Source organism: Mobula hypostoma, chromosome 28, assembly GCF_963921235.1.
Source record: "Mobula hypostoma chromosome 28, sMobHyp1.1, whole genome shotgun sequence".
In the NCBI taxonomy this organism is placed as follows: Eukaryota; Metazoa; Chordata; class Chondrichthyes; order Myliobatiformes; family Myliobatidae; genus Mobula; species Mobula hypostoma.
Genome location: NC_086124.1, coordinates 10834284 through 11122641, shown reverse-complemented (window position 1 = coordinate 11122641; position 288358 = coordinate 10834284). Strand labels below are relative to the sequence as shown.

At 43.9% G+C, this 288358-nt stretch overlaps 3 protein-coding genes across 4 annotated transcripts; 2 read left to right on the top strand and 1 right to left on the bottom strand.

Annotated features, from left to right (window-relative positions):
- Positions 1-78820: 78820 nt before the first annotated feature.
- On the top strand, positions 78821-117611 carry zmpste24 (zinc metallopeptidase, STE24 homolog). Its single transcript, XM_063035043.1, has 10 exons — positions 78821-79157; positions 86951-87097; positions 89523-89609; positions 94178-94294; positions 99616-99768; positions 100901-101042; positions 107464-107657; positions 108262-108366; positions 109882-110025; positions 114142-117611. Exons 1-10 carry the CDS (start codon positions 79050-79052, stop codon positions 114361-114363), a joined length of 1419 nt encoding a protein of 472 aa, XP_062891113.1. The 5' UTR covers positions 78821-79049; the 3' UTR covers positions 114364-117611.
- A 23029-nt stretch (positions 117612-140640) lies between these two features.
- tmem30b (transmembrane protein 30B) lies at positions 140641-185985 on the bottom strand. Its single transcript, XM_063035247.1, has 7 exons — positions 185586-185985; positions 176574-176681; positions 161190-161297; positions 155999-156089; positions 152593-152742; positions 147216-147404; positions 140641-144567 (listed from the first exon to the last, which is right to left on the bottom strand). The coding sequence occupies exons 1-7, from the start codon at positions 185793-185795 to the stop codon at positions 144380-144382; spliced, it is 1044 nt and encodes a 347-aa protein (XP_062891317.1). The 5' UTR covers positions 185796-185985; the 3' UTR covers positions 140641-144379.
- A 4658-nt stretch (positions 185986-190643) lies between these two features.
- Positions 190644-280820, top strand: kdm1a (lysine (K)-specific demethylase 1a). 2 transcript variants are annotated; one of them, XM_063035245.1, is made up of 21 exons: positions 190644-191041; positions 202400-202565; positions 208070-208108; positions 208506-208639; positions 229012-229090; positions 229386-229478; positions 231249-231355; positions 232822-232903; positions 235901-235995; positions 239129-239146; positions 244382-244524; positions 246820-246910; positions 255079-255213; positions 264349-264422; positions 266037-266148; positions 266558-266690; positions 269984-270171; positions 271330-271444; positions 272577-272704; positions 275881-276027; positions 279786-280820. In XM_063035245.1, the coding sequence occupies exons 1-21, from the start codon at positions 190802-190804 to the stop codon at positions 279960-279962; spliced, it is 2496 nt and encodes an 831-aa protein (XP_062891315.1). In that variant the 5' UTR covers positions 190644-190801; the 3' UTR covers positions 279963-280820. The 2 variants fall into 2 exon arrangements, with proteins under 2 accessions (XP_062891315.1, XP_062891316.1); XM_063035246.1 differs by lacking the exon at positions 208070-208108.
- Positions 280821-288358: the final 7538 nt, after the last annotated feature.

Below are 288358 nucleotides of genomic sequence, written 5' to 3'. Positions count from 1 at the left end.
CAGTGTCAGTCTCCTGAGCCCTCATAAGCCTGGGATGGCCTCAGTGCAATGTACTATTGAAACATCAAACAGTGCAGCTCATACAGGCCCTCTGGCACACGATTTTGTGCCGACCTTTTAACCTACTCCAGTTTCAATCCAACCCTGGCCTCCTACACAGCCCTTCATTTTTCTTTCATCTATGTGCCTATCTAAGGGGCTTTCAAATCTCCCGAATGTATCTGTCTCTACCATCACTCCTGACAGCACATTCCGCACCCACCACTCTCTTTGTAAAACGAACTACCTCTGACATCCTTCCCCCCCCATACTTTCTTCCAATCACCTTAAAAGTTTCAAACATGAGAAAGCCTGCAGGTGCTGGAAATCCAAAGCAACACACACAAAATGCTGGAGGAACTCAGGAGGTCAGGCAGCGTCTATGGAAAAGAGCATAGTCGATGTTTTGGGCCGAGACCCTTCTTCAGGACTGGGAAGGAAGGGGAAAGAAGCCAGAAGCTGGCATCTCCCACCTTCCTCCTCAGTTCTGAAGAAAGAGTCTCAGCTCGAAAATTCTGGTATCTTCCCCCTTCCTTCTCAGTCCCGAAGAAGGGTCTTTGCCAACTGTTTTTGTCTTTGTCAACTGTTTACTCTTTTCTGTAGATGCTGCCCGACCTGCTGAGTTACTCCAGCATTCTGTGTGTGTTACCTTAAATATTTGCCTCTTGTATTAGCTGTTTCTGGCCTGGGGAAAAGAGTCTCTGGCTGTCCTGTCTATCTATGCCTCATGCCTCTTATCATCTTCTACACCTCTATCAAGTCACCTCTCACCCTCCTTCACTCCAAACAGAAATGCCCTAGCTCACTTAAGCTGTCCTCATAAGATGTGCTCTCTAGTCCAGGCAGCATCCTGGTAAACCTCCCCCGCACTCTCTCTAAAGCTGCCACAATCTTCCTATAATGAGGCAACCAGGACTGAGCACAACACTCCAAGAATGGTCTAGCCAGAGTCTTATAGAGCTGCAACATTACCTCTCGGCTCCTGATCTCATTCCCCCGACTAAGAGCAAACGCAACAGATGCCTTCTTAACAACCTTATCAACTTGTGCGGCAACTTTCAGGGATCTAAAGTTCAAAGTAAATGTTAATATCAAAGTACCTATATATCGCCCTAGATTGTTTTTTTCCTGTGGGCATTCTCATCAAAGCTATAGGACAGTAGTTGTAACAGGATCAATGAAAGAGCATGGCCTGGGTGGTGGGGATCTCTGACGATGGATGCAGCTCTCCTTCAACAGTGTTTCATGTGGATGTGCTGAGTGGCTGGGAGGGCCTTACCAGTGACATACAGTGCCTATAAAAAGTATTCACTTTTTATAGAGATCTGTTTTCACTTTGACACGAAAGAGTTTTTTTCTATCAATCAGTATCAAAAAAAGTCAAATTAAATCCACTATGTTTCAGTGTTGTAAAGCAATAAAACATGAAAACTTCGGGGGGGGGTGAATACTTTTTATAGGCACTGTACTGGGCCGAATCCACTAAGATTTTCCATTCAAAGGTGTTGGTGTTTCCATACCGGGCTGTGATACAGCAGTCAGTATACCCCCCACTACACATCTATAGGGGCTTGTCAAAGTTTTTGATGTCTTGCTGAATCTCCACAGACTCCTGAGGAAACAGAGGTGTTGCCGTGCTTTCTTCGCAATTGCTCTCACGTGCTGGGTCTGGGACAGTTCCTGTGAAATAGTAACACCCAGCAATTTAAGGTTGCTGACCCTCTCCAACTCTGATAATTGATATAGAAATGAAACATAAACACACCATACAGTTAAATAAAAGACGTGTGAGTCCTTAGTGCAAAACAAGGCACAAAGGCAAGTCCATGGGATTGCAATCAAGTCAAGTCAAGTCACTTTTTATTGTCATTTCAAACATAACTGTTGGTACAGAACATAGTAAAAATGAGACAACGTTTTCCAGGACCATGGTGCTACATGAAACAATACAAAAACTACGCTGAACTACGTAAGAAAAAACACAAAAACTACACTAGACTACAGTCCTATCCAGGACTGCTTAAAGTGCACAAATCATTTCTTTAAGCACCTTTCTATTGGAATTCATTGAGGAAATAACAGGCATGATAGACAAAGGAGAGTCAGTGGATGTTGTTCATTTGCAGGCCAAGTGATTGGGTATACTTAAGGCAGGGGTTGATAGGTTCCTGTTTAATATTAAAGGCATCCGTTAGTCTTGCGAGACCATGGGTATGCGCCTGGAAAGTCTTCACTCTCCAGGGCGCAGGCTTGGGCAAGGTTGTATGGAAGACCAGCAGTTGCCCATGCTGCAAGTCTCCCCTCTCCACGACACCAATGTTGTTCAAGGGAAGGGCATTAGGACCCATACAGCTTGGCACCAGCAATGTGTGATTAAGTGCCCTGCTCAAGGACACATGTTGCCTTGGCTGGGGCTCAAACTCACAACCTTCAGATCGCTAGTCCAATGCTTTAACCACTTGGCCACGTGCGCACACCTGATTAATCGAGGCATCAAAGATTATGGGAAAAAAACAGGAGATTAGGGTTGAGAGGGATAATAAATCAGCCACAGTGGAATGGAAGAGCAGACTCGATGGGATTGAATGGTCTAATTCTGCTCCTATGTCTTATGGTCTTTTCAATGACAATCGTTTAATGATGGTTGGTAGTAGAAGAGGGCTCCAAGGTAGGGTAGCGGTTAGCACGACGCTCTTACAGCTGGGGCATCGAGTTCAGAGTTCAATTCTGGCGCCATCTGTAAGGAGTTTGTACGTTCTCCCCGTGACCGCGTGGATTTCCTCCGGGTGCTCCGGTTTCCTCCCAGAGTCCAAAGACGTACCGGTAAGTATGTCAACTGGTCATCGTAAATTGTCCTGTGGTTAGGTTAGGGTTAAATGGCTAGGTTGCTAGGCAACGCAGTGCGTTTGGGTCGGAAGGTTCTGTTCCACACTGTATCTCTAAATAATTTTTTTTAAAAAAAGAGTTAGATCTTTTGATAGATCACTGATACCTTCAGAATCTATAAACCTCTTAAGTCGATAGCAGCTTAGATGGAAAAAAAATCTTTTAAACGAGGATTTGAATGTGACGTTAAATAGAAGTAGTTGGAGGTGTCCTTTATGAGCTGGTCGGGTTTAGTACACCTGTGAGTCTCTGGTCATAAAGGCTCCTTGCCTTCGGAGGCGAACTGGGGGCGGGTGAGTGAGGGGGGAGGGGGGGAGAGCGCTGGAACGAAAACAAAGGGCTTCATACAGGTCTGGCGCAACTGGAATTTTTGCGAACTGATAAAGCCGCGCTGATTGGGGAGGTTGTCAGAAACCGCTGAAGGGAAAAGGACGAGGAAAGTCACCGCAAGAGCACAGGCAGCAGGGAGCCCGTCTCAGCCCAGTGCACGGGCTGCGATGCCGTCGGCTCGGTTGCTAATGGGGCTGTGAGAATCGTAAAGCTGATGCCGGGGCCTCAGTCGGGAACTGGGACCCAGTGGTGGGGCTTTGCTGCGGGAGCAATTCCTAGTTTATACAGTTGGACTGGTATTAGTCCTCGCTCTACACCTCCTCCTCCGCTGTCAGAGACATGTCGTTTCCGATTAGTGCAACGTTTTCAAATGTATGCGTGTGCTCATGTGGTTATCATGGGTCTCACTCATTACAGCTGCTCACACAATCTGCCCGGTAACACCTCAGTGGAGCCGCACTGTCCGGGACAAAGAAACCCACCAGACCGCCATCCCCTCCTGCATCTCAAACACGGAATGTCTCTGCAGGAATAGAGATGGAATTTATTGCCACAGACAGCTGTGGATTTAAAGCAGAATTTTATAGCTTCAAAGGTTTGGGGGTCCTTGTGCAGGATTCCCTAAAGCTTAATTTGCAGGTTAAATCGGTGAGGAGGAAAGCAAATGCGACGTTAGGACTAGAATATAAAAGCACGAGTGTAATGTGGAGGCTTTATAAAGCACTGGTGAGGCCTCACTCCAAGTACTGTGAGCAGTTTTGGGCCTCTTATCTAAGAAAGGATGTGCAGGCACTGGAGAGGGTTCAAAGGACCTTCATGAAAATGATTCTGGGACTGAAAGGCTTTTCATCTGAAGAGCTTTTTTGATGGCTCTGGGCCTGTATTCACCAGAATTCAGAAGAATGAGAGGTGACCTCATTGAAGCCTATTGAATGATAGAGTGGATGTGGAAGGAATGTTTCCTATGGTGGGGGAGTCTAAGACCAGCGAGCACAGCCTCTGAATAGAGGGGCATCCTTTTAGAATGGAGATGAGGAGGAATTTCTTCAGCCAGCGAGTGGTGAATCTGTGGAATTCTTTGCCATAGGTGGAGGCCAAGTCATTGGGTATATTTAAGGCAGAGGTTGATAGATTCTTGATTAGTCAGGGCATGAAGGGATACGGGGAAAAGGCAGGAGATTGGGGCTGAGAGGGACAATGGATGAGCCATGGTGAAATGGGGGAGCAGACTTGAGGGGCCAAATGGCCTTATTCTGCTCCTATATCTTATGGTCTTATGGTGAGAGGAAGAAGGCAGGAGAATGGGGTTGAGAGGGAAAATAAATCAGCCATGATGGAACAGCGCAGAAGACTTGATGGGCTGAATGGCCTAATTCTCCTCCTATGTCTTATGATCTTATGGGACCACTCCTACCCCTGGCATAACCTTTGCATAGACATGCTCCCCACATTGAAGGGAGAGGTGGAAACTGCAGCCAGGGCTTGTGGGTGGATTGGATGGCCATAGGGAATACTGAAACTGAAAATTCCTGTCCGATATTTGGGTCAGTGAAAAAATGGGAAACTTTTTTAGAGTATAATGTGTCACATGAAATAACATAAGGGAGATAAAGGTTGTCTCTTCCACATCAGTAATGAAGTGTCTACATTGAGTTGTATAATTATGAAGGAGGGATTTATGTGTTTCAATACTCTACAGATGTTCAATATGAAGTTTACTGATCTTCTATAAGAAGTTTACAGATTTCAGGGCAGCACGAGCTGTGTCAGCGAGGGGGAAGTTCACCGTCTGCGCAGAGTAATGGTGGCACAGGACAGGCTGGCAAGGAGGCTGCAGCTGACAGAATCCAAAATCTTGGCAGTGGAAGATGTGGCTGTTGGTGTTTACAGTCTGCTGAAGCTGCAGAGAAATCTCCAGGCTGCGACCGTAACTCTCTCCACCATACTCCAGCTGCTGTCAGGGACCCTTTCGATGAAGGGCAAAGTCCAGCACGAAGACGGGATTACGATCAGGGAGAATAAAGTGGGAAGAAAGATTAGCCTCGTTCTGGTGGCATATCTTTTCCTCTCTGATGAAAACTGTTCTAGGTCTTAGCGACACACACAAAATGCTGGAGGAACTCAGCAGGTCAGGCAGCATCTATGGAACCGAATAAACAGTTGGCATTTCAGGCAGAGACCCTTCTCCAGCATCTGCAGACTTTTTTGTTCAAAAGTTCAAAGTAAATTTACATACATGTCACCATATACAACCCTGAGATTCATCTTCTCGTGGGCATACTCAGCAAATCTATAGAATATTAAATATAACACAGTGATTCCCAACCTAGCGTCCAGTGGTAGGTTTCCTCGTGTTTGCGTCCAATGGACCCCTTGTTTAATATTATTGGTCCACAGTATAGAAAAGATTGGGAACCCCTGCTAGAACAGGATCAATGAAAGATCAACCAGAGTGCAGAAGACAACAAACTGTGCAAATGCAAATATAAATAAATAGCAATAAATAACGAGAACATAAGATAATGAGATAGAGTCCTTAAAGTGAGATCACTGGTTGTGGGAACACCTCAATGATGGGGGAAGTGAAGTTGAGTACAGTCATTCCCTTTTATTGAAGAGCCTGATTGTGGAGGAGTAGTTTATGTCGTAAATCACAAACATGAAAAATTCTGCGGATGCTGGAAATCCAAAGCAATGCGCACAAAATGCTGGAGGAATTCGGCAGGTCAGGCAGCACCCATGGAAATAAATAAAAAGCTGTGACGATTCAGGCCAAACCCCTTCTTCAGGACTGAGAAGGAATGGGGAGGATGCCAGAATAAAAAGGTGGTGGGGGGTAGGAGAAAAAGGCGAGCTGGTAGGTGATAGGAGGGAGAGGGAGAGATGGAGGGGGAATAAACAGTTGACGTTTCAGGCCGGGACCCTTCAAGACTGAATTGAAGGGTATCGGCCCCAAATGTCATCAGGACTGAATGAAGGACCTCGGTCCGAAACTTCGACTGTTTATTCCCCTCCAGGGATGCTGCCTGACCGGCTGAGTTCCTCCAGCATTTTGTGCGTCTCTCCTGATCTCCAGCATCTGCAGAATCTCGTGTTGCCTCATCTCCATCCGTGACTCCGCCAACCACAGCGGTGTGACCGGAGATGGCGAGGAGTGGCCGGTAAATTTCAAGGACCGGGATTACCTCGCCCCGAGAGGTCACTACTGGTGTTGATGTGGCTTCGACCTGTCACGTCCCTCAGAACCCAATCTCGGCAAAAAGCACCACAGCTGTACCAGGGACCAGGTCAGAAAGCTTAGCTTGGCTAACAAACCCGAGGGACCGAGCTAGTCAAACACACGGGGCTGTGTATATTTATCAGCCCCGATGAAGGGTCTCGGCCCGGAAAATGTCGACTGTTCACTCCCTTCCACAGATGCTGCCTGGGCCTGCTGAGTTGTGTGTGTGTGTGTCGCTCCGGATTCCGCCGACTCTCTGGTGTCTGTGGATTGAAACTGCCCGCCGTTAAGGGGCCTGCGGCCGAGGTGGGACTTGTACCCCGAGTATCGGGTTGTGGATTTAACCTAATCGGATCGGCAGCAGGCGAGCGCCTTGCACCCGTGAAGAGCACGTTTTGCCTCCGATGGACGTTCGAAGGTGTTCAGCATTTCCTTCCCGGCGGTTCGGGATGTGAAACGCTCTGAAGGGGGAGCCGGGGGAGAGAGTGAGACCAGCTGGGGTGGGGGTGGCGGTCAGAGCGCCGCCGTTTTGACCGCTCCCAGGCGCCCGGGGCCTTTTATTTCACCACCCCGGGGTTGCCTTGACAACGCGCTGTAGTGATGGAATTGCAGTGAAATTCAAATCATGCGGGCAAGACTGAAAGAGGAGGCTGTGGGGTGGGGGTGGGGGATGAGGGCAAGGGTGGGGTGGGGTGGGGGGAGTCTGCATTGCAGCCCAGCGAGAGATAGAGAGAGCCTTTGATCGGCCGGTGCAGAAGCGCCCCTCCCATTGCACTCCTCGTCTCCCCTGATAGTTATCTGTGCAGCAACTTCAAAGAGAGAGATCGAGTGTGTGCGAGCGGTTCGCTTCTCTCTCTCTCCCCCAACCTCCCTCTCTCCCCCTCCCCTCCCCCTCCCCCTCCCTCTCCCTCTCCCTCTCCCCCTCCCTCTCCCTCCCTCTCCCTCCCTCTCCCCCTACCCCTCCCCCTCCCCCTCCCCCTCCCTCTCCCCCTCCCTCTCCCTCTCCCTCTCCCTCCCTCTCCCTCCCTCTCCCCTCTCTCTTCCTCTCCCCCTCTCCCTCTCCCTCTCCCTCTCCCTCTCCCTCTCCCTCTCCCCCTCTCCCTCTCCCTCTCCCTCTCCCTCTCCCTCTCCCTCTCCCTCTCCCTCTCCCTCTCCCTCTCCCCCTCTCCCCCTCTCCCCCTCTCCCTCTCCCTCTCCCTCTCCCTCTCCCTCTCCCTCTCCCTCTCCCCCTCTCCCCCTCTCCCCCTCCCCCTCTCCCCCTCTCTCCCTCTCTCCCCCCTCCCTCCCCCTGTCTCTCCCTCTCCCTCTCTCTCTCCCTGGGGTCTCTGCAAATCACAGCTGTACACTAAGAGCAACCGAGGGAAGATCTGCAGATGCTGGAAATGCAACCAACACACACACACAAAATGCTGGGGGAACTCTGCAGGCCAGGCAGCATCCGTGGAAAAGAGTGAACAGTCGACGTTTCTGGCGGAGATCATTCATCAGGACTGATTAGTTGCACAAAGAGCTCCAAGCTAAACGCTGCAGCGACAGAAAGCCCACAAATTCAGCGGAGAAGATACGCGGAATTACCCAAAATGGGAGGGGAGGTTAAGAATTGCCACAGGGGAGGGGTGGTGACCTGACCTCTGTCCAATATTCCATGGGGCAAAGGGCGGCTCACCGCACCGCCCCAAACCATCAGATCCTGTGTGCTGTGTGCACCTCAGCTGCATCCACCTGCCTCTTCTTCCTACTTAATCCCAGCCTCAGGAGGGGCGTTTGATGGCTCTGGGCCTGTACTTTGAAGTTTAGAAGAATGAGTGACCTATGAATGAACCTATTGAAAACGGTGCAACCTATCTGACATTACATGTTCCATTTCAAACAGGAGAGATTCTGCAGATGCTGGAAATCCGAGCAACACACAACACAATGCTGGAGGAACTCAGCAGGTCAGGCAGCAACTATGGGAAAAAAAAACACAACCAACGTTTTGGGCTGTTTCAAAGGGTCTCGGCCAGAAACGTCGACTGTGCTTTTTTTCCGTAGTTGCTGCCTTGGCCTGCTGAGTTCCTTCAGCATGTTGTGTGTGTTGCCTACATGTTGCATTTCAAAGTTGTGATTTCTTTTGGTTTAAAGCAGATTTGAACTGTAGAGGAAAATAGAAATATAATTTCCAAATAAGATCAGTTTTGGTACCCAAACAAGAGAAAATCTGCAGATGCTGGAAATCCAAGCAACATACACAAAATGCTAGAGGAACTCAGCAGGCCAGGCAGCATCTATGGAACAAAGTATAGTCGACGCTTCGGGCCGAGACCCTTCTGCAGGACCATACTTTTTTTCCATAGACACTGCCTGGCCTGCTGAGTTCCTCCAGCATTTTGTGTGTCAGTTTTGGTACCCATGTGTGCAGATGAGAATGCGGGTGGCTGGTTGGAGATATTTTCTCTACCAAAGGAGGTGTAAGGTGCTCCTTCCCTCCACCAGCCTGCAGGTCGCCCTTGGGCAAGGTGTGGCACCTGCTTAGCCCCCGATCAGGGTCACGTGAAGCCATGGGAGCAGGTGGTGGATGGTCGTATGAGCAGCTGGTGCATATCACGAGTCCTGGTTATGCGTGCGCTGACACCAAGCAGACAATCTCTGAAGGGTATTGATAATGACTGGGGCGGGGGTACCCATCTTGTAAAGACACTGTCCAGAAGAAGACAATGGCAAACCGCTTCCATAGAAGAAATTGCCAAAATTTGTCATGGAAAGACCATGATTGCCCGCATCATATGACACGGCACATAATGAATAAACTTACTGTATTTACGTATATTTAATGTGCTTTTTATTATTGTGTTTTTTACCTTTTTTTTATGCTGCCTCAGATAAGGAGTAATAATTATTTTGTTCTGCTTTACCCTTGTGTACTGGAAATGACATTAAACAATCTTGAATCTTCTTTTGAATCATCTGGAGAGCAAAGATGCTTACATCAGGATGCTCCTTATTGACTACAGCTGGGCATTCAATACAGTACCATCATCCTCTCAAAACTAATCGATAAGCCCCAAGACCTCGGCCTCAGTACTTCCTTGTGCAATTGGATCCTCGATTTCCTCACTTGCTGAGCCCAGTCAGTTCAGATTGGCACCAACGTGACCTCCACAATCTCCATCAGCACGGGTGCACCACAAGGCTGTGTGCTTAGCCCCCTGCTCTGCTCGCCTTATACGGCAAGACTGCTCCAATGCCAGATTTTAAGTTTGCCGATGACACCACTGCCATGGGCTGAATCAGAGGTGGTGATGAATCAGCACGTAGCAGGGAGATTGAAAACCTAGCTGAGTGGTGCCATAACAACAACCTCTCACTCAGTGTCAGCAAGACCAAGGAGCTGATTATTGACTTCAAGAGGAGAAAACCAGAGGTCTATGATCCAGTCCTCATCAAAGGCGGAGAGGATCAGCATCATTAAATTCCCTGATGTTATTATTTTGGAGGACCTGCTGATCATTGAAATGTTCCCACAACCGATGGACTCATTTTCAAAGACACTTCATCTGATGTTCCCGATATTTATTGCTTATTAATTTGTTATTTTTCTTCTGTATGTATTGCACGGTTTGTTGTCTTTTGCATGCTAGTTGAACGCCCAAGATGGAGTGATCTTTCATTGATTCTATTATGGTTATTATTCCATAATGGATTTATTGAGTATGCCTGCAAGAAAATGAATCTCAGGGTAGTATACGGTGACATATGTGTACTCTGATAATAAATTTACTTTGAACTTTATATACTTATACTGCTACTTATTTAATTTTAAATATATTTCTTATGATAATTTATAGCATATTTTATGTATTGCTCTGTACTGCTGTCACAAAACAACAAATTTCATGACATGTCTGTGGTAATAAAGTTGATTCTGATGTTAAACTGGGAGCCAGTAAGATGCATTATAACACCTGAATCATGACTCACTGCAGGCTCCTCCCTGCAGATGCTGAATTATAATCATTCTACTCTTTTAAATCTAAATTCCAAGACTCTAAGAATTACTTAATGTTCTTTCACCTTTTCTTACCTTTCTGCGGACTGAAATCAGGGCGAGAGGTTGTTCGTTGGTGATGCAGTGCACAGTTTGGAAAGCTTTCTTTCAGTGGGCGAGACCAATAAAAAGAAAGGAGGTGTAAGTGGAGTGGCCATTTTCAGAGTGGGCCTGTGTTAGAGTGGTCCAGCTATGGCTCAACAGGCTTAGGCAAGAATGGGCTTGGGGAAGCACAGGCAGAGGTTCAAACTGAGTTTCTAGTAAGTTTTTTTTCCTCTGGTAGTACATTGCTAGTGCGCTGAGAATAGATCTAGAGGTAGTGGTATGTTCTTTGTCTGGGATGTGGGATCCCTTGGCGACCTCCTGCCTCCCTGATAACTACATCTGCACGAAGAGCATAGAGCTACAGCTCTCTATAGACCACTTAAGGAACTGGAGTTGTAGCTGGATGACCTTTGGCTCACACAGGAGAATGAAGAGGTGATAGATAAAAGCTATGGGGAGGTAGTCACCCCTAAGTTGCAGGAGGCGGATATCTGGGTGACTGTCAGGAGAGGGAAGGTGAATAGGCAGCCAGTGAAGAGTACTCCCATGGACATTCCCCTCAATAATAAGTATACCGCTTTGCATTTTTTTCCCAGGGGAAGTTGCAGCAATCGGGTCGGGTACAGAATCTGGATCTGTGGCTCAGAAGGGAAGGAAGGAAAGAGGAGCGCAGTGATGATAGGGGATTTGTAATTGGAGGAGCAGAAAGCAGATTCTGTGGGTGTGAAAGAGGCAACAGGATGGTATTTTGCCTCGCAGGTGCCAGGGTCAGGGATACCTTGGATAGACTCCACAGCATTCTAAAGGGTGAACAGCAGGAAGTCGTCGTACGTATAGGTATCAAAGACAAAGGTAGGAAACGGGAGGAGGTCCTGAAGAGAGAATATAGGGTTAGGCAGAAGGCTGAAAAGCAGGACCTCCAGAGTAGTAATCTCTGGATTGCTGCCTCTGCCACGTGCCAGTGAGGGTAAGAACAGGATGATTTGGCAGATGAATGCGTGGGAGGAACTGGTGCAGGGGGTAGGGTCTCAGGTTTCTGGTTTATTGGGATCTCTACTAGGAAAGGTATGGATGGGTTACACCTGAACCCAAGGTGGACCAATATCCTCGCAGGAAGGTTTGCTTAAGCTGTTGGGGAGTGCATAAACTAATTTGGCAGTGGGGTGGGAATCAGAGTGCTTGGGCTGAGGATGGGGCTGTTGGTGTACAACTAAATGCAGTGTGTAGTGAGACTGTCAGGAAGGACAGGCAGATGATAGGGCAAAATTGCAATCGGTGCAATGAATTAAAGTGTAACGGGGGGCCAAAATCAAAAAGCGTGATGAATAGAGGACCGAAAGTGTTATATTTGAATGCACTCGATATACAGAATAAGGTAGATGATCTTGTAGTGCAGTTAGGGATCGGTAGGTCTGATATTGTAGGCACCTCTGAGTCGCAACTGAAAGAAGATCATAGTAGGGAGATTTAAATCCAAGGATAGATACACACTGTATCAAAAGGACAGGCAGCCAGGCAGAGGTAGGGTGGCTCTGTTAGTAAAAAATGAAACCAAATCCTTGGAAAGAGGTGACATAGGATCAGAAGGTGTAGGATCCTTGTGGGTAGATTTAAGAAAGCACAAGGGTAAAAAGACCCCTATGAGAGTTATGTACAGACCCCTGAATCGAAGCCATGATGTGGACTACAAATTACAACAAGAGATAGAAAAGCCTTGTCAAAAAGGGCAATGTTGTGATAATCATGGGGCATTTCAATATGCAAGTAGATCGGGAAAATCAGGTTGATGCTGGATCCCAAGAGAGGGAATTTGTAGTAGGTCTACGAGATTGCCTTTTAGTGCAGATTGTGGTTGAGTCCACTAGGTGAATGGCAGTTCTGGATTGGGTGTTTTCTAATGACCCAGCTATGATTTGGAACCCTTCGGAAGCAGTGATCATATTGTGATAGGATTCATCCTGCAGTTTGAGAAGAAGATAAAATAGAATACATTTGTCTTACAATGGAGTAAAGGGAATTTCAGAGGCATGAGAGAGGAGTCGGCCAAAATAGATTGGAAGGGAACATTAGCAGGGATGAAGGCAGATCAGCAATGATTGGTGTTTATGGGGGAAATTCGGAAGACACAGGGAAGATACATCCCAAAGATGAATAAGTATTCTGAAGGGAGGTTGAGGCAACCGTGGCTGACAAGGGAAGTCAAAGACAGCAAAAAGCAAAAGAGCGGGCATATAATACAACAAAAATTGGTAGAAAAGTAGAGGATTGGGAAGCTTTTAAAAACCAACTGAAGGCAAGTCAAAAGCCATAGGGAGAGAAGGGATGGAATGCAAACATAAGCTAACCAATAATATGAAAGAGGAAACAAAATGTTTTTTTCAGATATATAAAGTGTAAAAGAGGGGCAAGAATTGGTCCACTGGAAAAAGACACTGGAGAGAGAGTAATGGGGGACAAAGAAATGGGGGAGGAACTTATTAACTATTTTGCATCAGTCTTCACTGTGGAAGACTGCCACAGAATGCCAGAAATGTGAGAGTGTTGGTGGGAGAGGTGGGTGTCATTGCTATTACTAAGGAGAAGGTGCTTGGGAAGCTGAAAGGTCTGAAGGTATATAGGTCACCTGGACTAGATGGGCTACACCCCAGGGTTCTGAAAGGGATAGCTGAAGAGATTCTGGTGGCATTAGTAATTATCCTTACAGAATCACTAGATTCTAGAATGGTCTCTGAGGACTGGAAAATTGCAAATGTCACTCCACCCTTTAAGAAGGGAGGGAGGCAGAAGAGCGGAAATTATATGCCTGTTAGCCTGACTTCTGTGGTTGGCAAGATGTTGGAGTCTATTATTAAGGATGAGGTTTCAGATTATAAGGATGAGGTTTCAGATTACTTGGAGGCACATGATAAAATAGGCAAAAGTCAGCTTGAAAGGGGATATCTTGCCTGACAAGCCTGCTGGAATTCTTTGAGGAAATAACGGGCAGAATAGACAAAGGAGAGTCAGTAGATGTTGTTTATTTGAATTTTCAGAAGGCCTTTGACAAGATGCTGCACCTGAGGTTGCTTAACAAGCTAAGAGCCAGTGGTATTACAGGAAAACTTCGAGCATCGAAAGTATATTGGCTGACTGGCAGGAGGCAAAGAGTGTGAACAAAGGGAGCCTTTTCTGGTTGGCTGCCGGTGTCTAGTGATGTGCCGCAGGGGTCGGTGATGGGATCACTTCTTTTCACGTTGTATGTCAATGATTTGGATGAAGTTTGAAGATGCACGTCAGCTGTGGCAGGGTTTGCAGGCCATTACTTCCTACAAGGCAAATCCTAGCATCATGAATAGCCGTGATGTTTCACTCCCAGGTGAGGTCAACACCTTTTATGCACGAGTTGAAAGGGAGAATAAAACTACACCTGTGTGGAGCACCTGGTGACCCTGTGATCTCCGTCTTGGCGGCCGATGTCAGACCATCTTTCAAGAGGGTGAAACCTCGCAATGCACCAGGCCCTGATGCTGACAGGGATGTGCGGTGATGACACTGAAGCGGATGAACAGTGCACTGATTTTTAATAAGAACTGAATCAGAATCAGGTTTATTATCACTGGCATGTGACGTGAAATTTGTTAACTTAGCAGCAGCAGTTCAATGCAATACATAATCCAGCAGAAAAAAAATATATAATAAATAAAATAAAACATAATAATAATAATAAATAAACAAGTAAATCAATTATGTATATTGAATAGATTCTTTAAAAGTGCAAAAACAGAAATACTGTATATTTTTTAAAAAGTGTGGTATTGTCCAAAGCTTCAATGTCCATTTAGGAATCGGATGGCAGGGGGGAAGAGGCTGTTCCTGAATCACTGAGTGTGTGCCTTCAGGCTTCTGTATCTCCTACCTGATGGTAACAGTGAGAAAAGGGCATGCCCTGGGTGCTGGAGGTCCTTAATAACTGTGCAGAGTTAAAGGGAAAAGGACAGAGCCATTAACTAAAGCTCTCAAACTGAAAGCTGATGCCAGCGCTGCAGCTTAGAAGCAGAAACTCAACACTAAATAAATAACGCTCCTTCACAGCATCAATCTGAACCGTATTCTTCTTTCCCAGAACAAGGACAAAAGTAAGCGGGGGGCATTGAACGCTGCTATGCTTATGGTCAAGGCCTAACAAGACTGAAACGAGAGGAAGGGAGTTAAATGGGGCTACAATGAAACGCGAGTTAGCTGGGATGTGCATTCTCGAGAGCATGATCGCCAATTCCGATCCGCAGTCTAGCTGCGAGGGTGCCCAGACCCCGTGGCAGAGTCCGGGGTTGTGACATATTGTGTACCTGGTAGGGCACTGAAAACCTGTGCCAAGCAACTGGCGGGAGTGTTCAAGGACCATAGAATCAGAGAGTCATAGAAAACGACAGCACTGGAGATCCTTTGGCCCATCTAGTCCATGCCGAGCCTAGTCCCACCGATCAGCACCCGGACCTCCATACACCTCCCATCCATGTGCCTATCCAAACTTCTCCTAAATGTTGAAATCGAAACCACATCCGCTGCTTGCGCTGGCTGCTCATTCCACACTCTCGCCAACCCCTGCGTGAAGAAGTTTCCCCTCAAGTTCCCCTTAAATATTTCACCTTCCACCCTTAACCCATGACCTCTAGTTGCCGAGCACCTACGCTCCGTCCGCCAGAAAAAGCAGTATCTCCTAGTGGCCACCTGTTCTAATTCCACTTCCCATTCCGACATGTCCATCCATGGCCTCCTCTGCTGTCGTGATGAGGCCACACTTAGGTTGGAAGAACAACACCCTATATTCCGTTTGGGTAGCCTTAACCAATTTCTCGGACTTCCGGTAATGTCCCCACCCCCCCTTCACCATTTCCCATCCCCTTTTCCTCTCCCACCTTATCTCCTTGCCAATGATATTAAAACTGATTTTGATTCTCATTCTCATCAGGGGAGAAAATCCAAAATTCGGAGATGCAAAGGGACTTGGGAGTCCTTGTACAGAACAAACTAAAGGTTAACTTGCAGGCTGAGCTGGTGGTGAGGAAGACAAATGCAATGTTAGCATTCATTTCAAGAGGTCTAGAATACAAGAGCAGGGATGTGATGCTGAGGCTTTATAAGGCATTAGAGAGGCCTCACCTTGCATATTGTGAACAGCTTTGGGTCCCGCATCTTAGAAAAGATGTGCTGGCGTTGGAGAGGGTACAGAGGAGATTCACAAAGATGATTCGAGGAATGAAAAGGTTATCATACGAGGAACGTTCGATGGCTCTGGGTCTGTACTCGCTGGAATTCAGAAGGATGAGGGGGGATCTCATTGAAACTTTTCGAATGTTGAAACGTCTAGACAGAGTAGATGTGGAAAGGTTGTTTCTCATGGTGGAAGAGTCTAGGACAAGAGGGCACAGCCTCAGGATAGAGGGGCGCCCTTTCAAAACAGAGATGCAGAGAAATTTCTTTAGCCAAAGGGTGGTGTATTTGTGGGATTTGTTGCCACATGCAGCTGTGGAGGCCAGGTCGTTGGGTGTATTTAAGGCAGAGATTGATAGGTTCTTGATTAGACATGGCATCAAAGGTTATGGGGAGAAGGCCGGGAACTGGGGTTGAGGAGGAGAAAAAAGAAAGAGGATTAGCCATGATCGAATGTCGGAGCAGGCCCAATGGGCCAAATGGCCTAATTCTGCTCCTATGTCTTATGGTCTTATGGCCACCTGTCAATCACCTCCATCTGGTGCCCCTCCTCTTCCTCCACTTTCTCCCATGGTCCTCTCTGCTCCTATCAGATTCCTTCTTGTTCAGCCCTTTACCTTTTCCACCTATCCCCTCCCAGCTTCTCACTTTATCCACCCCTCCCCATCCACCTTCCTCTCCCCCATCCTCACCTGGTCCCACCGGCCAGTTTGTACTCCTTCCCCACTTCCCACCTTCTTATTCTAGATTCTTCCCCCTTTATTTCCAGTCTCAGCCTGAAATGTTGACTGTATATTCCCCTCTATATATGCTTGCTGACCTGCTGAGTTCCTCCAGCGTTTTGTGTGTTGGTCTGGGAGAAGTTACTGCCTTCCCCTGAAGGTAGGTGATTGTATATAATTCCATTTCTGATCGTGGTGCTTTCCCTTGTTAAAGTTCAAAAATTAAAAGTAAAATTTATTATCAGAGTACATACATGTCACTACGTACAACCCTGAGATTCTTTTTCTGCAGACATACTTAGCAAATCTATAGAACAGTAACTGTAAACAGGATCTGTAAACATCAGGAACTGTAAACTGTAAACAAACTGCAAATGCAGATAATAAATTATTATTATATATAGGCATCCTTTAGTCTCATGAGACCATGGATTTGCGCCTTGGAAGGTTTCCAGGGCGCAGCCCTGGGCAAGGTTATATGGAAGACCGGCAGTTGCCCATGCTGCAAGTCTCTCCTCTCCACGACACCGATGCTGTCCAAGGGAAGGACACTAGGGCCAATACAGCTTGGCACCGGTGTCGTCGCAGAGCAGTGTGTGGTTAAGTGCCTTGTTCAAGGACACACATGCTGCCTCAGCCAAGGCTCGAACTAGCAACCTTCAAATCACTAGACGAATGCCTTAACCACTTGGCCAAAGCCAACAGAGATAATAAATAAATAGCAATAAATAACGAACATTAAATAACAAGATAAACAAGTCCTTTACTGAGTGTAGCTATCCCCTTTTGTTCAAGAGCCTGATGGTTGAGGGGTAGTGACTGTTCTTGAACCTGGTGGTGTGAGTCCTGAGGCTCTTGTACCTTCTACCTGACGGCAGCGGCGAAGAAAGAGCATGGCCTGGGTGGTGGGGTCTCTGATGATGCATAATGCTTTTCTACGACAGTGTTTCATGTAGATGTGCTCAATGGTTGGGAGGGTTTTGCCTATGACATACAGGGCCGAATGCAGCCAGTCAGCACACTTCCCTCCACACATCTCTAGAAGTTTGGCAAGTTTTTCAGTTACGTGCCAAATGTCCGCAGTCTCCTGAGGAAGTGGAGGTGCTGTCGTGCTTTCTTCACAATTATATTTATATGACGGGTCCAGGACAGGTCCTCTGAGACAGTGACACCCAGGAATTTGAAGTTACTGACCCTCTCCACCTCCGATCCTCCGATGATTACTGGCTCATGGACCGCTGGTTTCCCTCTCCTGAAGTCTACAATTAGTTCCTTGGTCTTATTGACATTGAGTGAGAGGTTGTTGTTATTACAGCACTTAGCCAAGTTTTCAATCTCCCTCCTGTTTGCTGATTCATCACCACCTTTGATACAGCCCACAACAGTGGTGTTGTCAGCAAACTTGTATATGGTGTTGGAGCTGTGCTTAGTCACACAGTCATAGGTGTAAAGCGAGTAGAGCAGGGGCCAAGTACACATCCCTGATGGAGATTATGGAGATGTTTCTGCCATTCTGAACTGACAGGGGTCTACAAGTGAGGAAATCCGGGATCCAATTGAACAAGGGAGTATTGAGGCTCAGGTCGTGGAGTTAACTGATTAGTTTTGAGGGGATGATGGTGTTAAAAGCAGAGATTAAAGATCGGTTTTATTTTCCATACACACCACAAACACACAGACAGACAGACACACACACGCACGCACACACACGCACGCACGCACACACACACACACAAAAAAACACACACACATACAGGGTGATTGATAAGTTCATGGCCTAAGGTGGAAGGAGTCAATTTTTGAAAACCTAGCACATTTATTTTTCTTCCATTTCCACACTTAGTCCAGCGATCGTGGAGCATACGGATCCCTTCTTTGTAGAAGTCGGTGCTTTGGACCTCCAGAAAGTGGTCCACAGCAGGGAGAAACTTCAAACTTTCTGCATTTTCACTCAAAGAGTTGAAGTGCACGTGCATGTAACGAGAGCTGTAGAACTTATCTCCTTCTACCTTAGGCCACAAACTTATCAATCGCCTCTGCTGTGGACCACCTGGAGGTCCAAGACGCTCTTGTTACATACACATGCAGTTCAACTCTTTGAGTGATAATGCAGAAAGTTTGAAGTTAATAACTCATCTCTTTCTATGTCAGGCCACAAACTTATCAATCACCCCTGCAGTGGACTACTTCTACAAAGAAGGGATCCGTATGCTCCACGACCGCTGGACTAAGTGTGTACATGTAGGAGGGGACTATGCTGAAAAATAAATGTGCTGGGTTTTCTAAAATTGACTCCTTCTACCTTAGGCCGCGAACTTTATCGGTCACCCCTCGTGTGTGTGTGTGTGTGTGTGTGTGTGTGTGTGTATATATGTGCATATATATAGACATACACATACACATTCATACACAAAAACGCACACACAATAACACATACACACATTCACACACACACACACACACACACACACCCCTAACACAAACGTACAGCTGCACACACTGACACACACAAACACACACACGTGAACACAAGCAAACACACACACTCATGCACACGTTCTGTACAGACACAAACCCCACCCACATGCCTCGATACGCCCTACGCACAGCTGCATAAATATACACAAACAGTTGCAGACACAATCTGCCAGCAGGAGTCACGAGTTAACAAAGCGAAGTGAGGTCTGTGGCTAATTCCCCACCCCCCCCCACCACCTCTCGCCCAGCTGACTCCTCCCTACCTCGACAACCTCCAGCTAATTCATAAACGATGCTCCAGCCGCGCCGACGGTCGGCACAATGAAAATACATTTGCAGCCACTTCAGGGAGTGATCTTGCATCGAGGTACAGAAGGCAGTGTTTCAGGAATAATGGTCTCTTTTACTTGCGACAGGCCAGAGGCCTACGTCGCCCTTGAGTGACTCTGTCCATTCTGTATCTGTTCATATTGTCGTCTCAGCGAGAACTGTTCACACACACACACACACACACACACACACACACACACACAGCCATCCATTATGTGAGAGCTCTTTCTTCAGAATGACACATAGGGGGCATGGAATCTATCCAAACCTGTCAGTTTGAGGGATAAGGTGCCTTTTTCCCAGCTGTCACACCCCTGCCTAATGTCGCCGGGGTCAGCCCTGGGGCAAGGCTCTTTCGTCCTCTGCTCTTGGATTTTAAATACGCTCAAGAAGGTGAAAAAGGCAAACGGGAGCTCGGCGGCGGTGGTCCGCAGTTTCATTTCGTGTTTTCATTGCGAACTAGATTTGCAGTTACAAAATATTTACCTTTTACGAGATAATGCTATGCACATAATTGCTGGTGTGGAACAAAGGCGCACAGCTTGTTTAAGCCCCAGGGCTGTTATGTTGCTGTGTCTGACTGAACACATCATTCATTGTAGCCGGGGTGAAAATAAGGCACAAACGTGCTCCTTGCCATTTTGGTGGAGCTGTTGTCATATCTCTTCACTCTTCCCTTGTTGAAATGCCTGGATTAAAATAGAACATAGAACAAGCACAGCAGGGGCCCGTCAGCCCTGGATGTTCCCTGTGGCATCTGCTTTCACCACGCAATTTCATACATCTTCCAGCGAAGATTCCTCCTCTCCCTTGGATGAGGACTTTGGATCTTCGCAGCGATGAGGAGTTTGGAGCTTCTGTTGGAATTTCTGTAGCTCGGGGTTTTTACAGGACGTCCTGCTATCCCCATACCCAACGCTCCTCATTTCACAGCCGGGCTTGCGACCGTGCATGGCGGAGTTCCAACCTTTTAACCCACTCTAGGACCGACCTAGTGATTCCCTCCCACACGGTCCTCCTGTTTTATTTCACCTGTGTGCCTCATCGAGGAGCAATGGGCCGACCATCATTAAGGACCCCCATCACCCAGGACATGTCCTCTTCTCATTGCTACCATCAGGAAGGAGGTACAGGAGCCTCAGTGATTCACGAGAGCTTCTTTCTCTCTGCCATCCGATTTCTGATTGGACATTGAACCCATGAACACTACCTCAATACTTAAAAAAAATTTTTGCACGACTTATTTAATTTAATTATTTAATTATATAAATATAAATAGCCTCACTGCCTTGTGGGCAGCCTCAGGAGAGACGAAGGCTACAGGAGTAAACCCAGACAGCAAATCCAGAGTGGAGCCCCTAAGGCGGCCAGAAGTCATTGAACATCCTCCCAGCAGCTCCTGCAGCCAAGCTGGTGCCAAACGTATTGCTTCATAAGCTTTCCTTTGGACTACACTGGTGAGGCTGAGAGGGGGACCTTGACAACTGGGCATCTCAGGATCTCCATACCTTCCGCCCAGGCTTGTGATGATGATCAACATCACCCATTGTCCTTCGAGACAGACGGATGCCAAACAGCGCCACATATACTTAGATTAGATTAGATTATGAGGACACGCAGTCCTCTTTTATTGTCATTTAGTAATGCATGCATTAAGAAATGATACAATTTGTTCCTCCAGAATGATATCACAGAAGCACAAGAGAAACCAAGACTAAAAAAAACTGACAAAAACCACATAATTATAACATATAGTTACAACAATGCAAGCAATACCATAATTTGATGAAGAACAGGCCATGGGCACGGTACAAAAAAAGTCTCGAAGTCTCTCGAAAGTCCCATCATCTCACACAGACGGTAGAAGGGAGAAACACTCCCTGCCATGAGCTTCCAGCGCCGCAAACTTGCCGATGCAGCACCTGGAAGCACCCGACCACAGCCGACTCTTGAGTCCGTCCGAAAACATCGAGCCTCCGACCAGCCCTCCGACACCGAGCACCATCTCTGCTAAGCGCTTCGACCCCGGCCCCAGCAACAGGCAATAGGCAAAGCCGAGGATTTGGGGCCTTCCCCTCCGGAGATTCTCGATCGCACAGTAACAGCGGCAGCGAAGCGGGCATTTCAGAGGTTTCTCCAGATGTTCCTCCGTGCTTCTCATGTCTGTCTCCATCAAATCAGGATTGTGCGCGGCATCCTAGTTCACAAATACAATATCAATCCGGAGCGGCCGCGCGCTGCGTTGCGCCGCCATCTTCTCTAATTGCTTACTCTAATTCCTATTTTTTTCCTATCATTATATATTGCATTGTACAACTTTCACGGCATATGCCAGTGAAATTAAACCTGAATCTGATCCTGAGCTCTTAAATGTCTTTATTGTATCAGCATCAACCACCACCAACCTAACAGTAAGTTCAAGACGCCGACCACTCTGTCTGAAAAACCTACCTCCAACATCTCCCCTAAGCTTCCCCGACTCACTTTAAAATTATTCCCTCTCGGATTAGCCATTTCCACTCTGAGAAAAAGGGTCCACTCTATCAATCCTTTGATCATCTTGTACACCTCCATGAAGTCGCCTCTTACCCTCCTTCACTCCAAAGAGAAAAGCCCTAGCTCGCTCAACCTATCCCCCTAAGACATGCTCTCTAATCCAGGCAGTGTCCTGTAAATCCTTCTGCACCCTCTCTAAAGCTTCCACATCCTTCCTATAATGAGGCAACCTGAGCTGAACGCACACACACCAGCACATGCAAGAGAAAACTCAGTGCCTGTGTACCACTGGTGGTCAGGTTGGACTCAGAGCCAGTCAGAGAAAGACTGAGACCGTGACCCTCACCATAGAGCCTCCTCCTCCCGTCAAGGTGTGTGGCACCAACTTACCCAGCACTGGCAGATTCACCCACCTGGGCGGCATCTTTCAGCCGGATGGTGGGACCAAGGACGACATTCAGTGCAGACTCAACGAGGCTAGAAATATTTTCAGGTTAATGGGCAACATTGGGGATCAACCAAGTACAGCGTACCAGAGCTGTGTTCTGTCCGCACTCTTGTATGGGTCAGTAATCTGGCGCGTGACAGAGAACGACCTTGCCAAGCTGTCGTCATTCCACACCATGAGCCTTTCGGAAGATCCTCCGTGTTTTCTGGCCAAGAACGATCTCCGACCATGCCCTACTCCTTCAGTGTCACCATGGTTACAATGATCATAAGGAAACGTTGGAGATGGATTGGGCACGTGATGAGAAGTGAGGCCTCTTCATTTGACCCCTGAAGGAGAGAGGAACTGCAGCAGACGAAGACAACTCGACACGGTACTACAGAGGCAGAAATGAGGACCCTGAACCACTCCTGGGGCACAATAGAGAAGATGGCCAAGGACAGACAGAGATGGTAGACTCCCACTGTCCTAAATGCCAGTGGCGTAACAGGCAGTAAATATGTAAGAACCAAACCCAATAATAAATGATTCGTGATTCTAGATTAATGCAATTATTATTATGATTATGATTATGAGGACACCCAGTCCTCTTTTATTGTCATTTAGTAATGCATGCATTAAGAAATGATACAATGTTTTTCCAGAATGATATCACGGAAACACATGACAAACCGGCTTAAAAACTAACAAAAACCACATAATTATAACATATAGTTACAACAGCGCAAAGCAATACCGTAATTTGATAAGAGCAGACCATGGCACGGTAAAAGTCTCAAAGTCTCTCGAAAGTCCCATCATCTCACGCAGACGGTAGACTTCCAGCACTGCCAACTTGCCGATGCCTCCCGGAAGCATCTGACCACAGTCGGACTCCGAGTCCGTCCGAAAATTCCGAGCCTCCGACCGGCTCTCCGACACCGAGCACCGAGCACCATCTCTGCCGAGCGTTTCGACCCTGGCCCCCGGCAACAGGCAATAGGCAAAGCCGAGGATTTGGGGCCTTCGTCTCCGGAGATTCTCGATCGCACAGTAGCAACGGCAGTGAAGCAGGCATTTCAGAAGTTACTCTGGTATATGTTACATCCAGTTATTGAGCAGAATGGAGATCATGGAAGGCTTTGAAAGCGATATACAATAATAAAGCTGGACCGATAATATTCTGGGCAAAGAAAGCCGATATTTATTTTGAGGTAAAGCACAGAATAACGTGGCTATAAGCAGCACTGGGGCCCCACAGGGGACTGTTTCGGCTCCCTTCCTGTTTACCCTGAACACTTTGGACCTTAGATACAACACTGAGTCATGTCATCTGCAGAAGTTCTCTGATGACTCAGCAGTTGCTGGGTGTATCAAGAGGGGTCGGGAGGATGAATACAGGACCCTGGTGGGGGACTTTGTCAAATGGTGCAAGCTGAATCGTCTGCAGCTCAACATCAGTAAGGACAAAGGAGATGGTGATGGACCTTTAGGAAGACTAAGCCAGCATTGCTCTCTGTTGCTATTGACGGTGAGGACGCGGATATGATCCCCAGGGCCTGATGGGATTTGCCGCAGGTTATTGAAGGAGGCAAGAAATGAGATTGCTGAGCCCTTGAGCAGTACCTAGTCATAGTCATACTTTATTGATCCCGGGGGAAATTGTTTTTTGTTACAGTTGCACCATAAATAATAAATAGTAATAGAACCATAAATAGTTAAATAGTAATATGTAAGTTATGCCAGTAAATTATGAAATAAGTCCAGGACCAGCCTATTGGCTCAGGGTGTCTGACCCTCCAAAGGAGGAGTTGTAAAGTTTGATGGCCACAGGCAGGAATGACTTCCTACGACGCTCTGTGTTGCATCTCGGTGGAATGAGTCTCTGGCTGAATGTACTCCTGTGCCCAACCAGTCCATTATGTAGTGGATGGGAGACATTGTCCAAGATGACATGCAACTTAGACAGCATCCTCTTTTCAGACACCACCGTCAGAGAGTCCAGTTCCGTCCCCACAACATCACTGGCCTTACGAATGAGTTTGTTGATTCTGTTGGTGTCTGCTACCCTCAGCCTGCTGCCCCAGCACACAACAGCAAACATGATAGCACTGGCCATCACAGACTTGTAGAACATCCTCAGCATCCTTACCTGTGTCCTCTCTGGCCACAGGCAAGGTCCTGGAGGACTGGTGAGTGAGTGAATATTGTACCTCTATTTAAGAAGGAAACAAGGGACAATCCTGAGAACTATAGACCATTGAGTCTCACATCTGTGCAGGGAAATTGCTGACATAGATAGAGTGGACAGAGCATATCTGCTTCCCAGGGTTGAAGTGTAGAATACCAGAGGGTATTACAAGCCAGCTGTATGTATCAAAACAGACTGCCTTGACTCTGGCACACTGGCTAGACTTCACCGAGAAGGGTGTTGCTCAGGCGGGTTACCTCTGGATGCGCCTGTTCAGGTTGCTAGTCTCACCTCCCCTAATTCTAAGAGAGAAAGAGAAGTATTGCAAAGGGACAAGTATATAGCATGAATCTGGATATCAAACACCTGCAGAAGCCAGTAAGAATAGAAGTATGCTGTAAACAGTCAGCGGGCGAGGTAGCACACGCGGGGAAAGACCCAGGGTTCTGCTTGTTTACAAATCAGCAAGTTTCGGCCATAAACCCGATCTTTCCCCGTCTGACAATCACGCACACATTTAGCATAGGAGAGAGGCATGGACAAGACCATAAGACATAGGAGCAGAATTAGGCCATTCAGCCATCAGGTTTGCTCCACCATTCCATCATGGCTGATCCCGGATTCCACTCAACCCCATTGCAGACATCCCACCCTGCAAAAACTCATTTCAGGGAGGTAGCACCATCAATTTGCGGGAGACTCCCGGAACTTCCGGGAGAGGTGGGATGTCTGCAATAGAGTAGCTTCTTAGCAGCTAGCCTGCTAGTTTAACTAACGTTAGCTATGCTAATGAGCGAATGACACATGTCGCGCTTTCACGCTCTCTCGCTCTCTCTCTCTCTCACGCTCTCTCTCACTTGCTCTCACTCTCTCTCGCACTCTCGCTCTCTCTCTCTTGCTCTCTCATTCGCTCTCAAAAAATTGATTTCCGGGATATTGTATATAATTTGCGGGCATCAGGGAGCCACTATTAATATGTGGGAGACTCCCAGAACTTCCAGGAGAGGTGGGATGTCTGTCATACACCTGCCTTCTCGCCAAATCCTTTGGTGCCCTGACCGATCAGGAAATGATCAACTTCCGCTTTAAGTATACCAATGGACTTGGCCTCCACCGCAGTCTGTGGCAGAGCATTCCACAGATTCACTACTCTCTTGCTAAAATAATTCCTCCTTACCTCTGTTCTAAAAGGTCTCCCCTCAACGTTGAGGCTGCGCCCTCTAGTTCTGAATACCCCCTCCATAGGAAACATCCTCGTCCACTTCCACTTCATCTAGTCCTTTCAGCATTCGGTAGGTTTCAATCAGATCTCCCCGAAGTCTTCTAAATTCCAGTGAGTACAGGCCCAAAGCTGCCAAATGCTCCTCATACGTTAATCTCTTCATTCCCAGAAGCATCCTCGTGAACCTCCTCTGGTCTCTCTCCAATGATAACACATCCTTTCTGAGATATGGGGCCCAAAACTGTTGACAATACTCCAAACACGGCCTGACCAGTGTCTTACAGCACCTCAACACGATCTCCTTGCTTTGATATTCTATTCCCCTGAACTAAATGCCAAAGTTGCATTTGCCTTCTTTACCAGAGATTTAACTTGTAAATTAACGGTCTGGAAGTCTTGCATGAGAACTCCTAAGTCCCTTTGCTCCTCCGATGGCTTTCTCTGGAAAACACACGGATGCAGGGAGCAGTTTGGGAGGTGTTTATGTTGGGTTCTGCTGCAGGGAAGAGAGAGTGTTAGAGGCAGGGTGGGGGTAGTTGCTCTAACTGTACAGAATTGGTGAGATCATGCCCGGAGGAATCATTTGGCCTCCATGCTCAAGGAGGTAATTACTCATCCTAAGAGCAGGCCACCGAGAATTTGCTTGACTGATTCCTTGAATGAGAGCATTACCTGATGAGGTGAGGCTGAGTAAAATGGGTCTGACTATCGTCATTCCATGATATAAAATTTGGAAAGCGTTTAAGAAGCTGCAGCCATTAGTCAGAGAGTGGAGAAGCATTGCTTCACAATGGTGTAGGCAGTTGCCCACTTACAGCAGAGATGATGAGGATCATTAAACCTCGGAATATTCCACCCAGTTATACTGATCACCTTCCTACCAACTATGTGTTCTGAAGTAAAAAGGGTGGGACATATTAGCAAGGTGGTTAGCGAAATTGCAGCTGTAAAATCGGGGTTTGATTCCAGCCTCTGTCTGTATCAAGCCCAGGAACGGTCGGGATGGGAAACAGAAAGAAGAGAAAATCTGCAGATGCTGGAACTCCGAGTCATACACACAGAAAGCTGGGGGATCTCAGCAGGCCAGGCAGACATCTACGGGAAAAAGTACAGTCGACGTTTTGGGCCGAAACCCTTCGGCAGGAAACAGCTTCTTCCCCCAGGCCATCAGGCTTCTGAACTAACACCAGACATCCCACCCTGCAAAAACTCATTTCAGGGAGGTAGCACCACCATTTCAGGGAGGTAGCACCCCTGCCCCCGCCGTAACCCCATATCCCCTCCCACCCCCTGTCGACCTCCAAGGGTGTATGTAATACTTTGTTTAGTGATTTTTGTCTAATCCGTAAACCAAGTTGGGTATATGCAGAAAATGTGACATTAAAATATGTACTTATATTCTATTACCATGTTTATTCTATTACAACTTTAAGCAAGTCCACAGGAGTTTGGTGTCATCACATAGGACATCAATAGAGCAGCTAACCAGCTAGTTTAAATAACATTAGCTACGCTAATGAACGAATGACACCTGTTAAACTCACCTCAACATGTCGTTTACATTTTAACCCTCCATGGGCAATAGAAAAGTCACTGTTGCAAACAGTGCAGTGAGCAACACTGTCATTATTTTTGAGGTCGACTGTAAAGCCCGCCCACAGAGAAAACTGATAGGTCTACTTAGCACGAAGAGAGACCAATCAGGATGCTCGCTCTCCCTCTTCCTCTCAAAAAAATCGATTTGCGGGATATTGTATATAACTTCCGGGCATCAGGGAGCCGCTATCAATATGCGGGAGATTCCGGGAACTTCCGCGAGAGGTGGGATGTCTGTAACACTCACAGAACGCTGGAGGAACTCAGCAGGCCAGGCAGCACCGATGGAAAAGAGGAAGGGTCCTGACGAAGGGACTCGGCCCGAAACGTCGACTGTTTACTCCTTTCCATAGAAGCTGCCTGGCCTGCTGAGATCCCCCAGCATCCTGTGTGCGTGTTGCTTTGGATTTCCGGCCCCTGCAGATTTGCTTGTGTTTGTTGGGCTTCTGAACTCCCTGCTGCATGGCATTTGAAGTGACCCCAGATAATCTGTTCTGGACCTTACAATATTTAATTTGCGCACTTTACTTTGTTATCTATGCATAATTCATCTGTAGATTTTATCCTTAATTTCCTACGCTATTGTATGTTATCCGTGTGTTTTCTGTACTACTGTGCTTTACATCCTGGTCAGGAGAAACATGGTCTTGTTTGACGGTATACATGTATATAGTTAAATGACAATAAACGATATTAGTTTGTGCATTCTCCCCGTGACCATGTGGGTGTCCTCTGGGTGTTGCAGTACTCCCTCACATTCTAATGATGTATAGTATTGTGCAAGGGTCTTAGCCACTTTTGTAGAGCGAGGGTGCCTGAGAGTTTAGCACAGTACTCTAGTAATTTTATGTATTGAATCAGAATCAGGTTTAATATCACTGACATCTGTCGTGAAAGTTGTTAACTTAGCAGCAGCAGTACAGTGCAATACTTGGTAAATATAGAAAAAAAATTAAGGGCCGGCTGGTGGTGCAATGACTTCAGTGCCAGACCCGGGAGCGGTGGTTCACGGGTTTGAAACCAGTCGGGTCCGCTCCCGAGCACGCTTTCCATCCGTACCGGGTTGAGTGTCAAGATCGCAACTCGTAAAATAAAAGGAAAAATACTGCGAAACTGTCTGTGTGAGGAGTGGCGTGTCACACAGTCTCTCTCTCTCTCGCTCCGCGCCTTGTAAAAGCCATGAAAAATCCATCATCGTGGACGCACACGCAGACACACACACACAGACTCGCACGCACGCAGGCATACGCCAAAAAAAAAGAAAAAAAATTAATGCATAAAGTACAGTAAGTATATGGTGGTGGTGGTGGTATCCGAGACCATGGATCTGCGCCAGGAAAGTCTTCACTCTCCAGGGCGCGGGCCTGGGCAAGGTTGTATGGAAGACCGGCAGTTGCCCATGCTGCAAGTCTCCCCTCTCCACGACACCGATGTTGTCCAAGGGAAGGGCATTAGGACCCATACAGCTTGGCACCAGTGTCGTCGCAGGAGTTGCCAGAACGAGGTTGAAGCCAACGTCTGACTGCCTTAGGGACTCCAGCTCTGGATTTGTCCTCAGGGTTTACTCCCGAAGCCTTTCCCATCAGTGGGTATGGCCGTAAGGCAGCCGAGGTTTGAAATCAGAGTTTTCCCTCTCTTAGATGGACTGCCTTCCCAGGCTGACGAGCTCCATCTACCCGAAGCACTGGTTTTGAGGCCCCAGGACCCACCTTCGCCCCTTCTCCTGTCAGTAGAAATAGTTCCGCCGGGCCTTGAGGCTAAGCCACACGAGAAGGCCTGGAGTTGGGCTCGGTTGTCAGAGGCTATTTGAGGCGCATGCCGTGAGGAGCACTTTTATGTAGTGGGAGCTTGTCCCCACTACCACTCCTCAGCTTGACAACCTTGGAACCACGGTGAGTATATATATGTGTGTATTAAATTAAAAATAGTGCAAATACTGAAAAAAAAGGTGAGGTAGTGTTCATGGGTTCAATGTCCATACAGAAATCAGATGACAGAGGGGAAGAAGCTGTTTCCGAATCATTGAGTGCGTGCCTTCAGGCTCCTATACCTCCTCCCTGATGGTAGCAATGAGAACAAGGCATGACCTGGGTGGTGGGGGTCCTTAATGATGGATGCCCCCTTTTTGAGACACCGCTCCTTGAAGACGTCCTGGATACTATGGAGGCTAGTGGCCATGATGGAGCTGACTAATTTTACAACTTTCTGTAGCTTCTTTTGATCCTGTGCAGTAGACCCCCCCCCTACGCCCCCACCGTACCAGACAGTGATGCAAGTGATGCAGCCAGGCAGAATGTTCTCCATGGAACTTCTCTGTTAGAAGCTTCTGAGTGTTTTAGGTGACATAGCAAATCTCCTCGAACTCCTAATGAAATATAGCCGCCGTCATGCCTCCTTTGTAGCTGTGTCGTACTGCATTGAAATGCTGCCACTAAAATAAAACAAATTTCATGACACGTGTGAGTGATGATAAACCTGATTCTGATATGGGTCTCTATTGTGGACTGAGAGTGGGAAGGGAGCAGGGAGAGGGGAATCATGGTTGGGGTAAGGGGAAGGGAGAGGGAAGCACCAGAGGGACATTCTGTAATGGTCAATACACCAATTGTTTGGAATCAAACGACCTTGCCTGGTGTCTCAGGGCTGGGTATGTCTACACCCATGCCAACCCCCACCCCGACACTCCTTCTCTGCCACCTGTCCATACATGGCCTCTTCTACTGCCATGATGAGGCTAAACTCAGGTTGGAGGAGCAACACCTCATATACCGTCTAGGTAGTCTCCAGCCCCTTGGTGTGAACATAGAATTCTCCACCTTCGGGTAATTCCGTCCCCCTCCCTTCGTCTATCCCTATTTCACTTTGCCCCTTCCCCCAGCTGCCTATCACCTCCCTCATGGTTCTGCCTCCTTCTACTACCCATTGTGTTTTCCCCTATTCCTTCTTCACCTTTCCTGCCTATCCTCTCCCTGCCTCCCCTCCCCCACCCCTTTATCTTTCCCCTTACTGGCTTTTCACCTGGAACCTACCAGCCTTCTCCTTCCCACCCTCCCCCCACCTTCTGTATAGGGCCTCTGCCCCTTCCCTCTTCAGTCCTGACGAAGGGTTCCGGCCCGAAACGTTGACTCATCGTTTCCATGGATGCTGCCTGACCTGCTGAGTTCCTCCAGCGTGTTGTGAGCGTTGATTTGACCCCAGCATCTGCAGAGTATTTTGTACCCCACACCCCTCCCGCGGCGCTCCACCCTCGCCATTCCCAACATCCTTCGCTCCCGCCTGATATACAAACTCGCTCTCCGCCCCACGTTGACAAATAAAGTCCTGTGCAAAAGTCTTAGGCACCCTCGCTATACATATGTGCGTAAGACTTTTACCCAGTACTGGATGGTTAGGGCTAATAGGTTGTGGGCAGGTTATGTTGGCACCGGAAGTGTGGTGATACTTGCAGGCTGCCCCCAGCACATACATAGACTGCGTTGGGCATTGGTGCCAAGGACACATTTCACTGCGTATTTCGATGTTCCGATATACGTCTGACAAATAAAAATTCATCTTTATATCTTCCTCTTTACCAGATTGAGATACATTTCCTCTCAGGCATTTACAGAAAATAAATAAAGAAATACAATCGACTTTATGAAAACCTATACATGAGCAAAGTCTATCGGTTAATGTGTGAAAGAGGACAATCTGTGCAAATAAGATTGAGAGTGGGGGAGATTCAAACAAGAGGACATGAGTTGAGAGTTAGGGGCCAAAAGTTTAGGGGTAACATGAGGGGGAACTTCTTTACTCAGAGTGGTGGCTGTGTGGAACGAGCTTCCAGCAGAAGTGGTTGAGTCAGGTTCGATGTTGTCATTTAAAGTCAAATTGGATAGATATATGGACAGGAAAGGAATGGAGGGTTATGGGCTGAGCGCAGGTCGGTGGGACTAGGCGAGAATAAGAGTTTGGCACGGACTAGAAGGGCCGAGATGGCCTGTTTCCGTGCTGTAATTGTTATATGGTTAAGAAAAATAATGTCACAAAGGCCCAGTGTAGGTGGGGGCAGGGTCGAGAGGGGTCCAATCAGACTTATGGATGAAAGCTGGGAGCTCACAGGGCATCACAAAGCTGCATGTTACCTCATAATGGACCCCCACATGCACCGTGATCGCCCAGTCTCCTTGGCCAGCGAGATCACGTGATCGGTCTCCCGCAGCAGCCCGTTGCCCCCCTCGAGGAGTTCATGGCTGCGCTGTTGGCTGAGTTCCTCTCCTCCAGGCGGGCCCCTCACCCCGACCACTGCGAGTCGACGGGCTGCAGAGCCTGGCACCGGGTCCGGACGGAACTCGTCCCGAATGATTTACCCAGCAAGCTTCAGTCGGCACAGGGAAACAACCTAATCCATTTCTTCGATTATTTCTTAGCCCGGGCCTTCTTCGTGGCCTGTTTCATCATCCTGATATGCTTCTGCTTTAACTTCGTAAAGAAACGCAAGATTCAGCATATGTTTTTGGTTAGTAATAAGGTTAAGGGTAGGTGCAGGATCTGAATTAGTTTCATTAACTTTATGAAACTCCGGTTAGGCCACATCTGGAGTATCGCATACAGTTTTGGTCACCCCGCTATGGGAAGGATGTTAAGGCTTTGGAGAGGGTGCAAAAGAGGTTTACCAGGATGCTGCCTGGTTTAGTCAGCATGTGATATCACAGGAGGCTGGATAAACTTGGGTTGTTTGCTCTGGAGCAGCGGAGGCTGAGGGGAGATCTGATAGAGGTTTATAAGGTTATGAGAGGCCTAGACAGAGTAGACAGGGAGTACATTTTCCCAAGGGTAGAAAGTATACAAAATTATGAGGGGTATAGATTTGCAAGCAGGCCTTTTCCATTGAGGTTGGGTAGGACTACAACTAGAGGTCATGGGTTAAGGGTGAAAGGTGAGAAGTTTAAGAGGAAAACGAGGGGAAACTTCTTCACTCAGAGGGTGGTGAGAGGCGTGGAGCGAGCTGCCAGCACAAGTGGTTCTCGCAAGCTTGATTTCAACGTTTCAGTGGAGTTTGGATAGGTACATGGATGGTGGAGGTATGGCGGGGGGAGTTATGGTCCTGGTGCAGGTGGATGGGAGTAGGTGGTTCACCCCTTACGTTCCCTTTGAACTGACCCCCTCTGGCCTTCAATGCAATCCGGGTTAAATTCCCACCACTGTTTGTAAAGAAGTTTGTAGGTTCTCCCTACGACCGGCTGGGATCCCTCCGGGTGCTCCGGGTTCATCCCACATTCCAAACTGTACAAGTTAGGGTTGGGGGTTGTGGGCATGCGACACTTGTGAACTGCCCCCAGCACATTCTTGGTCTGCGTTAGCCATTGACGCAAATGATTCATTTTAGTGCACGCTTCAATGTTGTGATGAACGTCTGGCAAATAGAACTAATCTTTAGCTCGTGCCCCCTAATCCAGGCAGTGTCCTGGTAAAACTCTTTTGCACCCTTTCCAAAGGTTCCACATCCCCTCCTGCGATGAGCTGGAACAAAGTGCACAAAGCACACCGCACAAGAGTATCGTCTAACCAGAGTTCTCCCCACTCTCTCCTTGAAGGTATTGAATGTTGCTGGGGGTTTCCCATTGACGTGTTGGGCGCGTGGCCAAGTGGTTAAGGCGTTCGTCTAGTGATCTCAAGGTCGCTAGTTCGAGCCTCAGCTGTGGCAGCGTGTTTGTGCCCTTGAGCAAGGCACTTAACCACACATTGCTCTGGTGTCTGTGCGAGGAGTGGCGCCCCACACAGACTTCCAATCTGCGTCTTGTAAGGCATGAAAATGCCCGACGCAGGCCTCTCATGGTCTGAGTCAACGTTCCCTCCCCTCCCTCCCTCCCATTGATATGTCAGCCAGGGCAGTACTTCAGTTCAGCCTGTGAGTGTATCGCATCTCAGAAATCAGAATCAGAATCAGGTTTAATATCACCGGCGTATGTTGTGAAATTTGTTAACTTTGTAGCAGCAGTACAATGCAATACATAATATTAAAAATATGAATTACAGTAAGTATATATGTATATTAAATAGCTTAAATAAGTGGTGCAAAAACAGAAATAAAGTAGTGAGGTAGTGTTCATGGGTTCAATGTCCATTCAGAAATCGGATGGCAGAGGGGAAGAAGCTGTTCCTGAATCACTGAGTGTGTGCCTTCAGGCTCCTGTACCTCCTCTCTGATGGTAGAAATGAGAAGAGGGCATGGCCTGGGTGATGGGGGTCCTTAATAATGGATGCCACCTTTTAGAGGCATCGCTCCTTGAAGATGTCCTGGGTACTATGGAGGCTAGTGCCCGTGATGGAGCTGACTGAGTTTACAACTCTCTGCAGCTTGTTTCAATCCTGTGCAGTGGACCTCTCCCGCTCCCCCCATACCAGACAGTGATGCAGCTAGTTAGAATGCTCGCCACGGTACATCTGTAGAAATTTGCGAGGGTCTTTGGTGACATACCAAATCTCCTCAAGCTGCTAATGAAATATAGCCGCTGTCGTGCCTTCTCTGTAGCTGCATCGATATGTTGGGACCAGGTTAGATCCTCAGAGATATTGACACCCAGAAACTTGAAATTGCACACTCTCTCCTCAGATTTTAATTTCTCTGGGTACCGATACATCCGTTTTCAGGGGGGGATCACTGGGTAAGGATCAGGGATAGTGGTTCAGCATAGCTGGTAAAACTACCTCATTGTTGCGGTGACCCCTATTCCAATCCAGGTCTCTGGTGCTGTCTATGTGGTTCGTCTGTCTTCACTGCAGCTATCTGGGCTTTCCCGATTGCTTCAGCTTCCTCCCGCGTCCCAAAGACACGTGGATTGGTGGTAGACTTGAGGAGAGCTAAGGTACCGGCGACCCCTGTTTCCATCCAGGAGGTCAGTGTGGACATGGTGGAGGATTACAAATACCTGGGGATACGAATTGACAATAAACTAGACTGGTCAAAGAACACTGAGGCTGCCTACAAGAAGGGTCAGAGCCGTCTCTATTTCCTGAGGAGACTGAGGTCCTTTAACATCTGCCGGACGATGCTGAGGATGTTCTACGAGTCTGTGGTGGCCAGTGCTATCATGTTTGCTGTTGTGTGCTGGGGCAGCAGGCTGAGGGAGACACCAACAGAATCAACAGTCATTCGTAAGGCCAGTGATGTTGCGGGGATGGTACTGGAATCTCTGACGGTGGTGTCTTAAAAGAGGATGCTGTCCAAGTTGCATGCCATCTTGGACAATGTCTCCCATCCACTACATAATGCACTGGTTGGGCACAGGAGTACATTCAGCCAGAGACTCATTCCACCGAGATGCAACACAGAGCGTCATAGGAAGTCATTCCTGCCTGTGGCCATCAAACTTTACAACTCCTCCCCTGGAGGATCAGACACCCTGAGCCAATAGGCTGGTCCTGGACTTATTTCCTGGTATAATTTACATATTACTATTTAATTATTTATGGTTTTATTACTATTTAATTATTTATAGTGCAACTGTAACAAAAACCAGTTTCCCCCGGGATCAATAAAGTATGACTATGACTATGACTATGACTATGACTATGACTATGACTATTGGTAGGCCATAAACATGAAAGATTCTGCAGATGCTGAAAATCTAGAGCCGAAACACTGGAGGAGCTCGGCAGGCCTAAGGAGGGGAATGAGCAGTTGACATTTTAGGCTGAGGCCTACATCAGGACCCAGGTCTGCAATATCCTCAGTACAGTTACCTCATGACAAACATAAATTTGAATTTTTTCCACACTTGTTTGCTATTGACATTTAGTCCAGAGGATTTGGTGTAAGTTCTGTTAAAGGAGCAAGTCGTTTAACCAGCAATGTGTTTGTTGCAGAAAATGTGGGAGAGATACGCCTGCGTTCTGAAAATGGGATCCGCCTATGACAAGAAATATTTGAAGAATGAGAGGAAGAGGAAAGAGATCAAGCGTTTCCGCCGAGGGCTCGCCATCCAGGAGAAGATCATGCGCAAGCTCCAACAGATGGAGATGCAGATCCGCGACACGGAAGACATGATCATGAAATTCGCGAAGAAGATAACTCGGCGGGTGGCCGTCTCGGAGTGTACCAGCCGCTCCTCCAGCTGCGGCTGTTCGCGCTGTCACAGCCCGAGCCCCTACAGCACAGAGCCAGACAATCACCGTACAGCCTGAAGCAGGCTCCAGTGCACAGGGAAGCTATCAAGAGTAAAATTTCCATTCTGATAATGTCTGCATGATGCAGCCAATCACTAAGTAATCTACGGTTCGTTAAATTATCACAGTAAAGGCCTTCTTTTTTTAAAAAAAAATGTGCCAAATGTTATATTTTGTTCACTATCTTTGATTTTTAACACTTTGGCTCAATACTAGATAGGAATTTTGTGGTCACTAATTTCACTGGGCACCTCTACATCCCAGGACCTTACACAGGCCGCGCCTCAATGATTTTTCCAAGAGATTTTCATCCTTATCCGTAGAGTCATAGAGTCATAGAGAAGTACCGCACAGAAACAGGCCCTTTGGCCCATCTAGTCAGCACCAAACTATTTAAACTGCCCATTCCCATCGACCCGCACCAGGTCCAGAGCCCTCCATACCCCTACCATCCATGTACCTATCCAAACTTCGCTTAAGCATTGAAATCCAGCTTGCATGGACCATTTGTGCTGGCAGCTCACTCCACACTCTCATGACCCTCCGAGTGAAGAAGTTTCCCCTCATGTTCCCCTGAAATTCCTCAACTTTCACCCTTAACCCATGGCCTCTGATGTGGTCCCACCCAACTTCAGTGGAGAAAGCCTGCTTGCATTTATCCTATCCATACCTCTCAAAATTTTGTGTACCTCAATCAAATCTCCTCTCAATCTTCTACGTTCTAAAAGTACAATCCTAACTTTTCAATCTTACTTTATAACTCAGTCCCGGCAACATTTTCTCTGTACTCTTTCAACTTTGTTTACATCTTTCCTGTAGGTAGGTGACCAAAACTGCACACAATACTCCAAGTTAGGCCTCACCCACGTCTTAAGCAACTTCAACATAACAACACACACAAAATGCTGGAGGAACTCCACAGGTCATGCAGCATCTATGGAAAAGAGTGTCGTCAACGTTTCAGTCCGAGACCCTTCGGCAGGACTGGGAAAAAAGGGCTGAGGAGTAGATTTAAAAGGTGGGGGAAGGGGAGAGAGAAACAGCAGGTGATAGGTGAAACTGGGAGGGGGGGAGGTGAAGTAAAGAGCTGGAAAGTTGATAGGTGAAAGAGAAACGGGGTTGGAGAAGGGGACAGAAGGCCATGGAAGAAAGAAAAGGGGGGAGCACCAGAGAGAGGTGATGGGCAGATGAAGAGGTAAAGTGAGAGAGGGAAAAGGGGATGGGGAATGGTAAAGGACGGGGTGGAGTCATTACCAGAAGTTTGAGGAATCGATGATCATGCCATCAAGTTGGAGGCTACCTAGACGGGATATAAGGTGTTGTTCCTCCAACCTGAGTGTGGCCTCATCACGACAGTAGAGGAGGCCATGGATAGACATATCGGAATGGAAATGGGACGTGGAATTAAAGTGGGTGGCCACTGGGAGACCCTGCTTTAAGATAGCAACCCAGCTTTTGTACTCAATACTTTGAATTATAAAAGGCTTTGCATTTGAATGTCACAGGTGTACAAGTGATGCAAGAATCTACTGCACTGTAGAAAAGCCACTTGCCGGCCTCTGAAGGCCCTGCTTTCTCTGCCTGTTTCCTTCCCAGTCTCCTGCCAACATGATTTGGAAACATACCAGCGTTCCTTCCAAATCCTGGAACTCCTGACCCAGCAGTCACTTAGTCAGAGAGCACTTCGGCACAGAACCAGACAGTTTGGCTCACAAACAAGAGAAAATCTGCAGACGCTGGAAATCCGAGCAACACACACAAAATGCTGAAGGTACTCAGCAGGGGCAGGCAGCATCTACGGGAAAGAGCACAGTCGACGTTTCGGGCTGAGACCCTTCGTCAAGGACTGGAGAAAAAAGATGAGAAGTCAGATGAAGAAGGTTGTGGGGGGGAGGGAGGAGAGGAAACAGCACAAAGCGGTAGGTGACGGGTGAAACCAGAAGAGGGGAGGGGTGGAAAAAAGCCAGGAAGTCGACTTGTGAAAGCAATAAAGGGCTGGAGAAGGGGGAACCTTTCGGCTCAAAATTGTTATTCTGACCAGACTCACTGACCCACACCTGGACCATATATCTCCGTACACCTTCCACCCTTGTATCTATCCAAAGCTCTTACGTGTTGCTATCAAGCCGGCATCCACCACTTCAACTGGTAGCTCATTCCCACTCTCACCATCCATTGAGTGGTGAAGCTCCCCCTCAGGTTCCCCTTAAATATTTCACCTTTCACCCTTAACCTATGATTTCCAGTTCTCGAAGTCAAGAATGGAAAAAGCCTGCTTGCATTTACCCTACCTGTACCTCTCATAATTTTGTATAGCTCTATCAAATCTTCCTTCATTCTCCTACGCTCCAGGGAATGAAGACCTAACCTGTTCAACCTCTCTCTATAATTCAGGCCCTCGTGTCCCATCAGCATCCCTGTAAATTTTCTCTGCACCCTTTCAAACGTATTGATAACTTTCCTGTAGGTAAATATCCAGAACTGCATGCAATACTCCAAATTAGGCCTCGCCGATGTCCTATACAACTTCAGCATAACATCCTATCTCCTTACTCAGTGCTTTGATCTATGAGGGCCAATGTGCCAAAAGCTCTCTTTATGACCCTATCTACCTGTGACACCATTTTCAAGGAATTAAGGATCCTTATTTCCAGATCCCTCTGTTCTACCACACTCCTCAGTGCTCTACCTTTCAACATATCTGTAAATCCTACCCTGGTTTGTCCTCCCAAAGTGCATCACTTTACACTTGTCTGCATTAAATTCCATCTGCCATTTTTCAGCCCATTTTCCTAGCTGGTCCCAACCCCGTCGCAAGCTTTGTTAGCCTTCCTCACTGTCTAATCTTGATGCCATCTGCTAATTTTCAGATCCAGTTTATCCCACTGTCTTCCAGATCGTTGATATAGATGACAAACAACAATGGACTCAGCGCTGATCCCTGCGGCACTCCACTAGTCACAGGCCTCCAGTCAGAGAGGTAACCATCTCCTACCCCTCTCTGGCTTCTCCCACAAAGTCAATGTCTCGTCCAATTTACTACTTCATCCTGAATGCCGAGCGCCTGAACCTTCTTCACCAGCCTCCCATGCAGGACCTGTCAACTACCTTGCCGAGGTCCATGTAGACAACATCCACTGTCTTTCCTTCATCAACTTTCCTGGTAACTTTCTCGAAAAACTCTATAAGAACCAGAGAGAATTTGATTAAGGTGGGAGGGGAGAGGTTTCAAAGGGTCCTGAGGGACATCTTCCTGCATAGAGTGGTGGTTCTTCTATGGACTGAGCTGGGACAGGCACTGAATGAGTGTTTCCTGCACTGTTATTCAGCAAACCTTTTGGGATACCTGTGCTGCAGAAATTATTATTGTCGGCCCTGATATGCCTCCTCAGTCGTGGTAAATATTACACCCTTGGTGCAGAGAATGGGTTACACACGGGAGTATGGTACTGCTTTACAATGCCCATGATCTACAGTCTCTCTCTACTGCCTGTAACACTGTTGGCATTTAGGGCTGCAATGAAGCTCCATTGTTGTTTCCATAAGAGTTTTGTTTGACCAGTCAGGGTCGTTAGCCCTGAGCTGAACCCCCGAACCTGGAGGACTGGTGGACCATTCTTAGTCTGGCCTCTACCCTTTGACCTTTTTGGCATGGGTGACCCTACCAAGAGCCAAAGCATAAAGCCCTGACTCCAGCCAGCATAACTCTCCAGGTCACTGAGGCACACAAGCCTCCAAACCCTACAACAAGATCGTGGTCCTCTTGGAGGAGTGACCTACAATTCTGAGTACAATCTGCTCACCTCATTGGAGGAGGGACGTGGAGGCTTTGGAAAGGGAATAAAAAAGACCTAGTAAGACATTACTTGGATGAGATGATATGAGCTAAAATTAGCTTTACATCAAAATTCGTCATTTGCTTCGAGACCAACACAGTCTGTTGGGGCAGCCCACAAGTGTTGCCGTGCTTCTAGCGCCATAAATCACTAACCCTTATTAACCGGTACGTCTTTGGACTGTGGGAGGAAACCAGAGCACCCGGAGGAAATGCATGCGGTCACGAGGGGAACGTACAAACTCCTTACAGGCAGCGGCGGGAATTGAACCCTGATCACTAACCTCTTACTTACTGCCCGTTACGCTGCAGTAATGAAGAACCTCCATCTCTGGCAGTGTCCTGGGCTTCCAACATTGTGTCAGTAGCTTTCCCTCGGTTTTCACCACTGTCAGTCATGCAAGTCCCGGGTGGAGACTCAGGAATACCGTCACACTCAGATGTAGAAGGATTCCTCATTACTGTTTCCGTAACAGCTTTGTTTTTCCAGTCAGGGTTGTTAGCCCTGAGGTGAACCCCCAAACCTGGAGGACCGGTGGACCACTCTTAGTCTGACCTCTACCCTTTGACCTGTTTGGCATGGGTGACCCTACCAAGAGTCAAAGTCAAACTCCAGCCAACATAGCTCTCCAGGTCACTGAGGCACACAGGCCTCTAAACCCTACGACAGTCTGTGGCCTTCTTGGAGGGAACCTCGACTGCTGGCACGGTAAAGCATTACACTAGTCTCTATACTATCATGCCAGCCAGTGTGAAGACATATTTCCATTTCTTTGTCTATCCTGGGGATGATGGTATTGTGTGGGCACGTTCTCCAGAAAGACTACAGTGGCAGACTATGGAAAGACTGCCGGTTTAAAATGGCGCTACTGAAGGCATGCAACAGTTTGCTGGTAATTCAAAAGCATAGAAATTCAATTAAAAACATTACTCATAACACTTTAAGTAAATTGTGGTAAACTATCATCGCAAACCATGAAGAGGCGAGCCAAGGTGAAGGGAGTTCGAGAGAGGCGCCATGCTGGTGCGCGGCAAACATCAACGCACTTGGAGTTGGAGCTGATCTGTCTGGAGTGAACGAGTCGGAGAAGAGAAGCTGAGGCAGAAGGGTTTCAGTGCCTGTCCAAAGAACCTGGGTGCGAGGTTGGATCACTCGAAGCGCTGAGCCGATTTGGAAAAGTCGAGAATGGCTTCTTCAGCAGCAAAATCTAGGCCTGAAGTGAATCGCCGGGCGGCGCATTCCAGGCCCGGAGCGATTCGCCGCGGCAAAGCCCAGGTCCTGATGCAAGGCAAGATCTGCTGTTTGGACAATTTAAACACAGGCCCAGATAGACTAGAAATACAGAGTGTCGAAAGTCGGGTGAAGTTAGATCACTGTAAGCATTAATCCAATTTAGAGAGGCTTCTTCGGCAGTGAAATCTAGGCCCGAAGTGAATTGCTGGGCAGTGAGTTCTAGGCCCGGAGCTATTTGGCATGGCAGAGCCCAGATATGATCCGCTGTTCGGACAACTTAAACACTGGCACAGATAGACTGGGGTATCCACTGTCTGCGACACTAAGTCTGTGTGACTATCCCTAGCTGCTGTGCTTCGTGTCTGCAAACTTTGTGGTGATTTGACCTGCTAATATAATGGACTGACACCGAGGCTTTGGGCCTACTCTGGGCTGCTCCAGGGATTTGGATCAAAGGATTCAATTTGGTTTGGAATGCTGTTCTTGTTGTTTGCGTGATTTGTTTTTTTCTCTTTTTCTGTACGCATTGGGGGTTGGGGATTGGTCTTGATTTTCTTGAATTGGACTCTTTCGGTTTTCTTGCTTTGTGGCTGCCTGTAAGCAGACAAATCTCAAGGCAGACATCCCACCCTGCAAAAACTCATTTCAGGGAGGTTACACCTCAATTTGCGGGAGACTCCCGGAACTTCCAGGAGAGGTGGGATGTCTGCAATAGAGTAGCTCCTTAGCAGCTAGCCAGCTAGTTTAAATAACATTAGCTATGTTAATGAACGAATGACACCTGTTAAACTCAGCTCAAAATGTCTTTTACAGTCTTAACCCACCACGGGCAATAGAAAAGTCACTGTTGCAAACAGTGCAGCGAGCAACACTGTCATTATTTTTGACCCCTATTAGGCAGGGGTACACTTTAGGGTAGTCTGGGGTGACGTACGTTTTATATTTTCTTTTTTTGGAACACTCTCCTATGGTACGCACTCTCTCTCTCTCTCTCTCTCTCTTTCTCTCTATCTCTCTCTCTCTCTCTCTCATGGTCGCTCTCGCATGCTCTCTCGCTCGCTCGCTTTAAAAAAAAATTGATTTCTGTGATATTGTAGATAATTTGCGGGCGTCAGGGAGCCACTATTAACTTACGGGAGACTCCTGGAACTTCCGGGAGAGGTGGGATGTCTGTCAAGATTGTGTAATTTATACATTCTTTGATAGTAAATGCACTTTGAATCTTTGGTTTAAGAGGAGGACTCACCATTTTCTCAGGGGAATTAGAGATGAGCAACAAAATCTGGCTGTGCCAGAGAAGTCCGGATTAGAATGAAGTTTAAAGACAGGCCACCCGCAGCGAGTCCGGTCTTGAGCATGGACAAGCGCTGGGATTGCACAGGGCTTGAATCCATTGCCCGACAAGAGAAGAGAGTGAAGTTTAGCTGAATCGACACCCGATCATCCAACTGAGACAGACCGTGTGCAGCCCGTGCCAGTGAAGGAAACTGCCGATCTCATTACACATATTGTTGGCACCATTCCACCTCCTGCAAGAACCTTGGGGAGTAATTAGTTAGCAGTATGCAATCACTTCTCAGGTCTCTGTGGAATTACTGGGGAGAATTTATCTTTCTAACAACCTTGCAACAGCTGGAGAAGATTCTCAGATGCTGCTGAATCAATTCATCTCTAATTCATTTCATTATATTCTCCGACGTATGCATTTCTGGGGAAGGCTTGCATTTTAGCTTTACCCTGGTGCTTTCTTTGTGCAAATTGTATGTAAAATCGAGTGAGTAACGTTGGAGGATCAGGCTAGTTCTTCCTGCAGCCACGGCTGATTGATATCATGCTGGATTCCTAACCAGGACTGGAGTACTGTATTCTCACTAGTAGGAAGGATGTGGATACTATTGAAAGAGTGCAGAGGAGATTTACAAGGATGTTGCCTGGATTGGGGAGCATGCCTTATGAGAATAGGTTGGAGTGAATGTGCCCTTTCCTCCTTGGAGCAGCGGAGGATGAGAGGTGACCTGATAAGATGATGAGAGGCATTGATCGTGTGAATAGCCAGAGGCTTTTTTCTCCGGGCTGAAATGGCTAACACAAGGGGGCATAGTTTTAAGGTGCTTGGAAGTAGGTACAGAGGGGATGTCAGGAGAAAGTTTTTCACACAGAGAGTGGTGGGTGCGTGGAATGCACTGCCAGTGATGGTGGTGGAGGCGGATACAATAGGGTCTTTAAGGAGACTTTTAGATAAGTACATAGGTCTTAGAAAAATAGAGGGCTATGCAGTAGGCAGTTTCTAGAGTAGGTTACATGGTTGGCATGACATTGTGAGCCAAAGAGCCTGTAATAGTCATAGTCATAGTCATACTTTATTGATCCCGAGGGAAATTGGTTTTCGTTACAGTTGCATCATAAATAATTAAATAGTAATAAAACCATAAATAGTTAAATAGTAATATGTAAATTATGCCAGGAAATAAGTCCAGGACCAGCCTACTGGCTCAGAGTGTCTGATCCTCCAAGGGAGGAGTTGTAAAGTTTGATGGCCACAGGCAGGAATGACTTTCTATGACGCTCTGTGTTGCATCTCGGTGGAATGAGTCTCTGGCTGAATGTACTCCTGTGCCCAACCAGTACATTATGTAGTGGATGGGAGACATTGTCCAAGATGGCATGCAACTTGGACAGCATCCTCTTTCCAGACACCACCGTGAGAGAGTCCAGTTCCATCCCCACAACATCACTGGCCTTACGAATGACTGTTGATTCTGTTGGTGTCTCCCTCAGCCTGCTGCCCCAGCACACAACAGCAAACATGATTGCACTGGCCACCACAGACTCGTAGAACGTCCTCAGCATCGTCCGGCAGATGTTAAAGGACCTCAGTCTCCTCAGGAAATAGAGACGGCTCTGACCCTTCTTGTAGACAGCCTCAGTGTTCTTTGACCAGTCCAGTTCATTGTGCTGTAGATTCCTATGTACCATCTTCTATGTTCTAGGACTGGGAGGCTTGGGGAAAAAAAATCAGAGCTTGAAGAAAAACACTTTAAGAAAAGCTTCTTCTGCTCTTCCATTCGATCTCTGAACTCATGAATACGGGCTTGTCATTCCTCTTTTGCATGATTTACTTACTGTCTGTCTATCCATCTACAGCACTGTGCTAAAGCCTGAAGCGAGGGTGCCCAAGACTTTTGCTCAGTACTGTAGTAAGTTTACGTACTGCACTGTACTGCTGCCGCAAAAGAAATCCCGATTTCATGACATGTGTGAGTGATGATAAACCTATGGGTCTCTATTGTGGACTGGGAGTGGGAAGGGGGCAGGGAGAGGGGAATTATGGTTGGGAAAAGGGGAAGGGAGAGGGGAAGGAGTGGGAAGCACCAGAGAGATATTCGGTAATGATCAATAAACCAATTGTTTGGAATCAATTGACCTTGCCTGGTGTCTCTGGGTTGGCGGTATCTGCACCTTCGCCACCCCCCTGCCATTGGCACTGCTTCTCTGCCACCTGTCCCACCACCTACTGCAGCCTCCACCCTTGCCATTTCCAGCATCCTTTGCTCCCGCCAGATTTACAAACTCGCTCTCCGTTCCACATTGACAAATACAGTCTTGTGTAAAAGTTTTAGACACCCCAGCTATATATATATATATATATATATATATATATATATACACTCCTGAGGCCTTTGACCAGGACAGTAGACAGTAAAATGAAGAAAGTCATTGACAGGATAAATAGTCAGAATCTTGTCACAAAATAACAAATTTCATGACATATGGTCTGCCGGTGCCAATAAAGCTGATTCTGATTCAGACAGACTGCCCTCAAAGCCTCTGCTTGGTGCTTTCGTGAGTTAATTCCATGGAACGTGAAATGAGCACAGTGTAATCAAAGTGGACCCACATTTGTTTTCGCTGAAACCCTATTATGATAGTTCGGTCATGAAATATTAATTAAGAATCTGAAAGCCATATTTTTGATACATAGACTTAGAAAAGTACAGTACAGCATAACACAGGCCCCTCAGCACATGATTTTGTGCTAATCTTTTAACCTCCTTAGGGTGCCACAGTGGCGTAGCGGTTAGTGCGATGTTATTCCAGCTCGGGGCAGCAGAGCTCGGAGTTCTATGCTGGGCCCATCTGTAAGGAGTTTGTACGTTCTCACCGTGACCGCGTGGGTTTCCTCCGGGTGCTCCGGTTTCCTCCCACAGTCCAACGACGTACCAGTTGGCAGGTTCGTTGGACATTGTAAAGTGTCCCGCGATTAGGCTAATGTTAAATCGGTGGGTTACAGGTGGCATGGCTCATTGGGGCCGGAAAGGGCCTGTTCTGCTCTGTATCTCTAATTAATACGGTTAATAAATAAAACTACTGCAAGGTCAATCTAATACTACTTCCCTCCCGCATAACCTTCCATTTTGCTTGTGTCTATGTGCCTATTTCACGGGGAGGGAACGTCGATTCAGACCATGAGAGGCCTGCGTCGGGCATTTTCATGCCTTACAAGGCGCAGATTGGAAGTCTGTGTGGGGCGCCACTCCTCGCACAGACACTAGAGCAATGTGTGCTTAAGTGCCTTGCTCAAGGACACAAACACGCTGCCACAGATGAGGCTCGAACTAGTGACCTTCAGATCATTAGACTTAACCACTTGGCCACGTGCCCAACACAAAGTCTTGCTTATCTCAGAGTCTCTGAAATGTCCCTAATGTACTAGCCTCTGCCACCTCCCCTGGTGGCATGTTCCATACACGCACTACTCCCTGTGTATCCCCCTGATATCCCCCCCTCCATGCTTTCTTCCTGTTGCCTCATCCCCTCATAGTATTGGCCATTTTCAGCCTGGGATAAAGGCGCTGGCTGTCCACTCAGTCTAGGCCTCGTATCATCCCTGCATGCTGATTCCATAGAGCTGAACTGATGAAACACACACAAAATGCCGGAGGAGCTCGGCAGGCCAGGCAGCATCTATGGAAAAGAGTAAACCGTCGACGTTTCGGGCTGAGACCCCTCGGCAGGACTGAAAAGGAAGGGGGAAGTCGCCAGAATAAAAAGTTGGGGTAAGGGGAAGGTGACAGGTGGCTGGGAAGGGTAAAGGGCTGGAGAGGAAGGAATCTGATAGGAGAGGAGAGTGGACCACAGGAGAAAGGGAAAGAGGAGGCGACCCGGGGGAGGTGATAGGGTACGAGGGCAGAGTGGGGAATAGAAGATTGGAGAGGGAGGGAATTTTTTTTTACCAGAAGGAGAAATGGATATTCATTCCATCAGATTGGTACAAGACAAGGCCATGAACTGACATGTCAAAATGGGATGAATTTACAATACACAATATTACTCAAATATTGCTGAGCGCTCAAATACACAACAGTTATATGAAATATAATCAGGCAATTAACTGCGCAGAATGTAACAATTATATGGTTTGATACACAAAATGCTGGAGGAACTCAGCAGGCCAGGCAGCATCTATGGAAAAAAGTACAGTCGACATTTCGGGCCGAGACATCGACTGTACTTTTTTCCGTAGATGCTGCCTGGCCTGCTGAACGCGTCCAGCATTTTGTGTTTTGCTCAGATTTCCAGCATCTGCAGATCTTCTCTTGTTTGTGATTTGAATTATACGGTTTAATCCAACAATACCAAGGTACAGTTAAAGAAAAGCTTTGTTTGACCTGCTATCTATGCAGATCATTAGCGGTACTGTAGTAGAAAGAGAGAAAAGCAATAACAGAACGCAGAATGTAAACACGAGGAATTCTGCAGATGCTGGAAATTCAGGCAACACACATCAAAGTTGCTGGTGAACGCAGCAGGCCAGGCAGCATCTCTAGGAAGAGGTACAGTCGACGTCTCGGCCCGGAAACGTCGACTGTACCTCTTCCTAGAGATGCTGCCCGGCCCACAGAATAGAGAATAGAGAGTTGGAGTCGCAGAGAAATTGGAGTGCAAGGGCCATAATGAGATAGAATGTAAGTACAAGAGTTCACCTTAATTGTACAAGAGGTCCATTGGAGAATCATATCCTGGTGGGATAGAAGCTGTCCCTGAGCCTGGTGGTACGTGCTTTCAGGCTTTTGTATCTTCTGCCCGATGGGAGAGGGGAGGAGAGGTGAAAATGAGGAGTGAGGAGTCTTTCATTATATTGACTGATTATGTTGATAGTATGATTATGTTTATACTCCTGTGATGGGATATCATAGATCTGCAGAATGTGAATCAGGTTTAATATCGCAGACGCGAGGAAATCTGTAGATGCTGGAAATTCAAGCAACACACACACAAAATGCTGGTGAACACAGCAGGCCAGGCAGCATCTATAGGAAGAGGTACAGTCGATGTTTCGGGCTGGGACCCTTCGTCGGGACTAACTGAAAGAAGAGCTAGTAAGAGATTTGAAAGTGGGAAGGGGAGGGGGAGATCCGAAATGATAGGAGAAGACAGGAGGGGGAGGAATGGAGCCAAGAGCTGGAGAAGGGAGAGGATCATGGGATGGGAGAAAGAGAAGGGGGGATGGGAGCCTGGAGGGTGGAGAGCAGGCAAGGAGTTATAGTGTGAGGGAAAAAAAAGAGAGAGAAAAAAAGGGGAAAAAATTACAAAAATATATTAAATATATATTAAATAAATAAATAAGGGATGGGGTGTGAAGGGGAGGAGGGGCACTAATGGAAGTTAGAGAAGTCGATGTTAATGCCATCAGGTTGGAGGCTACCCAGACGGAATATAAGGTGTTGTTCCTCCAACCTGAGTGTGGCTTCACCTTTACAGTAGGGGAGGCCGTGGATAGACATGTCAGACTGGGAATGGGATGTGGAATTAAAATGTGTGGCCACTGGGAGATCCTGCTTTCTCTGGTGGACAGAGCGTAGGTGTTCAGCAAAACGGTCTCCCAGCCTGCGTCGGGTCTCGCCAATATATAAAAGGCCACATCGGGAGGACCGGACGCAGTATATCACCCCAGCCAACTCACAGGTGAAGTGTCACCTCACATGGAAGGACTGTTTGGGGCCCTGAATGGTGGTAAGGGAGGAAGTGTAAGGGCACGTGTAGCACTTGCTCCGCTTACAAGGATAAGTGCCGGGAGGAAGATCGGTGGGAAGGGATGGGGGGGACGAATGGACAAGGGAGTCGCGTAGGAAGCGATCCCTGCGAAAAGCAGAGGGGGAGGGAGGGAAAGATGTGCTCAGTGGTGAGATCTCGTTGGAGGTGGCGGAAGTTACGGAGAATTATATGTTTAATATCATCAGCATATGTCATAAAATTTGTTGTTATGTAATATAGATATACTGTAAATAGAAATTAGATTAAATAAGTTGTGTAAAAAGAGTACTGAGGTAGTGTCCATGGGCTTAACGTCCAGTCAGAAATCAGATGGCACAGAGAAAGGTTGAACAAGTTGGGTCTTTATTCTTTGGAGCGTACAAGGTTGAGAGGGGACTTGATAGAGGTGTTTAAAATTATGAGGGGGATAGATAGAGTTGACGTGGATAGGCTTTTTCCATTGAGAGTGGGGGAGATTCAAACAAGAGGACATGAGTTGGGAGTTAAAGGACAAAAGTTTAGGGGTAACATGAGGGGGAACTTCTTTACTCAGAGAGTGGTAGCTGTGTGGAACGATCTTCCAGCAGAAGTGGTTGAGGCAGGTTCGATGTTGTCGTTTAAAGTAAAATTGGATAGATATATGGACAGGAAAGGAATGGAGGGTTATGGGCTGAGTGCAGGTTGGTGGGACTAGGTGAGAGTAGGTGTTCGGCACGGACTAGAAGGGCCGAGATGCCTGTTCTGTGCTGTAATTGTTATATGGTTATAGGGGGAGAAGCTGTTCCTGAACCATTGAGTGTGTGTCTTCAGGTTTTTGTACCTCCTCTCTGAATGAGAAGAGGGCATGTCCTTAATGATGGATGCTGCCTTTTTGAAGCATCGCTCCTTGAAAATGTCTTGGATGCTGGGGAGGGTGGTGCCCATGATGGAGCCGATTAAGTTTACATATTTCTGCAGCTGATTTTGATCCTGTGCAGTAGCCTCATCCCTCCATACCAGACGGTGATGCAGCCAGTCAGAATGCTCTCCACGGTACATCTGGAGAAATTTGTGTGTGTCTTTGGCGACAGACCAAATCTCCCCAAACTCCTAATGAAATATAGCTGCTGTTGTGTCTTCTTTGTAGCTGCATCGATATGTTGGGCCCAGGATTGATCGTCAGAGGTCTTGACACCCAGGAACTTGAAATTGCCCACTCTCTCCAATTCTGATCCCTCGATGAGGACTGGTGTGTGTTGTCTGAATGCAAAAGTTATTGTTAAATCCAAACACAAGGCTAGGACAGTGGAAGTGATGGGCGAAGGCTTGATGGCAACATTTAAGAGAAGTTTGGATAAGTACATGGATGGGAAGGGTATTGATGGCTGGTTGATAGGACTAGGCAGAAAGTTCACCACAGACCAGAAGGGCTGAAGGGCCTGTTTCTATACTGTAGTGCTCTATGACTCTTTATGATAATATTAAGAAAACACATGAATTACTGTGGCTGGTCAATTAATGGGTGAGGATGAGGTTACAGTAATTCAGTTGGCATCGCATGGCATTGACCCATATGGGTGGAGAGATGAGCAACACGCCCCTGGCTGATGGGATAAGGAGAGGATGGCAATCCCCATGGATCAGTTATCCAGCAAATCTCGTTCTTCAGGCTCGTGCACAATTAACAGAGATTTGGGTGTGTTGGCGGAGAAGAGGAAGAAAGAGGATTGGCAACAAAAATATCCAGATGTTCAACCAGATGTACTTTTCTTTCTTTTTAAATCTTTTTATTAATTTTCCAAAATTATAAACAGAATAACAATATTGATACAGAGAGATTGGAATAATCTTATTGTTGATAAACATGTACAAAAAAGACTTCAAATAATACAGGTATAATAGACTTCCAAACTCTTAGTATAGTTAATCACAGAGAAAAAAGAAATAAAGAGAAAAAAAGAAATGCAAAGCAAATCCCCAATAAAACCAAAAAAAAAACTAAATACTAAACCCGAAAAGAAAGAAAATGGAACAAAACAAGGCTTGAAGCAGTTATTAGTCCCTTCTGTCAATGTTTAGTTTAGCCAGAATTTGAAACGATTTTTCATGTGCACTTTGTCGAATGCTTTAGTGAGATCAATAAAACATAAAAATACATAATTTTGATATTCAATTGCCCTTTCTGAAAGCATGAAAATTGCGTTCCTAGTTCCTCAATCCTCAATAAACATCAAATATCAGAGCATTGAGTATAGGAGTTGGGATGTAATGTTGAAGTTGTACAATGCATTGGTAAGGCCAAATTTGGAGTATTATGTACAGTTCTGGTCACCGAATTATAGGAAAGATGCCAATAAAATTGAGAGAGTACAGAGGAGATTTACTAAAACGTTGCCTGGGTTTCATCTCCTAAGTTACAGAGAAAGGTTGAACAAGTTAGGTCTTTATTCTTTGGAGCGTAGAAGGTTGAGGGGGGACTTGATAGAGGTGTTTAAAATTATGAGCGGGATTGATAGAGTTGACGTGGATAGGCTTTTTCCATTGAGAGTGGGGAAGATTCAAACAAGAGGTCATGAGTTGAGAGTTAAAGGACAAAAGTTTAGGGGTAACATGAGGGGAAACTTCTTTACTCAGAGAGTGGTAGCTGTGTGGAACGAGTTTCCAGCAGAAGTGGTTGAGGCAGGTTCGATGTTGTCGTTTAAAGTTAAATTGGATAGATATATGGACAGGAAAGGAATGGAGGATTATGGGCTGAGTGCAGGCCGGTGGGACTAGGTGAGAGTAAGAGTTTGGCACAGACTAGAAGGGCCGAGATGGCCGTTTCCGTGCTGTAATTGTTATATGGTTAAGGCTAGACCAATATCTTAAATCAAATACATTCAATAATGTCGTCAACTCCACTCCTCTTTCATATATTTGAAGTTAATAAGAAGGACTCAGCAGAGCTCAAATTACATCATATGAAAATATTGCAACCAGATGTACTGATCATGATGCTTTTTAAAAATTGCATGGAACAGTACAGGCCCTTCAGCCCACAGTGTTGTGCCAGCTTTTTAACCTACTCTAAAATCAATCTAACATTCCTCCCACGTGGCCCTAAATTAAAAAATATATCTATTTACTAATATTCAGTGTGGAGTAAGCCCTTCTGGCCCTTTGAGCTACACCGCCCAGAAATCCCCCAATTTAATTCTTGACTAATCACGGGGCAATTTACAATGATCAACTAACCTACCAACCAGTACGCCTTTGGACTGTGGGAGGAAACCAGAGCACCCGGAGGAAACCCACGTGGTCATGGGGAGAACGTACAAACTCCTTACAGGCACCGGCGGGAATTGAACCCGGGTCGCCCGTACTGTAAAGCGTTGTGCCGACCACTACGGGACTGTGCCACTACCGCTACCATTTTTGAAGTTCTTAAATGTCACTCGTGCATTTGCCTCTATTACCTCCTCTGGCAGGGCATCCACACACCCAACCACTCTGTGTATAAAAAAAGTTACCGCTGACACCCCCTGCCCTTTTGTGTTGGACACGTGGCCAAGTGGTTAAGGCATTCGTCTAGTGATTTGAAGGTCTCTAGTTCGAGCCTCAGCTGTGGCAGCGTGTTTGTGTCCTTGAGCAAGGCACTTAACCACGCATTGCTCTAGTGTTTGTGCGAGGAGGGGCGCCCCACACAGACTTCCAATCTGCGCCTTGTAAGGCATGAAAATGCCCGATGCAGGCCTCTCATGGTCTGGGTCGACGTTCCCCTCCCCACTATCTGAGGCCTTCCCCGTTGGTCAGGGTCGACCATGAATGCCCAAGCCTGGGCAGTACGATACGGAGAGCAAGCTGTTGCCCATGTAGCAAGCTCTCCCGCTCCATGCATCTGATGGACCCAAAGGAACAGCAGAGAGCAATACAATTTGGCACCAGCAGTGTCGTAGAAGTTGCCGGTCAGCGTCGAACTCAACGTAGGACCACCTTGGAGACTTCAGCTCCGCATTTTTCCCTCTGGGTTTACTCCGGAAGCCCTCCCCGTGAGTGGGTATCGCCGCAAGGCAGCAGGTGTCTGAGATCAGTTTTCCTTCTCCCTGATGAGGCTGACGAGCCCCATCTGCCCGAAGCGACTGGTTTTAAGGCGCTAGTAACCTGCCTTTGCCCCTTCTCCTGTCAGTAGAAACAGTACTGCCAGGCGCATGAAGGCCAGGAGCTGGACTTGGTTGTCAAAGGCTATTCGAGTCGCACGCCATTGGGAGCATTTAACAGCTAGAGGGAGCTTATCCCCACTAACTTCCCCCAGCTATTATAACCTTAAGGAATTATCCCCCCTATATTTTCTTCCAGTCACCTTAAAATTATGCCCCTTTGTATTAGCCTTTTCTGCCCTGGGAAACAGTTTCTAGCTTCTAACTGATATGTGTCTCTTATCTGCCACACATCTCTATAAAGTCACTCCTCATCTTCCTCTGCTCCAACGAGAAAAGCCCTAGCTCGCTCATGCTATCCTCGTAAGATTTGGTCTGTAATCCAGGCGGCATCCTGGTGCATCTCCTCTGCACCCTCTCTATAACTTCTATATTCTTCCTATAATGATGTGACTATATTCTTTCATCCCAGTCTGTGTCTTGTTCTGACACGATCAGCATACGTCAAAGATGGTTCACCTCACGGTTATATACAGAGCTCGATTTTCTTAGATTTTGTTTCTACATGCCTTACAATGAGCAAAAATCTGATACTTTCAATTATTAAGAAAACTTCAGTCAAAAAGTTTTATTGCTGACTACTAGTTGGGAATATGGGCAGAAAAGTTGCAGATGCAGTTTCATCCAAGCAAGTGTGGGGTGTTGCACTTTGGGAGGTCAAATGTAAGAGTTCAAAGTACATTTGTTGCCAAAGTAGGCGTAAAATTTACAACCTTGAGATTTGTCTCCTCATGAAAAGTTGAAAAGAGGCCGACAACACCCAATGTGCAGAGAGAGAAAGAACACATTGTGCAAACAATAAAAGTGAGCAAATAGCATTTAGAACCAAAGTGAGTCCTCAGACACGAAGCCCACAGCCTCAGTTCAGCTGATAGAGGAGTAAGCGTCATGGAGCCCGCAGACACGGAGTCTGGAGCAATTGGAGCTGGAGGAAAGAGTACAGTAAATGGCAGGATCCCGGGGGGTGGGGCACTGGTGTACAGGGGGATCTTGGGGTGCAAGCCCATAAACTCCCCGAAAGTGGCAGCACAAGCGGATTGGGTGACAAGGAAGGTCTGTAGCTTGTTTACCTTCATCAGTTGGGCCACTGAGTACAAGTGTCATATTGCAGCTGTTTTAAACTTTGGTTAGATCACATTTGGTGTACTGTGGGCAGTTCTGGTTGAGAAGGTTTTGGAGAAGGCTCACCACAACATTGCCTAGATTGGAGTGTATTAGCTAAGTTGGACAAACTTGGATTATTTCCCCCAGAGCACCGGAGGCTGAGTGGTGAACTTGATAGAAGTTTATAAAACGGTGAGAGCTATAGATAGAGTAGTTGGGTGTCGGGGTGGAGATACGTCTCTGCCAAGGTGCTCCCTGCCTCCGCTAGCCTGCAGGTCATCCTTGGGCAAAGTGTAGCACCCCTGGAGCAGGTGGTGGATGGTCGTACGAGCAGCCGGTGCATATCACAAGTCCTGGTCGTGCAACGACTGACGCCAGGCAGGCAGCCTCCAAAGAGCATTGATAATGGCAGGGGTCACGACCTTCGTAAAGATGCTGCCCAGAAGAAGGCAGTGGCAAACCACTACTGTAGAAAACCTTGCCAAGAACAATCATGGTCATGGAAAGATTGTGATCACCCTCGTCACACTTAACAAACAAAAGATAGAGTAGACAAAGTCTTTTTCTGCTTGGGTGGGAAACGAGAGAGCACAAGTTTATGGCGAGAGGGGGAAAGCATAAAGAAGACATAGAAGTGTAAACAGGGGTCTGGAAAATGCTACCCGGAGAGAAGGTGGAAACAGTTATAATAATGATGTATAAAGCAAGCGAGTAGAGCAATACTGACCATGTACAGGTAGACAGGGTTAGCTCAAAATGGTGCTGTGATCAGCATGGACACTGCAGGTCAAAAGACCCGTTACTGCGGTGAACTGCTCCATGTCTCTGTTATGTGTTCTAAGATCGTAACCCAAGTGCGGAGGAAAGACTGACTCTGATGTAGAGACGGCGACCAGAGTTTATTAATAATAATTCCAAAAGAACACCAAGGTCTCGGCTGAGCGACACCGCGAGAGGCGACATTCTCCAAACTAAGACCCCACTATTAGTGCTAATCAGGCGCCCACTTAAGTAATACAGGTAACATGGAATCCCTGAATATTGAAGTAAACGCAACCAGCTTAAACAGAAAGCACTAGGAGACCACATTACAGAGAGCAAGTCACTCGAGATGAAAAGACAAGGAACTCTAAATGAGTAACGACTCTCGTTAAACACCAATTAACCAGTTCAGATGTTCTAAAAACCTTGGAGCCCAACACTCTCCAGCGCCCCACACAGGCCAGAAGAGCTCATTACAACGCATCTATTTTCAGTTTTGCATTAAAGTCGGTAATGAAATGAAGTCTTGAACATTCAATACTCACTGTCTGCTGGATCACCACCACCAGAAGAAATGCTCTTGTTTCTGTTCGTTAACGTATTCAGGGATTCACGTCCTGATTAGGGTGGAACAGTAGCATAGTGGTTAGCACAATTGTGACCTGGTTTCAGTTCCCGCCAGAGCCTGTAAGGAGTTTGTGCGGTCTCTCCATGACCATGTGGGTTTCCTCCGGGTGCTCTGGTTTCCTCCCACAGTCCAAAGCATACCGGTTGGTAGGTTAATTGGTCATTGCAAATTGTCCCGTGCTTAGGCTAGGATTAAATCAGGAGATTACAGGCCAGCGTGGCTCGAAGGGTTGGAAGGACCTATTTTGCGCTGTATCTCGGAAAATAAATAAATGGACGGATGAACAAATAAATAAATAAATACATAATGCCCTGAACATTTCAATAATGTTTAATGGTGAGCTGATCGCCTACCTTTCACATCCTTAGCCTAGGGATCTTGTTCAGGCTAAATTTAATGGGTTATAGAGTCAGACAATACAGAAACTAGCCTTTCTGCCCATCAAGTCCATGCTGACCACTTTTATACTTGCCCATGCATTACCACCAGACTCTACCACTCATCTGGGGACAGTTTACAGCGGCGAATGAATCTACTGAACTGCCTAACTTTTGGGGTGTGGGATGAAACCAGGGCACCCAGAGGAAGCCCATGCGGTCACAGGGAGAACTTGCAGACTCCACGCAGGCAGCATTGGAAGTCAGGATTCAACTCCCTTTCAGAGCTGGGCTCTCGAACCACCTGTGCGACTTGGCATTTTTTTTCTGCTGTGCGAACTGAAGTCTTAAGGCGCAGGACGGTCGTGGCATGATGCGTACGAGTCGAGTCGAGGTGGCGGGGCCCAAGCCCGAGAGCGTACCGGAGCGGCAGGGCCCAGGTCTGAGAGTAAGGAATGACCCGAGGTTTGGCCGATTTAAGCGCTGGGCCGGGTTAAAAAGGTCAGGGTGTTGGGGCTGGCGCTGAGGGACGGCCCAGTTCAGCTCGCTGCTCCATGAAGTTTACTCGTCCCTGCGCTGATCTGAGGCCGTGGCCTGCAACTGACAGGCTCCTGAATCAGCAGGAGTGATGACCGGCTTCGTGTCTGTGGACTCACTTTCATGAACTTCAGTTCGGAATGCTATTTACTTACTTTAACTGTTCACACAATTTGTTTTTTTTTTGTCCCTGCAGATTGGGTGTTTCAGGGTCTTTTTAAATGGGTTCTATTGGGTTTCTTTGTTTTGTGACTGCCTGTAAGAAGACAAATCGCAAGGTCGTATATAGTATAACCAACAGGAGAAAATCTGCAGATGCTGGAAATCCAAAGCTGAAGAAGAGTCTGGTCCGAAACATTGACTGTTTGAGCAACACACATCAAAGTTGCTGGTGAACGCAGCAGGCCAGGCAGCATCTCTAGGAAGAGGTACAGTCGACGTTTCGGGTCTAGACGCTTCGTCAGGACTAACTGAGAGAAGAGTTAGGAAGAGATTTGAAAGTGGGAGGGGGAGGGGGAGATCCGAAATGATAGGAGAAGACAGGAGGGGGAGGGATGGAGCCAAGAGCTGGACAGGTGATTGGCAAAAAGGATATGAGAGGATCATGGGACAGGAGGCCCAGGGAGAAGGCGGGGGGGGGGAACCCCAGAGGATGGGCAAGGGGTATAGTGAGAGGGACAGAGGGAGAAAAAGGAGAGAGAGAAAGAGAATGTGTGTATATAAATAAATAACAGATGGGGTACGAGGGGGAGGTGGGGCATTAGCGGAAATTAGAGAAATCACTGTTCATGCCATCAGGTTGGAGGCTACCCAGACGGAATATGAGGTGTTGTTCCTCCAACCTGAGTGTGGCTTCATCTTGACAGTAGAGGAGGCCGTGGATAGACATATCAGAATGGGAATGGGATGTGGAATTAAAATGTGTGGCCACTGGGAGATCCTGCTTTCTCTGGAGGACGCCTGACCTGCTGAGCTCTTCCAGCATTTTGAGTCTTTGCTTTGTATATAGTATACACACTTTGATAACAAGTGTCCTTTAAATTTTTTGAACTCTGGGCTCGGATCACTGGAGCTTGTGAGGCAGCAGCTCGACAGACTGCACCGCTGAAGATGTCTACACCGATTGCACAAAGAGTGCAGAAAGGAGCTGTGAGGGATCGCTGGTATGTTCGGGTGCAATTTAAATTTAATTTAATTTAATTCATTCAGTCTTTAGATGTGGGCTTCGCCGACAGGATCAGTATTCATCCTAGGCCCCTCAGGAAGGCCTCTGAGAAGCCGCCGCCGACCCTGCTCCCACAGTATCGAAGCAAAACAATTTCACATGCGTCAGGTATGGAATAGAGCCAAACTTTGAAGAGAGGGAGGATCAGTCTGGAAATACTCCGGACTAACCGGTGGATGACGATCAGATCCCAACTGTTTAGAAATGCAAAGGAATAACTGTTATGATACAGTGCTCAAAACAGAATTTCTCATTTTAGCGTGACAAGCCGGGGAATAAGAGTGTACACAATTTTGCCGATGACTCATAAGATACTTAAGGATAATGATAAAAAGATATGTTTAACTTGCCATCTACTCAAAAGAAACTGTGAAAGTATTAAGCTCAAGATATATGAGCGAGGGGAGCTGCAAGCAATTACAACTGCTCCCTGCATTCCAGGCTGAGCGAGGCCTTGGACTGAAAGAAGAGCTACTGAGGCGTGCTCTTTCCCAAGGACAGCCTTTGGGAACATCTGGGCTCTGATCGGCGAGCCACATCAGGGAGGCTGTGCTTTCCTGACTAGTCTCCTGTTTGGATTCCGCCCACCACCCACTGTTTCGGCTTGTTATTTGGGAATCTGGATTCAGATTTATTCATCGCGCGTACGGGGAAACATACCATCTGCGTTCACAGCCAGCACGTGGAAGGACGCGCGGGGAAACAGCCCGCAGGCGCCGCCACGCATTCCAGCGCCAACGTAGCAAGCCCGCCAAGCTCGGCAGGACAACGCAGGACATAAGAAGGAAAAGCAAGCCCCCGTTCCTCTCTCGCAGCCACGTAGTCCTCCAGGACGTGCTGCCTTCTGCCTCCAGTGGACTCAGACTCAAAGACCTACCCAACAGAGTCAGAGATTCTCAGACTCCGGGCTTCAGCCACTGGGCCTCAACCTCTGCTTGACCTTTGCTCTTTGATCTTCGACACTCATGTTGAGAACCTAAAGTGACAGAGCACTGCGGCACAGAAGCAGGCCTTTTGGCCCATCTAGTCCATGCCAGACTATTCTGCCTGGACCCATTGACCTGTACACATGCACTCAAAGTTCAGGCATGTTTACTATCAAAGTATATATACTTTATATAACTTTGAGATTCATCTCCTTACAGGCAGCCACAAAACAAGGAAATCCAGTAGATCCCATTGAGAAGAAAGACTATCAAACACCCAACGTGCAGAGAGAGAGAAAAAAAAACAAATCATGCAAACTATAAAAGTAAGCAAACAGCATTCAGAACTGAAGTTTATAAAAGTGAGTCCATATTACCACAGCCAATTCAGGAGCAGGGCATAGCTTCATTTCAGCGCAGAGCCCAGTAAATATCGCAGAGTAACGAGCAGAACAGGTCCATCCCTCACCTCGTCCCCAGCACCCTGGCCATTTCAATCTGGCCCAGCACTTAAGTCATCCAAACCTTGGGTCGTCCCTCGGTCTCCGATCCGGGCCCTGCTGTTCAATACATTCTCAGGCCTGGGCCCTGCTGTCTCAATTTAGCCCGTACCTGACCTTTCCAATTTGGCCCGGTGTTTAAGCTGATCAAACCTCCGGTCTTTCCTCACCCTCGGGCCTGGGCCGGGGCTCCGCCTCACCTTGTGCATATGACAATAAGCCAGACATTTCTACATTGGGCCTTTGACTTTAAAACATAACGTGAAGCAGATTTTGGAGAAAATTCTTCGGCAATGACTTTTTCCTGAGCACATAGTGTTAATATTGTGTGGTTCATTTTAGGTATCATTAACGGGTAACAGTAAAGATGTATCTTGTCAGAAGCATGAGAAGGGCATTCGGCCCATCAAGCCTCTCCTACCACACATCACATACACATCTAGTACAATAGGTTGGCCCCTTGCCTTCACAATCTATCTCATTATGATCTTGCACCAATGTCTGCAAGTCCGAGTCCGAATCTGAGGCTTAAGGTGGAAGGAGATGGCCTGTCTTGGGCTGAGAGGACTGTTTATGTGTGTGGGTGGGAGGAAGGATACAGAGCTTGCTTTGCTGTTGCTGTTTTGTTGCTTGTTGTGCTCTGTGTTGTTCTGCCGAGCATTGTGGGAATGCTAAGTTGGCGCCCAAGTGTGTGGGGACTCTTGTAGGCTCTCCCCACTGCACCCTCAGGTCTGTTGGTTGTACGCAAATGATGCATTTCACTGTATCGGTACAAACGTATATATTGTATACATGTTACCATATACTACCTTGAGATTCATTTTCTTGTTGGCATTCACATGGAAAAAAGAAGTACAAAGGAAACTGTGCATAAACCGACAAAGATTGGCAATCAATGTGCAAAAGAATTCAAACTGTAAAATCTGAAACTGGCACTGAGAACATGAATTGTAAAGAGTCCTTGAAAGCGAGCCTGTCGATTGTCAAATCAGTTCAGAGTAGTGGTGATTGAAGTTACCCACGCTGGTTCAGGAGTCTAATGATTGTAGGGTAATAACTGTTCCTGAACCTGGTGGTGTGGGACCTAAGGATTTTGTCCCTCCTGTCCAATGGTGGTAGTGAGAAGAGGAGTTGGCCTGGAGAGTGGGTGTCGCTGGTATTGGATGCTGCTTTCTTGTAACTTGAAAACATTAAACTAATTGAAGGTAAAAATGCAGAGATGGGAATAACATACCTTAGTTTCATTTTTTTTACTTTAAGCAAGGTATATGATGTGGTGGCGTCATGCCACATGTAATTTATGCACTTTTACGTATAACCTGCAATGCATTATGGAAACAACAAAGAATGCTTAATCAGACAATATATTTACAATTTGCTGATATATTAAATACACAACACTTCTCCCTCCTTAGCTAGAAACTCCAACTCAGTATCGAATGCATTTCAGCTATATACCCATTATACTATATAGTACTATTATTGTATAGACAAGTTAAAATTGCCCCATTTAGGCCGAGATTTAATCGCTGTGGAGGATTTCTTACTCTTGTGGGATAATGTCTTTCCTGACAGGGGTGGAAGGGTGGTCACTCTGCTTGGCAGGTGAGACTTGTGGCTGTGAAACATTGTCAGGTTGTGTGACCTCCTCTGTGATGGTTGTAGGAGTTGACTCTGGGACTGTAGAAAGTGTTTCTGGAAGCTCTGGACACCTCTCTTCTGGACATGTTGGCATTGCATGGCAAGCTTCACTGGACAATGTGGATCATAATGTGTGAGTACAGTGTCTGATATCACCACTTCCTTTGCCTTTTGTAAAGCCACCTCACACTGCTTTGTCCATTGCCATTTCTTCCTCATCTGTAGAAATGAGTTCAAGTGGTGGAGTACAATAGCCTGATTTGGCAGAAACCTGCTATAATAATTGACAAATCCTAAAAAGGACTGCAACTGTAACACATCCTTTGGCCTTGATGCATCCACCACTGCTTGAATTTTCTCAGCACACTTGTGCAATTCTTGTACATCAATGGTGTGACCACAGTAAGTAATGATTGGTTTTAAATTTTTTTTTCCTCAGCATAACAAAACTTTTAATTTACAGATACATTTACATTTACATTTCTTCCCCTCACAGATATCAGCTATCAGAACACTGCCATCAAAATACAGACATCACCCCAACATCCTATACAAAAACCCTTATTTGTATTGCAGGCAGGTTTACATCTACATACTGCAGAAAAGGTTGCCATGTTTTATGAAAACTATTTGTTTTTGAGTGTACCATACATGTCAAAAAGTCCAAAGGAATATATTCCATGATTAATTTACGCCAACCAAAAAGTCCAGGGTCCTTATCGGATATCCAACAAAGTAAAATATTCTTCCTTGCACAAAAAGTCAGGATGTTAAAAAGTTTTTTCTGATGTACATTAATAATATGACTGCTGGGCGATGCCTAAGAGAAAAGACGTTGGGTCCAGTTCAAGCTCCATCTTCAGTATCTTTTCCATTTCACCCAAAATATCACTCCTGTATGCCTAAAACTTGGGACAAGTCCAAAAACAGTGGGTGAAAGTTCCAGTATTTACTTTACATTTAGAACACGTTGGAGAAACCCCCATCTTAAATTTCAAGAGACGATCTGGAGTCAGATGGGCTCTACGCAGAATTTTGAGTTCCAGTGCTTTAGTTCTATTACAAACTGAAATTTTCTTTTCTTTATCACAGATGTCTTCCCATGTTTCAGCTGTAATTTCTACTCCCAGCTCTTCCTCCCAGACCTTTCCCAACTGCTCAGCCTCTCCACAAGAACATTCCCTCAGGATGCTGCAAAAAGTACTAATGGAGACTTCACCCTTAGAACAAAACACCCTCTTTTCTATGTCGGAACTATAGAAATCAGTTAACAATGATGTTTTTTTCTGTATATAATCTCTTATCTGAAAGAAACGAAAAAGATCCTTGTGGATATGTTAAATTTCTGTACTATTTGACTAAAAGACATCATCGTTCCTTCATTAAACAAATCTCTTAGATGGAAAATACCCTTAGAAATCCAAGGTTTAAATCCAGAATCCATTATGCCAGGCTGAAAATCTGGACTGCCGGTTGTTGGAGTGAAGGGTGATATTTTCACTGCGTTGCCCTCAATTTGTCGCACCGCCCTCCAAGCCCTGACTGTATTAATTGTTATTGGATTGCGACAATATTCCTTAACTAGTTTCATCTCATTGAGGAAAAGCAAATTAATAAGAGGGCAATATACATCAAAGTTGCTGGTGAACGCAGCAGGCCAAGCAGCATCTGTAGGAAGAGGTGCAGTCGACGTTTCGGGCCGAGACCCTTCGTCAGGACTAACTGAAGGAAGAGTGAGTAAGGGATTTGAAAGTTGGAGGGGAGGGGGAGATCCAAAATGATAGGAGAAGACAGGAGGGGAAGGGATAGAGCCAAGAGCTGGACAGGTGATAGGCAAAAGGGGATACGAGAGGATCATGGGACAGGAGGTCCGGGAAGAAAGACAAGGGGGGGGTGACCCAGAGGATGGGCAAGGGGTATATTCAGAGGGACAAAGGGAGAAAAAGGAGAGTGAGAGAAAGAATGTGTGCATAAAAATGAGTAACAGATGGGGTACGAGGGGGAAGTGGGGCCTTAGCGGAAGCTAGAGAAGTCGATGTTCATGCCATCAGGTTGGAGGCTACCCAGACGGAATATAAGGTGTTGTTCCTCCAATCTGAGTGTGGCTTCATCTTGACAGTAGAGGATGCCGTGGATAGACATGTCAGAATGGGAATGGGACGTGGAATTAAAATGTGTGGCCACTGGGAGATCCTGCTTTCTCTGGTGGACAGAGCGTAGATGTTCAGCAAAGCGGTCTCCCAGTCTGCGTCGGGTCTCGCCAATATATAAAAGGCCACATCGGGAGCACCGGACGCAGTATATCACCCCAGTCGACTCACAGGTGAAGTGATGCCTCACCTGGAAGGACTGTTTGGGGTCCTGAATGGTGGTAAGGGAGGAAGTGTAAGGGCATGTGTAGCACTTGTTCCGCTTACACGGATAAGTGACAGGAGGGAGATCAGTGGGGAGGGATGGGGGGGACGAATGGACAAGGGAGTTGTGTAGGGAGCGATCCCTGCGGAATGCAGAGAGAGGGGACAAGGGAGTTACTCATTTTTATGCACACGTTCTTTCTCTCACTCTCCTTTTTCTCCCTCTGTCCCTCTGAATATACCTCTTGCCCTTCCTCTGGGTCACCCCCCCCCCGCCTGTCTTTCTTCCTGGACTTCCTTTCCCATGATCCTCTCGTATCCCTTTTGCCTATCACCTGTCCAGCTCTCGGCTCTATTCCTCCCCCTCCTGTCTTCTCCTATCATTTTGGATCTCCCCCTCCCCCTCCCACTTTCAAATCCCTTACTCACTCTTCCTTCAGTTAGTCCTGACGAAGGGTCTCGGCCTGAAACGTCGACTGCACCTCTTCCTACAGATGCTGCTTGGCCTGCTGCGTTCACCAGCAACTTTGATGTATGTTGCTTGAATTTCCAGCATCTACAGAATTCCTGTTGTTTGCGTTAATAAGAGGGCACTTTGTTGTGAAGCTTCAATGTCTAGCCAAATTGAGGAGGGGTCCCTGCAAACCCAGTCAACCACATAAGATAAAAAGGAACTTAAATGATATTTTTTGATGTCTGGAAAATCCTGACCCCCCTAGACTACTGAGAAGCTGTAACTTAGACATTTTAATACAGGGTCTTTTTTTGTTCCAGATAAAAGAAACAAACCAGCAATTTATTTTTTAAAGTATTTGTTGGGGAAAAATGACTGGAATCATTCACATTGGGTAGAGCAGATGAGGAAGAATGTTCATTTTGAGCAAGAATATTTGGCCAAGCCAAGAAATGGGAAGAGTGCTCCATCGCTCAAGACCCTGCTCGATTTTGTCAAATAACTGTGTGAAGTTAGCTTTGAGCAACTGATCAAACGTAGGTGTGATAAATATGCCTAAGTAAACAAAACCTGTCTGCGACCATTTAAAGGGGAAAACACCCTGAGTGTCAGGTACCTGCTACAGATTCCCCAGAGGCATAGCCTCTGATTTAGTAAAGTTTATTTTATAACCTGAAAAGGCGCTAAATGAATTGATGCATTGTATAAGGTGGTGCACTGATATAGCAGGATTTCATAAGAAAATTAGAACATCATCGGCATACAATGTAATTTTATGTGACTTTAGTCTTATGTCTGGAGCAGATATTTTGGGGTCTCGCCGAATAGTCTCAGTCAATGGCTCAATCACTAGTGTGAAACATAGTGGTGATAAAGGGCAGCCCTGCCGGCTGCCCCTCAGAATACTAAAATTATCCGACCTAATTCCATTAGTGAGAATCGTAGCCAAAGGGTCATTATAAAGAACCTTCGCTCACTTAATAAAATTATTGCCCAAACCAAATAGTTCTAAAGTGAAAAAAAGATATGGCCATTCGACACAATCAAAGGCCTTTTCTGCATCTGTCTCACAGCTTCCTGTATCTCATGTATAGATAACGGAGCATTGAGGAGGGATTCTTGTTCAGAAGAAATGCCTAGGAGATCTAAATTCCTGAAAAAGGACTCCATTCTAGATTGTCCATCATTACATTGCTCAGATTGATACAATTTAGAATAAAAATTTTTAAACACAACATTAATCATTTTAGAATTACTAGTGAGGGCTCCTGTCCCATCCCTAATTGAAGCAATAGTCTGAGAGGCATTTTTCTTTCTAACTAAATAAGCCAAATACCTACCTGGTTTTTCACCATGTTCAAACAATCGTTGTTTAGCAAATGTCAATTTTTTTTTGGCTGCTTGTGTAAGTAAAGAGTTTAGTGTACAGTGTAGGACTGTGATATTCTGTAACTTGGCTGCAGAAGGCTTATTAATATAATCCTTTTCAGCTGCCGCAAGCCTTGCTTCCACTGGGCGAAGCTGTTCCGCAGCTTGTCGCTTCTTACTAGCAGAGTAGGAGATAATTAATCCCCTTGCATAGGTCTTAGCAGTTTCCCAGAGCATCGATGGACTACTAGCTGATTTGGAATTAATAGATAGGAAGGTTTTAAATTCAGAAGTAAAGTAGTCTATAAATTTATTATCTTTTAGAATAAAAGCCTCCAATGTCTAGATCATGCTGAATTATCTTTGGGCTTAATATTTAAATATACTGCTGCATGGTCAGAAATAGCGATATTTCCAATTGTCCAGGATACAACTAAATCTAGGAGCGTTTTGGAGGTTAGTAACAAGTCTATTCCGCTATAACACTTGTGTGGATTAGAAAAAAATGTGAAGTCTTTGTCTGAGGGATGTAACAACCTCCAGACATCCACAAGTCCTAGTTCTCCACATAAGCCCATGATTTGTTTGGACTGTGAGGAGAGCAATGGGGGACCATTAGGCACTCTGTCCATCAATGGGCCCATGAGACAATTAAAATCCCCACCTACAATAATGTTTTGTATTGAAAAGCTTGTAAGTTTGGAAAAAGCATCTATTAGGGATTTGAGAGGATGAGCTGGAGAAGTGATGATTGGTTTAAAGAATTCACACTTGTCACATCATACTCTGAGCCCATAATCTTCTAATCTCTTTAACAGTGGTTTAAGATTTTGGAGAGGTTCCTTGTCATCCTCACTGGGAACAATGATGTCATCTTGAAAACGCTGATGGCCTGAGAAACTTCACAGAACCTGGCCCACAGTTTTCTGGCAATGAGCAGGTACAGATGTTACTCCAAAAATAAGCCTATTATGGTAATAAAATCCTTTGTGGCTGTTGATGCCCGATAGGATGGGAGCTCCCCTGGCCCTCTTTCGTAAGATGTCCAAGTGCTGCCCTACTTTGGCTGAGCTGATGGGTAACAGCCTCAGGCATTGCTGTTGGGCTGTTCCTTTTGGGTCACTGACTTTATTCTGCCGGTTAGTCCGCGTCCCTGCAGTTCTCATGGTGCTCCAATCACAGCGATGATCTCCCAATGAAGATGGGTGGAGTAACTTATCGGGACAGAAGTGTTCCCTCTAATTTTTTTAAACAGCTGCGTGGACCAACCATTGCTCTGAGCAGGAAATTTTTACACGGTCTGAAAACTGCCTGGCATTTTAAATTTTCTTTTATAATATGCATACTATGAATATTTTTAATAGAAATTGAAAAATCACATACTTTCGATTTTACTTGTTAATTGAAGGTTATAACCTTTAGGTTGTTATAGCTGGGGGTGGTAATGGGGATAAGCTCTCATGACCTATTAAGTGCTCCCAGTGGTGTGCATCTCAAATAGCCTCTGACAACCAAGACCAGCTCCTGGTCTTCAGGTGTGGCTTAGCTGCTAAACTCGGTAGAAATGTTTCTATTAACAGAAAAAGGGGTAAAAGGTGGGTTACCGATGCCTTAAAACTAGTTGCTTCGGGCAGATGGGGCTTGTCAGCAATGGTTGGTAGGAGTGTATGGGGTGTCAGGGAGGGGTAGCACCTCTGGTGGGGGAACATGTCGTGTCCTTTTCAGGCGGTTAGTCCACCTTTGGTCCCCACCTGGCACTCAACTCTCACCTGTGGCTCCCCGTAGCTGTTTGCATGCGACAGCGGCCACACCCCGGGCAATGGCTTCGACAAGCCGGCTAAACCAGGTGAGGGTAGCCGACGAGTCTCAAACCCTCAGTGAGGTAGGGAGTTGTCTATCCCAGCATGTGAAGACAGACTCCGGCGGACTGAGCGGACGAGACCAATGGAAGGTCCAACGGTCAAGAAGGCGGTCTCTGCAAGTGTTGTGGAACGTGTCGAGCAGGACAAGACACAGAAGACGTCCTGGTCATCCACTGCGCCTAGTCCCATCTCCAGCCATCTCGACTCTTGTCTTGTCACTGGATCCAGATGGGAATTGGGAAGAGAGAGTGAGGCTGACGCTGCGCAACTCTCCCTCACTTAAATCCAAATCAAGGGCTAGTCTCGGCACCAAAAGCCGGCTGGTGGCGCGGTGACATCAGCGCCGGACTCCAGGAGCGAAGGTTCCCAAGTTCCAATCCAGTCGAGCCGCTACCGGGCATGCTTTCCATCTGTGCCAGGTTGAGTGTCGAGCTAGCAACTCGACCTCGTAAAAAAGTACTAATGGTGTCGAGGTCTTCATCGATGACGAAGGACAAACCTTATCTGGTAGCTCATCTCGGAGAAGGAAAACTCTGATCTCAAACCCTCGGGGCCTTGCGGCTGTACCCACTCATGGGAAAGACTTTGGGAGTAAATGCAAAGGAACAATCTGGAGATGGAGACACTCCTACATTGAGTCCAACGCTGACTGGCAACTCTTGCGACACTGCTGGTGCCAAACTCTGTCAGTCTCTGCCGTTCCTTTGGGTTGATCAAGTGCATCGAGAGGGGGAGCTTGCTACTTGGACAACAGCTTGCTCTCCAGATTGTACTGTCCTGGCTTGCATATCAAGAGAGCTAGGATATAACATCCATGGTCGACTCTAACCAATGGAAGCCTCATTGGAATACAGTACAACATTGAAAACCTTTCTCATTTTGGAAACTTTTTCTCATCTGTCTTTATTACAAGTCTATTGTCAATAAACCCCATTCGGATTAATTTCACATCCAGATGAGAGATACATCTTAATCCTCTTAGTTCATTCAAATGTTCCATTTCTAGTCTGTTTCTGGATTTACACTTGATTACATTCATGAGACTGAATCCATGTTCACAGTCAGCACTAGAAGCTTGAACTGCTCCAACAATGTCAGCAGGAATTGACAAATCTTCAAAATCTTTGCTTCTAGGCAGCATACCAGTGAGCATCTTAACTGAACCAGTCTTAACTTTCTCAGAAACAACAAATATGAAATCACAGTATTGCAGCAATATTTTTGAGGCAACATTTCTTTTTGTAGCTTGTAATAGCTGAGTATTTTTGTCAGTTGTACATTCTCTTTTCCAAATATAAAATTTGTTTGCGTTTGCTATAGCAACAGGGTCAAGGGCTTGCCATTCTTTTAATTCATCTTCAAGAAGTCTATTATCCACATGATTACACACATGTTGAATGAATTGAATAATAGAAAAATGAATTGAATGATATCACAGTGGAGGAATATTGTAATTTCTTAATGCATGCATTACTAAATGACAATAAAAGAGGACCGTGCATCCTCATAATCTAAAAAAAATTATATAAATGAAAATTCCAACTATGTGGTAACGAAGGCTATGTGCGTGGGAGCATTTCAGTTACTACGTGGCTGTGTACCCGTGCATTTTAGAAGGAACAGTACTGGACAACATCTCCTTAGGAAGAAAATTTTAGCCCCTTCCTCACAAAGTGACTTCAGTTGTTGAGGAGCCCATAGCAACAACATTAATCTTCATTTATACAGCTTCTTAAAGGTAGCAAAAAGTCACCAGAATATTAGCAAATTAAACTGAGCCACTAAGGAGCTATCAAGGCATTGGTCAGAACTGGATTTGTATAAGTGAATTAAATGAGGAAGGAGCGGAACGTTGAAGATGTCTTTTTTTTTTCTTTTCTTTCTTTCTTTTTAAATCTTTTTATTGAGTAAGTATACAAAAAAGGTAAGCCATATAAACATTAATACAATGTTAAAGTATAATAAAATTCCAAAAGGTATCAATACCAAAAAAAATACTACAAACAATGTAATTTAAACATAAGAAACCAAGATAACATAATAGTATACTAAATTTTATATATATCAATGGAAAAAAAAGAAAAAAAAACCCCCCAAAAAAAAACCCACCGTGCAACTAACTAAAAGCAAAGCAAAGCAATGGGCTAACTTGAAACCAAACAGAGTTAAACTTAAAATCACGTCCTCAATCCCGACCTCCATTAAAAACGGTGAAAAAAAAACAAGAAGGGTAAATATTACATTAAATGAAAATATCGAATAAAAGGTCCCCAAATCTGTTCAAATTTAAATGAAGAATCATAAAGGTTACTTCTAATTTTCTCCAAATTCAAACATAAAATCGTCTGAGAAAACCAAAAAAAGGTAGTTGGAGCATTAAGCTCTTTCCAATGTTGTAAAATACATCTTTTCGCCATTAAAGTAAGAAATGCAATCATTCTACGGGCTGAAGGGGAAAGATTACTAGAAATTGTAGGTAGTCCAAAGATAGCAGTAATAGGGTGAGGAGAGATATCTATATTTAATACCTTAGAAATAATATTGAAAATATCTCTCCAAAAAGTTTCCAAAGTAGGGCAAGACCAAAACATATGAGTTAAAGAGGCTATCTGCCCCGAACATCTATCACAGAAAGGATTAATATGCGAGTAAAAACGCGCTAACTTATCTTTGGACATATGTGCTCTATGAACCACTTTAAATTGAATTAGGGAATGTTTAGCACAAATAGAGGAAGTATTAACTAATTGTAAAATCTGCCCCCAATCATCCACAGAAATGGTAAGCCCCAATTCCTGTTCCCAATCTACCCTAATCTTATCAAATGGAGCTTTCCTAAGTTTCATAATAATATTATAAATCATAGCCGATGCACCTTTCTGACATGGATTAAGGTTAATTATCGAATCTAAAATATATGTAGGAGGAAGCATTGGAAAGGAAGAAAGTATAGTACTTAGGAAATTTCTAACTTGTAAATATCTAAAAAAATGTATTCTTGATAAGTTATATTTATTAGATAATTGTTCAAAAGACATAAGGGAACCATCTAAAAATAAATCCAAAAACCGTAAAATACCCTTAGTCTTCCAAGTTTGAAAAGCGCGATCCATAAAAGAGGGAGGAAAAAATATGTTACCTAAAATAGGAATCGCTAACCCGAATTGATTAAGATCAAAAAATTTTCTGAATTGAAACCAAATGCGCAAAGCATATTTAACTATCGGGTTAGAGACCTGCTTAAGGCATTTCGAATCAAAAGGGAGAGAGGAACCTAAAATAGAGCCAAGTGTATAACCCTGAACAGATTGTAATTCCAATGCTACCCATTTAGGAATAGATAGTATATCCTGGTCAAGTAACCAAAATTTCATATGTCGAATATTAATAGCCCAATAATAGAATCTAAAGTTAGGTAATGCTAAACCTCCATCTCTCTTAGCTTTCTGTAAATGTATTTTACCCAGTCTCGGATTCTTATTCTGCCAAATAAATGAAGAAATTTTAGAGTCAACTTTATCAAAGAAAGATTTTGGAACGAAAATTGGTAATGCCTGAAACACATATAAAAATTTTGGCAAAAAAAAACATCTTAACTGCATTAATACGACCAATCAAAGTCAAATATAAGGGAAACCATTTAGATGAAAGTTGAGTAATATGGTCTATTAATGGTAAGAAGTTAGTCTTAAATAAATCTTTGTATTTACAAGTAATTTTAATCCCAAGATATGAAAGAAGATGTCTTATGTAGATGCATCATGGTTTGATATGCTCTGCTTCTGACCACAAGAAACCGCAGAGACCTGTGGACACAGCTCAGTACGTAACCAAAACTATCCATGGACTCTGTCTATACTTCTCATTGTCTCAGTGGAGAAGCCAGCATAATCAAAGGTCTCACCCACCCCAGACGTTCTCTCTTCACCCCCTTCCATCGTGCCGAACATACAAAACCCTGTAAACGTGTACCAGCAACCTGAAAGGCTGGCCTGTGGTGTAATGGCAGCCGCAGCAGACTCTGAGGTGAGTGGTCCCTGGTTCGAATCTGGTCGGCTCCTTGCATGCTTTCCATCCGTGCTGGGTTGGGTGGCCTCGTAAGAAACAGGTAAATGCTCAGGAAATGGCAAAGATTTTTCCCCAATGCTCTACAAGGTGTGGAGAGGAACAACAAACCAGACTGAAGGACAATTTTTGTCCTGCTGTTGTAAGACTATTGAATGGTCCCCGTTATGGTAAAGATAGGCTCTTGATCACAATCTACCTCTTTGTGATCTAGCACTTTACTGTCTACTGGCACTGCACTTTCTCTGAAACTGCAGCACTTTATTCTACACTTGCACTACCTTCAAGGGTATCGGGGTGGAGATTCGTCTCTACCAAAGGAGGTGTAAGGTGCTCCTTCCCCCTGCTAGCCTGTAGGTCACCCTTGGGAAAGGTGTGCCACCTACTTAGCCCCCGATCAGGGTCACGTGAAGTCATGGGAGCAGGTGGTGGATGGTCGTATGAGCAGTTGGTTCATATCACAAGTCCTGGTTATGCGACCACTGATGCCAGGCAGACAAACTCTGAAGAGTATTGATAATGGCTGGGAGTCACTCATCTTGTAAAGACACTGCCCAGAAGAAAACAATGGCAAAGCACTTCCGTGAAAAAATTTGTAGAAAAATGTAAAAACACACACTCAGATACCAGGATATATACACAAGGATACAAATACACACACACATTCAGACACCAGCAAATACATACAAGCACACGAACACACACACATGCACATACACAGACACACACACACACGCACACACATACACACATATGTACACACGCTGCACAAACACACACACACAGACACACATACAAACACGCACATACACACGCACACACACAAAAACACACAAACACACACAGACGTACACACATGCACACATGGTCATACACACACGCACACAGACATACACACTTACACATACAACATACACACATACTCACACATACACACACACACACATAGACACACATACAAACACATATACACATGCACGCACACACACATACACACACGCACACACACAAAAACACACAAACACACACACACACACTCCCACATACACAAACATACACACATACACATATGCACACACACACACACACACACACACACACTCCCACATACACAAACATACACACATACACATATGCACACACACACACACACACACATACACACATATGTACACACACTGCACAAACACACACATACACACATGTGCACAAACACACACACACAGACACACATACAAACACGCACATACACACGCACACACACAAAAACACACAAACACACACACACACACATCACATGCTTTGCACACACAAGCACACAAGCATACTGCACAAGTACATAATCTGAAATCTCAGGACCGTGCTGAGGGAGAGTGAAGAGAATGCTAACCTTCAGCAAGCTGTGAAACTTCGGCCTGCGCTGAACAGAAAGCTTCCTTTGGGCCGCTTGAACAGAATCCGTATGCTCCAGTCAACATTTTTTCCTTCAGCGCACCATTAGGACAATAAATCACATGATCATTCTGCTATTAGTGCCGGGGGAAGTTTGCTCTGTGTGAATTAGCCAGCAGACTCTGAAAGTAACTGCACCAGCCTGGGAATTAGTCGGCTATAAAAAGAACTCAGACGTTCCTTCCCACAGTCCTGTATTCAGTGAACCAAAGAGATTAGAACGGGCCCAGCATCAGTCCTTGGGATCTGCTGATTACATTGATGTGGGAAGCAGGGTGGGGTTGTAAATTACTTTGAAGCTCACAGGCTGGAGAATCAGTAGATGATCTTGAAGATAACCGTGCGGTGGAGATGATGGTATATATATATGACAACGGGCTGGGGATACATCTCTACCAAAGGAGGTGTAAGGCGCTCCTTCCCTCCGCTAGCCTGCAGGTCACCCTTGGGCAAAGTGTAGCACCTGCTTAGCCCCAAGATCAGGGTCACTTGACCATGGGAGCAGTTGGTGCACATCACAAGTCCTGGTTATGTGACCACTGACGCCAGGCAGACAATCTCTGAAAAGAATTGATAATGGCTGGAGTCACCCGTCTTGTGAAGGCACTGCCCAGAAGAAGGCAATGGCAAACCACTTCTGTAGAAAAATTTGCCCAGAACAATCACAGGCACTGAAAGACCATGATCGCCCATGCACATACTGATGATGTCATACGACACGGCGCGTAATGATGATGATGATGATGACATATCATGGAATGTTCGGGTGACCATGAGGGGTATAGCTAGGGTGAATGCAATCAGTATTTTTTCCAGGATTAAGGAATCAAGAATTAGAGGTTTTAGGTTTTAGGTTACAACACAGCACATAATGAATTAATTAATTAATATGTAGAGTAGAGTAGGCAACCGTCGATCGCAGGGGATCATGGGACTGTGTCCTCTCCAGGGCACAAGCCTGGGCGGGAGGATTTGAAGAACCGGCTGTTGCCCATTTAGTGGGTTCCCCCTCTCCATGTCACTGATGTGGTCCAAGGGAAGGGCAAGGGCTGATACAGCCTGGAACCAGTGTCATCGCAGAGGTTGCCAGAGTGAAGTTGTAAGCAACATCAAACTGCCTTAGGGACCCCGGCTCCAGGTTTCTTCCTCGGGGTTTACTCCCGAAGCGTCTCCCATGGGTGGGCAAGGCCGCAAGGCAGCGGAGGTTTAAAATCAGAGTGTCCCTTTTCCTAGGCGGGCTGCCGTCCAAGGCTGACGAGCCCCACCTGCCCGAAGCAACTGGTTTTGAGGCTCCAGTGACCCACCTTTGCCCCTTCTCTTGTCAGTAGAAACAGTTCCACCGGGCCTAGTAGCTAAGCCCCACGTGAAGGCCAAGAGTTGGACTTGGTTGTCAGAGGCTGTTAGAGTCACACGCCATTTGGATCACTTTATAGGTAGTGGGAGCTTATTCAACCTTAAGAACTACTAATATATACATAGTTTATATAACCTTGTGTATTTCAGTATTTATTGCATAATTTGTCTTCTTTTTTTGTGTTCACAATTATTTTTTGTCTTAATTGTGTTCTTTCTTGAAAACATTTATTTATGCTTTGTTTACATTCCAACCGATATGACGCTAAGTATCTGTGATGTTGCTGTAAGATTTTCATTGCATGAACACAAGAGACTCTGCAGGTGCTGGAACTCTGGAACAACGCACACGCACACGGAATGCTGGAGAATTTCAGCAAAGCCGGACAGCATCTATGAGAGGAATGAACAGTTGTCATCACGGGTTGAGGGAAGGGGGAAGAAGCCAGAATCAGTTTTTCATCACTGCCATGAATAGGGCAATAAACTCAAGTGCAAGTTCAAGGCTACTGTCGTTCAGCTGTACATGTGTACACCACCAGACAAAGCAAAATGCCTCTGGACGAAGGTGCATAACACACACACACACACACACACACACACACACACACACACACACAAACACACAAACACACACACACATACACAACACACACACACATACACAACACACACACATACACAACACACACACACACACAAACACACACACACATACACAACACACACACACACATACACACACACATACACAACACACACACATACACAAACACACACACATACACAAACACACACACACAACACACACACACATACACACACAAACACACACACACATACACACACAAACACACACACACATACACAAACACACACACACAACACACACACACATACACACACAAACACACACACATACACACACACATACACAACACACATACACAAACACACACACATACACAACACATACACAACACACATACACAAACACACACACACAACACACACACACATACAAAACACACACACACATACACAAACACACACATACAACACACACATACACAACACACACACATACACAAACACACATACATACACAAACACACACATACACAACACATACACACACAAACACACACATACGCAACACACACACACACATATGCAACACACATACACACACACACACACACATACACAACACACATACACAACACACACACACACATACGCAACACACAAAGTAACATCACCACAAATAAATTAACATAAAATAAAAGATACTCCAGAAGATTGGCATTCAGCATGAGGTGCATTTGGACACATTTGCGTCAAAAAGTAAACAGTGTAACAGTACTGGCGCTTCATACGTGATGAGATGTGGGTGGTGGCTGGAGTTCAGTAGTCTCACGGCCTGGGGGAAGAAGTTGTGTCCCATCCCAATGGTCCTTGCCCTACTGTTATGGTACCTCCTGCCTGATGGTAGGGGGTCAAAAAGATTGTGGGATGGACGGGTGGGTTCCTTGACAATGCTAAGGGCCCTGCGTACACAGCGCTCCTGATAAATACCTCTGATGGGTGGAAGAGAGGCCCCAGTGATCCTCTCTACAGTCCTCACAACCCTTTGCAGGGACTTGTGGCCGGATGCCTTGCAATTCCTTTAGCAGACGGTGATGCAGTTGGTCAGGACACACTCGATGGTGCTCCTGTGAAAATTGGTTACAAAGGGGAGGGAGCCTTGCTCTCTTCAATCTCTTCAGGAAGTGGAGACGCTGCTGTACTTTCCTGACCTAAGAGATGGTGTTGAGGGACCAGGTGAGATTGTCCATTATGTGCACTCCAAGAAACTTGATGCTCCTAACTCTCTCCACGGAGGAGCCGTTCATGCGCAGTGAGGAGTGGTCAGCCTGCACCTTCCTGAAGTCCACAATCATCTCTTCAGTCTTGTCCACGTTCAGACTCAACCTTGGACTTTTCATGTGGTGCACAGATCTTAAAGCTACGTGGATTTCACACCTGCCTCTACATTTATGATAATATCTGCCTCTGAAACTCTGTCACTGCGATTACCCCCTCTCAGTGGTCAAGAAGCCATGAAACTTCAGTTTTAAATTTCCCACAACCTTCACCAAACTGCTCCAGCCAATCCTGTGCAGCTTCCCAAACGATGATCCTGACCAAAGTAAAGACAGGGAATGCTGGAAACACCCAGCAGGTCAGGAAACATCTATGGAAAGAATTAGAATCAGGAACAGGTTTGTTGGTCACTGACGTATGACGTGCAACTTGCTATTTTGCAGCAGCGGTACAGTGCAAGATATAAAAGTTACTTAGTTAATAAATAAATAGTGCAAAAAAGGGGAAAAGGCAGAGCAACACACACAAATGCTGGAGGAGGAACTCGGCAGGTCAGGCAGCATCTGTGGAAATGAATAAGCAGTCGACGTTTCGGGCCGAGACCCTTCCTCAGGACTGAGGGGGAAGGGGGGAAGATGCCTGAAGAGGCAGAGGGCAAGCTGGAAGGTGAAAGGTGAAGCCAGGTGGGTGGGAAAGGTCAAGGGCTGGAGAGGAAGGAATCTGATAGGAGAGGAGAGTGGACCACAGGAGAAAGGGAAGGAGGAGGGGAAGTGATAGGCCGGTGAGAAGTGAAAGGTCAGAGTGGGAAATAGGGGAATGGGGGGAGAATTTTGGTCCATAAGTGTTCGGAGATTCACGGACCACTAGGTGACAAGTCTGACAGTGGAGCGGAAGAAGCTGCTCCTAAATTATTCAGTGTGTGCCTTCAGGTTCTTCTTCCCCGGTGGTGGAAATGAGAAGAGGGCATCTCCCAGATGGTGAGGGTCCTCAGAGATGGATGCCAGCTTGGCCTGCTGCGTTCACCAGCAACTTTGATGTATGTTGCTTGAATTTCCAGCATCTGCAGAATTCCTGTTGTACCCGTTGGTAGGTTAGCTTGTCATTGTAAACTGTCCCGTGGTTAGGCCAGGGTTAAATCGGGGGAATGCTGGATGATGCAACTTGAAGAGCCTATTCCGTGTAAATAAATAAATAAAACCAAACTGAGTGCCTCCCTGATACGAGTGTAAAGGATCCCACGGCAATTTTTATTTTGATGAGCTTGTGTCTTGGCCAATATTTATTTCTCAAGCAATGTAATTTAAAAGAAAAAAAACTGGTATATTTAGTCAACACACATCAAAATTGCTAGTTTAGCAACTTTGATGTGTGTTGCTTGAAATTCCAGCATCTGCAGAATCCCTCGTGTTTGGTATATTTGGTCATTATGTTGCTGCCCTTTTCGGGATCTTGCTGTACGCAAACTAGCTTTTATTTTGGGTTCTTGCCGTACGCAGTCTGGCTTGTTTGTTTTTCTACGTTTTGGCAAGAAGGCTTCACTTCTTGTCCGCTCAGATGGTTTTTCACTTGAGCGAGTGTGACTGAGCCAAGCTGGAACCTTAGAGCAAACCAGAAACCTTGGCCATGCGAACACTTAGGGGGAAAAAAAGAGGTGGAGGGTGTTATGTAAATAATGTCATTCTTGTCCCCCTTATGTTTTTACTATTATGGCTCAAATAAGACATCAGGAGATGAGCTGGCAACCAACACGTTTTACAGAAAGAGATCCAAGAGCCTGCAGGTCCTGGGAATCTGGCGCGATGCAGAGAGAGCTGCACAATCCCCGACACGTCGTCTGTCCCTCTCCCTCTCTGCTGCGCCGAGTCCCTCCAGCATTTTGTGTGTGTGATACTTGACACAGGATGGCCCCTGCTGCAAACTTTGTCTTGCCAGAGCTGAATGAGATGTGACACGTGAAGAAAGTCACCGGAGAGAGGGAGACTGAAGCTTGTGGATGCAGGAGCATCCATTCAACAAAAACAAGCAACAGACATCGTACTTGAGACACCCTTGGAAGAAGAGGTCTCCTTGACCCAATGTTACATGACAGCTTTATATGCTCAAGATCAAAGTTAACAGCAGGACAATTCCACAGTTACAATGTACCTACAATTCCTTTGAATTACATATAGTTTTCACACATCATCTTTTTCACAACCACACTCCAGACACCCAAAATGAATGTTAATCACAACTGACTCTGAGCTGCATTCATGCATATACAGGAACCTGAGATGTTTGCAATTCTCCCCAATTTGCAGCTCCAGGAAGCCCACCGTCCCGGTCTGCATTCTATATTTAATCTACCATCCACGTTCAAATCCGAGGAATGGCTGCTGTTGAAATTAGTATTTGCTAAATTCCCGAACTCCAGAATGCACCCTCTCTCCTTTCACTCCCTCTGTCCCTCTCACTATACCCCTTGCCCATCCTCTGGGTTTTTCCCCCCTCCCCCGTTTCTTTCTCCCTGGGCCTCCTGTCCCATGATCCTCTCATATCCCTTTTGCCAATCACCTGTCCAGCTCTTGGCTCCATCCCTCCCCCTCTTGTCTTCTCCTATCATTTTGGATCTCCCCCTCCCCTCCCACTTTCAAATCTCTTACTAGCTCTTCTTTCAGTTAGTCCTGATGAAGGGTCTCAGCCCGAAACGTCGACTGTACCTCTTCCTAGAGATGCTGCCTGGTCTGCTGTGTTCACCAGCATTTTGTGTGTGTTGCTAAAAGCAGGCAGTTGTTTCTTCACGTCCTCCCTTACAAATTCCTAGCTGGTACTTGGGCACTATTGGACTTGGGTCTGAATGTTTTTTTAAAAGTGATTTGATGTCAGTAAAAATGGTAGCACATTTGTCACCTCTTGTTCATCATTATCACTATGTGCCGTGTTGTATGACGTGGGCGATCATGGTCTTCCTTTCCATGACTATGATTGTTCTTGGCATTTTTTTTTCTACAGAAGTGGTTTGCCTTTGCCTTCTTCTGGGCAGTGCCTTTACGGCTTGGTTCAGAAATTGCACCATCTCGGATCGCAAGACCCTGCAGCGGGTAGTGAGGTCAGCTGAGAAGATCATCGGGGTCTCTCTTCCTGCCATTACAGACATTTACACCACACGCTGCATCCATAAAGCAAACAGCATTATGAAGGACTCCACGCACCCCTCATATAAACTCTTCTCCCTCCTGCCATCTGGAAAAAGGCACCGAAGCATTCGGGCTGTCACGACCAGACTATGTAACAGTTTCTTCCCCCAAGCCATCAGACTCCTCAATACCCAGAGCCTGGCTTGACACCAACCTACTGCCCTCTACTTTGCCTACTGTCTTGTTTATTATTTATTGTAGTGCCTGCCCTGTTTTTGTGCAATTTATGCAGTCCTGGATAGGTCTGTAGTCTAGTGCAGTTTTTGTGTTTTTTCTTACGTAGTTCAGTGTAGTTTTTGTATTGTTTCATGTAGCACCATGGTCCTGGAAAACATTGTCTCATTTTTACTATGTTCCGTACCAGCAGTTATGGTTGAAATGACAATAAAAAGTGACTTGACTTGATCAATACTCTTCAGGGATTGTTTGCCTTCTGTCAGAGGTCACATAACCAGGACTTGTGATATAGTCATAGTCATACTTTATTGATCCTGGGAGAAATTGGTTTTCATTACAGTTGCACCATAAATAATTAAATAGCAATAAAACCATAAATAATTAAATAGTAATATGTAAAAGACATGGACAGAGTGGATGTGGCAAAGTTGTTTCCCATGATGAGGGAGTCTAGTACAAGAGGGCATGACTTAAGGATTGAAGGGCGCCCATTCAGAACAGAAATGTAAAGAAATTTTTTTAGTCAGAGGGTGGTGAATCTATGGAATTTGTTGCCACGGGCAGCAGTGGAGGCCAAGTCATTGGGTGTATTTAAGGCAGAGATTGATAGGTATCTGAGTAGCCAGGGCACCAAAGGTTATGGTGAGAAGGCAGGGGAGTGGGACTAAATGGGAGAATGGATCAGCTCATGATAAAATGGTGGAGCAGGCTCGATGGGCTGAATGGCCGACTTCTGCTCCTTTGTCTTATGGTCTTATGGTCTAAATTGTGCCAAGAAATAAGTCCAGGACCAGCCTATTGGCTCAGGGTGTCTGACCCTCCAAGGGAGGAGTTGTAAAGTTTGATGGCCACGGGCAGGAATGACGCTCAGTGTTGCATCTCGGTGGAATGAGTCTCTGGCTGAATGTACTCCTGTGCCCAACCAGTACATTATGTAGTGGATGGGAGACATTGTCCAAGATGGCATGCAACAATATGCACCAGCTGCTCATATACGCCCATTCACCTGCAGCTCCCATGGCTTCATGTGGCCCTGATCCGGGGGGCTAAGCAGGTGCCACACCTTGCCCAAGGGTGACCTGCAGGTTTGCGGAGGGAAGGAACGCCTTACACCTCCTTTGGCGGAGACATATCTCCACACCTCTGCCCACACTTTATTACTTTGATTTAATGACACCATAGAATCGCCTTAATTCGTGTACTAAGTTATCACTATACAACGAGGAGTGTTTTTTTAAAAAAAAATCTCAGTATTTTGCATTTGTTAAGAACATTTCCTCTTGTCTGCAGGGAGACTGGGGGAACTCTGCCTCCATGCTGGAACGAAGCTTCCTGGCACTCCAACTTCCTGTCCGCCCGGACTGATTTAAGGGTGGCGCAGCCGGCACCAAGCGCCAGATCAGTGTTTGAGGGGCTTAAGAAAAGGGAGGGACAGATCAATAAAATTAAGAGTTAAAGCGAGAAAGGGGGAAAAGCCGGTTCAGAAACCAGGGGTATCTAGGGCCGTCCACGTAGAAGCCGGCCCCTTGATTTTCAGGAGCCGTGTGCGGAGTAATTCATTCAGAAGAGAAGTAGTGGACGAGATTGCCCGGGACAATGTTCGAGGCCGTGTCAGAATTAAACACCGAGAGCCGAATCTTTTACTCGGTGTTGCTCTTCTCCTGGGCCGTGTACCTCTGGGAGGCCTACCTGGCCCAGCGGCAGGTGAGTGAGGGCCAGGCCTGGGCCCCCAGTGAGGACGGAGAGGGGTTTGGGCTGGGAACTTCCCTCCGGGCTGTGGCCGCGCCTTTTTATTTAGAACATAGAACGGTACAGCACATGAGCGAGCCATTCGGTCCACAATGTTGTACCAAGCCAGCTAAAAAGTAAATCAAAAAACCCAAATACTAATCCCTCCTACCTACACCATGTCTATATTCTTCTATCTTCCTTGCATCTATGCGCCTATCCAACCGTCTCTTAAAAGTCTCTATTTGCCTCTACCACCATAACACGCAGTGCATTCCAGGCATCCACCACTCTGAGTTTAAAAAAAACCCTACCCCTCACCTTCAACACATGCCCTCTGGTATTTAAGGAAGCCCCCATCATTGCAACAGTCTATCAGGCATTTGGAGATAAAGCAGCAGTGTTTGAACTATAAATTTAAATTAACAATTCCACCCACTATCACAAGCACCCTGCAGATTTTGGATGAGTGAAAGGGACCTTTGCAATCTCTATCCATTAGAGCTAAAGGTAGACATTGAATTTAATTGAAGCATATGTTGGTTATTTTGTATTTTAAAGTTAGGATAAAGGGATGAATTCTGTAGTCTAGGGCCACTTGTGAGTTTTGAAGTCTCTTTAAGAATATGGTTCATTTTAATGTGCAATGTTCAAAGTAAAATTTAAAGAAAATTTATTATCAAAGTATGTATATGTCACCGTATAGTAGCCCGAGATTCATTTTCTTGCCGACATTCACAGTGGGTACAACGAAAAACAATAGAATCAGCGAGAAACTACACAAAGATGGACAAACAACCAATGTGCAAAAGACAAACTGTGCAAATACAAAAAAAATTGGGAACATGAGTTGTAGAGTCAGTCCATAGGTTGTGGAATCAGTTCAGATTTGAGGTGAATGAAGTTATCCATGCTGGTTCAGGAGCCTGATGGTTATAGGGGAATAACTGTTCCTGAACCTGGTGGTGTGGGACCTATGGCTCCTTTTATCTGCTTCTCGATGGCAGCAGAGAGCATGGCCTGGACGGTGGGCATCTGATGATGGATGCTGCTTTCCTGTGTTTGCTTATGATGCAATTATATTGATTCCTTTTAACATTTTTTGTAAATTAGAGCAGTTATATTAGGTATTAAATTTAAATGTTAGACTGATAATGTAACATCTGGAACAGATCCTCTGGAGGAATAAACAGAATCTGTGGAAAAGTGAAGGTGAAAAGTGGGATTTGGAATGATGGGAGATTTCTTTGACTAACTGGGATGATGTGCAACCTGACATGGGATACTAACTGCGGTTGAGGTAGAAATCACTTGGGTCGTTTCATAACTGTCATAACTGTGTTGGGCAGCTATGTCTTGTCACAGATCCAGTAGAGAAAACCATCTATATTTTGGACCATTTCCTCCATTCCAGTTTTCTCAGTTTCCGAAGACTTTTTCTCTGGGATGATGACTTGTGAAGATCATAATACATAGAGCAGAATTGGGCCACTTGCCCATCAAGTCTGATCTGCTACTCCAACATGGCTGATTTATTAACTCTCTCAACCCCATTCTCCAACCTTCTCCCCGTAATCTTTGATGCCCTAACTAATCAAGAACCTATCAACCTCCGCTTTAAATATATTCAATAACAAGACCTCCACAGCCATCTGTAGCAATAAATTCCATGGATTCACTACTCTCTGGCTAAAGAAGGTCCTCTTCATCTCTGTTCTAAATGGATGACCCTCTATTCTGAAGCTAAACTGCCCCACCATAGGAAATGTCCTTTCCACATTCACTCTATCTAGACCATTTCAATATTTGATGGGTTTCAGTGAGATTTCCTTGTATTCTCCTAAACTCCAGCAAGTACAGGCCCACAGCAATCAAGCATTCCTCGTACGTTAACATTTCCTTCCCAGAATCATTCTCACAAACCTCCCCTGGACCCTCACCAATGCCAGCACATCTTTTCTTAGATAAATTGCCCACCATATCCTGAGTGCAGTTTGACCAATGCTTTGTAGAGACTCAGCATTACATTCTTGTTCTTGTATTCTAGTCCTCTCGAAATGAATGTTAACATTGCATTTGCTTTCCTTACCACCGACTCGACCTGCAAGTTAACCTTTATGGAATCCTGCACAAGGACTTGCAAGTTCATTTGCACCTCAGATTTCTGAATTTTCTCCCTGTTTAGAAAATGGTTGCCTTCCTTCTTCCAAAGGGTATGACCACGCCACTTTCATCTGCCACTTCTTTGCCCATTCTTCCGATCTGTCTGTCCTTCTGCAGACTCCCGGATTCCTTAATGCTACCTGCCCCTCCGCTCCTTTGTATAGGACATAAAGCCATCAATTCCATCATCGAAATCGTTGACATATAGCATGAAAAGAAGCAGTCCTAATACTGAATACTGTGGAGCACCACTTGTTACCGGCAGCCAACCAGAATAAGACCCTGTATTCCTACTCTTTGCCTCCTGCCAGTCAGCCAATCTTCTGTCCATGCTAGTACCTTTCCTGTAATACCATGGGCTGTTATCATGTTAAGCAGCCTTATGTGTAGCACCTTGTCAAAGGCCTTCTGATAATCCAAGTAAACAACTTCTACTGACTCTCCTTTGTCTATCCTGCCTGTTATTTCCTCAAAGAATTCCAGCACATTTGTCAGGCAAGATTTCCCCTTGAGGAAAGAGTGCTGACTATGGCTTATTTTATCATGAAAACTCATATTTAATAATAGACTCCAACATCTTCTCAATCACTGAAGTCAGTCTAACCAGGCTGTAATTTCCTTTCTTTTGCTTCCCTCCCTCCTTAAAGATTGGAGTGACATTTGCAATTTTCCAGTACTCTGGAACCATTCCAGAATCTAGTGATTCTTGAAAGATGAATACCAATGCCTCCATAATTTCTTTGGCCACCTCTTTCAGAGCACTGGGGTGTAGTCCATCTAGTCAAGATGATGTCTACCTTCAGACCTTCCAGTTTCTCAAACAACCACCTGCTTAATAACAGAACTAAACTCACTTTTGCCCCCTGACATTTGAATTTCTGGCATACTACTAGTGTCTTCCACTGTGAAGGAAAAGGAAAGCTATGTTGAATCCGGAATTAGTTCCTGTTAGTAGACGATTTCCTTCCACGCCGCGCTAACGTATTGGGAAATCGTGTACAAGGCAAGTTACAGCAGTGGTTTGCCATTGCCTTCTGCCGGGTGAGTTTTTTTTTTAAGAGATCACCAGCTCTCTGATGCAAAATACTCCACCTTTTCTTTGTCCCCCATTATTACCTCTTCAGCGTAATTTTCCAGTGGTCCAATATTTACTCTCACCTCTTACTCTTTATGTACCTTTAAAAAAATCGGTATCCTCTTGTATATTATTGGTTAGCTTAGCTTCCAATTTCATTTTTTCTCTCCTTGTGCCTTTTTTTTAGTTGCCCTCTGTTGGTTTTTAAAATCTTCTAACTTCCCACTAATTTCTGGGATGCTATATGCCCTGTCTTCCTTTTGTGCTGTATTTGACTTCCCTTGTTAGCTATGGTTGCCTCTTGTCTTTAGAATACTACTACTTTGAGAGGTGTCTATCCTGCCCCTTCTGAATTGTTTCAAACTCCACCCATCGCTGGTTTGCCGTCATCCCTGCCTGGCCAGCTCCTCTCCCATGCCTCTGTAATTCTATTTTCTCTACTGATACATCTGATTTATCTTCTCCCCCTCAAATTGCACGGTGAATTCTATCAAATTCCTCCTAAGAGTTCCTTTATCTTAAGTTCACTAATCAAGTCTGGTTCATTACACAACATCCAGCCCAGAATAGCTGATCCCTTAGTAAACTCAAGCACAAGCTGCTCTAAAAAGTTATCTTGTAGTGACGGTCTACCAATTCTCTCTCTCAGGATCCAGCACCAGTCTAATTTTTTCCAGTCTACCTGCATATTGAAATATCCTCAGTGTCCTTTTTACATGCCTTTTCCATCTCTAGCTATAATATATATCCTGCACCCTGCCTACTGTTCAGAGGCTTCTATATAACAGGGTTTATTTACCTTGCAGTTTCTTAACTCTACCCACAAGGATTCCACATCTTCCAACCCTATGTCAACTCTCTAAGGATTTAATTTTGTTTTATTTTTACCAACAGAGCTACCTCACCCTGCCTGCCTACCTGCCTGGCCTTTTGATTGCAGTATGTATCCTTGGATGCTAAGCTCCCAACTATGATCTTCTTTCAGCCACTACTCAGAGTTGCCCACAACGTCATACCTGTCAATCTCTAACTGCATTACATGACCGTTTACCTTATTCCGTTTGCTGCATGCATTCAAATATAACACCATCAGTGGTGTATTCATCACCCTTTTTGATTTTTTTTTAACCCCCATCTTGCACTTAAACTCATCCCACAGGCTGCAATTTTGCCCCATCATCTGTCTGTCCTTCCTCGCCGTCTCACTGCACACCGCATCTAGTTGTATATCAATTGCCCATCCGTGGCCCTATTACCCTGGTTCCCATCCCCCTGCCAAATTAGTTTAAACCCTCCCCAACAGCTCTAGCAAACCTGCTGGCAAGGATATTGGTCTCCTTCAGGTTCAGGTGTAACCCGACCTTTTTGTACAGGACACACCTTTCCCAGAAGAGATCCCAATGATCCAGAAATCTGAAATCCTGCTTCCTGCGCCAGTTCCTCAGTCACTCATTCATCTGTACTATCATCCTGTTCCTGCCCTGACTAGCGTGTGGTACTAGGAGTAATCTTACCTTGCAGATCCTGCTCTTTACTAACTCCCTATACTCTCTGCGTAGGACCTCATCCCCTTTTTATCTAATGTGCCAATGTACACCACGATCTCTGGCTGCTCACCCTCCCGTTTGAGAATATTCTGCAGCCGCTCTGAAACGTTCGTGACCCTAAGATCACAAGTAATTGCACAATTGAAAGTTTTTGGAAATTGAGAAAGCTGGGGTGGAGGGAAATCGGCTAGAAATGTCGGTGACTTTGTAGAGGCTACAAGCTACCCAAAGCACAATTTAAACCCTGAAATATCAGCAGGTCAGTGGTCTATGGAGAGGGATAAGGGAGTCGTCATGTCTGGTATGGGTTGAATTGGCAGGTCTCAGTTGACATGCAGTGTTACAGGAACAATAATGACATGTGAGGGGAAAGCTATCTCCTGAAAATCCAGCCTATTTCAGCTGCTAAGGAACTTGCTGTAACATAATTTCTCCTTGGTCCGTTCTGTATCCGACTTTCCCTAAGACAGCAGAATTGGGCCATTCAGCCCATTCAGTTATGGCTGATTTATTTTCCCCTCAACCCCATTCTCCTGCCTTCGCCACATAACCTTTGCCGTGAATCTTACCAACCTCAGCTTTAACTTGGCTACCATAGCTTCCTGTGGCAATAAATTCCTCAGATTCACCACAAAATTCCTCCTCATCTGTTCTAGAGCAGCAATTCCCAGCCTTTTTATGCAGTGGACCAATACCATAAGCAAGGAGTCCACGGGAACCCCTGTTCGAATATCCTTCGGCTGTGCCCTTTGGTGCAAGGCTTTCCCGCTATTGGAAGCAACTCCACATCCACTCTATCCAGGCCTTTCAATATTTGGTAGGTTTCAATGAGATCCCCCTTCATTCTTCTAAACTCCAGTGTGTATAGGCTTAGAGAGCCAACAAACACTCCTCATGCATTAACCCATTCATCCCTGGGATCACTTTCAAAAACCACCTCTAGTCTCTCTCAATGAGATCCCTTTCATCCTTCTGAACTCCATGACTGCAGGCTCAGATCCAGTACCCACTCCACCTACATTAAAGCCGTTCATTCCCAGGGAATGTTTCACCTTCACTGCTTTGGCATTTTACTGAAGTTGCATGCATTAATTACTTCAACAACCTCATCCAAATGATTATCTCACATTATTGTTTATGGCGCCATGTTAATATAGTGGTTTACACAATGCTTTTGCAGCTTGGGGCATTCAGTTTCAATGCCATTTGTATGGGAACCGTGTGGGTGCTCCAATTTCCTCCCACAGTTGAAAGCCAGATCGGTCAGTAGGTTAATTGTTCATTGCAAGTTGTTCTGGGATTAGGCTAGGATTAAGTAGGTGAGTTCATTGGTGATGTGGCCAAAAGGGTCTTTCCACACTATCTCTAAGTAAAAAATGAAATGGGGGGGGGTGGGGGAGAGAGTCGGCAACAAGTCAATGAGCATTGCAAACTCCTTACAGAGAGTGGTGGAGGTGAACCTGGTGCTGTCAAGCGTTGCGCTATGCTTCTGTGCCATGCTAATGGAAGTATTTCTGTAGTTTTACACCAGCTGGAGTATTGTGTACACTTTTGTTCTCTGTACCTGAGTAACATGGACTTGGACTTGGCATGCAGTGAGTGCATGGTGATGGTAGGAGACTAAGTCCATCTCCTCTAGAATTTATGTAAATGGAAGAAGAGCTAATTAAAACTTCCAAAATGTTTTTAAGGCTCAACAGGCTGGTTACAAAGAGGATGCAGAGGAGACCAGAACCTGGGTGGGGTTCCAGTCTCAGAAAAAAAAGATTTGAAGGAACGGAGAACTGCCTTTCTGCTGAGCGTGATAGTTATTCATTTCTACCATCCTTCTGTTTTATTTCTATTTCTTCTCGTCGCTGCCATCAGGAAAGGGGTACAGGAGCTTGAAGGCACACACTCAACTATTCAGGAACAGCTTCTTCCCCTCTGCTATCTGAGTTCTGAATGGACATTCAATCCATGACACTACCTCACTTTTTTTTCCCTTTCTGCATTAGCTTAAGTTAACCGTTTTATAAAATATATACACACTTCAGTTTTAATTATTATGTATTGCAATGTACTGCTGTCTCATAACAACAAATTTCACGACATGTGCCGGTGATATTAAACCTGATTCTGATTTGGAATTCTTCATCTCAACAAGATATAGATTTGTGGAGTTCATTGCCACAGACGACTGTGGAGACCAAGTCATAAGCAGAGGTTGATTGGTTAGGGCGTCAAAGGTTACGGGAAAAAGGCAGGAGAATGGGGTTGAGAGGGAGAATAAATCAGCCATGATCAAATGGCGGTGAAGAATCGATGGGCCAAATGGCATAATTCTGCTCTCATGTCTACCTTCGAATTCATCGCAGACTGATAGATTTCTGAATATTTGAAGGTCCAAGGGGAACAGTGCAGGAAAGTAAGATTGAGACAGAAAATCTTGAATAGTGAAGCAGGCTTTGAGTGCTTGCTGGCCTCCTTCTCTCTTTCCTTATGTTTTTAATCTACGTAGTACCAATCAACATCATGGCATATCCTGGGTCTCGTCTTCACAACCATGTTCATTTTCTTCTCGTACGCATGCCCCCCTCCACCTCGTCGTGCCTGACTCTATTGAGAGAGATATTTATTTCACAGTTTGCCAGCACTGAGTGAGTGGATGTATTACCAGATGTGGTCTTGAGGGCAAGATTCCAGATTCATGAGTCTGCTGAATCAGTTGATGTGACTGAGGCACTGCAGTTGAATAGTGAGAGGCCTGCAGAGGGGGTGGTGCAGTCAGTTAGGTTTTTCCGTTGAGCTATTGACAGGTAATGTTTTAAAAATCTGGATTAGGTCATTTTGTTCTGGCTGTATCAGAGAATCCGTTCTCTGAACATAAAGTTGCTCCATCTAATGACAGTTCTACTGTGGAACATTACATAAGCATAAGTGGCCAGGGAGGGGATTAGGGCTGGCGGACTTTCCCTGTGCTAATATACTTTCCCAATGTTTAGCGCAAGACGTATAGACACACCACGCTGGTCCCCGAGGAACTGGGGATGATCATGGACTCCGAAACATTTGAGAAATCTCGCCTCTACCAGCTGGATAAAAGTAACTTTGGATTCTGGTCTGGGCTGTACTCCGAAATCGAGGGAACGGTGAGTAGTGCGTAAAACCATTTCAGCTGACTGTATGTAGAATTACACTGATTGACCAATAAGATTCTTCCCTCCCCCACCCACCTGCCCTCTCACCTGGCTTCAGCTATCACCTGCCAGCTTATACTCCTCCCCTCTTCCCACACTTTATTCTGGCACCTTCTGCCTTCCATTCCAATCCTAATAAAGGGTCCCCTGCCAAGATATTGACTGTTTATTCCCCTCCAAAGATGGTGCCTGACCTGCCGAGTTCCTCCAACACTTCGTGTTGTTCTGGATCTCCAGCATCTGCAGAGTTTCTGTGTGTTGGAAGTTGTTTTTCAAAGCCCAGTTACTACTTTCATTCACTGTGTCCCCACTCTGTAAATAGCCATTAAGATCTTGTTGCCACCGCTCTCTTCGATGATGATGGAGGATTTTTTCAAAATTCCGAGATTTCTGTGATTATTGGTGTGGACTGTAGTTTTTATTGGTCTCCTTTAGTTTTCTGTGTTTTCTCTAGTTGCCATTTTCTAGGTGAGTGATATGTTAGTTTTTGTGTGAGGGAGGGGTAAGGGATTTGGGGTTTGATGTTTTTGATGTTTTCTGTGTGGGCAATTTGTTAGTTTTTTGTGTGAGGGGGAGAGGTTGGGGGATTTGATGCTATGCTGCTGTTTGCTTTTTTTTGTGTGGGATAGGCTTTGGGGTTGGGGGTTTGATGTTCTAGCAGTTGTTTTCCAGGTGGGTGATCTCTTAGTTTTTGTGCAAGAGAGGGGCTGGTGGAGTTTGGAGTTTGCAAGTTTTGTTTTTTTTTGTGGGGGGGGGTGTTGATGTCTTTTGACAATTTTCTGTATTTCATGGCTATCTGGAGAAGACAAATCTCAGAGTTGTATTCTGTGTACTTCCTTTGATAATAAAATGAACCTTTTATCCTTTACATTTTCCTGGATTAGCTAAGTTTTATTTCACATATAGCAGGTCATAAGTGAGAGCTGAAGGTCAAACAAGAACTGCTGTTGCTAGAAATACTTTTTTAAAAATAGAAGTATTTAGCAGTTAAGCAGCATTTGTGGCAAGAGAAATGGAGTTAGTGTTGACTTCTCTTTTAAATAGAAATCTTCTGGTGTGTTCATGAAACTGGATATATTGTGTTGTAAAATTAGATGTATTTGGCTTTAAAACTACTTTGGACTTCACCAACTGGGTATGTAATTCTTGTAATAAAGTAGAGAGAAATTGGACTTAAGTGACAGTTGATCGGTAAATCTGGATTTGGGTTACTTTATAGTTTTACTTGTTTGTGTTGGATTGGTGATAACCATCAAAAACGAGGTTTAAGTTCCACATATTCCGTATTGTGTTCAGTTCTGGTTGCTGCATCATAGAAAAGACATGGAGGGTGCAGAGGAGATTAACAAGATACTGTGTGGGTTAGAGAGCATGTTTTACAAAGAAAAGTTGAGTGAGCTAGAGCTTTTTGGAGCAAAGGAGGATGAGAGATGGCTTGAAGAGATGTATAAGCTGAGGGGCATTGATAGCGTGCACAGCCAACACCATTTTTTCAGGGTGGAAATGGCTAACAGAAGAGGGTATAATTTTAAGGTGATTGGAGGAATATATGGGGACAGGGGGGGATATCACAGGTTTTTTTTAAGAGAGGTGAGTGCATGGAATGAGCTACTGGGGCGCTGGTAGAGGCAGAAACATTAGGGATATTTAATAGACTCTTAGATGGGCATATGGATGGCTACACAGGAAGGAAATGTGAAATTGACTTTGGAGTAGGTTAAATGTAGGCACAACATTGTGGGCCAAAGGCCCTGTATTGTGCTGTACTATTTTGTGTTCCACAACATATGAAAGATCTTTGTGCTTGTAACCATTGTCTATGTGCCTTAAGTCTGGGTTGAGTACTTGGAGTAAAATTACGATCATGAGATAATAGGAGCAGAATTAGGCTATTTGGCCCATTGTCTACTCTGCCATTTCATCATGGCTGACCCATTCCCCCCTCCCCCCTCCAGCCTCAATCTCCTGTATACCTTCGTACCCTGACCAATCAAAAATCTATCAATCTCTGTCTTAAATATATGTAAAGACTTGGCCTCCACAGCTGCCAGTAGCAACAATTTCCACAGATTTACCGCTCTCTGGCTAAAGTAATTCCTCTTCATCTCTGTTCTAAGAGGATGCCTCTCTATTCTGAGGCTGTGTCCTCTGTTCCTGGACTCTCCCACCACAGGAAATAACCTCTCCACATCCACCCTATGAAGGCCTTTCAACATTCAATAGGTTTCAATGAGGTTACCCCTCATTCTTCTAAATTCCAGTGAGTAGAGCCCCAGAGCCATTGAACACTCTTCATATAATAAGCCACTCAATCTTGGAATCATTTTTGTGAATATATTTATAGGTTCTGGTTTTAAATCTGCTGCTCTCTTTACAGCTTATCCTGTTGTTGGGAGGAATTCCCTTTCTCTGGAAAGTGTCGGGAAATATCATGGGGCGTTTTGGGCTGGGACCCGAGTATGAGGTAAGTGCCATTTGACAGAACAACAGTTTGCAACGCTGAATGACAAATCAAGCTGCAGACATGAATTAAATTGAATATGTTTTGTGGTTGGTTTGTCACAAGTTGAATACTGATTTCAATTTCTTGCTGCTGATAAACTGAACGTTGTTATTTGCAATAATATTTTTGTGATATTTATTTTGTTTTGAGGGTGTATACTCAGTAGCCACTTTATTAGGTATGAGAGTGGACCCCAGTTTGCTCTGCCGCTGCTACTGTAGCCCACTCACTTCGAGGTTAGATGTGTTGTGCATTCAGAGATGCTGTTCTGCAACACCACTGTTGTAACGTGAGGTTATTTGAGTTACTGTCTCCTTTCCGTCAACTTGAACTAGTCTGGCCATTTTTCGCCCACAGAACTGCTGCTCACTGGTTTTTTTGCGCCATTCCCTGTAAACTCAAGAGATTGTTCTGTGTGAAAATCCCAGGAGACCAGCAGTTTCTAAGATACTCAAACCACTCCTTCTGGCACCAACAATCCTTCCACAGTCAAAGTCACTTAGAAACAGAAAACCTACAGCGCAATACAGGCCCTTCGGCCCACAAAGCTTTGCCGAACATGTCCTTACCTTAGAAATTACCTCGGGTTACCCATAGCGCGCTCTTTTTCTGAGCTTCATCTACCTGTCCAGGAGTCTCTTTAAGAGACCCTTTCGTATCCGCCTCCACCACCATTGCCGGCAGCCCATTCCACGCACATTTAGATCACATTTTTTTGCCCCTTTCTGATGTTTGGTCTGAACCTCTTGACCATGTCTGCATGCTTTTATGCCTTGAGTTGCTGCCACATGATTGGCTGATCAGATATTTGCATTTTTGAGCAGGTGTACTTAATAAAGTGGCCACTGAGTGTAACATCAAGATTCCTGACTGATTAAGCAGGCTTTTTTAAAACATTTTGTGTGTCTCTGTCTCAAATGGATAGTTTAAGAGTGGAAGATGGTTGCAACAATGCTTTAGTCTATGGCTTTTGAGTTAGAGCCATCAACAGGTGTGGAGCAGATCTAGTTAGCCTTAGTGCTGGGCTTTATTCAAAATAAACCCTTTGTGCTGTTGCCATACAGGTGTTCTCTCTCTAAGACCTTCATGTGTCCTGCTTTCTGGCAACTGTTTACTTGAGCAGCTGCTGTACATCATATTATTGGGCTGGAGCTTACAGAAAAGTGAAGGCATTAACAATACGTGCACTCAAATCAAATTCAGTGCAGTGTGAATCTACAGAACCTAATGACGGACCTACGCCTAGCTACTGTTTGCTTTGTACAAGTTGCAGCTTGGTTTTCATCTCTTTTCCTTTTGGTCTCCTCTTTTCAGTCCCTTATTTTTAAGAACCTGCTGGATTTTAATCTAGTTGCAGAAAGTTAAGGATCTGGTTGTGTTATTTATAAAAGGTGCTTATGCTTTAAGGTAAATCTTTTAACATCTGAGTTAGAAAATGAGACATTTATCGCATTCCCACTTTAATAAATTGTTAGACATCTTGGGCAATGATCATTTTTACTATTCATTTGTTCTCGGTCTCCTTTACCTCCAATCTGTTCAATCTTTCCTTTCTTTACCTCCAATCTTTCCTTTCTTTAAAGGAGTTGACTGTCTTTCTGGTGCGTCAAAGTTCGAAGTGAATTATCAAAGTGCGTATATGTCACCATGTACAACTGAGATTTGTTTTCTTGTGGGCATACTCAGTAAATCCAAGAGCCATAATAGAATCAATGAAAGACAGCACCCAACAGAGTGGACAAACAACCAATGTGCAAAAGACGACAAACTTTGCAAGTACAAAAGAAAAATAATATTAATAGTAAACAGGCAATAAATATCGAGAACATGAGATGAAGAGTCCTGAAAAGTGAGTCCATTAGGTTGTGGGAACAATTCAATGATGGGCAAGTGAAGTTATCCCCAGTGGTTCAAGAGCCTGATGGTTAAGGGGTAATAACTTTTCCTGAACCTGCTGGTGGGAGTCCTGGGGCTCCTGTACCACCTTCCTCATGGCACCAGTGAGAAGAGAGCATGTCCTGGCTAGGTTCCTGATGGATGCCGCTTTACTGCGACAGCACTCCATGTTGAGGCAGGGTTTTACTGTGATGGACTCGGCCATATCTACTACATTTTGTAGGATTTTCTGTTCAAGGGCATTGGTGTTTCCATACCAGGCTGTGATGCAGCCAGTCAATATGCTCTCCACCACACTGCTATAGAATTTTGTCAAATCATTAGATATCATGCCGAATCTTTGCAAACTTTTAAGGAAATAAAGGTCCTGCCGTGCTTTCTTTGTAATTGCACTTGCGTGCTGAGCCAGGATAGGTCCTCCGAAATAGTAACACTGAGGCATTTAAAGTTGCTGACCCTCTCTACCCCTGGTCTCCCAGTGAGGATCGGCTCAAGGACTTTGGTTCTTCAAGGAATCTGCTGCTTAGTCTTGCTGAGTGAGAGGTTGTTGTGATACCATTCAGTCAGATTTTCAATCTCCCTCCTATATGGTAGCAGGGTGGAGATGCATCTCTACCAAAGGAGGTGTAAGGTGCTCCTTCCCTCCGCTAGCCTGCAGGTCACTCTTGGGCAATGTGCAGCAATTGCTTAACCCCTCCCCGATCAGGGTCACGTGAAGCCGTAGCAGCAGGTGGTGGATGATCGTACGAGCAGCTGGTGCGTATCACAACTCCTGGTTATGTGACTGCTGACAATAGGCAGACAATCTTTGAAGAGCAAATTCAAAAATCTGGGGTGCAAAAGGACTTGGGAGTCCTCGTGCAGGATTCCCTAAAGGTTGACTTGCAAGGTGAGTCGGTGGTGAGTGAGGCAAGTGCAATGGTAGCGTTCATTTTGAGACGACTAGAATATGAGAGCAAGGATGTAATGTTGAGGCTTTATATAAACTCTGACTCGGAGTACTGTGAGCAGTTTTGGGCCCCATATCTAAGAAGGGATATGCAGACATTGAAGAGAGTCCAAACGAGGTTCATAAGAATGATTCTGGGATTGAAAGGCTTATTATGAGGAGCATTTGATGCTTTGGGCCTCTACTTCCTGAACTTTAGAAGAATGAGTGGGAATCCTACCAGATCTTGAAAGGCCTTGATGGAGTGGATGTGGAGAGGTTGTTTCCTGTGATGGGGGAGTTGAGCACCAGAGGACACAGCCTCAGAATAGAAGAAACGTCCATTTAAAACGGAGAGAAGGAAATTTCTTTAGTGAGAGTGGTGATTCTGTGGACAGGCGACTGTGGAGGCCAAGTCATTAGCTCTACTTAAGGCAGAGGTTGATAGATTTTTTATTAGAGCATGAAGGGTTAAGGGGAGAAGGCAGAAGATTGGGGCTGAGAGGGAAATGGACCAGCTGCGATGGAATGGTGACGCAGACTTGATGGGTCAAATTCTGCTCCTTCAACTATGACTCTAAATGTGAGGGGGGGGAAAAATTAAAAAGGACCTTGGGAGCAAGCTTTTCCAAACGGAGGGTGGTGGGTATATGGAATGAGCTGCCAGTGGAAGTAGTAGAGGCAGATACAGTTAGGACACAACACATTGGGACAGGAGAGATTTAGGGGATATGGGCCAAGTGCTGTCAAATTAATTTAACTCAATATGGCAAATTGAGATGGGCCAAAGAGGTTGTCTTCTGCGCTATGTCAATATACTGTATAGAAAGTCACTTTTACCACTTTTATCACTTGGACCATTTCTTTCTCCTTACTCGACCATTGCATTTACTTTTGAAATAAGCTTCAACAAGTATTTCAATTGATTTGTACTTGCAGCGTTCAGTGGCTAGTTTTTTTTTCTCCAAAGTTATGCGTAGATGATTAAGGCCTCACTTAAAATTGGGATTTTTTTTTTAAAGTAACCAAGCTCTGAAGAGTGTTGGCAAAACTGGGAAAAGTAATATTGAATTTTATTAATTGTGGTTATTTGCAAAAGTTAATCGGCATATTCAGTTTGTGGGTGCAGCAAGCAGGAATGTTAGAAAGCTGGCTGAGTTGCTTGACATACACTTTGATAATAGAATTTACTTTAAACTTTGTTTTTTTGAAAAATAAAGTTGGAATCATTCCATTAAATAATGCCTGTGGTGTTTTACCTCAGTAACTTTTATTTTTTCTACCCAGTGCACAATTCTTGATGTGCTTGGTTTGGTATGTGGGGTATTGCTGCAGAGACAAGTAAGTTTAAGGTCTGGGGTTGTGGGAGCAAGCAGCCTTGATCTGGTCCAGAGAGAGAGGTTAGAAATCCCAAGAGTAAAAAGGGTAAAGGGCAGAAGCTGTAGATATAGCTGGAGCAGCACTGGAACTTGTGGGCAGTTTCCATATCACATTTATAGAATCATAGAGCACTATAGCACAGAAACAGGCCCTTTGGCCCATCTAGTCCATGCTAAACTGTTCTGCCTAGTTTTTATTTTCTGCGCCTTGTAGATCGTAGAATGTTTCTTACCTGAAGTGCTTCCATCTCTTGCGGATCATTGCAATAGCAACTTGTTTGTTGTGTGCAACAAAAAAAACCTGTTTCATTTCTTGCCGTTAACAGATAAGCCAATCTTTGACATTCTTATTTCTGGCGACCTTGTTCAGTGCAACCACAGGACTCCCCTGGAGCATCTACAACACCTTCGTCATCGAGGAAAAACATGGTTTCAATCAACAGGTCTGTCCTGAATATGTTTGGATTGTAGTGCCATTATCATCTATGAAGTATTTAATATGAGCTATTATTATGGAGTGGACAAACTTTCTAACCTTTTCTATGGGGTCTAAATAATTACCTTAAAATATTTAATAATAAATTAGGTTGTATTTTTTTGTTTATTGTCATTTTCTTGGGATGTGATGTTGTTGATCACCTGCAAGAATTCTCTACAAAGAATTCTTCAAGTTCATAGCTCCTTGAAAGTGGGTACACAGGTCGATAGGTTGGCTAGGAAAGCTTATGGAATACTTGCCTTTGTTAGTTGAAGCATTGAGTTCAAAAGTCAAGAGTTTATGTTGCAACTTTATAAAACTCTGGTTAGGCCACATCTGGAGTATCGCGTACAGTTCTGGTCACCCCACTATAGGCAGGACGTTGAGGCTTTGGAGAGGGTGCTGAAAGGGTGTACCAGGATGCTGCCTGGTTTAGAGGGCATGAGAGGCTGGATAAACTTAGTTTGTTTTCTCTGGAGTGGGGGAGGCTGAGGGGAGATCTGATAGAGGTTTATAAGATTGAGAGACATAGGTAGAATAGGGTGTACCTTTTCCCCAGGGTAGAAATGTCTAATACCAGAGGGTGTGCAATGAAGGAGAGAGGGGATAGGTTCAAAGAGGATGTGAGGGGTAAGTTTTTTTACTTGGAGTGGTGGATGCCTGGAATGTGCTGCCTGGTATTGTGGTAGAAGCAAATGCATCAGAGGCTCTTAAAAGATGTTTAGCTAGGCACATGGATATGAGGAAGACGGAGGGATATGGATGTTTTAGGGAGGAGGGATTAGTTTTTGGGTTTAATTTACATTTTAGCTGGTTCAGCACAACTTTGTGGGTTGAAGGGCCTATTCCTGTGCTGTACTGTTCTATGTCCTAAACCAGTGTGATCATTTGGTGGTAGGGTACATGTTGCAATTCCCATGGTTTAAACCAACAAACCTTGGCACAGTGTAACACTTATTTCACACATTCCCTCATTAACTGCCTCACTTTCAGTAAGTGAAAGAACATACTCTCAGACCACAGCTTAGGCTGTAACCTACAGGAAAATCAATTGAAGAGCAAACCAGTTAATGAGTCGTTATTAATATGTATTATACACTTATTCCAAACTTTAGCTGTGTCAGTGCCACTAGCTACAACAGACGCTTCCATAGACCAAACTTTGGACATTACTTACCTGGGATGTAGCAATCATTTGTTCTGGAGCTTATCATTACATTTGTGTATTCTGATTACAAATGTGGTTTTGGTAGTTCCACACTACTCCAGTTCCTGTATCGTTATCCCCTGGAACTTAACGCCCAGTCCTGAAGAAGGGTCTCCTCTTGAAACGTTGACTGACTATTCATTTCCGTAGATGCTGCCAGACCTGCTGAGTTCCTCCAGCATTTTGTGTGTGTGTGTGTGTTGCTTTGGATTTCCAGCATCTACCAATTTTCTTATGTCTATTAGTTCCGAATAATTTTGAAGATTTCCTTGAAGGTCGAATATCAATGCTGTTTTAGGTAGTTAGGTGATCAGATTCAGCACATCTTTTATTCAAGTCAGCTGCCAAAGAAATGAATAGCCCCAGAGAAAGCTTGTAATTGAATAGGATGGCTTCACTTCTCCCTGGAAGACTGATTTCTTTAAAAGACCTGAGTTAGAGAAGCAATTGGATATTGATTAATCCTTGTTGTCAAGGTGATAGTTGCATATCAGTGCATTTGCCATGTTTGGCTGTAATTGGAGAAGCAGCAACTTTAACCCTGGCTTTGTTGTGGGGAGTAACAAATCTAATAACACACAAGTAACAAATATGCCTGGTTTATTGTGGAATATCCCCAATAATTCACAAGTGGATTGTCAAGCAAATTTGACTGTAAAGCTATCCAAGCAGTTTCGTAGAACTGACAGGCGTGTCATGGCAAAGAAGTATTTCCAAGGCATTTCTTAAAGAACACAAGAAACTGTGTCTGGGTGTACAGATGTAGAGCAGGATTCCCAATCTGGGGTCCACGGACCCCTTGGTTAATAGTAGGGGTCCATGGCTTAAAAAAAAGTTTGGAACCCCGATGTAGAGGGAGGGATTTATAGTACTGGAATGCAGGGTTTATTGCACCGCAGGATGCATTGTCATTAATGTAAGAACTGTAATGCACACCAAATGCTGGAGGAACTCGGCAGGTCAGGCAGCGTATATGGAAATGAATAAACAGTTGACGTTTCAGGCTCAGATCAAGGGTCCGCAATGAGGACTCTTTATTCCTTAACATAGAAAAGCATTTTGTGTCTGTTAATTCTGCTGCTGCTTAGCATGAAATGTAGCAGGTAATAGATTTTAATGTTGTACTTAAATAATTTAATTTATTTTTAATTTTTATTGAGATACAGCACGGAATAGGCCCTTTGAGCCACACCGCTCAGCAATCCCCCGATTTAATCCTAGCCTAAACAGGGAACAATTCACAACGACCAATTAACCTACTAACCGGTATGTCTGTGGATTGTGGGAGGAAACTCGTGTCACGGGGAGAATGTGCTAACTCCTAACGGGCAGTGGCAGGAAATAAACCCGCATCGCTGGTACCATAAATTGTTGTGCTGTCTTTTATGAAAGATATGTGAAAGGTATTTATTCCCATCCTTGATTGCCTTTGAGGAAGTAGAGGACCAAGCTGCTGCCCTGCAGTATTATTGGCTAGGGCAGGGGTAGGCAACCTTAAGCACAAATGATTTTCTAGCATGTGTTATTCATTAATTTGAGGCAAAACATAACTAGATGTATTTAAATGGATAATTCCCATATTTCAAAGTTTTTTAATGGCATTTATCTGGCCCACCGTCGGCTCATTAATACGCGATCCGGCCCACAGAGGCAAAAAGGTTGCCGACCCCTGGGCTAGGGCATTTCAGGATTTGGACCCTGGTGCAAAGAAGGAATAATACATTTCCAGGTTGGGATGACTGGGGGCTTGAGAGGAATCCACAGGTCCTGGTTGGTTTGAATGATTTTTGTGAGTTTATTGAGGTCTAGGTTCACTGTTTCACAGACAGACTGGGACTGGTCAATTGGCAAAAATCAGGGCTGTTTAGGGCCTTTCAGATACCACGTCTACTACTTGAAGGCACTTTGTGCAAATTACTATTGTTCTGTATAATGGAGAAATGGACCAACCTGTCCGGCATTTTGACAGCTCCTAACTATAATGATAGAAAGCATCTCTCAATTCATGTACTGTAACTTATGACTAAACAATTAACTTTAAGCTTTGTTCCAGCTGCAGTGATTTTTCTCCCCCAGGATGTCTTTTTTTTAAATGCTTGGCCTGATTACCATTATTCAAAAGATGAGTTGAACTATCTGTACCCCTAAATGCTGGAATGAATGGCAGGTGACCCTATTATAACTGTGAACAAAGTCACCAGAGAGATGCAGCTGGTAGGTATAAAAGTCGTGTGTCTTTATTTGGGGCACCCACAAGCTGGCAGCCTTTGGAGTCAAGAAAGAGAGAAAAACAGACTTCACTGACCCAACATTGCAGCACATTTTTATGTTAAAGAAGAAATATAACAGGCCAATTTCTGAAGTCACAATGCCCTCATAACGCTTTTTAAAAATACTGTGGTCTTTGCACCCAAAGTAAGCGTTAATTACTGTGGTCTCTGAGTTGTGGTCATGCTTTGGGGTGTTGATTGCATTCATGCATATGCAGACATCGCAAGTCAATTGGATATCTTCTGTTCCAAGCTGCATTTTCAATGTAACTTAAACAATCCATATTCAGATGTGAAGGTTGGTTGAATTGCTGTTGAGATTAATATTTGCTATATACCCTAACTTCAGAATACACCCCAACAACCCTAGCCATGATGTTCACGAAAGTGATTTTGGGATTGAAAGACTTGTCATATGAGGAATGTTTAATGGCTCTGGGCCTCTACTCACTGGAATTCAGCGACCTCATTGAAGCCTATCGAATGTTGAAAGCCCTCAATAGAGTGGATGTGGAGAGGATGTTTCCCGTGGTGGGGGAATCTAAGACCACAGGACACAGCCTCAGAATAGCGAGGCATCTATTGAGAATGGAGATGAGGAGGAATTCCTTTAGCCAGAGAGTGGTGAATCCAAGGATACTTGGATAGGGTGTTGCAAGACTTTGACGCAGTGATAGTGAAGGTCTGGTGATATATCTGCATGTCAGGATTGTAGCATTGGAACAAGTGGGTGTTTATCTTGGACGCAGCCCAAGTGTTCTTTCTTTGTCACTGTGTGCTGTTAATTATGTCAGAGTGAAATTTCAGTCCTTACTTTCAAAAATAGAACCCCACAGGTTTTAAGGAAGTGAATTTTTACTCTTGTATTTTAAACAGCACAGATTTTTGGACAAAATCTGCAGCAGAGAAGTAGGACCTTCGCCCCATCCGGTCCTTGCCAGACCATTTAAACTGCCTAGTCTCATCGACCTGCACCCAGGCCATAGCCCTCCATGCCCCACCCATCCATATACCTATCCAAACTTCCCTTAAATGTTGAAATCGAAATCGCATCGACCACTTGCACTGGCAGGTCCACACTCGCCACCCTCTGAGTGATGAGGTTTCCCCTCGAGTCCCCCTTAAACATTTCACCTTTCACCCTTAACCCATGACCTCTGGTTGTAGCCCCACCCAACCTCAGTGGAAAAGGTCCGCTTGCATTTATCCTATCCGTACTCTGGTAATTTTGTATACCTCTTTCAAAACTCTCCTCAATCTTCTACGTTCTAGAGAATAAAGTTGTAACCTACTCCATCTTTCCTTGTAGCTCATCTCCTCAAATTCTGGTAACGTTCTTGTAAATTTTCTCTGTACTCTTTCAACTTTATTTACCTCTTTCCTGTAGGCAGGTGACCAAAACTGCACAGAATACTCCAAATTAGGCCTCACCAACATTTTGTACAACTTCAACATAACATCCCAACTTCTGTGCTCAATACTTTGATCTATGACGGCCAATGTGCCAAAAACTTTCTTTATGATCCTATCTACATGTGACGCCACTTTCACTGTTGCTGCAGAGATCTTAAACATGCAGGTAATGCCCATCTGAAATCATGGTGTTAATTTGCTCGGCTCTCAAAATGCTGAAGAAACTCACTGGGCCAGGTAGCATCTGTGAAGGGAAATGGACAGTTGATATTTGAGGTTGAGACCCTTCAGGATTCAGTATGTTCAGATCTGCTGGAACAAAGGTTTGTTTTTATGGCTGTTCAGTGTTCTGGATGCCTGGGCTGGGTTGTAACCTATTGTCTTTAATTTCTGCAGACTTTGGGGTTCTTTTTTAAAGACGCCTTGAAGAAATTTGCAGTAACTCAATGCATTTTGCTGCCTGTGACCTCGCTGTTGTTGTATATTATTAAAATTGGTGGAGATTATTTTTTCATCTATGCCTGGCTCTTCACTTTAATTGTTTCTCTGGTGAGTACCTAATAATGCTTATTCTTACTTCTGCTTGGAAACATCCAGTTTCCTTTCTAAACCTTCCGGAGGATTTAATTGATAGAATATAATTCAATGGGGAAAAGGAAAATCTTATCTTTATTCAAGTGGCAGCTTGTGAAAATCTGTACAATATTTACCCAGCTGCTGGACATAAATCTGGCTCAGTCTTAAACTGGTTTACATCTCCAGCTGCATCTACTAAAGTACAATTGGTGGGATGCCTTTTCTCCCTTCTTGTATTCATGTTAAATCTGATCGTGACCTGGTGACAAGTTTCAAGTGCTCATGTCCAATAAATTTCAAAATGCTTTTGTCCAGGACACCTTCAAGGATTGATGCCTGAAAAAGGTGGCATCACTGAGGACATGCCCTCTTCTCATTGCTACCATCCTGAAGGCACGCATTCAGCGATTCAGCAAAAGCTTCTTCCCCTCTGCCATCTGATTTCTGAATGGACGTTGAACCCATGAACACTAGCTCACCACTTTCTTTATTTTTACACTACTATTTAAACATGCCAATGATATTAATACTGATTCTGATTATAATGTAGACAAATGCAGCACATTAGCAATACATGGCATGGTTTAAGAAACTAAGGTTAATTTTGTTAATTTTAAAAGGAGAATTGGTTGATTTAGTGTATGGATAAATGGAAAATGCTGCTGCTAGTTTGTGCTTCAAACCCTAAAGTCCCCAGAGGTAGTTTGTTCATCTACTCTGAATTTTTCCCCTCTATCACCTAGTTGAATTTCATTTTCGTTTGGCCAAATATCCAAGAAACAGCTGCATTTCAAGTTCTAATATTAATTCCTTTGCGGTTTTCCTGAAGATTTGAATAAACTTTTTAAGATCAAATGCTGTAGCCATGTTGGTTTGTGGTGTGAACTTTTGTTATTGAGATTGAAATTAAAATGTTATTCCATTGAGACTGCCAATATTCTGGGGAATGGGTCGTTGATAAGCCAATCTGCAGAAGCTGTATTAAAGAATATAAATGCTTGTAAATGCTTTCGGTTAGACAAATGTAATAATTAAAACTAATTGTGAAGCATTTGCCATAATTCTTTGTTTTTTTTTCTTCCCCCCTCCCCCCCCCTTTTTTCAGGTGTTGGTAACTATCTATGCTGATTATATTGCACCACTGTTTGATAAATTTACTCCGCTACCCGAGGGAGAATTGAAGTTGAACATTGAAGAGATGGCCAGGGGTATCAGTTTTCCTCTAACTAAAGTTTATGTTGTCGAGGGTAAGCACATCAGGGTACCTCTTCGATTTATTTTTTAATATCCAGCTGCCTTTTTAAGTGCTTTGTGTTGCTTCTGAAAGTAGTTCCTTGGTTAAAGAAAATTTACTTTCCATTGTGTGCAGAAAAGTGTGACTGTTTTTACAGGTCTATGAATCATTACAGAAATAAAATATTGAAGGTTTTTAATACAGATTGCTTCAGCTACACCCGTTGGCCACGTTATTAGGTGCACTCCATTAATGCAAATATCTAATGAGCCAATCATGTTGCAGCAACCCAATGCATACATTTCCAAGAGGTTCAGTTGTTTAGAGCAACATCAGAATGGGGAACAAACGTGATCTAAGTGACTTTGACCACGGAATGATTGTTGGTCTCGTACGTTTGTTTGAGTATCTCAGACACTGCTGATCTCCTGGGATTTTCATGCACAGCAATCTCCAGAGTTTACAGAGAATGGAGCAAAAAAACAAAACAAAAACTGAGTGGCAGTTCTATGGATGAAAATGCCTTGTTAATGAGAGAGGTCAGAAGAATGGCCTGACTGGTTCAAGCTGACGGGAAGGCGACAGTAACTCAAATAACCACACATTACAACAGTGGTGTGCAGAAAAGCATCTCTGAACACAAATACATCGAACCTAGAAGTGGATGGGCTACAGCCATGGACATGACTTGGTGACCGCTTTATTAGTTACAGCAGGTACCTTATTATGTGGCCACTGAATGTATATAAGAATTTGGTTAGGTTGCACTTAGAGTATCATGTGCTATTCTGGTACTTCATTACAGAAGGGATGTGGGAGCTTTGGAAAGGATGCAGAGAGATTTACCAGGATTCCACCTGGATTAGAATAAGAAGGATTGGACTGATTATTTTCTCTGGAGATGAAAGGAAATACGATTGAACAGCACGCACAAAATGCTAGAGGGACTCAGCAGGTCAGGCAGCGTTAATGGAAATTAATAAACAGTCGATGTTTTGGGCTGATGCACTTCATCTGGACTGGAAAGGAAGGGGGGAAACACCAGAATAAGTAGGTGGGGGAGGGGAAGGAGGCTAGCTAAAGATAGGTGAAGAAAAGGTCAGGGGTTGGAGAAGGAAGAATCTGATGAGAGAGGAGAGTGGACCGTAGGAGAAAGGGGAGGAGGAGGGGCTCTAGGGGGAGGCGAGAGAGGCAAGAGGACAGGATGGGAAATTGAAGAAGAGTAGAGGGGAGGAGATTTTTTTTATCTCGAGGCAGAAATCAATACTCATGCTATCGGGTGACAAAAGTTTGTTTTTATATAACACACACACACACACACACACACACACACACACACACACACACACACAGATATAGATATAAATATACATACACATACATATATATACACACGTTAAAGGAGATGCGCAGGGTAAGTTTTTTTAAAAGGTACCGATGAGGTGCCTGGAATGTGCAGCCGGGGTGTTGTTGGAAGCTGATGGGGGCAACTTGGTGGCGTAGCACTTATCATAACATTATTACAGCGCCAGCAACATGGGTTCAAGTCCGCCCACTGTCTGTAAGGAGTTAGCGAGTACTTCCCGTGACCTCTGGGTGCACCCGTTTCCTCCCACTGTCCAAAGATATGTTACTGGGTTAATCGGTCACTTGGGCACTGGCTCGTTGGAACCAAAGGGCCCGTTACTGTACCGTTTCTCTAATTAACTAACCTAAGGGTTCCCAACCTGTGAACAATGGACACCTTCGTTAATGGTATTGGTCTATGGCGTAAAAAAGGCTGGAACCCCCTGAACTGAACTAAGATATGCAATGGTGGTTCAGAGGCTCTTAGATACATGAATATGCAGGGAATGGAGGAATATATTTCCCGTAGTATGCAGGATGTTTTCAAGGAGTGGTGCCTCAGAAAGGCAGCGTCCATCATTAAGGAGCCTCATCAGTCCTCGGTGATGCCCTGTTCTCATTGCTACCATCAGAGAAGAGGTGCAGGAGCCTGAAGGCTCACATTGACCAATTCAGGAACAGCTTCTTCCTTTCCGCCATCTGATTTCTGAATGGACATTGAACCCATGAACACTACCTCACTACTTTTTTATTTTTTTTGCACTACTTAATTTGACTGATATATACTGTATATCCTATTACACATGCTGTAATTCAGTGTATCTTCCATACTGTCATGTATGGCATTGTACTGCTGCCACTAAGTTAACAACATGCCGGTGATAGTAAACCTGATTCTGAATTTGCATCAGGTGCGGGCAGAGAAGATTTAGTTTAAATCGACATTGTGTTTGGTGCAGCCGTTGCGGGTGGAAGGGTTGTACTTTTCTATTGGAAATGCTTATCGGACAAGGCAGCATATCCTGTATGTGGAGTGAGAAGTGGAATTAAAAGTTATGCTGGAGGCTTTGAATGAACATTTTAAATGGAGCATCCAAAGGTGGCAAAACATAGTTCAGGACATTTCTCTGCAGGTACAAATGACTGACAGTTTCTGCTTATCCTAGACCCTTGAATGAGTGAAATTCTGTAACCTGGTTTAATCTGTTTCTTGATGGCAAAGAAAATGCTGATGAGACAGCAGTGACCGCAAATGACACCACTTGTGTAGAGATTACCTTGTGCCTGTGGGAGTTTACATTGTCTTACCTGGGAGCTGCTGTTCCAATAAGATTTTTAAAATGAATTCACCACGATCCAAAACGTGTGCTTAAAAAATTATAATAAAAATAGTTCCCCATCTATTTTTATCTAAAAGTAATTTCCCACATGAGCTATGCATTTTACAATCAGTCGGCTTACTTTACCTATAAAGGAAAATCAGATGATGAAAATGTGAAATCAGAGCAAAAATTAAAAATTCGGCAGGTTCTGTGAGCCAGAATCCTTCATCGGGAATGTGTTCATACTGAAGTATCGGCAGACTCTATACAAGCCTGGTTTTGCAGTTTGGGGAATGTGATGTAACCAAGGACTTCAGGTTTGTTCATTAAAGTGAAAGAGGAAGCCTTTCCCAAACTTCCCTTAAATTCTACCACGTTTCAGTGAGTTAATACTTTGACAAAAAAAAATCAGTAATATCCATGGTAAATCACATATAGCTGTACTTGTAAGTCGAAAATCAGATTCAGTGAAAGTAACAATAACTTCACTGAATTTAGCCTTAATCATTCCATGCCTTAATTAAATGCGTTTGGTGTCAGTGGTTACTCTCTGCTTGAACAAGTAATGCTAACCCATCTGTTTTCGGTGACATCGTGCCTTTCATTCCAGATCTTAATGTTGGGTGTTAAACCCCACGAGGTTGTACTCTGGAGTTCATCGTGTTTCAGGTGACTGCCTGTAAGGAGATGAACCTCGAGGTTGTATAAAGGACACGTACTTTGACAATGTCCTTTGCACTTGGAACAGAGTTTTAAAGTTTCTGTGGTATACACTCAGTGACCATTTTATTAGGTGCATCTGTTGGGCACACCAGTATCTGTTGTTGCAATCTGTCCACTTCAAGGTTTTACATGTTGAGGAGGAACCTCTTTAACCAGAGAGTGGTGAATCTGTGGAATTTGTTGCCGCAGGCAGCTGTGGAGGCTAAATCCTTGTGTATGTTTAAGGCAGAGGTTGATAGATTCTTGATTGGTCAGGGAATGAAGGGATATGGACAGATGTCAGGAGATTGGGGGCTGTGGGGTGGGGGGGAAATAAAAGGATCAGCCATGATGAAATGGTGGAGCAGACTCAATGAGCCAAATAGCCTAATTCTGCTCCTATGTCATATGGTCTTATGTTGTGTGTTCAGAGATGCTCTTCTGCACACCACGGTTGTAAGGTGTAGTTATTTGAGTTACTGTTGCCGTCCTGTCAGTACTAACCAGTCTGGCTATTCTTCACTGACCAAGGTTCACTTAGCAAGGTTTTCGCTCACAGAACTGTGTTTGCTGGATGTTTTTTTTTGCACCATTCTCTGTAAACTCTAGAGACTGTTGTGCTTGAAAATCTCAGGAGATCAGCAGTTTTGAGATATATAAATCACCTTGTCTGACACCAACAATCATTCCGTGGTCAAAGTAACAAATCATATTTGTTCCCCATTCTGATGTTGGTCTAAACAACTGAACCTCTTGACCATGTCTACATGCTTTTATGCCTTGAGTTGCTGTGACACGATTGGCTGTTTAGATATTTACTTTAATGACCAGGTATACCCAATAAAATGCCCACTGAGTGTATAATTTCATCTCTAATTCTAGCTCGCAATTTAAGCTTCAACTCCAGCAAAAATACCTGAAATTGCTGACATTTTGTGGTATTGCATTCAATAATTATGATTATAAAGCATTATTCATCCTGTTGTAATATGAACAAAGTCAATGGCAAGACAATGAAGATTGTGGATGTGGAAGTGTTTATTCAACAAAAAGGAGCAGCAGGCATCACTCTTGGAAGAAGAGGTCTCCTTGACCCAATATTACATGACATTTTTATATGCTAAAGATCAAAGGTAACACCAGGACAATTCTATAGTTACAATGCTTCCTTTGATTTGCATATAGTTTTTGCATACCATTTCTTGGTGCACCCTCACTCCAGATAGTCCGTGAGCCAGGACTCCAAATTTGGGCCACCGGTACCATCTGGGGGGAATAGTTCTTATAGTGATCTTTGGCGAGGTATACACCCCTAGTGTTAGAAAATATGTGATTCCATTGCAGTGGTGGTAGCTGTGACATGTGGTCAACACAAACCACCAAAGCACCTTTTACTTCCTTATGCAGTATGAGAACGACACTGCTCTGTGTCTCCAAAAGCTGGCAACAGCCTCTAGGCTGGTATATGGGAAGATGTTTGGAGAAGAACCCACGAGTGCCAAGCCCTGTTGGCAGAGGATGGAAGATGGAGAGAGAAGAGGAAGCTGAACAGTTGGATCAGTTGGGTGCTGGATGGAAGGCCAGCCAGCACCCGATGTCATCCTGGATCTACTGGCCTGTAACTGTTCAAAAAAAATGTTCACTCCCAAGATGTATGTATGTTGCAAATGGCCTCAGGTGTACTGACGTGTGTAGACTGGCAGACTGTGAGAACCAGGCATCCACCTCAGAGTGTGGAAAGTTCAGATGAAGACGTGGAAGACTTGGAAAATTATTATGATTATTAATAGGTTATGAAAGTATGGAAAGCAGTCTTTGATTACATATATTCATTTTACAACCAAATGGGGCCTAGGTTATGGCCGTGTGGAACCCCACATTTGACTTATTGTTCTGTAATTCTATGTGCTATGACAAAAGCTTAAGATTGTTTTGATTTGATACAACAATAATGGAAAATATCATGACATTGATAAAGCTCCAGAAATCTCTCCAAATGTGGTTTTTAACCTTTCAGGGGGTGGGGTAACATTTTCTGCTGTACTGATGTTAATATGGAATATATATAAAAAATGATTACTTATTTGAATTCCTGAATAAATTCTCCGCAAATCCATGTAATTATATGTGTCCTAGGGTTTTTAATTGACTTTTTCAAAATAAACAACAGACAAATATTTTTTCTAAAAATGAAATGATTCGCTCTACTGAAATTGGGCACTGTACTGCGAATGCCACCAATGACATAGTTTTCAATGTAGAATTTTATAACAATATTTGATGAAAAGTGCTTGAACTCAGCTATCATTGTGACAAATTTCAATGTTGAGGGATCACTGATGACAAAATTGAATATATATGTTTTACTTTATATTGGCCACTTTTCAGAAATGCTTATTTTAGGGTAGTGTTATAAAATGCATGATAGCACACATAAAGCTACCACTGGTGCAATGCTATCACATATTTTCTAACTCTAGAGATGTTTTGTCAAAAATCGCTATGAGCACTATTCCCCTCAGATGGTACCGACCAACCCTACTCGCTCATGGACTAAGACACATAAAATGAATGTTAATCTGCATTCATGCATTTGCAGGCGTCTGAGGTCTAATTGTTCTGAGCTGTGTTTTAAATCCAATCTGTAATCCACATTCAAATCTGATAATTGGTTGCTGTTGAAATTTAATATTTGCTATATGCCCTAACTCCAGAATATCCCCTAACAATCCTAATAAGGTTAAGTTAATCTGAAAATTGCTGTGATTGTGTGAAGGAAATATGGAGGTACAAAAGTTTCTTGTTACAAACTGAGCCCATGTTAAATTCTACCCCTTAAAAGCTTATGTATTTTTTCCAGTGTGCGGTGTGACCCAGATCTCTTGATAATCTTTGTTTTAAGTTTGAGCAGTACAGGCTGGCCGTTAGTGATCAGTGCTTTAAAAATACTGATCTAATTTTTGATGAGGTTGGTGAAACTTGACCACAACATTGGCCAAAAAATTTAAAGTCGAAAACAAATGCTTTGGTAGTAACAGTGTTGATGTTCACTGTTTTGAATAGGATCAAAGAGATCATCACACAGCAATGCGTATTTCTATGGGTTTTTTAAGAACAAGCGTATTGTTCTGTTTGATACGCTACTCGAAGATCATTCCCCGTTAAATAAAGTGGCTGCCAACGACAACATTGATACGCAGACGGCTGCTGGAGACAGCAATGAAAACGAAACTGCTGAGTCCAAGCCCAGACCAAAAGTAAGTATACTGACTTCATTCCTCATAATGCCTGTTAAACCTATACCTTGTTGCTTATTCTTCGGATGAGAGCACTACTGATGAGAGTTATTGATCATTGTGTTTGTTTTAGAATGGTTGAGAACCAGTGCAGTCCTTGTGATAGTGCACATGTGCTGGTATGAGCTGGTAAATTATAGGGTGTGGAGTCTGTGTCAGGAAAAGGTATATAGTACGAGGGGGATATTGAACATAGAACAGCCCATAATGCATTACCGACCCTGTAGGATCAATCTAACCCTTCCCTCCCATATAGCCTTCCATTTTTCTATTACCCACCTGCCTATCTAAGTCTCTCAATTGTCCGGAATATATCTGCTACAACCATCACTCCAGCAGTGCGTTCCATGCACCCACCACTCTGTTATTTTAAAATGACAAGCGACCTCTGACATTCCCCCTGTACATTCTCCCTGTGAAAGCATGAGCAGGCCTCAGTACATCCATGGTCTGTGTTGGTCATTGATGCTCTTGCCCAACTAAATTGTGGGACTCACTTTGACCAATGCTCAGCTTGGTATGGCGATATTACTTTTTAAATCATTTGCGTTCTTTCTCCCCACAGAATAAGAGACAAGGCTGCAGTAACCAAGAAGTTCTGGCTGTGCTCGGTCACGAGCTCGGACACTGGAAGCTTGGCCATACAGTGAAGAACATTGTCATTAGTCAGGTGATGCACACCGCTTGATATCTAGAATGAAAGTGTGTGTTGTTCAATGATCGATGGGCTGTCAGCCAAGTAGAAACTCAGAAGGAAATGATTTCCCAGTGTTTGGTTGCCAGCTGTGGTTCAGTGGATCTTGCCCTCACCTCTGAGGCAGGAAGTTGCAGATTCGTCCCACTCTGACACAGCTCTGGGCAGATGCTCCAGTGTAGAGAGTACATATTGTACGACTGAAAGAGAAAATACTTGGAAGGATGTTGCTGAGACTTGACCTGAGTTATGGGGAAAGGTTGAATAGGTTAGGACTTTATTCTCTGGAGCGTAGGAGAATGAGAGGCGTACACAATTCAGGGGTATAGATAGTGGAAAAAGCCTGCTTTCATTTACCCTAAGGTTGGGTGAGAATAGAACTAGAGGTCATAGGTTAAGAATGAAAAGTGAAATATTTATGGGGAACATGAGGGAGAACTTTACACGGGGTGGTGCAAGTGTGGAACGAGTTCTCAGGAAGTCGATGCTGGTTTGATTAGTTTGGATAAATACATGGATGGGAGGGGAATGGAGGGCTATTGTTCAGGTGCAGGTTGTTGGGATCAGGCAGAATAAAAGTTTAATACTGGATAGGTCTAAGGGTCTGTTTCTGTGCTGTCGTCCGGCCTTTCAGATGAGAGACCAAGCTGGGGTTTAATCTGCTCTGCAAGTTGGGTGGTGGGCGGGGGCGAGCAGAATTAGAATCAGGTTTCATCTCACTGGCATATGTTGTGGAATTTAAATTTGGGGCAGCAGTACAATGCAATACATGATACTAGAGAGAAAAGAAAACTGAATTGTAAGTGTATATCTGTATGTCTATGTATATACAAGTTAAACTAAACAAGTTGTGCAGAAAGAAGGAAATAACTTTTTTAAAAGTAATGATGCAGTGTTCACGGGTTCAATGTCCATTTTGGAAATCCGATGGCAGAGGGGAAGCAGCTACTCCTGAATCGTTGAGTGTGTGCCTTCAGGCTTCTGTACCTCCTACCTGATAGTAGCAATGAGAACAAGGCATGACCTGGGTGATGGGGGTCCTTAATGATGCCACCTTTTTGAGGCATCACTCCTTGAAGATGTCCTGGATACTACAGAGGCTGGTGCCCATGATAGAGATGACTTAAGTTTCCAGGTTTCTGCAACTTATTTTGATCCTGTGCTGTAGCCACCCCCCTCCCTACCAGACGGTGATGCAGCCAGTTAGAATGCTCTCCATGGTATATCTGCAGAAGTTTTCGAAATCCCAGTGTTATCGTTGACGTCCTGGGCTATATTCCAGTAATATCAATTATATAACCATTTGTAGGAACATCTGTCCCATGAATTAACTAAAACAAAATGTAGTTTTCCCATACATCCGTGCAGATTAAAATGGTGTTTGCTTTACTCCTGATACCACTGTTGAGGTTGCAGTTAGCTGTTTGGAAGTGCCTTCTGCCCATTAGTTTCCAAGTTATTATTAAGTAACGCTGATGTTTTTTATTGTAGGTGAACTCTTTCTTCTGTTTTTTCCTGTTTGCTGTTCTCATGCACAAAAAGGAGCTTTTCTCCGCCTTTGGATTCTATGACACTCAGCCAACTCTCATTGGGTTGATGATCATATTCCAGTTCATTTTCTCCCCCTACAATGAGGTAAGAACCAATATAATGCCTTGTGGTCTTATGGATTGTAATAATTTTCATTGTTACCTGTACTACCCTCACTGAGGTGTTGTAACATCGACTAGACAGTCAGCCAAACAAGCATCTCCTTGGGTTTATTGCAGACTCAATAGCATGACATAGTGAATAAAGGAGTGAAAAAGCAATACGACAGGATGGCTTTAGATAGAAACTTTTGCTCCTAGCATAAACCTCTGGCCTTCTTTCAGCCAATGTGCTTTTATAATTACTACTTCCTGGCTATACAGGATATGACCCAATACAGATCTGAAACTGCTCATTAAAATAAAATTATGCTTCAATTGCCTGAAAGGCAGAACACTACCTTTTCACTTATTCAAACAAGGAGCAGGAGTACAGGGGGAAGCGGGGTGTTACGCAAGCTCTCCCATACATTTTTCAAGTTCAAGTTTAATTGTCTTTCAACCACACACATGTACACAGCTAAACAATGCAGGGTTGCTCCAAACACAGTACAAATATTCACACACAGCACATGTAGAGAGGATAGCACATACAGTCACAAAATATTAGCCCATGTTCCTGAGTAGCATAGCCTTAAGATTTATGGTGCATGGGATGTTGTCCCTGAGCCACATTTCTGCAAGAACAAGCACGCAGCAGTTCCTCCTCCTCGCTCTGGGTCAGCCACCGATGAGGCAATCCAGCTCGTCTTCCAAGAAGCACCGACGGGAGAGCCGGCCAACAACGTAGCACAGATTTCAGAATACCCACCATTCTTCTGTTCTCTCCCATGCGATCTGTGGCATCTTCTGCCCTAGGTGGCTGTAACAGGCGAGGTTGCAGTATGAGGGTCTAATCCGTGCAACAACCAAGTCCATGCAGCATCTCCACAGTCGGTCTGTCTTATAAATCAACTTGCAGTATTTTGTATTATCAATGTCCAAAAAGGGTCTTGCGATCACAAAAAAAAAAGTTTAAGATAAATATTTGCATCATTTGAACCTGGAGAGGCCTCTGAGACTAAGCGTGCTACTATCTTTCCAGAAGTTAAGCTGAAGGCGGTAATAAAATGTGTCATGGTGTTCATCAATGACTGGATGCAGTCCATTTGGTTAATTGTGGGTAGTGAAAGGGTTATTTATGTATTATTATAGTGGATTCCAGTTAGCTGGGACACTTTAGGACCAGTACATTTTGGCCCATTTTTAAGTGGCTGCTCCAATTAGTGGAAATAGTTAAAAAGGTAGATGTGTGTGTGTGTCTATGTATATGTCTATCTGTATGTGTATATAATATAATCTTTATATACTTAAACTTAACTGGGTAACAAATTGTGCATTTAAATGAAATACAGAACAAATTGGAACACTGTCAATACAATAGTTGTCCGTTGTATCTGACATTGACAGGAAATGTGTGTGGGACAGTTATTAAAGTGGAAGTGTTCCACTGGGGCAGTTTCAGTCTCTTGACCTAGGAGGTCCATATTGAGTGGTATGAGTAGACGTCACAGCTGGTGTCTTCCCTGGTTGTAGTGGATGACCATGACGACATCTGTGCCTCCTGCCCTGTGCTGTCCGTACTGCCTTCCTGGCTGTTGGATCTCACTGTAGATCACATCTGCCCAGTCCACCGGAGCTGACTTCACATGCTAGGGCAGGCATGTCCCTATCCCACTGGGGTCTGAGACCCGCCAGTTACCTTCGCCTTGTTTAGTTGCCCTGTTGAAGCAGTGTACCGGGGTGCAGTTGCTTTCACGTGCAAACAGTGTCTTGGAGCCACAGAAGAGAGCGTTGGTCCACTGGGGACCAAAAGCAACATGAAGACAATTGTCGACACCTTCGAATTCTTCATGGTTCCTAACTTGTTGGAAGTAGTGAGATCATTTTGTTTCTCTGCCGGCCGTTTCTGGCATTTCCAAGCCTGAATGCTTGAAACTGCAGTGAGCAAAATGGTTCTGAATTGTCTTACTGCTTATTTCTCATTAGCTACCAGTGACCAAAATCACTGCTTTTTTGAACACAATCACACGCAAGCGACACTGTATAAAATCTGTTCACTCTGAGCACAGTGTAGTGTCTGCTTGGAAACTGTTCAGCAACAGTCTCCTGCCCCAATTAAGCGGCATGTGTGCCAAGCAGAAGGAATCCCGGCTTTTTTAAACATTAGTTTTTGCTCTTTAAGAGTTGTCCCAAATAAGTGGCTGGTCAGTTTAACCAATGGCCCAATTAACCAGAATCCACTGATTATATATTATTGTATTTGCACAGACTGTCTCCTTTTGCACATTGGTTCTTTGTCAGTCTTTTTTTTGCAGCTTTTCATTGATTCTATTGTATTTCCATCGTGAATGCCTGCAAGAAAACTAATATCAGGGTAGTATATAATGAAATATACAGTACTCTGATAATTTACTTTTTTAACTTTGTGGCAAATATATGCAGTGTTATACAAAAGTAGTAGCTATAGAAAACGGGGGGTGACAGGGTGGAGATGCATCTCTACCAAAAGAGATGTAAGACACCCCTTCCTTCTGCTCACCTGCAGGTCACCTTGCGCAAGGTGTAGCATCTGCTTAGTGCCACCCCTCTTCTTCCCCCCTCCCCCCCCCAAACCGATCAGGGTCAGGTGAAGCCATGGGAGCAGGTGGTGGATGGTCGTATGAGCAGCTGGTTCATATCACAAGTCCCGGTTATGCGACCACCGACGCCAGGCAGACAATCTCTGAAGAGTGTTGAATATGGCTGGGGTCACCCCTGTTGTATAGACACTGCCCAGAAGAAGGCAATGGCAAACCTCTTCTGTAGGGAAAAATTTGCCAAAAACAATCATGGTCATGGAAAGACTGTGATCGCTACATCTTAAGACACGGCAGGTAATGAATGATGAATGAATAGAAAACATACACTTCTGACTTTCTCAGGAATTGGCTTATGGACAGTTCTCCAGACTGGAACCCACAACCAATGGTCTACCTGTAAATCTGGATTTTGAAACAAACCGGATAAAGGCAAAGATGTAGTCTCTGTCCGCTTAGTGGGGCACGGAGGTTAGAATTGTGTCTTACTCAAGTCAGTGATTTCTACTTAAGAGGACTTAGGGAGCAGGGAGAATACATTTTGTGTGGTACATTTTATCTAACCTGGAGAAAAAAATTGTATTCACTTCAATAATGTAACATTTTTGAGGTTGCTTCAGAGGAGCATTCATGGGATTTAGCAGAATTTAACATCCAGTTCAACTAGGACACGTGCAAAGCATGGAAGTTAAAATTGTTTTTAAGGTGTCTCTGCGGAGGAGAAGGCTATTGTGATGGAAACCAGAGTTTGGGCTGAAAATGGTGAATGTGCGAGATGATTTGTCTTGTAGTAGCACAAATCTGTGAGGGTTGGGATGGATCATCATGGACATGTAGTCAAAATAGAGTTCCTAGTCATGTGCACAGGAACAATGGAACACTTGCAGCATCACAGGCACATAGCATCAGATAAATAGTGTTCACAGGAAAAACAAACATAAATTGCACAAAGCAACAGACACAAAATGCTGCAGCAACTCAGCAGGTCAGGCAACATCTATGGAAAAGGGTCTCGGCCCAAAACACCGCCTGTTCATTCATTTCCATAGATGTTGCTTGACCTGCTGAGTTCCTGCAGCATTTTTGTGTGCGCGCTCTGGATTTCCAGCATCTGCAGCCTTTCTTGTGTTTATAAATTGTACTCTTTTTACCAAAAAGAACACAATTAGAACAAAAAAAAGAGAAATCTTGAGCAATAGATACCAAGTGCTGAAGAAACTCAGCAAGTGAGGCAACGTCTTTGGAGGGGAATAAATTGAAGGGTCTCGACTTGACACATTGACTGTTAATTCCCCGCCTGACTCTGATTTCCTCCACGCTTAATGTCTCTGTAGTACAAAAAAAGAATTAACTTTAGTGCAAAGTGGTCACAGTGTTGCTAAACTGTAGTGATTCAGGGTTTTGCTGGTCACTTTAAGATGGGTGGGTGATGTCCATGAAGGCAAGGACAGACTGGCCATGTTATTCAAGCCAGTCATTCCCAAGAAATATTCTTGCTGATTAAGATTATGCACTGACGTATGGGTAAATTTGTGTTTTTATAGGTCCTCTCCTTCAGCCTGACTGTACTGAGCAGAAGATTTGAATTCCAGGCGGATGCATTTGCGAAAGAACTGGGAAAAGCCACCGACCTATACTCGGCTCTAATAAAACTGAACAAGGATAATCTGGGTTTCCCGGTGGCGGACTGGCTGTACTCCATGTGGCATTATTCCCACCCTCCTCTCCTCGAGAGACTACGAGCCTTAAAGGACAAAAGGGACTGATGGTAGACGTGAGAAAGAAGTAGAACTTTCTGAAGAAAAAAGTTTTTTATTTTAAATTGTTCATTCCATGGACAGTGCAGCTTTGCACTGGTTGCTTGTACGTTGAGAACTGGCTCACGGTCTGAGTGCATTTAGATTGTGTATTGGTTCACATGCTAGGGGTGTAAAAACAATCTGACATAGTTAAGTTGTTTAAAATACATTGGGACTTGATTTTATTTTTAATTTGAAGCAATTCAGTGTCTAATGGTACAAGCAAGATGATACAAACCATGCTAGCACAAGTATCCAGTAATGTATGTTACGATTAACGGTGCATCATATCAGAACTCTTATCCAAAGTGCTCTTGGAAATTGCTTTGTCTATTGAACCTTTAAAGTTTCATTTCCATAATTTTGTGTTTTCTCTGCTCATTTTCCGGCAAGTCTCTTTTAGACCAGCAAATTATGAATTATTTATATCGTTTTAACAATAAATGTTTTAAGAGACATCGCTGCATTCAGATTGATCCCACTGGACACTATTGTCCGAAATGCAGTTTCGAGAGGTAGAGTCTTGAAGCTGTAAATGTGTCTAGTCACTATAAGCAGGACAGTTCAACTCCAAAGAAGAACTATATTTAGGTTTAGCCTTGGGGACATTTGTCAACCTTTAACAGTTATGCCTAGAAACTGCAGGAAGGAGAGAAGGGTCGAGTTCAGGTTTAATGGGTTGACTGTCTTTTCGCAGGATCTGTTGGTAATTCTGTCTTAACTTTGGACAAGGGTGGTTGTCAGTTGGTTAGCATTACTCTATTTGGCCTTGCTTCCAAAGAAATCAACAATCTGTCCACATGTGGCCGATAAATTGAGGACAGGCAAATGATCTGCTGCTCTGTTAGAGTTAGCAATAGAAGTGCAGTGGATCTTTCCCATGCTCAACATTCAAGTCAATACATTGAGGGAAATGGATCTACTCGCTGAGAAAATGAGCTTATTAACCACATTGGTGTGAATCGGATTTACACAGGTTGGCTTCTGTTCAACGTTAGTTTACAGGTCTAAGGTCAAACGTGGAGGATGTGATTTTCAGTTATGCGGCTTCTTGTTAGCACACACAGCGTTCCAGTGTTACTACTCTGCAATATCATATCTAGGTAACAGTGAATCTTCTGCTTGAATTTTCTGATAAGGTTGAGATTAGCTCAACCTGTGATTTTAACACTTTTCCCACAGTTAGTAAGCATCCTTAAACACCCCTCATTTTCTGTTGCTTTAACATGTGACTTCACTTTTGGTTTCTTGACTGAGGTTGAAATTTTGTTTGGTTGTTAATGGAGTAAGTTGAATTCTAAGAAGAACATGTCTCTTAATTGGTATGTGGAAATGTTTTTTTTTGTACCTGTCAGATTCTTTTAATCTTGTGCATTGCTGAGATTATTTCAGTTCATTATGGTTGTGTTGATATGCAGATGTTTTAAAGTGAAGATGCCGCTAATTGCATTCTGTTACTGAATGAGCAGTTCAATGTATTGAAAATGTTCACGACACAACTATACGCTGTAGGAGGGAAGAGGTTTGTGCACTCTCACCATGGGAGTGAGACATTGCTGCTGGTTTGTGTGGGCGTCGTGTTGAATTGTGAAGTTTCATGGTTTGCCGTCACAGCTTTGGAAAGTGACGTAGATGCGATTGAAATTGCCTACTGCCCTTCCAACCATTTGAATCTGTTACCAGTTAAAGGGAGTAAGCTTGTGGGTTTTCCTGCATTCTCTTCCTCTCAGCTACTCCAAGTTGTCTTTCCCAAGTCCTGGCTGACTGCTACCATTTGATGTTCCATGTTGACTGTGTGCTGGAAGTTGTACCTGTTTTCTTCTGGAGGCTCACTGGGTGCTGCTGCCTATCCCATTTCAGTGCTTTTGCTTTCAAAGTTTCCCCTGACGACGTGAGGTGCAGTGGCCAGTTTTAGCGCATCCAGCATCTGCGAACTGTGGGCAGACAATTGACCTTTGGTGTCAAGAAAACACACTAGGTGGTGGTTATCCACGCTAGAGGGAGATGCGAGGGCATCTTTTTCACTCCCTGGTTCGAGGTCTCAGTGTGATGTGAAAGGGAGCTAGGCTTTCTTTATCAACATGAGATTTAGATGTGAAGTTTAAACTCTAGAAATCTTAAGCAGCATACAGACAAAATGCCGGAGGAACTCAGCAAGTCAGGCATCATCTATGGAGGGGAATAAATAGTCGACATTTTGGGCTATGATCCTTCATCAGGACTTCCGTAGATGCTGTCTGCCTTATTGAATTCCCCAGCTCTGTGTGTGTGTGTGTGTGTCCATCCGTCCTTTGACAGGTAATGTTCAAATTAAACGTCCAATGTTTATTCCCCTCCATAGATGCTGCCTGGCTTGCTGAGTTTCTCCAACATTTTGTGCGTGTTGCTCAAGATTTCCAGCATCTGTAGAGTCTCTCGTGTCTAGGTTTATTCAAAGAGCTGGATTAGCTTGCCAACTATGCAAAGTAAGTTTGATTTGTCAGTCAGAACCAGACAGTGATGCATAATTAATGGCAGCAAGTGTACTGAAAATCTGTCAATTGTGCACGTGGAGTTAGCATTGTCCTTTTTAATGTTGATGAGTCATCCTATTTAAAATGTTACACCACTCCCCTTCCAGTTACTGATTGGGTGGGCCTATTTCTGCTGTCTTCTTCAAATTGTGCTATGTGATTAAACAGATGTTGGAGTTGGAAAATTGAAATGGAATTAACAGTAAAAATCTGGAATTTAAAAAAAATAGCACGTCAGGAGGCGTCTGTGGAAGGCAAAACAGTAAAGCTTCAGTTCATTAAATCTCATCTGTTCACTCTTAGTTAACCTGCCAAGTCCTGGCAGAATCTCCACTTTCAGATTCCCAGGACCCGCGGAAGGTGGCTTTTCATTAACATGAGGAAGGTGAGCACCAAGGGAGAAGAAAGTGCTGTTTCTTTCTCTACAAGAGAAAACCGGAAGGATTAAGGAGCGATTTCATAAATCAGGGATTTGTGCAGGAAGCTGGTGGTAGTATCTCACAATCTGTTCAGTTGATTGAAATGTTGTAATTTTGCCTCTTGGGGGATGAAGGGAGGGAGTCCTTAATTGTGTTGTGATCTAAATTCAAGGAAGATTAAATCATTAAATAATTAGCATGTATGGGAATTGTGAAACAACCTGATTCTATGAAGATGTGAAATTGCATTTCTTTGTGACAGTAATTTTCAATAAATGGAAGAAACATGAGTCTGTGGTCAGAGTGACTTTGTGACTTGTTCATTCCTTTTCTATAAAAATGTATCAATTGATTTATTGTTCCTTTCCATGTCCTGCGGCACATTGGGAGGTATCTTTGCTGTTTCTTCAGCATTTGTCCGTGTTTTACGAGGCCGCGTTGCTAGCTTGACGCTCAACCCAGAACAGGTGGGAAGCGTGCAAGGAGCTGGCTGGATTCGAACCTGAGGCCACTCTCCTCAAAGTCCGATGTGGCTGCCACTACCTCACTGGCTGGCTGTCAACTGATCCACCTCCTCAAAATTTTGAAATTTGTTTATGGTTGAAGCGTAGGTACCCAGATCACATCTCAAGAAGATGCGGCTTTGTGTTTTTACAATGTCAGCTTAAATGGTAGTATTTCCCTGTGGAATGTTTTAAAATTATTTTTATTGTATTCTGCCCAGTTACACCCATGTGACCAATTAGCCTACTAACCCATGCATCTTTTGGAGCACCCAGAGGAAACCTACGTCGTCGCAAGGAGAAAGAATTCTGTTTTAAAGTTCAAAGTAAATTTTATTATCAGAGTACATGTGTCACCACGTCCAACCCTGAGATTCTTTTTCCTGCAGGTATACTTAGTAAATCTATAGAACAGTAACTGTAAACAGGATCAATGAACCAATGTAAATATAAATAAATAGCGATAAATAATGAGAGCATGAAATAATAAGTCCTTAAAGTAAGATCATTGGTTATGGGAACATCTAAAATAGATGAGTGTAGTTATCCTCTTTTGTTTAAGAGCCTGATGGTTGAGGGGTAATAACTGTTCCTGAACCTGGTGGTGTGAGTCCTGAGACTCTTGTACCTTCTACCTGATGGCAGCAGTGAGAAGAGAGCATGACCTAAGTGGGGGGGGGGGGGGAGATCTTTGGATGTTGCTTTCCTACAACAGCATTTCATGTAGATGTGCAAAATAGTTGGGAAGGCTTTACCTGTTACGTACTGTGCCGAATCGACCTGCTTTTGTAGGATTTTCCTTTCAAAGGGCACTGGTGTTACCATACTAGGTTGTGATGCAGCCAGTCAATACACTCTCCACTACACATCTATAGAAGTCTGTCAAAGTTTTTGATGTCCTCCTGAACCTCCGCAGACCCCCAAGGAAGTAGACGCACTGTCGTGCTTTTCTTGCAATCGCATTTATACCTTTTTAAACCTCTCACTTAAATTTGACAATGTTACCGATAATCCTCCATTGAGAATGGGGAAGAGAATCCTAAAGCTGTTTGAACGTGTTCATTATTGATAGGGCAAACAACAGGAATTCTGCAGATGCTGGAAATTCAAGCAACACACATCAAAGTTGCTGGTGAACGCAGCAGGCCAGGCAGCATCTCTAGGTAGAGGTGCAGTCGACGTTTCGGGCCGAGACCCTTCGTCAGGACTAACTGAAGGAAGAGCTAGTAAGAGATTTGAAAGTTGGAGGGGGAGGGGGTGATCCAAAATGATAGGAGAAGACAGGAGGGGGAGGGATGGAGCCAAGAGCTGGACAGGTGATAGGCAAAAGGGATATGAGAGGATCATGGGACAGGAGGTCCGGGAAGAAAGATGGCGGGGGGGGGAACCCAGAGGATGGGCAAGGGGTATATTCAGAGGGAGAAAAAGAGTGAGAGAAAGAATGTGTGTATATAAATAACAGATGGGGTACGAGGGGGGAGGTGGGGCGTTAGCGGAAGTTAGAGAAGTCGATGTTGATGCCATCAGGTTGGAGGCTACCCAGACGGAATATAAGGTGTTGTTCCTCCAACCTGAGTGTGGCTTCATCTCCACAGTAGAGGAGGCCGTGGACAGACATGTCAGAATGGGATGTGGAATTAAAATGTGTGGCCACTGGGAGATCCTGCTTTCTCTGGCGGACAGAGCGTAGGTGTTCAGCAAAGCAGTCTCCCAGTCTGTGTCGGGTCTCGCCAATATATAAAAGGCCACATCGGGAGCACCGGACACAGTATATCACCCCAGCCGACTCACAGGTGAAGTGTCGCCTCACCTGGAAGGACTGTCTGGGGCTCTGAGTGGTGGTAAGGGAGGAAGTGTAAGGGCATGTGTAGCAACTTGTTCCGCTTACACGGATAAGTGCCAGGAGGGAGATCAGTGGGGAGGGATGGGGGGGATGAATGGACAAAGGAGTCACGTAGGGAGCGATCCCTGCGGAAAGCAGAGAGAGGGGGGAAGGGAAAGATGTGCATAGTGGTGGGATCCCGTTGGAGGTGGCGGAAGTTACGGAGAATAATATGTTGGACCCAGAGGCTGGTGGGGTGGTAGGTGAGGACCAGGGGAACCCTATTCCTAGTGGGGTGGAGGAAGAAGAAATGAGAGCAAATGTACGTGAAATGAGGGAGATGATTATTGATAGGGGTGGCTTTAGAGACTTGACTTCTCTACTCCTAAACTCTTCATGTTAGATTGTCTTACTGTTATCCCACCATGTAATGATACAACTAAGAAAAGGCCCGTTATGTCTTAGTATTCAAACTCAAATTCTTTATTCCAGGTGGCGTGTAATGTACATGTGTAAATGTGGCAGCACAGTGGCGTAACAATTAGCGTAACGTTATTACAACGCCAGTGAGCTAGGGTTCATTTCCTGCCACTGTCTGTAAGGATTTTGTATCTTCTCCCTGTGACCCCGTGGGTTTCCTGAGTGCTCAGTTTTTCTCCCACATTCTAAAAACTCCCTGGGTTAGTAGGTTAATTGGTCACAAGGGTGTAATTGGGCAGCAGAGGCTTTTTGGGCCGGAAGAGCCTGTTGCCAAATTGTATCTCTAAATTTATATATTTTTAAAAAAGTATCTTCCCGATTTCTCCATTCTGTCAGGTTAATATCCATTAACTTTCTCTACAGTTTCTTTATCTGTTCCAGCTGAAGACTAGAAATGGATGCCAGAACTTTGAGAATTTCTCTAAACGCAGTATTAAAATTTTTTTTCCAGTTTTTTTATTTATTCAGAACAGTACTTATCCAGAATATGAAAGGGTGAGCACTCCTGCAGTACATCACACGCTGCATCCGCAAAGCTAACAGTATTGTGAAGGACCCCACGTACCCCTCACACAAACTCTTCTCCCTCCTGCCACCTGGCAAAAGGCACCAAAGCATTTGGGCTCTCACGACCAGACTGTGTATGCACACCCACCTCCACTCCCTTTGCAAATTTTGCTCATTTCTTTCTCAATTCCTGCTAAAACATTGTTTACATTTGCATCATTTATTATATTGTAATTTGTCCTTTACTGTGCCTATTGACTTGTTTATTAATTAATGTACTGTCTTGCACTGTTTTGTGCACTCTATGTAGTACTGTGTAGGCCTGAAGTCTAAAGTAGTTTTGTGTTTCAGGTAGTGGAGTGTAGTTTTGTGTTGTTTCATGTAAAACCATAGTCCTGGAGGATCGTTGTTTCATTTTTACTGTGTACTGTACCAGCAGTTATGGTAGAAATGACAATAAAAGCGACTTGACTTGCAGTATAATCCCAGGAAATAGTCATAGTCATACTTTATTGATCCTGGGGGAAACTGGTTTTCGTTACAGTTGCACCATAAATAATAAATAGCAATAAACCCATAAATAGTTAAATAGTAATGTGTAAATTATGCCAGGAAATAAGTCCAGGACCAGCCTATTGGCTCAGGGTGTCTGACCCTCCAAGGGAGGAGTTGTAAAGTTTGATGGCCACAGGCAGGAATGACTTCCTATGACGCTCTGTGTTGCATCTCAGTGGAATGAGTCGCGGTGAAATGTAAGAGGTCTTGGGTTTATGATATTCAGGGATGTAGAATTTGTCTATTTAATGAGATACAGTGCAGAATAGGCCCTTCCAGCCCTTAGCAGCACTGTCCAGCAACACCCCCCCCCCCCAATTTAACCTGAACCTAATCACAGAACAATTCACAATGACCAATTGACCTACTAACCAGTACGTGGGTGCAAGCCCATGTGGTCACAGGGAGAAACGTATAAGCTCTTTATAGACAGCGGCAGGAGTTGAACACCGTGCTGCCCCACTGGGAATTTTCTAATGGTCAGCCTGCACTGTCAAGCAATCTAATGTCTGCAGATTCCCCCTTCAAGTTGATAATTCTAAAAATCAATACAAATTCAAATTTCTCATTGAAGCTCATTAGATCTCTCACTCGCTTACTCTCTCTCCACATACTATCTGGTGTACTTCCAACATGTTCTTGTTTACTAAACACTTTGTTTATCATGCTGATTTTTTTTTTTTGGTCCCACCCTTTCCTGAATTCTTATGACTACTTACAGGGACATGGTTCCTTGCTCTGATCTGAAGCCTCTTCGTTTTTAGTCTGTGGCTTTTGACTCCGATTTGTAATTGACAAACCGGCTGAAACATTTCACAATATAATTGTGTAACTGAACAACCCTCCTACCATCCCAAGAGAACAAGAGCACGGAAGCTTTTGCTTGGTAGGGTTCCAGTCAATATGGAGCAAGCGACGTTTGGGATGGATCCAAACTCATCATAGAACCATAGAAACTACAGCACAGAAACAGGCCCTTTGGCCCTTCTTGGCTGTGCCGAACCATTTTCTGCCTATTTTCATCCTGACCACTGTACTTGGATGAAGTTGAGCCTATTATTCCAAATGATTCTGGGAATGAAAGGCTTATTGTATGAGGAGCAAATGATGGCTCCGGGCCTGTGTTTGTTGGAATTTAGAAGAATGGGGGTGGGGGGGATCTCATTGAAACCTATCGAATGTTGAAATGCTTAAATGGAGAGGATGTTTCCTATGGTGGGGGAGTCTAGGACAAGAGGGCACAACCGCAGAATACAAGACATCCATTTAGAATGGAGATGAAGAACTACTTCAGGTAGGGGGTGGTGAATCTATGGAATTCATTCTCAGGTGGCTGTGGAGGCCAGGTCATTGGGTGCATATAAGGTGGCTGTAGACAGATTCTTGATAAGTGAGGGTGTGAAAAGTTACAGGGGGAGAAGGCAGGAGATCGGGGTTGTGAGGTAAAAGGGATCAGCCATGGTCAAATGGCGGAGCAGACTCAATGGACCAAATAGCCTAATTCTGCTCCCATGTCTTGCGGTCTTATTATTCGTAATATTTGTGAAGAACGGGACGGTAATGTAGTGGTTAGCGTTACACTATCACAGCATTAGCGACCCGGGTTCAATCCCCGCTGCTGCGTGTAAGAAGTTTGTACATTCTCTTCGTGACCATTTGGGTTTCCTCCAGGTGCTCTGGTTTCCTCCCACAGTCCAAAGATGAGGAATTATGTTGCCTGGGCTTGCTGGGCCGGGACGGCCTGTTACTGTGGTGTATGTTTAAGTAATAGACTGATATCAATAAGAAATTCAAAAGTTAAGAAACTGGAATACTTTTCACTCCCACCACCCCCCACCCCAAGAGTATATATGCTGGGCAGGTGGGCTCAATTGAAAACCTCTTTATTCTTTGGAGTGTAGAAGGTTGAGGGGGGACTTGATAGAGGTATTTAAAATTATGAGGGGGATAGATAGAGTTGACGTGGATAGGCTTTTTCCATTGAGAGTAGGGGAGATTCAAACAAGAGGACATGAGTTGAGAATTAGGGGGCAAAAGTTTAGGGGTAACATGAGGGGCAACTTCTTTACTCAGAGAGTGGTAGCTGTGTGGAACGAGCTTCCAGCGGAAGTGGTAGAGGCAGGTTCGATATTGTCGTTTAAAGTTAAATTGGACAGCTATATGGACAGGAAAGGAATGGAGGGTTATGGGCTGAGTGCAGGTCGGTGGGACTAGGTGAGAGTAAGCGTTCGGCATGGACTAGAAGGGCGGAGATGGTCTGTTTCCGTGCTGTAATTGTTATATGGTTATATGGTATTAAGTGAAACATGCATCAGTAGATAGAGATGGGATACTGATAGGTCATCTTAATGTAAAGTCTGAAGAGCTGAGAAACCTTTACCACAATACTGTATATGATAAGGAAACAACCCAATGATTTTTGTAAACAGGACAAAGACTGCAGATGCTGGAAATCTAAAGCAACGTGCACAAAATGCTGGAGGAACTCTGCAGGGCAGGGGGCATCTAAGGAAATGAAACAGTTGCCGTTTCAGGCCGAGACTCTTCATCAGAACCAGAGAGGAAGGGGGGAGGTGCCAGAATAAAAAAGTGGGAGGGGAAGGAGGATAGCTAGAAGTTGAACTGCGTCCTGATGAAGGGTTCCGGCCCGAAACGTTGACTGATCGTTTCCACGGATGCTGCCCGACCTGCTGAGTTCCTCCAGCGGGTTGTGAGTGTTGCTTTGACCCCAGCATCTGCAGAGTATTTTGTGTTTAGCTAGAAGTTGAAGCCAGGTGGGAAGGAAAAGGTAAGGGGCTGGAGAGAGAGGAATCTGATATGAGAGGAGAGTGGACCACAGGAGAAAGGGGAGGAAGAGGGGGACCCAGGGGAGGTGATAGGCAGGTGAGAAGAGGTAAGATACCAGAGTGGGGAATAGAATAAGAGGGGGAGGGATTTTTTTTAACTGGAAAGAGAGATCCATATCCACTGGGGACTACCCAGGCAGAATATAAAGTGTTGCTCCTCCTGAGGGTGGCCTGCTCTTGGCACAATAGGAGGCCATGTGCCGATATGTCAGAATGGGAATCAGAATTAAAACGTTTGGCCACCGGGAAGTTCCGCTTTGGGCGGGTGGAGCAGAGGTGCTCGACAAGACGAGCTCTTAGTTTACCTTGGGTCTCACCAATGTGGAGGAGGCCGCGTCGGGAGCGCCGGACACGATAGACAACCCCAGCAGATTCGCAGGTGAAGTGTTGCCTCACCTGGAAGGACTATTTTGGGCCTGGAATGGGGGTGAGGAAGGAGGCAAATGGGCCAGTGTAGCAGTTTGGCTGCTTGCAGGGATAAGTGCTGGGAGGGAAATCTGTGGGGAGGAATAAATGAACAAGGGAATGATAGTGAGCGATCCCTGTGGAAAGTGGGGGTGGGGAGGTGGGTGAGGATATTTTTGGTGGTAACACATATCGAAGTTGCTGGTGAACGCAGCAGGCCAGGCAGCATCTCTAGGAAGAGGTACAGTCGACGTTTTGGGCCGAGACCCTTCGTCAGGACTAACTGAAAGAAGAAAACTCTTACTAGCTCTTCTTTCAGTTAGTCTTGACGAAGGGTCTCGGCCCGAAACGTCGACTGTACCTCTTCCTAGAGATGCTGCCTGGCCTGCTGCGTTCACCAGCAACTTTGATGTATGTTGCTTAAAATTCCAGCATCTGCAGAATTCCTCGTGTTTGTATTTTTGGTGGAAGGAGCTTTAACCCTCTTCTATGCAAGAATGTATCAGTAAACAGCGTGGATAAACAAGAATCAGAAGATTATTTTAATGATTATTAGATATTTGTAATTAATTACTTAACAGCATTTATCTGTCTGATCCAATCACACTAACATCAGTGTCACCGCTGCCAGAACTTGGATTGTTACAGTGGGCACAGCAGCAAGCGATGATCTTGTGGTGGCAATAGTTAACTTTCCTCCTCTTCTTCAGGGAACCCAGGATCGCTCGGAGCAGGCCGATCTTCAGCTCGACCAGCTGCATCTTTTTCAGAATGACCTTCTGAATGGTGACCCCATAGTACAACCTCCTTATCTCATCTGGTGTCAGAGGATTAAGTTTATAGCACTTTCCCTGAATCAAAGAGAGCACAGTGGTCAACAGAACTGGTTTGCCAAGAAAAACTTGTAAGAGGGGAGTGTTGGATTGCTCTTTGAGCAGGTTAAAAGGCTGGCACAACGTCCCTGGCCGAAGGGTCTGGTTTGTGCTGTACTGTTCTATGTTAACTTGTGGTAGGAAATTATAAACCCCCCCCACCCCCCGCACAGTTGTGGCCTTGTGCTAATTTTGGGTCGTAGTGTGTAGGGGCTGCGTGTGACTCTGGGTTGTGGCGTATAGGAGCTGTCTGTGTGACCCTGGGTCGTGGCGTATAGGGGCTGTGCGTGTGACCCTGGGTTGTGGCGTATGGGGCTGTCTGTGTGACCCTGGGTCGTGGCGTATAGGGGCTGTGCGTGTGACCCTGGGTTGTGGCGTATGGGGCTGTCTGTGTGACCCTGGGTCATGGCGTATAGGGGCTGTGCGTGTGACCCTGGGTCATGGCTTATAGGAGCTGTCTGTGTGACCCTGGGTTGTGGCGTATAGGGGCTGTGCGTGTGACCCTGGGTCATGGCGTATAGGAGCTGTCTGTGTGACCCTGGGTTGTGGCGTGTAGGGGCTGTGCGTGTGACCCTGGGTCATGGCTCATAGGAACTGTCTGTGTGACCCTGGGTTGTGGCGTATAGGGGCTGTGCGTGTGACCTTGGGTCATGGCGTATAGGAGCTGTCTGTGTGACCCTGGGTTGTGGCGTATAGGGGCTGTGCGTGTGACCCTGGGTCATGGCTCATAGGAGCTGTCTGTGTGACCCTGGGTCGTGGCGTATAGGGGCTGTGTGTGTGACCCTGGGTCATGGCTTATAGGAGCTGTCTGTGTGACCCTGGGTCGTGGCGTATAGGGGCTGTGTGTGTGATCCTGGGTCGTGGCATATAGGAGCTGTCTGTGTGACCCTGGGTTGTGGCGTATAGGGGCTGTGTGTGTGACCCTGGGTCGTGGCTTATAGGAGCTATCTGTGTGACCATGGGTCGTGGCGTATAGGGGTTGTGCATGTGACCCTGGGTCGTGGCTTATAGGAGCTGTGTGTGTGACCCTGGGTTGTGGTGTATAGGAGCTGTGTGTGTGACCCTGGGTCGTGACGTATAGGAGCTGTGTGTGTGACCCTGGGTCGTAGCATACAGGGGCTGTGCCATGTGAAAATCCCCCTCATCTCCATTCTAAAAAGACTCCCCTCCTCCCCTCCTCCCCTCTATTCAGAGGCTGTGTCCTCTGGTCTTAGACTCCCCCACCATAGGGAACATCCTCTCCACATTCACTCTACCAAGGCCTTTCAACATTCGATAGGTTTCAGTGAAGTCACCCCTCGTTCTTCTGAACTCCAGTGAGTAGAGGCCCAGAGCCATCAAACGTTCCTCATATAACAAGCCTTTCAATCCCGGAATCATTGCCGTGAAGTTCCTTTGAACCCTCTCCAGTGTAATCCTGGTATGTTATCAAAGCAGCTAGGGACTGGAGCAGTGTGTCTAGAAGCCCCTGTTGAGTGTCAGTAATAACAGGTCAACCTCTCTTGACTGCCTGTATTTTCTATTTACCTTTATCGATTTTATTTAGAACTACAACTTGGCCCTTCCAGCCCAAAGAGTCATGTTGCCCAACAACCTGTCTAGTTTAACACTAGCCTAAATCACAGAACATCTCAGAGCAGCTAACCTACTACTGAATGGTATGCCTTTGAATCTTCGGAATGTGTGAGGAAACCCACATGGTCATGGGGAGAACGTACGAACTCCTCACAGCTGGCACTGGAATTGAACTCTTCACGCCCTGAGCTGTCCGAGAGAACCACAGCCTGTTCGTGGTTCGAAGGCTCGCGTGCCCCCGTGACCCGGAGAGCTTTGCTGGCTAGAGTTGGCAGGGCTTTACGCTTTGGCGCTCCGTAGGGTCACCCATGCCAACACAGGTCAAAGGGGAGAGGCCAGACAAAGAGCGGTCCACCGGCCCTCCAGGTTCGGCGGCTCAGCTCATGGCTGACAACCCTGACTGGTAAAAACAAAACTCTTACGGAAGCAGCAATGGAGAATCCTTCTACATCTGTGTGCGGCCAAGAACAGACAGATGGGGGACCTTCGCCGGTGGCAAAACAGGCAGTAAGTAAGCAAGGCCCGAGCTGTAATAGCAGTGCACTAAGCACTGTTACCATAGCAACCTATATCCTAACCTCCGCCAAGTAGGGCAAGTGCGTCAAACCTACTCCCAGCAGTGTGGTACGGTAACATAGTGGTTAGCGTGAGGCTTCACGGTGCCAGCGATCAGAAAATCAATTCCTGCCGCTGTCTGTAAGGAGTTTGTATGTTCTCCCCTTAACTGCGTGTTTCCTACGGGTGCTCTGGTTTCCTCCCATATTCCAGATGAGCTGCAGGTTAGGGTTAGTAAGTTGTGAGCCTGCTGTGTTTCTCTTTACGTACAGATAGAGCACAGGATAGGTCCTTCAAGCAACCCCCAACAACCGCTGATTAACCCTAACCTGATTTATGGCCCATGAACCTCGGACCGCGAGTAAACTAGAGTGCCCGGAGAAAACCCACACCTCCCAAAGGGAGGACGTGCAGACTCCTTACAGAGGATGCCAGGACTGAGCTCTGAGATTCCAAACACTAATAGCGCCACCCTAAACGCTATACTGCCATGGTTGCTATTTTTGGGCCATTTTAGAATCAGGATGGCCTGCAGGTAAAGAACACTGAGCTGAACTGAAACTATTTTCTATGTTTCTATGTTTCTATCCCTTTTTGACTTAGTGTCTTAGCTCCTTTTTTTGGTTGCCATTCGCGCAATTTGATTTTTTTTTTGTTTTGCGCGTGAGGGAGTTTTTTTTTTCTTCGAACAGGTTTCATAGTTCTTTATTTCATGGCTGTCTGTGGGGACGACAAATCTCAGGGTTGTGTACTGCAGACATACTTTGATAATAAATGTACTTCGAAACTTTTGAGTATAGAAGTCTGGAAACCATCTTGTGGTTATAAAAGACACTGAGGAGGCCTCACTTGGACTATTGTGTAGAGTTAGAAACATAGAAAAACATAGATCACAATACTGGCCCTTCAGCCCACAAAGCTGTGCCGAACATGTCCCTACCTTAGAACTACCTAGGCTTACTCATAGCCCTCTATTTTTTTAAGCTCCATGTAGCCATCCAGGAGTCTCTTAAAAGACCCTATCATATCCACCTCCACCACCGCCGCCGGCAGCCCATTCCACGCACTCACCACTCTCTGCATTTAAAAAAAACTTACCCCGGACATCTCCTCTGTACCTACTTCCAAGCACCTTAAAACTATGCCCTCTCGTGCTAGCCATTTCAGCCCTGGGGAAAAGCCTCTGACTATCCACACGATCAATGCCTCTCATTATCTTGTACACCTCTATCAGGTCACCTCTCATCCGCCGTCGCTCCGAGGAGAAAAGGTCAAGTTCACTCAACCTAGGTTGTGCTCACCCTGAAGATGTTATTAGACTATAGAGAGAAATTATTTACCAGGATGTTGCCTGACTGGACTTGAGGTTGGGGGGCTGAGTTATAAGGAGAGGTTGTGTATATTTGATATTTATTCCCAGGGAGCACATGTATTCTTTTTCCCAGGGAGGAAAGAGGGCAAAGGTTTAAGATTAGAGGAAAGAGATTTGAAAAGGCCATTGAGGGCAATTTCCTCAATACAAAGGGTGGTGCATATTTGGAACCAGCTGCTAGAAATAATGGCTATTTCTTTCTTTCTTGAGATCTTTGAGATGCAGTGCAGAAAGGGCCTTCTGGCCCTTTGAGACATGCTGTCCAGCAATCCCCTGACTTAACTCTAGCCTATTTACAGGACAATTTACAATGACCAGTTAACCTACTAACCAGAACGTCTTTGGACTGTGGGAGGATGTGCAAACTCCTTACGGGGGCAGCGGCAGGAATTGAACCCGGGTCGCCTGTACTGTAAAGCGTTGTGCTAACCACTACGCTACCGTGCCGCCATGAGGCAGGCACGTTTAATGGCGACATTTAAAAGGCTTCTAGATAAGCACATGGATAGGCTGGGCTTAGGGGGCCACGGGTCACTTGCAGGTAGACAGGTCTCGTTCGTGTTGGCACGGACTAGTTGGGCCGAAGGGCCTGTTTCTATGACGATCTCTGACAATCAAGCCACTCACCTTTCTGGAATGAGGTGACAAGTACTTAATTAAAAAGTCGACGACGTGAACGACGAAGACGGCGAAGCAGAGGAACAGGACGGCGTCCACCACAACCTGGCCAAGGTGCAAGTTTTCTCTCGATGGGTTTTCTGTCGTCACCCACAGGTTGAAGTCCTCTGGGGTCATCTCTGAACTAATTCCTGCTGCTCTGAGAGATGGAAGTCCTCTGGAAGATGGAAGCAAAACAACATTGAGATTCGGGTGAGTGCAACGGAACAGCATTGTGGTCTGAAAAATCCCGGTGGAGCACCCACCCCTTGATTTGCGGAATTGGTCCATGGCATGGCCCCTGTCTGGAGGAAATTCTGGCTAACATTTAATTTAACCCTGATGCAAGTGGGAAGGGCAGAAATATTATTGGTTGTGTAATTTACAGTATTTTATTATTTATTGCAACGTACTGCTGCCACAAAGACAAATTCCATGATATATGCCAGTGATATCAAACCTAATTCTGAATCTAGGAGAACGAATGAGGGATGACCTCACAGAATTATGCGAGGCGCAGGGAAGGTGGATGGGATGGTGAGGGCCGAGAGAAAATCTGCAGATGCTGGAAGTCCAAGCAAGACACACACAAAATGCTGGAGAAACTCAGCAGGTCAGGCAGCATCTATGGAAGTGAACAAACAGTCAACGTTTTGGGCCGAGACCCTCCAGCAGGACCTTTGGCCCGAGATGTTAACTGTACTTTTTTTCCATAGGTGCCGCCTGGCCTGCTGAGTTCCTCCAGCCTCTCTTGTGAGGTAGCAACAGTCTTTTCTCCAGGTAGGTCAGTCCAAAAGTAGGGAGCATTGATTTAGGGAAGGGGAAAAGATTTAAAAGGGACCTGAGGGGCAACGTTTTCACGCGGTAGGTGGTGAGAATCTAGAACGAGCTGCCAGAGGAAGTGGTTGAGGCAGTTACAATCATTTAAGAAGCAGTTGGATAAGTACGTGAAGAGCCAGGGCTTAGACCAGGGGTTCCCAACCTTCTTTATGCCATGGAGCGATACCATCAAGCAAGGGGTCCATAGACCCCAGGTCGGGAACCCCTGCGTGGAGCAAATTCTGGCCAATGTTTAGTTTAGCCCAGATACCAGCGGGCAAGTGTGACGTGCAGAAATATTGTTGGTGAATTAAACTCGTCTACGTCATCCTCGTTGAGTCCAATGTGCTTCCGTGGCCTGTGTAGATGTGAGCACTTTGCCTGCAAGGATTATCCGAAGTCAGGGGTCAAAGTCCTGGGGCTCACCTGTCGGGCTCAGCTCACGGCTCGCTTGTGATCAGAGTTCTGAAGTACCGCAGCCAACGGATATCCCTAAAGCTCCATCCCGTTATAAGACTGGCAGGTGGAAGGGGTTGATTTGGGTGACCCAGTAGTCAATTCTTGGCTCTGTTGGCAAAACACCCCTAACTGCAGAGATATTTTGAGTTAGTTCTTCTGGGAATTAATATCAATAACCTTCTCTAACTGGAATCAGGTTTAAATTCACTGGCATATAGAACATAGAATAGTACAGCACAATACAGGCCCTTCGGCCCACAATGTTGTGCCGACCCTCAAACCCTGCCTCCCATATAACACCCCCCCACCTTAAATTCCTCCATATACCTGTCTAGCAGTTTCTTAAACTTCACTAATGAAGTAGTCTCTTAAACCTTCTCCGGGAGAAGGTTCAGGAGCTTGAAGACTTGTACGGCCAGATTTGGGAACAGCTTCTTTCCAGCTGTGATAAGACTGCTGAACGGATCCTGACCCGGATCTGGGCCATACCCTCCAAATATCCGGACGTGCCTCTTGGTTATTTTGCACGACCTTACTTTCCATTTTTCTATTTTCTATTTATGATTTATAATTTAAATGTTTAATATTTACTATCGATTTCTAATCCGGGGAGCGGGAAGCTCAGAATCAAATATCGCTGTGATGATTGTATGTTCTAGTATCAATTGTTTGGCGACAATAAAGCATAAAGATGGAGAGCCAAGGCTTCCCAACTTTTTTGATGCCATGGACTGATGCCATTAAGCAAGGGGTCCACAGACCCCAGGTTGGGAAGCCAAGACCCCTGGCTTGGGCATATAGGAACACTTAGTACTGAGAGTGTACTGTGGTCAGCAGAGTTTTGTCGGGCTGAAGAGTTTGTATGTATGACTACAGAACATAAAACCATACAGCATAGTACAGGCCCTTTGGCCCATAATGTTGTGCTGACATTTCAATCTAAATTTTCCCACGTAGCCTTCCAGTTTTCTTTCATCCATCTGCCTGTCTAAGAGTCTCTGAAATGTCCCTAATGTGTCCGCCCGTCGTACTAACCTTGTTATCACATAATATGCACTTAGCACTATGTTGTGAGAGAAAGAAACTACCTCTGACATCTTCTATACTTTTCTCCAATCACCTTAAAATTATGCCCTCTCATATTAGCCATTTCGGACCTGGGGAAAAATGCTGCTGACTGTTGCAGGGGTCGGTGCTGGGCCCACAATTGTTCACGATGTACATTAACGATCTGGAAGGGGGGGGGGGGCCAAGTGTACTGTATCTAACTTTGCTGATGACACTAAATTGAGTGGAAAAGCAAATTGTGCAGAGGACACGGAGAGTCTGCAGAGAGAAATAGATAAGTTAAGTGGGGGGGGGTCTGGCAGATGGAGTACAATGTTGGTAAATGTGAGGTCATCCACTTTGGAAGGAAAAGTGGAAGATCAGATTATTATTTAAATCGTAAAAGATTGCAGCATGCTACTGTGCAGAATGATTTGGGAGTGCTTGTGCATGAATCGCAAAAGGTTGGTTTGCAGGTGCAGCAGGCTATCAAGAAGGCAAATGGATTGTTGGCCTTCATTGCTAGAGGGATTGAATTTAAGAGCAGGGAGGTTATACTGCAACTATACAGGGTACTGGTGAGGCCGCACCTGGAGTACTGCGTGCAGTTCTGGTCTCCTTACTTGAGGAAGGATATATTGGCTTTGGAGGTGCTGCAGAGGAGGTTCACCAGATTGATTCCAGAGATGAGGGGGTTAGACTATGAGGAGAGATTGAGTCGCCTGGGACTGTACTAGCTGAAACTCAGAAGGATGTGAGGAGATCTTAGAGAAACATGTAACATTATGAAAGGGATAGATAAGATAGAGGCAGAAAAGTTGTTTCCACTGGTAGGTAAGACTAGAACTAGAGGACATAGCCTCAAGATTCGGGGGAGAAGATTTAGGACGGAGATGAGGAGGAACTGCTTTCCCCAGAGTGGTGACTCTGTGGAATTCTCTGCCCAATGAAGCAGTGGAGGCTGCCTCAGTAATTATATTTGAGGCAAGGTTGGATAGATTTTTGCATAGTAGGGGAATTAAGGGTTATGGGGAAAAGGTAGGTTGGTGGAGGTGAGTCCATGGTCAGATCAGCTATGATCTTATTGAATGGTGGAGCAGGCTTGATGGGCCAGATGGCCGACTCCTGCTCCTATTTCTTATGTTCTTGTCCATTCTATGTCTCTGGCCGTCTTTCAAGTCACCTAACTTCCTTTACTCCAAAGTTTGCTCAAACTTCTCCTGTAAGACATGCTCACTAATTCAGGCAGCCTCCTGGTAAACCACCTCTGCACCCTTTCTGATGGTCCCATACCCACTCGGTGACCACTTTAGTAGGTACTCCACTCAATAATACAAATATTGAATCAGCCAATCACGTGGCAGCAACTCAATGCATGAGAGCATGCAGACGTACACAAGGTCAAGGAGGTTCAGTTGCTGTTCAGACTAAACACCAGAATGGGGAAGAAATTTGATCTAAGTGACTTTGACTGTGGATTGATTGTTGGTGCCAGATGGGGTGGTTTGAGTATCTCAGAAACTGCTGATCTTCTGGGATTCTCATTCACATCAGTCTGTAGATCTGGGGTTCCCAGCCTGGGGTCCAGAGACCTCTTGTATAATTGTATTGGTCCATGGTGCAAAAATGGTTGGGAACCCCTGCTCTAAAATAAAAATGAGAAGGAATTTTGTAGTGAATTATTGTGGTCAATTATGTTTTAATTTTAGAATTATTGTCATGACCTTGAACTTCTTAAACAGGGAGGGGAGAGGAGAAACAAATTATTCTTGGACACTTAAGACCTTGGACAGGGATGGGGCTGCTTGCATTCTGATCTTTGTCCTCTTAAATGCAGTAGTGTGTAGAATGGGATGGCTCAAACATTAAGTAGGTAGCCGGTGGTGTACTGGCATCCACACCAGATTTCTGGGGAAGTGGTCCCGGGTCCTGGGTTTTAATCCAGCTGTCTCCTTGCATGCTTTCCGTCTATGCAGGGTTGAACTTGGCCTCATTTTTTTTTAAAAAGACAGAAATGCTAAAGAAATGGCAAATTTGCCACCTGATTAGATTAGATTTTTAGTTTAGATTAGATTCAACTTTATTGTCATTGTGCCGAGTACAGATACAAAGCCAATGAAATGCAGTTAGCATCTGACCAGAAATGCAAAGAATAGTGTTATTTACAAAATAACTGCGAATAAAAAGTAAGTGCTACAGCACACAAATATAAAAGTACTGAGACAGTACAATATGGGTGCAATACTGCTTGGCGCTGTGACGTGAGGTTCAGCAGGGTCACAGCCTCAGGGAAGAAGCTTTTCCTGTGCCTGCTGGTGCGGGAGCGGAGGCTCCTGTAGTGCCTACCGGATGGGAGGAGAGTAAAAAGTCCATGGTTAGGGTGAGATGCATCCCTGATAATGCCTTTCGCCCTGCCCAGGCAGTGTTTATGGTAGATGTTCTCAATGGTGGGCAATTGGGTGCCGATAATCCGCTGGGCAGTTTTCACCACTCGCTGGAGTGCTTTGTGGTCCGATACGGGACAGTTGCCATACCACACTGAGATGCAGTTGGTGAGTATGCTCTCAATGGTACAGCGGTAAAAGTCCGTCAGTATCCTGGGACAGAGGTGAGCTTTCCTGATGCTCCGCAGGAAATAAAGGCACTGTTGTGCCTTTTTGACCAGGATGGAGGAGTTCAGGGACCACAAGGCGCAGAAAGGAACAATAACCAACACTAGTTGGGCCATTATTTCATCAGGCTCTCATTGCACATCCCAACAGAGCTAGGTATGATTCCACCCTTCACTCTGGTCCATAGGACCACTCCATCCAAGGTTAAGGAACTGATTCAGTGGAAAAATCTGGGAATTCTGTGTGGTTTTGTTTGTTGATGTGCAATCCAATATGTGCACCGTATCCTGGATTCTGAAAATTATTTAAGAAAAAAATGTGAGAAAATTCTTACAACCAACAGGAATTCTGCAGATGCTTCTTACCAGTTTGCCCGAACAAGTGAACAGTGAAGGGCTCTCCTTGCTAGACTTTGTACTCCAAGTGAAACGGCGTGAGAGAGATTGCCACCTTAATTGCGTCACAATCGGCCTCTGATGTCACAAATCATTCCCTCTGCCAGCTCAACTGTTGAATTTAGAGACACAGTGGAGACATTGAACCCTTTCGGATGTCAACTGAGCTGCTTCACAGGAAACCCCTGGGTCCCCTCCTCCCCTTTCTCCTATGTCGACTGTACTCTCTTCCATAGAGTTCCTCCAGCATTTTGTGTGTGTGTGTGTGTGTGTTGATTTGGATTTCCAGCATCTGCAGACTTTCTTGTGTTTTGTTCCCCTCTCTAGCCTCTTGCCTCTTCTCACCTGCCCATTACTCTCTTCTCCCAACCCCCCACCCCAGGTTCCCTCCTCCCTCCCTTTCTCCTATGGTCTACTCTCCTCTCCCATCAGGTTCCTTCCTCTCCAGCCCTCTACCTTTCCCACCCACCTGGCTTCACCTATCACCTTCCAGTTAGCCTCCTTCCCCTACCCCACCGCCCGCCACCTTTTTAATCTGGAGTTTTCTCCCTTCCTTTCCAGTCCTGAGGAAGGATGTCAGCCCGAAACGTCAACTGTTTATTCCTCTCCATAGATGCTGCCTGACCTGAGTTCCCCCGGCATTTTGTGTGCGGAGCTTCACGAAACGTTTGATGTACTAAATGATGTATTAGCCCCAGGAACTGTTTGGGCTACTGGGTTTGAACCACTTGCATATCCCAATAGGGCCTTAAATGAATGGTCAGGGACACCTGTAAAAGATATCTGTCCCAAGGTCTCAGTAATTATGTACAACACAACAGGATTTTAAAAAGGTGCAAGAGATGGGATAGCGGTGCACTTGACTGTCAGCAGAAAGAGGAAACATTTCCCTATCCTCCTAGAATATCAGCAAGATTTGTGTCCTTGAGCAAGGCACTTAATCACACAGTGTTCTGCGACGACACCGGTGCCAAGCTGTATCGCCCCTAGTGCCCTTCCCTTGGACAACAGCGGTGGCGTGGAGAGGGGAGACTTGCAGCATGGGCAACTGCCGGTCTTCCATACAACCTTGCCCAGGCCTGTGGCCTGGAAACCTTCCAAGGCGCAAAACCATGGTCTCACGAAACTAACGGATGCCCATTTTTGACCTTGAGTGGGACTTGACCCCTCGACCTTCTAAACTGAAGGTTAAACATTTCAGGCCAAGACTCTTCTTCAGCACTGGGAAGGAAGGGGGACGATGGCTGAATAAGGTGGGGAGAGGGGAAGGGAAATGACTAAAAGGTGACGGGTGAAGCCAGGTGGTTGGGAAAGGAAAAGAGCTGGAGAGGAAGGAATCAGATAGGAGAGGAGCATGGACAGTGGGAGAAAGGGAAGGAAGAGGGGCATCAGGGGGAGGTGATAGGCAGGTGGGGAGAGGAGGTAAGAGGCCAGAGTGGGGAATAGAAGAGGGAAGGGGAGAGAACAAAATTACTGGAAGATAAACTGATGTTTTTACCATCAGGTTGGAGGCTACCCAGCTGGAATAAAAGGTGTGGCTCCTCCACCCTGAGGGTTGCCTTATCTTGGAAAAGGAGAAGGCCGTGGGCTGATATATCAGAACAGGATATGGGGATAGGAATGAAAATGGTCGACCACTGGGAAATTGAGCAGAGGTCCTCAACAAAGTGGTCCCCCAATCCAGGTCTCATCAATGTTGAGCAGGCCACATCGGGAGCACTGGATACATTAGACAGCCCCAAGAGATTCGCAGGTGAAGTGTTGTGGAAGGTCTGTTTGAGGCCCTATTCTATTCAGGGCCTCAAACAGGGAGAAGGTGAATGGGCAGGTGTGGGATTTCTGTCACTGGCAGGGGTAGGTGCCGGGAGGGAGATTAGTGGGGAGGGGGCGAATGGACAAGGGAATCGTGGACAGAGCGATCCATGCAGAAAGCGGAGAGTGGGGGTGGAGGTGAAGATGTGTTTGGTGCTGGGAATCCTGTTGAAGATGACGGAGGTTATGGAGAATGATGTGTTGCATGATGCAGAGCCTCATGGGGTGGTAGGTGAGGGCAATGAGAGCTGTATCCCTGATAAGGCATCAGGAAAATGGGGTGTGTATGGATATCTCTCAAATGGAGGAGATGCGGGTGAGAGCAGCCTCAATGGTGGAGGAAAGGAAACCCTGTTCCTTGAAGGAGGACATCTTTGATGCTTTGGAAAGACTCATCCTGGGAACAGATGTAGAGTTGAAGGAACTGGGAAAAGGAAATAGCATGTTATAGGAGATGGGGTGGGAGAAGGTGCAGTCAAAATAGCCATGAGATTCCGTAGGTTTATAGAAGATGCTGGTAGACAGTTCGTCTCCAGAGGTGGAGACAAATTGAGATAGGGGAGAGAGGTGTCAGAAATTTTTGGGTCAAGGTTTAATAAGCAGTGCTTTGCGGCAGTTTTCTCTGAGTTGGACAATCGACATCGGGGAGTGCGTAGAAAGAGCTCGTTTTCAATCAGGATGGCGACTGAGGTTTTAACGGCAGAGCCTTGCGGCAGCTCTCTCTAAATTGAGCAACCAATCAGCAAGAGGGATTCATTCGAAAGGGCCAATACTGGTAACTCGGGTCCAAACAGAGGGGCCGTTCTATGAGCGGCTAGTGTGGTGAGCGTGCCAGTGTTTAGAGTGGCTTCGGCCCATCGGGCTTGGGCGAGATCAATCTTGGGCGGGGTAAAGTATCTTGTCAGTTACTCTCATTCTATTCTTATTTGTTCATCCCTCATCTGTTAGGGTATAGTAGTTTAGTGAGAAAGGCTCCAGGGCAGTGTTTTGTACTGTGTGTGGGATATGGGGAAGTCTGGGAGATCTCCAGTCTCCCAGATGAACACATCTGCACCAGGGGCACTGTTCCAGCTCCTGAGAGAGTGGGTTAAGGAACTGGAGCTGCAGCTCAGTGACCACCTGCTCGTACGGGAGAATGATGAGGTGATAGCCAGGAACTGCAGGGAGGTAGTCACCCAGAGACTGCAGGAGATGGGTGACTGTCAGGAGGAGAAGGGCAGTGGCCATTCCCCCTCAATAATAAGGATAAGGCATCCGTTAATCTTGCAAGACCATGGATCTGCGCCTGGAAAGTCTTCACTCTCCAGGGCGCAGGCCTGGGAAAGGTTGTATGGAAGACCAGCAGTTGCCCATGCTGCAAGTCTCCCCTCCCCACGCCACCGATGTTGTCCAAGGGAAGGGCACTAGGACCCATACAGCTTGGCACCAGTGTCGTCGCAGAGCAATGTGTGATTAAGTGCCTTACTCAAGGACACAACACATTCCCTCGGCTGGGGCTCGAACTCACGACCTTCAGGTAGCTAGTCCAATGCCTTAACCACTTGGCCACGTGCCCACACATAATAAGGCTATAACTTTAGATACTATTTAGGGGGATGACCTAACGGGGGAGCCACAGTGACTGGGTTTCTGGCATCGGGTCTGGTGCTGTGGCACAGAAGAGCAGAGAGGTGAAGGGGGATGTAGTGTTGATAAGGGATTCCATAATCAGAGGAACAGAGAAGAGATTCTGTGGGTGTGATAGAGGCACCCAGATGGTATGTTACCTCCTGGGTGCCAGGATCAGGGATGGCTTGGATCGATCAATCTCAAGGTAATATATGGTAATATATGCACTTTCATGGTTCCTTAAGGTGGTTATAGCCGTGGGTAGTAATGGGGACAAGCTCCCATGATCTATTAAATGCTCCCGATTGTGTGCGCCTCAAATGGCCTCCGACAACCAAGCCCAACTTCTGGCCTTCACGTGTAGTTCAGCCACTACGTCTGGTGGAACAGCCTCTACTGACAAGAGAAGGGGCAAAGGCAAGTTACTGGCGCCTTAAAACCTTCGGGCAGATGGGGCTCGTCCGTCGTGGTTGGCAGCTCAACTAGGAGAAGGAAAACTCTGATCTCGGACCTCCGCTGCCTTGCCGCTAAACTCAATCATAGGGAAGGCTTCGGGAATAAATTCCCCCCAGAGCTGGTGTCCCTGAGGCAGACTTGCGTTGAGTTCAACGCTGACTGGCAGCTCCTGCGATGCCACTGGATCCAAACTGTATCGGGTCTCTGTCGTTCCTTTGGATTTATCAGCTGTGTGGAGAGGGGGAGTCTGCTACACGGGCAACAGCCTGCCCTCCATATCGTACTGCCCAGGCTGGCGTGTCATGCAGACAGTTATCCATGGTCAACCCTGACCATCTGAGGGCCTCATTCACGTACTTTCATAATAAATTTACTTTGAATTGTAGATGAGGTTTATTTAGTTCATCGCTTGATACCTTTCAGTTTCCACTGCCATAGTTGAGCTTGCGAGTGTATACACACACACACACACACACACACACACACACACAAAACAGTAAGGAAACAAAGTTAAAGCGTATAACTTTAGGCTATCCAAAAATAAGAACAGTGAAGGTATACTTCTGTCATTGTGCAAGAAACCCGGCAGCCTATTGGAGTATAGCAAGCTATCAAAAAATTCAGAGGGGTAATGGCCTCAAACTGCTTTTAGCATTGTTTGTTGGGCAATAAATATTATGTTAGATCGATAAATTTGCTGATGCTACAACCATTGTTGGCAGAATTACAAATGGTAATAGGAGGGCATACAGTAGCAAGCTGTATCAGCTAGTTGAGTGGTGTGGCAGCAACAACCTTGCACTCAACATCACTTAGAACAAAAAGCTGACTGTGGACTTCAGAAAGGATAAGACGAGGGAACACACACCAGTTCTCTTAGAGGGTTCAGAAGTGGAGAGAGTGAGCAATTTCAAGTTCCTGGGTATCAATATCTCTGAGGATCTAACCTGGACCCAGCATATCGATGCAGCTACAAAGAAGGCACGACAGCAACTATACTTCATTTGGAGTTTGAGAAGATTTGCTATGCCACCAAAAACACTTGCAAATTTCTACATATGTAGCATGGAAAGCATTCTAACTGGCTGCATCACCCTACAGTATGGGGGCCGGGGGGGGGGGCGGGGGTTCATAACTGCACAGGATCGAAAGAAGCTGCAGAGAGTTGTAAACTTAGTCAGTTCCATAATGGGCACCAATCTCCCCAGCATCCAGGGCATGTTCAAGGAGCGATGCCTCAAAAAGGTGGCATCCATCATTAAGGACCCCCATCACCCAGGTCACGCCCTCTTCTCATTGCTACCATCAGGAAAGAGGTGAAGGAGATACTCAATGTTTCAGTAATAGCTTCTTCCCCTCTGCCATCACATACATATTTACTGTAATTTAGTTTTTTTTTCTTGTTATGTATTGCATGGTACTGCTACTGCAAATACAACAAATTTCATGACATATGCCAGTGACATTAAACCCAAACAACAGGAATTCTGCAGATGCTGGAAATTCAAGCAACACACATCAAAGTTGCTGGTGAACGCAGCAGGCCAAGCAGCATCTATAGGAAGAGGCGCAGTCGACGTTTCAGGCCAAGACCCTTCGTCAGGACTAACTGAAGGAAGAGTGAGTAAGGGATTTGAAAGCTGGAGCTTTCTTTACATCACTCCAAGAGAGCAGAGTCTCCATTTTACCTACTGACGATGTAGGACCCTGAGACTCTGGATCGAAGCGCTGTGGTGGAACTGGAACCCAAAGCCTTCCACTTGGACGTGAGGGGCCCAGCAATCAGATGAATGTAGATCATAATACTGTAGTGTGAAAACTGGGATTAGCACAAACAGTTGCACTTTTTGAAATCAAAATACAGCAGATCCAAAATTTGGTTTTGCAGGAGCAGAATTTGGCCATTCAGCCTGTTGCAATATGAACACAGCCAGCGGAGAGACACTGAAGCTAATGAACGGAGATGTGTTTTATTCCACAAAATGAGGTACTCTCAGAGAAAGAGGCCTGTTCAACCCAATTTTACATGACTTTTTACATGCTAAAGATCAAAGGTAACAAGACAATACCAGAGTTACAATGTATCTACAATGCTTCCTTTGAGTTACATACAGTTTTCACACACCTCCTTCTTTGCACCCACACTCCAGCCACCCAGAATGAATGTCAATCGGCATTGGTCCAGTTTGCAATCAGCTCCAGAAAAACTATTGTTCAGAGCTTTGTTTTAAATTCAATCTACAATCCACATTTATGGCTGCAGATTGGTTGCTGGTGAAGAAAATATTTGCCATATGCCCTAACACTGCCCATCAGGTTTCAATCACTGCTGAGTTTACTTCAACCCCTTTCTTACACCTGCACCTCCTTAAATATACCCAATGACTTGGCCTCCACTACCCTCTGTGGTAACAAATACCACAGATTCACCATCGTTCAGCTGAAGCAATTCCTTGTTTATTCCTTGTTTGTTCCTTGTCTGAGGCTGTGCCCTCTGGTCCTAGACTCTTCTAAAGTTGAAAACACTAACATATCCAGGAAACCACAATTGTAAACTGATGGTAATAAAAGATAATTCAAAGAGTTTCCAAATTTTCTGACTAGCACAACTTGTCAGAATACCTATGTTTTCATTCAAATTAAATGGCTCTTTCAGGACTACAAAAAAAGTTCTGTACAGCTCCCAGGGACGAAGCACATAGATTTCTTAACACTTTAGCTCAATCATTGATTTAATTATAATAATTTATTCTACCAATTGCTCTGGTGTTATAACTTGGCTTGTGTGTGCCTAAACACTGCACTTTTAACTTGATGTTAGTTCCTAATAAGTTTTCAATTCTTCTCTAGAATTTATCACAGGTCACTAAAAGCCTTACAAGGTCTCTTCGAAAGGTCTTCCATGGGAAGGATAGGTTACACTTGGAGGAACTGCGATGGAGATTTACCTGAATGCCACCCATCTCAAAGTTCAAAGTACATTTATTAACAAAGTGCCCATACATTATACAGCCTTGAGACTTGTCTCCTTCCAGGCAGCCACAAAACAAGAAACCCAGAAGAACCAATTTTTTAAAAAGACCAATAAACTCCCAATGTGGAAGGTGAGGGAAAAAAAAACAAATTGTGCAAACGATAAAAGTAAGCAAATAGCATCTAGAACAAAGTCCACCAGAGCAGGCCACAGCCTCAGCCTCAGTTCAGCACGTAGCGGAGTTAACGTCACAGAGCCTGCAGGCACGAAGCCCGCAGTAGCCGGAGCAGGCTACAGCCCCAATGTGGCGAAGAAACATCGCAGAGCGGCGAGCAGAACTGGCCCCACCCTGGCCTCCAAGGGTTGCTTTACACAAACTAGGGTTCGCTGGAATGAGGGGCGGATGATAATTTGCTTCTGTATTCATAGGCTGGCACGTTCAGGCCAACACAGCAGCGTAGTGCTTAGTGCAATACTATACCGCTCCGGCTGTAAGAATGGGATTTGAGCCCAGCCACTGTCTGCAAGGAGTTTGTACGTTCTACCGGTGACCATGTGGAGTTCCTCCAAGTGCTCCAGTTTCCTCCCATATTCCAAAGACAGAGTTAAGTGTTAGTGAGTTGTGGGCGTGCTATGTTGACACCAAAAGTGTGGAAATCTTCACGGATTTGATTTGATGCAAAATTACGATCTCACTATATTTTGATGTACATTCCGGTATAAGATCGTCCCGGTGAAACCTAGTGACTACTTACTGGCAGCAAACAAAACAATGAATACAACTAAATACTTTATTAATAATACTTGTAAAATTCATGGCAAATGATCACCGCAAACAATGGAGAAGCGAGCAAAGGTGAGACTGAGTCAAGGGCTGAAGCGTGTGACTGCCAGGTGAAGTCAAGGTGAGGTTAAAGCGGGTTTGAGGCGAAGTTGGGGCAAGGTCCAAGGCATATTCAAGTCAAAGTCGGGGTGAGCGGAACAGAGCAGAGGCAGATTCGAGGCCCATCCGCCTAAACCAAGAGCGAGGTTTGTTTGATCCAAGCGCCAGGCCGATTTGGAAAGGTCAGGTACAAGCCAAAACACGGCAGTACAGTCCAGGCCCATGTTGATGTTTGGACAATTTAAACGCTGGGCCAGATAGATTGAAAAGGCAGGGCGTCGAGCCAAGGGGCGAGTGTTGGGCTGGTTCTGCTCGCTGCTCCATGGCACTTACTCAGCTCTGCGTAAAACTGAGGCTGTGGTCTGCTCCGAGCTTCACTTCTGTCCTGAGCGCTATTTGTTTACTTTTACTGTTTGCACGATTTGCTTTTTTTTCTTCCTGCAAACATTGGATGCTTGATTGTCTTTTTTTTTTAAATGGGTTCTTCTGGGTTTCTCTGTTTTGTGGCTGCCTGTAAGAAGATGAATCTCAAGCTTGTAATATAGTATAGATACTTTGATAGTAAATGTACTTTGTACTTTGAACATGTGACAAATAAAGCTACAATTTCTAAAGCTTTAAAAATCAATTTACAACCTAATAAATTGACAGTTTTATTTGGTATAATTCCCCAATATATTCATGGTATTTCTATATCAGACCAACACGTAATTGCATTTGTCACATTATTGGCTAGAAGGATTATTTTATTAAAATGGAAAGATGCCTCTGCTCCCACTTTGATACAATGGTTCTCTCAGGTGATGTTATGTCTTAGTTTGGAAAAAATTAGAAGTCGAACTTTTGATCCTAGATTTGACTTTGAGAAAAGGTGGGGGCCTTTTGCCCGTTATTATCACTTGATTTGAGTTAATTAAGATGGTCCTTTTCTGATGCTTGGGTATACGGATTTGGTTGGTGGAATGATGTCTCTTTTTATGGAAGCTTGTATGGCTTATAACTCCGGGTTTGTGCTCCAAATGGGTTTCTTTTTCCCGTTTTTTTTTGTTATTGGTTTTTTTTGTTTTAGTTAGTAGGGGTTCTTTTTTCTTTCTTTTTTCCAAAAAATAGCTTTAACATTTTGTTTTTTTATCATTATTGATATATTGTTCAGTTTGGTTGATAGTTTAACTCTTATTCTACATATGGATATGTTGTCTTATCTTGATGTATTTTTTTTGTTGTTGATTTTCAATAATAATTAATAAAAAAGATTTAAAAATGAAAATGACAAATAAAGCTAATCTCCCAAGACTGATTTTTAGTTTAAAAGAAATTGTCCTTTCAGGAATTAAATTGCAAAATGCTTCAACAAAATTTAGAACTCTCTGCTGAAAATACCAACTGATGTCAATTAATTTTTGATTCCATAACCTACAAGGTTTTGATTATTGGGGACACAGGATACTGCAGATGCTAGAAATAAGTGCAATTGGTACTTAAGAAATCGTCACGGAAACCCTGATGAATGTATTGAGAATAAAGACTGGGGGGGGGGAAATATCAATATGAATTTACTTCAACAGCTAATCAAATAGCTGCAAGAACTGAAGAAAGTGGAATAATTCTTTACAATAGACTTTTACTGCCAAATCATCTAATATCTCAAAAAGAAAACAGATCTGAAATGAATGTATAAATTATATGATCTGTGTTTAAACGTAATTACTTACTTTAAACTGTATTAAATATATCACAGAATGAAAGAATCTGCTCCCCCATCAACCTAAGAGTTAAATTATAGCGAGCACCCTCCGAAACACATCACCCTGCGACAACAGAACGATATGTCGTATCACTAATCCTCTATGAACTCACGCTGTCCCTGATACTTGATGTAGACTATCAGCATGACCACAGAGGCAACAATGCACGCGCTACCACAGACAAGATAAGCAATCCCCAGGAATGGGTTCCTTCCACCCATCCACGATATGGTGCTGAACGTTATGCGTTTCTGTCCATTGAAGCTGATCACCGGATAATCTGGGGAAACGAGGAGTTAAGGAGAGGGCACCTCAGATTCTTGCGTTGCACTGTTTTAAAAAACACGAGTCAAGGTCTGATCATCACAGAGCACGTTGGTGCTCTCATTCCTCATTGAGAAGGTGGAGAGTCACCTGTAGCAGTCCGAACTGTTACGCTGATTCTTTCTTAAGTACTGAGTCATATAGTGGGCACGTGGCTAAGTGGGTTAAGGCATTGGACTAGCAACCTGAAGGTTATGAGTTCGAGCCCCAGCCGAGGTAATGTGTTATATCCTTGAGCGAGGCACTTAATTACACATTGCTCTGCGACGACACTGGTGCCAAGCTGTATGGGTCCTAATGCCCTTCCCTTGGACAACATCGGTGTCGTGGAGAGGGGAGACTTGCAGCATGGGCAACTGCTGGTCTTCCATACAACCTTGCCCAGGCCTGCGCCCTGGAGAGTGAAGACTTTCCAGGTGCAGATCCATGGTCTCGCAAGACTGAGTCATAGGACGTGGATGTCGGCGGTAATGGCAACATTTGTTTCTCACCTACCGTCATCGCTCTGCGACATCCTTTTTGGACTTGGAGGCAATTCAATGTGGCAGAAGAGAGGTGAGGCAGCAAGGGCCCATTGCTGAGAGGGAGGAAGACCCAAGGTTCTATCGATTTAAGCGGCGGGCCAAATTGAAAGGACAGGTACAGGTTGAATCGAAGCGACAGGGTCCAAGCCCCAGAGCGCATCGGAGCAACTGAACCCGATGTTTGGATAACATACCCTTCGATGATAAATCCATAGTATATCCGGCCCCACCACCTATCTTTGTATCGCCTGCAGACTTCTCACAAAGCCATCAATTCTATTATCTAAATCATTGACATATAACATGAAAAGAAGCATATTCAATATCATTCCTTGCAGAACAACACTTGCCACCGGTATCCAACTAGAATAAACCCCCTCTATTCCAATTCTTTGCCCCCTACCATTCAGGCAATCTTCTATTTATACTAGTACCTTTTCTGTAATACCATGGGCTCTTATCTTGTTAAGCAGCCTCATTCCGGCCTTATGAAAACCAAAGTAAGCAACATCCACCAACTCTTCTTTGTCCATCCTCCCTGCTATTTCCTCAAGGAATTCCAACAGATTTGTCAGGCAAGATTTCCCCTTAAGGAAGCCATGCTGACTTTGGCCTAGTTTACCATGCGCCTCCACGTAGCCCGAAATCGCAACCTTCATAATGGACTCCAACATCTTTCCAACCACCGAAGTGGCCTATAAATTTCCTTTCTTCTGCCTCCCTTGCTTCTTAAAAAGTGGAGTGACATTTGCAATTTTCCAGTCCTCTGGAACCATTCCAGGTTCTATTGATTCTGGAAATATTATTACTAATGCCTTCACAATTTCTTCAGCTACCTCTTTCAGAACTCTGCAGTTTAACGCCACTTATCTACCTTCAGAACTTTCAGCTTCCCAAGCACCTTCTCCTTAGTACTAGCAATGACACTCACTCCTGCCCCGACACTCTCGCATTTCTAGCCTAATGTTAGTATCTTCCACAGTGAAGACAGGTGTAAAATAATTATTATGTTTGTCCGCTATTTCCTTGCTCCCTATTACCAGCTCTCCAGCATCATTTACCATTGGTCCAATATCTAGTCTCACCAATCTTTTACTCTTTATACAGCATATCCAAAAAAAAACCTTTGGTATCCACTATCATATTATTGGCTGGCTTACTATTCTATTTCATCTTTTCTGTCCTTATGGATTTTTAGTTGCCTTCTACTGGTTTTTAAAAACTTCCCAATTCTCTACCTTTCCACCAATTTTTGCTATAATGCCCTCTCTTTTGCTTTTGTGCTCTCTTTGACTTGTCTTGTCAGCCATGGTTGCCTCATCCTGCCTTTAGAATACTTCTTCATCCTTGGGATGTATCTATCAGGCACCTTCCAAATTGCCCCCAGAAACCCCACCCATTACTGTTCTACTCTCATCCCTGCTAGTGTCCCCTTCCAATCAACTTTGGCCAACTCCTCTCTAATGCCTCTGTAACTCCCTTTACTTCACGGTAATACTGATCCATCTGACTTTAGCTTCTCCCTCTCCAACTGCAGGGTGAATTCTGTCATGTTATGCTCACTACCATCCAAGTGTTCCTTTACCTTAAAACAAATCTGGTTCATTACACAACACCCAACCTAGAACTGCCTTTCCCCTAGTGGGCTCAACAGCAAGTGGCTCTAAAAAGCAACCTTGTAGGCAATCTACAAATTCCCTCTCGAGGGACACAGCACCAACCTGATTTTCCCCAATCTACCTGCATATTGAAAATCCCCAATCACTGTCAAAACATCGCTCTTATTACATGCCTTTTCTATTTCCAACTCCGCGATCTCCCGCTCTGCAGACCCTTGACCTCTATCTACATTGTAATGATCTTCAACATTATTGTTTGCCTGTAGTTGAGTTTCTCTGTGGCATTTAAACTCTACTTTGTTCTAACTCAATGCACTGTGTAATGATTTGGTCTGTATGAACAGTAGGCAAGATGAGCTTTTCACTGTATCTGGGTACATGTGAAAGTCGTATACCAATTCTGGGGAGGGTGAGGGAAACAGAAGATCTCCCCAGGTTCCCTATTCACAGGGCAAGGATACTGTAGCTTATCTCCACAGAATAGTTTCCTGGCTCCAGTCCTCCGTCGATGCGGCGATAGAGCTTGCGGAATGTCGGCAAGGCTGCCGTCCTCATCCAGACGAGGAAGTCTTCGTTGATGAAGCCGTTGTTTTCCGGGTTAGTGTCCAACTCGTAGGCGGGTCGGGGCCAGTTGATAGGCTTTCCAGTTCCTGTGATTAAGCAAATTAATTTTGGTAAGTAAAATTAAATGACTCGTTAGCCAAAACTACATGCTATTAACACCGGATATATATATATTTTATTTTGCATGGTTGTATTTCACTGATATCTGGTATGTGCTGACTATGTTCTATGTGCAAGGACTAGGCCTCAAGCTGCAGTGCCATTAGGATCAGAGCCAGTGCATTCCACTAGGGACACTGTGGAATGGTGTCCAGAACGGAGATGGTGCTGCCCCCCTCCCCCGTTCGCTCGGCAGAAGACAAGTGGTCGACTGCCGATTTCTGTGGCATTCATGACTCGGGCCTGGACTTTAATACATGGCTGTATCTTACTGATAACTTTATGTGCTTGCTATCTTGTCATGTGTGTGCTTTGTGCTGTGTGTGACTGTTGGTACTGTGTTTTGCACCTCGGCCCTGGAGTAACGCTGTCCCGTTTGGCTGTATTCATGGGTATTCATGTATGGTTGAATGACAATTAAACTTGAATTGAATTGAATTGGAGAGGCTACACTGGATCAGTGCAGGACAGCATGTTTTCATAGGCGGGAACATTGAGGACCACAGGGCAACACTGTATCATTGAAGAAGATGTTTCCAAAAATGGGGATGTGAGGACCAGAGAGCATTGCCACTGAGTAGACCCAGCCTGGGGTCCCCTCAGCTAACGGCAAGGCTCCATGGCATACGAAAGGTTGGGAACTCCTGGAACAGAAGGACATCCCTTTAGAACAGAGATAAGGAGGAACCTCTTTAGCCAGAGGGTGGCAAATCTGTGGAATTCATTGCCGCAGTCGGCTGTGGAGGCCAAGTCATTGGATATATTTAAAACAGAAGTTGATAGGTTCTTGATTAGTAAGGGTGTCAAAGGTTACAGGGAGAAGGCAGGAGAATGGGGTTTTGCACGATAATAAATTGGCCATGATTGAATGGTGGAACAGACTCGATGGGCTGAATGGCCTAATTGTGCTCCTATGTCTTATGGAAGTGACTGGTGTCTGTCCTGATCTGGATACAAGAATCATTGCTAAATGGTGGGGGCCGGGGGGGGGGGGCGGTATCGATAGAAGCTGCAGAAAGTGGAGAACTCAGTCAGCTCCATCACGGGCACTAGCATCCAGGCCGTCTTCAAGGAGCAATGCCTCAAAAGAGTGGCGTCCATCATTAAGGACCCCCACCAGCCAGGCCATGCCTTGTTCTCATCGCTACCATCAGGGAGGAGGTACAGGAGCCTGAAGGCACACACTCAATGATTCAGGAACAGCTTCTTCACCTCTGCCATCAGATTTTTGAATGGACATTAAACACTATCTCACTACTTCCAAGCACAACTTATTTAACTTTTATATACGGTTGCAAGAAAAAGTTTGTGAACCCTTTGCAATTATCTGGTTTTCTGCATTAATTACTCATAAAATGTCATCCAATCTTCATCTAAGAGTGTGAGTGTGTGTGTGTGTGTATATACATATATCCACACACACACACACAGCCTATAAAAAATATTAACACCACCCCCCCGGAAGTTTTTGAGTTTTATTATTTTATAACATTGAATCACAGTGGATAAGATTGGTAAGGTGAGTGTGAGAGAGAGTGTGTGTGTGTGGATATATGTACATACACACACACACACACACACACACACACACACACACAGCCTATAAAAAATATTAACGCCACCCCCCCCGGAAGTTTTTGTGTTTTATTATTTTACAACATTGAATCACAGTAGATAAGATTGGTAAGGTGAGTGAGAGTGAGAGTGAGAGTGAGAGTGAGAGTGAGAGAGAGAGAGAGAGAGAGAGAGAGAGAGAGAGAATATGTGTATGTATGTATATATATATACACACACATAAAATTCAGTGTATATACAGTATACAAACACATACTATATATATTTATTTATTTATACACACACACCTGTAATTGATGATTTTTATTATTATATAGTGCATTGTACTGCTACAAAAACAAATTTCACAATATATGTGGATAACATTAAACCCGATTCCCATTCTGATCACTGGCAGAGCAATCGGGGTCTTATATTAGGGTAAAACCTATCCTAACAGGTATGTCCTGCATACCTTTAATTATTCTTACTCAGTTTATTAGACTTCCTAAACTGTTTCCAAGCCGATAAGGTATGTAAGTTGGCGAGGAGCTTGCAAATGGTGGCATGCCCCATGCACCTGCTGCCCTCATCTCCTGGGGGAGAAAACACAAATGGCCTTCCTTGTTGCAACAACTAACTAACTAGATAGGGTCTTTGTTTCTTCTCACTCTTAGCCTTTGTGGAAGAAAAATAAATGTTGAATTAAATGCTGTTGTCAAGGTTGACTAGCTAAGTATTGCTCAAGACTTCGGTCATAAGGGTGACTGGATAAGACGCAGACGCTGCCTTGCTTGTGCGAGCGAACAATAGCTGAACATAGATCATGCCAGTGATGAGGCATTGTTAGCCTTTGTCCAAGACTGTCTAGCTAATAGAGGAAGTGACTGTAGACGTGCAGTTCCAGTTTTGTGTACCCTGTGGTGCATTTGTAGACTGGATGACACCTAACAATTGCTTCTTGAAATCACTGACCAAGTATGTTTAGCTGTTGGCTATTGCCCAAAATTAAGTGTCATTGGAGCAGTGATGAGGTAATGGCTTCCTGTGGTCACGTATTAAAAGGTTAATCTTATACCAAGGTCTGTCTTTACTTCTGTTTGACAATGGGGTAAATTCTCTTACAGCAAATTGGCACCAAAATTCTTTTACAGTAAAATATGGTAAAACAGGGCAAATTCTTTGACTGTCAGATGATTGCTGGTGACCAAAGGTCACCATGGGGTAAGCATTGCGTCCATTACTTTTCAGGTTGCATGTTTTTCATGTTTCATGATTCGGATGACAGAATTGGCGGCTTTACAAGTTTGCGGATGATAGAAAGACAGGTGGAGGGGCAGGTAGCGTTGAGAAAGATGGGGGAAGGGGCAAAGAAATGGCAGATGAAATACAGCGTAGGGAAGTGTGGTCATGCACTTTGGCAGAAGGAATAAAAGCATAAACTATTTTCTAAACGGGGCTCAAATTCAGAAATCAAGGGTGCAGAGGAACTTGGGAGTCCTTGCACAGGATCCCCTAAAGGTTAATTTGCAGGTTGAGTTGGTGTTAAAGAAAGCAAGTGCGATGCTAGCACTTATTTCAAGAGGACTAGAATATTAAAGCAAGGATGTAATGCTGAGGATTTACAAGGCATTGGAAAGACCACATTTGGAGTATTGTGAGTATTTTCAGAACAGTACAGCCCAGGAAAAGGCCATTCAGCCCACAATGTGGTGCTGATCCAGCTAAAAAGCAAATCAAAAACACCCAAACACTAATCCCTCCTGCCTCCACACTGTCACCTATGGGCCCCATATCTAAGAGAGGATTTGCTGGCGTTGAAGAGCATCCAGAGGAGGATTATAAGAGTGATCCTGCAAATGAAAGGGTTAAAGCATGATGGGCTTTTGATGGCTCTGGCCCTCCACGCACTGGAGCTTAGACGATTGTGGGGGATAATCACATATAAATCCATCAAACACTGGAAGGACTCCATAGAGCTGACGTAGTGAAGGAGTTTCCAATAGTGGCACAGTCTCGGACCACAGAGCACAGCCTCAGGATAGAAGGACATCCCTTCAGAAAACAGATAGGCAGCCATTTCTTTACTCAGAGGGTGGAGAACCTGTGGAATTCATTACCACATATGGAGGCCAGGTTATCAGACATGCTGAAAACAGAGGTTACACTAGGTTCTTAAGAAGTAAGGGTGTTAAAGGTTATGCGGAGAAGGCAGGAGAATGGGGTTGAGATGGGGGAAAAAATCAACCATGATCTAACGGTGTGCAGACCCGATGGGCCAAATGGCTGAATTCCTCACATTGTCTTCTACGGGGGAGGGGGAGAGGGAGGGAGAGGGGGGGGAGGGAGGGGGAGGGGGGAGGGGGGGAGGGAGAAGGGGGGGAGGAGGGGGGAGGGAGAGAGATGAATCACTGTTAGAATGATTTTTGGGGTTAGGATATGTAGCGAGTAACTTTAACTGACTTCAAATTTAAATATGAATTGTGGATTAAATTTAAAATGGGTTCCTAAGAACTGTGAACCAAGTTAATTGGAAGAACAGACATGCTGATTTAAATTTGTTACGTGTGTGTATTTCGGTGTCCATAATATAGGTGCTACCAAAGGAGGCGTGGTGGTAGGAAGATCCGGGCTTTGAAACTGTTACATGTAGTTCAAAGGAAGCATTGTAAATATGGAATTGTCCTTTGACCTTTAGCATAGAGACATAACATAAAGATTTTTACTCCTCATGTACGTGGAGGATGTAAGAATTCAGTTCATGTTAAATATCATGTAGTGTTGGCCCATGCAGACTCCCTGCTCTGAAAGGGTCTCTCTTTTTCTCTCTCTCTTGACTCTGAACGCTGTCAGCTTCCAATATTTTGTAGAATAAACAGACTAGTACTTCTCTCCGGTGACTCCATTCATGCAACAACAGATCTACTGAGCAATCAAAGGTATTGAACCAGATCTGTACATCAAGTTTACAGATTAACAAATCATTTGGAAAGCCAGAAACATAAGATGCTGGAAACCTTGAGAAACACACTCAAGATGCTGGAGGAACTTGGCAGGACAGGCAGCATCATAGGAGGGGAGTAAAAAGTTGACAGTTCGGGCTGAGACCTGTCATTTGGAAAGCCACAGGCGTTTCGAGTTGTAGAACACGGCTGCAGCCCTATTTAAACTGGGCGTCAGAGCTTGGACACATACTGAGGAAAGAGAAACTCGAACATCTTTCAGTGACGGGAAAAAATGATGGAAGAAAAAGTCGCAGTCAACAGCGCACGAGTTACATCAAAGGATGGACAGTTAAACGTTTTGAAGAGATTATTCGAACTTCTCAGATCAAAGATGATGGAAGACCATGATTACCCACGTCATACGACACGGCACATAATGATGATGAAGATGATGATCACAGCATTCAACTGCATCTTCAGCAACTATGCTAGTCTTAATTTAGGAGGAAAAACGTCCCAAAAAGAAAAAAAACATTCTAGCTACAAGCAATCAACCCAAGGAAAGGTTATCAATCCCACTGATTCAGTGGCATGTTCATCGCAAACACATCATTACCTTCAAATGCCTTCTTTAGATCAGACCCATTGTCCACCTTGGGGTTATTAAACTTGACATTGTAGTCCGTCCACCAAGAAATTCCTTTGGCATTTAAAGGGATCTTGGTGTGAGACCCAGTGTTATTCAGCTTATATACAATAAAGGAATCTGAAAGAAAAGAACAATACTGATTTATTTTCCCAACTTAAAGTGGAGCTTTGACCTGTCGCTGTGAAACGTGGTTAATGAGTGGGGCAATGCATTCAAAAAGTTCAAAGTAAATTTATTGTCAAAGTGCATATATGTCACCATATACAACCCTGAGATTCATTTTCTTGCGGGCATACTCAATAAATCCATAATAAAATAATAACCATGACAGAATCAATGCAAGACCACGCCAACTTGAGTGTTCCATCAGCGTGCAAAAGACAACAAACTGTGCAAATACTAAAAAGAAAGAAATAATAATAATCAATAAATATCAAGAACATGAGATGAAAAGTCTTTGGAAGTGAGTCCATAGGTTGGGGGAACATTTCAGTGATGGGGCAAGTGTAGTTATCCCCTTTGGTTCAACAGCCTGATGTCTGAGAGGGTAATAACTGTTCCTGAGCCTGGTGGTGAGAGTCCTGAGGCTTTTTCCTGACGGCAGCAGTGAGAAGAGAGCATCTCCTGGGTGGTGGGGGTCCCTGATGATGGATGCTGCTTTCCTGTAACAACACAGCATGTAGACCAGCTCAAAAATGGGGAGGACGTTCACTACCGGTGATGGAAGACGCATTGAATTGAACAACTGAAACGGATCATTAGGTTCAGCGAGAGTACGATCATGATCAATGAACACACAAGTCCCTTTCCCTCTGATTATTTCTCTGTCGCTCACTTTCCTTCCCGTGTGCAACAGCTGCATGACTCTACTGTCAGCCAGCTGTGCGAGGGGGTGAGTTCTCTCTTCTCCCTCTCCTCTCCCATTAGGCAGAAGGTGCAAAACGTCCTCAGGAAGGACATCACCTGTCTCCTTTCACCCGCGCCTCGGTGAGCTTGGCGCCCGCCACAACGTTGAGCTCTCCTTCCGTCATCTCCACCTCTGAGCCCACTTCTTTGACAAGGATTCCACACCCCACGCTGATGACCCCCTTCTCCTGTCTTCAGTCCTCCTCCTCTTTCCGCTCTGGTCCTCAGCCCGCTCTGGATCTTTTCATCTCGAATTGCCGACGAGACATCAACCGCCTCGACTTCCTCCCCTCTCCTCCTCAAACCATACCCCCTCCGAATGCACTGTCCTCCACTCTCTCCGCACCAATCCTAACCTCACCGTCAAACCCGCAGGCAGAGGGGGTGCTGTTGTGGTGTGGCGCACTACTCTCTACCTTGTTGAGGCCAGGCAGCAAACTCTCAGACACCTCCTCCTCCTCCAGGACGACGCCACTGCACACCATCAGAAAACTGTCTCTGACACAATCACTGACATCATCCACTCTAGGGACACAGAGAGAGACCTATCACCACTGCACAGTCACGTTCTCATCATTTAGATACCATCTCTCCCACCCAAATTCCAACGCTCTCTGAGAACTGACCCCTACATCCTCACACCCCAAAAACCCACCCTGAAGTCTACTGCTGAACTGAACTAAACCAAATACTACTGGACTGCCTATGGGAGGACGAATCTCAGAATTGTATTCTTTATACATATAATAATTCCTCGCAGCGCTTTGTGGTGCAGCAGGCAGAAATCTTGCCATTTCTTTAGCATTTGCCTGTTTTTTTTTTTATGAACCAGGGTTCCTCGCTGGACGCTTAGCACAGCCTGGATGAGATGCATGCAAGGAGCCGGCTGGATTCAAACCCAGAAACACTCGCCTTGAAGCCCAGTGCTGATGCCACTACACCACCAGATGACTTCATTCTGTATACTGTACATCCGCGGTCCCCAACTACCGGGCCGCAAAGCATGTGCTACCGGGTCGCGAGGAAACGATATGAGTCAGCTGCACCTTTCCTCGTTCCCTGTCACGCATTGTTGAACTGGAACGTAGGGTTGCCAACTGTCCCATACTTGCCGGGACATCCCGTATATTGGGCTAAATTGGCTTGTCCCATACGGGACCGCCCTTGTCCCGTATCTCCCCCGCTAAGGTAGAGCGTTCCTATGAAACCTTTCGTGCTGAAATGGCGTGAAGCGAAGAAGCAATTACCATTCATTTATACGGGAAAATTTTTTGAGCGTTCCCAGACCCAAAAAATAACCTAACAACTCATACCAAATAACACATAAAACCAAAAATAAATAACACTAACATATAGTAAAAGCAGGAATGATATGATAAATACACAGCCTACATAAAGTAGAAATCAAGCATGTACAGTGTAGTCGGGAAGATGAAGGCAAAACCGATTTGTGGGGGGAAAATCGGCAGGTACACGCATGTGCACGTCACGCACGCGCACACGGGTGCCTGCGCAAGACTTCATGGTCATGGTAGTCTTTTCCCGGGGTAAAGTGTCCCGGGATTTGAGTGCTACTTTTGTCCCTTATTTGGGAGTGAGAAAGTTGGCAACACTAACTGTAAAAGACATGTTGAGGTGAGTTTAACCCGACTTGAACAACCTCCCCCCCACCAGTCGGCCGGTCCGCAAGAATATTGTCAATATTAAACCAGTCCGCGGTGCAGAAAAGGTTGGGGACCCCTGCTGTACATCCTTTGATAATAAATACACTTTTAATCTCTAAATTAGAATTTTTTTTGTAGTGGAATGCTCAAAGATTCAATTTAATATCAGAGAATGTATACAGTATACAACCTGAAATTCTTGCTCTTCACAGATATCCATGGAACAAGAAACCCCATAGAATGAATGATAGAAACATCGGAGCCCCAAACCAACCACCCCCCCAACCCTACCCTTCGCACAAGCAGCAGCAAAAGTAACAACCTCCCCCACCACACTTGCACCAGTAGAAGCCCCAACCATGCAAGCAACAGCAAAAAGCCCCCCCTCCCCCAAAGAGATCTTGATCCTGAGTCCATCAAACCTACAGTCCATAACCCATCGATTAATGCCAGGCTTAAACGGGATATGTGAATAAAGATGAGGAGGGAAAGCAAATGGTCTGGTTCTTCTGGAGAGCTGGCATGACTACAATGGGTGCAATGGCCTCTTCCTTCGCTGCAAAATTCTTACTCCTATCTCTGTTGCTCTGCTAAAGGCAGGCAATGCTACCAAGCAGGCTGATGACATACAACAGGGAGCACGGACCCCTCGGTCAATGGTCGAGGTCCCACAGCATATTAAAAAGGTTGGGGACCCCCTGATTTGGAGCACACATTGCAAAGCCACCAATCACCTTGCGTACAGAAGGGACAGCCTATTGTCGGCCTGGCTGCGCACCGGACTGCGGAAGAGAGGAACTCACCATTAAACATGCTGTTTGCGATCGCGCCACAGGGAGCAATGGGCCGGCCTTCACCATCCCGGCGGAATGGTTTGCAGTACTCTGAGGGATTCTGCAAACGGATTAAAGTTGGAAGTGAAGGGGGTGTCAGAAGAGTGCAGAAGCAACCCCCTCGGCCCGACTGGTTCATGCTGACCAAGGGACCCATGCGATCTCATCCCATTTACCTGCATTCAGCCGGTGTCCCTCTAGATTAGGGGTTCCCGACTTGGGTCTACCAACAACCCGCTTAATGGTATTGGTCCATGGAGTAAAAAAAACTCTGGGAACCCCTGCTCTAAACTCTTCCTGTGTTTACCCTGTCCGGGTGTCTTTTAAATGTTCTCAATACACCTGCATCAACCATTTTGTCTCATTTCATGAACCGTTCTCTGGGTGAAGAGGTTGGTCCTCAGGTTCATATTAAACCTCTCCCGTCTCACCATAAACCTATGCCTTCCACCTCTTTATTTTCTGACCCCAGGAGAAAGACTGTGTATATCCCCCTGCTGATGTTTGCCTCGAGCATTTTCTCTGGCAGCTCACCCCACTCTCTGAGCAAAGAGTGAAGAGGCTGCCCCCTCAGGCCCCTTTTAATTTTTTCACCCCTCATCTAAAATCTTTGCCCTCTGGTTTTTAGTTTGCCTTCCCTGAGAAAAATGACTAGGTATGTTCACCCACTCTGTACCCCTCATGACTTTATACTTCCAGCCAAACTTCGAAGCTTCGTTCCCAACAGAAGACCCTACGAACCAGCATATTATGCGGCCACTCCGGTGAATGATATCCGTAATCTGTCAAGTAGGGTGCCGTGCACAATCCTGATTTGATGGAGACAGATGTGAGAGAACGGAGAAACATCTGGAGAAACTTCTGAAATGCCTTTTCTCGCTGACGCTGTTACTGTGTGATCCGGAATCTCCGGAGGGGAAGGCCCCGAGTCCTCGGCTTTGCTTGTTGCTCAGCGGCCGGGACGGGGTCGAGGCGCTCGGTGGAGATGGTGTTCGGTGCTGAAGGGCTGGTCAGAGGCTCGAAGTTTTCGGATGGACTCAGAGTCGGCCGTGGTCGGGTGCTTCCAATGCATCGACAGTTGTCGGTGCCTGGAGGTTTATGGCAGAGAGAGTTTCTCCCTTCTGCCGCCTGCTAGCGGGAACTATCGGGAGTCGATTGGAACTCTGAGTCTTTTTTTTTTACTGTTCCCATGGTCTGCTCTTTATCAAGTTGTGGTATTGCTTTGCACTGTTGTAACTACATGTTATAATTATGTGGTCTTGTCAATGTTAGTCTTTGGTTTGTCCTTTTTTTGTGATATCACTCTGGGGGAACATTGTATCATTTCTTAATGCATGCATGCATTTCTAAATGACAATAAATGAAGACTGAGTGTCCTCATAATCTAATCTAATATTGAATTGGACACAATTTGCATCCGTGGGATCAGGGCCAAGGGGAGAACCGTGGACACGCAAGGAACCAACGCTCACAATGACCGCTAACTAGGGATACAGGCCAGAGCAGATCACTCAGCTATCCAGTTGGCTGGGACCCAGCAGAGAGCAGCGACCAGCGCAACTGCCGATCAATAAGAAGAATGAGTCAGACTGATATAAACGCGAGCACTCGGCAGAAACAACGCTCAATTGCGCACCGATGATGTCACCTCAACTGGTGACAAAACGTTTGCAACCTAACCTCCAAGCTCGGCGAACAACCCGACAATCAATCAGCCCACCCGAGCTACCAACGTCCTCTTATTTCAAGCCTTTGTGGCTTTTATTTCTAGCTCAGCTCGCATCTGTCTCTTAGTACATTGTCACATCTGGAAACATCTCCGTCATAACCTTCTCACAGCAGCCATGACAATTCCCCAAGTGGAAGAAATTCTGACAGGTCTGTGCCATTTCCACAGCAGAAACAACCCTCTCTCCTTTCCTACAATAATAAAATTCCATCATTACTGCTAAATCTAAAGCCTGCGACTCCCTAGTGTCCACTTTAAACTCTTCCTTCCACTTTCCAAAAAGCCACAACTGGAATAATTTGGTCTGCCGTGTAAAAGAATCCTCTATTTTTTTTACGGCTCAAATCTCAGACAGCAAGAGGGATTGCGGCTGTCCCAATTCGCCAAAGTTTCAACAAAATAGTTTTAAAAGGTATATAAAAAAAAGACAAACTACCATTTAACTGAGTAACATTACATACTTACAGTAAATACAAAACACTACCGGAGCTATAACAGTACTATAAAACTGAGTATTAGTTCCTCAGGAATTCATCCAGTGTACACTGCTGTGCTCTTTTGATCGATTGTAAATGAACCATATCCGTGCAGACACCTAGTGCAGGTAATGGACTGTCTTCACTGCAGTCCTGATGAAGGTTCTCGCCTGAAATGTCTACTGTTTACCCTTTCCCATAGCTGCTGCCTGACCTGCTGAGTTCCTCCAGCGTTTTGCGTGGGTTGGTTTAGAGTTCCAACATCAGCAGATTTTCTTGCGTCTGCCTTCGTTGCCTTTTCTGTATGAAGTAGTGTCATAATCCAACAATAAATTTCCTGGTACCCTGGTGTAGTCACTAGCACAAGTTCAGGTAGGTCATCTTCATCACACCTATTGCCTTCATATTCCCCACCTTTGTGTTTTAATGCCATGCTATTGATAAGTATAATACAGCTTGGCTTGATTAATACCAAGCCTAGCTGTATGGGTCCTAATGCCCTTCCCTTGGACAACATTGGTGTTGTGGAGAGGGGAGACTTGCAGCATGAGCAACTGCCGGTCTTCCATACAACCTTGCCCAGGCCTACGCCCTGGAGAGTGAAGACTTTCCCGGCGCAGATCCATGGTCTTGCAAGACTAACGGATGCCTTTACTTTATTGATAAGTGCATCCTCCAAGCCTTCATTTTCATTGTAACATTCAAGATGATTATTGATACCTTCAAATTCTTCATAGTTCCCAACTTGTTGAAGTACTGAAGTTGTTTTATTTTCAGTCCTAGCCGTACCTGGCATCTTCAAGTCTGAATGCTTGAAACTACACTGGACAAAACAGTTCGGCGTTGTCTTACTGCTCATTTCTCACCAGCTATCAGTTAAAATTGCACTGCCTGTAAAAGTTTGACCCTTGCACTCACTTCCTGGGCTATGTAGTGCTGCTTTTTAAAATCGGCATCTGTCGGCCCAAATGGATAACAAAACACACGCAACTGACACTATTTAAAATCCGTTCGCTCCAGGCATGGTGTAGCGTCTAATGGCCACACAAGTACACATGACTGATGCTAGTTAGGAACCGTTTGGCAGCAGACTCCTGTCCCAATTAAGTGGCAAATAGTCCCAAATAAAAGACGGGAATTCCGGCTATTTTCTCAATTAGTTTTTGTTCTGCAAGAGTTGTCCCAATTAACCAATGGCCCAATGGACCAGAATCCACTGTATTCAGAATTTACTGTGGTGTGTTGGTGTGACATACTGGTGAAAAAACAACATCCAACATGTAGAACATCAATCATTACACACAGTGCAGGCCCTTCAGCTTAGGATGTTGTGCCAACCTTTTAACCCACTCTAAGATCAATCTAACCCAGGGGTTCCCAGCCTTTTTTATGCCATGGACCCCTACCATTAACTGAGGGGTCTGTGGACTACAGGTTCAGAACTTGTAATCTCACCTTTCCTTCCTACATAATCCTCCATTCTTTGTCTCTATCATCCATGTTCTAAGAGTTTCTTAAACAGCCCCAACATATACCTGCCTCTCCCACCACGCCTGACAGTGAATTCCACGTATGCACCACTTTCAGTGTATAAGGAATAACAGCATATAATAAATTATATAAAAATAAAGTTAGAAATACAGATATGGAATAAAATGTGCCTAAATACCAGCAAGCATTTTATAATGATGTTTTTATTGTAAATGTGGATATAGCCGGAGGTGATAATAGGGACAAGCTCCCAATACCCATTAAATGCTCCCAATGGCATGTGCCTCAAATAGCCTCTGACAACCAAGTCCAGCTCCTGGCCTTCACATCTGGCTTAGCTACCAAGTCTAGCAGAACTGTCTCTACTAACAGAAGGGGCAAAGGAGGGTTACTGGCACCTTAAAACCAGTCACTTCGGGCAGATAGGGCTCGTCAGCCGTGGTTGAAAGCTCATCTAGAAGGAAAACTCTGATCTCAAACCTCCGCTGCCTTGCGGCTATACACATTCATGAGGAAGGCTTCAGGAGTGAACTCCAAGGGAAAAATCTGGAGCTGGAGTCCCTAAGGCAGTCCTACACTGAGTTAACACTGACTGTGTGACACTGCTGGTACCAAACGGTGTCGGTCTCTGGCGTTCCTTTGGGTTCATCAGTTGCATGGAGAGGGGGAGCTTGCTACACGGGCAACAGCTTGCTCTCCGTATCGTACCACCCAGGCTTACACATCTAGTCATCTAGGACACAATATCCACGGTCGACCCTGACCAACGAAAGTCTCACTCAGAAGTGGTAACAATCAAAAGCATTAAACAATGGCCAAAACTTACACTCTCCAACAAGAGATGCTGGGCACAATGAATTACCCTAAACTAGATTCCAACTAACAAATATTCTCACTGAGACTTTCTGAATTACCCTTTACAACTATCTCCCCCGCCCCCCAACATTAACGTTGGCTGATTTCCAAAATGCCTCTCAAAGACCAACTCTACAACCCTGTCATGAGAGGTGGAAACAGGTAAGGCAGGACATCAGGGCTCTGGTGAAGCTGTACAGGCCAATCTCCTTTCTAGTGGATTGCAGAAGCAGTGATGAACTTCAACCATACCATCGACTTTGGACAATGGAGCCAGGAGGTTATCAATGGCCTCTACCCTTTGATCTGTTTGGCCTGGGTGACCCTACCAAGAGCCAAAGCATAAAGCCCTGACTCCAGCCAGCATAGCTCTCCAAACCCAACAGAAGGCTGTGGACCTCTTGGAGGAAGGGCACAAGTAAGTAAGTAGAGATTTCCAAATGCACTTCGAATTTCCAGCACTTGCCATTTTTTATTTGCAGACCTGAATTACATTCAGCAGAGTTAAATTAACGTTTGACCTGCATTTGGTTGGTGAGCAAAACGCAGGACAAGTTTATGAAAGAACTGAAAATATTTACAAATCAAGGCTACATTACGCTCCATTTACCTTTAAATACTTCAAGTCCCCGTTCAGCTGATCGTCATCTCGGGAGACTCCGTATTTCCGCTGATTTTGATAGAAGTTCGATAGTTCATAGTACATGTAAACAGGGCCCTGTAAGGGGGGAGTGAGGGTGGGGGAGGGTGAAGTGACCGGGAGGGGGTGTGAGAAAGAAGACTTCCTTTGTTATAATGTCACAGCTTATGGACGACACAGTAGCATAATGGTTAGCACAATGTTTTAAGGCACCAGCGACCCGAGTTTAATTCCTGCCACTGCCTGTAAGGAGTTTGTACGTTCACTCCGTGACCGCTTGGATTTCCTCCGGGTGCTCCGGTTTCCTTCCGCGTTCCACAAATGTACGGGTTAGTTGGTTACATGGGTGCAATCGGGCAGCACGGAGCTCATCAAGCTGAAAGGACCTATTACCGCGCAGTCTCTCCAAATCAGGGCTTCCCAATCTAGGGTACCTTGGTTAATGGCAAGGGTCCAATACACAAAAAAAGGTTGGGAACTCCTGCTCCAAGTAAAAAACTTTTGTACAAGTCTTCAGTGATTACACTGAAAATCCCTAGCATTGCGTATTTTGGGACAATTCAACCTTCTCCGTTAAACACAATTTGAATCAATCTGATGTCACATTAATTAGCATCAATCTTAGTTGTATCTGAACGTTTGGATATACGAAACAGATTTATAAAGCAGTTCATTTCTTAAAAAAACCACATTCATGAGAACTGTTGGGTTTTTAATGTTTCCATGATATTTGAGTAATCTTGGACAGAGCTAGTCGGTGGTGCAGCGGCATCTGCACTGGACTTCGAGGCGAGCGGTTGCGAGTTTGAATCCAGCAGGCTCCTTGCATGCTTTCCATCCGTGCTGTGTTGAGCGTCCAGCTAGAAGATGGCCTTGTTTAAAAAAAACTGAAAATGCCAAAGAAATGGCAAGGTGGGCCACCCAATGCTCCACCAGGCACGGAGAGGAATAGCAATCTTGAATATATATATCGTTGGATTAAGTATTCTTGTTTGTTTAAATAATTATGGGTTACATGTATAAATATGTGAATTGCATACATCATCACATGATACGTGCATGCCTCGCTTAAAGTAAATTCGAAGTTAGACCCATATTCCTGGACTCTCATGTCTTCCTTTGAATTAGCTTAATATTTTGAAGCTAAAAGACATAACAAAAATGATCGTAAATATGGTGGCAAACTCTCCAAAATGAGAAAGACATTATGAATGTACACAGATGGTGGAACTTGAAGGGTTAAGACCTTACTGTATGAACAAGCAGCCCAGTAATGGCAAGGCTAGGTCAGATTCCATAGTTTCTGGGAACCCAGAGTAATACTGAGCCTTCATTACATTCCTTGTTGCCACACTTGGAACTCGATCAGGACCCTAACTGCCTGCTCACATGGATATTAATAACTCACCTCCGTTTCCAGGGGAGTGGGAATTTCTGCTACAGACTTGGGACAATATTCCTCATGCAAACGCCAAAAGTAACAGATGCTCAGGGCTCATTGGGACTTGATGCAAAATCCCTCATGCAAATTATCACTCAGCGTGGCTAATTTAAAGGCAGCTAAAGCACTTTGGAGCATCCCGAGCAACAGTGGACTATAATGGAGGTTTGTTCATCTGTTATCTGCCGTGTGGTAGGACGTGGCCAATCATGGTCTTTGACCGCGATTGCTCTTGGCAAAGTTTCCTACGGAAGTGGCTTGCCACTGCCTTCTGGGCAGAGTCTTTACAAGATGGGTGATCTCCCCCCCGCCCCGCCCTCCCCAGCCATGATCAATACTCTTCAAAGATTATCTGCCTGTCGCATAACCAGGACTTGTGATATGGACCAGCTGCTCATCCGACCATCCACCACCTGCTCCAACGCCTTCATGTGACCCTGATCGGGGGGCTAAGCAGGCGCTACAGCTTGCCCAAGGGTGACCTGCAGGCCAGCAGAGGGAAGGAGCACCCTTTTGGCAGAGACGCATCTCCACCCCGCCACTGGAAAGTGCAGAAATTAAAAACAGGCCAGAAACGGGTCTCTGAAGCTATCGCTTGGGTTCAATAATGCGGGCCGTTCCCATAAAAGGGAGAAGCACCTCAGCCTGCGGAGGAAATCCACATTGCAAGCTAACAATTCAGTGTATGCACATTATTGTGACTGCAACCGGACATCTTTCATACAGATCTCTCTGCTCTAAGCAGACTAGTATTGGTAAACGAAATGACACGGCTTTGTTTTACGTTCTGCAAGTCAACACACTGGAGAAGCATAGGAGGAAATCAAGGAAGGCGTCTGATCGTGTTCAGCTTCAGCAGGGATTTAGTCAGAGAAACCGATGCCAAAGTCTGAAGCTCAAAGTATTTATTATCAAAGTACATATGCAGTATACAAGCCTGAGATTCGGTTTATGATGTTCTAGTTCCGATTGCTCCTTCTGTTTTGCTATCTTTGGGCGATGTTTAAATCAGGGTGCCCTGCAGATAATGAACACTCAGCTGCACTGAACACGCCTTTTGATTTTGCGTTTTATGTCCTGTGATTTGCCTCTTCTTTTTGCTGCAGTTTGCGCAATTTTTTTTTTGCACGTGGAAGTGGGAGGAGGGTTGATGTTTTTACTCTGTACAGGTTCTATGGTTTTTCTTTTGTTTTGTGGCTGTCTGTGTGAAGGTGAATCTCAGCTGATAATTAGATTATGAGGACACGCAGTCCTCTTTTATTGTCATTTAGTAATGCATGCATTAAGAAATGATACAATATTCCTCCGGTGCGAAATCACCGAAACACAGGACAGACCAAGACTGAAAAACTGACAAAAACCACATAATTATAACATATAGTTACAACAGTGCAAGCAATACCGTAACTTGATGGAGAACAGGCCACGGGCACGGTAAAAAAGTTCAAAGTCTCTCGAAAGTCCCATCATCTCACGCAGACGGGAAAAGGAAGAAAACTCTGAGTCATCTGAAAACTTTGAGCCTCCGACACCGAGCACCGAGCACCATCTCTGCCGAGCACTTCGACTCCAACCCCGGCCACCAGCAGCAGGCAAAGCCGGGGATTTTGGGGCCTTCCCTCCGGAGATTCTCGATCGCACAGTAGCAGCGGCAGTGAACCGGGCATTTCAGAAGTTTCTCCAGATGTTCCTCCGTGCTTCTCACGGCTGTCTCCATCAAATCAGAATTGTGCACGGCCCCTATTTAACAAATACGATATCATTTCCCCAGAGAGGCTACGTGCACTGCCATCTTCTCCTCCCGCAATAAATGTACTTTCAATTTTAAACTTTGAAGGAAGGCATTAAGAAGCCATCCCCTGTATTAATACAAGGTATATCCCTGCCAGTTAATACACAGTTCAGGACAGGCTACTTTTGTCATGGAGTATTCTGGCTATTTGCACATACAAGTAGCCTTTCCTCAACACAGTAACGAAACGGTAGTATGTGTAGTTGGCAGTGCTAAGGGTGCTCTCAGTTCCTCATGGACCATCCACTGCTATCAGCTCTTAGAGACAGATCCTGCAGATGCTGGAAATCTTGAACAACACACACAAAACACTGGAGGAACTGAGCAAGTCAGGCAGCATCCATGGAGGGGAATAAATAGTTAAAAATTTTGTGCCGAGACCTTCATCGGTATGGGTCCCGACAAGCTGTCTCAGCCTGAAACCTCCTTTGTTTATTCCCCTTCGTAGATGCTGCTTGACCCGCTGAGTTCCTCCAGTACTTTGTGCTGTCTGGTTTTGCTTTCATCTGCACTCAAGTCATAAACTCAAGTCTTATTTCTATGCTTCTTGGACAGTCTCTCAGGATTAAGGGTAATCTGTTTCCAGTAAGGATTCAGAGTTGTCCTGTCCAAGACCAGAAGAAGCTGCAGAAGATCGCGAACACAGCCCAGCACATCACACAAACCAATCTTCCGTCCTTGGATTCACTTTACACCGCATGCTGTCGGAGCACTGCTGCCGGGATAATCAAGGACACGACCCACCCAGCCAACACACTTTTTGTCCCCCTTCCCTCCGGGAGAAGGCTCAGGAGCTTGAAGACTTGTACGGCCAGATTTGGGAACAGCTTCTTTCCAATTGTGATAAGACTGCTGAACGGATCCTGACCCGGATCTGGGCTGTACCCACCAAATATCCGGTCCTGCCTCTCGGTTTTTTTGTGCACTACCTTACTTTCCCTTTTCTATTTTCTATTTATGATTTATAATTTAAATTTTTAATACTTACCATCGATTTGTAATCCAGGGAGCGCAAAGCGCAGAATCAAATATCGCTGTGATGATTGTACACTCTAGTATCAATTGTTTGGCGACAATAAAGTAAAAAGGCAGCTAATGAGGCCAACGTGGGAACTGTAGACTATTCCACACACTGGGGAGGTTGTTAGGTGGCCTGAGATGCTGTGGACTCCTTCAGCTTCCTACTCAGGACCATGTGCGCTCCTGGACGGAAGGCTCACAAAACCTGAATGCTCCTTCTCCACTTTGGACAACCTTAAGCCTGAGAATTCCAGGAGTCAGTCGCACCTCTTCAATGAACATATCAGTAGATCTTTGTATCCTTCCTCTGACCACCTGGCAATCTCCAAAGACATATCAATTATTAGGGTGAGATAGAGACTTACTGATCCTGAAGGAAATTACAGTGTCACCGTAGCATTACAAGTGCACAGATACACAGATATTAGAAGTAGAATGAATAAACAATAAGCTACCACAAACAATCTAACCAGAGGTCATCACTTCCCCGGTTACAGGTTGACTCATTGTAGAGCCTAATGGCCGAGGTTAAGAATTACCTTGTATAGTGTTCATTTGGAGCTGCGCAGTGGTCTTAGACTATCTCCAAAAGTGCTTCTCTGTTCAGCCAAGTGGCATGCAGAAGGTGAGAAACATTGACTGGAAATGCCAGGATTTTTCAGAGGGTCCATTGTTCTACCACAGACTCCAGTGTGTCCAGTTTGACTCCTATAAACAGAGCCAGCCTTTCTAGCCAGTTTATTGAGCCTGTTGGCATCACCCGTGTTGTTGCCATTGTCCCAGCACACCACCACGTAGAAGATTGTACTGGCGACAACAGACTGGTGGAATATGTGAAGGACAGGCGTGCATACTCCAAGGGACCTCAGTCTCCTCAGGAAGTAGAGGTGACTCTGGCCCTTCTTGTACACAGCCTCTGTGTTGGTGCTCCACTCAAGTCTGTCATCCAGGTGCACCCCCCAGGTACAGGTTAATTGGTGATTGTAAATTGTCCCCTGAAAGTACCTGGAGATAGAGGCGGAGTTAAGATGGCATTAAACAGCAACTCCTTTGCTTGCATCTTCAGAAACAACAGGAATTCTGCAGATGCTGGAAATTCAAGCAACATACATCAAAGTTGCTGGTGAACGCAGCAGGCCAGGCAGCATCTATAGGAAGAGGCGCAGTCGACGTTTCAGGCCGGGACCCTTCGTCAGGACTAACTGAAGGAAGAGTGAGTAAGGGATTTGAAAGCTGGAGGGGGAGGGGGAGATGCAAAATGATAGGAGAAGACAGGAGGGGGAGGGATGGAGCCGAGAGCTGGACAGGTGATAGGCAGAAGGGGATACGAGAGGATCATGGGACAGGAGGTCCGGGAAGAAAGACGGGGGGGGGGGTGACCCAGAGGATGGGCAAGAGGTATATTCAGAGGGACAGAGGGAGAAAAAGGAGAGTGAGAGAAAGAATGTGTGCATTAAAAAGAGTAACAGATGGGGTACGAGGGGGAGGTGGGGCCTAGCGGAAGTTAGAGAAGTCAATGTTCATGCCATCAGGTTGGAGGCTACCCAGACGGAATATAAGGTGTTGTTCCTCCAACCTGAGTGTGGCTTCATCTTTACAGTAGAGGAGGCCGTGGATAGACATGTCAGAATGGGAATGGGATGTGGAATTAAAATGTGTGGCCACTGGGAGATTCTGCTTTCTCTGGCGGACAGAGCGTAGATGTTCAGCAAAGCGGTCTCCCAGTCTGCGTCGGGTCTCACCAATATATAAAAGGCCACATCGGGAGCACCGGACGCAGTATATCACCCCAGTTGACTCACAGGTGAAGTGATGCCTCACCTGGAAGGACTGTTTGGGGCCCTGAATGGTGGTAAGGGAGGAAGTGTAAGGGCATGTGTAGCACTTGTTCCGCTTACACGGATAAGTGCCAGGAGGGAGATCAGTGGGGAGGGATGGGGGGGACGAATGGACAAGGGAGTTGTGTAGGGAGCGATCCCTGCGGAATGCAGAGAGAGGCGGGGAGGGAAAGATATGCTTAGTGGTGGGATCCCGTTGGAGGTGGCGGAAGTTACGGAGAATAATATGTTGGACCCGGAGGCTGGTGGGGTGGTAGGTGAGGACCAGGGGAACCCTATTCCTAGTGGGGTGGTGGGAGGATGGAGTGAGAGCAGATGTACGTGAAATGGGGGAGATGCGTTTAAGAGCAGAGTTGATAGTGGAGGAAGGGAAGCCCCTTTCTTTAAAAAATGAAGACATCTCCCTCGTCCTAGAATGAAAAGCCTCATCCTGAGAGCAGATGCGACGGAGACGGAGGAATTGCGAGAAGGGGATGGCGTTTTTGCAAGAGACAGGGTGAGAAGAGGAATAGTCCAGATAGTTGTGAGAGTCAGTAGGCTTATAGTAGACATCAGTGGATAAGCTGTCTCCAGAGACAGAGACAGAAAGATCTAGAAAGGGGAGGGAGGTGTCAGAAATGGACCAGGTAAACTTGAGGGCAGGGTGAAAGTTGGAGGCAAAGTTAATAAAGTCAACGAGTTCTGCATGCGTGCAGGAAGCAGCGCCAATGCAGTCGTCGATGTAGCGAAGGAAAAGTGGGGGACAGATACCAGAATAGGCACGGAACATAGATTGTTCCACAAACCCAACAAAAAGGCAGGCATAGCTAGGACCCATACGGGTGCCCATAGCTACACCTTTAGTTTGGAGGAAATGGGAGGAGCAAAAGGAGAAATTATTAAGAGTAAGGACTAATTCTGCTAGACGGAGCAGAGTGGTGGTAGAGGGGAACTGATTAGGTCTGGAATCCAAAAAGAAGCGTAGAGCTTTGAGACCTTCCTGATGGGGGATGGAAGTATATAGGGACTGGACATCCAAGGTGAAAATAAAGCGGTGGGGGCCAGGGAACTTAAAATCATCGAAAAGTTTAAGAGCGTGAGAAGTGTCACGAACATAGGTCGGAAGGGATTGAACAAGTTACACGCTGACTTCGGTTCTTTGCAGGAATAGGACCCGTTCTCGGGGTTTCAGGACCGGCCGTTATTCGGCACACCAAGGGTTCGGCCTGAGAGTCTGGCTCGTATTTTGAAGCCTAAGATCTCGGGGCTCTGGAGACGGGCGGATCGAGGGTCAGTGTCACAACAGGAGACTCGTGTGTCGTTGAGGGAGTCGGGATATCTGCTGTGGGCCTGAAGACCTGGGATCTTTACGATCTTCAGGCACAGAGCTCGGAAAAAAGCGACGTAACGGTCTTTTAACATCGTAAACCACCGAGTTGTTTGTTATGTCTTCCCGCTCGCTGGGAAAACGGAGACACCTCCCTCTCCCTTATTAGGGAGCGAGAGAAAACCTGTGGTATGTTGTATACTGGGGGAAACGCGAAGCCTTTGGGGTAACTGCAAGTCTGTGTCTTTGATACTGCTTTGCTCACGCTAAGTGCTCAGTGGCGGTGCTGATGCTTGCTTTGTTTGCTGGTGGGGGGAGGGGAGATTGTTGCTCACTGCCGCTTACGTGCGGGAGGGGGGACTTTGGAGTTCTCTCATTTAACAGTCTTTCATTCTTTGGGGGCACTTCTCTGTTTTTGTGGATGTTTGCGAAGGAAAAGCATTTCAGGATGTATATTGTATACATTTCTCTGACATTAAATTGGACCTTTGACCTTTGATCAGGCTCGGGTTTAATTGGGCGTTGCTGGGCGACGCGGCTCGATGGGCTGGAAGGGACTACTTTGCATTGTATCTGAAGAAATCAACAGTTCCCTTCCAACCACCGATCTTGCTCAACCTCCCTGGTTGACAGAGCTTAGAACTGAGAACCTAATTCAGGAGTCTGGTGTCAAAGGTGGGACCTATTTGGCTTTCCCAGCGAGGATGATTGTATGTGTGGTTGGCAGTGCTGTGGGTGTTCTTTGTGTAGCAAGATGCTCCCTCTACAGGTCAAATCATCAGGCTTTGATGCTCCATCCACACAAGTTGTCCCCGGATAACAACATTCAAAGTAAAATTTATTATCAGAGTACATTCACGCCACCACAAGCAACCCCGAGGTTTTCTCCTGCAGGCATACTCAGCAAATCTATAGAACAGTAACTGTAAACAGGATCAATTAACAACAAGCTGTGCAAATGAAAATACAAATAAATAGCAATAAATAAGGAGAGCAAGAAATAATGTTAAAGAGTCCTTAAAGGGAGACCGTCAGTGGTGGGAACACCAGGAACACAATGAGTGTAGTTATTCCTTTTTGTTCAAGAGCCTGATGGTTGAGGGGTAGTACTGTTCTTGAACCTGGTGGTGCGAGTCCTGAGGCTCCTGTACCTTCTACCTGATGGCAGCAGCAAGAAGAGAACATGGCCTGGGTAGTGAGGATCTTTGATGATGGATGCTGCTTTCCTATGGCAACGTTTCATGTAGATGTGCTCAATGGTGGGGAGGGCTTTACCCGAGATATACCGGGCTGAATCCACTACCTTTTGTAGGACGCTCCGCTCAAAGGTGTTGGTGTTCCCATACCTGTCCATAATCCAGTCAGCACACTTTTCATCACACAACTATAGAAGTTTGCCAAGGATTTTGTTGACATGCTGAATATTCGCAGGCTCCTGAGGAAGTAAAGGCGCTGTCGTGCTTTCTTCACAATTGTATTTATATGACGGTCCCCTGACATAATGACACCCAGGAATTTAAAGACATGACCCACCCAGCCAACACACTTTTCGCCCCTCTTCCCTCTGGGAGAAGGCTCAGGAGCTTGAAGACTCATATGGCCAGATTTGGGAATAGCTTCTTTCCAACTGTGATAAGACTGCTGAACGGATCCTGACCTGGATCTGGGCCGTACTCTCCAAATATCCGGACCTGCCTCTCGGTTTTTTTGCACTACCTTACTTCCCATTTTTCTATTTTCTATTTATGATTTATGATTCAAATTTTTAATATTTACTAATTTTTACTATTTCTAATATTTTTAATATTTAATATTTGTAATCCAGGAATTCTAGTATTCTTGTACATTCTAGTACCAATTGTTTGGTGACAATAAAGTATAAGATATAAAGTATTTGCAGACTCATGAGGAAGTAAAGGCGCTGTCGTGCTTTCTTCACAATTGTATTTATATGACAGTCCCCTGAGATAATGACACCCAGGAATTTAAAGTTACTGACCCTCTCCACCTCTGATCCTCTGATGACTACTGGCTCATGGACACCTGGTTTCCCTCTCTTTAAGTCTGCAATCAGTTCCTTGGTATTACTGATACTGAGTGAGAGGTTGTTGTTATTACACCACTCGGTTAAATTTTCAATCCCCCTCCTGTATGCTGATGAAACAAATGGGTCTCGGGTCCACAAGTCGATTTTGTCCGCAGTAGGAAAATACACAAGATCTTTTAATATGGTAAACATAGCTCCACAGTGCTGTTTGTACTCTTTCACTACCATCTACTGGAGGAGCTCAGAGGGTTAAGCAATGTCGATGGGAGGAAGGGAACTACTGACTTGCTGAGATAAAGTGCAGAGTTGGTCCTTCCAGCCTTTCGAGAGGCATCGCCTAGCAACCCCCGGTTAAACCCTAACCTAATCACGGGACAATTTACAATGACCATCTGGTACGTCCTTTGACTGTGGGAGGAAACCAGAGCACCCAGAGCAAACCCACATGGTCACAGGGGAGATCGCGCAAACTCCCAAGAGCGGAGATAAGGCACGGCTAGTATAAAAAGGGAAAAAGGAAAAGAGAGATACTGCAACAATTCCTTTCCTCCTACAGATGCTGCTCAACCCACTGAGGCCCTCCAGCCGACTGTTTGATGCTCCAGATTAGACAATAGACAATAGACAATAGGTGCAGGAGTAGGCCATTCGGCCCTTCGAGCCAGCACTGCCATTCACTGTGATCATGGCTGATCATCCACAATCAGTACCCCGTTTCTGCCTTCTCCCCATATCCCTTGACTCCGCTATCTTTAAGAGCTCTATCTAACTCTTTAGAAACCATAGAAACCATAGAAACTACAGCACAGAAACAGGCCTTTTGGCCCTTCTTGGCTGTGCCGAACCATTTTCTGCCTAGTCCCACTGACCTGCACACGGACCATATCCCTCCATACACCTCCCATCCATGTAGCTGTCCAATTTATTCTTAAATGTTAAAAAAGAACCCACATTTACCACCTCGTCTGGCAGCTCATTCCATACTCCCACCACTCTCTGTGTGAAGAAGCCCCCACTAATGTTCCCTTTAAACTTTTCCCCCCTCACCCTAAACCCATGTCCTCTGTTTTTTTTCTCCCCTTGCCTCAGTGGAAAAAGCCTGCTTGCATTCACTCTATCTATACCCATCATAATTTTATATACCTCTATCAAATCTCCCCTCATTCTTCTACGCTGCAGGGAATAAAGTCCTAACCTATTCAACCTTTCTCTGTAACTGAGTTTCTCAAGTCCCGGCAACATCCTTGTAAACCTTCTCTGCACTCTTTCAACCTTATTTATATCCTTCCTGTAATTTGGTGACCAAAACTGAACACAATACTCCAGATTCGGCCTCACCAATGCCTTATACAACCTCATCATAACATTCCAGCTCTTATACTCAATACTTTGATTAATAAAGGCCAATGTACCAAAAGCTCTCTTTACGACCCTATCTACCTGTGACACCACCTCTAGGGAATTTTGCATCTGTATTCCCAGATCCCTCTGTTCCACTGCACTCCTCAGTGCCTTACCATTAACCCTGTATGTTCTACGTTGGTTTGTCCTTCCAACGTGCAATACCTCACACTTGTCAGTATCAAACTCCATCTGCCATTTTTTAGCCCATTTTTCCAGCTGGTCCAAGTCCCTCTGCAGGCTCTGAAAACCTTCCTCACTGTCTACTACACCTCCAATCATCAGCAAACTTGCTGATCCAATTTACCACATTATCATCCAGATCATTGATATAGATGACAAATAACAATGGACCCAGCACTGATCCCTGTGGCACACCACTAGTCACAGGCCTCCACTCAGCAAAGCAATTCTCTACCACCACTCTCTGGCTTCTTCCATCGAGCCAATGTCTAATCCAATTTACCACCTCTCCATGTATACCTAGCGACTGAATTTTCCTAACTAACCTCCCATGCGGGACCTTGTCAAAGGCTTTACTGAAGTCCATGTAGACAATATCCACTGCCTTCCCTTCATCCACTTTCCTGGTAACCTCCTCGAAAAACTCCAATAGATTGGTCAAACATGACCTTTCATGATTCTTTCTTGAAAGAATCCAGAGAATTGGCCTCCACTGCCTTCTGAGGCAGAGTATTCCACAGAACCACAACCCTCTGTATGAAAAAGTTTTTCCTCAACTCCGTTCTAAATGGTCTACCCCTTATTCTTAAACTGTGGCCTCTGGTTCTGGACTCCCCCAACATCGGGAACATGTTTCCTGCGTCTAGCGTGTCTAATCCCTTAATAATCTTATATGTTTCGATCAGATCCCCTCTCATCCTTCTAAATTCCAGTGTATACAACCCCAGTTGCTCCAATCTTTCAACATATGACATTCCCACCATCCCTGGAATTAACCCAGTGAACCTACGCTGCACTCCCTCTATAGCAAGAATGCCCTTCCTCAAATTTGGAGACCAAAACTGCACACAATACTCCGGCATCTGCAGTCTCTTGCCTCCACTGTAATGAATAACATTGTGGTCGATGGTTGGGTTGAGTTGTTCTCTGATCTTGGCAATTTACTTGTAACGTTTCGTCACCATGCAAGGAGATATCATCAGTGTGCTGCTGATCGTGGTGTGTCCTCTGAATGCTTGGCCTTCATATACCTTTCAATCAGCTGACAAGGCATCATTTCAGAAACTCAGCTGTGCCACGTGGAAGAAATCTCGTCGCTGACCGGCTGTGTTGCAAACTTCATGCGTCGTGGTCTGGAATTTTGCCTGCATCGGCTAATAAACAGGATCGAGGACTACATGTTTGTTTACAGAATTGCTCGTCTGGAAAACCACGCTTCTGGGAATTCCCTTGCACGCCACGTGCTCGCTTGCGCCATGACCTTCACTGACACCCAGTTAAATTTGTGCCCCTCTTGACCTTCATGGGTAGAGACCAGGGAGAGTTGGTCATGCCACCTCACAGCCAGCTGATGTTCGTGGGTCGTTTTGGACATTATGATACACAAATTCCTTAATCCAAATAAATGAATTGTTAAATAAAATTTATGCTGTTTAGAGATAAATAACAATTAGGTAACGTTCCCCATTCAACCCATGAAGTTCATCCTTTTCTTCAAGGCAGGCTTGGTTCCCAGACCTCTTGTATCTCACCCAAGTTATTCTTATTCAGGAGTGGAAATCAGTGGAGATGGGGGCGAGCCTCTGAATAAGTATTGACATCGCTTAACAAAGTCTCTTTAAGAGGTGTAGCATCTTGGGTAAATTGTCTTAATCTTAAACTAATTGCATGGCTCCCAGTGCCAACACCAATTGAACTCATAACGCAACAAGAATCAAGAGTCCTAAATGAACCCCTCTTTATTATAACACTATAGACCTTAAGACATACAGTACTGTGCCGAAGTATGTGCACATATAGACAATAGGTGCAGGAGTAGGCCATTCAGCCCTTCGAGCCAGCACCACCATTCACTGTGATCATGGCTGATCATCCACAATCAGTACCCCGTTCCTGCCTTCTCCCCATAGTCCTTGACTCCGCTATCTTTAAGAGCTCTATCTAACACTTTCTTGAAAGAATCCAGAGAATTGGCCTCCACTGCCTTCTGAGGCAGAGCATTCCACAGAACCACAACCCTCTGTGTGAAAAAGTTTTTCCTCAACTCCGTTCTAAATGGCCTACCCCTTATTCTTAAACTGTGGCCTCTGGTTCTGGACTCCCCCAACATCGGGAACATGTTTCCTGCCTCTAGCGTGTCCAATCCCTTAATAATCTTATATGTTTCAATCAGATCCCCTCTCATCCTTCTAAATTCCAGTGTATACAACCCCAGTATATACACAGCCAGGGTGCCTGAGATGTTTGCACAGTACTGTATCTATCAATGTGGAGTGGAGAGCGAGTTTGTAAATCTGGCGGGAGCAAAGAAAGTTGGGAATGGCGAGGGTGGAGCGCCATGGGAGGGGTGTGGTACAGGTGGCAGAGAAGAAGCGCCAGGAGCCTGGGGGGAGGGGGGGGAAAAAGGGTGGCGCAGGTGCAGACACACCCAGCCCCGAGACACCAGGCAAGGTCATTTGATTCCAAACAATTGGTTTATTGATCATTACAGAATGTCTCTCTGGTGCTTCCCGCTCCCATCTCCTTTCCCCAACCACGATTCCCCTCTCCCTGCCCCCTTCCCACTCTCAGTCCGCAATAAGGACCCATATTGAAATCAGGTTTCTCATTCACATGTCACGAAATTTGTTTTTTTTGCAACAGCAGTACAGTGCAATACATAAAATTACTACAGTACTGTGCAAAAGTCTTGGGCACCCTAGCTATATAAATGTGCCTAAGACTTTTGCTCAGTACTGTAGGAGCAGAATTAGGCCATTCGGCCCATCAAGTCTGTTCCACCATCCCATCACGACTGATTTATCTTCCCCCTCAACCCCATTCTCCTGCTTTCTCCCCATACCTTTGATGCCCTGACGAATCAAGAACTCGTCAACCTCCGCTTTAAATATACCCAATGACTTGGCCTCCACAGCCGTCAGTGACGATGAATTCCATAGATCACTGGTTAAAGAAATTCTTCCTCATCCACTTTTATCATTCAGTTTCTGTTAGACAACATGTTAGGCTTAAACTGGCCCTGGCTGGAAATGACAGATATAATCTGTATTCTTGAAAGGAATATCATGATTTTCATTAGACAATTTTTAAAAATTCCTTTTTCAAGTCTTATTATTAATTGCCCATAACTCCACTGACACTTAGGGCACCAATGATGGGCGCCCATCTTTATCTGTCCTTGGCCGTTATGCTTTGTAACTTCAAAACATTAAACTAACGCAAAGGAAGATACGGGAGTCCGAGATGTGGGTCTAACTTTGGGTTTGCTTTAACCGAAGCGCGCGCATATCGCGTGGTAACATGATGACAAATGCAGTTCACATATTTATACGGATAACCCATAATGAATCACTCAAACAAACAAGGATGCTTAATCAAACAATATATAAACAAACACGAGAAAGTCTGCAGACGCTGGAAATCCGAAGCAATACAGACAAAATGCTGGGAGGAATTCGGCAGGTCAGGCAGTATCTGCGGAAAAGAGTAAACAGTCGATGTTTCAGGCCAAGACTCTTCATCGGGACTGGGAGTGAAGGAGAGAAGTCAGAGTAAGAAGGTGGGGGGAGGGGATGAAGTAGTACAAGGTGAGAGGTGAAACCAGGGGAAGGGGAGGGGGTGAAGTCAAGAGCTGGGAAGTTCATTGGTGAAAGAGGTAAAGGGCTGGAAAAGGAGGAATCTGATAGAAGGCCATGGAAGAAAGGGGAAAGGGAGTGGGAAGGAAACCACAGGGAGGTGATGGGCATTTAAGGAGATAATGTGAGAGAGGGAAACAGGAATGGGGAATGGTGAAGGGGAGGGCAGTAACTGGAAGATTGAGAAATCGATGTTCATGCCATCAGGTTGGAGGCTACCCAGACAGAATACAAGGTGAGGCTCCTCCAACCTGAGTGTGGCCTCATCGCGGCAGTAGAGGAAGCCGTGGGCTGACATGTTGGGATGGGAATGGGGAGTAGCACTGAAATGGGTGGCCACCAGTAGATACCTACAAAATGACTCAAACGTTATTGAAATATTAAATATACATTTGGCCATATAGAAGGAATCTTCATTGCTATTTCCATAATAATTTTTTTTGACTAGTCAGGATTGCTAGCACTGATCTTCTGGGAGACATAGTTTAAGAGCTGAGCAGGGACAGATGTTGAATTTTGCACTTAAGTTCAATGCAATCAAGTTGTCAAGCCTAGCTTAACCTGAATTTGTTATATCACTGTTGAGTCAATCTAATGAAGGACAGATTTCAACTCCAGTGACATTTAAAATGCACAAAGTACACACTTTTAATTTGAAGAGCCTATTGGCCAGAGCATTCAGTGTTCTTACCACCAACACGGTGTCCACCTTGAACGTTACGCTACATTTGCAGTTCTTGACTGTGCTGTTAGTGCATTGGAAGCACGAACTGTTCGGTTGGTTGCCAGTGTAGTCAAGCTGAGGAAGTGAAAACATTTCTGATGTAAAACACTCAGAGATTGATCTAATGGCAAGTTTCTGAAGATAAATCACATTTGCACGATCATAACGAAGTACCTTTAAGGCAGATGATTGAAAGATGCATGTTTAGAAAAAATATATATTCTTGCAGTCAACGGCAATGAAAACTTGAATTTCTTTACCAGGAGACCACAGGGCATTGGAGCAGAATTAGGCCATTCAGCCCATTGAGTCTGATCTGCCATTTCATCATGGCTGATCCATTGCCCTCTCAACCCCACTTTCCTCATAACCTTCCACACCCTGACAAATCAAGAACCTAACAACCTCTGCCTTAATTGCACCCAGTGACCTGGCCTCCACAGATTCACGACCCTCTGGCTAAAGAAATTCCTCCTCAAATCCATTCTAAATAGACGTCCCTCTACTTTGAGGCTGTGCCCTCTGGTCCTAGACTCCTCCACCACGGGAAACATCCTCTCCACATCCTGCTGGAAATCCAGAATAACCAACATACACTATCACACTAGCACACACAAAATGCTGAAGGAATTCGAGCAAGTCCGGCAACATCTACAGAAAGGAATAAACAGTCGACGTTTCGAACCGAGACCCTTCTTCAGGACAGGAAAGGAAGGGGGAAGGAGTCAGAATAAGGTGGGGGGAGGGAAAGGAGTGCAAGCTAAAAGGAACACACACAAAATGCTGGTGGAATGCAGCAGGCCAGGCAGCAGCTATAGGAAGAAGTACAGTTGATGTTTCAGGTCAAGACCCTTCATCAGGACTAACTGAAAGAAGAGATAGTAAGAGATTTGAAAGTGGGAGGGTGTGACGGGATCCTGAATTATCCCTTATGAACTGTGCTTTTAAAAAAAGAGAGAGCGAGCTGTACAACACAAACATCTTGTTATTAAGAGAGAGAGAGAGAGAGAGAGAGAAGGGCGAAGACTGCTCACAGTTTGTTTGGAATTTCTGCAAGGACACTGCCAGCTTCTAAGTTCCTACAGAGAGAGAAGGGAGGAGCTACTTGATGGACAGCTGGTGTTCAGCACAACAGTATTTAAGCCAGCGTAATTGCTTGTCTCACAGGACAAGCAGATGCACTAAGGTGTGGTGAAGTTACCACTATCCTGTTCAGGTACCCACGAGTGTGGGACTGAGGATCGATCTGTGATCGTTAGTGCATGAAAACTGACCCTGTGGAGTCTACCAGTGTGTCTAACCTTTGCCTGGGTTGGCAGACTAGCACTTGAAGACGGCGCTCTTAAGTTGGTCAAGTTTGGCTAACTTGGAAGTTTCGGAGGACAACGGGAAGAATCAATGGCATCGGCTTACTCGAACAACCACAACCTCTCTCTCTCCATCACTACTCAACTCAATACCATGAACTGAACTGAACTTTACTCATCATCGTAAGACTGCATCCATTTATCCCTAGGCTTGAAGAAGCTTGTTTTTTATATTTATATTTATATAATCATTGCTAACCTGTTTGATTTATCTGAATTATATTACTGTATTGCATAGTTACTAATAAATAGCATTAGTTAACAGCAATACCAGACTCCAAGGTGTTTTCCATTTCTGCTGGTTCTTTAACCCGTCACGGGGTACGTGACAGAGGGGGAGGGGGAGACCCGAAATGATAGGAGAAGACAGGAGGGGGAGGGATGGAGCCAAGAGCTGGCAAGTTGATTGGCAAAAGGGATACACGGCTGGAGAAGGGGGAGTATCATGGGACGGGAGGCCTTGTTAGAAAGAAAGGGGGAGGGGAGCACCAAAGGAAGATGGAGAACAGGCAAAGAGTTATTGTAAGAGGGAAAGAGAGAAAATAAATAAATCTCACAATAACTCCTTGCCTGTTCTCCATCTTCCTCTGGTGCTCCCCTCCCCCTGTCTTTCTTCCGAGGCCTTCCGTCCCATGACACACCCCCTTCTCCAGCCTTGTATCCCTTTTGCCAATCAACTTCCCAGCTCTTGGCTCCATCCCTCCCCCTCCTATCTTCTCCTATCATTTCGGGTCTCCCCCTCCCACTTTCAAGTCTCTTACTATCTCTTCTTTCAGTTAGTCCTGACGAAGGGTCTCGGCCCGAAACGTCAACTGTACCTCTTCCTAGAGATGCTGCCTGGCCTGCTGCGTTCCACCAGCATTTTGTGTGTGTTGCTTGAATTTCCAGCATCTGCAGATTTTCTTGTGTTTGCGTTTTTAAACAAGCTAAAAGGAGATGTGTGGAAATTGTAAAGAGCTGAAGGACGAGGAATCTGATGGGAGAGGAGAGTGGACCATGGGAGACAGGGCACGGCGGTGGGGGGGTGGGGGGAGGTGATATGTTGAAATTGTTTAGCCCATTGAATGTAGTAAATTACACAACATGTGGCACAGGAACACTGTCACATTTGAGCTGCCTTCTTTTTTCCCTTTGTCTATTTTTTTAATTTAGAGATACAGCACAGTTACAAGGCTTCCCGGCCCAGAGAGCCCGCGCTGGCCAATTACATCCACGTAACCAATTAACATACTAACCCGAAAATCTCTGGGCTGTGGGAGGAAACCAGAGCACCTGGAAGAAACACAAGTGGTCACGGGGAGAATGTACAAACTCCTTACAGATAGCAGTGGGAATTGAACCTGGATTGTTGGCGCTGTAATACTGTTACGCTAACCGCTATGCCACTGTGCCAACCCTTACTGAATAATTATCATAATTGATATCAGCATTCTGAAAATGTTATTCACTGTCTAACCCATTCTTACTTGTTGGTGCTTTTTGCGTGATTTGTTTTTTTTGTGCGTGGGGGGAATGTTGATGTTTTTCTTTGAACGGGTTCCTTGGTGTTTCTTTGTTCCGTGGCTGTCTGTGGAGAAGGTGAATCTCAGGGTTGTATTCTGAATACATACTTTGACAATAAATGTACCTTGCATCCATTTTGTATAGTCCTTCAACCTACCATCACCAATTTCCACTTCACTGCCTTGTAGAGTCTGTGTTCTGACTTAGGAGAGGAGATCTGATAGAGGTTTACAAGATTGTGAGAGCGATACATACAGTAGACAGGGAGTATCTATTCCCCATGGTTGAGATGCCTAATACCAGAGGGTGGCATTGAGGGTGAGAGGGAGTAGGGTCAACAGGGATGTGAGGGGTAAGTTTTTTTTACTCAGAGAGTGGTGGATGCCTGGAATGCGCTGCCTGATATGGTGGTGGAGGCAAATACATTCGAGGCTTTTAAGAGTTGTTTGGATAGGCACAGGGATGTAAGGAAGATGGAGGGATATGGACATGGCATTGGCAGGAGGGACAAGTGTTTGGGTGTTTTTGATTTGCTTTTTAGCTGGTTCAGCACAACCAACCAAACGGTCGATTCCTGTGCTGTACTCGTCTATGTTCTACGTACAAGATTCTGTCTCTGTTACTTCATTCCTGCTTTTAATAACAACGCCAATCAGCTTTTCATCAAGACCACATCTGAACTATTGAGCCACTAATGATCTAGTTATATGCAATTTGAGACGGAGCATAAAGTATCACTGGGGAGGAAAACTGAGACTGGACTATAGCTGTCAGTGCTGGTGCTGTCCCTGTCCTTGTTTTGTGCCCCGTAGTCTTAACTCTGAGATCAATTGCTTTCACTGTATCATGCGACTGTCAACACGGTTCAAGGCAATCCAAGTGGACCTTGCTCTGATGTTTCCTCCAGCCATATCTCAGTTACATTTTGTTTCTGTTTTTCTGGGCTCTTCTGTCTCTACCCCACAGCCGCACCGTGATACGTTGGCAAAGACGAACAAAATTAGGATGCAATATTTTCAGCCATTTAATTGATTTTTACCCCCCTCCCAATTCATTTATCAGAGGCACGGTAGCGTAGTGGTTAGCAGAACGCTTTACACTACTGACGACCCAGGTTCAATTCCCGCCGTTGCCGTAAGGAGTTTGTACGTTCTCGCCGTGACCGCCGCGGGTGCTCCGCTTTCCTTCCGCCTTCCAAAGACCTATCCGTTGGGTAGGTTAATTGATCATTGTAAATTGTCCTGTGATTAGGCTCGGATTAAATCCAGGGATTTGCTGAGCAGTGCAGCTCGAAGGGACGCAAGAGCCTATTCCGCGCTGTATCTCAATAAATAAACAAACTACAGGAACGTATAGTGCACACAAAATATTGATTGATCACTCAACAGCCAGGATTATTTTGATGAATCTTTGAGAAATCTCATGCTTTTTTTTAATAAAAGGAGCCACATTGCCCCTTTTCCTTTAAGACCTCAGAGCCATGGAGAGCCACAGCACTGAAACAGGCCCCTCAGCCCATCTAGTCTGTGCCAAACTGTTATTCTGCCTACTCCCATCTACTTGTACCAGACCATAGCCCTCCATACCCTGAAGGTTTGACCCTGACGGCATCTGAACATAAAGCCTTCTGATCCTAGAGTCTGACACACTTACGCTGCATCCCGAGGTGCTGAACCCACCAAGTCTTTGGTCACCTACCTTAATATTTCCTCACAACTCGGAATCATCATATTGATTCGTAGCTTTAGGAAATAGTTTGCAGTATTTTTATGTTAAGAACTGCATTAAAAATATGAAGTATTTATACACCTGTGTATAGGGTGTCAGGGAGGGGTAGCACCTCTGGGGAAGGGGCTTGCCGTGTCCATTCTGGGGCAGCTCACTCACCTTTGGTCCCCACCAGATACTCAGCTCTCACTGGTGGTTCCAGTAGCTGTTTGCGAGTGACAGCGGCCGCACCACAGTACACCGCTTTGACAGGCGGGATAAACCAGGTGAGTGTAGCTGGTGGACCTCACACCCCGGTGAGACAGGGACACGCCTGTCCCAGCGTATGAAGTCGGCTCCGGCGGACTGAGCGGATGAGATCTACAGCGAGATCCAACAGCCAGGAAGGTGGTTCTGCAACGCTCCGTGGAGAGCGAAGGGCGTGACAAGGCACAGAAGACATCACGGTCATCCACTGCAGCCAAGGAAGACCCCAGTTTGTGATACTTGTTTGTACCACTGGACCTGGACTTCTGAGAGCGAGAGAGCAGAACTGCCCCAGTGCAACGGCTTTTCCACTTTAAAACCTCTCCCACACAGGTTTCCTGTCACTGTCGGACACGACAGACAGCCACCTTTTACTTATTATACGCTTCATTATTTGTTAATTTATTTGTGGTAATATTGCCCAAAAAGAACAAACTGCGCAAACGGTAAAATGCAAGCTGACAAAACACAGACTATCAGACGTGAAACCAGGATTCCAGTCGCTTTCAGTTTAGTTCAGTGTCGCAACGCCATCCGCTGCAGGGCAAAACATTCTTCAGTGAAGCACCCCAGACCGCACTGTAGCTGCCATTCGACCTCACGGTTAGCGATTCCTTTTCATTTTACCAGCTCCATACAATTTTAAAACCCAGCTCTTTTTTTTTGCACATCTACTAATGGTATTCCTGGAGTAAAATCTCCTTGATGCACTCACCACCTTCTCAGATGTCTTTCCTTTGCCAGTCAATCAGTAATCCTAACTACCGGTGCAGACAAATGGGAGATTTTTATTTATTGAGACAGTGCGGAATTGACCTTACAGCCCTTCAAACCACGCCTCCCAGAAACCCCAAAATGTAGAAAACAAACAAGCCAGACTGGCATGAACGTTGATTTCTCTAACTTCCGTTAATGCCATCTTACCCCATCCCTTATTTATTTAATTTATTATTCCCCCCCCCCCACCTTTTCTCTCTCTCTCTCTTTTCTCCCTCTTGGTCCCTCTCACAATCACTCCTTGCTTGCTCTCCATCTTCCTCTGGGCTCCTCACCCCCTTTCTTTCTCCCCAGGCCCCCTGTCCCATGATCCTCCCCCTTCTCCAACTCTGTATCCCTTTTGCCAATCAACTTTCCAGCTCTTGGCTCCATCCCTCCCCCTCCTGTCTTCTCCTATCAGTTCCGATCTGCCCCTCCCCCTCCCACTTTCAAATCTCTTACTAGCTCTTCTTTCAGTCAGTCCTGACGAAGGGTCTCAGCCCCAAACGTCGACTGTACCTCTTCCTAGAGATGCTGCCTGGCCTGCTGCGTTCCACCAGCATTTTGTGTGTGAAGCCAGTCTGTGTACAGCAAGATCCCAAAAAGAGCAGCCACACAATTACCAAATATACCAGTCTTTTTTTCTTTTATTTACATTGCTTGAAAAATAAATATCAGCCAAGACACAATCTCATCAAAATAAAAATTGCTGTGGGATCCTTTACATTCATTTCAGGGAGGCACTTAGTTTAGCTTTACTTATTTACAGAGGTATAGAGCGGATTAGACCCTTTGAGCAGTGCCGTCCAGCAATCCCCCAAATTAACCCTAGCCTAACCACGGGACAATTTACAAGGACCAACTAACCTACCAAATAGTACGCCTTTGGACTGTGGGAGGAAACCGGATCACCCAGAGTAAACACACACAGTCACGGGGAGTGGGTACACTCTCCTTTACAGGAGGTAGCTGGAATTGAACCCCGGTCACCTGTACTGTAAGGCATTGTGCTAACCACTGTGCTACCATTTCAGTATCCCACTAATGGATTCGAGTACTAAAAATAAAAACAGAATGCTGCAAAGACTAGCAGGACATACAGCACTTCTTACAACAGAGTAGACGTTCAGGTCAATGCTCTTCCATCACAAAATAACACAGGAACTGCTCCTTCAGCCCATGACTTTGTGCCATGATTCTAATCTAAATTAACCCCGTCCCTGCATTGTCTGTATAGGCTGAAGGGTTTATCATATGAAGTGGGTGGCAGGGTGGAGATACTGTATGTTGCAACCAAGGGGAGAGCAAGGTGCTCCTTCCCTCTGCTAGCCTGCGGGTCGCCCTTGGGCAAGGTGTAGTACCTGCTTATCCCCCCCCCCGCGCATCGCACATCCTGGTTATGTGACCACTGACACTAGGCAGCCAATCTCTAAAGAGTATTGATAACGGCTGGGGGGGGGGTGTTACCCCTCTTAGACCATGGAGACTATGAGATACAAGAGTAGAATTAGGCTATTTGGCCCATTGAGCCTGCTCTGCCATTTCGTCATGCTGATCCAATTTTCTTCTCGGCCCCAATCTCCTGTCTTCTCCCTGGATCCCTTCATGCCCTGACCAACCACAAATCTATCAACCCCTGCCTTAAATACACATAAAGACTTGGCCTCCACAGCTGCCTGTGGCAAAGAATTCCACAGATTCACCACTCTCTGGCTAAAGAAAGCTTTCACCTCGGTTCTAAAAGGTCACCTCTCTATTCCGAGGCTGTGTCCTCTGGTCTTAGACTCTCCCACCACAGGGAACATCCTCTCCACATCCACTCTATCAAGGCCTTTCACCATTTGTTAGGTTCCAATGAGGTCACCCCTCATTCTTCTGAATTCTAGTGAATACAGACTCAGAGCCATCGAACGCTCTTCATGTGACAAGCCGTTCAATCCTGGAATCATTTTCGTGAACCTCCTTTGAACCTTCTCCAGTTTCAGCACATCCTTTCTGAGATAAGGGACCCAAAACTGCTCACAGTACTCCAAGTGAGGCCTCACCAGTGCTTTATAAAGTCTCAACATTACGTACAAGAGAAAATCTGAAGATGCTGGAAATCCAAGCAACACACATGAGCTGTTGGAGGAACTCATTACGCCCTTGCTTTTATATTCTAGTTTTTAGATTTTATATCCCATTCACCCATCTCTATATCATCTGCAAACTTTGCAACAAAGCCATCAACTCCATCATCAAAATCATTGACATATAACATAAAAAGAACAGTCCCAACACAGAGCCCTGCGGAACACCACTAGCCAACCAGAAAAGGCTCCCTTTATTCTCACTGAGCTGGAGAGGAAGGAATCTGATCGGACAGGCCAGAGTGGGGAATGGATGAGGTGGGGTGGGGGGGGGGAGGAAGAAGAGTAGGATGGACCACGGGAGAAAAAGAAAAGGAGGGACTCGGGGAGGTGAGACGAGGTAAGAATGGGGAACAGACAAGGGCAGGGGATGAAGAGTAGGATGGACCACGGGAGAAAGAGAAAACAAGGAGGAACTCAGGGGGAGGTGAGAAGAGGCAAGAGGCCAGAGTGGGAAATAGACGAAGGGGTGGGGAATAGACAAAGGGAGGGGGGTAGGGGAAAGAGTAGGATGGACGACGGGAGAAAGAGAAAAGGAGGAGGGGACTCAGGGGGAGGTGAGAAGAGGTAAGAGGCTAGAGTGGGGAATAGATAGGGGGAGTGGGGGTAGGGGGATGGAATGGGGTGTGGGGGTAGGGGGTTGGAATGGGGGGTAGGGGTTTGGAGTGGGGGGGTAGGAGTTTGGAGTGGGGGGGTAGGGGTTTGGAGTGGACCATGGGAGAAAGGGAAGGGATATTGTATAGGCAGAAGCAATCAGGTTAGGTATCTATTTAATTGCTCGTTTCGTTACATTAGCATGACACTGTAGACCAAAGAGTTTGGTTCTGAGTTGTACTATCCCAATGCTTTCCTAATTAAAGTGAAAGGCCTATGTTGTCCACTTTGGCTTCTCCTGTATGGAGGATCGTGAGCACTGGAAGTAGTGTCGGCGAAAGGTTGTTTCACCTGGAATGACTTTTGACCCCTGGATGGTGGGAAGGGAGGGGGTAAAAGGTGGAGTGAAGCATCTCCTAGGGTTGGCTTGGGACGTGCTGGAGAATGACAGCGGTGGAAACAACAAACCAGGAAATTATAGAAGACACAGTGCCCTCAGAATATCGACAGGGAGACGAGAAAGTATCTGGGTCAACATGGTGAAAACCTTATTGATTTAATTTTAGAAGTTGCGTTTCAACTTTTTGAAACTAAAATGGTCAAACTATTAAAGGAGACACACACACACACGTTTCCGACCGGTTGACGGGACTCACCTCGATCTCGATAATGCTGTTGGAGGTGAAGTAGAGGCCGAGCCCTATCCCGATGAATATCACCCCCAGTATGAAGAAGGTGGGGAGGACGTATCCCGCCGACAGGAAGGGCTGCCAGGCCGGCAGTCGCTGCTGTTTGAACGCGGTGTTATCTGGCTTGTTCGAGGTAACCTCGCCTTCGTGTCGGCTCGATCCCGCGACCTGCGGCATTCCTGCCGCCGACTTTGGCACAGCAGGAAGAAGAAAGAAGTCGAGAAGTTTGACCCTGGCCTCTTCCTGTCACCTGTGGGTGGGGAAGCGACCCAAAGAAACTATCAAGTGGGGTGGGAGCAACAGAGAAAACGGACGACGGCCGCCTCAGCTTTTCGATCCCGGACGTTTACCTCCGATGTGGGCGAGGCTCCCCACCCAGACCGCGGGACTGCCCACTGCGTCACACGGCTCAGCAATTACCTGCAATTCCTCCACCCTACTCCCAGCAGCTTCAACACGATCCTCGGCCCGGCCGTTTGTCTGAGATGCAACTTGTTAAACTTCACAGTTATTTATTGCTGGCAATTACTTGCTTCATTTTGAAAACGCAACTTTATTCATTTTAAATATATATACAAAAACATGGGAGTAATACAGGATTAGTGTGAAAGATAATGCAATATCCAGCACAGTCTCGAAGGGCCGAAGGGCTTGTTTCTGTGTTGTATCCAATGACTCTATGACACCAGTCTTTTCTACAATGACTTCAAAGTAAACTTATTATCAAAGTACATATGCGTCACCACATACAACTTTGAAATTCATTTTCTTGCAGGCATACTCAATAAATCCATAATACAATAATAACCATAATAGAATCATTGAAAGACCACACCAACTTGGACGTTCTACTAGAGTGCAGCAGAGAACAAAATGTGCAAATAAATAATAATAATAAATTATATAAGTAGTAAATATTGAGAACTTGAGATGAAGAGTTGTGGTAACATTTCGGTGATGGGGCAAGTGAATCGGAGTGAAGTTATCCCCTTTGGTTCAAGAGCCTGATGATGGTTGAGGGTTACCAACTGTCCGTGAACCAGGTGCTGTGAGACCTGAGGCTCCCGTACCTTCTTCCTGATGGCAGCTGCAAGAGAAGAGCATGGTCTAGGTGGTGGGGGTCCCTGATGATGGATGCTGCTTTCCTGCGACAGTGCTTCGTGTAGAAGTGCTCAATAGTGGGGAGGGCTTTCCCTGTGGTGGACTGGGCCATGCCCACTCCATTCCGTGGGAATGGTGTTTCCATGCCAGGCTGTGATGCAGCTATCAAAAATCTCCACAACACATCTACAGACATTCTTCATCATTTTAGATGTCATGCCAAATCTTCACAAACTCCTGAGGTGCTTTCTTTGTAGCTGGCCTTATGTGCTGGGCCCAGGACAGGTCCTCTGAAATAATAACAGGGGAATTCAAGCAACACACATAAAAGTTGCTGGTGAACACAGCAGGCCAGGCAGCATCTCTAGGAAGAGGTACAGTCAACATTTCGGGCCGAGACCCTTTGTCAGGACTCACTGAAGGAAGAGCTAGTAAGAGATTTGAAAGTGGGAGGGGGAGGGGGAGATCTGAAATGATAGGAGAAGACAGGAGGAGGAGGGATGGAGCCAAGAGCTGGACAGGTGATTGGCAAAAGGGATATGAGAGGATCATGGGATGGGAGGCCTAGGGAGAAGGAAAAGTGGGGGGGGGGAACTCAGAGGATGGGTAAGGGGTATAGTCAGAGGGACAGAGGGAGAAAAAGGAGAGAGAGAGAAAGAATATATATATATATGTATCTCATATTAAATAAATAAATAAATAAATAAATAAGGGATGGGGAACGAGAGGGAAGTAGGGCATTAACAGAAGTTAGAGAAGTCAATGTTCATGCCATCAGGTTGGAGGCTACCCAGATGGAATATAAGGTGTTGTCCCTCCTACCTGAGTGTGGCTTTATCTTGAGAGTAAAGGAGGCCGTGGATAGACATATCAGAATGGGAATGGGACGTGGAATTAAAATGTGTGGCCAATTCAAAATTGCTGACCCTTTCCACCTCTGCTCCTCCAATAAGGACTGGCTCATGGACTTCTGGTTTCCTTCTGAAGTCAATAATCAGCTCCTTGGTCTTGCTGACATTGAATAAGAGGTTGTTGTTACGGTACCACTCACTCAGATTTTCAATCTCCCTTTTATATGCTGATTCATCACCACCGTTGATTTGGCCTACGGTCAGCAAACTTGAATGTGGCATTGGAGATGTGCTTAGCCGCACAGTCATAAGTGCGAAGTGAGTAGAGCAAGGGGCTAAGCACACAGCATTGTAGTGCATCTGTGCTGAAGCAGATTGTGGAGGAGGTATTGTTGCCAATCCAAACTGATCGGGGTTTGCGAGCGAGGAAATCCAGGATCCAATTTCGCAAGGAGGTATTGAAGCCAAGGTCTTGGAGCTTATTGATTAGTTTTGAGAGGGTGATGTTACTGAATGCTTGTCATCATCTGGCACGTGGCCAAGTGGTTAAGGCATTGGACTAGCTGAGGCACTTAATCACACATTGCTCTGGTGCCAAGCTGTATGGCTCCTAATGCCCTTCCCTTGGACAGCATTGGTGTCATGGAGAGGGGAGACTGCTGGTCTTCCATACAACCTTGCCCAGGCCTGCGCCCTGGAGAGTGAAGACTTTCCAGGTGCAGATCCATGGTCTCGTAAGACTAACGGATGCCTTTTCATCATCTGAAATTCTGGGCTGTGGTTGTACAGAGAGTAGAGCAGTGGGCACACAGCATTGAGGTGTGCTGGTGTTGATTGTTAGCCAGGAGGAGATGTTGTTTTTGATCCAACCTGACTAAAGGCTCCCCAACTGGACTCCGGTTCAAGAATCCGGTTGGAGGGAGGTACAGAGGCCCAGGTTTTGAAGCTTGCTGATCAGTACTGCAACTGCGTAGGACCGAGGGGTCAGAGTGAGAGCAGGATTATGAATTATAACAGCAGAGAAACAGAAGTTCAGGATCACCTCTGTGGACTGAGCATCCTCAACCCAGCACATATATGGAATAACAACAAAAGTGCACCCAGTGACTTTACCTTCATTGGAATTTAAGGAGGTTTAGCAATTACCAAACATTCTAACAAACCTCTGCAGATATACAGTTGAAAGTATCTTGACTGGCCTGGTCGAGAAATTCAGAAGGGCAGGAATGCCGGAAGCTGCAGAGGGTCGTGGACATCACGGCACATACTTCTCCACCATCGGTAGTATCTACAGGAGGCGCTGCGTCAAGAAACCAACATCTATCATCAAAGATTCAAAGAACGTTTATTATCAAAGAACTTATAAATTATACAGCCTTGAGATTTGTTTGCTTACAGGCAGCCACAAAGCAAGACACCCGAAAGAACCCAATGAAACAAAAAGACCAAAACCAGTGCGAGGATATAGAGAGAAAAAGACACAATCATGCAAACAATAGAATCAAGCAAGGGTGTTCCAAAACAGATTGAGTCCTGAGGTTGGGTTTGAGGTTTATGTAATTTGTCACCCGGATGGCTTAGACTTATCGAATTAAATTGACTTTATTTCTTACATCCTTCACATACATGAGGAGTAAAAATCTTTATGTTACGTCTCCGTCTAAATGTGCAATGCACAATCATAGTAATTTATAATAATTTATAATTAAATAGAACAGTCAATGTAATATAGAGTACACTCAAATCAGCGTGAGTTCATCAGTCCGATGGCCTGGTGGAAGAAGCTGTCCCGGAGCCTGGTGGTCCTGGCTTTTATGCTGTGGTACCATTTCCCGGATGGTAGCAGCTGGAATAGATTGTGGTGGGGTGACTCGGGTCCCCAGTGATCCTTCGTGCCCTTTTCTCACACCTGTCTTTGTAAATGTTCTGAGTCATGGGAAGTTCACATCTACAGATGCGCTGGGCTGTGTGCGCCTCTCTTTGCAGAGTCCTGCGATTGAGTGAAGTACAGTTCCCATATCAACCAGTGAAGCAGCCAGTCGGGATGTTCTCAATTGTGCCCCTGTAGAAAGTTCTTAGGATTGGGGGTTATATCAGGCCAAAGGGCTTGTTCTGTTGTTCTGTGTCCTATTTGATTTCTGAATATATAAGGAACACAGAGGGTGGTAGGAAAATGGACTATCAGCCATTATTTTGTCAAATGAAGAAGCAGGCTGATGCACCTAAATTGCCTACTTGTGCTTTTTCTTTAGTGTGTTTGTGCAATCTTATTTAAATATATTCTCCGTGAATCCCAAGGAAGTCCTAAACTATTCAATCTTTCCACATCACTCAGGTCCTCCAGAACCGGCAACATTGTAAAATTTCTCTGTGCTCTTTTAACCTTGTTTGCATTTTTTCCTGCAGGTTGATGAGCAAAACTGCACGCAATACACCAACTTATGCCTCCACAACTTGAACATAACATCCCATCTCCTGTGCGGAATACATTGATTTGTTAAAGCCAATGTGCCAAAAGCTTTCTTTAAGATCCTATGTACCCGCGATGCCACTTTCAACGAATTATTGACCTGTAATCCCAAATCCCTTCATTCTACCACACTCCTCAGTGCCCTACTGAGGGTGTCTTTCCCTGCACCAACCCTACCAAAGTGCAACACCTCACACTTGTCTGGGTTCTTTGGGTAGGTTCATGGATGGTAGGCGTATGAAGGGCAACGGTTTGGTGCAGGGCGATGGAAGTAGGGAGTTTAAATGGTTTGGCAAGGACTAGATGGGCTGAAGGGCCTGATCCTGTGCTGTATTTTTCTATGACTATGGGAGTTTCAGGTTTGGCTGACATCACCTGGTGCAGACCCTACCACCGACCAAGATGAGCAAGGTGATGCGTGCACGCGCCTCACCTGTGCGTGCGCGACCGCGCGCTCCCTTCTCAATCTAACTCGCTGCCCCCATCTGGCGTCCGTCGGTCTGATTGACACCCGGCGCCATCCAATGGCCGGCCCGAGTTCGGCGACGGGGCCAATCGGGGAGCGGGCAAAGTGGACTTCCGCGCATCAAGATAGGTTGTTCTGAAAGCGAGCCATCAATCGATTGTATTGTGTTTATTGAATTTGCCGGCTGGTTTGATTATCGATCACGGATCGATCGGTCGGGCGGCCGGCCCCCGGGGGCGCCTTGTCCTGAAGTGAAGGCCGCTGGTTGGCGTGCCGCGGGCCCGCCGGCGTCGTGATGATGTTGACGGGGAAGAAGAGCGAAGAGAGACAAAGCGCCGGGCCCGAGGGCCTGGAGGCGCAGGCGGACGGCGGCGGCCTGGGCCTGGCTGCGAGCTCTGCCGCCGCCGCCGAGCGCACCCCCAAGAAGAAGGAGCGGGCGTCCCCGCACAGCAGCAGCAGCAACGAGGGCACGATGGAGGGGGGCACGGCCGAGACGCCGGACGGCCGGAGGACCAGCAAACGCAAGCGGGCTAAGGTGAGGCTCCGGGGAACAACGGGGTGCCGGTGGGTGGTGGGGGGGTGGGGAGCGGATCGAAGCTCCAGGTGGGGGTGCGGGAGGGGAAGCGGAAGAATTGGAACGCCCATTGGGGGTGTGGGTGGGGGAGAATTGATTCGCCGGGTGGGGTGAGGATTGGAGACGGGGTGTCGAGATGCCCCGTGGGGGTGAGGTATGAGGTACGGGCAAAGATGTTTTCGCCCCGTGGGGGAGAGAGAGAGGATCGAGACACTCCTGGTTGAGGTTAAGAGTGGTAAAGAGGATTGAGACGCGCAGATGTGTGGGGTATGGGATAGGGGGAAGGATGATTTGGCCCCTTGGGGAGGATCGAGACATCTCCTGGTTGAGGGGTGGGGTGCGAAGGAGACTAGGAGTAGTGAGGTGTCATGAAGAGGAGGAAGGCAGTATTGACGGGGACAGGGGTCGTGAGATGCTGTAGGGAGGGGACACAGGTTGGTGGGGGTTTTTTGGGAGTTTCGCTGATTCGAGTAAGTGGTGGGAAATGGATCTGGGTTCAGGAAAGCAGATGTGTTCAGCTAAGTCCTTTATGTGGGTTGCTGTATTGGAGATGTGTGTGCGTGCGTGTGCGCTCGTATGGCTTGCATCTGATGTGTGGTCGCTGATGTTCTGAAACCATTTTGTTGTGTGTGAGGGGAAGAGGTGCTCTAATTGCCTGAGGATTCCATCATGTAGATTATTTTACAGTCTTTGATAATTGCAGCCATGATTACATTTTGAATAAATCAAATACTAAGACGGTAAAATTGTTATAATCCATTATTTGGCTCTCCAGAAATCTCAGTGGTTTTGGCATCTGAATGGACTATGCCAATAGGTTCCTATACTCCCTTTAAGGTTGCCGCACTGTAAAATTTATTATAACACTGTGTAATATCAGAATGGTAATCTATGTGTGGAGCTGAAAGAGATGGGTGAGATCTTAAAATGGAATTTTTGCTTCTGATGTGTGGAAATGCTGTAGTGAGGTCCTGGACCCTATACAGAATACAGAGGATTTTTTTTTGGTCTTGAGGCAAATTAGGGTGGATAAATCCCCAGGACCTGACGTGTGGTTCCCTTCCATGCCAGTGGGATGCTAGTGCGGAAATTGCAGGGGCTCCAGCAGAGATACTTAAAGCATCCTTAGCCACAGGTGAAGTGCTGGGGGATTGGTGCATAGGTAATATTGTTTCGTTGTTTAAGAAAGGCTTTAAGAATAAACCAGGAAATCATAGGCTGGTGAGTCTGACGTCAGTAGTGGGAAAGTTATTGGAAGGTATTCTAAGGACCTGCTATATAATAATTTGGTTAGACAGGTAATGATTAAGGATGGTCAGCACAGTTTTGTGTCTGGTAAGTCAGGTCTAGAGTTTTAAGTTGCCAGGAAAGTTGAAGGCAAGCAGTGGATGTTGTCTACATGGACTTTAGCAAGGCCTTTGATTAGGTCCTGCATGGGAGGTTGGTCAAGAAGGTTCGGACGTTTGGTATTCAAGATGAGGTAGTAAATTGGATTAAACATCAGCTTTGTATAAGAAGCCAGAGAGTAGTAGCAGATGGTTGCCTCTCTGACTGGAGTCCTGTGACTAGTGGTGTGCCTCAGGGGTCGGTGCTGGGTCATTGTTGTTAGTCATCTATATCAACAATCTAGAAGATAATGTAAATTGGATCAGCATACTTGCAGATGAAAGCAGAATAGTGATGGACAGCGAGGAAGACTATCAAAGCTGGCAGTGGGATCTGGACCAGCTTGAAAAATGGCAGGTGAAATTTAATGCAGACAAGTGTGAAGTAAGACCAGCCAGGGTGAGTGGCAGGGCACTAATTTGGAGAATTGTGTGCAGTTTTCGTCACCTGGCTTCAGGAAAGATGAGAATAAGTTTGAAGGAATGCAGATGTTGCTAGGGCTTGAGGATCTGAGTTATAAAGAAAGACTGAATAGATTGGGACTTTATTCTTTGGAACATAGAAAATTGAGGGGGAGATTTGATAGAGGTATACAAAATTATGAGGGGTAAATGCAAGTAGGCTTTTTCCACTGAGGTTGGGTGAGATTACAGTCAGAGGTCATGGGTTAAGGGTGAAAGGTGAACAAATTAAGGGGAACATGAGCGGAAATTTCTTCCTATAGAGTGTGGAACGAGCTGCCAGTGCAAGTGGCGGATATGGGGTTGATTTCAACATTTAAGAGAAAATTGGATAAGTACATGAATGGGAGTGGTATGGAAGCCTATTGGCCTGGTTCAGGTCAATGGGACTAGGCAGATTAATGGTTTGGCATGGACTAGATGGGCCAAAGGGCCTGTTTCTATGCTGTAGTGTCCTATAACTCTAAAAAGAATGAATTCAAACCGTGTGGAAACATCAGTCCAAATAACATTGATAGTCAGAAGACCTGCCACTCTAGCAACACCAGTCTTCTGTCAGTCCTGTTAAACGTGCTTTCTGTACAATAGTGCAATTGGCACCAAGTCACACGTTTGCTGGGACAGAATTGGCTGTTAGCGGAATGCTCAGCCATCTGAGTTGATGGAACAATGTCATTTCGGCACGGTCAAGGGGCCAGACAAGGGATGCCTCAGCATCTAGAATTGGAAATTATTCAAAGATATCCTAAAGTGATACTTTATGACTGTACATGATGTGGAATGGGAGGCTGACTGTCCCGTGCTTTTTTGTATTCTGGATTCAACAAAGTGCAGAACAATATTTATATGATGGTTTTTATATTTTTGTTTGAGTTTATTCTAACAATATTTAAAATCGGCTTTTGAATAGAACTTCTGTACTGATCTGATTAAAAGAACCCACTTCAGAGTGAATAATGGTTTTACTAATTGGAGTAACTGTGTCCGCACTTTGTACAATTGCAAGTTTTATACAATGTGCATTTATTTGCACATTTTATAGTATTTCTGTGGGAACTGGTTTTGTTTTAAGGCATTTTCAGCTTGATCTATTTGCTGTGCTTTGCTTAATGGGATCCTTTATTTGGAAATGCAATTTATGGTTTAATGGTTCAATTTAATATCAGAGAATGTGTGTAGTATACGACCTGAAATTCTTGCTCTTCACAAACATCAACATAAACAGAAGAAAACCCCAAATAATGAATTAGAGGAAAACGTTAGAACCCAAAGCCCCCCTCCCACGCACAAGCAGCAGCAAAACAACTGCCCAACCCCCTCTCCCTCACCCACTTGCTTTACAATTGTTAATTGTGTAGTAGATTTGGCAAAATGTGTTTCTCTGAAATTTGAAATTAGAACTGATTTACCAAGTTCTAACATTGTACGTGGGGTCAGTCATGAATGTATGTTTCACGTGAATGAGTCCATGGTTGCTTATTTGACACAATGTATTACATATTCTAAATGCTGGAGGAACTCGGCAGGCCAGGCAGCATCTATAGAAAAGAGTACAGTCGATGATTTGGGCTGAAATGTCAACTGTACTCTTTTCAATACATGCTGCCTGGCCTGCTGAGTTCCTCCAGCATTTTGTGTGTGTTTGCTCAGATTTCCAGCATCTGCAGATCTTGTTTGTGATTGTATCACACATTCTTCTTGCAAAGCATGCTGGTTTTAACCAGTCATGTAATTGGAAGGCATAAATGACTACTGTATAAGTAAAGCTTTAATAATCCAGTATGCTGGGGACTTTGTTGCTGCGCTAGTAAATTTTCTGGACTTTTGGATGATACCTCAACATGCATTTGATTAATGTCATTAGTTATTTCACATTATTACAAGAGGCAGGGTGGAGGGCATGATAGATGTGGGATGTAAAGGTTTTGCTGGTTGCCTACTCTGTAGAACCTACTCTCTCCTTGGCATGACAGGGGTTGCAAAGAAAAGAGACATCAGGGCCATCACAGAGCGAGCCTCCAGATGGTCGTGGATCTAGAGGTGTGACCCGTGGGCCGATGCTTCTGGAATACAAGCTGGGGCCTGATCAACCATGGTTGGGTCGGCTGGGCGAGGGTGTCTGACGTTGAAAGAACAGAAGTGCCTGAAGACCCCAGCTTACAGCACTGATGATGTGTCCCAGTACATCCTAGGTTAATAAAATTTTCAATAAACTGGTTAAGTTTAAAAGAAATAAAGGAACTGACAGCTTATTGAATTGTAATGGTGAGGCAGTTACTGGTCCATTGGGATTTCTGAATTATGGGACAGTAATTATTGGTGTTTTCCAGTATTTACATGTGCTTTGTACAGATGTAAAGTGGTGAGCGTTCTGACAGGCTGCATCACCATCTGGTATGGGAGTGGGGGGGGGGGTGGAGTTGTCTACTGCAGAGGATCGAAAGAAGCTACATGATGAAGCTACTAAAATTAGTCAGCTTCATCATGAGGACCAGCCTCCGTAGTATCCAAGACACCTTCAAGGAGCAGTGCCTCGGAAAGGCAGCATCCATCGTTAAGGACCCCCTACTACCCAAGACATGCCCTCTTCTCATTGTTACCAGCAGAAAGGAGGTACAGAAGTCTGAAGGCACACACTCAACAACTCAGGAACAAGCTCTTCCCCTCTGCCATCTGATTTCTAAATGGACATTGAACCCATGAATGCTACCTCACTTTTTTTTATTATTTCTGTTTTTGCTCTACTACTTTTAATTTAATATGCATATATATACTTACTGTAATTCATTTTTAACATTTTTTCTTCTATTTATCATGTATTGGTACTGCTGCCGCTAAGCTAACAAATTTCATGATATGTCAGTGATATTAAACCTGTTTCTGATTCTGAATTGAAAATTAATTCTTATGTTTTCGTGCCCTTTTAAAAAAAAATTATGATTTGCTATTTATGTGGCACATTCCCTCCTTGCATAATGTAAGGCTGTGACTAGCAGAGCTCAGGGCCATTGTCTAAACTCCATACAGGAACTTGGCCTACAAGGTTAGAGTATAGGGAATCAGGTTGGGTGTTTTGAAAGCAGTGATTGATCCATTTCAACTGCTGTAAGTGAAGGGCCGAAGGAGAATGCTTTATGGTAGGAGAATCTTGTTGTTGGAAAGGTGTAATGGGCTGGGTTGATCAGACCCAAAAGACCCAAATAATTCGAGAGTCTGGGAAATGTGGTGTTATGAGTACAAGCGTAACAAAGTAACATAAGCCTAATTTATTATTGTAACCCTCAGGTTCAGCCAGTGCTGTTAATCTAGGGGAAGACAGTTTCTGGCCCGCCAAACTAGTGAAATCTGGTTTGTGTGGATGCTGCGTGATGTTTTCCCCGTTACAAATCAGGTACACGAAATAGCAAACAGTACTCCATATGCAATTAAACAATTGAGCTTTATAATTCTTAAATTTGACTATAAGGTTAGTAAAGAAAACAAAAAGGGAAAGGACCCATTTTAATGAAACAGTCTAATGTGCACGTTGGAGCTCACAATTTTCCCGTCCGTTCTTCATCAATTTCCCCTGGGTGTTGTTGACTCCCGACCCCATTCCAAGTCACTCTGTCCTGCAGTCTATGACCTCTCCATCCTGGCCTCTTCTCTCTCCATCTTCTGCCTAACAAAAACCCGCGAATCCCTCGTTCTCAGGCACACAAGCAAGAAAAACACTCCCCTCATTGGACACCGCACATTCCAAAGCCCCCGTTATCCCTATTCGTAACCCAAACACTGCTGCTACAGAGAAACTATTACACTAGCAGTGAAACCTTTCCCAGGGTGTTACATTATCATAAGCCACATTAAATACTATGTAGTAAGTTACAAAGGTTTCCACAACAATTGCAGGGCTCACAATTCATAGTGTCCACATGATTGTTGCTGTCGTCGGATGAATTCCAAATTCTGATTTGTGAAATCACCCTGGATGTGGCTTCTAGGCACCAATTGATCAAGATTCTTCAGTCTAGGTGAAGTCCCAAGAATCGAGTCAAAAGGTACCCAAATAAATAAGGAGTTCCACTAGCATAGCAAGACACACAGCAATAGACTAACTCTTCGATCTTTTGCTCTCATGCCACTAACCCAGAATGGTTTCTTTCATTCAAACAACGTGTTCATTGACAGACTTCCTCATGCTACTGGTGCCTTGAGGCTGGGAAAGACTCCAGCTGCTATCAGCAAACTTTAGACATTAACAAACCTACAATGTTTAATTTGTACAGACACCTTGACACTTTACATGCTGCGAGCTAAAGTGTTACTTGGAGCTGCTCAGATTTTCATCTAATGTTTTATAACATTTAATGCATGACAAAAGGACGAAAATTGATTATGGAGGCTGGTGGTATGGAAGGCGATAAGCATGGGATCTTGCCTTGTCCAAGAGAGGGGCTGAGAGCAGGTGAAGCAAATACCGTAGATACAGTCAAAAACTTTGTCAATTGGTAAAGGGGAAGCGCTGGTTTAGGAGGAAGGAGAATATTTCAGAGGCACCTGTGCAGAGGGTCTTTTTATCTGTGTAAATGTGGCTGAGATGGAGGAACTAGGAAAATAGAGTGGAGGAAGTTTAGACGGATGTAGGAGTCTTTGTGTGTGTGTGTGTGTGTTTGTGGGTAATCTATCCCCTGAGATGGAGGCAGAGATCTGAAAAGGGAATGATCAATGTAAAGGTGAAAGTAGAATGGAAATTGGCAGCAAAAAGTAATGAAATTGTTGGGTTCTTGGAGTGTAGGAAATGGCTTTAACACATTTGTTGGATGTACCAGATAAAGATTTGAGGGAAGTGGACCCAAATATCTCAGAACAAAAACAGGCATAGCTTATGTGCATCTTTTGAAATGAAGACAGTGAATGGAATGGAAGACAAGTTCACGGTGAGGACAAATTCCACCAAGTGAATGAATGGGAGGGTAGAAGGGAACCAATGGAGTAGAGGTATTGTGAGGTTGCAAGTCTCTGAAGATGAACTGGTTGGACCAGGGAACTGGGAAAGATCACGATGGCAGAAATCATTTGAACTGTTATGGACTTGAGTAGGAAGGTGGTGATCAAAGGAGAAAGCATGGAGTCAAGGTAGGGAAAAACAAGTACAGTGGGAGTGGGGGAGGGGCAAGAACAGGCTGCAACAATGGCTTGACTCGGGCAATTCTGCTTGTAGGTGTTGGGAGGTAGGAATGGGCTTTCCATGATCCTCAAAGAAATTAGATCTATGACTATGTGCAAGATGGGGACTGGTTTTCCAGACTACAGCTGCACCACCCTTGATGGCAATTTGATGACAATGTTAGGTTAGAGTGAGTCAGCGATGGTTAATGTACCATCAGCAGTTAACAGTAAGGAGATTTAGAGGAGATAAGGGGCTAGTGGAGGAATTCATGTGGAATAGGATCTCTGGACATGGATGATCTGCCATCTTGGGTGGGGACTTCTGGTCAAAGAATTCAGCACAAAAGTGGAAGTGGTGGAATCAATAAGAAAGGATGGTGAAAATATGGCAGGTCATGGAACTAGGGTTGGGTGCAGATCAGAGAAAAGTGAAAGGAAGAAATCTCGAGGGGTATTAGAACCCAGGAGCTATTGAAGTCTGTTATTTTGACCAGTGAAAAGAAGGAAAAAATGTCATCTGTTGGGGCGCCAAATGCATAGAGAATCAAGTGGAGCTTTGATGTATGAGTTAGTTCTGCAAAGAGAGGTCAGGATGTGTGCTGACATATGGCATGAAGTAGAGGAGTGTAGACAGGATGGCTGATTAGAGTGGAAAATTGCTGATGAGTATAATGAGGTCAAATGAGGGATTGTTTTGCTTTGATAGGAAGAGTAGAAGAATTGACTTTTTCTGATAATGGACAACTACAAAATTGTCTTTAGAGAGATACAAATGTCCTTGTATGTCACAGAAAGTTAGATGTTTATCATGCAAGAAGAGTCATTCCCACTCTTTCCTTGTCTACCTGTCATCCACTAACCCATCTTACCCCTTCCTCTTTTTTTAAACTGGCTGTCTTCTAATCCCCATCTTGACAGAGGGTCTTGCCCCAAAACAGCAACATTTCCTCCCCTGCCTTCAGGTGCTGCTTGTCCCACTGAGTTTCTCCAGCAGATTGTGCTTTTAACTGTTTGAAACAAACACCACAAGAGTTGTCTGTCCTTCTGCTAGCCTTCTATCCGAAGGCTGATAAAAGATCAGTGACTCTTACTTTGATTTCTTTCTCCCACTGAGGCAGCCTAATCTGCCATTTGCACAGGACAAAGCTGCGTACTGAAACCCAAAACAAAAATATGGTGGTAGGTATCTATGGATCAAACACCATCTGTGAGGGCAAAAGGTGTTTGTTGGCGTTTCTGGACGAGATCCTGCATCATGATAGACAAAATGCTTCACAAGTACTGTCTGAACTACAGGCTTCCCCCACTATCCGAAGGTAGAGCGTTCCTATGAAACGGTCGTAAGCCGGAATGTGGTAAAGCGAAGAAGCAATTACCACTAATTTATAGGGGAAAAAGTGGTGAGTGTTCGCAGACCCAAAAATAACCTACCAAATCATGCCAAATAACACATAAAACCTAAAATAACAGTAACATATAGTAAAAGCAGGAATGATATGAATACACAGCCTATATAAAGTAGAAATACATTGCCACACTGTTCTCCGTAGCGAAAATCTCACACAAGCACTCTCGGCAGAAACATGGCGCAAGCGCTCTCAGCAGAAACACTCTCTCCAGTAACCTTTAGGCTATGAAGCTGCCAAATCATACCAAATAACACCTAAAAATACACAGCCTATATAAAGTAGAAATAATGTATGTACAGTGTAGTATCACTTACGGGAATCGGGAAGACATCGAGCACACTGATGATGGTGTGTTAGGCTGAATCGTCGGAGGTTGGGTTGGTGCAGTAGCCCCACCCTCCGGGCAGCAACCTGATACCGATCCGCGAAGCATGCAGTGGTACAGCGGTAGCTGGAACGCACTCAGCACATCTTTAAGAAAAAAGCCAAAATAAACAAGCTAATTAATTAGGTGCTGCCCGGCACGTAATTAATTAGCTTGTTTATTTTGGCTTTTTTTTCTTAAAGATATGCTGGGTGCCTCCCGGCTACTGCTGCATTCTTCATGGATAGGTATCTGTCCGTGGCCCGGGGGTTGGGGTGGTGGGACACTAGGGTGTTGTCTGTTTCCATCAGGGCAGGCAGGTCATCTTCTCCTATGACTCCCTGCATCGATGTCGAAGGTCGAGGTTCGTCGTCTGCTGAAGGCTTGCTTGACTGCTTAGCCTTGCGCATTTTTAGATCATACAGTTCTTTGTAAGGACTCAAACCATCCTGCAAATATGCCCTATACCAACGTACCCTTTCAAAATTAAAGTCGTACTTTATCATTGCAGTGAAAATCTCTCTCAGTTGCTTCAGGTTCAGTTCCTGGATGACTTCACTTTCGGTCCGTTCGTTACTGCATTCAGTTTTGATTGTTATCCTTTCCTCTTCCAATTGCATCAGCTCTTCATCTATCAGTTCTTGGTCACGGGATGCCAAAACCTCTTCAACATCATCTTCGTCAGCTTCCACAAGCCAAACTCACTTTGTCCTTACTTCATTCACCACGATCGAAATGCTTAATTATGTCTAGTTTTACGCTAAGTGTAACACCCTTACAAGCTCTTTCAGGCTTTTCCGATACCTTAGAACTCATCTTGCTAACGGCTGCTCACAGGCACGTGTTTAAGCAGTGCTGGCGAGAATGCAGTTCCAAATCCGGTGGGAGAGCGACTGATTTTTTTTTTGCGCACTGCCTTTTTTCGTAACAGTGAAAACACCTTCTGTTAGCGAAAACAGGTGACTAATGTAGGTCTTTCGTAACAGTGAGATTTTGTAAAGCGAACGTTCGAAAAGCGGGGGACACCTGTACTGAGTTCTTCCAGCATTCAGTTTTTTTCGCTATTGCCTGCATTTTCTGGCTTTTATTTCCGCTTTCTGGCATTTGAATATATTTTAGATTTTTAATACTGTGCTGTCTTATCCTAAGCACCTGCCAACTACCTTTTAAATTTTGTAATTGTATCTGTCTCTACCACTACCTCTGGCAACTCATTTCAGATAACCACCACCCTCTGTAGGAAAAAATACCCCTCAGATTCATGTTCTTTGGATAAGCTGATAAACTCATCTTCTCACGTAGTGGGTAGTAAGCTTTTTGGCATTCTTTATCTGGAAGAGTTGTGCCTGCTGAGTAATCCAAGTATTTTGAAGATTGATTAATAAATTGTTGGATACAAAGGAGTCAAAATGGTCTTAACATACAGAAGCTTGTTGAATGGTGCTGCAGGTTCAAGTGCCATTTAGTGAACTCCTGTTTCTCATGCTGGTCCCTTAAGGTTATAGTCAGGGGAGGCAGTGGGGATAAGTTCCCACCAACTATTAAATGCTCTCAATGGCGTGCATCTCAGATAACCTGACAGCCAGGTCCAGCTCCTGGCCTTCACATGTGGCTTAGCTACTAAGCCTGGCAGAACCGTTTCCATTGACAGGAGAAGGAGCAAAAATGGGCTACCGGCACCTTTAAAACCAGTCACTTCAGGCAGACGGGGTTCGTTCTCCATTGTGGACAGCTCTTCTAGGAGAAGGAAAATGCTCTCAAACCTCCGCCTCCTCATGAGGAAGGCTTCGGGAGTAAACTCCAAGGGAAAAATCCAGAGCTGGAGTCCCTGAGGGAGTCCATCGTTGAGTTCAACACTGAATGGCAATTCCTTTGATGCTGCTGGTGCCAAACTCTATCCATCTCTGCTGTTCCTTTGGACTCAGATCGGCGGAGGAGGGGAACCCGCTATAAAGGCAAAAGCTTTCTCTGCCTATCGCACTGCCCTGCTTGTGTATTAGGTACACAGCTGTGACGTAGCATCCATAGTTGACCCTGGCCAGTGGAGGGCCTCATTTCTTATGTTCTTGTGGTTACCCACTGGCTTATAGGAAATGGAACCCTAGTTTGTATAACCTTTCTTAGTGATTTAACATTTGGTCTTCAGCTTCATTCTAGTGAATCTGCAGGGCACTCTCTCTACATTGCGCTAACCGGAATTGTTCAACATGTCGTCTAACCAGGACTTTGCATTACTTAGCAAAATCTCATCTGGTCTAGTGATCGAGATTTAAAAGGCCAGCATTTTGTCTCTACCCATCCACGGGATTTTAGTAATCTGTTTATATAAACTATTGAGTCCTTTGAGTCTTCACTGTTTCTACCTTCAAACAATGCTCAGTATTAGCTCATCTATTTAGTTTATTGTATATTCACTCACTAAACCAGAAGGTAATGGGGAGCAATATTTATGTTGAGGTGGTCTTTGCCTATCTTGTGCCTGTATCTTCGTCTATGGAATTGACCTACAGCTCAAGGTTGTGCATTTTCCATGCAATTTTCTTTGCAGGTTGAGTATAGAGAAATGGATGAGAGCTTAGCAAACCTATCAGAAGATGAATATTATTCAGAAGAAGAACGCAATGCAAAGGCTGAAAAGGAAAAGAAGCAGGTGCCGCCACCTCAGCCTCCACCACCTGAGGAAGAGATTGAAAGTGATCCAGAAGAACCATCTGGTATGTAAATTTATTAAATTTGGTTTCTACATAGTGGGACGGGAGAGTTGAAGAAACCCTCGAGCCACTGAAGAGGATTATGTTGTGCATGGAATATCAGGTTTCCCCCAAACTGTTGCTTTAGACTTACAAGTTTGACCAAAACAATTCCCAATACTACTACTACTTAAACTCCCAAGTTACAAATCATGAGTTTAATTATGCAATTTAATAACTGCACATTCCCATCCATGGGAATGCAGGAAACCAGATCTGCTAACTACAATGACCTGAAATGGAGGTTACAAGTTCAAGCCCCACACCAGAGCCTAAAGCACAGTAGTTTAGGCTGACATGCCTGCATCGTCAGAGTTGCTGACTTCTTAAATGGATGCTATCTCGGATAGATATAAAAGATCCCAATCCATTATAGCCATGGTGTTAAGCAACATAGAAACTGGGCAACATACATCAAAGTTGCTGGTGAACGCAGCAGGCCAAGCAGCATCTATAGGAAGAGGCGCAGTTGACGTTTCAGGCCGAGACCCTTCGTCAGGACTAACTGAAGGAAGAGTGAGTAAGGGATTTGAAAGGGGAAGGGGGAGATGCAAAATGATAGGAGAAGACAGGAGGGGGAGCGATAGAGCCGAGAGCTGGACAGGTGATAGGCAAAAGGGGATATGAGAGGATCATGGGACAGGAGGTCCGGGAAGAAAGACGGGGGGGGGGGTGACCCAGAGGATGGGCAAGAGGTATATTCAGAGGGACAGAGGGAGAAAAAGGAGAGTGAGAGAAAGAATGTGTGCATAAAAATGAGTAACAGATGGGGTACGAGGGGGAGGTGGGGCCTCAGCGGAAGTTAGAAACTGGGCCTTTGACTAACGAGGATGCCCCGTCTAAGTTAGTCCCAATGGCCAGCATTTGGCCCACATCCTTCTAATCTTCCCAATCCTTGTACATGTCCAACTATCTTAAAAGTTGTTTTGAAATATAGGGTAATTCACCTCAGTGACCAGGTTAATATTTATCTCTCAAACGACAGCACAGATTACAAATAACTGCAATGATCTGCAAGGGGCTTTTAGTCTCAGACCTCTACCCCTGAAAAATGGAGTTCATATGTAACTTGCCAGACTATGCCTTGTAAATTTCACCTGAAAACATTGGCTAACAACTATATGCATCCATTTCCTTTATGAAACTCCTTTAATCCCAAGGACTCAGTTGTTGTTCCTTTCCATACCTTGTGGTGCATTGGGCAGCAACCTTGCCATTTCTTTAGCATTTTTATCTGTTTTTTGTACAAGGCTGAGTTGCTAGCTCAAAGCTCATCCCAGCACGGATGAAAAGCGTGAAAGGAGCCGGCCGGATTCGAGCCTGGGACCACTTGCCTCGAAGTCCAGTGCGGCTGCCACACCACTAGCTGGCAAGTGCTCGGTTACTTGCTTTAATTGAGTACAAAAACTGACCAATCTTGAATTTTCCCCTTTTTTAAATCCTGCATGCACATATTCTCTTCTATCAGTGGTGTCCTTGAGGGTTTCTGACTATTTAAAGAGGGATAAAGCAACTCGTGGGTTCAATTATTCCCTGCAGTGATGTTTTGGGTTGATGACTTGTATCAAGTCAAAATGGGACCTTGCTTTTATGGCAAGGCATAAAATTCTGGTATATATAGGAAGCAAAGCTTGTGGAAGTTTCTGCCTCTATTCACTTGAACTTCTGCAGGTTGGTTCTTTGGTACCTGATGGTTCTTCAGTAATATCACCCTCCCCCCTCACTGAGTCATCCACCAGTCTCAACAGATACTTTAGAACGTAGAACAGGAGCAGACCATTTGGCCCACAGTGCTCTGCTGAATCAGCTAAAAGCAAATCAAAAACACCCAAGCACCCTCCTACCTACACCATGTCTGGGTCCCTCCATCTTACATCCATGCGCCTATCCAAACGTCTCTTAAAAGCCTCCAATGTATTTGCCTCTACCACTATACCAGGCAGTGCATTCCAGGCATCCATGACTTACCCCTCACATTCCCTTTGAACCTACCCCCCCCCCCGCCTTCAATGCGTGCCCTCTGGTATTACAACCTTGGGAAACGTCTTAATTCAGATTTGGACTGATAATTGGCTTGTTTCCGATCTTACCAGATCCAGTCCTCAGATGTGTTATTCCACTAGATTATGCATAATTTAATCATTTTCTTCAGTACAAAACTTCATGTAATTCTGGTGTGCAATATTTCATCACCTTCCCAAATTTTTAAAATTTGTCAATTAAAAAAAAATCAAACAATATAAAAAGACAGACCCATCTTGCAATCTCATTGATGGCTGATGTCCTCAATGAAGGGTTAAAGCTGTGATTGTCTCTTCGTGCTATGTTCAAGCATTTGATTGGTGACCAATGTGATTTGGAATCAAAGAGATAAAGGGAATTTAAAAACCTTCTAGGCACTGCAAATGCTGGAAAGACCATATTGGTCCCATTTCCCTTCATAGATGTGACAGCACAGTAGTGTAGTGGTTAGCACAATGTTTTAAAGTACCAGTGATTCAGGTTCAAATCCCACCACTGCCTGCAAGGAATTTGTATGTTCCCCCACTCCCCCCGTGGTCATGTGGGTTTCCTCCAGGTGCTCCGGTTTCTTCCCTCAGTCCACAGTTGGTAGGTTAATTGGTGGCTGTAAATTGCCCCTTAATTAAAATCGAAGGTTGTTGTACGGCATGACTCAAAGGACCAGAAGGGTCTGTTTCGTGCTGATCTCAATACAATACAATAGATGTAGCCAGACCTGCTGAGTTCCTCCAGCATTTTAGTGTATGTGTCGCAAAGGGAATTTGAGGTTCAGTTGATGGTGGTAATCTTGCTCAAGCTTTGCTACCATTCATTTGGTTACTGTCTCGCATTTCCATGTTGTTGGATTCTGATGCTTTCAATCAAAGGTTCTTTCAGAAGTCAGGAAAGAGGCACAAAATTTGTTGCTTTGCGATTGTTTTATTAAGCATTAATAGAACAATAGAAGTTGAAAAATGGACATCAATAGAGCTCTCGTAAGTGAAGGAAGGGAGAAGTAAAAAGATGGTGGCAAGTTTCGAGGTCAGCTTCTAATACTGCATAGATAAGAAACATTCCATTCAAATTCGCAGATAAGAGTTGGCCAGATAGGTCTTATTCAAATAATGGAACACCAGAGAAACTTCCAGAACTTTTCAGAATGCAAAGAAATGTAACCACCAGGGAACACACTGAACAGTTGCATATACATACTGTGACCACTAGGAAGCATATTAAGCAGTTACATGTATATAAGTAGTTATAAAAAATACCAACAGGTAATTTGTTAAGCTGCAAAGAATTAAACAGTAAGATAATGACAATTAAACAGTCTAATCCAAAAGTGTCATGCGTTATGCGTATGCATGATTTTATCTGTGGAGAAAACGACTGGAAAGGGAAAAAAGCTTTGAGAATATGGGATTAAAAGACGCTAATGATTTGTAATTGAGGGTATAATGCGATTGTGAACATTCGAGAGGAAGCTGATCAGAAGAACAATAATTTTACTAAAATTAGATTTATTTTTTGAAAGTAAGAAGTATTTGGTTGCATGTTTATTGCAAACCTGTAGGGATTGTGAGCAGACTTCGGGTTATCTCTCCCAGATATGGAGTGAATATTTAAATATTAGATGGTCTTGGGCTTGTTTGAGAGCAGTAAAAGTGATAGAGAAAAGCAGAGTAAAGAAAAGGCTTTTACTACACAGAAATGGGGGTTGTATTTACAGTGTGGGGAAAATTATAGGAAGTCTATATTTTTCATAGTTGTGACGGAGAGAGCTTTTAAACTAGCAGTTGTGTATTTGTGCTAGTTCATCTGGATGTATCCAACAATACAATGGATGACTCTTTAAAAAAAACTTTAGAATTATGCATGATAAAAGATGCTGAAATATTTGTAATCAAATTTTATTTTCATGTGGTTTTATTTCTCCCTCCACCCATTTCTTTCCCTATTTCCTGTTGCCACGGTATAGGCATATAAATATTGGCAACCCAGCTGCTGTCAGCATTATGAGATGGTGATCAGCAAGTTCTTTGAATGTAGAGTTACTTGAATATAATTCGCTTTTACAGCTTGGCATCAGTTGACAATACAGAAACCGTGTATGAGGACTCCTAGAATAATTACGGTTACTGTAGTTTGTTTTTTCTTTCCACTGCTTCCCTTCTTCCCTTAGGACTACCAAGGTCAATTCTTATACAGCTTTTGCTACTTAAGTTGATGTCATCCTGAGCAGGTCATGCAGTTTTGGTATTGCCTAATGGTTCATGGACTGCACCATAAAGTCGATATTGGGAATCTGCTTTTTCTTTCTATTCTGAAGGATTTTAAATATCCGTTTTTGAAATAATTGTCTGATAGGTTGTGGCTTTTGTCTATTTATATCTTTGTAGTTTTAATGTAAATTTCAGGAAGTATTAATTTGCATTCAGTAACCCCAAAGATTGTGCAAAAGATTTTAGTGTACTTCTGCACGACTTTTTGCAGGCCGCCCAGCACATTCCTTGCTGATTTGATTTTACAGTGAAACGGCACACTTTCACTGTATGTTTTGATGTACATGTGACAAATAAAACTAATCTTTAAAACAAATACTTACAAATGCCAGAGGAAGTTCCTGTATATTCAAGCCATGCACTTTTCTTGCTGCTGCAGTAGGGAAGGAGATAAAGGTCACACACCACCAGGTTCAAGGACAGTTATCACCCTTCAACTATAAGAATCCTGAACCAGTGTGGGTAGTTTCATGCATCTCATCACTAAACACAATCTATGAATTAAGGACTCTCAAACTCATGTTCTCAGTTTTATTTGTTTGCTTGTGTATTTATTATTATTATTAGTTTTTTGTATTTACACATTGGTTGTTTGTCAATCTTTGTAGTTGATTCTGTTGTATTTCTTTGTCCTACTATGAATATCTGCAAGAAAATGAATCTCAGGGTAGTATATGGTGACATATACGTACTTTGATAATAAACTTACTTCGAGCTTTGAACTTTGTAGTCTATAGTCAAAATAACAACATTTAGAGTTACTAACCAAGCAATCAATTCCAAGTTGGATTGACAGACAAATGTATTGATTTTTTGTTGTTAAATCATTTGTATTTTTGGCAGGCAGCAGGAGGCACATATGGGGAGGTGTAGGAGGGTCATGCTTAAATAATTTAATAATTGGCAATATAATTAATTCAGTGAAAGCGTTTAAGAGCAGGTGTCATGGAATGAGCCTGCCAAAATGAGATTCAATATTGCCAAGCCATCGTGATTTGTGGACACTACCCTGGCAACCCTTTCAACGATTCTCAATCTTGTAATTACCTGCCAGGCATTAAATTTCTATTTAAAAAAAACTTATATAAATGTTACATTAAAGTTGTTTTAATATAAAAACCGCGGAAATTAGGGAAACGAGTAGTGTGCGCATGCGTGTGAATGTTTTTACGTTCGTTCCCGCAGTGCATTGGAGCAACATCAATCTGGCAGGGTCGATCGCAGGTATGTATTTTTAAATTACTTTTATTTATTTTTAATTTTCTGCGCTTTTTAATTTGTGTTCTGTTTACTTTTATGTCGCAGGCAGTGTTTGTGAGGAAGGAAGGTGTTGAGGACTATTGGGTTTTTTGGGGTCCACAATATCTTCACCTGATGTTTGATCTGCGCTTGGGAACCTGGCGATCATGGTTTGATCATGGGGGCTTGTTTAGAACAGATTTCAGAAAGCGCATGGAGAGCTTCCTGGACTAGTCTTGTTAAGGCTAGCAGTTATCAATCCTTACATGGTGTTACCTATCAGATTTTATTTTTAATTGAAGCCTAAGGTTTTTGTCATATTTCTTCATGGTCCAAGGTTAAAAGCTTTATTGCACTAATTCTGTAAGTTCATTCTTATCAGGTGTTGAGGGTGCTGCTTTCCAAAGTCGTCTACCTCACGATCGCATGACATCACAGGAAGCAGCCTGTTTCCCAGACATTATCAGTGGTCCTGCGCAGACCCAGAAGGTATTTCTGTACATCAGAAACCGCACAGTAAGTTCTAATATCAATCCATAATTTCTTTATTGCTGAATATTAGTTATTTAATAACGGGTGTTCAGTTTAATTTACAGAACTCCCATCTGTGGCTGGTGCATGCTGTTATTGTTTTGGATAACTTAATAAAGATTAGAGCATTCATTGCGTAATTAAAAATGATTCATTCGGACATATTCCAGGCCATGGGAGTACATGCCAGGGGATGCTCGGTGCAGTCAAAGCAAAGGTTCTGTGTGGAGGGACTGCACTCTGGGTTCCTACTAATAGTAGGCATTGAGGGGCCAAGTCAAACAAGAAGTTTGAGTCAACTCAGAGGGCCACCATAAGAATCAGAATCAGATTTAATATCACCAGCGTACGTCTTGAAGCTTGTTCACTTTGTAGCAGCATTACAATGCAACACATGATAATAGAGAGTAAAAGAAAACTGAATTACAGTAAGTATAAAATAGTTAAATAAGTAATGCAAAAACAGAAAAAAATTAGTGGGGCCGTGTTCATGGGTTCAATGTCCATTCAGAAATCAGATGGCAGAGGGGAAGAAGCTGTTTCTAAATTGTTCTATATCTGTAGAGCATGTAAGTTTTCTAACATCTTAAAGGAATAGAGCACAATTGGGAGTAGAGTGTCACACCGTTTTGAAGTCCTCTGTGTTGCAAATCTTTGCAGAGTTTCTTTATAAGCCAAGCAACACACACAAAATGCTGGAGGAGCTCAGCAGGCCAGGCTGTGTCTATGGAAAAGAGTAAACAGTCAACGTTTCGGGCTGATACTCTTCATCAGGATTGGAGAATAAAGATAAGAAGACCCTCCCTGACTTCTCATCTTTTTTCTCCAGTTGTGATGAAGGGTCTCGGCATGAAACGTCAACTGTTTACTCTTTTCCATAGACGCTGCCTGACCTGCTGAGTTCCTCCAGCATGTTGCTTGGATTTCCAGGATCTTCAGATTTTCTCTTGTTTGTTCTTTATAAGCCACACAATTTCACCCACTTGGGTAAAAGTTAGGATGCACATGGTTCATAGTGCGTAGTTCCAGTTATTGTCTGCTATGTTCAAGGCCCTTTTCTTCCATGTTCAATTTCACTGCTCTTTTTTATATACCGTGTGCTTCAAGCTTTATGTATAAAACCACAAGACAGAGGAGCAGAATTAGGCCATTCAGCCAATCAAGTCTGCTTTGCCATTCCGTCATGACTGATCCCAGATTCCACTCAGCCCCATACACCTGCTTTCTCATCATATTCTTTGATGCCCTGACCAATTAGGAAACTTATCAACTTACGCCTTAAATATACCCACTGTCTTTACCTCCACTGCAGTCTGGCAGAGCATTCCATAAATTCAATACACTCTGGCTAAAAAAATTCCTCCTTACCTATGTTCTAAAAGTCAATTTTGAGGCTCTGCCCTCTAGTTCTGGATACCGCCACCATCCTCCCACATCCATCTTATCTAGTCCTTTCAATATTCAGTAGACTTTAATGAGATCCCCTGCATCCTTCTAAATTCCAGTGAGTCCAGGCCCAAAGCTGCCAAGCGTTCCTTGTATGCTCACCCCTTCGTTCCCAGAATCATCCTCATGAATCTTCTCTGGACTCTCTCTCCAATGACAACACATCCTTTCTGAGATACGAGGCCCAAAACTGTTGACAATACTCCAAGTACTTTCAACCTACAAGGCCCTCGATGAACTCACATGTGCGGGTTAAGTTGAACATCGCTTTTTGCAAGCATAGACTCAGTGAACAAAATGGCTGCTTTCTGTACCATCACTTCCTATGATTGCAAAGAATCAGTTGGTTTATGATGTGTTTTAGCCTCCCACAACAGCTGCCTCTTTGCTGGGAAAGTCTTTCCATGAATTGACACTGTATATTCAGATATCCCACCTCTCCCGGAAGTTTCGGGAGTCTCCCGCATATTGATAGTGGCTCCCTGATGCCCGCAAATTATATACAATATCCCGGAAATCGATTTTTTTTTGAGAGTGAGCGAGAGAGAGAGAGAGAGAGCGCCATGGCAGAGTGTTCCAAAAAAAGAAAATATAAAACGTACGTCACCCCAGACGTACCCCTAAAGTGTACCCCTGCCTAATAGGCGTCAAAAATAATGGCAGTGTTGCTCGCTGAACTGTTTGCAACATTGACTTTTCTATTGCCCATGGTGGGTTAAAATGTAAAAGACATGTTGAGGTGAGTTTAACGGGTGTCATTCGTTCATTAGCGTAGCTAACGTTATTTAAACCAGCTGGCTAGCTGCTAAGGAACTACTCTATTGCAGACATCCCACCTGTCCCGGAAGTTCCGGGAGTTTCCCGCAAACTGATGGTGCTACCTCCCTGAAATGAGTTTTTACAGGGTGGGATGTCTGTATATTGAAGTTGTACAAGACACTGGTGAGATGTTATTTGGAGTATTATGAGCAGTTTTGGTCACCTACCTAAAGGAAAGATGTAAATAAGGTTGAAAGAGTACAGGGGAAATTTACAAGGATGTTGCTGGTACTGGAGGACTGGAGTTATAAGGAAAGATTAAATAGGTTAGGTCTTTATTCCTTGGAACACAGAAGATTGAGGGGAGACTTGATCGAGGTTTACCAGATTATGAGGGGTATAGATAGGATAAATGCAAGCAGGCCTTTTCCACTGAGGTTGGGCGGTAATACAACCAGAGGTCATGGTTAAGGGTGAAAGGTGAAATATTTTAGGGGAACGTGAGGGAAACTTCTTCACTCAGAGGGCGATGAGAGTGTAGAATGAGCTGCCAGCACAAGTGGTGCATGCGAGCTGGATTTCAACATTGAAGAGAAGTTTGGATAGGTACATGCATGGTAGGGGTATGGAGGGTTATGGCCTGATCCAGGTTGATGTGAGTAGGCAGTTTAAATAACTTGGCACAGACTAGATGGTTGAAGGACCTTTTTCTGTGCTGACTGTCAAAAAAATCGATTTTATTTGGAGGGGTGAGGTGCTGGTTCCTTGTGAGAAGCTCATCTTGACCCAAGATAAGATGGATATCTAAACAGCGATGAAAGATAACTAAGCAGTGATGATAAGATTAGAATGGAGAAGATAGAACTGCTTTCTGTTGAGTATGTTTGAGGGAGATATACAGATTGTGAATCTGAATTTATTTAAATCTTACATCCGTCCCAGAATGCGAGGGAGTAAAGATCCTTGCGTTGTGACTCTGTTGCAGTGTACAGTCATGTGAATTTATAAGTCTAATGGCTTGTAGAAAGAAGCTATCCCGTAGCTGTTGGTCCTGGCTTTTATGATTTTAGATAAGCTAAAGAGATGTTGTTGTTCCATTAGCATACATTTTGAGAACCAGGTATGCAGATATGAAATTATGGGCAAAGGACACGAGTAAGATGTGGGAAATTTATTTTTACGCTGTCTACTTAGGATACGAGTTGAAACTTCTCCTTCTAAGCCTTATTGAGTTTAGACCATTCCTACTTCATTTCCTGTTTGATAACTCTGTCTTCTGAGAAGTCAGTCCAGTGAATCTATATTGCAGTGACTCTGCCTAGCAAGTCTCTTTCAGTGCAAATCAAAATTGTACTTGATGCTCCAACTGAAGTCTTCCCAAAGCCCTACACAATTTCATTGACTTTGTTATTTTATTCTTCATCCCCTTTGCAGTAAAGCAAATATCCTGTTTGCCTTCGAATTGCTTGATGTATTTACTTCTGGCACCTGAGTTCTTAACATTTGAAGAATATTTCATTGTACTGTTCTTACCATAACCTCATGTTTTCTTGCATTGTACTTCATCTGCCTTTTTATTTCCACGGCCACCTCTTTTAAAACTATCGTGCTTTATTTCCGGTAACTTCGGTGTTTTCTCCTTGGTGATATTAATAACTTAAAGTATATCACTGTCATTTGATCATTGGCCCATCTCTGCTTCTGCTTTATGCATTGTTTGATTTTTTTCTATTCATCTTTCTTCTCCAGAATAGCTCCTATATTGTTGTTTCTATGGGACCCATATTTATTCTGTCCACTGCTACATTTTTTAAATTCTCCAAATCATCAGACTTGCTACTTGTTAAAGCATTAATACTTAACTTCTTTGGATTTTTATTTCCTAATGTGTTGGGTTGGGGATACGTCTCTACCAAAGGAGGTGTAAGGCACTCCTTCCCTCTGCTAGCCTGCAGCTCACCCTTGGGCAAGGTGTAGCATCTACTCAGCCCCCAGATCAGGATCACATGAAGCCATGGGAGCAGGTGGTGGATAGTCATATGAACAGATGTTGCATATCACAAGTCTTGGTTATGCGATCACTGATGCCAGGCAGGCAGTCTCTGAGAAGTATTGATAATGATGTCAGTCACCTGTTTTGTAAAGGCACTGCCCGGAAGAAGGCAATGGCAATCTACTTTTTTAGAAAAAATTGCTAAGAACACTCATGGTCTTGGAAGGACCATAATCTCCCACATCGGACAACGTGGCACATAATTAACAAGTATGGATTAAGCAAGACTTTTTTCTTTTCATTCCATGCCTTTAAGCATCCATTGGCAAACTTTTAATTTTCATATCTAGCTTAGCCAGTGTATCTTTTAGAACTGACTTCAAGACTCCTGACTGAGCAGAATCCTTCTCAAGCCCATCAAAAATGCCTTCCTTTGAAAAGTTAGCATGTTGGCAAGATCAGCGATTACTTGTCACTCATAAACCTTTGGGAAAGTAATGATGAGGTGCCTCATTGAACCTTTGTAGTCTGTCTGACTGAGGTGCTTTCATAGTTCTATTAGGATGGAGTTCGAGAATATATACCAGTGATAATAAAGGACTGGGAATGTATTTCCAGGTCTGGATGGTGTGGAAATGCAGATGGTGGTGTTCCTTGTCCTTGGTAGCTGTTTCAGTTTAACATCAAATCAAATCCAGTTTAATTATCATTCAAACCATACAGCCGAACGAGAAAGTGTTTCTCTGGGGCCAAGGTGCCAAAACATGCATGTGCATTCGGAATAAAGAGGGGGACAGAGAGAGAAACAAAAAAAAAGTCGTGCAAGAAAACACATTTTTAGTCCAAGACCCTGAAAGCGACAAGTCCTGCAAATGGATGGTTCCCAGCTGTCTACCCTGTAATTCTACCAATCCAACACTGGAGGGCAGCACTGACAGGAGAGGCCACCCCCAAATGAGCACAAGTGCCATGCTGCACTGCCTCTGGCGTCTCCTCCTCACCTGGACTGCAATAAAGTGCGTTTTTGTAATTGCCCAGGCCAGAAGCTGTGGTGCATTTCATGGTTTGTACACTCTGCAGACACAGTGGTGGACTATTTAGGTGTACAAGTCAAGCATGTTTCTTTGATGAAGGTGGATTTGAGTTGAAGCTGCACTCATCCAGGAGAATGGAGACGTGATCACTTTTCTTTTGTGAATCCTCAATGCTGTATCTAATTGACCTTCTCAGAAGGTGATTCTCAGTTGTTAATTATGGTCAAGGTTGATTAAAACACTTGGAATAAAGAAAGTGCTTGTTATTTAGCAGTTATTAAGAATATTTCTAATTAATGTGTTATGACAGTTAGGTAATTCAGGAAACATTATCATCATCAATTTCCTGTTACAGTGCTGGTGTTTAGGGCAGCAGTGAAGGTCCTCCATCTCTGTCTGTCCTTGGGCAACATAGAGAAGATGGCCCAGTTATGGTTCTCCTGAAGGCTTTTGGTCTTGGCGGTGTTCAGGGCTTCCCTCTTCATGCCAAGAGCTTCCTCTTGGTTTTCACTACTGTCAGTCATGTAAATCCGGGGGACTTCCGGTAGCGCTCATGGAGTGAAGTCGCGTTCTTGACTCGCTCCATTACCTCTGAGTTTTTTTTCTCTATGGTCAGCTATACTTTAATTAACCATTAAGGCTTCAACTCTTACAATACTTTGAATTAAACTGAATTCTCCGACAACTGGATGGAACTTAGATCTGCTATGTCTAAGAACGAGAAAGACGGCAAGGATGGTAAACCTCCGGTTAAACCGAAAGCTACGGATCTCCCCCCGACTGAATCACCGGTGACTTTGAAAGCGATAGCGGAGTTAATTCAGAGGGAAATTTCAACCTCTGTTAGGGAGATGATTCGTACGGAAATTGCAGGCCCTGTTAAAGACCTGATTCATACGGAAATCTCAACTAATTTCCAGAAAATTGCCGATTTAATTGATAAGATGCAAACATGTATTGCGGAACATCAGTCGGCTATATCTGATCTTCAAAAATTCGCGCAACAAAGTGAGCTTAAGATGGGGAAAATCGAAGAAACAATTAAGGTAATGAAGAAGAAACTTGACTTTTTGACTTTTAAAAACTCTGACTTGGAATCTAGAATGCGACGGCAGAATTTACGAATGATTGGCGTGAGGGAAGCCGCTGAAGGTAACAACCCCATGAAATATTTCTCCCAACTTTTAAAAGATGCATTCCCTACTGTATTTCCTGACCAACCACCGCTACTGGATCGTGTTCACAGAATCCCATCATACTCGTCTAGGTCAGATAGACCTAGGCATGTTATCTTACGTTTTCATTACTTTCAAGACAAGGAGAGACTGTTTCGATTCGCTCGATCTAAAGGTTTCATTGATTTTTCGGATCTTAAGTTCCGATTCGTGGAAGATTTCAGTAAACCAATCTGGGACCAACAGGTCCGTTACAGATCCGTGATGTCGGAATTCTATAAGAGGGATTTAAGACCAGCGCTGCTGTACCCTGCACGTCTAAGGATTCGCATGTCAGATGGAGCCCTTCGTTTTTTTGATTCTCCATCGGATGCCCAGAGTTATCTGGATCAACTTTCATCTCCAACATCTTAATTGCTTTCTTTTTAATTTTCTCCGTCGATCGGAGGCTGTGAATTGGTTGGTTTTAACTTTTCTGTGCCCTATTTGGGCAGAAAAGTTTACTTTCGATTTCTTAATATGGCTACTAAACTTTCTTTTTAACTGCGTCATTTCTTTCTTTTCCCAGGGGATTCTGGGTGGTTACTTCCCTTTTGTCATCTTACGTATTTCCTGTGCGGCCTTAAATTTTGTAGTTTTTGTTTAAATTTTATTCTGTTTTGCTTTTTATAATCACTTTATGTTAATAATCCTATTTTTTTTGTTGCTGTGTCTATTCATGAGTTTGAGGTTTATTGTGGTTTTTTTTAATATATATTTTCCGGCTTTTGTTCTGTTCTGTGTGTATTCTAATTGAGCTAACTTTTTTTTACTTATTTTTTTACTGTTTTACAATTAGCTGATCCTTTTCATATTTATACCTTTTTTTTAGGGAGCGTATACCGGAAGTCATGGGGGTAGTTTTAGCGCTTGCTTCTTTCTGGCGGGTCTGCTTTAGATTTTGCCTTGGGGTCTTGGGCTGGGGGGTGGCGGGAGGGGCTTCACGTTTTAGTTTGTTTTTCTTTGGGCTATATACATTATTGAAGTACTGGTTGCGTCCTTTTCCCCGGTATCTTTTGTATGTTCTGTTTCCTCTCCGGGTTTGTGGGTCGCGCCTATTGTCAATCCTCCTTGTTGTGGGTTGACTTTAGGATTTATGGAGTCTATTATTAATTTTGTCTCCTGGAATACTAATGGTCTTAATCATCCTATTAAAAGAAAAAAAGTTTTTAAAGTGTTCCGGAGACTTAAAGCACAAATTTTATTTTTACAAGAGACCCATGTACGGAGGGGGGACAGACTACGTTTTTTCAAATTCTGGAAGGGACAACAATTTCATTCGAACTCCAATGCTAAGATTCGAGGCGTCTCTATTTTTATAGATTCCTCAGTTACTTTTATACAACAGGATATTATCTCTGATCCGAATGGTAGATTTTTATTGGTTAGTGGTTTACTATTTAATAAAAAAGTAGTTTTGGTTAATGTTTATGCTCCTAATATGGATTGTCCGGAATTTTATAAATCATTGTTTGATCAGTTTCCGAATTTGAACGAGTTTTCATTGATTTGGGGCGGAGATCTTAATACCTGTTTATCTCCAGCTTTGGACCGTTCGGCTCCTTTACGGACTTTACCTAATAAATCTGCAAATTTGATTAATTTTTTCCTTTCTGATTCTGGGTCGACGGATATTTGGCGTTTTCTGCATCCTCAGGAAAAAGATTTTTCCTTTTTTTCACATGTTCATCATTCCTATTCAAGAATTGATTATTTTTTTATTGATTCTCGTCTCATTCCTTCAGTGATTAAATGTGATTATGATTCTATAACCATTTCGGATCATGCTCCACTTAAGCTTTCTATTAAAATTATGGCCAATATACCAAACAATAGACAATGGCGTTTTAATTCGCTGTTGCTTCAGGACTCGGACTTTGTTAATTTTATGAATGAACAGATTGAGCTTTTTTTTATAATTAACCATACAGAAGATATTTCGGTTAACACTCTTTGGGACACTTTTAAAGCCTATATTCGGGGTCAGATTATTTCGTATTCCGTTGCTTTGAGGAAGAAACACAAGCAGGAGGAGATGGCAATTGTGGACAAGATTAAAGAAATTGATAAGAAATATGTTATGGCTCCTTCTGAGGAGCTATACAAACAAAGAACTGAACTTCAAATGGAACACAGTTTACTACTCTCGTCCTCGATTGTAAACCAATTAAAGAAAACAAGAAGTGATTTTTATGTTCACAGTGATAAAATTGGCAAGCTGCTGGCTAATCAATTGAAATCTAATTATGTTAAATCTCAAATCAATCAGATTTATAACCAAAATGATCGATTGATATTGGATCATGTGGGGATTAATCAAACCTTTTGTGATTTTTATTCTTCTTTATATCAATCAGATTCTCCTCGAGATTCTAAATATATGAATGATTTTTTAGATAAGTTAGACTTTCCTCAGATTTCACAGGATATGTCTTCTTTATTAGATACTTCCATTACAATGGATGAGATTAAGAATGTTATTTTTTCTATGAATCTGGGGAAAGCTCCTGGCCCTGATGGGTTTACCGTTGAATTTTATAAATGTTTTGCTTCTTTATTGATTCCTTGGCTCTATAAGGTTTTTGAGGCTTCTTTGAAACTTGGTAAACTTCCGGAATCTTTTAATAGAGCATCAATTTCTTTAATACTAAAGAAGGATAAAGACCCTGCTCAATGTGCATCTTATAGACCAATATCTTTATTAAATGTTGATTCTAAAGTTTTTTCTAAGTTATTAGCAAATAGACTAGAAAAAGTACTTCCTTCTATTATTTCGGAAGACCAAACGGGTTTTATTAAAGGTCGTTACTCTTTTTATAATATTCGTACATTGTTAAATATCGTTTATACTCCCTCACAAAATGTTCCTGAGTGTGTTATTTCTTTAGATGCCGAGAAAGCTTTTGATAGAGTAGAATGGCCTTATTTATTTAAGGTGCTTGAAATGTTTAATTTTAGCCTGAAATTTATATCCTGGATTAAACTGTTATATCACTCCCCTGTAGCCTCGGTTCGTACTAACTCTTTAAACTCACCTTTTTTTCCTCTCTTTCGTGGTACTCGACAAGGCTGTCCTCTTAGTCCCCTATTATTTGATATTGCATTAGAACCTCTTGCAATTGCTATTCGAGAATCTTCAAATATTACTGGGATAACTCGGGGATTAAAGTCCCATAAATTATCACTCTATGCTGATGATTTACTTTTATATATTTCTAATCCTGAGAGATCTATTCCTGCTGTTTTAGAGTTATTAGCACAATTTGGTCTTTTCTCAGGTTATAAATGAAATCTTAGTAAGAGTGAACTTTTTCCGATTAATAAACATCTTCCCTTATATTATAAATTTCCATTTAAATTGATTAATAATTACCTTTCATATCTTGGGATTAAAATTACTTGTAAACATAAAGATTTATTTAAGACTAACTTTTTACCATTAATAGACCATATTACTCAACTTTCATCTAAATGGTTTCCTTTATATTTAACTTTGATTGGTCGTATTAATGCAGTTAAGATGTTTTTTTTGCCAAAATTTTTATATGTGTTTCAGGCATTACCAATTTTCGTTCCTAAATCTTTTTTTGATAAAGTCGACTCTAAAATTTCTTCATTTATTTGGCAGAATAAGAATCCGAGACTGGGTAAAATACATTTACAGAAAGCTAAGAGAGATGGAGGTTTAGCATTACCTAACTTTAGATTTTATTATTGGGCTATTAATATTCGACATATGAAATTTTGGTTACTTGACCGGGATATACTATCTATTCCTAAATGGGTAGCATTGGAATTACAATCTGTTCAGGGTTATACACTTGGTTCTATTTTAGGTTCATCTCTTCCTTTTGATTCGAAACGCCTTAAGCAGGTCTCTAACCCGATCGTTAAATATGCTTTGCGTATTTGGTTTCAATTCAGAAAATTTTTTGATCTTAATCAATTCGGGTTAGCGATTCCTATTTTAGGTAACATATTTTTTCCTCCCTCTTTTACGGATCGCGCTTTTCAAACTTGGAAGACTAAGGGTATTTTACGGTTTTTGGATTTATTTTTAGATGGTTCCCTTATGTCTTTTGAACAATTATCTAATAAATATAACCTATCAAGAATACATTTTTTTAGATATTTACAAGTTAGAAATTTTCTAAGTACTATACTTCCTTCCTTTCCAATGCTTCCTCCTATATATATTTTAGATTCGATAATTAACCTTAATCCATGTCAGAAAGGTGCATCGGCTATGATTTATAATATTATTATGAAACTCAGGAAAGCTCCATTTGATAAGATTAGGGTAGATTGGGAACAGGAATTGGGGCTTACCATTTCTGTGGATGATTGGGGGCAGATTTTACAATTAGTTAATACTTCCTCTATTTGTGCTAAACATTCCCTAATTCAATTTAAAGTGGTGCATAGAGCACATATGTCCAAAGATAAGTTAGCGCGTTTTTACTCGCATATTAATCCTTTCTGTGATAGATGTTCGGGGCAGATAGCCTCTTTAACTCATATGTTTTGGTCTTGCCCTACTTTGGAAACTTTTTGGAGAGATATTTTCAATATTATTTCTAAGGTATTAAATATAGATATCTCTCCTCACCCTATTACTGCTATCTTTGGACTACCTAAAATTTCTAGTAATCTTTCCCCTTCAGCCCGTAGAATGATTGCATTTCTTACTTTAATGGCGAAAAGATGTATTTTACAACATTGGAAAGAGCTTAATGCTCCAACTACCTTTTTTTGGTTTTCTCAGACGATTTTATGTTTGAATCTGGAGAAAATTAGAAGTAACCTTTATGATTCTTCATTTAAATTTGAACAGATTTGGGGACCTTTTATTCGATATTTTCATTTAATGTAATATTTACCCTTCTTGTTTTTTTTTCACTGTTTTAATGGAGGTCGGGATTGAGGACGTGATTTTAAGTTTAACTCTGTTTGGTTTCAAGTTAGCCCATTGCTTTGCTTTGCTTTTAGTTAGTTGCACGGTGGGTTTTTTTTTTGGGGTTTTTTTTTTCTTTTTTTTCCATTGATATATATAAAATCTAGTATACTATTATGTTATTTTGGTTTCTTATGCTTAAATTACATTGTTTGTAGTATTTTCTTTTTGGTATTGTTATCTTTTGGAATTTTATTATACTTTAACATTGTATTAATGTTTATATGGCTTACCTTTTTTGTATACTTACTCAATAAAAAGATTTAAAAAGAAAGAAAGTCATGTAAATCCCAGGTGGACACTCAGGAATACTACCACATACAGATGTAGAAGGATTCTTCAGTGCTGTTTCTGTAACATTTTTTTGACCAATTAGGTTGGTTAGCCCTGAGCTGAGCCCCTGAAACTGCAGGACCAGTGGACCACTCTTAGTCTGGCCTCTACCCTTTGAGCTGTTCTTGGGTGACCCTTACCAAGAGTCAAAGCACAAGGCCCTGACTAAAGAAAATAGTCTGTAGAGTATTATTGTGTTGATACATCAAAAGTTTCCCTCAAGCTTCACTAAGGAAACTTCTTAGTGGATGGTTGTTGTGCAGTGCACTCACATTGCATTTATGGGATAAGTCCTTGTAATAGATAAATTTGTTGCAATTCCCAGTATCTTTTACAGTAATGCTTTTCTGGTATTGGTTCTTGCATATGTCACGTAGCAGCCCCTTCCATTAATTCAATTGCAGCTGCTGGTGACCCCCATGGATTGTTTTCCTTGTATGACGCGTCCTCCAATCGTTTCAGTGATGGTGTTCCAAAAGTCAAAGAAATGTATTTGATCCTTTATTAGCAACTAGCAAAGCATACAATCTCGAAGTAATGAAACTTCAGCGTAACTAAACTAAATTAAGCAGTCAATGAAAGATATGGCATCCGCTGGTCCCGTGCTACAAACTGCCTTAGAATAAGCAAGAGTACGTAACTTATTCCCTTCACTTTTGCCACGCCCTGACTCACAGGACTAGTTACCATAATAAACGGGCAACACAAATACAACGCAGGAGGAGAACAGATACATGGCTCCTCCACTAGATATTTTATTTCTGTTCCAGTTAATCAAATGTCTGCTCTTGTCAATGTATAAACCCATTGGTCAGATGTGTACACGAGGAAATCTGCAGATGCTGGAATTTCAAGCAACACACATAAAAGTTGCAGGACTTCCTGACGAAGGGTCTCGGCCCGAAACGTGGACTGTACCTCTTCCTAGAGATGCTGCCTGGCCTGCTGCGTTCACCAGCAACTTTTGATGTGTGTTGCTGGTCAGATGCATGAGTGGCTTGCCAAATGGAGCTTTCTGAAATAAACAATTGTTTTTGATGCTGAAGGTAATGTGCAAATTCTCTTCCCTAATCCTCTAATATGCCAGAAATTCCTCATTTGAACGGGATAGTGCATTCTAATTTTGACCTTGGGGATTAATAGGTGTGAGGTGAAGGTGGCTCAGTTTTGTTTGATGGATTATTGTCTATAGGTTAGGTGTTCATCGTGATCAGCCAGTCAATGCAGATGAAAGTTGAAAAAAAAACAACTGATGCTGGAAATCTGAAATAAAGCCTCAATATACTAACAACACTCAGCAGGTCTGGCTTCATTTGTGGAAGGAGAAACAAAAACTGACTTATATTTTCTCTTTGCCGGTTCTGAAGAAGGATCCTCATCCTGAACGGTTCATTGTGTTTCTGTCTCCACAGTGCAGACTGTACTTCTGAGTGTTTGCACATTTTCTGCTTTCAGATCACTCTACTGGATCACAGCCACTAGCACACACATGCTCTCACACACAATGTAATAAAAAAATAATTAACCTTGCCCTTTTGCTTCCTACATCTTTTCCTTCCTACATCTTTTTCTAATCATCTTCATTGAAGGTAGTAGGTGAGGGGTCTGTCACAGAATACAGCTAGTTGTGGAACTCAGCATCAAAGAAATCTGACATATTCCCTTTCCTGTCTATGTTAATAAGTCTCAAACTTCACGTTTCACGTCCAAAATGCTTAGAATCTGCCCTTCAGGTCCCAAAAGAGTATGTGTATTTTATTTTATTTATTTATTGATACAGCATGGAGTTGGCCTTTCTAGTCCTTCGAGCCACGGCACTTAGCAACCCCCGATTTAACCCTAGCCTAATTGTGGGACAGTTTTAAATCACCAATGAACCTACCAACCGGTACATCTTTGGACTGTGGGAGGAAACTGGAGCACACGGAGGAAACCCACACGGTCACAGGGAGAATGTACAAACTCCTTACAGGCTGCGACGGGAAATGAACCCGGGTTGCTGGTACTGTAAAGTGTGGTGCTAACCACTACGCTTCCGTGCTGTAAGCAATTGATGTTTTGCTTTTTAATGCGTAACTACATGGGACGCCAGCGAACCGGGTTCATTTTCTGCTTCTGCCTTTAAGAAATTTGTACGGTCTCCCCCTGACTACACGGGTTTCCTGCCCATGCTCTGTTTCCTCCCGCATTCCAAAGATATATGCGTTAGTAGGTTAATTAGTCAGGTGGGTGTATTTGGAAAGCACCACTCTCTTTGGTCTGGAAGGGCTTGTTACTGTGCTATATCTCTAAAGAAAACTAAAAAATAATACTCCACCTGCTCTACTAGTCAGTCAATCTGCTCAGTTGTCTATTATGTCCGGTGCTCCCAATGTTGCCTCCTCTAAATTGGTGAGACCCCTTGTAAATTGGGGATCTGCTTCGTTGAGTACCTCTGTTCCATTTGCCAAGCATTTCATGCAACACACATAAAAGTTGCTGGTGAACGCAGCAGGCCAGGCAGCATCTCTAGGAAGAGGTACAGTTGACGTTTCGGGCCGAGACCCTTCGTCAGGATTTCCCTTTCCCATTCCTGTTCTGATGTGTTGATCCCTATCCTCCTCTTGTGCCCTCACCCTCAGGTTGGAGGAGCAGCAGCTTGTATTCTGTCTGGGTAGCTTCCAGCCTGATGGCATTAATATTGATTTCTCCTTTCAGTGAAGAAAAGTTCCCTCGCTCCTCCCCTGTAAAACTGCTCGCTCTGGTCTCTTGCCTTCTCTCACCTGCCAGTCACCTCGCCCAGGTCCCCTCCTCCTTCCCTTTCTCCTATGGACCACTCTCCTCTCCTATTAGATTCTTTCCTCTTCAGCCCTTTGCTTTTCCAACCTACCTGGCTTCACCTATCACCTTCTAGCTATCCTCCTTCCCCTCCCCTCAGATTTTTATTCTGGTGTCTTCCCCCTTCCTTTCCAGCCCTTAAGAAGGGTCTGGACCCAAAACAACAACTGTATATTCCTTCCCATAGAACGCTGCCTGATCTGCTGAGTTCCACCAGCATTTTATGTGTGTTGCAGTCTATTGTCTTGATGGGAAATGAATCGTGATAGGATACATAAAAAGATGGCACCTTGGGCATAATATTTCTCAAAGTACTTTGCCGGAACGCAGTTACTCTGAAGGACATCTAGCAGGTATTTTGTCTTGTACTACCACCTCAGAACCGGAATTGATATGAACATTTATTACTCCTTGGCCAATATTTAGGGCCTTTGATTCTTGGAGTGACAAGTATTGGCCAAGGAACCAAGGGAGGATTTTTCTGCTAATTGGTTATTTCCGTAGAAGCTTTAGCATTTTACCAAAGCAGGTAATTCCTTGTTATGTTACAAAAGATGGTTGAAATAATTAGGCTGGTCTTGCCAGCCACTGGAAATCTCAAAGATGGATCACTTTTGCGTTTTTTTTCTCCTTATGGAACAAATTACCTTGTGAGATTTTCCAGTTTTTTAAATCTCTCAATATTGAAATTCGAGCACTTTCTGGTGAATGTAAACTATTGAAATTAATGGCAACATACAGTATGTGTACCACTTACATTGAATGGATCAGAATTTGGGCCAGTTATGTACCTTACACACATCACATCCGTTAGTCTTGCGAGAAAATCTTCACTCTCCAGGACGCAGGCCTGGGCAAGGTTGTATTGAAGATCGACAGTTGCCCATGCTGCAAGTCTCCCCTCTCCACGACACGGATGTTGTCCAAGGGAAGGGCAAGGGCCGATACAGCTTGGCACTGGTGTCGTCGCAGAGCACTGTGTGGTTAAGTCCCTTGCTCAAGGACACAACACGCTGCCTCGGCTGGGGCTCGAACTCGCGACCTTCAGATCGCTAGTCGAACGCCTTAACCACTTGGCCTCATGCCCACACATCACAATGAGGAACTTTTTGCTAGTCTGGCATTGTCAGTTTCTCCACACAACTCACTCCAGGTACAAAGTCTTAGATTGCCCTGGGGGAACGAGAGCAAGCCATATCCATGAGGTAGCCAATGACCCAGAATGCTGGAGCCAGCTTGCCAAAAATATTAGTTGTTTTTGACTTTGAAATTGAGTAAGTTTCAAATAAAAGATTTCAATTATTTAAACATAAAAAGCAATTCACTTTACCATAGTGGGCAATTAAAAAAAAATCATATTCAGGGCAGAATAATAGAAAACTGAGTTTTAGCTTATCAGAATCAGGTTTACTATCACCGGCATATATCATGAAAATAGTTGTCTTTATGGTAGCAGTACAGTGCAATACATGATAATAGAGAAAGAAAACTGAATTTGAGTGATATTTACTGTATATATGAATTAACAATGAAAAAATAAAAAAGTAGTGAGGTAGTGTTCAAGGGTTCAATGTCCATTCAGAAATCTGAAACATTGAGTGTGCGCCTTCAGGTACTTCCTTCCTGATGGTAACAATGAGATCAGGTCGTGTCCTGGGTGGTGGGGGTCCTTGATGATGTAAGCTGCCTTTTTGGAGGCATCACTCCTCGAAGATGTCCTGGTACTACTGAAGCTAGTGCCCATAATGGAGCTGATTTAAGTTTACAACTTTCTGCAGTTTATTTCAATCTTGTGCAATAGCCAGTCAACCCCCCCACCCCCCCTGACCACCACCATACTAGATGGTGATGTAGCCAGTTAGAATGCTCTTCATGGTACATTGAGTGTCTTCGATGACATACCAAGTCTCCTCAAACACCTAATGAAATATAGCGGCTGTTATGCCTTTTTTTGTAACTGCTTCAATATGTTGGGTCCAGGATAGATCCTCAGATGTTAACACCCCGGAACTTGAAATTGCTCTCCCGTTCCATTTCTGATTACCCCTATGAGGACTGGTATATGTTCCCTCATCTTACCCGTTATGAAGTCCACAATCAGTTCTTTGGAGCATGGACATGCCTAGTTGCATGTAAACATCCAGAAAGTACTGTTTGGGCTACAACAATATGTGTGGCATTGAAATAAATATAAGGAAGTGAACATGCAGTATTTAGCTACTTAACATGGTGGCTAAAGGTTGGAGTATTCGACAGGGAATGAATGTTTAACAGCAGGTTAGTCACGTGCTGAAAATTTAATTTTACCAGTGCGCTGTCTCATGCTTCAGAATTTAATGTGAAGATTTAAAACAGTCTTTTACTGTCTGTCCCTGCTATTATTTGAATCTTTGTTTTGCTGTCTAGAGGACATTGATATTCAAATTCCTGGTTTAGACATGACTATGAATGTTACTCAGTCTGGTTGAAGAACCTTTTTTGTCACCGGAGCGCTGATCAATTCACTAGCTCTCCTGTGGAGGACAACATGCTGGATCAGAAGCCCAGTGACGGCATCTGCTTAAAAGCTGGCAGAATCTCCTGTGGACTGCGGTTGGCAAAGTGAACTCAATGCAGCATTTATTGAATGCAGAATCTGGCACTTTGCATAGCACGCAGGATGTGTTCCCAGCATTGAATCAACTCTGACAGTGACCATCTGTGTACCTAGGATGTGCCACTGCCCTCTTTGCCCTCTGTGGTAATGAACTCAGTGGCTGTAGCTGGCCATTCAGTAATTCAGTTGTTCAGTTTAATATCAGAGATTATGCAGTATACAACCTGAAATCCTTGCTCTTTGCAGGCATTCACGAAACAGAAGAAAAACCCCAAAGAATGAATAACAGAGAAACGCTAAAATCCCAAAGCCTCTTTATTTGCTGATTTTACCGGGGCCCAGCAAATAAAGAGGGAGGGAGGAAACATCTTTTATCACATGCAGCAGGTAATGATGAGAGACCGCGGGATCTGGGCTCTCTATCAACTCTATTGGGAGGCAGGGTGGAGATGTGTCTCCACCAAAGGACCAAAGGAGGTGTAAGGTGCTCCTTCCCTCTGCTAGCCTGCAGGTCAACCTTGGGCAAGGTGTAGCACCTGATTAGCGCCCCCCCCCCCGCCCAGATCAGGGTCAAGTGAAGCTATGGGAGCAGCAGGTGGACGGCCGTATGAGCACCTAGTACACATCACAAGTCCTGGTTATGTGACCACTGACGCCAGGCAGACAATCTCTGAGGAGTATTGATAATGACTGGGGTCACCTGCCTTGTAAAGGCACTGCCCGGAAGAGGGCAATGGCAAACCGCTTCTGTAGAAAAATTTTCCAAAAATAATCACGGTCATGGATAGAGAAAGGAATGGGAACAGCGCCGTGAAGGGTGTATTCCCCACCGGTTGTGACCTTTCGCAGATGAGGGAAGGATGGAAGACCATGATCACCTATGTCATACGTCGTGGTACATGATGATGATCAACTTCCAGCCCCCAGCAATGGCCTGTGTCAGGCTGGACAGGATGTTGCCTTGAGCCCCCATCTTGGTGCTGAATGACCCTGCTGTGTGCCCCAGCCAGCCCACCTACAGCCCTCGCAGGCTGCCTTGCCACGCCAAGCAGTGGGTAAAAGCACCGATGTGAGCCGGGTTCCTCACTGCAATCCTGGCACAACAGCAATTGCCACGCAGCCTGAGCAGATGTTTTGACTGGTGGACCAAGAGCTCTACCACAAGACAGTCTTGTGTGAAGTGATAGAGCACACAGTAAACAGGAGTTGGAGGAGGCCATTGGCCCTCAGTGTACTCTTCTTTGCTAATGCACTTGGTGCCTTAAAGTATAACACTTACTTGTATTCAGAGACTTATCCTTGACTGCTTTCTGTGCTGGTGAATTCAGAGATTGTTCACCACTGTAAAGGGAAATGTCTTGTCAGTACTGAATGTCTTACTCCATTATACTGGGATTGTAACCCTCTTCGAAGTGGCTCCCCACATTATGTCTGTTTAGCCCTGTCACAATTTTGTCAATGAAGTCCCCTCTCATTCTTCTGATGACTCAATCTCTGCTCATACTTTTTTTTTGATTTATTGAGATACAGCGCGGAGTAGGCCCTTCCAGTCCTTCGAGCCGCACCGCCCAGCAACCTCCAACTTAACTCTAGCTTAATCATGGGAGAACTTACAGTGACCAGTTAACTTTGGATGTTTTTGGACTGTGGGAGGTAACCAGAGCACACGGAGGAAACCCATGCAATCTTGGGGAGAATCTACACACTCCTTACAAGCAGCCGTGGGATTTGAACCTGCGTGACTGGTATTGTAAAGCATTGTGCTAACCACTATGCTACCGTGTTGCCCCTTGCAACCATCCTACCATCCTTACCATCTTACACTGCCCAGACAAAGGCAACAGCAAACCATGTCTGTAGAAAAAAAATTGCCAAGAACAATCATGGTCATGGAAAGACCACAATTACCTTCTTCATACTATGCAACACATAACGAATGAACCATCTGAGGCATTAATCTGGATTCTTCAGTGAAGTAAAACAAACTCACCATGATCTTGTATAAACTGTACTAAGGTATCCATGTCCCTATTCTTAAAACTCCTGCAATGAAAACTAGCACAACATTTGCTTTCTGCCTTCTTGTTTGCTTTAGTATCTGGTTTACCAGGTCCTTTTGTGAGTTAAATATTTCCCAATTATTTGGCATTTAAATGATACTCATTTTCCTATGGGGAGGATCACTTCATATTTATCCAGTTTATACTGTACTTGCTGTCCGTTAGGCTGTTGGCATTTAGAGCAGCAATGAAGGTCCTCATTTCTGTCTGTGGATTGTGACGATACATTCCTGCAGTTATTTGTGCCAGCTTGCCAGTGCATACATGGCTTGTACGTTCCAAAAACCAGTTTTCGTCTTGGTGATGTTCAGGGATTCCTTTATCATGCCAGCATCTTCCTCTCAGTTTTCATTACTGTCAGTCATGCAAATCCTGAGTAGAGATTAAGGAATACTGTCGTATGCAGATACAGAAGGATTCCTCATTGCTGTTCCAATAACAATTTTTATTAGGCCAGTCAGGGTTGTTAGCCCTGAGCTGAACCCCCAAACCTGGAGGGCTGGTGGTCCACTCTTAGCCTGGCCTCTGCTGTTTGACCTGTTTGGCATGGGTGACCTGATCAAGAGCCGAAGCATAAAGCCTCGACTCCACCCAGCATAGCTCTCTGGGCAAACCTCCAAACCCTATAACAAGATTATCAGCCTCTTGGAGGAGCTTTTATTGTAGCTGCTGAAAAATTTCCCACTTGTCCAATTTACCCAAATTGTGGCACTAGGGTATGTTGTATATGTACAACGGGCTATCTGGGAACAATATTAAGCATCAATTGATAAATCTGCTAATCCGTTTTGGTCTATGCTTAGGATATGTTGCACTGAATGCAGTAAAAGTGTTTGTTATCTGGAATCTAGTTAAGGGTAGTTCAGTTGTGACCAGTACCCCTTGTTGGAGAGCTAAGTGACATGTGAGGACAAGGAGCTAGAGGTGGTTGTCAGAGGCTATTTGAGGGAGTTTAAAAGTAGATTATATTCCCTTAGATTGAATAACCTTTTGAAACTTGCTTCAGACGTAAATATCATGGGACTGGATGATGGCGAGAACTGGAGCATGAAAGAAAACTATCTTGTGTGTTGGTTATTTGTCCTCTTTATGACAAGATGCACGTCTGTTAAATATAACATTCATTTTCTGTATTTCCTCCTTTTAACTAGTTGCAGCTCTGGCTGGACAACCCAAAGGTGCAGTTGACCTTTGAGGTAACTCACCAGCAACTGGAGTCTCCTTACAACAGTAAGTTGGAGTGATTTTAACTGAACTTGCAAGGCTGTAGAACCTTCAGTTGTAGAAAGTTAGCACGATTCTTTATATAATGTAAGCACAGAAGGAAAACAGTTTAATCTCCAGATTCTTTTTGTGACTGTCAAAGCGACAATTTAATTTGGTAATTTTTCAGAGAAAATTGTTGGATATGAAACTGTACCAGCGATTTTCCTGGTCACTTTTAAAGTAAGCATGTAAACATGTGTGTTGCATTTTGATAATCTGATTTGTCTGAGCCCACATTGTCATTTCTTCTTTGTCTTAGGTGATGCAGTACTGGTTCACAGGATACATGGCTACTTGGAGCGTCACGGGCTAATTAATTTTGGCATCTACAAGCGGGTGAAACCACTTCCAAGTAAGTGATTGTCCAAAACTGCAAGTTGTTTGTTTTTTGGCATAAGTTCATTATAAAAAGAAAACTCATGAGATTTAATTATATCGATAATATTGCTTGGATTTTGTTTGCCACTTTTAACATGTCATGCCATCACAACTATTCAAATAGACTTATTTACTTATTTCAACAATAGTGGCAGCTGCTTCCATTGATCTAGCAGCTTGATTTAATTTAGGAGCTTGGAAGTATGAGAGGGGTGGAGGGATGTTCTCATTGAAACATACCAAATATTGAAAGGCCTCGACAGAGTGGACGTGCAGAGGATATTTTCAATCATGGGAGAGTTTGGGACCAGAGGGCACAGCCTCAGAATAGAAGGACAGAGTTGAATAATTTCTTTAGCCAGAGGGTGGTGAATCTGTTCCAGACAGCTGTGGAGACCAAGTCATCAGGTACATTTAAAGCAGAGTTTGATTAATAAGGACGACAGAGGTTTTGGGGAGAAGGCAGGAGAATAGAGTTAAGAGGGGAAAAAAGAACAGCCGTGATCAAATGGCAGAGCACACTCGATGGACCAAATGGCCTAATTCTTCTCCTCCGTTTTATATTCTTAAACATCCCATGATTTGACACGACTTTATATCAGATTAAAGCTCTCGTCTTGAGTGCTACTGGTACCATGTAACCCAGTACTACCTGTCGCATGGTTGGGTGGTCGGCGGCTAAACCGGCTCCCCCACCAGGCTTGCCTGGTGAGGAAGGTGGCTAAACACCCTGCAGGACGAAAAACAAGACCAGTCAAAGGGCGGATGAATCCTCTCGTAGGGTCAACAGCCATCTAGCAGACACGTGCCGTGAAGCGCAGAAAAGGCATCCCTTGCATCGAAGCTTGGTCTGGCCATTCACTGCAACAGAACTTCCCCCAGCCGTCTTGGACCCCACCATGCCACTGGATCCGGAGGGGATGTTGAGAGGGTGGGTCTGGACCTGTGTAACCCCCTACTCACCTAAAATCCATTCACGCACACACTGTTCCTTTCTGAGGAGTGGGGTATCCAAACCCCACTAACTGACTGAAAGGAACCATCATCATCCTATGGGATGGATAGCCAGAGAGAGAGAGAGAGAGCGATATCAGATTAAAACAAACCAAAGTAAGATGTGTTGGAATAAGTAGTCCTTGTAATAGATGGAAAAAATATTAGTATAGGGTTCCAGAATTTGGGAACGGAACATGGTTTGCAGTAATGGCCAGAAGAATTTGTTGATGTGCAGATGGGCATAATAAGGGGGAACTACTGTACTTTCTCAGAAGAGCTTTTTGGAATGCAAAGAATTTGAACAGAAGGATGTAAATTTTGTATCTAATACATTGATGCACCTGGAGTCGGTACAGGTCAAGGGACATAAGTGAGAAAATTTTTAAAAAAGGTGTGCTGAAGGGATTCTACTGTACTTGGAGTTGAGCCAGATTGCAAACTAGCCGTTTTATGGTGATTAAAAACAAGTACTTTCAATTGGAAGGGGGATTAGAAAGTCAGAAAATCACTCTGGAATCAAAAGGTTTGTTATGATTGCAAACTTGTCTTACTCAGTTCTAGAGAATGGATTGGGTGCGAAAGGGGTGCAATCAGTGCAAAAGTCATGGATTTTTTTGGGGGGGGAGGCGGTAAATGGTAATTAACAATTACTTGTTAAGGGCATGCTGTTAATCTGTACTGTATATCAGCCTTTAATATTGATTGATCTGTATTTTCTTTGGTAACTGGAATAATATCTGATTCATAGCAAAGAAGACTGGGAAGGTGATAATCATAGGTGCTGGCGTTTCGGGTCTGGCAGCCGCTCGCCAGTTACAGAGCTTTGGAATGGATGTCACTGTTCTGGAGGCAAGGGTAAGGTTATTTCTTTGCTTCCCAATAAACCTAACACGGAAAGTTTGATTCAGAATACGTTTATTATCAAAGTATGTATACAGAATACAGTTCTGAGATTTGTCCTCCCACAGACAGCCTTGAAACACAGAAACATCATGGAGCCCATTCCAAGAAAATAAACACCCAAGAAAAAAAATGAGTAAATTGTGCAAGTGGCAAAAACCAAGTGAACAACACATAGAATATCAAACATCAAACCAGTAGTATTCAGTTTAGTTCAGTTCAGTGCTAAGCTGCTGCTAGCCAAGGCAGGCTCTTTACCGAGTGGCTCTTTTTACTGAAGCACTCCAGTGTGCATCGATTGCCCCAATTAAACTGTTCAAAAACAGCAAAATAAAGTAACCTGAATCCAGGAACACATGCAACGCGAACCTCCAAGACTCTTGCACTTTCCTCTGACAGCAGCTAGTGAGAGGAAAACCGGACAAATGCAGGCAGATGGCGCTAAATACCTACCTATCCTCTGCTCTCGTCCTTGTCGATTTCAACCTTGCTTGATGCCTCAAGCAGAGAGAAGCAATGGAGTCAATCAAGGGCTCGTGCCCCATCTCCAGGCTGCACACTCCACTCCAAACCTCATTGATCTCCCTTGGAGACAGCAAAGCACCAGATCACTCAGTTGGCCCCAAATCACACCATCAAAATATAAGCTACAGGTTCCAATTGCACGCAAATTAGTAGTAGAATCATGTTTGAAAGAAGATGAAGTAAAATAAGTAGCTTTGTCAACTGTCAGCAGGATTTCGCCAATGGTCACTAATGCCTTTGAACAGAAAGTCCTACAAAAGGTAGTGGATTTGGCCCAGTACATCACAGGTAAAGTCTTCCCAACCATTGACATCTGCATAAAATGCTGTTGTAGGAAAGCAGCATCTCAGAGGTCCCCACCACCCAGGTCACGCTCTCTTCTCGCTGCTGCCATCAGGTAGAAGGTGTAAGAGCCTCAGGACTCGCACCACCAGGTTCAAGAACCGTTGCTACCCTTCAATCATCAGGCTCTTGAACAAATGGGGATAACTACTCTAAGGATTCAGTCATCTTGTTATTTCATGCTCGTTATTTATTGCTATTTACGTATTTATATTTGCATCTCCACAGTTTGTTGTCTTCTGCACTCTGGTTGATCTTTCATTGATCCTGTTGTAGTTACCATTCTATAGATTTGCTGAGTATGCCCACAGGAAAATGAATCTCAGGGTTGTATATAGTGACATGTATGTACTCTGACAATAAAATTTACTTTGAACTTTGATTTCTACATAAAAGAAGATGATGCTCATGCCCTTGGGCATAGGGCTTGAAATAAGGTCACAATGCTGAACCCAAATTAGCAGTGTCAGCTGCAGCCAGCCATTTAATTTTTAGCTATGTATGGGAAGACACTCACTGGACACCTAACCACTGCACCATCACTTTAATTGTAGGACCGTGTTGGAGGACGTGTTGCCACATTCAGAAAGGGAAACTACGTTGCTGATCTGGGGGCCATGGTTGTGACAGGACTTGGTAAGTTTTGCTTGGCTTTTGAAAGTATGCCATTTCTTTCCTAACTGCTCACTCCCTCTTTATTTTGGGGATGAGACTAAATGGCAGGCAGTCTTAGCCCCTTTTAAGCTTGCTTCTTGATCCGACAACATGCATGTAACTATTGTGACTTCCTTGATAACTTAATGAAATCGTAACTTGGCACCTTGAGTTGAGCAGTACATACAACACTTTGGGAGTTTAAAATTTCCAAATCATTTTATGTGTGAGGTGTTTTGAGGTATCACTTCTTGTGGAGAACTGCAATTTTAAAATTGTTCCTTTTCTGGATTTTCCTCTACTGCAGGAAATTTATTTATTTATTGAGATACAGCGCGGAATAGGCCCTTTCTGGTCCTTTGAGCCACGCTGTCCAGCGATTTCCCCCAACTTAATCCTTGCTTAATCATGGGATAATTTAGTATGACCATTTAACTTCCAACTATAATGTCTTTGGACTGTGGGAGGAAACCCGAGTACCCAGAGGAAACCCACACAGTCAGGGAGGAGAACATACAAACTCCTTACAGGCAGCAGGGAGAATTGAACTCTGGTCACTGGTACTGTAAAACGTTGTGCTAACCATGGATTTAAATTCATTTTAAACTTGGGTCACCTTCCAACATATAAATTGCAGGGTGTACAAACCAAATTTATGTACCCTTTCGTCATAATTGAATTTCTGAAGGTTCAGTTTTGTTCTGCATGATGTATCTGTGGGCAGTATAAAATAATCTTCCAGAAAGGGTCTGACCAAGGGAAAGAAATGTTTTCTCTTATTTGCACCCAGCTTTTCCGTTTTATTAAAAAACGACTTAGCACAGGAGTTGTTGAATTATTGGTCATGTATGCTACCTTATCCAGCTAGCCACTCTTCATAGTTAGTTACAGTCGGCCCTCCTTATCCGCGAGTTCTGCTTGCGTGAATTCAACCAACCGCGAATCGAGAAAACCTGGAAGTGCTCTTCCAGCACTTGTTGTTCGACCATGTACAGACTTTTTTTTCTTGTCATTATTCCCTAAACAATGCAGTATTACAACTATTTTACATAGCATTTACATTGTATTAGGTATTATAAGTAATCTAGAGATGATTTAAAGTATACGGGAGGACGTGCGTAGGTTATTGTGGATCGGGAAAAAAAACAGAAGTTCTCTTACTAAGTAAGTTGGAACAGGTACATCCGGTATTATTTAGCGTCAGTTAGTCAAATGTTTGTCTTAGTATATAGTATATACCTTTCTATGCATATAAAACACTTAAGAAACGTATGTTTCAGCGCCGGGCTCGGGAACAGAAATTCCCAAGTTTGATCCAGTGACAGCCTGCTCCCGAACGCACTCTCCATCCGTGCTGGGTTGATGTGGAGGATCAAAAACCCCAAACCCCAAAACCCAATAATTAAACCACTGCATTGCTTAGTAATAATTGAGGCTTTCATCGGGGCAGGGCTTTTCTCACTTTATCCTTTAAAATTGTTCCAGTTGTTGACCGACTGTTGCCTAACGCTTTTCCAATGACTGATGGTGTTTCACCTCTTTCTGATCACTATTATTTCCACTTTATTTTTAATTGTGATTATTTTCGTGAACAGAAACACTGCGGATTCAGAGCTCCGCCGCCAGGTCCTAATGTCCACCGCACTGAGATAGGTTAAATAAAGGCCGGGGTGCTGCTGGGTCCTAAGGTCCACCGCATTTAGACAGGTTGAATGAGGGAACACTCACAATGCGCTGGAGGAACTCAGCAGGTCAGTCAGCATCAGTTGAAAAGATTAGTCAACGTTTCAGGCCGAAACCCTTCATCAGGACTGAAGGAAGAACTTTGGGGAGGGTTTGAAGAATGAAATACAATGCGCTGGAGGAACTCAGAAGGTCAGTCAGCAATAAGGTTGAATAAGGGACTTGAGCATCCGCGTTTTTTGGTATCCGCGAGGGGTCCCGGAACCAATCCCTTGCGGATAAGGAGGGCCGACTGTACTGCCTGGTATGCTGCTGGCGTTCAGGGCAGCAATGAAGCTCCTCGATCTCCTGTCTGCCCTTGGCCATCTTCTCTATTGTGCCCCAGGCGTGGTTCAGGGTTCTCATTTCTGCCTCTATGGTATGCGCCAAGTTGTCTTTGGCCTCCCGTGTTTCCTTGGCCCTTCAGGGGTCTAATGAAGTGTTGCCTTGATGGCCGCCCTTCATGCATGAATGTTAATGATTGCTTGGTCATGGAGGGCTTGTAGTCAGGTTCCAATCCTGACTGTTCCTCCATAACTACAGTACTGTGCAAAAAAAGTCTTAAGCTTGCGTATATATATCTACAGTGCCTAAGACTTTTGCATAGTCCTGTATTTGTCAACATGGAGCAGAGAGTTGAGTTTGTAAATCTGGCGAGAGCAAAGGATGTTGGGAATGGTGAGCCTGGTGCACCATGGGAGATGTGTGGGACGAGTGGCAGGGGCAGGGGGTGTGTAGTGTGGGTGTAGACACACCCCAGCCCTGAGACACCAGGCAAGGTCATTTGATTCCAAACAATTGGTTTATTGATCCTTCCAGAATGTCTTTCTAGTGCGTCCCTCTCTCTTCCCCCTTTGCCAACCATGATTCCTCTCTCCCTGCCCCTTCCCACTCTCAGTCCACAATAGAGACCCATATCAGAATCAGGTTTATCATCACTCACTTATGCCATGCAGCAGTACAGTGTAATACGTAAAATTACAGTACTGTACAAAAGTCTTGGGGACCTGAGCTGTGTGCCTAAGACTCCTGCATAGTACTGTACATGTACGTGAAGAGGTGACTAGTCGGGAATGAGAACCCTCATTTTACACTAATACAAGTGTGGAATTCTGAATACCATGACCATGCATTTGCACAAGTTTACACTGAGCAGGCTGAAGAGCTTTCCTTTTCAGTCGTCAAATTATTGTTCTCAAGTCCTTGACTCTAAAACTGACAGAACTTACCTATTAGTTATTACTAATTTTTCTGCAGGTGGAAACCCGATGGCAGTGGTCAGCAAGCAAGTAAACATGGAACTGGCCAAAATAAAACAAAAATGTCCCCTGTATGAAGCAAATGGGCAGGCTGTAAGTCTAAAATGATGGATTATGATTTTCTATACTTGCTTGTATCTAATTAATTTGCTTTTTGTTCAAACATCTGCTCTATGTTTCTGTGCGGCCTGTGGAAACTGAGTGCTTCTCTGTAGGAATTTTAGCAAGCTATTTCAGGAATCAGTATTACTTCAGTATTTGACTTGGAGTGCTTGGATAGATTTGGAGCCAGCCCAGCCATTCATTATGACAACAGTGAGGGTTCACTGGGCAGGTTTGATCTTCTATGATCTTAATGGCTAATGTTGATATCTCCACAGTCTCCTAGCCACTCCTAAGCTAGTCAAGTGCCATTTACCGGCAGTCCAGCATCACTTCCTGCTGATCTGTCCTTATCTTAGTGTGGATGTTGCTGAAAATGGCCCTGCAGTGTGGTTCTGAGAGTCAGCTGTTCTTAGAAAAGTGACGACTTGACAGCTTATTTATCGAAGGGTTGTAGCCGATTCTGCTAAAAGTCCATTTCTGAGGTTTTCAGTCAAAAACTTGCTAGACTTCAGTGTAAGCAAAATGTGAAAATGTGAACAATGTGAGAAGTTTTTATTCTGGTTGTAAGTAGAAGTTTTGACTGCCAATTCTGAGAGAGGAAACGTGCTGCAATGGGATAGTGTGAGACTCCTACTGCTTCCACTTTGGCCTCTGCTGTCAACTCAGCTTGAGTCCCGACTGTCCTCTTTACCAGGCTGATTCTGGATGGCATAGAGCTTGTGCAGTACAGGTACTAATAGGGAAGTCTCCATTTTTGCACAGGACTCTGTGGAGACCCCAAGTATCAGTTGCTGGAAGTTGCTGCTACCTGTAGATGTTCTCGAGTATGTCCCTGTATATTAGCAAGGTGCAGTGTAGAACGGTGATTATACTAAAATGATACTCGATGGTCAAGCCAGTAACACTACAAGGCTCCTAACTCTTTGGACAGTTCTTCACAGAGGCACTGACACTGTCATAGAGCATCCGATTGTTAATATTGGCTCTAATCAAGTTTTAATGTCCGATTGAACCTCGAATCCTTTCATGTTCTGGTTAGAAAGATTTTATTTCTCTAAACTGATGTCTTAAGTTTGCCACGTCCACCGCTTGTATATACTGTATGTATTTATGTTTGCGTGGGTTGTTTGCTCTCTGAAGTGTGTAATCCGCCACAATTGTCAGACTGCAATTTAAAACATTCTCACATTCCTGTTGTTGAAAGGTAAATCCTCGAGTTTTCAGTTTCACAGACTGTGGTTAAACCTGCTTTGGGTGGCTGTTCCTGAGTACGTTACGAGACATTGCATGCCCTTCAGCCCACAGTGTGGTGCTGTCCTCACCACCCGATTGAGCTTAAACTACAGTCCCTTCTGTGACCTGCAAAATTGCTTATGTAAATTGTAAATCAAATTGATTCACCCTGTCACATACTGACACCGATTGCAATACAGATCTGAACAAAAGGATTCTGTGGGACGTCATGTGGAGCAGTCAACGCTACCCAGAATTTTAGATTAGATTATGAGGGCGCTCAGTCCTCATTTATTGTCATTTAGAAATGCATGCATTAAAAAATGATACAGTGTTCCTCCAGAATGATATCACAAGAAAAACACAGGGCAAACCAAGACTAAAACTGACAAAACCACATAATTATAACATATAGTTACAACAGTGCAAAGCAATACCATAATTTGATAGAGAGCAGACCATGGGCACGGTAAAAAAAAAGTCGTTTTCATCGAACAGTCCAACACAGTGTGGGCCCTTCAGCGCACAATGTTGTGCCGACCTTTTAGCATCAATCTAACCCTTCCGTCCCACGTAATCCTCCATTTTTCCACATGCCTATTTAAGAGTTTCCTAAGTGCTCTTTGTATATTTTGAAGGTGCAGAGTAGATCAGTGATTATACTAAACCTAAACTCCAAAGGTCCGCAATGTTGAGGAATTTTATTTACTCCGTCTTCCTCTATTGATATTTCAGCTTTTAAGTGAAGCTAGTGAAAGCAATTTGAAAAGTAGTAAGAATCCAAATAATAAACTAGTTCTGTTGTAGAGCTGAAAATCTTAAAGATTATTTATTTCGTTAAATTTCCTTCTTTATTTATTGAGATACAGTGCAGAATAGGCCCTTCCGGCTCTTCAAGCCACACCGCCCAACAGTCTCCGGATTTAATTCCTTCCTAATCATGTGACAATTTACAATGACCAATTAACCGACCACCCGGTATGTCTTTCGACTGCGGGAGGAAACCCATACGGACACAGGGAAAACGTACAAAGTCCTTACAGATAGTGGCGGGAATGGAGCCTGGGTTGCCAGGACTGTAAAGAGTTCTGCTAACCACTACACTACTGTGCCAGGCACCTCCAGTTTGTCTAGAATTAAGATCTAAGGAATAATAATAATATCCTTTGTAGATTGGGGACATTGTGTTATGATTTTTATAAAGTAAAGGCAAAGAGTTTGAAATGGTATACCAATAGAGAGAGAGAGACATTTAACCTCATGGTATGATTTCTCATCAGCTCCGAAATTATAATTATTCTAATTGTATGTTCACTAGTTAGTTCTGTTAAGATTCTTGAGTTAAACCTTTTAACCCTGTTTGCACTGTGTTGGACATGCTCATTAAATGTGAAGTGCTTTGATTCTCAGTCAGTTGCAAGTGAGCTTATTCACAACCCTTTGCTTTTGAGTGACAAGTGATTTAAACCTAAATGTGGATTCTGGCCGGAGATCACAGTACAGTACCGAGCAAGGGCTGCTTTGTTGGACGTGCCACCTCACAGTGCTGTTTGCATGCCAAGTTACCGCTCTCACAATATGAGGAAAAACCGGAAGTTCCCCCAATTCATTGACAACCAATGTTGTCTGAAACAAATATTAATTTTCTTTATTATTTTATGGTGTTTTGTGTGAAGCAAAATGGATGCTTTTTAAATCTTGTGTTAGTGGTGGTTTTTCAGATAATTTGTTTTTTGAGTTATCCTGAGAGGTGTGATAAGGAATTTTCTTTTATTTCTTTAGAAGTTACATACTTCAAAAATGTGGTCACAGAGTCAAGACACTAATAAATTTTTCCCGCTTTTTTTCCTATGTCATTGCTGATGTTTGGAATCTGATCCTAATGAAGGGAGAAAGATGCACAAACGTACGTATTCTTACTTTTACTAATTAGGCATCTATAATGAAATCTGACAGCAACAGGTACTTGGGGTGTAAGATGTCTGCAATCGTTTGAGGTTGTTAGGATTTTGGACAATCACAAAGTGTACACTATAATGGCGATCTGACTTGCATCAATTTTATCTAATTGCGATAATTCTGCAGGCAATTTTGGGGTATTTCTAATAATGTTGTACACCAAGAGCAAACCAGGGTTGAACTAAAATAGGAAATAACTTGACTATCAAGATGGAGGTCACTCCTTCCTCATTTGTGTTTGAAGTTCTATTTCCTGTCCTTAATTTTCTTACCTCAATATCTTTCTAAATGGGCGAATTTACGTTTTTTTAGAGACTCAGAAATGGTCTCACTGTCTGCATGAGTGCATCTCATTGAGTCATAGAGAAGTACAGCACAGAAACAGGACCTTTGGCCCGTCTAGTTCATGCCAAACCATTTAAACCACCTACTCCCATCGACCTGCACCGGGACGATAGCCCTGAATGTCCCTACCATTCACATACCTATCCAAACTTCTCTTAAACATTGAAATCGAGCTCGCCTGCACCACTGGTAGCTCATTCCACACTCTCCCGACCCTCTGAGTAAGGAAACTTCCCCTCATGTTCTGCTTAAACTTCTCACCTTTCACCCTTAACCCATGACCTCTGGTAGTAGTCACACCCAACCTCAGTGGGAAAAGCCTGCTTGCATCTATACCCCTCATAATTTTGTACACCTCTATCAAAACTCTTTTCAATCTTCTACGTTCTAAAGAATGCAGTCGTAACCTGTTCCATCTTTCCTTATAACTCAGGCCCTCCAGACCTGGCGACATGCTTGCAAATTTTCTGTGTGCTCTTTCAACCTTGTTTACATCTTTAGGTGGGTGACCAAAACTGCACACATTACTCCAAATTAGGCCTCACCAATGTCTTATACATTTTGAACATAACATCCCACCTTCTGTACTCAGTACATTGATTTATGAAGGCCAATGTGCCAAAAGCTTTCTTAATGACCCTATCTTTGGCAAATACTTAAATAACTTGTCACATTGGCTCCCGTCCGTCACATCGAACATCAACTCGCACTGATTTTTGGTGCTTTCAGGCTACAAAGTATACGAGTTGCAAAATGCATACCATCAAGTTGTCATAGCTACTGCAACAGGACCTCCAAAGATGGAGGCCGCATTTGGAGATAGCAGCAACGTCGAAGGCAAGGGGATGTGGCAACACCATCTCTCCCTTGTTGAGGTCACTGCTTGGTACCTGGAGTCAGAGAGTTATACGACATGGAAACAACTCCTTCGTTTGCTACCACAAGAGGCTGGATAAACTTGTGTTGAGTTCTCTGGAGCAGTGGGGGCTGAGCGGAGTTCTGATAGACGTTTATAGGGTTTTGAGAGGCATAGATAGAGTGGACAGGGAGTATCTGTTTCCTAGGGTGGAAATCTAATACCAGAAAGCAAAAGGTGAAAGGGGGTCAGTTCAAAGGGGAGGTAAGGGTAAGTTTTTTTTACTTAGAGAGTGGTAGTTGTTTGGAATGCACTGCCTGGTGGTAGAGACAAACACATTAGAGGCTTTTAAGAGATGTTTCGATAGGCAGATGAATGTGAGGAAGATGGAAGGATATGGACATTGTCTAGATAGGAGGGATTGGCGTTTGGGTGATTAGTGTTGATTTGCTTTTTTTAGTTGGTACGGCATACCTTTGTGGGCCAAAGGGCCTGTTCCTTTGCTGTACACTTCTACGTTCTTTGTTAATCCACCAAATCAGTGCAGCCTTCAATACCCGTTTACAATCATTTCAATCAATTACAGTAATTTACAAATATTTCTATCAGCTCCCCTAAGATTGTATAACTCATGTTGCAGTTGCATAAGATATTGGTGAGACCCATTTGGAGTATTGTGTGCAGTTTTGGGTGCCCTGTTATAGCAGAGACGTTATTAAACTGGAAAGAGTACAGAAGTATACATGAATGCTGCCAGGACTCGAGGGCCAGAGTTATAGGGAGAGGTGGGTCACACTCATAATGGATTTATTGGAATGTAGGAGATTTGGGGGGGGGGGGTGACTTTATTGAGGTGTGTAAAATCATGAGGGGTATAGATTGGGTGAGTGCACATTGTCTTTCCTCCCAGAGAAGGGGAACTAAAAACCAGAGGGCATAGGTTTAAGATGAGAGAGGTGAAAGATTTAAGAGACCGGAGGGTCAACCTCTTCACACCCAGGGTGATGTGTCTATGGGACAAACTGTCGGAGAAAGTGGTTGAAGCAGGTCCAACAACAATGTGTGTGTGGATCGGAGGGATTTTGAGGGATGTGGACCAAATGCGGCTAGCTTGATGGGCACAGTGATTGGCACGGACTAATTGTGGTGAAGGCTTGCTTCCATGCTGTATTTCTCTCCAAAGCCTGCAGTCTCTGTCTCCTTGACCAAAGGAGGTTGGTACATTTATGAATCTCACAAAATCCTCATCAATTTGCATACCATCTTAGCTTGGAGATATAATAGTGCCCTGAACCATTTAGCCAGGTCTTCTAATATACAGTAACAGGCTACAACAACTCAAGAGTTGATCAAATTATAAGCATATTCATTACTTGTAAAGGAAAGTCTACCTTCATACAGTAAGTTACTGGTAGATAGCTTCAATCTTACAGCTCAAAACAGATCATTTTTATATACTTACAGGAGTGCAGTAATTCGTCCTTAGTTGCATTCCTTCCTTAACTGCGTCCGTCTTAAATAACTTGTATTTGTCCTTAATGTGCCCACTTGTCTTTTGAGGCTTCTCCCCCCTAACAACTATCTCCTGTTTTTCTCTGCTGTCAAAATACTCCCTGCTGTAAAACACATCCTGCTATAACTCACAACTCCTTTTGAGCGCCTTGCATCCAAACAAGCTTAACAAACCAGCAAAGCACACTGTGATTACAGAGGTTCCATTTTGTCACATGACATTTTACAAAAGTTATAAATTCATAAAAACTTCGGGGTTATAGAAATATTTCCACAATAGCATTCCTTTATCATTGCTGGATCAAAGACTCACTAACTTAACCACAAAGTAATCCAACATTTCTGCATTTACCTTGATGGTGACAAGACAAATATTTCTGGAGATGTATTCATTAAGTAATTGGAAGGATGTAATTTAAGTGTTATAACTTGCAGTTGAAAAAATGGGGACAGAAGAATGTGTAAGAGAGCAATTATAATAAGGTAAAATTGCATGGGGTTTATTGTAAAACTACAGTTTATTGGTTGAATTCCCTTCATTGGGATATTTCAGACAATTTTGATGATGAAAGCTCATAACCTCTTTCAAGTTCTGGATTTTGTTTCAAAAGGATGCATTAGATGTTTAAATAATCCAGAATTTCTTTACACAAATTAATTAGTAATGTTAAAATTCTTTATCGTCCTCTCTGAATGTTGAAAAGAATGTTAACCTCAAGTTGAGGGCCTGTGGTTTGTCTTGGCTTGCGGTGACCACTGGTGTCATCCTTGTGTGATTTAGTTTTACATTTTAATTGACAATTTAGTGTCTTCTGACAAATAGATTGCATTTTTTAAGGGTAGGAGGCAAAAGCATGGTATCTTGGCCGGGATAAGGATTTCTTTTATTACCATGTGGATGAACTGTGTTTGGTTAAAAGGACCTCCGATCATCTTGTTACTTGGCATACCTTCATGCTTAACTGCTACGCTGCTTGCAACTTATTAAACTCTCACACTCTTGCACAAAAATGGGAGCCAATCCCTGGCTTTTACTGCAGTATCAAACCTTAGCCAACATGGAGTGTGGATAAGATTCATCTTCCCAAATGCAAATTACTACAAAAAAGTGGAAGAGTTTGTTTATTATCAAAATATGTACGCAGTATACAACCTTGAAATTCGTCTTCTTCAGCTAGTTGTGAAACAAAGAAAACATTCAAGGAAAAACATCACCCCTGCCCCTCAAAAAAAAACAAATCTTGCAAACGGAACACGATCATCAACTGCCGCACCCCCCCTGCACAAGAACCTGGAAACCTGAAATACAATAAAGGAATGATTAGTGGTTTAAGCACCATCTCTGGGTGTGAAGCTGAAGTAAAATTTCTGGTTGATAGCCTTTCATCAGTATGGAAAAAAAGTTGATAGTAAATCTTGTTTTAAGATGCAAGCATTGCACCTCTTAATACTCAATTGCTTTCCTCTGCTTGATGTACTAAGTATTGCCATGATTATTTGTTTGTTATGTGCCTTGTCTGATGACATGGGCATTCATGGTCCTTCCATGACTATGATTGTTCTTGCCAAATTTTTCTACAGAAGTGGTTTGGTATTGAATTCTTCTAGGCAGTGTCATTACAAGACAGGTGGCCCCAGCCATTATCAATACTCTTCAGAGATTGTCTACCTGGTATCAGTGGTTGCATAACCAGGATTTGTGATATGTACCATCCACCACCTGCTTCCGTGGCGTCAAATGACCCTGATCAGGGAGGGAAGGGGGAGGTGCTAAACAGGTGCCACACCTTGCCCAAGGGTGACCTGAATGCTAGCAGAGAGAAGGAGCATCTTACACCTCCTTTGGTATAAACATTTCTCCATCCTGCCACCCAAATTACCATTATATCGTGCTTTAACTTTGGCTCAAAAAAACAAACTGTTGACAAGATTATTTAGTGACTTTACATTCCTGGATCTTTCTTCCCAACATCTGACCATGGAGAACTTGAGGCTGGAGGAGCCTCAGCCTTTCCTCATAGGCAGTTGAGTTTCCAAATCCATTGTGAACTATATCACGCATTATAGTTTTCATGTGTTGATGCCATGATGATTATTATAAGTAGTTCACACAGAGTGCTGGAGAAACTCAGTAGGTCAGGCAACTTCTATGGAATAAATAGCTGACTTTTCAGGTCAAGACCTTTCATCAGGACTCAATCATGTTGCTCTGGATCTCCAGCATCTGCAGAATTTTTTGTAGTTATTATAAGTAATTGTACTGATATTTTAGTTCACCTTAGTATCTTGTCATTATGTGTATTGTCTTTATTCCCTTGAGGCAATGGGACCTTCAAAATCAGGCAGTTATTTACACATTTAGATAACTCTAGTTTCTTTGGAAATCTTCCTGTTATTAATTCTTAAATAAATAAAAGATGTAGTCCTGTTTCTTTTGGGTGAAAATTATGTTTTATTTGTGATGCTCAGGTTCCCAAAGAGAAAGACGAGATGGTAGAGCAAGAATTTAATCGTTTGCTGGAGGCCACATCTTACCTCAGTCATCAGTTAGACTTCAATTACCTGAACAACAAACCGGTCTCATTAGGACAGGCATTGGAAGTTGTCATACAGTGAGTATTTTATTATATTTCACGCTCAGCAAAATATAATGTGAGCGATCTGCTCGGGTATAAAACTTAAATTCAGTCTGATTGTGGTTAAAGATCTCCGTGACTAGTTGGGAAGCCAAACTTGAGATTGCATAATACCAGGCTGGCAATTTCAACGATAAATCTTTTGGGAGTTTAACATTAAGAGTGGACTTGTTGCATTTCTAAACAATTAGTTGAGGAATCTGCACCCAGAGTAGACTAAAACTTACAGCTACAAAGTTCAGAGTATATTTATTATCAAAGTATGTATGCGGTATACAACCCTGAAATTCATCTTCCCCACAGACATCAGGAAACAAAGAATCATGGAACCAACCTGTTCAAAGAAACAAATTCAATCAACAAACACCCTTACCCTCCCACATGCAAAAATATTGCACAAACGGCAACAAAAAAGATGGAAAGCATAAAATATAAATCACAAGGGCATAGTCCAGTGTTCATTATCTGCAGTTCACACGATTCAAAAATTGCCCAAAAGTAGTAACAGAGAAAGAGGAACCAAAACTAGAACTAGAAATAGAATGCATCATAAGAACTGATATAGAGTCCAAATCTACTACTCACGCCAATTGTAGACTTGCTCCGGCCTTATCTGGCGACATCATCAAGGAAGAGAGAGATCACTCAAATTTAGGGCACAATGCTAGGAATGGAGCATGATATTTCTGTCATTGGAAGTGTTTGCCTTAATTGTTCAAATGCTTTTTGGTTTGCTTGACATTTTTAATAGCCATTGTTTTAATAGCTTTTTTCTTTTTTTTGTGCTGGGGTGTTGATGTTTTCTCTTTCAACGATATTCACGGTTTTTCTGTATTTCATGGCTGTCTGGAGAAGACGAATCTCAGAGATGTATTCTTCAGTATATTTTGATAATAATATGAACGACTTAGATAGTTTAGGGGAATGGGCAAAGAAGTGGCAAATGAAATACAATGTTGGAAAGTGTATGGTCATGCACTTTGATGGAAGAAATAAACGGGCAGACTAGATGGGGAGAGAATTCAAAATGCAGAGGTACAAAGGGACTTGGGAGTCCTTGTGCAAGATACCATAAAGGTTAACCTCCAGGTTGAGTTGGTTGTGAAGAAGGCAAATGCAATGTTGGCATTCATTTCTAGAGGTATGGAATATAAGAGCAGGGTTGTGATGTTGAGGCTCTATAAGACACTCAGGAGAATGAGGGTGGCTCTCATAGAAATATTCTGAATGTTAAAAGACCTGAGCAGATGAGATATGCCAAATTATTTCCCATGGTGCAGGATTCTAGGACAAGAGGGCACGACTTCAGGATTGAAGGACATCCATTTAGAACTGAGATCCGGAGAAATTACTTTAGTCAGAGGGTGGTAACTCTGTGGAATTTGTTGCCATGAGCAGCTGTGGTGGCCAAGTCATTGGGTGTATTTAAGGCAGAGATAGATAGGTTCTTGATTAGCCAGGGCATCAAAGGATATAGGGTGAAGACAAGGGAGTGGGGATGACTAGAAGAATTGGATCAGCCCATGATTGAATGGCGGAGCAGACTCGATGGGCCGAATGGCCTGCTTCTGCTTCTATATCTTATGGTCTTATGGTCTTTGAATAATTCTTTATGTTGGGGACAGTCAGAATGATTGGGGGGGAAATAAACTTCATTTTATTGATAGTCAGCAAACTAGAGTTGTGATTTTAAAGTGAATCAGTTTTTCTTTTCAGCTATTTTATGGCTGAGGCTTGTACTGGCCTGCCATGTGGCAAGATTAAAGTTCAAACTACATTTATTATTGATGTATCTGTATGTTATTATACAACCTTGAGATTCATCATAAAACAAAGAAATCCTAACGAACCCATTTAAAAAAAAATGTGCAAGAGAAAAAAACAAATCATGCAAACAATAAATGCAAGCAAATAGCTTTCTGAACTGAAGTCCTCAAAGAGAGTCCGTCCACAGACCCTTGGTTCAACGCAGAGCCGAGTAAATGTCACGGAGCAGTGAACTGAAGTGGGCGTACAAGACATCACTGCCACTCAGGGTCTCATTACTTTTGCTGAATGAGTTCAGCCATGTGGATACAACTCAGTTAAGAGCACAATGGTGATGTACATTAGCCATTTTGAAACAGATGAATATAAAATAAAGTTTCTTTCATGCCTTTGGAAGTATCTCCACCCCACCCCAGTGCTGTAGTTTAGAAGCATTGTTATGATGTATAGACTGAATGCTTAATGAGCCGTAACTGAAAGTAAACTCCAAAATATTCTGGTTAGGTTGCAGGAGAAACATGTGAAGGATGAACAGATTGAACACTGGAAGAAAATTGTGAAGACACAAGAAGATCTGAAAGAATTACTCAATAAGGTAATTTGAATTTCTTTTAAATTTTATCTAAAAATATATGAAGTTATTTACATGAATCAACTCTTCTTGGTCCTCCAGCCAGGTACAGGTATCAATTTTAACCAATGTTTTGATGGCAAACTCTTCCATCATCACCAGGGATGATACCTGGGCATATCTAGTCTGGTGGCATTTATACCCCTATTGTCTGTCCCTCCTGATTGGTTAGTCCTCATCCAATCAGGTTTCCCCTGTCTCACCTTGTTCTTTGTTAAAGTAAGAACTGGAATTTGAGAGGGTGGATGAGTTGGCAAAGAGGGCGTTAAAGAAAGAAAATATAGGAATACACATTAGTATCAGTAAAGCAGAGTTTAAGTGTGTAATCTGGGAAAAATCAACCAAATGTGGCAAGAAAGATAGGACAGGGAGGGGAAAGGGAGGCATTTATATCAAATACAAAAATGTGTTGCAGGTACTAGGGTAGGTAGTGGATACAGAAGAGAGGAGACTGTGTGGACTAGGTTAAGGCTGGGGCACTGTGCATTAAACAAAACATTGAAAATGATAGGGAAACACCAGACAGGATTGTGTGAGGAATGTCAGGAAGAGGAGTCAGTAGAACATGTAGTTCTGAGTTGTAGGAAGTATGGGATACAGAGAGAGATGATGATAATCAATCTAAGGGAATTGGGGGTGCAGGAATTCACATTAAAAGGGTTGCTAGGCATGGGAGAGAAAGCACAAGTCAGGGTATTTTTAGCTTTCTTAAGGGGTACAGGGTTTTTTTTATATAGGATATGATGAATAAACAGGAATAGGGTACTAGGATGGCCAAAGATGGGAGGATAAAATGTAGGTTAGGGTATATATGTGTGTATGATTGGGTGAAGGAATTTGAAATATCAGTCTATTGCACACTCCGGAGCAGAAGGTGGCGGTAATGCACCATTAAGCTGGGTACCAACCGCCGTAAAACAAGAAGAAGAAGAAGAAGAAGTGCCCAAGCATTAACCTTGATGAAGATGACATCAAAATGTTGGTTAAAATTGATACCTCTACCCAGCTGGGAAGCCTGAGAAGAGTTAATTCGTCATATATGCTGGGGATGCACTAGGTCCTTTTTCAAGTTGTTTATTCTTTGACAAATTTAACCATTAGATTCCATTGGAAAGAAAGCTGACAGGATCTTGTTAGTTAGTGGCCGTGTCCTTGCCTTGTATTTCATTTTGTCTAAGTTTGGGGTGCTTCAAGCCTGCTCTAAATTAGAATGTAACATTTCTGTGAATTTGACATTGTAATCATCCTTCTCCCAAACACTGACGAAAGAGGATATGCTTTTATTTTGGTTTGAGCTGTGTTAAGTGGAATGTGAATGATAAGAAAATTTGCTTACTCGATGTAAGTACAGGATGTTCTGCTAAAACGTCAATGGGATATACTGTGATTGATTACTTAGGGACAGCTATTTGTATTTTGCAGCCCGAATATGTCATAATGAGGTTTTAGGCAGGAACTAAAGAAACTTAAGACTTACTTTGGAATTTGACAAGTAGAAAAAAAATGTCTTGTGGGGGACAGTTGTGAGGCAGATGGTTTCCATGGGACCTCCCCACAGTAATCAGGTACAATTCTCTGTAAATAACACAGGCTGCCAGATTTACTGGAAATTGACCACCAATCACTCCTGGTTCTTGGTTTTTGATCCTCCAAAATATTCCGCATGGAATTTAAACTGGAGGTGGTGGAGGGTGGGCGTAAGAAGGAGATTTTTGAAGAAGAAAAGCTGCCTTAAATTTAATTGAGTTTGGTTGTGTGACTGTGGTAGGATGAAGATTATTCTATTATCCTATTGATACTAATGCTAGGATACTTATTACCGTCAATATTTTTAGCTGGCAATGACAAGATAAACTTATAGCTATTTAAAATCATTTTTAGTTTTAAAAATGTTGCAGAGAAAAATAATGTTTTATTGCGAATCAAACTATAGCCACTGACCTATTTTTCCCCATTGTTTTTGTAACAAGATTTTCTCTAACTCGAGGTTTCTTAGGAACAAAACTATCATATTATAATGGAACTACCTGTAGTTTGCTTCTCCTGGAAATGGAAACTGACAATCCTCATATGCTATGGTATTGGGGATGGCGGGGTGGGGGCGGGGGCACTGCACAGAATTGCAATAAGCAATCTTAGAAAGTTGCAAACTTAATGGGCACCAGCCTCCCCAGCATCCAGGACATCTTCAAGGAGTGATGCCTCAGAAAGGTGGTATCCATCATTAAGGACCCACGTCACCCAGAATGTGCCCTCTTTTAGCACAAAGATGAGAAAATCTGCAGATGCTGGAAATGCTTTATTCTCATTGCAACCACCAAGGAGGAAATACAGGAGCCTGAAGCCAAACACTCAATGATTCAGGAATAGCTTTGTCCCCTCTGCAGTCTGATTTCTGAATGAACCTTGAACCTATGAACACAAACTCACTACTTTTTCTTTCTTTTTCTTTTTGCACTACTTGTTTAATTTAACTTTAAAAAAAAGTGCGTGCGTGCTCTCTCTCTCTCTCTCTCTCTCTCTCTCTCTCTCTCTCACTCACTCTAATTTCCAGTTTTTATTATGTATTGCAAAGTATTGCTGCCACATAACATCAAATTTCACGACATATGCCAGTGATGTTGATTCTGATTCTGGTTGTGCAAAGGGAACTTTGGCGAAGAAGTGAAACAAGATTAAAATGGTGCTGCAGGATTTTTAGTTTTATTTTTTGCTTATGTGGGTGTGACATATATATGACATCTGAATGAAGGTTCTGCATGTTCTAAATTTAGTTTGTAACTGTTAAGATTATGAACTTTAATAAGAAACCTGAAAACTCTGGATCTTTCTATAGACGTCGAGCCATTAATTTGAAATATTAATTTTTTTCCTATCTTTTTATATGTACTTTCTGCACTCCCAAGTTTCACTTGGTATGCATTCTACTTAACTAGTACAATACTTATGAATAATTGTCATTGGTTTCACATGGGTGAGTATATTGTAAATAGCCATGATGTAAAATGAGACTGTAGGAACACACGCAAAATGCTGGAGGAACTCAGCAGGCCAGGCACCGTCTATGGAAAAGAGTACAGTCAATGTTTCAGGCCGTAACCCTTTGGGAAGTCCTGCAGAAGGGTTTTAGCCCGAAATGTCGACTGTACTCTTTTCCGTAGATGTTGCCTGGCCTGCTGAGTTCCTCCAGCATTTTGTGTGTGTTGCCCGGATTTCCAGCATCTGCAGATTTTCTCTTGTTTGAGATAAGACTGTAGGAACTATTATTTAGCTGAGAGAGCAAACTCGGCTTTTGTTTAATGCCTTGGTTAAAAGGCAGCAATGTTGCAATAGCATGTCAGCCTGAATTACACGTTGAAATCTCTGAAGCAAGAGCTAAACCATTCATGTTTAAACTGTAGGTTATCATCTATCCAACTGCCGTAAATGTCGATCTTTTGCTTAACACTGATCTTATCAAACTTTACAACTCCTTCCTTGGAGGGTCAGACACCCTAAGCCAATAGGCTGGTCCTGGACTTATTTCCCAGCATAATTTACATATTACTATTTAACTATTTATGGCTTTATTACTATTTAATTAATTATGGTGCAATGGTAATGAAAACCAATTTCCCCCGGGATCAATAAAGTATGACTATGACTATCCATGCTTGTTCTTGACTGTTTATCATGTAGAATTTATTCAACTATACAGTTCTTCGTGCTTCCAGAAGAGCTGATAAGTTACTTGAATGCAGCAGAACTGTATACCAAACATCCTAAAACCATGAATACATTTAAAAGATCAGTCTTTGTCATGACAGGTCTCTTACTTTCTGTTCACAAAATTTTAAATTGGGCTGCAATTCCTTCATTTGCCCTATGGTGGTGCTGTTGATGGAGATAACACATGTAATGTTTTGATATTAAATCAGTGTCTAGGACATAGAAATCTACAGCACATCACAGGGCCTTTGGTCCACAATGTTGTGCCGACCATGTAACCTATTCTAGAAGCTGCCTCGAATTTCCCTACTGCATAGCCCTCTATTTTTCTAAGCTCCATGTACCTATCTAAAAGTCTCTTAAAAGACCCTTTTGTGTCCACCTCCACCACCGTCACCAGCAGTACATTCCATGCACCCACCACTCTCTGTGTGGAAAAACTTACCTCTGACATCTCCCTTGTACCTATTTCCAAGCACCTTAAAACTATGCCCCCTTGTGTTAGCCATTTCAGTCTTGGGAAAAAGCCTGTTCAGCAGCTTTGAGTGTCCTATGGACACAGGCCCCAAGATCTCTCTGATCCTCTACACTGTCAAGAGTCTTGACCATTAATATTATATTTTGTCTTCAAATTTGACCTACCAAAATGAATCACTTCACACTTAACTGGGCTGAACTCCATCTGCCACTTCTCAGCCCAGTTTTGCATCCTATTGATGTACCACTGTAACCTCTGATGACCCTCCAGACTATCCACAACACCCCCAACCTTTGTGTCAATAACAAACTTACTAACCCACCCTACTTCTTCATCCAAGTCATTTATAAAAATCACGAAGAGGAGGGGTCCCAGAGCAGATGCCTGTGGAATATCGCAGGTTCACCGACCTCCATGCAGAATATGAATCATCTACAAGCACCCTTTGCCTTCTGTGGGCAAGCCAATTCCTGGATCCACAAAGCAAGGTCTCATTCAATCTCATGCCTCCTTACTTTCTGAATGAGCCTTGCATGAGGAACGTTTCCCAACCTTTTTTAGCCCAATGCCCCCTCCCAAGTACTTTCATACTTGCCAACACACCCCTAAAGTACCTTCATACTTGCCAATGCCCTGCTTAGGCACAATATACTTTCCGGTGCCCCCATAGTGAAAAACATGTCTAACATATGCTAACATGAGAAAAACGATTCTTTACATTTTTTTGTCTTTAATCCTAGCTTACACAATACCTGTGCGCTGTACAGCAGCTTCAATATCAATGTGATCCTTGAGGTTGATGGTTTTTAGTAAGGGTAGAAATGTCTGGTCAATTTGTGACACCAAAAACCTGAAGTCCCCACGCATAACAATGTCCAAGCCGTTTCTGTATTTTGTGAGTACATGGTTTCTGCACTGAAGTCTTTTTCAACAAGGTTGGAGGATGGAAATGCAATGAAGAGCAGTTTGGCTCTTTTCTAAAGACCAGGAAACTTCGTATGACAGTGTAGCCACATACCACAAAAGCGGCCATTTTTGAAATACGTTTTTGCTGTTTCATCCTTCTGAATTGCAACAATTTCTTCTTGCAAGCTCTCTTCCTGTTCTTCCATCTTGCAAAGAATTGGGTTAATTACACAGTCCAGCATTTCCAGATCTTTCAAGTCCTTGAATTGATTCTGAAAATCCTTCTTCCGTGACTGCAGGTGTGAGAAGTACTCTTGCAAATCACCGTCTGTGAAAGAGGGTGCCATACTTTCCATGCTCGGAAACTGTGAGAACATTCTTCTATTTGGTTGGTAAAGTTGGATGAGATTGTGGCGTTTCAGATGTGTTGTGACAACGAGTGCTCACTGCCTATAGAGCTATGGTTCTTCCTGTGCTCCAGTGTCTCATCCTTTTTTCCCGCAAGTGGCTGCTCTACTAATGGTTAGTCAGGTCTTGTGCCTCAAATTAGGGTGCAGCTTACCGCCCCCCCCCCCAACCCCAGGGATATTGAATGCCCTTCCCTTCCCAATGACTTCATAACCGTCCCCTTTGGGGGGGGGTACTGTCCCCCATTGAGAATCACGGTTTTAAATTAATGTAAATGTTTAGGCGTGTATTTGGCCTGTTAGTTTTAAGAACTGAACCAGGCTGTAACAAATCAGAGCAATATTCTAACACAGCCAAATATGGTGTTTTTTTTTTACTGCAGATTGCAATATAATTCGATTCCTAGCAATTTAGGACCTTGATCAAGATTTGAGAAATTGCCAACAGCTAGTTTAAGTTCGCTAATATTCATTTTATATCCTTATTAAAATTAGTTGTCTTCATATGATCATTTTGTATAAGAGAAAGCAGCAGGAATGGGCATTTGATCTCTTGAGCCTGCTACACTTCAAAGGTTCATTTATTATCAAAGTATATATGTAGTATACAACGCTGAGATTTGTCTTCTCCAGATAGCCATGAAACAAAGAAAACCATGGAAGTCATTCAAAAAAAACATCAACCCCACCTCTCCGCAAAAGAAACTGACAAATTGTCCCAAATTAAATTGTGCAGCAAGTTGCTGATGTTCTACATCGTTTCCCTGACTCCTTTTACTGTTCAGAAATCAATCAAATCTGTTTTGGATGCAATCAATAACTGCATCTCTACTCTTTAGATTGAATTCTAAAGATTCATCAGCCTCTGTGTGAAGGAATTTCTTCCGTCTTAAAATATGCAACTCCTTATTTTGACAATGTGACCTATTGTTCTAGACTTCTCAGGCTAGAAACTCTCACCTAGAAGCATTCTCTGGATGTCCACCCTGTTGTGTCCTAGAATTCTGTATATTTCAGTGAGGAGGATCTCCAGCCTAAAAGATCAACTCAGTTTCTCATCCCACAGAAGTGGCCTGACCTGCTGAGTATTTCAACGTTTCTGTTTTCGTTTCAATTTTTCAATGTGCACCTTTTTGTTTTTTTTTCATATTTTTTGAGTGTCTTAATGTCACCTCCCTTAATGGTCTGGTTGAGTTGTTCTGTGATCTTGCCAATTTACTTGCCAACGTTTTGTGACCATGTGAGGAGACATTGCCAGTCCGCTGTTGATTGTGGTGTGTCCTCCGAATACTTTTCAATCAGGCCAAGCATTCAGAGGACACACCACAATCAACAGCACACTGGCAACGTCTCCTCGCTTGGTGACGAAATGTTGGCAAGTAAATTGCAAGATCGGAAACCAACCCAACCATCAAACACCCGAGCTATGTATCTTCTGAATTATTTCCAACCACTGAATTATTCACCTACCTGATGGTGGGCTGCCATTTTGTAGACTCCATCTTTCTTGTCCATTGTTTCCTTTCTTTGAACTTTGTTTCTAGATGTAATTATTCCATAAATTAAAATGCAATGGATACATATAACTGGTTCCTCAGCATCTGTATTGAGAAATTAACCTTTCAACTGCAATCTCTTTGAAAAGATAGAGATTGTTCTGATTGAGAGTCTACATCAGATATGTTGACCTGTCTTCTCCTTTACAGATGTAATAGTTCTGTGTAATTCCAGCTTTTTTTAAAATTGCTATTTTTGACCTGTGGAATTTGCAGCTTTCCTTTTATCAGTGCTTGCCAGGCTTGCTTGTTCTTGGGACAGCTTCTTGTAAGCGTAATTATCGCGTTAAAAACAATTTAATATGTTTTTGTTGCTGGAACAGCATGAAATGCCTAACTCTAGTATTATCTAGGGAGGAGAAATTGAGCAGAATGTTAACAGGAATTACAAGGCAGTTCCTATGAGTGTAACGGATGCTGTGTTGTTCAAAATTCAAAATAATTTATTATCAAAGTACATGAATGTCACCCTATACAACCCTGAGATTCATTTTCTTGTGGGTGTACTCAATAAATCCATAGAATAATAACAATAGCAGAATCAATGAAAGACCGCACCAAGTTGAGTGTGTAAAAGACAACAAACAATGCAAATACAAAAGAAAGAAATACTGATTTATTGATTGATTTATTGGCATACAGTGTGGAGTAGGTCCTTCTGGCCCACCCAGCAATCCCTCAATTTAATCCAAACCTAATCACAGGATGATTTACAATGACCAATTAACCTCCCAACTGGTATGTCTTTGGAATGTGGGAGGAAACCCACACGGTCATGGGGAGAAAAACTCCTTACAGGCAGTGTTGGGAATTGAACCCGGGTCGCTGGTCCTGTAAAGCGTTGTGCTAACCACTGCATAACCATGCCACCCTAAATAAGTAAGCTATAAATGTCAAGAATATGAAGTGAAGTGTCCTTGAAAGTGAGTCCATTGGTTGTGGGAACATTTCAGTGATGGGGCGAGTGAAGTTGCCCCCCTCTAGGCTTTTAAACCAAAGGGGATAACTTACTCAATTTCAAGGTTGTGTCAAGGTTATGTGTAGTCGTTAATGCCTGTCCTGTTACATGTCATTCAGATGGTGTCGCTGAAAGAGAAAATCAAAGAACTACATCAACAGTACAGAGAAGCCTCTGAGGTGAAGCCGCCTCGTGACATCACTGCAGAATTCCTGGTTAAAAGTAAACTGAGAGACCTGACTGCTTTATGCAAGGTGATTTTATTTCTAATCACTACACTTGAGTTAAGTTCTGGGATTTATTTGGCAATGGTTATTTTTATTTCCTTTAACTGTTACTTTTTTTCCTTTCCACATTACCCTTTCTCTTGAGGAAGTTTGGTGGTTTAATATTTTGTATGAATGTACTGGTTTTGGGAAGGGTTCTCATGTCTTTTGAAACTGCTGATGACTGATTGCCGTGTTGAATTTTGAAATGCTAGCTCTCCTAAATGTGTCCATTCATTACTGACTTTCTACCTGTTACGCCATTGAGGACATTCACAGTCAGTACAATGACCAATTAACCTACCAACCAGAACGCCTTTGGACTGTGGGAGGAAACCCGTGTAGTCAAGTCAAGTCAAGTCACTTTTTATTGTCATTTCAGCCATAATTGCTGGTACAGTACACAGCAAAAAGGAGAAAATGTTTTTCAGGACCACGGTGCTACATGAAACAACACAAAAAGTACACTGAACTACGTAAAAACAACACAAAAACTACAGTAGACTACAGACCTACCCAGGACTGCATAAAGTATACAAAACAGTGCAGGCATTACAATAATTAATAAACAAGACAATAGGCACAGTAGAGGGCAGTAGTTGGTGTCAGTCCAGGCGCTGGGTATTGAGGAGTCTGATGGCTTGGGGGGAGAAACTGTTAGATAGTCTGGTCGTGACAGCCCGAATGCTTTGGTGTCTTTTGCCAGATGGCAGGAGGGAGAAGAGTTTGTATGAGGGGTGCATGGTGTCCTTCATAATGCTGGAATGTGGTGTAAATGTCTGTAATGGCGGGAAGAGAGACCCTGATGATCTTCTCAGCTGACCTCACTATCCGCTGCGGAGTCTTGCGATCTGAGATGGTGCAATTTCTGAACCAGACAGTGATGCAGCTGCTCAGGATGCTCTCAACACAACCTCTGTAGAATGTGGTGAGGATGGGGGGAGGGAGATGGAATTTTCTCAGCCTTCGCAGAAAGTAGAGACGCTGCTGGGCTTTCTTTGCTGTGGAGCTGGTGTTGAGGGACCAGGTGAGATTCTCCGCCAGGTGAACACCAAGAAATTTGGTGTTCTTAACAATCTCTATGGAGGAGTCGTCGATGTCCAGCGGAGAGTGGTCGCTCCGTGTCCTCCTGAAGTCAACAACCATCTCTTTTGTTTTGTTCACATTCAGAGACAGGTTGTTGGCTCTGCACCAGTCCGTTAGCCGCTGCACCTCCTCTCTGTATGCTGACTCATCATTCTTGCTGATGAGACCCACCACGGTCGTGTCATCGGCGAACTTGATGATGTGGTTCGAGCTATGTGTTGCACAAGGAGAATGTATAACCTCCTTGCAGGCAGTGGCGCGAACTGAATTTGGGTCACTGGTACGACAAAGCATTGTGCTTTAGCAATTGGCAACCATACAATTAAGGATTACAGAACACTATCTCAGCGGTCGGCAAAGAAATGACCTCCACTGGTCTCAAGCTACAAACTGCCACAAAATAAACATAATGTATTCCCTTCGCTTTTACCACTCGTGACTAGTTACCATAATAAACACACAGCACAGAATACGTGGCTCCTACATGTGATGTGGGCATGTGGCCAAGTGGTTAAGGCACTGGACTAGCGACCTGAACGTCGTGAGTTTGAGTCTCAGCCGAGGGAACGTGTTGTGCCTTTGAGCAAGGCACTTAATCACACATTGCTCTGCGACGACACTGGTGCCAAGCTGTATGGGCCCTAATGCCTTTCCCTTGGACAACATTGGTGTCGTGGAGAGGGGAGACTTGCAGCATGGGCAACTGCTGGTCTTTCATACAACCTTGCCCAGGCCTGCGCCCTGGAGAGAGAAGACTTTCCAGGCACAGATCCATGGTCTCGCAAGACTAACGGATGCCTTTTACACAGCAGAATCAATTAAAAAAAGATAAATTTTTCTCGCCTTTGAACTAGGAGGCAGTTTCTTGAATTATTTGTGAAGAAGCTCAATTCATAGGACCAATATCTCTTGCTCCAGCATGTATGCTGTTGAAACCCTCTTTCATACATTCATTACCTCAAGGTTATACTTTCATTTCCCTGCTGGCTAAGCTTCATTTTTCTGCCTTCCTCCCTTTTATTCTTTTATTCTTTGTATCTTGCCTGAGTCTCATTCACTCGTTGCATTGAATCCTCCCACCCCATCGCCCAGGCTTTCTCTCCCGTAATCCTTCATTTTAAAATCTCTTACCTGTGTTTCAAAGGATGTAAGAAATAGGAACAGGGCTTACTCTTTGAGTCCTTGAGCCTGCTTCAGAATTGAGCAAAGTAATGTTTGATGTTCTATTCCACTATTTCCTGACCTTTCACTATATACTTTGATTTTTGAAAAAAAAAATATTAATCATTGTTTTGAATGCAAGCATCAAGTCTCCACATTCCTCTGAGGTAGAGGATCCACTAAGTAATTTCCCAACATTCCAGTCCTAAGTGCCCTGCCTTTTATCTATAGTAGAACATCCACCGTCTCCCTCCCACCCCCCCCCACTCCACATTTCTGGAGAGCTTTCTAAGAGTTCATTACATTTAAGGAGGTGGAGAAGAAGATGGCGGCGCGACGCAGCTCGCAGCGGCCACTCCGGTGGTGATGTCTGTTATTTTTCAAGTAGGGTGCCATGCACAATCCTGATTTGATGGAGACAGACGTGAGAGCACGGAGGAACATCAGGAGAAACTTCTGAACTACCTGCTTCGCTGCTGCTGCTGTGTGGTCCGGAATCTCCAGAAGAGAAGGCCCCGAATTCTCGGCTTTGCCTGTTGCTTGGCGGCCGGGGCGCGGTCAAAGCGCTCAGCAGAGGATGGTGCTCGGAGAGGCTGTATTGGAGGGGCTGTTTGGAGGCTCAAAGTTTTCGGACAGACTCAGAGTTGGCTGTGGTCGGGTGCTTCCAATGCATCGTTAGTTGTCGGCGCTTGGAGGTTCACGGCAAGGAGAGTTCCTCCCTTTTGCCACCTGGTATCGGGACTATCAGGAGTCGATCGGGACTTTGAGACTTTTTTTTACCGTGCCCATGGTCTGCTCTTTATCAAATTATGGTATTGCTTTGCACTGTTGTAACTATATGTTATAATTATGTGGTTTTGTTAGTTTTAGTCTTGGTTTGTCCTTTTTTTTTGTGATATCACTCTGGAGGAACATTGTATCATTTCTTAATGCATGCATTTCTAAATGACAATAAACGAGGACTGAGTGTCCTCATAATCTAATCTAAAATGAGGTTACCTCTTATGGGGTGGCACTGTAGCATAGTGATTAGCACAATGCTTTACAGTATGAGTGATCCAGCTTCGATTCCCACTGCTGTCTGTAAGAAGTTTGTCCAAAGACATGCCAGTTGGTAGGTTAATTGGTCAATGTAAATTGTCTCGTGATTAAGCTAGGGTTAAATCGGAGGATTGCTGGTCACCTGCACAAAGGGCCGGAGGGGCTTCCTTCGCACTGTATCTCAATAAGAAAATAAATCTCTAAAATACGGAGAACAAAAACCAAGCCTTTCTGATCTCTCTATTGCATATTTAATCTTTTTGAGACCTGAGGCCTCTGTAGGTCAGGGTCAATCATGAATGTTGCATCCTAGCTGTCTGGATATGCAAAGCCAGGGCAGTGCAATATGGAGAGCAAGCTGTTGCCCATGTAGCAAGCTTCCCCTGTTCTCGCATCTGATGAACCCAAAGGAACGACAGAGACCAATACAGTTTGGCACCAACATTTGCGAGTCAGCGTTGAACTCAGTGTAGGACTGCCTTAGGGATTCCAGCTTTGGATTTTATTTCCCATCGGGGGTTTACTCCCGAAGCCTACCCATGAGTGGATATAGCTGCAAAGCACCGGAGATTTGAGATTAGTTTTCCTTCTAATTGAGCTGCCAACCACAGCTGATGAGTCCCATCTACCCAAATCAACTGGTTTTAAGGCGCCAGTAACCCACCTTTACTTACTTTACTGTTTTGCAGATTACTTTACCCTTTCTTCTGTCAGTAGAAACGGTTCTGCCGGCCTTAGTAGCTAAGCCACTTGTGAAGACCAGGAGCTAGACTTGATTGTCAGAGGCTATTTGAGGCACATAGCATTGGGAGCATTTAATAGGTAGTGGGAGCTTATCTTCACTACCACCCCCAACAATAACAACCTTAAGGAACCTCTTTTTGAGGTAAGGAAGCCAAAACTGTGCGCCATATCCAGGTGCAGTGTCACCAAGGCCATATGTAACTATGATAACACATTGTTAGTCTTGTATTTAAATCTTCTTACCACAATGTGTTTGCCTTCCGAATTTCTCAATGTAACTGTAAGTCAACTTTCAGTAGCTTTTGTGCAGGAAAATCTTTTTGACTTGCATACAGTGAACAACCTTTGGGTATAAATGTTTTCCAAGTTCTCCATATTTAAAAAGCATTTTATTTCTGTTGAAGTGGATAACTTCATGTTCTTTTTTTTGTACATTACATTCAATCCTTCATATTGTTGCCCACACTCAGTTAGTTTATTGTCCTTGAAACCGCTTTGCCTCCTCGCTGTGACTCTCAATCCCATTTAATGACAGTTATATTTGATCTCCTCAGTCAAATCATAGCTGTAGATTGTGGATTTCAGGGTCCAGTGATTGATCAGCATAGTAGTAGTTAATTACTTCCTACATACTCATGAACTCCCCATCCACTCAGATTCTATGGTGTCTAATCCAGCTGGACAGTTACACTGCACAAATTTTTTCAGCAAGCGTTGCTTCCTCAGAATTTTTTCTTTTGTTTATGATAGACCACTTGAAGCTGAACATAAACGTAATTTCAGACTACTTTGTATCCTGTTGGAATTTGGAGAAACAAGAAATTAACTTGTATTTAATATAATGAGTTTAATTGTATAATAGCGTTGATGCTTAGCAATAGTTCTTACTTACTGACCGTTATACCGCTAGTGTTTAAAGCAGCAATGAAGGTCCTCCATCTCGTTCTGTTCTTGGTCGCACACAGATGTAGGAGGGTTCTTCATTGCTGTTTCCGTAACAATTTTCTTTTGATCAGTCAGGGTTGTTAGCCCTGAGCTGAATCCCCAGACCTGGAGGACTGGTGGACCACTCTTCGTCTGCCTCTACCCTTTGACTTGTTTGGCATGGGTGACTCTACCAAGAGCCAAGGCACAAGGCTCTGATTCCAGCTAATTGAGATGCACAAGCCTCCAAGCCCCATGACAAGGTTGTGGTCCTCTTGGAAGTCGATCCCATGTGGCACACTGTTGTTTGCCTACTGACCAGAGATGGACTAATTAATTCCTGCCCTTTTTGTCGTCTGTCTCTGCGGGGGCATGGGGAGGGGCGTTTGGGAGGGGAGGGGGAAAAAAACTCAGTCCCCTCAACTGCATGTGATCTTGTCCACTAATTTCCTGAGGGTGCATATCTATACATTGCCTATTATTCTTCCTTGTTTACTTGGTACATCCTCAAAGAATAGCCAAACATAATCTCCCATTTTGTAAGTCCATGTTGACTCTGCTTAATCAAATTATTATTTTCTGTGTTTATTGCTGTTATATCCTTGAGTTGTACCATTGTTTCTGTTCACAATGTTAGCCTCTACAAGTTGATTATTGCCTATTTTATCTATATTTTATATAGTGAGTTTACACACTTGCCATACTCAATCTGTAGGAACTCTTTCAGAATCTCCAAGAATGTGGAAGATGATCCAGAGTACAATACCTGATCATCACTATCACAACTCCAGGCTCCTGGGGACATATCAATTTTCAGACTTATTCACAAATACTTGTTTTCCTTATTCACACTGAACCTTTTCTCCAGTACTTCTGGGATTTTTGTCTTCCAAGAACACTGATCCTTAGGACACTACCTTCCGGCCTGAACAAAAAGATAATTTTTTTTGTGTGAGTCCCTGTTATCATATGGAAGGCATTCTTTAATCTATGCTAATGCAGTACTGTGAGCTGGTATCTTGTATACCAGCTTTTTATTGTATTGTGTTGGTGTTCCTTTCCGTGCCTTATGGTGCATTGGGCAACAACTTTGCCATTTCTTTAGCATTTTTGTCTGTTTTTTTACGAGGCCAAGTTGCTAGCTCGATGCTCTGGCCATCACGGATGGAAAGCGTGCAAGCAGCTGGCCGGATTTGAACTTGGGACCACTCGACTCGAAGTCCGGTGCGGATGCCACTGCACCTCTGGCCGGCTATTTGTTGTAAATGACATATTAATGCTATTTAGTGTCGTAATTTTTAACATTGTTGAAAGAATTAACACAATCTGTCAAAACCATCTTTTGTAGTTGTTTTGGTTAAAGACCCTAGTTTCATGTTGAACTAAATTATTTGCAAGCTTCACAGAAAATTCTTTCATTTTGATCACTTTCTCAGAAGCTCCTCAGTTACCATTCATCAATTAACATTTTTTTTTAATTTGAGTTACAGCGCGGAATAGGCCTTTCCCACCCTTCGAGCTACACTGCCCAGTAATCCCACAAGCCTAATTATGGGACAATTTACAGCTGGTATGTCTTTGGACTGTGGGAGGAAACCGGAGCACCTGGAGGAAACCCATGCGGTCACAGGGAAAACTTACAAACTTCTGACAGGCATTGGCAGGAATTGAACCGGTGTTGCTGGTTCTGTAAAGTGTTGGGCTAACCACTATGCTACCATGCCGCCCCAACTGTATGGCATTACACAATGTGAGATCTAAAATGCCCTATATTGGCTTCTCAACAAACTGACTGAGAAAGCCGCTTCTTTTCCATTCTCATAAATTTGCTGTTCAATTAATTGCTGCTTATTTGGTTTGCTCAGTTGAGATGTAGATTAAAAGTTTCAAGTCATTAATTTTCTCACACTTAATGCAAGACTCTAATTTCTGATTTAATCAATGCCGAAAATTTCCACTACTGCTGGAAGTGGGGAAGTGGGGGTGGGCCTATAGATACTTCCTCCTAAAATTTTGCTTTTCCTTGCTTTTTATAAGCTCTATCCACACTCAGTTTTTTTTCCTGTTGCTTTTATCCCATGTGTTATTATGTTGAACCGCCCATCGTATTGATTTGATTCTTCTGCAAATTAAGTTTCCAGGAATATTTAGTCCTCCAGATCAAGGTCATTTTTATTATTCCAACTGTATCATTTTAAGTCTATTAGCACTGGTTGTGGAGGCCAAGTCACTGGGTATATTTAAAGGGGAGTTTAAAATCGTCATCATTAGGGCCTGTGTCATATGACATAGATGATTATAGTCTTTCCTTGAGCATGTTTGTTCTTGGCAAATTTTTCTGCAGAAGTGGTTTGCCATAGCCTTCTGGGCAGTGTCGTTACAAGACGGGTGACCCTCAGCCATTATCAATACTCCAGAGATTGCCTGGCGTCAGTGGTCATATAACCAGTTTTGTGATAAGCACCAGCTGCTCATATGACTGTTCACCACCTGCTTCCGTGGTTTCACGTGACCCTGATCAGGGGGGCTAAGCAGGTGCTACACCTTGCCCAAGGAAGGAGGGCATTACACCTCCTTTGGTAGAGACTTATCTCCACCCCGCCACCTGAGTTTGGTAGTTTTTGATTAGTAAGGGCACCAACGGTTACGGGGAGAAGGCAGGAGAATGGGGTTGAGAGGAATAATAAATCGGTCATGATGGAATGGCAGCGCACACTGAATAGGCCGAATGGCCTAATTCTCCTCCTGTGTGTCATAGTTAATTCAGGTCTTATTGTGATCGCTACATGCATTTGGATAATGAGCCTTCAGTTTTGACTTTTTTTTGCCTTTTTTTCCTTTCCCAGAATTAATAGTACTGTATACTTTAATGCCTTAATGCTCTGTTGTTGCTGAAAAACTCTGGTTATCACTGCCTGTTTTACTACTGGCACTATTACTCTTTCTCTTTGACTTTCTAAATTTCCCCTCACTAGAACAATTTACCCTGCCCTCCCTTACAAATACTGTTTAGTTTAAAACCTTATCTTTGGACTTAATTATTTGATTTGCTTGGGCACTGGTCTCAACCCATTTCACTTAAATCCCATCTCATCAAAACAACTCCCAGTGCTGGTGCCAGCATTTCATAAATTGAAGACCATTTCTTTCATACTAATCCTCAAATGATGTATTCCATTCTGATCCTATTGATCCTGTACTAATTTACAAACTTGTCGTTTATTTGTTTGGTTTCTCCTTTTGTTGCTTGATGTTGAATTTTGCCAATTTTTGTACAGTAATAAGATAAAAGAGCAGAATTTGGCCATTTGGCCCATCTAGTTTGTTCCATCACTCATCATGGCTGATCCATTTTCCCTCTCAGCCCCAGTCTCCCGCCCTCTCCTTGTAACCCTTCATTCCCTGATTAAACGAGAATCTTTCAACCTCTGTCTCAATGGCTGAGCCTCCACAGCAGCTTGTGGCAGTGAATTCCACAGGTTCACCGCTCTCTGGCTAAAGAAATTCCTCCTCACCTCTGTTCTAAATGGATATCCCTTTATTCTGAGATTGTGTCCTCTGACCACAGGAAACATCCTCTCCAAATCTACTCTATCATGTTCTTTCAACATTTGATAGGTTTCAATGAGATTCTACCCCCTTCCCACCGCCCCCCCCCAACTCTTCTGAATATTGGCCCAGAACCATCATACAGTAAGCCTTTCATTCCCGGAATCGTGAACCTCCTTTGAGCGCTGTCCAATGTCAGCACATCCTCTCTTAGATAAGGGGCCCAAAATTGCTCACAATACTCCTATATTGCACCTTGTGCCACTTCATTCAGTCTGAGGCAATAGTTTCAGCTCAAGTTATTGATGGTTTTTCTGAAGAGAACTAAATTTGGTTAGCATTGATTGCGAAATATTTATTTCAGCATATAGAAGCAATTAATATTTTTGAAGTGGACGACAATTTTTAAGTTTGGATCAGGACTGGTTTTAGAGCGTTTCTCAGCTCAGTGATACCTGGATTGAACTTTGACTCCGAAATGTCTCTCCTGAATTTCTTGTCTGTCAGTTTGGGCCAGAGTTCCACCAGGTGGCAGAAATGGAGTTGATTCCTATCATGAGGTGCCACTTGATTCCTTTTCATTACGTGACCAGCTCCTTTTGTTTGAATCCACTATAGGAATATGATGAACTCGCAGAAGCCCAAATGAAACTTGAGGAGAAGCTCCAGGAATTAGAAGCTAACCCACCCAGGTAACTGCTGCTACCTTGCCACTATCATGTTGTTGTAGGTCAGACTGAAATGCAGTAAGACTCAGTGTACTTGCTGTATGTAATTGGTATCTTGTATCTTGTGTACTGGTGGGCAAATCTAACGCTGCAACATAAGCCGGAAATCGAAGTTCAGAGTAAATTTATTATTGAAGTACATGATTATTATCAAAGTATGTATGCAATATACAAGCCTGAAATTCGTGTCCCCTGCAGATGGTCATGAAACAAGAAGAAACCTTACAACCAACCCATCCAAAGAAAAACATCAAATCCCACCCCCCATGCAAAAAATCATTGAAACAGCAACAAAAAAAGAGACCAAAACACAGAATATAAAAACAAAATCAATAAGCATATTTCAGTCCGGTTCACCTTGGTAATAAGAAAAAAGGAGCGATGAGAACTAGAACACATCACAAACCTGAGAGTCCAAATCTTACAGTCAGTGTTGATTAAACCTTGCTTCAGCCTCATCCGCTGACAACGACAAGTGGGAGAGAGAGACCGCCACACCCAGACACCTTCTCCGGCAGCAGCGGGCAACAGCCTGGTAGACGGCGCTGAACACTCGCTTGCTTCCGCACCCACCTCGTTTGTATATATGCCTTATTGTATATGTCACCATATACAGCCCTGAGATTTATTTTCTTGTAGACATACTCAATAAATCTATAGAATAATAACCATAACAGAAACAATGAAAGACTGCCCCACTGGGGTGTTCAACCAGAGTACTGAAGGCAAGAAACTGCAAATAGAACAGAAGAAATAATAATAATGATAAATAAGTAATCATTTCACAAGCATGAGGCGAAGAGTCCTTTAAATTAGTAAGGGCACTAATTTAGAAGACTGAGGGGGGACTTCATAGAAACATTTTGAATGTTGAAAGGCATGGACAGAGTGGATGTGGCAAAGTTGTTTCCCGTGATGGGGGAGTCTAGTACGAGAGGGCATGACTTAAGGATTGAAGGGCGTCCATTCAGAACAGAGATGTGAAGAAATTTTTTTAGCCAGAGGGTGGTGAATCTATGGAATTTGTTGCCACGGGCAGCAGTGGAGGCCAAGTTATTGGGTGTATTTAAGGCAGAGATTGATAGGTATCTGAGTAGTCAGGGCATCAAAGGTTATGGTGAGAAGGCAGGGGAGTGAGACTAAATGGGAGAATGGATCAGCTCATGATAAAATGGCAGAGCAGACTCGATGGGCTGAATGGCCGACTTCTGTTCCTTTGTCTTATGGTCTAAATTGAGTCCATAGGTTGTGGGAACATTTGAATCATGGGGCAAGTGAAGTTGAGTGAAATTATCCTCTTTGGTTCAAGAGCCTGATGATTGAGGGGTAATAAGACCTGGTGATGAGAGTCCTGAGGTTCTTGAATCTTCTTGATGGCAGCAGCGAGAAGAGAGCATGTCTTGGGTGGTGGGGGTCCCTGATGATGGATGCTGCTTTCCTGCGACAGCGTTTCAGGAAGAAATTGATTGGGTGTATTTTTCTAAACCACAAGTGTTAGAGCTCTGTAGTGGTCCAGAGTATGTAGCTTATAATATGGAATTTACAGGAGAAAAATTTATTTTTCTTTGCATCTTTTAGTGATGTTTACCTGTCGTCAAGGGACAGGCAGATCCTGGATTGGCATTTTGCTAACTTGGAGTTTGCTAATGCAACACCTCTTTCCACTCTATCGCTGAAGCACTGGGACCAGGTAAATATTTAATGTAAAATGCATGCTGGAGCTTAACCGTGACAATTATATATTGTGCCACTGCGATTAGTGTACAAATTGGTGTCAATTTGTGTTTGACATGTTCATGTTTCCCCATGACCAGATGCATATTAAGCAGCTGGTAGTTTTCCACTGCAGTGGACGTACTCGAGGGATTTGGTGTCAGTGTTGCTCTTTAACAGTTGCTTTTCTCAGCCCTTCTGTCCTCTGTGTCAATACTTTATAATTGCATTTGTAAACATTAATTAAAAATAGACGATGAATCAGTAAGCAGAGGCTTCTACACTTGTACATTTAGTTTTGATGGATTAATGTAAATTAAACAAAAGATACCGCTGTGGTATCCATAAAATTTTTAAAAAGTGTTTCCTGTTTATTTTCTCTTCAGGACGATGATTTTGAATTCACCGGCAGTCACTTAACAGTACGAAATGGTTACTCTTGTGTTCCTGTAGCACTTGCGGAAGGCCTTGACATTAAATTAAATACAGCTGTTCGACAAGTCCGCTACACTGCCTCAGGTCGGTTGGTACCAATTCTCTTTGTTATTGGTCTCTTAAATTCTAGTTATTAAAATATTAGCCATCAACAGTTCATAGGATATTAGCCTATCCTGCTAATTTAAAGCTGCTTACAGTCAATTAGATCTTGTATCATGGACCAATACCATTAAGCATGGGGTCTGTGGACTCCAGGTTGGGAACCCCTGAACTGGATGTTCATGAGTGCTCCCCAAGGACTTTTGGCAAATTGCTGCAGCGCATTTTGCAGATTCCACACAGCACGGCTATGTTGTGACTGTTTTGGAGGATATGTATGTATAAGGTAGTGTATGGAGTTACGATCAAGAAGGCTGCTTCAACCTTGGTGGTCTCAAGCTTTGGTGGTGCTGGTACAGCACCCATTCATTCAGGTGGGGAGCACGTCGTTGTGTGCCTGACTTCTGCTGTGTGGACAATGGAAAGGTATTGGAAAGTAGCAAGATATTCAACCTCTGCTCTGCTCTCGTGACAACAGTTTTTATCATAGAATTGTTGCAGCACAGAAGGTGGCCATTCAGCCCATTGTCCCCACTCTGCCCCCCCCATTCATACAACCATCTACCACCTGCTCCCTGATCGAGGGACTAAGTAGTGCTACTCCTTGCCCAAGGGTGACCTGCAGGCCAGTGGAGGGAAGGAGTGCCTTACTCCTCCTCTGGTAGAGATGTATGAGAATAGTTTAAATAAATGTTGTCTGCCCTATTGAGTGTTTCTTGCATACATTATGTGGAAAAAGAAAGAGATAGACTTTTGAACTTCATCAGTTCATCTAGTGAACATCTAAGAGGTAATTTCAGAGGTTGAATATTTCTTTGTTATCCACCTTTCCATGGATGATTTACAATGATTCTTGCCTTGAAGTTACTGAAGGTTCATTTCTGTGGTCTGCACATGTTCCTCATCCCAGGAATCAGTAAGAAGAAAAAGAGTGAGATTAACTTGTACTTGAAGTTAGAGGATAAGTGATTTTATTGAAGCGTACTGAATGGGTGGCGGGGTGGAGAAATTTCTCTGTCAAAGGAGGTGTAAGGTGCTCCTTCCCTCCACTAGCTTGCAGGATACCCTTGGACAAAGTGTGGCACCTGCTTAGCCCCCTCCCCCCCCCACCCGATAAGGGGCTGACATGAATTCGTGGGAGCAGGTGGTGGATGGTTGTATGAGCAGCTGGTGCACATCACAAATTCTGGTTATGCGACCACTGACACCAGGCAGGCAATCTCTGAAGAATATGGATAATATCTGGGGCCACCTGTCTTGCAAAGACACTGCCCTGAAGAAGGCAATGGCAAACCACTCCTGTAGGAAAATTTGCCAGGAATAATCATGGTCATGGAAAGACCATAATCACCCACGTCATACAACATGGAGCATAACGAATGAATGAACTGTATGTCTGACTGGGACGAGACGAAAGAGATGCCAAGAAACAATTTCCTGTAACCGATAATTGGAAAGCTGAAGGAAATAGTCCCAGGCTCAGGGCTTGGTTAGTGAGGAATGTGAGGATTCTTTTTCCCTCTCATGTGGTAACTCTTGGAATTTGTGGCTTCAAGCTGGACTGTGCATATTCAGTTATGAAGAGCACTTATTGCAGAGATATCTAGATGCAAAGAGAATCAGAGTAATGGGAAGGACAACATTGTGTGTGATGTGAATGTCTTAGGAGTGAGGGGCTATATATAGTTTATTTCTTTTCTTGAAATATTTACTTTGATAAATGGTAAAGAGCTAAACTGAAGTGAAGTGGGTGCTTCACTGCAGGAAATGGAAGGTTGGGCAGAATGGAAGTTTATCTGGGCTATATAAAAGCTACGTAATCCCACTGAGTACTTCATTTCAAGAAGTGCATTCGATCCCCAATGGATGCCAAGTCTCCTGTAATACTGCGGCTGTACCATTTAGTAGAGTGCTCCTTCTGTAAGTGCTCCTGATAATTGCAGTGGATTGAGATTTTTTTTCTCATGCTCAGCGCAATTGCTCCTTCTGTAAGTAAGCTTATCTGTAACTAAACCCAAAATATAATTTTATAATGATGCAGTATTTGGATATTTCACTGCAGACTGAATAATGATATGGTATGGAATATGTCTGAGGTATCTGAGGTACCTGATCTTCCTGTCTAAAGGTCAGTTAAAACCCTGACGGGTCGTGTATTTCAGTCTGCAATCAAGCGTTTGAAGTAATTAATCAGAAGGAAGTCCAGGCACAAGCTCTATATAAACCCATCATAGTTTAGCAGTTTTATGCAGTATTTAAAGCAATTTCATTCTCGATGAGTTCATTGTGGAAAGATCAATTCATAAGTTTTCTTCAGCACATAAAAGAAGTGAGCTATGTTTAACATACTTGTGTTATTCCTTTTGTCAGAAAATCTTGTCAAAGGAAAATTAAAAGAGTATCCTCAGATGTAAATCTGTGCACAGACTTCCTGGTTTTTAAGGTTATTTGCAAATCTTCTTCTTAATACCCAAGTGTTTGTTGCTAGTTGAGTAGTGGACAGATAACTTGATTTACCTTTTGAAGTGGAGTTGTATCAGATGTTGCTGTTTTTAGCTGCTACAACTTTGAAAGGGTCAGCTGTCAGAATACCAAAGGTAAATTATGGAAATAGAATATCTTTTGTGTCAATTAATAGCATCTTTATTCCATCACAGTTCATTAGTATTCTGCAGTTTCATCTTCCATTGCATTGAAGATTATTCTTATTTAAATCTAAGTGCTTCATTCAACAAATAATTTTATATATTTCTGCACCCCCAAAGACCAGCTTCACTAGACTGCAGTCGTGATGGTTGCAGCTGGTTTGGATGGTGAATTTTTTAAAATTAGCTTTTGGAAGAGAAGTCACTGAGGCAGGGATTGTAATTTTGGTCTCTAAACCGATTCTTATATTTCTTGTTACTTCGTGTTAACTAAGTAACATAAAACTAATCTAATTACCTGCAGGTGCAAAGTTTGCTTCCCCCTAAATCAACTCTTCAGGCTCTGTTCTATAATGAAAGCATATTATTCATAGGAAGCCAATGGGACTTCAGCTGAGGCTTGAAGGAAAGTACACCAGGATAGTTAGCGTGATATCATCACTGCTTGGAATGTGCGGTGGAATATTTGCTGGTTTGCTGCATAGGCATGAAAGAAATTACCATATTGTTTTTGGCAAATTTGTTCCACATCTGCCCAAATAACTTCGCTGGGACTAATTTCTATTTTATAGCGGTACTCCAGTGTCCTTCAGAATTATATAGTGTTACGTTTGCATAAATATTTTACAGGATGTGAAGTCATTGCTCAGAATACTCGTTCGAATAGCCAGACATTCATTTACAAGTGTGATGCAGTTTTATGTACTCTCCCCCTGGGCGTGTTGAAACAGCAGCCACCAGCAGTTCAGTTTGTACCGCCCCTTCCCGAGTGGAAAACTTCTGCTATTCAGCGGATGGGCTTTGGAAACCTCAACAAGGTAAGAGAACAGAAAGCTTGGCTGCCTTTGACTGGTTGTGATTGCATTACTGAAGTGTTACTGTTTATTAACTTATTTTTTGATTATTTTTTGTTTACCAGTGGATATTTATTTATTTAGAACTGCAGTGCAGGCCGGGCACTTATACCCAACACACTGTGCCACCCAGCAGCCACCTATTCGACACTATCCAAACCACATGACCATTTACAATAACCAATTAACCCACTGTTGGAAGCCACTGTGTTTTTTAAACAATACTTTTCATAAGATATATACTTTTTAAGAAACTTGTGTGTTTTTCACACTCACTGGCAGAAAGCGGTATAGCAGCTAAACTAATGGTTTATCACCTTTCTCATTTTTTCATTGGCTAAGTATTAGCACATTACTCGTGATGTAATTCTTTTAATTATGTAGCCTATTAAGTAATTTATCACTATCTAAGAAATTTTGTTTACCTTGCCTATAGAAGTGATAGATTTTTCAGAAGCACCGTCTTTTATTTCTTTTTATTCCTTTGTCGTACACCCCTTAACATTAATTTCCCTTTTAGCATCGTTTCTTAGTTCTTTATTTAGCTTGCTTAGTACTTGTATGTTTGTTTGTACTCTGAAATAAACTGAAATCTTTGAATTAAGACTGCTCGCCATTTTTGAGACCAGAAAGAGAAATTAAGTGGAGATCCAACACTACTAACCAGCACGTCTTTGGACTGTGGGTGGAAACCCAAGCAACTGGAGGAAACCCATGAGGAAAAATGTACAAACTCCATATATATGGCGCCAGAATTGAACTCCAGAGTCCGAAAACTTGGACTGTAATAGTTTTGCGCTAACTTCTGTGCTATGGTGGCACTGAAGATGCATCATTCCAGCCAATGATGATATATGCAGATCCTTGCACCAAATCTGGCTACTCTAGCATAGTATGGGTAACTGCTAAAATCCCAGAATTGTTTCAAGCAGACTTCTAATAACACAAAGTCTGTAGATGCTGGAAATCCAAAGCAATACATAAAAAATGCTGGAGGTACTCAGCAGGTCAGGCAGCATCTATCGAAATCAATAGATAGTCGCGTCACAGGCAGAGACTCTTCTTCTAAAAGCTTTTAATAATTAGGTATTTCTGAATACTCTCTCTTGTGTTCTCTGACAGGTTGTATTGTGTTTTGATCGTGTGTTCTGGGACCCCAGTGTAAATCTGTTTGGCCATGTTGGAAGCACTACTGCCAGTAGAGGAGAATTATTCCTTTTCTGGAATCTCTATAAAGGTATTTGTGCCCCAGAAATTAAATTAATGTACTAAAGAAATCATGCTTTAATAAGGAAGAAAGAATAATAAGATATGATGTAACTCTTGATAATAACACTAATTTATTCTTACTTTGAAAATTGCTTTCTTTATGGAGTGAACAGCTTCAACTAATCAGGAAAATTATGGACAATTTTAAATCTTTATAAAATTTAAATGATTTTCATGGTTAATGGCAGCCTTAGAGCTGCAATCAACTTAAACCATAGGCATTTACAGGAGCTGATAAAAGTTTTAACATCATTTGGTTGATAATTATTGGAGTGAAGTTTTCATGGACTGATCTAGAAATTTATCAGAAACTCATTAAAGCTTTGCTGCCATACTAAACATGACAGCATCTGCTTTACCTCTCACGTTCAAGTTCAAATTTAATTATTAGTCAACAAAACACATTACTACAGCCAAACAAAACAGCATTCCTCTGGGCCCAGGGTGCAAAACACAGTACTAACAGTTGTACATACTGTATGTAGCTCATATAATTCGTCATCATCATTATATGCATTGTTGCATGACATATGTGATCATGGTGACCATGATTGCTCTTGGCAGATTTTTCTACAGAAGTGGTTTGCCATTGCCACCTTCTGGGCAGTGTCTTCACAAGATGGGTGACCCCAACCATTATCAATACTCTTCAGAGATTGTCTGCCTGGCGTCAGTGGTTGCTGAACCAGGACTTGTGATAAGCACCAGCTGCTCATACGACCATCCACCACTTGCTCCCATGGCTTTACGTGACCCTGATCTGAAGGGGCTAAGCAGGTGCTACACCTTGCCCAAGGGTGACCTGCAGGCTAGCAGAGAGAGGAGTGCCTTACACCTCCTTTGGTAGAGATGTATCTCCACCCCACCACCTAACGTATAATTACAGCAGAAAGACATGTAGTTACAATATATAATATAGCCCAGGTCTCTGAGTGTCATAGCCTGTAGATTGATGGTGCATGGGATGTTGTCCTGGAGCCAGATTTTCCACAAGAACAAGTCTGCAGCTGTTCCTCTGCACGGTAAAATCACAAATGTCAGGATTACTTTGAGTAAGTGTGTTTGCAGTTCCTCTCATTACTGATTTTATCTGTTACCAGCCCCAATCCTGTTAGCCCTAGTCGCTGGAGAAGCTGCCGGAATCATGGAGAACATTAGCGATGATGTCATTGTCGGCCGATGTCTAGCCATCCTGAAGGGGATATTTGGCAGCAGTGCGGTACCACAGGTGCGAGTTTGCTTTTGATGCCTGGTGTGAAAGTTCCCTTGTGTTCATCTGTGTGTCTTCTAATGAAGAATGGAAGGGTGGTAATGGTATTGGATGATTTTAATATCTCAATGAACTCTTTAGCTCACTGTCTCTTTATTAGCATGTAGTCTTGTTAAGCATCCCTAAATAATTTTTGTTTTTCATTTTTAAATCGATCAACTGCCCCATCATTGAAATGTTCCCACAGCCAAGGAACTCACTTTCAAGGAACGTTCAACTCATGTTCTCTATTTATTGCTATTTATTTATTAATATTAATTCTTCATTTTGCACAGTTTGTTGTCTTCTGCAGGCTGGTTGAATGTCCTAGTTGGATGGTCTTTCAAGTCTTTCATTAATTCTATAATGTTACCATTCTGTAGATTTATTGAGAATGCGCATAAGAAAATGAATCTCAGGGTCGTATATATACAGTTGCAAGAAGTTAGTGAACCCTTTGCAGTTACCTGGTTTGCTGCATTAATTACTCATAAAATGTGGTCTAGTCTTCTTCTAAGTCACAATTATAGACAAACTAATAACACACAAACAATTGTACTTTTCATGTCTTTATTGAACACATTGTTTAATCATTCACAGTCCAGGCTGGGAAAAAAAGTATATGAACCCTTGTATTTAATAACTTGTAGAACCTCCTTTAGCAGCAATAACGTTTCCTGTAGCTGCTGATCAGACTTGCACAATGGTGACAAGGAATTTTAGACCGTTATTCCATACAAACCTGTTTCAGTTCATCAATATGTCTGGGCTACCATGCATGAACAGCCCTCTTCAGGTCACAGCATCTCAATTGGGTTAAGGTCTAGACTCTATCTTGGCCATTCCAAAACACAAATTTTCTTACTTTTGAACCATTCTGTTTTGATTTACTCTTGTGTTTCGGATCATTGTCTTGTTGCATCATCCAACTTCTATTAAGCTTCAGGTGATGGACTGCTACCCTGACATTCTCCTGTAAAATGTCGATACAATTTTGAATTCATTGTTCCGTCAATGATTGCAAGCTGTTCAGGCCCTGAGACTGCAGAGCATCCCCAAACCATGATGCTCCTTCCACCATGCTTCACAGTTGGGGTGAGGTTTTGGTGTAGGTGTGCAGTGCCCTTTTTCCTCCAAACATAGTGGTGTGCATTTCTGCCAGAAAGTTCAGCTTTTGTCTCATCTGTCCACAGAACATTGTCCCAGAAGTATTGTGGAACATTCAAGTGGTCTTTTGCAAACTTGAGAGGTGCAGCAATTTTTTTTGGAGAGCAGTAGTTTCCTTCCATGAACACCATTCTTGTTCAGGGTTATTCTTACAATGGACACATGAATAGAGACTTCAGCAAATTCCAGAGATTTCTGCAGGTATTTTGCTGTTACCCTAGGGTTCTTTTTCGCTTCCTTCAGCATTGCATGTTGTGCTCTTGATGTGATCTTTGCAGGATGCCCACTCCTAGGAAGAGTAGCAACAGTACTGAATTTCCTCCATTTGTAGACAGTTTCTCTTACTGTGGACTGATGGACTCTCAAGTCTTTAGAAATGCTTTTGTAGCCTTTTCCAGCTTCATGCATCTCCACAGTTCTTCTTTTAAGATCCTCAAGTTGTTTTGATCGAGGCATGGTGCCCATAAACAGATCTTTCTGGAGAAGAACAGGCTCTGTCAGTAACCTGACTTTGTGTGTCTTTTTTATAGGGCAAGGTACTTCTACAACCCACACCTCCAATCTCATTCAGTGATTGGAACACCTGACTCCAAATAGCTTTTGTGGAAGGCATTACCCCAGAGGTTTACATACTTTTTTTGAACTTAGACTGTGATTGGTTAAATGGTGTACTCAGTATTGATGAGAAGTACAATTGTCTGTGTTATTAGTTTATGCAGATTGTGTTTGTCTATTATTGTGACTTGAATGAAGATCAGACCGCATTTATTGAGTAATTAATGCAGAAAACCAGGTAATTGTAAAGGGTTCACAAACTTTTTCTTGTAACTGTATATTGTATGTACCTCGATAATAAATTTACATTGAGCTTTGAACTTTTAAGGTGGGAGGAGTTTAAAGGAGATGTACAAGATGGATATTTTTACATCAAAAGTGGTAAGAATGAACTTCAGTGGCTAATACTTTGATGCAGAGCAGACTATGCTATCAATTGATTTTAACAAATACCCTGCCATTGCACATGGCTTGATCTCCTGACCCCTGCCTTAATCTGGTTGTAATGTATTGCATTTCAGTGTCTAATGTTTGATCTGCATAAAGAGTTTGCACAATCTGTACAAAGACTATGTATGAGTCATGACAATAATAAACCAATTCCAATTCTTGCATCCCTGGGCCATGAGCACCTCTAGTTCTTGAGCTTCTTCACTAATGTTTTAAGACTTCCACACCACTACCCCATCCCAACTCAGTGCTGTTAAACACATGAAAAGCCTACAATAATACACTTCTAATCTGCATTTCAGGTTAGAGAGCCACCTGACTTGCAGGTGGATAGAGTTTCTTAGAAGCAATGTGCTGACTTTGGAGTTGGTTCAAAGGAAGTTCATGAAAGTGATTCCGGGTTTGAAAAGCTTGTCATATGAGGAATGTTTACTGGGTCTGGGGCTGTATTTACTGCAATTCAGAAGAATGAAGGGTGACCTCATTGAAACCTATTGAATGTTGAAAGGCCTCAATAGAGTGGATGTGAAGAGAATATTTCCTATGGTCTAAGACCAGAGAACACGGCCTCAGAATAAAGGGGTGTCCTTTTAGAACGATGAGGAGGAACTTCTTAAGCCAGAGAGAGGTGAATCCATGGAATTTGTTGCCGCAGGCGGCTGTGGAGGCCAAGTCATTGGGTGTATTTAAGCCAGAGGTTGACAGATTCTTGATTAGTCAGGGCTTGAAGGGGTACGGGGAGAAGGTGGAAAATTGGGACAAAGGGAAAATGGATCAGCCATGATGAAATGGAGGAGCAGACTTGATAGGCCAAATGGCCTAATTCTGCTCCTATATCTTATGGTCATAATACTTGTGCTTTGGTTAAGAATGGCTGAAATGTACATTCAATGAAAAAGCCATCTTTCTGAGGTAGGAAGATAGCTTGTTACATTTTTGTTGATGTTCTTTTTCTCCTTTTGCGTATATTTTTATCCCCGCAGCCTAAGGAAACTGTAGTTACTCGCTGGCGAGCAGACCCTTGGGCACGTGGTTCCTACTCCTACGTGGCTGCTGGCTCCTCTGGGAATGACTATGACTTGATGGCACAACCAGTGACTCCGGGTCCCAGCATCCCTGGTGCTCCTCAGGTTAAAAATATGATCATTTAGACTTCACCTGTTTTATGCCAATTTAATTACTTTGAGAGGAAACTTGCCTTTTGATTCCTGTTATAGAGTCATAGGGAAGTACAGCACAGAAACAGGCCCTTCGGTCCATCTAGTCCATGCCAAAATCATTTATACTGTCTACTCCCATCAGAACCATAGTCCTCTACACCCCTACCATCCATGTACCTAACCAAACTTCTCTTAAAAGTTGAAATCGAGCTTGCATGCATCACTTGTTCTGGCAACTCATTCTACACTCTCAAGACCCTCTGAGTGAAGAAGTTTCCCCTCATGTTCCCCTTAAACTTCTCACCTTTCAACCTTAACCCATGACCTTTGGTTGTAGTTCCACCCAACCTCAGTGGAAATGTCGTGCTTGCATGTACCCTTTCTATACCCCTCATAATTTTGAATACTTCAATCAAATCTCATCTCAATCTTCTACATTCCAAAGAATACAGTCATAACATTATCAGTCTTCCCTTTATAGCTCAGGTCCTCCAGACCCGGCAACATCCTTGTAAATTTTCTTTGTACTCTTTCAACCCTGTTGATAATCCTTTTCGTCCATTCCATTCTACATTTATTTATTGCTAAGTTTCCTTGGATCACAGACTTACTGATCATAGAATATTAGTAATTGCAATCAGTGAGGCACAGGGGTAGCCCAATTCTTCCAATTAAGCTAAAAGCACCCACTGATGTAGTCAAGCCATATCTTTCCAGAAACTTTGGAGGGTATTTGGTCAGTTAACACTGAGGGTAGAGCAAGTTTGGCACTGCTAAGTGGCCCCAGCTACCCGGGTTAAATTCCCACCGCTGTCTGTAAGGAGTTTGTACATTCTCCCCGTGGTGGTGCGTGTTCCGGCTCTGGGTGTTCCCACATTCCAAAGGCGTACAGGTTAGTAGGTTAATTGGTCGTACGCGTGTAAATGTAGGCTCATTGGGCAAGAAGAGCCAGTTACGGTGCTGTATTTCTACGTATATAAAAAAAATAACTGGGTTGTATACTTGACGTTAAAGTGTTTTTGTTCCAGTATACAGTTAGCAACAGAATCAGAATGTGGGTCCCAAATGGAATCAGAATCAGGTTTAATATCACTGGCATATGTTGTGAAATTTGTTAACTTTGTGGCAGCAGTACGATGCAATACTTAATAGAGAAAAAACTGTAAATTACGGTAAGCATTCTCAATAGTTAAATAAGTAGTGCAAAAATAGAAATAAAAAAGTAGTGAGGTGGTGTTCATGGATTCAATGTCCATTCGAAAATCGGATGGCAGAGGGGAAGAAGCTGTTCCTGAATTGTTGAGTGTGTGCCTTCGGGCTCCTGTACTTCCATCTGATGGTAGCAGTGAGAGTAGGGCATGTCCTCGGTGATGGGGGTCCTTAATAATGATGCCGCCTTTTTGAGGCACTGCGCCTTAAAGGTGTCTTGGATACTACAGAGGCAATTGCACATGATGGAGCTGACTAATTTAACAACTCTCTACTGCTCACTTTGTTCCTGTGCAGTAGCTCCCCCACTGCGCCATGCAGCCGATTAGAATCCTCTACGCATACAATGTCCCCAATTTCCTGAGGTTAATTTGACTGTACCAGGACTTAATGGCCTATCTAAGAAAAACAGAATCTGCTGTAGGGGAGAAAATGCAATTCATTTCCTGAAGTGGGAAGTGTTTCGCCAGCTACTTTTGTTACATTGTTGAGTTGCCTCGAAATGGGTGAGCTTAATCGGTTGTGAAAGTCCTGTTCAGATTGTGATGAGCTGCAGTGTGCATTCAGCCCCTGTAGCGTGGACTGCGGGGAAGCGTGAAAGCAGCTTGCCTTGTGGAAGCATGAGGGTGGTTTGAGACGGGCTGTGAGACAGTGTGTGACCTACTTCTTTCACTTTGAGAAACGGAACGCTGATGAGCAACTGAGTGCTTATTAAAAGGATGAGACATCTGAAAAGAAAGCAACAAGGAGATGGAAATTGATTTTGTCAAGAATTTGCAGTCACACTGTGCGGGTGTCCAGGCTTGTGACATTGAGTACTTGAATTACTTCATCAGGAATGCCTTTGTGAACTTAACCTTGGACATGGAATCATTCAATCTGGGAGGGGGAGTATTTTTCTACGATACCTGTGTCAGTTCTATAAAAGATCTGCATTGTTCTAGCATTCTCTTCCATCCCCATGATCTTGAAAACTCTACTTTTTCAATTATTTATTTATTGTTTTGAAAGGTGTTAGGGCGATTTTGGGGTTTGGGACATATACGTTTAGCAATTGACTTGGTGACTACCAGTCTTCATTATGGATATGCACTGTGGATTTAATTTGGAGTGCAACTCCTAACAATGGGTACGTGGCCTATCAGCAGTGTCAACAGAGCTTCACCAAGAGGGATTTCTCGAAGGTTGTATGTAGTTTCAAAGAAAGCATTGTCCATACATTGTAAATATGGAGTTGTCCTTTGATGTTTAGCACAAAATATCGAGCCCCACTTTGGGCCAGCAGACCTTTTGACCAAAAGCGTCTCCGTATGATACCTGCTTTGTTGAATAAAGAAGCTGCTTTGTATCTACAAATAATTTTCTCTGGTGACTTAATTCACGCAACAACAAAAGGTATTTGGATAGTGTCAGATTGGGAAGGTTGATGTGCAAAGGCTTCTGTGTTCTTATACAGCATAGAATGAAATGAGGCATGGAGGTGCAGTAAGCAGTTTCAAAGGCAAGTGGTATGTTGACTCCAGTGCAAGAGCCTGTAGATACAGAAACAAAGATGTCCTACTCCTCTTCACCCGGTTCTTGGCTCCGCCGGACCTGGAGCATTGCGTGTAGTTTTATTCACCTTACACAAGAAAAGGTGCACTTATCGTAGAGAGAGCACAGCACAGATTCACAAGATTGGTTCTTACACTGCCAGCTTAGGTGGACCAGCTTTCCATTGACTATAGAGGAATATGAGGGGATTAAACTGAACCATCAAAGTCTGACAAGGCTAGACAGACTGGATGTAAAGAGGATTTTTCCCTTGGCTGCAGTATCTCGAATGAGGGTTTACAGGGTGAGCAAATTAGAACTGAGAAGAGGAGAAACTGCTTGTAGGTCAGTGAACCTGTGGAATTCACTACTGCACAGGATGGTAGAAGCCAAGTTGATGAATGTATTTCGGGAGCTGGATAAAATTCTGCGTCCAGAAGATGTATGGATCCCGATGAAGGGTCTCTGCCTGAAACGTAGACTGTTTACTCTTTTCTGTAGATGCTGCCTGGTCTGCTGAGTTCCTTCGGCGTTTTGTGAGTGTTGCTCTAGAAGTATAGGAATAGATTGGGAAAATGGTATGGAAGTTAGAGGAACAGGACCAAATGGGTGAATGCCCCATTAGACTGCTAGTTTCTCTGTTTCTGTGCATTATAATTCTGCTTCACATTATGTCTTTGAAGTCTCTCTGTTAGAAGTTTTATGAGCATTGAATACAAACTGTTAGTAAACATGAGTAAGTCTGCAGATGCTGGCAATCTAGAGCAACACACAAAATGCTGGAGGATCTCAGCAGGTCAGGCAGCATCTATGGAAAAGAGTAAGTTGATATTTCAGGCTGATATCCTTCATCAGGATTGTGGCTCCCTTCATTTATTAATAGTTCAATTATTTATTTATTTCCAATTCTATTATTGCTAATAATATTAATAATGCTTGCTTATTTGTGGATCAGATTGAATTTCTTTTTATTTCCCCCATTACAGCCTGTTCCCCGCCTCTTCTTTGCCGGAGAACATACCATCCGCAACTACCCAGCTACAGTTCACGGTGCTTTATTGAGTGGATTAAGGGAAGCCGGTCGAATTGCTGATCAGTTTCTGGGTGCAATGTACACTCTCCCTCGGCAGACGACGCCTACTCAGCAACCCAGTAGCATGTAACTTCAAACAGGGGAAGGATTATAATATGAACGTCGTTCCAATTAGAGTTTGAGCTGGAATAAAAAATCTACTGCGGCTTTACAGTAGACCTGCTGTAGACTTAATGCACTGGTTTCAAACTTCTCTCCTCCTCCAAGTGTTTGGGAGCACCAAGATCACGAGACTGAGCCAAAAAAGGAGCCGTGTGCTTTGGGAAGTAGGAGCACTTCTGACCAAATTACAACCGATTCTATTGCCTTGGTAATTCTGTAGCATTAACTGCTGTGTAAATGCATCAGAAGTCTTGTCTTTGAGAGCAAGTTGTGTGAGTGATTGTGTTACTGTTGGTGTTTTTTTCCCGGCCATATTAGTATGAGCTTTAGGATCTTCTGAGTGTATTTACACAAATAAACTACTTTGATGTGATAGTCAAAACTTCTCATCAAATAGGCATTTTATTTACTGCATGGTCACTCTAAACGCTAGGGCTCTTCATGGAGAAAGGTAGCACTATATCAAAATTTGCTCCAATTGTATCAATGTTTACACTGCATAATATTTATGAAGAGGTTTTTTGGACCATTCTTGCTGTAATGAATTTCAGTCGCTATCATGTCTCCTAATTTCCCTAGGGTTTATTATTCACTGAGTCGTTCATGATACCTGTAATCTCTGTTAGTCATAATTACCAACCTTGCCCAATTTTTCTAAAATATTACTTGAAACATAAAATACCTACTATTCGTTCTGTGTTACTCAGCCCTGTTACTTATGGCCAATTGACGTAACTCGGAAAAGCGCCGTAACATGTCAGTTTAGAGTAGTGTAGCTCTTTAATGATGTCCCAAGAAACAAGGAGCAGAGCTCCAAATAACTTGTCCAACTCGCTGATTTTATCAGTTCTTCTGTTTTGTGCTGCTCAATGGACCAGGAATATGTTTTCCCCTTTCCCATCTTTCACCTCTACAGTGCAACAGGACCCTGAGCTCATTTTATAGCGACAAATGTCCAGTGATGCAATTGATAGCGCTGCTGCCTTACCACTCCATTGACCCTGATGTAGTCCTGACCTTGGGTGCTGTCTTTGTGTGGAGTTTGCATGTTCTTCCTCTGACCATGTGGGCTTTCTGGATGCAGAGATTCAATGTGTGGGTCAGTAGGTGAATTGGCCCATTGTGTGAGTGGTCAGAGGCATTGATGGAAGACTAAAAATGTATTAGTGTAGGATTAGTATAAATGTATGTCTGATGGAAACAACTGTCTCAATGGGCTGAAGGGCCTATTAGCTATATGAAAATCTCACTCTAGGTACAGCACTTCTACGTCTACACTGCATATACAGAATTTGCTGAATCTTTTCATTGGAGGCCTACTTGTTTCACTGCTGGTTGTGATCAAACTTGTGCTGCTTCAGCCTTTTCTGTCCATGCGCTGTTTGTGACTTGATGCTCTTCAGGTTTTCTCTCTCCATCTGCCTCTGCAGTATGCTTCATGGTGCTTTTTAATTTTATGGATATGAACAACATCAGAAAAACTTCATTAGTAACTTACTGCCCGTTACGCCGCTGGCGTTTAGAGCACTGGTGAAGGTCCTCCATCTCTGTCCATACCATCACACACAGATACAGAAGGATTCTTCATTGCTGTTTCTGTAACAATTTTTCTTTTTGAAGTGTCAGGGTTGTTAGCCTTGACCCGAAGCCCCCCTGGAACCTGGAGGACCGGTGGACCACTCTTAGTCTGGCCTCTGCCCTTTGACCAGTTTGGCAAGGGTGACCCTACCAAGAGCCAAAGCACAAGGCCTTGACTCCAGCCAACATAGTTCTCTGGGTCATTGAGGCACACAAGACTTGAAGCCCTATGACTAGGTTGTGGTCCTCTTTTAGAGGTTTGTTAGTAAGTTCCCTAGAAAATGGATTTTGATTTTCACAATCTGGAAACATTAGTCAATGAAGTACTTTTCATGTGTGGTCAGTGATGAATTCAGAGGTCAATTTGAACACACTGAGCTGCCACAAATAGGAATGTGGTCAATAACACAAAAACTGGTTAATATTTTAAAAAAGATACCGGCCATAATACTAAAAATAATTCCATAGTGCTTCAAAATAATTCCACTGATTCTTTTATGCTTCCAGAAAAGGGTGAAACATTTCTTCTGTGAAAGAAATCGCTCCTTTGCGATGAAAAGTTGCCAAGCTGAAGAAATTATATTTTGTTTTCTCAGCAATTCCTGTTGTAGCTTAATTGACAGAACTACCAGATTGATTGCTGTCATACAAAGGTGGAAGGTCGTAGAGACCTGAAATCCAACATGGAAACAAACTGTTAGCAATACTCCGAAGTGCTGTAGCTTTATCAGCACTTTCTGCTCTGCTGGTATTTAAATGTTATCTGCTCGATACTGCAGACTTCAAATAGCTGAATTTTTCTGGTGCTGAGTAAAAGATCAGTGTCCCCTAATAGGAATCACGTTTGATTGCTGGATTCACCAGTTGTATACCAGGAAAAAGACTAGGCAGTTTTAAGACAATTGAAAAATCAATAAAAATAAGACCATTATTCAAAAGTAGTCACAGATTATAAAGATACTTCTATTTTCTTTCATTCGTATTTAACAGACTGTGCTTTTTGCGGTGGTCTGGAACACACTGGTTACACATTGAAAGTACTTCATTGGCTGTAGAGCAGAGGGTCCCAACCTTCCCCCACCATTAACTGAAGGCTCCACAGACCCCAGGTTGGGAACCTCTGTGGTAGAGCATATTGCTTTTTAAAAGTGTGAATGTATAAACAACATACTTCCTTTCAATTTCCTGTAGGGATATTTTTGTGTTACACTTGGATTTGTCTAATGCACCTTCGGTGACATTGGACCTAAAGCTGTCAATTTTTTCTAAAGCGTAATAGTTTCCTTTATTGCGGGCTACCAAGATCCAAGATGTGAGGGTTTTTTAAAAATATAAACTGTGAATCACTAACATTGTCAACCCTAGTGTATATGGTCCATGCAAATTATATTAGGCTTTTTATTGTTGTAACAATGTAGATTGATAAAACTACAAGGATAGTTTCTAAGCAGAGGTGCATTGAAGTGCAGCTGTTAGATTTAGCTGCTGTTTTACAGGTTTGCATGAAATGCCAATTTAACTTGGTATTTCCTGCACATTTTAAACAGTGGAAGGGAGGGCACTTTTTTTTTGTTTGCCCACATGAGAGCTTGGCTTGCAAAGAAGAGCGTTTAATTTTTTTAAAAGCGCCTTGTTTGAAGATTTTGCACCTTCTGTCATCTAAGTGCTAACTCAACACTTGTAAGTCCACAAATATATTTTAAATAAAAAGTTGTATGTATGATTTATGCTTTTTTTGTAAGTATTTTATTAACTCTATCAAGGTTCTGAAATAGTTAATGAAAGCCCATTGGTTTTCCTTCGTGGTCGTATTATTCCAGCCTCTTGGTAGGTTAACACACTGCCCTATTTACTGAGGTGCACAGTTCAAAGTACATTTATTATCAAGTTACGTATGCAGTATACAACCTCGAGATTTGTCTTCTTGCCGACAGCCGCAAAGCAAAGAAATACCATAGAATCAGCATGGTAGTATAATGATTAGCGCAGAGCTTTACAGTATCAGCGACCTGGGCTCAACTTCCGCCGCTGCCTGTAAGGGGTTTTTATGTTCTCCCCGTGACCACGTGGGGTTGCTCCTGGTCCTCCAGTTCCCTCTCACAGTCCAAAGAGGTGCCGGTTGGTAGGTTAATTGGTCATTGTAAATCAGCCCATGGGACAATATATCGAGGGATTGCTGGGCAACACGGGCCTATTCCATGCTGCATCTCAGTTTTAAAAAGAAAACCCCCAAACAACAAGACTATCAGATGTGCGGGGTAAAAAAGCAGCAAACCGTGCAAACAGCAAAAAATGAATAAATAACACGCAAACATTAGAAACATCAGACCTGCAGAGTCCACAGCCAGGAGCTGCCGAGGTGAGTAAAGCCTGTCCAGGAGCCGACCAGCAAGATCCCCATTAGGTGGTCAACCGAGATCCAGGTTCACACCCCTGATCATTGTTCTAACGGGCAGTGGCCCTTGCTGTGTTACCTACTAGAGGATCTGCACTGGAGAATCACACCTGGCTAGCACTTCCCTTGTCTCTTATCACTAGAGAATGTGGAGTAAAGTGTAGCAGAGGTGCCACCTGTGCAATCAGATCATTGCACCTGGTGCAGAAAGTGGCAATAGTATATTGGGCAACTGAATTAATAATTTAATTCATGGAATTTCACTCGGCTCGACTGAAGTCTGCTGAGTTTAAATGTTGCGCAGTAGTTACAAAATATACTGTATATTAAATTCATTTATTATCCATAAATATATCAGTGTTTTTAAAAATGTGACTGAAGAGTAATTGCATATATGATATCAAAGTTACCGGAACTGTGCACTCAGCGCAATTGCATAGATATGGATCATTAATAGAAAGTCGCATGTAATAGCTGATCACAGCAATGCCACTGCTGATTTGAACCTTTGTGATGTTGAGCTGGAGGCTGTCAAATTTCATCCTATTGTATAGGTTAACACAGCAAGAATATGGATTCCTTAAGTACCGTATTTCTGCATGATTGCTTAGATGGCGCTGGTGAAAGTTCCTCTACCTAGCATCTTGTTAGCAAATATACAGTTGCTGGAGAACAAATCCGAGGACCTAAGGGAATCGATTGCTGTATCAGAGGGAAATGGGGAATTGTTACGTTCTGTGTTTCATGGAAACATGGTTCACTCCGAACACACCAGATTCATTGATCAGACCAGAGGGCTTCTAGATACACAGGAAGGTCTGAGCTGTTGATTTGGAGAGGGCAAAAAGTGGGGGTACGTGTTTCATGATAAACTCTCTGTGGTTCTCGGATGCTGCGTTCTTATTGCACTCTTGTTCTTCCACCTCCCAACCGAACCCGGAACATCTAATGGATAAGTGCTGACAATTCTACTTACTTAGAGAGTTCTCCTGGATTTAATTTCAACATTTAGGAGGTATTGGGCTAGGTATATGGATGGGAGGGGTATAGAGGTCTATGGTCCTGGTGCAGGATGATGGGACTAGGTAGTTAAATTGTTTAGCATGGACTCGATGGGCTGAAGGAGGACATGTTTCCGTGCTGTCATTTTCTATGACTATGATCCTGACTGCAGTTTATGTAATGAAAGCTGCCATAACCAAACAAGTCTGCCCACCTCACTTTATTTCAAATCAGGGACTTCAATCACACTTGTTTGAAGACATCTCTGCCCAGTTATTATCAGCATACAACCTGCAGCACCAGGGGTCCCAACACACTAGACCGCTGTTATACTATGATTAGGTACGCCCACTGTTCTATACCTGGACCGCATTTCAGGAAATCTGATCATCTGGCTGTCCTACCTATATAGGGGCAGAGCCTCACGAGCAAGAGGTGGTTGTGGCAGACAGAGGAGTGGCTACGGAATTGCGTTGAGTCGGTGGACTGGGCCGTGTTCAAAGACCTATCAGAGGATCTGAATGAATGCACCATGGTTGTCATGGACAATCAGAATGGTCTTCCCCGACCAGGAGGTCTGTATGAATCATGACACCCACAATCTGTTGAAGGCCAGTTAAGTGGCGTTCAGGTCCAGCGAACATGTAGGATATAAAAGGGACAGGTACAATCTCCAGAAAGCCATCTCACATGCAAAGTGGTAATTCCAGATCAAACCTGAGTTTGAGGGATGCTTGGTAGGGCTATAGTGCTATTGCCTCTTACAAAGTGAAACCAAGTGACGTGGGAGAGAACAAGGCTTTGCTCCCAAATGAGCTCAATGCCTCCATGCTCACTTTGACCTTCAAAGCATGGAGGAACCTTCACAAGTTCCCATTGCCCCTGATGATGGTTTCAGTCCTTGAGCCCAAGGTGAGAGCATCCTTCAGAAGGGTGAACCCTGAGGAAGAATCTGATCCAGATGCGGTACCTGGCCGAGCACTAAAGATCTGTGCTGATGAACAGGCTAGAGTGTTCAACGATATCTTTAACTTCTCGCTTCAGCAGTCAGAGGTCCCCTCCTGTTTCAAGCAGGCTTCAGTTATACCAATGCCCAAGATAAACGTGATAACCTGTCTCAATGACTTAACACCATCCTCTGTGATGAAGTACTTTAAGAGGTTGGTGATGAAACATATCAACTCTAGCTTGAGAAGTGACTTGAATCCACACCAATTTGCCTACCATCACAACAGATCCACAGCAGATGCCATTTCATTGAGTGGCACTTCACTCAACCCTGGAACATCTGGATAACAAAGATATATCGATCAGATTGCTCTTTATTGACTTTGGCTTGGCATTGAACACAAATCAATAACCTTCAAACCTTGGCCTGGATATCTCCTTGTGCAATTGGATTCTTGATTTCCTCACTTGCTGACTCCAGTCAGTTTGCATTGGCAACATCTCCTCCACAATCTCCATCAGCACAGGTCCACCACAAGGCTGTGTGCTTAACCCCTCCTCTACTCGCTTTACACTGTGAGGCTAAGCACAGCTCCAATGCCATATTTAAGTTTGCTGACAAACCATTGTTGTTGGCCAAATCAAAGGTGGTGACGAATCAGCACAAAGCAGGGAGATTGAAAATCTGTTTGAGTGGTGCCACAACAACAATCTCTCGCTCAATGTCAGCAGGACCAAGTGCTGATTATTGACATCAGGATAAGGAAACCGGAGGCCCATGAGCCAATCAGGGAATCAGAGGTCAGCAACTTTAAACTCCTCTGTGTTATCATTTCAGAGAATCTAGCCAGAGCCCAGCATGTAAGTGCAATTCTGAAGAAAGCATGGCAGGGCCTTTACTTCCTTGGAAGTTAGTAAAGATTTGGCATGACACTCAAAACTTTGACAAACGTTTATAGGTGTGTGATGGAGAGTTTATTGACTGGTTGAATCACAGCCTGGTATGGAAACAACAGTGCCCTACATTGATAGCTAGGAGGGCCAATTTGTTGAAGTGGAAAGGTACATCAGCTCCCACTTTGTCACAATGGTTCTCTCAAGTGATGCTGTGTCTTAGTTTGGAGAAAATTAGAAGTCGAATCTTTGAACCTATGTTTGATTTTGAGAAAAGATGGGGCTTATTTGCTCGTTATTATCATTTGAGCGAATTGATAGATTTTTTCCACGATCTAATTGTAAATTTTTTTAGTATATTTTCTTTTCTTGCTGGTGGTTTGATGTTTATTTTTAGAAGCTTTTTGTATGACGGATGACTCCGGGGTTGTACACCTAATGAGTTCTTTTTTCTCACTTTTTCTGCTTAGTAGGTTTTTTTTATCACAAAATTTTTTTCAGTCTTTAAGATAATGTCTTTTTTGAGACATTGTAAGTGTTGTTACTTCAATGTACTCATGTTATTTCTTTTGTATAATATAACAAGAAAAAGATTTGAAAGAAGACAATCATGCCCTCGAACAGAAAATCCTACAAAAAGGAGTGGATATGGCCCAGTCCATCACAGGTAAAGCTCTCCCCACCATTGAACTCGTCTACACGGAGCGTTGTCACGGGAGAGTGGCATCCATCATCCGGGACCCCCACCATCAGAAAGATGGTACTGGAGCCTTAGGATCTACACCACCAGATTCAGGAACAGTTATTACCCCTCAACCATCAGAATCTTGAACCACAGTGGATGAATTCACTCAGCTTCAGTCTCCATCAGACTTCATCAGCAAACTGTTCGCACAATCTATGAACTCATTTTTAAGGACTTCATTTCATGTTCTTGATATTTATTGTTTACTTATTACTGTTATTGTTTTCTCTTTTACGTTTGCATAGTTTGATGGCTTTTGCACGGTTGGTTGGTTGTTTGTCCATCCTGTTGGGTGCCGTCATTCATTGATTCTATTGTGTTTCATGAATTTACCATGTGTGCCCGCAAGAACAAATCCCAGGGTTGTATATGGTGACATTTATGTACTTTGATGATAAATTTCCTTTGAACTTTGATTGAACTTGTATCATATTTGTGATGTTAAGTTGCATTGTAAATTGTTATTACACATCTGTAAAGTTCCATTAACAAATGGGTAAATAATTGATTAAATATTTTTCTTTAAATGAAACCACTTGCTCTAATCACACTTTGGACTGTAAATCCTATTTGTGCTGAAGGTCGAAAGGGTTTAACAATCATCTTTTCAACAACTGGCTCATTTGTATCTCTGCAACACGCAACAGAATGCTGGAAGCACCCAGCACGTCAGACATCTCCCATGGGAAAGAGTAAACAGTCGATGTTTTGGGCCAAAACCCCTTCGTCGGGATTGGGGAAAAACAGAAGGTGGGGGGGGGGAGGGGAGGAAGAAGTACAAAGTGCTCGGTGATAGGTGAAA

Coding starts and splice junctions, on each gene's coding strand:
- zmpste24 (XM_063035043.1), top strand. CDS start 79,050: ATGTTCGAGGCCGTGTCAGAATTAAACACCGAGAGCCGAATCTTTTAC. Junction 87,098..89,522: donor ACTCCGAAATCGAGGGAACG/GTGAGTAGTGCG, acceptor CTCTCTTTACAG/CTTATCCTGTTGTTGGGAGG. Junction 107,658..108,261: donor AGTCCAAGCCCAGACCAAAA/GTAAGTATACTG, acceptor TTCTCCCCACAG/AATAAGAGACAAGGCTGCAG.
- tmem30b (XM_063035247.1), bottom strand. CDS start 185,795: ATGCCGCAGGTCGCGGGATCGAGCCGACACGAAGGCGAGGTTACCTCG. Junction 176,682..185,585: donor ACAGCATTATCGAGATCGAG/GTGAGTCCCGTC, acceptor TCACTTCCTCAG/CTTGACTACACTGGCAACCA. Junction 161,298..176,573: donor AGGTGGACACCGTGTTGGTG/GTAAGAACACTG, acceptor CCCCCCTTACAG/GGCCCTGTTTACATGTACTA.
- kdm1a (XM_063035245.1), top strand. CDS start 190,802: ATGATGTTGACGGGGAAGAAGAGCGAAGAGAGACAAAGCGCCGGGCCC. Junction 266,149..266,557: donor CGCTGAAGCACTGGGACCAG/GTAAATATTTAA, acceptor TTTTCTCTTCAG/GACGATGATTTTGAATTCAC. Junction 272,705..275,880: donor GCAGCAGTGCGGTACCACAG/GTGCGAGTTTGC, acceptor TTATCCCCGCAG/CCTAAGGAAACTGTAGTTAC.